Source organism: Ornithodoros turicata, chromosome 3, assembly GCF_037126465.1.
Source record: "Ornithodoros turicata isolate Travis chromosome 3, ASM3712646v1, whole genome shotgun sequence".
Taxonomy (NCBI): Eukaryota; Metazoa; Arthropoda; class Arachnida; order Ixodida; family Argasidae; genus Ornithodoros; species Ornithodoros turicata.
Window position 1 is genome coordinate 83261789 of NC_088203.1, and position 212945 is coordinate 83474733.

Genomic DNA, 212945 nt, shown 5'->3' on the forward strand with positions numbered 1-212945 from the left:
GGTAACTCCAGGTTACCGTGGGTAATTAAATGTAATTAACGTCAATTAAAGGGAATTGAGAGTAATTAAAGAAAGTAAACGTAACTCAAGGGAATTAAATGAAATTCAAGGTTGCCTTGTTTAACCTGTGGTTACCATGGGTAATTAAAGCGTAATTGATACTAATTGATGCTAATTAAAGGTTAATTAAATCTATTTACACGTAGTAAATGAAAGTGTCGAACCGGAACTCAAATATAGACCGGAGGTGGACAACCGGAAGTCAGGTTAGAGCGGAAGTTGAGAACCGGAAGTCGTGTCGGACCGGAAGTGGACAACCGGAGTTTGGGTTTAGACGGGAAGTGGATACCCGGAAGTCAAGTTTGGACTGGAAAAGGCGCTGCTAACAAATTTCTCTCGCATTTACCGCTAAATCGCCACTGATTTTTCTTTTCCTCTGTCTTTCCTTTTCTTTTTAACGTCACACTCTTGAAGCTCCTTCTGAGCATATAGCATCTTCATAGGAGGAGACCAGAGGAGTCTGCACCATAAGATTTCCATGGTCTGCACGTCCTGCGCTCTTTTTGCAGTGCATGTGGCCAAAGTGGTTTCAGTCCTTTTCGTTTCTCTAGACGCGTGCCTATACTGTGCCTCTCACAGTGACGTGGAAACCTAATATATGGCAGCGTATCGAGCAGTGATTTATCCAGACCCCCCTAGACCCCCTAACACCCCCAAATGTTCAGTGACACCCCCCCCCTAACTTTTTCACCAGTGTACCCCCTACAGGGGTGCCCTTGCGATTTCAGCTTTAGACACATGCCGGTAATGATATGTTAAGCTGTAATGACCCCCCCCCCCCATTTTTCCGAACTCCCCTCCTTACTTGGGATTCCGGATAAAGCACTGGTATCGCGAGTGCACATGCAACAGACTATAACAACCCCCCCCCCCCCTCTTTCTTCATTCCTCGCGGACAGTAGCGTAACGAAGGGGGGAGGTTCCGGGGTTCAAATCCCACAATCGCAGACTCTTAGTAGTGCATATGGGAGCAGGACAACGGGTGTGAAATCTTCTTCGCACGTTTACAGTTGTCACTGAACCCCTCCCGAAGTATTTTTCTGTCTACGCTACTGCTTCCAATAAGGCACAAATATGCATTCAACAGTGAAGTTCGCGATGTATACACATAATCGTAAGTTTCCTCGGGACAAGAACACTATTGTGCTTGTAAAGTACTGTTTATTACCCTAATACAAGTACAATAATAAGGCGTGCAAAGGACTGTACACTAAATATTACCTATTTATCGTGCACAGAGAGGGAAAAAAAATTTAAGGGCGTCCTTTAGAAGCTCTTGCTTCTTATTTACGATATATATACCGAAAGCATGTCGACGACTTGTCGAACCATCGAGAACAAACAGCCCGGTATATAATCGATTATAGAGCCTTTCAACAACAATTCCTTAGTGTGTAGTCTGCCATATCGTGCAGCCTGACCGACTTTCCTTGTAGGTATGCTAATGCTCGAAGCTGTATGTGACTTTTATAACGATCGTGACATTCATGTTAGCAGAACAATAGATCGTTATTGTACTATCTCGCAGGGCCACCGAGCGCGACTAATTGTGGGTCTTTCTATGTATAGTGACCAACATAATTCAGTGTTTCACGAGCACACGTATCTGTAGTTTTCATTGTGTGCCTTGACTTACGGTGCCGTTAAACATGCATAATACTCTTCGTGGAGGCAACTCTCTGCGCTGACGTACCAGGGCGCGGTTTACAACACGTGTTAAGAGAAAATGTCTCGCGAAAACCAATATTTGCAACGCCGGGTAACTTTAGGACAATCTATGCTGTAGTGGCCAGTTCGAAGAGCGCTAAATGGATGGCGCTGGAGGTCATCCGAAACAACATGGCGGCTCAGTGTCGCTACTCTGAAGCGTAGCTTATTTAGTGACTCTAGGGTGCGCTACTGCGCGGGTCTGAAAACAAAACAAACAGCGGCGAAACCTCCCACTACATAATCGTCACTTATTTGTTTTTGTTGTTCTGGGCTCGACACTTGCATGATTTCAATGCACCTTTGGAGTGTGCTAGGGCTTCCATTTGACCTGTGTTGTCCCGCAGCACAAGGGGATACATGCACACCTTGTATAGGTCGGCCCTCTCTAGCTGTTGGAGTTTATAGAGGAAATGTGATTTAGCGCTTGCGTAATACTGTCGCAATATTGTGCGGCGCGGTAGCTCTCACAAATAATATTTAAAAAAAAGAAAAAAGAAAAGCGGAACGAGACAGGGATTGCCTCCGCCAGTTTATAGCAACCCCCCCCCCCCCGAAACTTATGAGATGGCACAATACAGCTTGGCTGCCCCCCACCCCCACCCCGAGGTCGGTTTCTAGGGATATGTTACATGAACAAGGCGTTGCTAATCGCATGTACGTGAAGTATTTCATGTAAACTGTCACGCAGGCGTGTTAAAAAAAAAGAGAGACTACGGAAGGAGGCTATTGTCTGATGTTCCGTCATGGTGCCAACATGACGTCCATTTTCGTTTCGTAGGTACATCATAGTTAACCCTAGTTCCGTCGAGGACACGTGATAATTCCGTGCGCGCTTCAATCATGCGTGCTCCTGCCACACGGAACAGCTACTCATTCAGGAAGGAGGTCCTCTTGGTGTCCACTATCAGCAGAGAATGGTCAGAGCACAGGACATGCGAACCATTTATTCTAATACTTTAATAAATTCCTTCTCCTTCAATCCATAGGCAGAGGTACACTAGACAAATAAAAACGCCGTTAAGTCCACGAAGGAGGTAGTCGGAAGTAAAATTGAAACGGTAAGGAGCACCCAGGATTAATGACGAGCTTTCGTGCAGAATCTGCACTTCATCGAGTGCATCATTTTGTGCAGATTGCAAGAAAGCTCGTGATTAAGCGTATAGATCCTCCTAACCGTCTCAGTTTTACTTCTGACTGCCTGAATGGTGCGCTCTTAAAAAAGAATTCACAACATGATCACGCCCATACCCAGATGTGTCTTTGCCTCAGACCACATTAATTAGAATTATTTGTTGAAAATCGGAAGTGTGCGGCCTCTTTGAGAAATTAGAGAGCTTTAGTACATCGTACGCTATCGCCTTTGCGTACGTAAGGGATATCGTTGATGGTTCTGCACATGCCCATAACAGAAAGGGAGCTTCGTGCAGTGCGCAGAACCTCTAACGCTATCCCTTACGTACGCAATGGCGATAGCGTACGATGTAGTAAAACTATCGATTAACGTATACCCAGACTGACGCAAAACGGTGTACACTGGCGATTTTCAACAAATCGGGAAAGAGAACGGTAATACTCTGAATGACGCTTGGAACTGAGCGTGTTATGCGGTGAAGCTCTGTTTTTTTTTTCTTTTTTTTTTCCATAGATTTCGTAGGTACTTCTTTGTCAAACTTTTATCACCAAAGGGGCACTATACAGTGCCAAAATTTCTCATCGTAGAGTGAACGATACTGCTTCATTTTAACAACAACAACAACAACATAGATGAACACAAAAAGAACGGGATTCCTCGATTGCGTCATTCGTGATGTATGAGCGAAAGAAACCGCCAATTTACGCTTTCCGTCTCCCTTTCCCTTTCAGGAATGCCGACAATATTACCCTTGGCTGAACAATTGCCCTCGTAACTGAAGATGGAGAATTATTTGCTGTTAACGAGCGCTACCACGCATGAATTCCGCCACAAAAGTGTCAGTGTATGCGTCGTATATCGTTCGGCTTTCCGAGAGATATACAAGCCTGAAATCATCGAACATATCCCGAAAGAATGCCGTGCATACTATGCGGGAAACCTACCTTGCACACCCCAGGACTGGCACGTTGGCGAAAATCCTCTACTCCGCGGTTGTTCTGCAGAACGATCCACAAAAACTTTTAACCACGTGCGTTTTCTCCAAGAAACGGGCTTTGCCCCGCAAAGACCCCCTAGCGTACCTTCCATCCACAGTGCACTTCGGTCTCATCGGTTTCATTCATCCTCTACATACTTCACGTTCACCCTTTCATCCTTTTTACTTTTTTTGTTTTGGCTGTAGTCGTGACGATGATACACTCTAGTGGGGCCAGCAACGGCAAGCCTGTGTCGACATTGCACCCCCCGCCCTCCTCAGAGAGATACATATATCTGTCAAAGATGAAAACGAATAAGAAACAGTAAAAAGAAAAAAAAAAACACGACATGCAAGGTTCACTGATGCGGAACTGGGAGTGCATCATCGATTTGCATTTGCATATGAGTACACGCTGTCTTTTCCTTGCAATGCAAACGCAGGTCGGGTCACGCACGTCGATACTTCATTTCAATATAGCATCTGGGCCACAGTGTCAAGGGATGGACGGACATCCACGACTGCTGCCCTCGAAACGGTGTGGTCATGCATTGGGACAATCCTTCACTGTTTGAATTACTGATTGGTTGAGTTTTATTTCTGTGGCACCCAGAAGGGTCAAATTGTGCCACTGACAAAATGTGAATGGTACAGAGCACGGAGGAGTATAAAGTGTCTGCACATTCCATCCTCAGCTCATGAAGGACTTTATGGAACGAAGTACACCCCGGAGAAAGGTGTTGCGCCCAGGGAACGGAAACGTTTTTATTTTTATTTTTGGTTCGATTCGGATTCAGCTCCGCAGCAGCGCAAAATATCGGTTCGAACCGGTTCAGGAAAGTGAATTTTGAGCAGATTGCCACGAGTTAAAAGCCAAGCACATCCTTACGATACTCAAACAACACAAATGTACTTTTGTTATTGTTGCCAACACAGCAGTGGTTCACAGCAACACTGCGTGTTAAAGACCCACATTTCAGGTGCAATGTTACCGTAGCATACTGTACTCTCTATGTTCACTCATCGTATACAGGATGTCTTATTTTTTTCGATACAGTTTTTTCATTAAAAAACAATAAGGGCTAGAGACATCCTGTTTTCACTCTTATCATCTCTGAGCCGGCGAACGTTCTTGGCCATCTGTTGCTCAGCGGTCGAACGACTAATTGCCTAAAAATCGTTTAATTAACCTTTTAATTATAAAAGCTACGAAGTTGTTCCAATGAGAACATTTGTTCCTCTCAGTCACGTGATATCGTAGCCGTTTTCACAACAAAAACCCGCCATTTTTTTTCTTTATTTTGTTCATTGTGCATCTTCAGAGATGCGTCTTTCCTTCACACCCAATGTGAGACGGTGAAGGAGCACAGTGCTGCCTCATGCGTCGAAAATGAGCTTTAACTTGCGAAAAAAACAAACAAAAAAACAAAAAAAAATGTACCGGGTGACGCTATCGGAACTGCCCTTATCTTGGGTTGAGTTTTCGATAGTGTGCTCTTTCGCCCTCTCACATTCGGGGTGAAGGAAAGACGCGTCTTGGACGATGCGCAATGAACAAAATAAAGAGAAAAAAAAGGTATAACTGCACGAATTTTTTGCGGACGATCTATCGAACGGATTTTTATCCTGAAAACGGCTACAATATCAGATGACCAAAGGGAACAGATGTTCTCATTGGGACATCTTCGTAGCTTTTATAATTAAAAAGTTAATGAACGATTTTTAGGTAATTAGTCATTCGACGGTTGAGCAACAGATGACCAAGAAAAAAAAAAGGGCGCCCTGTATACACCCTGTTACATCATGCTCAGGGACTGGCCGTAATTTTCACAGCACAAAATAAAAACTTGGGGTTGCTGGACGACAAAGGCCGCGTACAAGAAAGCCTATACTGCCAAAAGGACGACCTTAAAACTAACAAAACTGAATGTACGCAATAGCTGCGAGGAGGGGCGCACTTGGGTTGCAGTTTCGTTTTGTTCAGTTTCGGTTTCGAATTTGTTTGGCAACGCGGCCCAACCAGCTGTGTAAATCGTAGCTCGGTCTCTCACAACGTACATATCGTCCGAAATTTAACGCAAAAATTCAGCGAACCGGTAAGGGAGTATGAAGGGAGTTGACTCAGGGCGAGAGCCGCTTTTATTTCGAACAGAGACTGTTCTTCTAGGCACCGTCCTCATCATTGGCACGGTATTTAAACGGCTGGTATGACGTGTGTTAACATTCGAATTGTGGGTCAACAGCCCGGGGGGAAGAAAGGGTCCGTTCAGGCTTTTACGGCCGAAGTGAATGGTCATTCACTTCGAATGGTCGTTCACTTCGGTCTCTGTTCGAAATATCGGCGGCTCTAGTCCTGAGGCAATTCCCTTCTTACGTCCGAACCGTTTCGCGAACCGGTAACAACCTAAATTTATTTCGGTTCAGTCCGGTTCGGTTCAATGCGAGAATTTTTTTTAAGGTTCAGTTCTGGTTTAGCGAAACATACGGGTTTTTAGCGGTTTTCGGTTCGGGTTCAGTTTCGGTTCCGATGCTTGGTTGTGCCTTGCATTTTACGCTCGCGATGTCCCGATAACGCTAGTAGTGCCCTATACATAGGCTGACAATGCGGATTGCGATCTCATTGGTCTCCGCAAACGATGTGTCCAATCATCGCGGAAGGTGGGTTGAGGAAGACCAATTCAAGGCCTCTCCGCATTGACGCGCTTCTTGAGAAAGAGAGAGAGTGAGAGAGGGAAAGCTTAAGTTGGTGGTTTCTTTGGCTCCTAAGTCACGAACGACGCAATAGAGGTAATGTCGTTCCTTTTGGGTATTGTCAAGATAACGACATCTTCCACTCAGCGAGGAGAAATGTTTTGAACTTTTGTGCTGGTTTAGTAAGAAAAGAAGCTGGGCCCAAACAGTAAATTCTTTTACACCTTTCAGCGCGCAAAAGGGATGTTTTTGATTTGTTTTCTTTTTTATAACTAAACACCCCATTTTAATTGCGCAGGAACAACAGTGTAATAACAGTGTTGAAAAATGTTTTGGCAAACCACCCGTCTGGAACAGCATACAGTGAACCCTCGTTAATATGACCCCCGATAATGTGACATACGCGCTTTACGACCATACTCCTGGGGAACAAGTTAGTGAAACCTCTGCAAATGCCCCCCGTTAATATGACAATTCCGCATTATGACCAAAATTTTCGGGAACGACCATGGTCATAATAACGAGGGTTCACTATTTAAAAAGGGAATACACCCCCTGAAATGGTGTTTCCTGTCGAATACAAAACATCATTGTGTGTGGTGAAACGTACGCTGGCAGCTGACACCCATCATGACGGCGAAGGAGAAACACGGGACACGAGAACACATGAGACAAGACTACAGTCGCACTTTCAACCGTTTACTGCAAGAAACAATCGCAACAGTGCACACACAAAGGATCTGCTGTCGCCTTCCTGATGGATGTGTATCAACCAGTCCAACTATTTATGCTAACACATCAAACACATCACAGGAAAAACGAAAAACACTCGAAGGCAACGGACAACGTAGGTACTGTATCCTCCTTTCTTGTACGCGGGGAAGAGATGCAAAAAATGAGCTTGCTCTTCTTTTTAGGGTGAGCGCACCTTTGTTAACGCGGTCTGCCTCGCTCCGTGCCTTGGAATCCGAGAATCAAATTTTTGCCGGTTCGGTTCAGGTTCGGGTGCAGGTATAGTGGTTCGGTTTCGGTTCAGGTTCAGGAGGACACATATATCGGTTCCGAACCGGTTCATTGCGCAAGGTACACTCTTAGAAATGAACTTCACCGCATAGCACGCTCCTAGCCAACCATCATCTCGAATGATATCGTTATCTGCCCTGATTTGTTGAAAACGGTGGGCGTACGCCTTTTTTGTGACAATTATGAACAGCTTAAGTGTCACAAAAGAGGCGTACGCCTCCAGTTTTCAACAAATCAGGGCAGATAACGATATCATTCGAGATTATGGTTGGCTAGGAGCGTGCTATGCGGTGAAGTTCATTTTTAAGAGTGTATATGCCCTCAAGGGCGGATCCCGGATTTTTCTGAGAGGGGGGGGGGGGGGTCCAGCCTAAACCAGCATGGTAGATACACGATCCAGCGCAATTAAGCACTAGTATGTGTACACAAATTGAGGTGGGGGGTCACGACATCCTGCCCTCCCCTCCCCCTCTAGATCCGTCTCTGTATGCCCTAAAATAAACGGTAGGAAAGTTCCGGGAGCTTTATTTCTCTTCGCGTGTCTGAGCTGGCCGCAAAGCTGTGACAAGAACGCTTGTCCACAGGAAAACGAAACTATAGGGCGCGGTTGTCCGACGTTGTCTCCATCGATGCGGGCGTCCAGTTATGCATTGTTGCATGAACTGGTCACTGGTAAGTAAGACGAAAAACGGTCAGTGTCGAACTCTCGATGCTTAGAGACCGGTTTTGAAAAGGTAGTAACCGACATTTTCTAAGTCGGTTCGGTTCTGGTTCAGCTCCAAGATGGCGGCGGCCTTTTCGGTTTGGTTCTGGTTCGGTTTGATGCTCTGCTTGGTACGGTCTAGCCAACACCACCTACACTCTTAAAAATGAACTTCACCGCATAGCACGCTCCTAACCAACCATCATCTCGTATGATATCGTTATCTGCTCTGATTTGTTAAAAACGGGAGGCGTACGCTATGCGGTGAAGTTTATTTTTAAGAGTGTAGATACAGTAAGCCTGCGCGCTCGTTGACTCGACGTAACAATTAAGAGTCAGCCAATCAGGATCGTGTTTTCAACGGCCGTATCCAATCTCGAAAGTGCTTTCAGCGGTCGTGGCCATGGAGAAGAATCACCGTCGTCTGCGAGTTGTGATTGAACGTCTTCGCGTACTAAATGGGAAAACTCGGAAATAAATCGCAAAACGGTCTCAATCTTTCTCAAAAGTGACTCTCTGGAAAGCCGTATCGCACTTTTTGTCTAAATATTTAGGTCTGCAGGTTCCAGATGAGCTGCAATCATTTTTAATTGGCAGAACGGTGAATAGCAGTAGCAGACGAATTCTGACTATACTATATGTATGTTCACGTATCGAAGGAGGGAGAAGAGGCAATGCGCAGGCTTTCTCTATCTAGGTGGTGTGGGCCTAACGGTCCCGGAGCAATACTGCTATAACAGTATTGTTCCTGGAAGCATCTTTCCTTTCTGACCCACTCAGCATAAGCAGTGAATTACATGCTCACGAACAAGCTATTTACCCGTATAGCACTACGCGGACCTTCCACGTTGGGCCGGTCGTTTCGCATAATATGGTAGCCGTTATGGCGATTGCCCTCCTGCGGAGCGGTCATGGGACGCAAGTTCACGCTTCTCTTGCTTTCACGCTCGTGGGACAACGGTTACGGGTCGCAAGTGGAGAACCGGACCTGCCGGTACGCAATTAAGACTGGTGGCCACTCATACTTTTAGCGGAATTGAGTTACTACACAGACGCGTTAAAAATGAGCTCGCTGCGTGCTTTTTTTTTTGCGGAATTTGGGGTTCTTAGAAAAAGTGTGGAGCAGTTACACCTTTTAGAAGGTAATATAGTTGTCGCATATGTTGTGCCTAAAAGGTTGCAAAGTTGTACCTGGTACCTCACTCTCTGCCACGAATGATAGGGTTGCCGCTTCTGATTCGGTGAGCGAGGGGGGCGTACGCCTTTTTGTAGCAATTTAGATTTATGATAATTGCTTTTGCAAACCTTTTACACCCTTTGTCAGACGCTATGTTGACCTACACTCTAAATATTTTCACACCTTTAAAGGTGTAAAATTGGTGTATTCTCATGTATTACACCTATTTTACACCCTAGAATCTTGGCTTGAAAATTTTCGAGGGTGTAACTATGGTGAATTACACCCTTCTATGAGACATTGTCAGGAGGGTGTGATGAGGGTGCAACAGAGGGTGTATTTGGAGGTGGGACAGGCTCCATTACACAGGCTAAATGTATTCCTGTTCCTGTGCAGTGTTGGAGTGCTTGTGGTACTCAGAACTTAAGCTTGCGATACAAGTTGTGATATAAAGACCAAATGCACAGTTACTCAACATTTGGTACACTGTCATCTAACCCCTCAAGGTTACATGACTTGAAAATATAAAATTACTACTATGTGATAAAGCTGTATTAAGTGATACGTTTGAATACCTTCATGCCTACGTAATGTAGGATATGTATGCTGCATGGCATAATGTCAACCTAATAAAAGCATAACTACTCAGTTCTTGTGATTGCGTCTGATATGTATGATGCCCGCATATACCCACATCAATCACCTATAACATGTGTGTGCTGTGCAACATGTGTCTGCAATGTCCTATTTTTGCTTCACACAGGGTACAGCTGAGTAGTATACCTGGAAGTTCAGTGTGAGAAAAGTATATTCTTGACTTTTTAAAGAATATTTTGCATGGCAGTGATCGAAGAGTGATGGCAAGATAGCCACAATGACACTCCAAACTACCAAGCATGTGCCTTCTGTAAAAACTAGAAACACTATATTTTCGCAGTGAAGCTGTAATAATTTCCAGCTGCCTATTCTATGGTCTGCAGGTTACATTACACCCATCCATACAATTACACCCTTGATTTCTTGATGGTGTTCCGTTAGACCTTAAAAGGTGTGCGCCATGCACATGTTCTTTTACACCCTTTAAGGTGTAAAATTATTTAGAGTGTAGGTGATAACTATACAAGTTACCACTTTTTCATATCCTATTTTCTTAGAGTGCGGGTATAGGAAAGGGTCTGGCGACGCTCGAAGACTGTGGAGCAATATGCTATAGTATGTTACTTTCGGATTCACCTTCCAAAATTAGTCGAGCGTTAGTCGTGACCACGTGGTCGTGACGTTGCCCACGTCTGTGACGCCGACAACGGCGAGCTCTTTCATTAGCACCACCACCACTCGCATGGTGTAAGGGTGCAAAACAAGAACAACGAAACAGAAGAGGACGGAGACAGGCACCCATGGACGTAAGATACCAATGAAACTAACCAGTCGCTTTGCTGAGAGACTGTTAGCTAGACGTGAAGCGGCTGCAGTGCACCAGCAGGTGCTCTCACTGTATCCCAGACTGAATAGTGCTAGCCGGTCTTTAGCGGTGGCCAGTGTTACAACCATGATGACGATGGTGCCGTTTTTAGAAAGCGATATATATATATTTTTTTTTTGGGAGGGGGGGTACGTTATCCTGTAATGCTGATAACTTCCTTGTGCCGGTTGAGGTGCAGGAAGGGTTGTTTTGCGTTGACGTGGCGGTGAATCACAGGAATTTCTACTTTGCAATGCTTCTTGTGAAGAGCTATGACGAAATCTTAGACAGCTGTGCTGGTGTCTTTGTACCGTCGTTCGTGGCTAACACACCCGGGGTCTGGTCTGCCGTGAGACATTTGAGTGTGCATCAGAGTTTGGGACATTTTGAAAATGTTAACTCACTGTTAATGTTTATGTCACAGGCATGTTACGAAACTGTATAGCATTACTGTTGACAGGTAGAGTCACGCGCCGACTTGTGCCCACACAAAAACCGATTAGTAGCAGGGTGTAGAAAAAACAAAAGAAAGAAAGAAGAAACAAAACACACGCTGTCGTCTGTGTCCCTAAAAGAAACGTCTAATGAGTCAATAGACGTTTCTTTTCGGAACGGCGTTTCAGGGGTCGGAATATTGGTTCGGTTCGGCTTTTGCTCCGCTGAACCGAAATTATCAGCTCGAACCGGTTCAGGTATATCGGTTCGGTTCAGGCTCGGCTCAAAAAAAAAAAAAAAAAAAAGAAAGAAAGAAAAAAGGAAAAAGCGATAAGCGGTCGGGACATTTGCAGGGATTGGAACCGTTACTTTTTTCGGTGCTGGTTTAACCGGTTCATCGGCAGTAACTTTGCTACAAGCATGCGAGCTTGCCCTCAATCGTACACGGTTGTAAGAAAAGTGTGAGATATCCATTTCAGGTAAAATGTCATGAAAGCAGGTGAAAACACAAGACAAGTAATAACCACATTTATTATTTACCTGATATTTTAGCCTATTGCACTCTTGTAGCCGCACCACTACCGCCATCGACAGCGCACCCGGAATCGCGGCGCGCGATATTAAACTGCAGCCCAGCCAGTTCGACCCTGGCTTCCAACCAGAACGGTTGTGTCCGTGATTATTCTACTTGAGCCACCATCTGGTGACCCGAACGTTCCTATTACCTCGCCCTTCTACGTTGATGTCTCACTCTTCAGTTCCGCCCGTAGCGCAATCTCAGCTCACTGCAGTTGTTGTCAAGCTGCCTCCTTTCTGGGTCAGGAACCCGGCTGTCTGGCTTGCCCAAGCTGAAGCCCAGTTTCACTTGTCTGGCGTTACATCCCAGTTGACAATGTTCTACCATGTATTTTCCGTCTTGTCCCCCACCGCCGCCGACGAGTTTTATGATCTCATAACCACCCCGCCTCCGGAAAATCCATACGATCAACTAAAGTCAGCCTTGCTGAAACGGACATCGTCTTCCGACCGCGACCGACTACACCAGCTTCTCTCCGCCGAAGAACTAGGCGAGCGGCGCCCCACCCAGCTACTTCGGCGCATGAAACAGCTCCTCGGAAGCGATGCCTCTGGCAGCAGTGGCGACTTATTTTCCAGTGATAGATTTCTCCAGCGCCTTCCCCGCCACGTACAGATGGTGTTAGCTATTGCGGCAAACCTCAGCTTGGACTATTGGTTGCGCTTGCCGATGTGGTCATGGAGGTAGCGTCTGCCTCTCCACAAGCTGGCGTCATTGAGCGACCAGCACTGCTGCCTTCCCCGTCCGACATTCCTCGACAATCACTGGCTCCGCGAATTGACGAGCAGGGTATTTCGCAGCAGCTCAACCACCTTACCCAACTCGTCGCGGCCCTTGCCACCCGTTCCCGCTCCCCAAGCCCTCGCCGCCAACGTCACCGTAGCCCCAGACCTCGTTCTGGGTTCCGCTCCCCTCGCCACTCGCGATCGCCCAGCAACAATACTGACTGTCTTCAGCCATGTACCTGGACCACGTCCTCGGAAAACTCCCCGGCCCACCACTAGTGGCGGCTGGTGGACACTGCCTCGAAGACAGCTGCCTCTTTTACATTGTTGACCGCGTATCTGGGATGCGGTTCCTGATCGATACAGGTGCTGAGGTCAGCGTCATCCCCGCTCCCCGTTCTTACCGCGGATCTCGAGAGCACTGCTTCACCCTCAAAGCCGCCAACGCGTCAACAATCCCAGTCTACGGCCAACAGTCACTTACTCTAAACATCGGCCTCCGGCGAGATTTCCGCTGGCTTTTCCTCGAGGCCGACGTTACCCAGGCCATCCTCGGCGCTGACTTTTTGAGGCACTACAAAATCCTTGTTGATGTGTCCCGGAAGCGCCTCATAGACAGCACCACATCTCTCACTGTCCACGCTCTTCAGCTACCTGCTCCTCCATCGCACCTGTTGTCATTCACTGCCCCCGACTCTTCTCCAGCGTCCATCCTTAAGGGGTACCCTGCTCTTTCTCGGCCACCTGACTGGACGAAACCGGCGCAGCATGAAGTCGTGCACCATGTGATCACCCAGGGCCCACCTGTTCATTTCCGCCCACGCCGACTCGCACCCGAGAAGTACAAAGTAGCCAAAGCGGAGTTTGATCACATGCTTCAACTCGGCATCATCCGCCCTTCCTCGAGTACATGGGCGTCGCCGCTCCACATGGTGCCGAAGAAGACAGGCGACTGGCGACCATGTGGAGACTATCGTGCTCTCAACCGTGCCACAGTCCCCGATAGATATCCCATTCCTCACATCTTGGATTTCGCAGCGAACATGGAAGGCGCCACCACCTTTTCTAAGATCGATTTGGTACGGGCCTATCATCAGATCCCGATGGCGAAAGAGGACATCGCTAAAACAGCCATCACAACACCATTCGGTTTGTTCGAGTTCCTGAGAATGCCATTCGGCCTACGTAATTCGGCACAGACCTTCCAAAGATTCATCGATAACATCATTCGAGGCCTTCCCTTCGTCTACGCCTACATCGATGATCTCCTAGTGGCAAGCTCTTCACCCGAGGAGCACGAACCACACCTTCACGCCTTCTTCACCCGTCTTCAAGAGAACGGCATTGCGATTAACGCTGCCAAGAGCGAATTCGGCGTCCAAGAACTAGACTTCCTCGACCATCGGATCAACAACCAAAGCATACTGCCTTTACCTTCTAAAGTTACCGCCATACGAGAGTTTCCACAACCCTCTTCTCTCACAAAACTCCGACAATTCCTCAGGCTGGTAAATTTCTACCGCCGTTTCGTCCCATCGTGCGCCGCTCTGCTTCACCCTTTGGAGGCCCTGCTCTCCACCTCTAAACGCTCTTCCGCAGCGCTTCAGTGGACTCCCGACGCCTCAGCAGCCTTCCAGTTCATCAAAGAAGCTATTGCCTCCGCCACGCTCTTGATCCACCCGCGGCATGGTGCACCCACATGCATCACGGTGGATGTCTCCAGCGTTGCAGTCGGCGCCGTACTCCAACAGCAAGTTTCAGAGTCCTGGCACCCACTTGCATTCTTCTCCCGAAAACTCAATCCTCAAGAAACGCGCTACAGCACATTCGGCCGAGAGTTACTTGCCGTCTACCTCGCAATCAAACGTTTTCGCCATTTTCTTGAAGGCCGCCCATTTACAGTCTTTATGGAACTTCACCGCATAGCATGATCCTAGCCAACCACCATTCCGAACGACGTCGTTCTCGACCCTGGGGGCTTAATCGCCTAATCGTCGTTACGGCCATGAGCTAACGAGCGGCGGGAAATTCAAAAAGGCGGGCGGGAAATTCAAAAAGATGGGCACGTGACACATTGCGCGTGACGTATCCCACGCCTTTACATATCGCGCGAAGAGCGCCGTACACGTGTTTTATCACGTACCCTTCTCGACGAGTCCCCCGGCTCTCGTTGGCTCCTAACGCGTGCAAGTGATTAAGCACCCTGATTTGTTGAAAACGAGGAGGCGTACGCCTTTTTTGTACCAGTTATGTACTGTATAAGTACTACATAAGCGTACAAGAAATGGTGTACGCCTCCAGTTTTCAACAAATCGGGGGGCGAGAACGACGTCATTCAGGATGATGGTTGGCCAGGATCCTGCTATGCGGTGAAGTTTCAGTACATAACGGTTCCCCTACGGTTTAGAGAGCCTCGTTTCAGAGAATTGCGTTTTAGAGAACAGGTCACTTTTTAGCGAGTTACGTTTTAGGGAAAAAGAGTCTCGTTTTAGCGAATACCGTTTTAGAGACTCCGGGGCACGTTTTAGGGAATGCCGTTTTAGAGAAAACAGATTTCGGTTTTGGTATGCTAGCTCCGAAGAACATAAAAGATGAAAAGAGGAGGGAAGCACAGCAGAGATGAATATAGTTCTGGCTACTTGCTCGAGCGAAGACGAATTATTTTGCAACCGTCACTCCAGCAAGCGTACATTTCTTACATAGCTTTATTACACATAAGACATCGTAATAACTAACTCCCTGTGCTCCCTAAGCGTATCAAGACGGGGTAGTTTGTACAGGTTGAGCTTATGTTGTGTGCTTGTGTTTGCCTTGCTTGCTCTCCCCATCATGGTATACTCCCCGTGAGAATACAGGGTGTGTTATTTATTTTTGGAAACTCATCACATCACAGCGCGTTCAGTTAAGAAAGAAAGAAAATAATAATAATAATAATCAAATAACAACACACGCTGTATATTGCTCACAGTGTAGAAAAACTAGCGAATAATATTTCATAAATTTAATTAACTTAAAAATTATTATTACTTAAAAATTAGTTAGGATGCAGCCATACATAAACCTCACCAACTAGCCAGACCTAAACACCATACATAAACACCGGCTTCTAAACTGAGCATACAAGAAAAGAAAAAAAAAAATGCGTTGATGATTAGTGGGAAGCGAAACCTAAACCAAAATCGTGGTGGATTTCGCTAAAGCGTTATTCTCTAAAACGGTTTTCGCTGAAACGTAACCTACCGCCATCTTCTCTAAAACGCCATTATCTAAAACGAGGCTCTCTAAAACGGGATCTCTAAAACGAGGTTCGCTAAAACGAGGCTCTCTAAAATGAACGGCTCCCCTCTACTAGTCTGAAGAGACAATCTTGCAACACGTGGAAATATCAGACGGGATCGAAAAACCGCGAGCTGTCGATTTTCAGACAAGTACGTCGCGAGCAGCACATTTGCAATGACTGCAGTCGCCTCCTTGAGGACGATTATTTTTTATGAGATTTATTGTGACATTTTTTTTTTGTCCAACGGCGCTGCCACGTCTGTGTTCCGTATCGGCATTGTGCCATAGTAGAAGCCACTGAACATATACTCTGAAAACGGAACTTCACCGCATAGCACGCTGTGAGCCAACCATTGCCAACAATGATCTGATTCGAATAGAGAAAGGGGCGTACGCCTTTTTGTGGCAATTTTCATATATCCAAATTGCCACAAAAAGGCGTACGCCCACCTCTCTATCATCATAATAATAATCTCTATCATTCGTGGCAGTGGTTGGCACACAGCGTGCTATGCGGTGAAGTTCTGTTTTTAGAGTGTAGCTACAAAGTTTATGAAAACTGTGCATCTGAAAGGGTGCAAGCAAGTTTGAGCGGCAATGTAGAACGACCCAGCTTTGCACACACTTCCATGTGAGTTTTTTTTTAAATACACATAAAGATATCGTTAACTGGAGAGGATCCGTCAAACGCCAAAGTTATTGAGCAACGCAACCATACCGACACCCACGTCTTATTTTCGCAGCTATATGGTTTTTTGCGTGCCAGAGCCGGTTTCAACGTGAGACCGCACAAAGCGAAAGTGGGATCCTTGCCAAACGAGCATTGAAAGTAGGGAGACGGCTCCAGAACGCTGTCATATATTGCCCGCATTCCAAAGGAAATCCACACAACAACAACAAGAACAACAACAACAATAAATGAAGAAGAAGTAATGATGACATGGGATGTTTCCCCGTGGTAGTCACAGCTTTCCTTCTTTTTCCTTTCCTTTCTCTCTTTCCTTTCTTTCCTTCTCTCTCCCTCCCTTCTAACTAATTTCTTTATCTTTATGTTTATAATTTCTAATTTCTTTCCTTCTCTCTCCCTCCTTTCCTATCCCACTTCACAGCGGTTAATATGAGAGGATGAATTATGGTGAACGCGAAGCGACGACAGGTCTGAGTTCTGTTTAGAGCTCTTCGAGGATTACATAGTGGCTTGCATGAAAGCAAAAAGAAAGCCAAGAGCCCGGCACTGATGCGCAGGGGATCACCATGGGCCAAGTACTTTGGACAAGCTGAGTGGTCTATGGTCAAAGAGCTCAAATTGGCGTCGAAACACCCGGCGTTCACACGTGTCCCGGTCACAGTCCTCGATGATATGGAGGATCGTAACTGGGATGTGGCAAGCTGAGTACAGCGCCCGTGTTACTGTCCACACAAGATATGTAAGGATTATGGGCGTTGTTTCATCAATGATACTCTGACCTTCACTTCGCATTTTTTTTTATTTCAGTAGGTTCATTAGTGTTAAACTGCCCAAGAAGATTCATTAATGTACTCCGGGCTACTTCGTAACGGTTCGTTACGATACACTAGTGAGGTGACACACTCTGTTTCACGCGTTAATTCCCACATGCAATAAGGGACACGAAATAAACGTCTGTACCGCCTAGAAGCCATTGTACATCTAGAAAACTCGGCGGTGCCAATTAACCCATTCACAGAGAAAAAAAGAATCTCCTAACATAAACAAAGATTCCCGCCGGACGACATCCACGCACCCAAGACGTTCGCGCATGACCTGTTCTGCAAGTGGGAGGAGGACTACGTCCCTCTTTCTCATTACGTGGTTTGCCAAGGTCTTACTTCCTTACTTGCTGTCCCATTTTAGGACAGACTATACGGGCGGCAGTCAGGCCGTCGCATCGTCGGTGTGTGTGTAGTCTCATATAGTCACCTATAGTATAGTTAGGTATACAAGCCATATCACAGTGCAGGACAAGCCCGTGCCACGGGCTCGACGGCAGTGTCTGTGCTCGTCGTTTTGCTTCTAGATGTCATGTGAGAAGATGTCGCGGAAGCTCCAAAAGTTCCTCATTCTTTTGGACAACGAAAGTTTACTCTATTTTCCGGGATCGTTTCTGACTGGCAAAGTGCTTGTGGAGCTCGATGAGGATACCCCTGTTACAGGTGAGGTCAGGGTCGTCACGTGGGTGATGTGGTCGTGCGTGAGTGGTGTCAAACTGCATCGGATTTGAACCGTCAGTGATATACTTTATTAAATCACCAGGTCGTCATTGTACGAAGTACAGTTGACGTTACTCGATACGAGGCACGTATTCATGTTATTCGTGGTGTCATGGGACTATTGCTATGGACTATGGAGTTAGTAACATGCCTTTTTGTTGGGGGTGGGGAGGGGGCCTATCATCGCCGCGGTGCTATCAATATTTTGCCACATTATCAAGGACTGCATTGGTGACCGGTGAAACAATGTAGGAAGCAGCTTTTAGATTTAGCGTTTGCCGTGATCAGACTTAATGTGGCCGGACGTCTACAGATCGACTTAACCGAGCCTTGTATGGAACGTCTCTTCTTTCGTTGTTACTGATTCGCTTGACAACACCGTATAATGGTACCGTAACCGGTAAGAGACACTTAAAGGTAAAAAAAAAGTCAGAAAAGCTGCAAATATGAGTGTCCCCCCCCCCCTCCCACGAGGCACAAACACCCTCCCAAGATGGAGATTCTATGAATACTTGGAGCAGAGCACCCAGCAAGAGCGTTGGCGTACTCACACAGTCTATAGTATACCATCGCTGCTTACCATATGAATGAAACTGATTATGACAGGACAGGCGCTTCTCTCTGGTGTCTTATGCCAGTGCTTATACGGACGTATTTTACGAATATCTAACTCCGAGCACGGACTACCACAGGGACTACCACAGTATTAGCGAAAGCCCTGATATTTCCCGATATTCAGCTGCGTTTCTGTGTGGTTCCTAACCTATTCTGATCGATATTCTGTTATGTACGGAATAAGTACTCTCTCGGCGAGTATTCGATAAGGGGTGGTACAGGAAATAGAATTACGGCATTTTCTTCTTCTTTTTGGGTGTAGCGAGTACCGGAAATAAACTTAGGTTACGGCTAAGTTGACATGTGGGTTAGGGTACGTTCAAATGTGGATAAAATGTGGACATACCACATATATCTGCCATCCCCTGTCCCACACTCCTTCCTGCTGTCCTCTCTACACGTCTGTATACGCGGCTCATAGCCACAGTTGCTTCGCGGCGCTAACACAGAATAAAGAAGAAGAAGAAAAAAAAACATATTTCTGTGTGCACTCTCAAAATGCGCGTTCCAGGCCATGTCACAAGAAAAATACACACCTAGTATCTTGATCTCACTTACTAGTCCAATGTTAAAGCATCCTACATGTAGGGGAACGTTAACTTTTAAGCTTTTATTCCTTGGCCTGTACAGCACAGTTTTAGTTTTTTGTACTATTTATGTGGAGGTAATTATTTTGAGCCCAGTCAGATAGGATGGCGAGTGCTCTGTTTGCGTTCCGAATCACGTCATTTGCGTTTCTTCCAGAAACAAAGAGGCTTAAATCGTCAGCGTAGATGACAACCTGTGCGTCCGTACTAATGCTTGCGACATCATTTCACGTGCTTTTTCAGACCCCCGCGTACAGAACTACCGCGGTACAGCCACAGCTCGTGCAAGTATGGATGAGTCGTACAAAGCTACGGAAAACATAAAAATTATATCGAAAAATACTTTTTGCTATATGCGCTTTGATTGGCGCCGAAAACCCTATGTACGCTAATGTAGGTTTACGTGCGGGCTGTTCTTGGCACACAACATTCCCTTTTTGGCAACCTTTTCCTCGTAGTGCTTCATGCCCCTTCAATCCTCTTCGAGATCACAATAGAAAAAACACTTTAGATCGTCAAGGCCATTTCGAAGCGACGTCTTATTTCACAGGGTGGAGTTCAACATAAAAAAGATAAAGACAGAGATGAGTCTCTTTGGAAGCTGCCAGTACGGGTTTCTTTAAACGACATGAATGAGGAATGCACTTAATCGGTGCTAATTGGCCACACGCACCTGCTTGGTCACGGACAGCCTTGTTCATTGGCAGACGGCCTACAACATTATAGTGCTCACCAGTGTTTCAAAAGTAAAAAAAATAAGACAAAAAATGAACGAGTGGGAAAAATAAATGGCACGATAAAGTTTGTATTTTGTCGGTTTCTCAACGACGATGATCAATTTGGTTACTGCGTTACAAGTTTAGATCGCTGGGGTCGGGCGTGAGCACTCTTACGAACCACACTGTTACAAAAAAAGGGTGGAGTAATTACACATTTTTAGGACGTAATAGTTGTCACATATGTTGTGTCTATAAAAGGTTGCAAAGCTCTACCTGCTACCACACTCTCAAAACAGAATTTCACCGCATATAGCATGTCGTTCGCCGACCATTGCAACGAATGAAAGGGTGACCGCTTCTGATTCGGTGAGCGACGGGGCGTACGCCTCTTTGTAGCAACTTGGATGTATGATAATTGCTTATACCACCCTTTTACACCCTTTATCAGACGCTATGTTGACCCAGGTGGTAACTATGGAGGTTACCACCTTTTCACACCCTTTTTTTTCTTAGAGTGCAGTAATTAAACCAGTTGCATTCTATATGCAACAGTTAGAAAATCCTGACACTCGTTGTTCCGCACGGTAGAGAAAAGTGAAGATTAGCGTATATACGAGGCGGTAAAAGTGAGACATCACCACGCCCAATGGGATCGTTACTTTCAATGGTAATGAGAGAACTAGCCTAGGTTTAATGAGAAATGTGGGTTAATATTAAATCCACCTCATATAATACTAGTTATAGGTGCGCCCAGGAACAGGTTTTCCACTCAAATAAGAGAAAAAAGTAATGAAGAGACGGAAAGCTTGAGCGTGTATGCTACAAGTAGCAGGAGAGGCCCTTACACCTTGCGCGAATGAACTCACTGCAGCAGCCGTGCACCACCGTGTTCTGCACCATGGATTGCTGAAAATATGAGAGGTATTGATAAACATTACATTGAAGTTAATAGACGCAGAAATGTAACCGGCACTGTTGAACTCGTAATAACGCTATCATACTATGCAGTGGTCGGCCTCGAACGTGTTATCTGATGAAAATAGTTTTCTTTTACTTTTTTTAGAGTGTGTACGCTAAACTAGCTCGCGGATCAACGATGGTTGCAGAATAGGTAAAGGTGATTGCGGTATTAGCATCAGGCTCATTGGAGGAAAATCTGTTTCTTGTTGTTTAGTCAGATTTTTTTTGTTCTCGTTCGGTATTGACCTTTGTGATGGCAGAGAATAATAATTAAGTAACCACGTGGTAGTAGAACGTCCCACAGGAACAACGACGAACTTCACCATGATGAAACTTGAAACTTTCACGTACAATGCATACTAACGTGTCCACGGGCATTTGCACAGTAGAAGGTTGCGGTAAAAACCTGGTTGAATATGGCTTGACAAAAATGGTTTGATTCAACGCTCGTTGAAAGACCTTCCAAAAGAACACGGCATACGGACATGAAATGAAACAGCTGGCTGGCCTGCTGGCTGGTCAACGGGCTTATGCACAAAAGGCAGTTCGCAGACCACAGTACAAAAGTTGCGTACTTCATGTAATGAATATGGCACCAGCAGTGTGTGTGTGTGAGGGGGTAGATATATTTATTAGAAGAAAAAGAAAAGCAGGCCAAGAAAAAAAAAGGCGAAAAGTCAGCAACCAGTGGCATTCAAGCCTATATACCCTCCGATTTCCTTCGGTTTCTTGGCCAATTCATATCAATCGATCGATCGATCGATCGATCGATCGATCGATCAATCAATCAATCAATCAATCAATCAATCAATCAATCAATCAATCAATCAATCAATCAATCAATCAATCAATCAATCAATCAATCAATCAATCAATCAATCAATCAATCAATCAATCAATCAATCAATCAATCAATCAATCAATCAATCAATCAATCAATCAATCAATCAATCAATCAATCAATCAATCAATCAAAGGAAACTGCAAAGCACACCAGGCACTTAAAAAACAAACGAACAAACAGGTACTGCAGCTAAAAAGAATCTGCCTCGTGTACTTCGTGAAATTCATTTTGCATAATAAGTAACGCTTAGCTCACTCAGCTTAGCGCACGTAGCTTTCCAAGCTCGTGATTTTATATAGAGTGAACGCCCAGTCTTACGGGGATAACAGAGAAACACGCCCGTATGAAATATCAACCATACACTCTAAAACCACAACTTCACCGCATATCACGCTGCTGTATAGCGAAACGTCACTCCGAATGATAGACTTCCGCCATCCGGTTTCTTGAAAATGGCTATGTGTGCATCGTTACGTATATGTTAATTGATACAAAAAGATGTGAGCCCCACTCTCCTCTCAGATTAGGGGAGGGGGGGGGGTAATGACAGAATCAGCTCGCTGTTGTTGTACACACAGAAGTGGGCATCGTCACGACTATAGAAAAAAAAAAGAAGTGATGGAGGATGGAGGATGAAGGGTGGAGATGCGTAGAGGGTGCGTGAGTCCGTCGAGGAGTGCCAAGGGCTAGAGGGGGTCATTGGACAAAATGACCGTCACCGCATAGCACACTCCTAGCCAACAACCATCCCGAACAACATCGTTCTCGCCCTTGCTTTGTTGAAAACGGGACGCCTTTTTTTGTACCCACACTCTTAAAGGTACTGTAAAGCAGCACCGATCAAATGTCATTTAGTGGGGCTATTCGATAGTCCAAGCCATCAGGACAAAAACTGCGCAAGTTTCATTCCAATTGACGTTGCAATTAATTAGAAAATTACAATTAAAGATTACGGGCAACACTGTACTAGGTATTCGAAATGAATCCGTACTCCTGACACATACGGCGGCAACCACATTGCATGCGTATAACACTGGGCCCGACATAACAATCCACCATAAAATCCGCCCCTGCAATCCACCTAACGATCCACACTTGTGGACAAACGGATAAGCAAACTGAAATTAAATGCTGAGCCGTTGAAAAAAATGTGTCAGACGTTCAAGAAGCCAGACAGCGTCGGGACTTGTTTGGTCACAGAGGTTCACAGAGAGAGTTTGTTCGTTCGAAAGAGGCCGCGAACAAAAGGAGCGCGCAGGCGCAGCAGAGAAGTAGGGAGAGCCTCCATCGAGCAGCGGCCAGCGCTGGGTTACTTCGCAAAAACAGGGGTTAACAGGTTAAACTGTTAACAGGGGTTTCAGAATGCATAGGTAAACGGAAAGCTAATAATACGTTTACTAAAATAACGAGGTTCCGATGTAATAGTGTGTAATACCAATTTTCAGTGTTGCCCGCTGTACAGGGGGTTGTTTGACACCAGGCGTCGCACCGCTCCACTACGCCGCATCTTTCATGGCAAATTAAAAATATTTATAGCGCGTTGTCGGTCGTGTGGTATTTAGAAGCAACAAAGTCTCTAGTCACATCACCAGCATATCATGCTTGTCTACTGCTTTACGGTACCTTTAACACAGAACTTCACCGCACAGTACGCTCCTAGCCAACCATCATCTCGAATGACATCGTTCTCTCCCCTGATTTGCTGGAAACGGGAGGAGTACGCCATTTTTGTGACAATCATGAACTGCAACTCCCCTCTCCCACTTTCCTTTTTTTTTTTTTGGCTATAGTCGTGACGATGCCCACTTGAGTGCGGCCAACAACGGCAAGCTACCTCGACCCCCCCCCCCCCCCTTTGCGTTAAGAGTGCACTATCTACTGCTTAAGTGGCGCAAAAAAGAAAAAAGAAAAGAAAAGGCGTGCGACCCCCGTTTTGAACAAATCAGGGTGCAGAACGATGTCATTCGGGGTGATGGTTGATAGCAGTGTGCTATGGGGTGAAGTTAATTTTTAAGAGTATGGCTTTCACACAATGGTTGGCACAACAAAAACAACACTCTAAAAAGTTATAGTTATAGTTATGTGCCCAAGATACTCTGAGTGTCGTGACAGACTTGTAGCCGCGTTAGGCCGGGTTGACAATCGACCCTTCGGACTGCAGAAGGTGCAGGGCCCATGGCCAACGAGCACTCAACTGCCAGCGTTGCGAGCAGTTACACAGTTTTCAAGGGACACCAAGCTGTTAGACGGGCTATGACCCTGACTGTGGCGTTCGTCGCCGCTTCGCGACATCTCCAGTGGGTGTGGGTGTGGGTGGATGTGCTTGGCATTCCTTTCCTTAGGTGATCTGGGGTAGCCGGCCCTCGTGATGAGGGCTATAATCCCCATTTTTTCTTTCAATCATCATCATCCTCAACACTCTAAAAAGAGAACTTCACCGCATAGCACGCTATGCGCCAACCATTGTCGCGAATGATAGATTTATCGCTTTTGATTGGAGGAGAGAGGGAGGCGTACGCCTTTTTGTGGCAATTCTCATATATCCAAATTGCCACAAAATGATGTACACCCCCCTCTCTCCTCGAATCAGATGCGGTAACCCAATCATTCGTGGCGATGGCTGGCGCACAGCGTGCTATGCGGAGAAGCTCGGTTTTTAGAGTGTACATAAATGACGATGTAATGAGGTGTTTCACCGCAGAAGTTCCGATGCCTCCGATGTGATGTGATATCATGTGATAAAGAAAAAAATAAGGATACCCTACGAAGCGCGTGTTATGCCGTGAATTCTACTTTTAAAGTGTACGCGGAGATAAAATTTTAATTATGTATGGTGGTCCGTTTCACATTATCGACACGATGGCATACGTGGTTTCGCACCCTGCTCCGGCACCCACACTTCGCAATCGTTCGACCAGAAGAAAGCCCAATTGATTGCGAACGCATGTAAAACTGTTTACCGAGCCCTCTCGCACACCCAAGTTGGTGGCATTGCTTGTTTTTCCTTTTCCTATCCATCTGCGTGGTTTTGACAAGGTCGTTTGCAAAGGACGTATATCCGTGCATGAAGTCACACCCCAATATACGGCGCCTACCACCTCTGTGCTTTCACTTTTCTTTTCTTGGAACGTCATCAACAAAAAAATATCGCGTGACAGTGAAGATCGTTTTGCGAAAGAGAAGTTATATGGCTTGGGTGGTAGACACTCTGAAAGTTGCGAGGAGAACAAAAAATAAGTGACACTGCGTTAAGATTGATCGGTGGAAGGGAGAGGAATGTGAGGGGTTCACGGGAATGTCAACTGGAGCCGTCGACTGACTTCGAGATTAATATGTGCGGCGATATACTGCACGTGTTGCAGAGTATGTACGACTGCGGTAAATGGGAATGGAATTGCGGAACGCATGAATGAACACCCTGGTCCACTTCGGGACTGCTACGTACGCCGCCCCTGTTGAATAAATATCGGGAGAATAAGCGCCACACTTTCCATTGCGAGGATGGTATACCTGTAATGGGTTCCGAAACGTCATATTTCCAACTGTTTCGTTACTGTTGTACTGCCGTTACTGTCTTGTCCTTTCAAGTAAAATGTGTGTGCGTTAAGACCATCTTCATGCGACCGCGACAGGAATTATTGGTTGCGCTTTTTTCTTCCCCTCCTCTTCTTTTCAACGCGGAGCGGGCTCCCATTGGTCTCCTCAAGCGATTTGTCCAATTATCGCGTGATCTCGTTTGAGGAGACCAATCCGAAGCCTCTTGGTAATGTCGCGCTTGAGAAGGAAAGGGAAGGAGTGAATTGTTGTTTCATTCGCTAATAAATCACGAACGACGCAACTTCCGTTCCTTCCTTCCTTCCTTCCGTTCCTTTTGTGTTGGTGCAAAGGTAACGGAATCTTTGGAATTTCCTTTCACGAGGAGAAAGTTTATCTGCGCCAGAAATTTCCGAAACAACCCGCATATAAGGAACGGTTATCTTATACGCACGTTGATAATGGAAGCGATTTTCATATCACATTGTTATAATAATAATAATAATAATAATAATAATAATAATAATAATAATAATAATAATAATAATAATAATGTTTTATTGGTACCCAAGAACGGCCACAGAGGCCATAGGATTGGCGCACACAACATAAGTCACATTGTTGATGCCATACAGTACAATATTATAATAGATATATAACATGCTATAGGAGGTAAAACAAAACAAAGCCTGTAGCATACGTGTAGACGTCGAATGTGAACTAACAAACAAACAAGCAAACAAAGAAACAAAAACTTTATTTTGATTTGATGATTGTGGTGTTCCATTGCCAGAGGCGTTACTCTACCGAAATACGAAGTTTCATCCAGCCTAGCTTCGCAGTCTTTGAGAGAAACACGAAAAACGAACGGCATGTTAGCATCCGGTTTCGGCTTCAGGATGACGTCATCACGGGCTACCGCACCCTGGCGGACGTCACAAGGGTGTGAAACCAAGAAAAAGGAGATTGAGGAGTGTTCTGAGATGTTTTCATTTCTTTTTCTCGTGTCGGTGACTTGATTGCTTGGCGGGGCAGGAACCTCAAGTTACTTACAGCCACGTCATGTGAAACAGCCACAGCCAGTGGTGAAAGCAAGCAGCACAACACATTGGCCCAACATTGGACCAGTATTGCGTGCGTCCAGCCAATATCGGGCCAATATATTGTTCTGCTTGAGAAAGACCTGGCTATAAAATTTAGTCATAAATAACTGGCTGTAAATTGAATTGAAATACTGTGAAACCTCTCATTTTCGCAACACGAATTTATTGCCAATCTGGCCCAGGGCACATATTTGAGGCCACTAAATTTCGCGAAATGAATACATGATGAAGTTCGTGGCTTGGTTGCCTCACCTTGTGATACGCCTTAAATTGCTCTTACTATATATTTAATGAACGCGGGACTGCGCAGGCTTGTGGTGTAAAGTAGAGCCCTGCGCGGATGAGATTTTTGGCATCCGCATCCGACCCGCATCCGTGCACACGTTATCCGCGTCTGATCTGCATCCGCAGCATATACAACCATTTACATCCGCATCCGTTCCGCAAAATCCGCACGTTTCGAAGGACGCGTAAAGACCGCAGGAAGCGTATGTTGGTATAATTTCGGATGCTTCCATGCTGTCACGGAAGTATTCACGACAACAAGCAAAGGTAAACCCTTCAACAAACGCGATATGGAGAGACTTCTGCAACGCGTGGAACGCTACCTCGCTGGTGCTCGCGTGGTTCGAGACGCCAGAATGCCTCCTCTCCCGTCTTGGCCGTGCATGGTCAAAGGTGAACCCGAGCATGCGCTCGCTGTCGGCGCGCAATAGAAATAAATTGCAGGTCGAAAAATTACAGCACGCGGTATATCCGCATCCGATCCGCTACCGACCCGCTGCTTTCACATCCGCGTCCGATCCGCATCCGACCTCGAGCCATCCGCATCCGACCGCACACCGCCAGGAAGTGCTAAATTTTCATCCGAATCCGCAATTATCTTGCGGATATCCGCGGATATCCGCTTCCATCCACGGATGGTGCAGGGCTCTACTGTAAAGCAGTTCAAAGACGCCCTCAAATTTCGCGAATTTTTGAATTCGCGAAATTCGCGAAAATTAGGGGCGCGCGAGCAATAAGGGTTTATTTTGCGTGGACGCTGCGAAATAGTAATTATAATTATAAGAAAGCACGCGCCAGGTCTTTTTTACCTTTCGGTCGAGTGTTTACTGTCGCTATAAAACATTAATGGTCTGAGCTTCTTCAGAAGGCACGTACACCAACGGTTTATTATGACGTCAATACCCTAAACGTGTTCTTGGATCAACGGTTAAAGGGGCTATGAACTCTACCAGGCCAGCCCGCTGGCTGTGTCGGTTCGAAACGGCGATTTTAACTTGTTGGCTGTGACACGTTTTGTATAGATGAATCTGATAGGTCGGTATCTTCACCATATATAGCACGCTGCAAGCCAATCATCATCCAATGACAACGTTCTGGCTCTTGGGGCTTAATCGCTTCATCGTCGTTACGGTCGTTATGAGCTAACGAGTGGCGGGAAATTCAAAAAGATGGGCACGTTACACATTGTGCGTGACGTACACTACGCTCTTCACGTGTCGCGCGTGCACGTGTTTTATCACGTGCCCTTCTTGACGAGTGCTCCGCCCCTTGTAACGCGTGCCAGCGATTAAGCCCCTGATTTGTTGATAACAGAAAGCGGAGCCTATTACATACCTATTATGTACCGCATTATGGCTACAAAATAGGCTCCGCCTGGCGTTTTCAACAAATCAGGGGCGAGAACGATGTCATTCGGGTTGATGGTTGGCTAGGAACGTTCTATGTGGTGAGTTCATTTTTAAGAGCGTACTTCTGGAGTCCTTGTCCCGTTCCATTTTCAGAAGTTATATTAAAGGGGCACCAAAGTGCTAAAATTTCTGCTCGTGGAATGTAGAACGTTACCTTGGTACCAGCGCAAAAAGAACGGGGTTTATCGATTCGCGAGCGAAAGAAACCGCAACGTACACTTTCCCTCTTCCTCTCCTTCTCAAGAAGCGCGACAATGCGCGGATTGGTCCCCTCGAACGATCTCCCGCATGGATTGGACAAAGCGTTTGAAGAAACCAATGAGAAGCCGCTCCGCATTGTCGGCCTTCCTGAGAGGGAGAGGAAGACAAGACGTAAATTATCGTTCATTTTGCTCACAAATCGCGAACGGCGCCACCGATGAACCCCGTTCCCTTTGTGTGTGCGTCAAGGTAACGACATCTTTCATTCCGCGATGACATTTGTGTTAAAGCATCTGAGGAAAACACAGGCAAACCACCTAGACAGCACAGCCGGCGCCCGGATTCGAACGCGTGTCACCTCCCAGTCTCAGCGTGGAAAGCATCATCTTGTCACAAAAAAGCGTAGGCCCCGCGCTTTCCACAAATCGGGAGTGATAAAGATATCATTCTGTGCAATGGTTCGCCTTCGCCCATGCTATGTGGTGAAGTTTTGTTTTAAGAATGTGGGAAATTGACACCATGCAAAATACTTGCAATGGCACCATGAGTCCACAACGATTACAATATCTGCGGACGGCAGCCTCAGAGACGACAAGTTATTACCAAAATAACGGCGATCAATCACACTGCCATGTGACCCCCATGCCTTGCCCACAAACAAAGCTACCACATCCGTATCCGGTTTGTTACACCAGAACTCGACTGCGTGCCACACACAAACGGAAGGATTGCGATAATGTTTTCGCCACAGAGCAGCGGGCTCTCCTTCTTTCGTCCACAGACTTTGAAAGGAGAAAGAGTACCGTTGTGTGTGTGTGGCACGCAAAAGGAGAAAACGGACTTCCGGGTCTCACGTAGCTCGCAATTCATTTTGCCTCGGGCCAGACGCGGAAATACGCGGTGCCCTCTGCACGCCGCATCGTTTAGGGTGTGCCTCTACTTTGGACTTATCGAGCTTTTCAATCGGCGTGCTTTACCGTGAGTGTGATGACTTCTAAGCCAAGCGAGACGCCGCTCCCCCGGTTGGCTGGCGTGCTACAAAATTATTAGACCTGCTGGTGGGAATAGCACGTTAGGTCAGACGCGGTCTTTTACAAAGCCTCGCGTGCTGTGTTTCACATTCGGGCTGAATTACAGGCTGTTCTGCTTCGATAAGCTTCCACACGAGCAACATCCCTATTGAATATTCTTGTCCAAGGAAAAAAAAAAAAGATACTGTTGACAGGGCGGAAGTTACGCCACGTATGTCGAGCATTCGCATGTGATGCCAGAATAGCGTTAGTGGAGTACTATGCAAATGGCAGACGACACCGTTGGCACTGTCGTCTGCTACTTGCGGATAAGCCACAGGATATTCCTGGTTAGAAGAACACTAAAGGAAGTGACGTTGTGGCAGCAGAAAGCTATGACGTTTTGTGCATCTTCCACTGGAGCATTCCGTCGAACGTCGCTCGTGTGAATACACGTTTAGGGACAGACCTCGTCTCGAGCACGTAAGGAAGTTTTGACTGGCGACGTCAGTATCAGAGGCATGGTCGAGAAAACCCAGCATTCGCAGGGTCGTCCTGAAGACTCAGAAGTAGTGGGATGAAATTCTTTCGCGCGCTGTGCTGTCTCAAGCTTTCCAGACGCATGTCTGCATAGCTCCCCTGAAGTCCGCCCTGGACGCATACTAACCCACCTGTCTACCACTCCTTCCTGCTGTCCTCTCTCGGTGTGGCTACGTCTGCACGCTGCTCATAGTCACTGTTGCGATAAATCAGCGTCTCGAGGCAGATCAACAGCAGCCTTCTACATCTCACGTTAAAACCTCGAAGTGGCACAGAACTTCCTATATGAATCGTCATCTGCCGAATCGGAGCTCTTCGTCATTCTTTCCGCTTTGAACCACATCGCACAGTCAGCACCTGGAGCGTGGACTATGTTCACGGACAGTATAAGGCGGCGTTGGAGATTTCGACATCTTATTGTTCCAGAATGATTGGCGGCCTAGACACCATGTTAACCGCACTTCATACAATTAGCTTTTGTCCACGTGTTATAACCTATGGTTTCAATGGGTACCCAGTCACACCGACCTGCATGAAAACACCCGCGCGGTCTATTTATTTATTTATTTTACACTCAAGGCCCAAACGGGCAATACAGAGGGGGAGTGGTTAAAAAAATACATACGACATGGAACATTAGAACAGTCGAACAGCCGAATTAGTACGTCGTGCACGTGGGTACGTCACGTTGAATAGCATTCCACTGCCACTTTCTGCCTCAGCATGTCGATTGCAGATACGCCGAATCCGTCACAACGACACACTGCAGTTTCAGGAGGGCGCTGTCCGATTCAACGCCCTCCCCCAGTACATCGACCCGACGATAAGTTTTGTTGCCTCACACAACACTGCTCGCGTAGAGAAACGTCGATTTTATACTGCCTACGACTTAATGTCGCCAGAACCCATTTGTTTCTATACAAGATGGGCGTTCTCCACTCAGCTGTTATGTACTAAGTCACGCAGAAAAATAACCGTTCTTCGGGAGTTCTTCGTGGTGCGAGTACCTTTCACTGAACCTCTCCTGTCTTGAAGAACGAAAGAGCAGCTGAAGCTTCCTGTTCTCCTGGTGTCCTGCACTTGAATAACCTATTAAACGTGAACAATATGGACAAGAGAGAGAACTGGAGAAAGTTCTTTCTGTGTACACTTGCGCTGCTGAAGCTGATATTTCACATCTTCTCATCGACTCCCAAAGAATCGACACCCCTCGAGCCACACTCAGACGACGCCTTCCCGAGCTGTGGTGCACAGGCTTCTCTCTGGCAACTCTATACTATATAGGACCAGTGCTGGCACCTTGCACAGTGGCCCGTGACCAAAGCAGTTTTGAACAGGTCTCATGCACAGCCTGCGACCCGACGTCTTGTGTCGTCTCACCCTCAGTGCCACCCTCATCTCACCCTCATACACCTTACTCTCATCTATGTGTGCGGATTTTTGTTGTTGTTGTTGTTGTTGCTCACTTGTTTTGGTTCACTTATGGAACAGTAAACTGGCACTTCGTTTCGCGGACCTTTCCTCCTTTCTTTTTACAGCTACAGCTGAGCATCTGATATCATGCGTGCGCTGTCCGTCGCAGATATCGTTTTCCTCTTCTCGTCATTTCTGGCTCGTTGTGCTTTCTGACCTTCGCTCATTTGGGATATTCTTTCTCTTTCCGCTTCTGCATGTCAAGCTTTGTCTTCAACACTCATTTGGGCTCTTCTACGCTGCTTGTGCTTGTTGTGCCCTCTCCTCTTCGGTCTTCCGGGCTCTCCTTTCTCGTTTCGCCGCTGCAAGTATAGCTATCGCTGTATTTCATCTGCGAGTACCAAAGGTTGCACAGCGCTACTCAGAATCTGTTTGTTTGCCTTCTAATAAATAAATCTCCCCCACCCCCGTCCCAAGGATACAATACTACATGTATATACGGACAAACAAGACATGAACCCTGGGACGACATCACCGAGTACGCGAACTGTTTCGTAACGTAATGCATTTCAGCATTCCAACTCGAACGTCAATGGAAAGAAGTTCCTTGCCGTGGGTTCCTGAAGGTCATCGCCTGATCATATGTTGGGCAACGTGTCTTCCTGTGACCGAGGATGACGGCAAGCTCAGAATGCGTGGTCCTATCGTTGAGTTGCCCACGACTTTTGGGCTGATCGGGCGTTCATTCGGATGACTATCCGCCAACGGACTGTAGTGGGTAGAGCCTTGCAGTGCTACCCACGACGGAACTCCTAAAGGCAATCACTCGGTGTCAACTCTTAGCGCGTCGCAAATCTTGACTGTCCTCAATGTACATTAGGTGGGGTAACGCTTTTCTGTTTGGCTTCGTGCGAGAAGCATAAAGTAAATTCGGCCAACTTACTGTTGAATCAAGCTAGGTGTCCGATGGTGGAATGCACGAGGCGGTCGCATGACTCAAGCACAGTCTTGTCACGATGCATTTGAAAGATTGAACCAAAGTCGTATGTGTTCAGACAGGAAGCCTTACAAGGCTCCACAAATGTTCTGCAAGCTTGTTGGAGACACCATGCCAGATGAAACAATTTGCGAGAACATTAAAAACGAACGAATTGAGTTGAGTTTGAGTATATATATATTTACGAAGGCAGAAAAATAGGCGATGTCAAGTTGCCGGTGATGAGTATATCAAGGAGTGATATTAAACGGTAGGAGCAACTTATTTATTTACACATGGTAACAAGTCTTTCGTGCACGAGACTTCAAATATACTCTATAGATTTATAAAAGGCAAATTGACAGAATTCGTGAAGAATTCGTCACCTGATGAATTCCGCTGCTCCCACAAAGAACCCCTAAATGGATCAACTCCACAGAAAGGAAAAATAAAAATTAAAGATGGAAAGATAAAAAGAGAAGAACAGCATCCCTCCCGGTCACCGAACTGTATGTGCTCAAGTGTAGCTGCAAGCGAAAGGAACTATAACAGGAACGAGGAACTCAACGACACATGCCTAGAACACGGTCCTTAAATACAGGTTCGATATCACTGCTCATTATGAAGTTGACAAGTGCTGATAACGCCGCATTTCTCTTCTTGGGTTACCATATACACCCAGCACCTTGACTATATCGAAGGCTCTATTGTCCAAGCGGTCAAGAGCAGACTTCAATATAGCTTTTTGGGATGCATATCTTGTGCATCGATGCCTGACGATGTGTTCCGTGTTTTCCACAGATGCATAAACAGCTTGCTGAACTATAGCCCTGCCGACTTTATGGAGAAACTGTTGACTGATCGAATTTTCGAACAGTTTCTACCAACTCGTGTCCCATCTCATCATCGTCTCTTTATGTGTGTATGTCCTACTTATCCACTGCTGTACACGACACTCTGTGTCCGGTTTGTTCGGCACCACTCTGCTTTAGTGAGTTTCAAACAAATCTGATACGACTCCGAGACGTTCGCCGTTGAGGTAAAACGGCGGCGACATGGCCATAAACTTATAGTATGGCGTAGATGGAGACCATGCAGCTGGTTGGACAAACTCTAAAGACTCTCTAGAGTATTGTGTTGATGTAATCCTTCTGCTTGCTGCCGGGCTCAGGGTCTTCGACCGTGATAATAAACTTGTTTTGAGTACGAGTTTGAGTTTGAGGGAAGAATGCGCCGTTATGCAATGTCTGTCGATGTCAATATCAGGCTTACATCGATAGTTGTGAATTTACTGATCATTTCGGATGTCGTGCCTGCCTCTATGGTGTAAGATTTGACGCATATACCTGCTTCCGTGTAATATTTGACTCCTCCGTACCCCGGATGACGAATTTTAGAATAAAAAATATTACGCGAACCCACAGTGCCAATACAGTGAGAGGAAATACTTCCGCTTCCTTGACGAAGTTATATATTTCATTCAATATACACGACTTATTGGGCTGCTATGATTTATCACATACTGAAGACATCATCCGGCGGACATACCCTGCATGACGCTGAAAATGGCACTGCTTCAACGAACTGCGAATTGCCGACAAAATTCCCGTCTAGAAGGCGTATAGGGCTGACGAGGACACTTTCTTTCTCACGTTAACGTAAACAAAAACTGAACAACCAATGCAACTGTTCTGAAGCAATGCTATCGTCAATGGGATCATTACACGTATACTTCATGTCGGGGCAAGTCACGCTTCGGACAAGTGTTAACTTTGAACGCAGACAATAGCAGCGGACGTTTATCACGTTGCTTTACCAACACACAAACCGGGTAGCGTTCTCACATACACGGGTCAGTGAGCGTTGCTCTACCTAAAAACAACACACGCCACAGCTATGTAACTGTCTGCGCCGCTGCCCAGAAGATAAAGGGGGCCATTTGTTTTGGCAACGTTTCCGGTTCAAGCGGAGGTAACAGTGTAGGCGGCTGTGCTTTAAGACGCAAGTTCACTCAGGCAGAACGTTACTGTCTATTGTTCCCATAACTGGGCCAAACGGTCACGCGGTTCAAATAAGCGTAGACACGTCGTTCTCTGTCGCAGGGGGGTCTATATTTCATAAGAGAAATCCTGGGCTTCAAGTATTATGTGTTTCGTTTATCTAGATGTCAGTCGGCGAACTATAATCGTAACCTATGTCGATTGTGTGTTCCGCTTGCGGGACATTGGGGCAGCCGCATTTGCGTGACCGATAAGCCTGGTGCTCGTTATGGGTCCCAAAGCGCTTTGAGGCTACAAGGACAGAAGGCGCGCGTTCATTGCAATGCGCAGTCACTGCGCATTACGCTAAGCACCGTTTTGGTTATGGGCGTGCCAGATTTTTATTTCTTTCGGTCTCCAGGTCCCTAGGGTGCCTTTGTTTGTCTGCCTAATGACTGCGACTATTAGATCATTTACGTTGAGCTAGTGTGGACTCTAAACAGCGTGCCGCCTTTTTTTCCCACATGTATAGCATCAACACTATCAACATGCTCAAAACTCAATCACGTGTAGCTTCCCTTTCTTTTCGTAATAACGCGCCCTGGAGTAGCCAGTCCCGAGTGGCTCGAGACTAACATCTCATTTTTTTTTCTTTTAAAAATCAAGAAATCAAATCAATCACGTAACGCAAATTTTCAAAACGGTACTTTAAAAAAATCAAAGCAAAGCAAGTGTTACAACAGTGAATGACACTAGAAAACATTCTTTCGTATCTTCCCTATCTGCCGATCATCAAATCTCGGAGGTCCCCATCGACTGAATGGTCCATGCATCCATTCCCAGTTCGCCATATTGGTTGTTCAGGGAGCTCCGAATGTCTGCCTGTGTTTTTCTCATACCGATTTCCTATGAAGTCAGCCCTGGTCCATCTCCCCCGAGCAGCACGCCGCTATATCATAGGCAGATCGCTCGTTAAGAAAACGAGTCAAGTTTGCCAGGTAGCCAACTAACCAACGCTGTCTAACTTCGTTCACTTCATTGCCGTTGTAAATATTGCGCTCTCGCTCTTATTTATGGACAAGATTGTTGTAGAAGCCTCGTGAGATCTCCAAAGCTATTATAATAGGTCAGTGCCCACTCAGAATACTGATGCAGAGCTTACGACGTCTACGCGCATGCCTATACGAATGGGAGACGTGGTGGTGGTGGTGAAAGGACTCGCCGTTATGGGTCTCAAGGAGAAGGAGATGGGCAACGGACGGGAGACGTAAGGAAGTATCTGGCATCTGAAACACCAACCAAGAGTTACTGTGTATGTTTACAATCAAACTCAAACTCAATTACTGTGTATTGACTGAATCGTCTGGAAAGCAAAAATAATTCCTTATTGTAAGTGAACAAGGGGCGCATCACTGTCAATATATTATTGCACCGTTCGACGGCCGACTGGTATAGCTCTGCCTTAGGGACACCGAGCCTCAAGACTTCAATCTCGAGGCTGTCATCTTTCTACATCGTTTATAGTCCTTGGATCACGATTCTCGAAGCCATTCAAGTTCCCTGCGAGTAATTGTGTGCTTCATGATGTTGCAGAAAATGACTGTCAGCCTGGCGTTCCTTTTCTATTTAGATAGGGCTCCTGCCATTCCCGTCTCGCCGAATACCTCCCGAGTCCCTTCTCAGATTACCGAAAGCGGTTGACCTTACCCTCGGTGAACATGGAATTCGGCTGATTTTACTGTGGTCCATTGTTTAGCGCCTTCTGGACACAGAAGGACGTAGCAATTCAGAGCACATGCCGGCATCACTGTCCTTGTACAATAGTCGACGTGAGCATATAACGGAACTTTAAGTGACTCTGACAGACACCATTAATGAAAAGCTCACATTTATTTTTAACCTGCTTCACCGGGCCGTGATGATTTTCTCCAGGGCTGTACTTCCACATTGTGGGAGAGGGCATCGTGCGCCTCACGGACAAGGCCAAGGTGAGCTCCAACGACAAGGAAAACTACATAGACTTTCGAATGAGGCTGCTAGGAGAGAACACTCCGAAAGGTACGATCTGCCGTTCATTTGATAGTCAGACTAACAGCAGCTTTTATTTGTGTTGGCAGGCGGCACTCCGCGGGTGATCTTCCTGTCCCCAGGCATCCATTCGTTCCCGTTCAAACTGGGTCTTCCACTGGGATTACCTTCTACGTTTCTGGGAAAACACGGTTGGGTGCAATACTTCTGCAAAGCGGCGCTCAAGGAACCAGGAGGACTCACGCACAAGAACCAGCAAGTGTTTATAGTCATGAGCCCCATAGACCTCAACTTGGAACCAAACCTGCTCACAGTGAGTCGCGGTATTATCCGTGTTACACGCGGGGATTCCAGTGTATCTCAGGGAGCGCGAAAAAGAACTCTTGGTACGCGTTATTCTGGAAAGTATCAAAGTAGCAGTGAATCACGCCCAGAGAAGAAAAAAAAAAATGACTGTTCGGCTGCGGCGCGTTGCACAACAAATACTACGCGTTGTTGCACAGGAACTAACCTATAGTTAGCCTGTATCTCGTGCTAGGGTCACTAAATATGGAATACAGGTGGCAAGTGGCACCGCATAGCACGCTGTGCTCCAACCATTGCCACGAATGAAAGGGGTCTCTTTTGATTCGTAGAGAGAAAGAGAGAGAGAGAGAGTGGCGTCCTTTTGCGCTTCCCGCGGCCAGCCGCGACAAAAATATGTAAACCGAAACCAATTAATTACTCTAACAAATGACCTGCTTCGGTGGCAGATTTTTCTCAAAAGGTGTCAACTAAAGGGCCCAAAAGGGGTAGTACCCATTTTACTGCTGACGCTGCCCTGCTTTAGAAGTTAGGTTTCTCACGAAACTAATTTGAATTTTTATTTAAATAATGAGCGGCTCCAACTCATTCACACAGTGCACAGCTTGTAGGTGGCATCGGACAGATACTTGTAAAAAAAGTTCTTCGATTGGTGCAACCGTTCGCGAATTATTTAGCCCGGGAATTTAACTGAAACACCCATAGTTCCTTGGACATTCATTCCCCTCTGTCTATGTTTACCGGACCACGACATTCATCTCCATCATGTGAACTAACTAGTATACGACCCTATTGTTCCTCCCACAGCAACCTTTCCATTGTGAGGTAGAAGAAACCCTCGGGGTTCCGTGTCTCACTTCAGGTCGCCTCGTTTGTCGTGTGAGGCTAGACAAAGGAGGCTACGTCCCTGGAGAGAGCATCAACATCTATGCCACCATCGAGAACCTGAGCAGAGTCACCATCAGGAAAACACGGGCAGTACTAACCGAGGTATGGTCGCTTCCAACAACTGGCCCCCACATAACGCTGGTGTAACCCCCTTTCCAGGCTAAGCAGTGGTAATAGACCTCTACCCGAGAAACGTCATCATGACGTCGGTAGACAGACTGAAACCGAAGCAAATCGGAAGGGGATGGCTGTGTTCCACGAATGGGCACTTGTTCGCTGCCCCCTATTGAAATAAAAGTAGGACCGAAATGTCGCGTCCCTTTCATAGACCATCGTAATCCCCTCAAGACCGTGGATTTCGTGCGCGACCTTGTTCGCCCCTCCAGACAGAAATTATGAGCTAAGATCATTCGATTTTATTTTTCATTGCGGAAGAGCCGAAGGAAACAGTATCGAATAAAGATCGCAAAGTACATTGTTTCAGGTGTACCTCGAGCAATTAGCAATTGACTGCTTAGTACTTCAACTACCTCAGATTCGCCACTGTCGCTATGATGTCATTTTGTACAGTGTCCACCTATAAACAAGGAAAAGCCTTCACCAAAAGTTATGTCTTTTGGCCCGGAAGGACTTACTTTAGAATGCGTTTCTGGTGCACTTAAACTTAGGAAGCTTAGTACATAGACAGCACTACATTGCCGCTACTACTGTTTCAGACCATTCAGTACACCGCGAAGAACAAGGTTGTTCAAGCCGAGACGCGAGAATTGGCCTCCTTGGAGAAAGGTCGAGTGGATCCCGGGGTCTCGGACCAGTGGCGGAACGAGATGTTGTACATCCCACCGCTTCCGCCAACGAACCTGAGAGGTTGCCATCTCATCAGGATACAATACGACGTTTACGTAAGTATCTTTGCCAGCGTGCTATGCATGGGAAAGAAAGAGGCGTTCTGCTCCTGCCATACCCAAAGTACATACAATGGGACAATTTTGCACAGAGGTAGAGCTCAATTGTCTGTACAATCTCTACAAATTTAAGACGTATTGTAAAATGCAGTAGGAAAATGTGCGGCACCCCCTGTGACAAACGGCATAACAGCGCAGTTAAACGCTGTCTCTTCGCCACATCTATATACATACTATGGACAACTACGGCAATTACACATTTGGAATCTCTCACGACTTCACTGCGAACGGGGAGGCTCCAGCTTCCTGGCTCGGGGCAGGGGTACTTCCTTGGTTTGCATATATGCGGACGACCTATTCTTGATCCTCAGAAATGAGGATTCGAGGTACTGTTCTAGCCATTCTGGATAGCTACGGGAGAGCGTCCAACGCGCGCATTAACAGAGAGAAGAACGCACCCAAGCAGCACAACATCTTGGTCCAATATTGGGCCGGTATTGCCAATATTGGACCAAGATTAGACCAATATTGGCCCTGTATTGGCAATATTAGACCAATATTGGGCCGGTATTGCCAATATTGGACCATAACGGAAACGGAAACGCATACCACGGTCCTCCGTACCGGAAAGAGAAACGGAAACGAAAATGATCATCCAGTACTGAATTCGGGTAATGATTATTCCTGTTATGCGACGCTATCAGTGACTTTCCATTTTTTTGATGACTCCATTTCCTGTAATATATGCCCTGAATATGGCGCGAGGGAATAGAAAGCGCAATACCGGATCTCGATGGTGTATCCCGGGCTTACTACTTGTCACAATCCTCATGGAATCGAAAACGCAACTCAAAATTGAAACCGCAATATTGGATATCGAGGGTGTATCCCTCGCCTACCTATTTGTCCCAGTTCTTATTTTACGCAAAGCGCAACATTGGAAAGAGCAAGTGGAAAGCGCGATATTGGATCTCGAGAGTGCATCCCCTTGCTGCAGAGTGCATCCCCTACTTTCATGTGATGGAAAGCGCAATATTGGACAGCTTACCTACTCGTCCCAGTCCTCATAACTCATGACATAAGCACATGCGACCTACACAACAATTCTAACGTGCAATAAAGCGGACATGTAGAGCCATCTATGCGTAAAGTTTCTAGCGTATGGAGCAACGCGTCTCTGAGACAGGCGGCGTCGAGCAAAAAATGTCGCATCTTGCCCTACTTTACCCTATACATACTTTCAGGTGTACCTCCAGCAATTAGCAATTGACTGTTTGGTACATCAAGTACCTCAAATTCGCCCTGTCGCTATGATGTAATTTTGTACAATGTCCACCTGTACACAAGGAAAAGCCTGCACGAAAAGTTATGCCTCTTGGCCCGGAAAAGCGTAACCTTACCTCCACCACACAGCATGAGGAGGCTACGACTTCTATTTATGTTTTTTTTTTTTCATTTCACCGTGGCTATGCAGTATTGTTTACTACCGAGAGCGTCCGCCTATGAATGCGACATTGGATTGAAGCCACGCCTATCTTGTGTTTCCTGGACTCAGGATTTGAGCACGACACTCAAAGGGATATAGACAGGCTTCTGCATTTTTTAAGAAGCCTGTAAGAGGTGCGCATCCCACCAATGTGAAATTACTTGTGTAGTGACCTCGCGTGACACTGAAGCAGTTTTCGGGCAAAACGGCGGTGCTGACAGAGCTGAACGGGCTGTCCTCCCGCAACTCTGTAGCAGCGGTTCCATTATCAGAAACAGTGACGGCAACGTAACGGAAAGGAAATAGAAAGACTGGTATCAGAAACAGATAACGAAAAAAATACGTCCGTTATCCTTCACACTCCTCAGGTGCTCGTGCACTAATCGGGGGCTCGCACCCTCATCGTGGATGGGGGTCCAGAAACATAGCGTCCCGGTCCTTACTGTACCGAAGCGTCCGGTGCTCCTCACTACTTTAGGGCACGGCTTGTTGCGTCCTGGTTCCTGAGCAAATGTTGGTATCATGGCACTATACCTATTCCGCCTCGCCAGTTTTGTTCGGCTGTGGCCCGTGTAGCCTTCCAGCTCATCTGGGGCGTTGAATCGATGTCGCGTGCGTGTATCAGCAGCAGGACGTTGGTTGCCCGTTGGTACCTTAAAGTTAAGCGTTGCGCTCCAAGCAGAAGGCTACATTCGATGCCTTCGTTATGCCCATCCACTCTGCTGACAACCTTTTGCAGTACCCCTTCGGTCCTGAAATTCCAAAGTGCCACTCCGAACTCGGAAAACAGCGTTTATTTTATTTAGTCCATGAAAAGAAGGTGCCTCAAGGATTCTATACACGAAATTTCGATCCTGTTTATGAACACTGCGCATTTCTGTCAGTTTTTGACGATCTGCTGAGCCTCCACAAGTTTCGATGACGCCAGGAGTGGATGACGTAATCATAAGCCCACAAATTGCAATGATGTCATGTTCTGCAGAGGGCACTCGTCTCCTAGCAACGATGCCGGCGTCCGTAGAGGGTCACGTGGTGGAGAAGTCACGTGACGCTGATCGAAAGAGGGGAAAATAAGAGAGATGTCTTCTCTCCTTTGTGTTTTCCCCAAGGTCGGAACGGTCGGAGGATATGTCACGTGCGGCTCCGCTAACGGAGTGCAAAAAGTGAGCCTCCGGGAAGAGCCGAAGGGCAACGACGTTGCCAGATGAAAGCAGGCCGCCCCGTCGGAGCCTAACATGACGTCCCAGTTCTAAAAAATAAAAATTAATTTTCTCTAGCTTTCGCTTCGCGTAGAGCCAAAATATTTTGCAGGAATGTAAAGTGAGACAAGAAGATTTCAGTAACATAACTTGGGTAGTATTCTGAAGACACGAGATTTAGTCCGTAGTGGCACTTTAAGGGATCCGGAGAGTACGGTTCGGGAAGGTGTGAGCAATGGAGAATAATGTGCTCTAGATCTTCTACAGCACCGCAGTGACAGCATTGGGGAGAGTCAACTTGTCTCAAGCGGTAACGCCACTGCACTGTAAAAGCCACATCAAGGCACATTTGGTGAACTAATGTGGCCTCTCGACGAGAGGTATATCGAGGCATGCTGAAAGCGAGCGCTGGGTCAATTCTGCTCAGTATGGCGGGGACAGAATGTCAGCAGTCCACTGAAGCCAGGGGAGTAAAGAGGTGTCGAAGTACGGAACGAGGACCTCCTCTCAGCAGCTCAATACGCGTCCGTTTCCGAGACGAGAGAGCTGCTTCTGCGGCGCTGTCGGCCTGTTCATTCCCTTCGACACCGCAATGGGCTGGAACCCACGGGAGAACCAGCCTGTGCCCTGCTTCGTAGAGAAGGTTGTGAATCATTCACAAATCCATCACAAACGGTGCGGATGGGTCTCGGATACCAGAATTCTCAATTGCTTGCAGGGCAGATGTAGAGTCAGTGAACACGACCCATTCCCGCGGGGTAAAATCAACGATGTCCTGCAGAAAAGTATGGCATAGAGTTGTGAAGCTGTGGATGAGGTTTGATGCGAAAGGCGACGTCCTTCCACTACGCCTTCGGATGGGATGACGAATGCCGAGGCGGACTTGCTATGTCGAGATGTGCCATCGGTGTATGCTGCAGCAGAGGTAGATAACTTCGCGTCTACCAGAACATAAAAATGGGCTCAAAAGACTTGATGGAGAGCCTGATCAATTCGTTCCAGGAGGCCTGAAAGACGTACAAAGGTGGATGGCACAGGCAGAGACCAATGAGCGTCCGGCGGTGTGACGTTCTTAGCTATGAAGCCAGTGCGAGCCTGGCATGTCCCCTGCGCTACTCGATGGAAATCAGTTTCAGGACGGTATCGAATTTTCCTGAGGAGTGGGTGACGGGAAACGTGCGCGCGCAAATGTAGAAGTGCCGAGCCATTTCACGCTCACGGAGAACCTCCACCGGGGTTCACTAGTTTCAGCCAAGTCTTGCCGTGTTTCAGCCATTCTGGGAACTCCGAGGCAGCGACGAAGGCTTCGGGCAAACAGGGTCCGAAGGGTACTTAATGATGTTGTGGAGATCCTGCGCAAGATTGGAAAGCTGTAAAGCACGCCCGAGACATGTTTCTACAATTTATAGAATGTTTGGAAAATTTCGTGGTCCTCAAAGAGTGTTAAAAATTGGGCGGTTCGGTGGATCATGATTAAAAGCGTTAAAACCCCAGTGCCGGGGAGCTAAAATAACAGACTGTGTCTCTTATTTTAGCTCCCCGGCACTGGGGCTTTAGCGCTTTTAATTCGTGGTCCTGTTAAGCACTCAGCCTGGGGAGATATTTTCTGATATTTCTTCTCCAACAGCTTCATCAGTTTATTTACAGGCTATGAACATTTGTTTTACGTATCCTCCTTTGTCTCGTTCCAGTTCGTGTTGACCCCGAAGGGCCCAGACCGGGAAATCAAGCTGCAGCTTCCAATCATGATGGCAACGTACCCGATCCGGAATAGCGATGGAACATTGCAAAGGAAAAAGGGGACCCACTTCCCTTCTACACTGCCGGTCTTCAGGCCGTGGCTTAACGGGGATAAGTTTAAAGGGTGAAACAATACGTGTGAACTGCAAAAAGAAGAACACGAGTGAAGGTTTCGGCCAGCTGGTTGCTCACTATACTTGTGAATGTCAGTGAAAGTAAGACATCCTGAATGTTCATGATGGCAGCATAAATATGTGAAGATCGATATATACTAAGCTAACATAACGTTGTCGGGAGTGAACAGACACAGGAAAGGCTGTTTGTATGCTTCGTCGAGTGCTGTGCCAAGCAGTGCGTAGGGTGCCTGAATGTTAGATGGCGCTAGTATTCATGAACCCTTGCATTACATTCCTCTATGCAAGCTCTATTGGACGTTCGAAGGAGTGCGAGAGGTACCCTAGAGGTGCGGAGGAGACCTTTTATCACAAAATTTGCGATCATACGTTGGTTCGTACTCGTGCATTCGCTATTGTTGCTGGAGGGGCGAAACGAAAATGAAAAAGAGCGCCGGCGCGTTCATAACGTCGACCACAGTGTCAAGAAGACAAAAAGTCCATGGACTTCTTTTATTTTCATCGAATTTATTTTTAACTTAGGGACCCTCAATGAGTTATGAGAGTCACGTGCAGATGTAACCCTCGAATACATTCACAATGTATTTACTTAATCGAGGCCAAAGTTAAGGAAGAACGGTTAATGCGAGCTGGTACCTTTTAAGCTTTGATATTTAGTTCGTAACATCGTACACGCATTGCTCTGCGTGCTTTAACGTGCACTTGGAACACACTTCGGCATCAACCTCTGATTTGGAAGAGCAAGGGCCTTCGCCGTTCCCATCGGTCTGCACAAGCACGTGACCTGTCCCCCGGCAGATGTGCGCGGGAGCCCGCAACCTCACTGCCGGAGATGTCTCCCGTAATGTCAGTTTCGATTGAATTTCGGTATTACTACTCTGTGGAATGCCAGATTCACATGAACGCAAAAAGCGTCTGCTATATTTGCTTTTATTTTATTTTTATTAATTTATTTCAAACAGTAACAACAATGAAGTTGTGGAGGAGTCACCATGGTGACTTTACGAGCGCGCCGTTCCCATATATGACAGGCAACAAGTAGCAACAATGTGACACGTTGAGAACACATTAATAAATATCTATCCGGCATAACACAAAGCGAAGACAAGGAATGCCGCAGGCACTGACCACTATGAGGTTTATTTACACGACGTCACTCGCAGGGAGCGCGATAGTCACTAGCGGATTGGTCGCCGTGATAGGTCCGGCGGTTCTAACCGGCCTGACTTTAGTCACCACCATCACTGCCACCACCACTGTTCATTTGCTGTTTATGGGTTCTTGCACTGTATGAACGTTATTTGTACAATATCCCCGAAGTTTTCATATTTTCAACGTTAATAACCTTCTAAATAGCACATAGTAGCGAACGAAAACCGAAACCGAACTTCGCCAGTCCTACGTTATGGCGGCGATCTCGCCTTTTCAAAGTGCCCTCTAGAGGAGTGACGTCTGTGAACAAACTATATACTATGTGGATCTGCGCTAGGGTCCGTGAATACAGAAGGAGCATTCGGAATCCCAGACGGCACACACGGCCAACGCCACCTAGAAACAAACCCTGTCGAACAATGTGACGTAACAATTAAGAGTCCACCAATTACGACCGCGCTTCAGCGGCCGTAACTATGAAGACAAGCCGTCATCAGCCGCATAGGCAGCCACTGCATAGCCACAAAAAGCCTGCCTTCGTCTGCGACGATTGGCTGACATCTTGACTTTATATGTCTACGTGCGAACGAATGAGAGGAGGCATAAACCAGGCCCTTCTGTATCTAGGTGGCGTTGATACAGAAACCCCTGTTAGGGAAGTTTCTTCGGATTGGTCGCCAACAGAGTGACGTCACATCCTGGTGCACGTATCCTCTACTCTGCTTTCGCGATGGCTGGGCCTAGCTACGGGTCGTAGCCTTGATATTACAATTTTCGGCAACAGTACTTTCGATGATCAGGATTGGACTGCATTTCGGGGTTTCGTAATGTGGTCTGTTTTTGCGTCTTCGATTCTCCGCCGCTGAAGTGAGGTGTGTCTGCCACTGTCTCTGCACGCGCGCTACGCACGGGAGCATACGACTACTAGCAGACAACGACTCCACCGGAATCGCACTCACTTGTACTTCAGTCAACGGGACTGGCGTCGCGCAAACCCAGCAACGCACAGTTCACGTAGTGTAGAGGTCAGCGGTCTGAAAATGCTGCTTGTGTGCGTCCTTCTTGTTTTCTAGACTCGAGTACAGTTCTTTAGGTATGGATAGAGTTCCACTTCGAGAACTGAAGAAGGTATCGTATGAGACTTCGTCGAGTAACACCGTGTCTTCTCCTCCTAGGGATTTGTGATTGGATTTACTCTGTAAGGCAAGTTAACTAATGCTTTGAGGAGCTTGCGAGGCATGAAAACTGACAAGGTCCTTGCGCGATATTGCCGAGCTTTATTATCAGTACCTGAGAGGCTGACTGCCAGTATCGCGCAATATCTTGTTAGGATGCAAGTGGGATTGTACCAAGTGAATTTACATGTTAAAGGTGTGTTGCGTGTTACGCAAATTGACACGAGCAAAGAATGTATGAAATATTGCACACAGTTGGCTGTTAATGGAAATTTATCTAAGCGTCTATAATAGAGCCTTTTAACAATTGTCTCTGAAAGAAAGCTTGCAAGGCTTTATCTGAACTAAAATGAAGCAATGGGTCCTGATGTGCATTGTCGGGTGATGACCCTGATGAAAGGTTCTCTTGCAGGTTATTTATTCATTTTAAAAATAAAGAATGATAATGTCCTGTACAGACTTATCGTGTGTTGTAGTAGTTTTCATATAAATGTGACCGGTTCGTATGTGTACGAGTGTGTTTATTATGCCACTGTAGAACTGTACAACTTATGAGTTATACACAAAGTACCACCAAGAAAACATCTGCTTAAAGCGAGACTTCGCAAGGGTTCGAAAGAACTTAAGTGAGCATCATACCGAACACGAACCACCCGCTCGATATCGAATACAACATTCGCATTCACTTTGCGCTAGTAAATAATTTGCAAATGATGGCAATAGTCAAACGAAACCGAAATGTGGATAGCAGAAGACAGGGCCCCACACTACGGCAGTTCGTCCGGAGGAGGATACCGTGACGTCACCCAGCATTGTCATCCGCTTTGAAACCTGCATTCTTTCTTGTGTTTTGAAGGAAACAAAAAAGGTACGTCAGACGTAGTTGCCGTTTCTGTCGTGTAGCGAATCTCTTGCCGCAGGCCCCCATGCAACATATTGAGTCAACCATTTCTGTGTCAATATGTCAAACAGCACCGCCAACTTGGTAGACTGGAACTACTATAGCAAAAAATCATTAAGTCACGAGAAAGCCACGTTTAAGTGTGACTTCTCATATTGTAAGATTGAAAAAAAATTCTTTACATATAATTAGTTTGCATCCATTCTACCGGTAGACCCATCTTTGATTTTCGAGTAAGTTGTTTCTCTCCACTCTATTTCTATCTATTTTTTCTTTTTTATAACCACTAGTTGCCCACAACACACAGAGTGGTCTGGGCACGAGTTAGATGCTCCGCAATTAGTGTGGTGACTCTCTGGATGGTCCCAATTACTGTGGGGGTCCTTTTTCTCCAAGAACAAACACGGTCCTCAGGATGTCCTCACAGTGTCATCGTGTCCTCGTCCTTCGAGGTGTATCCCCAGAACGTCCTGAGGATGATACTCGCGGACTGTCCGGGGAGAGTCATTCAGGTATGGTCTGTGCCCGTCCCTGTGAGTAGCTAGCGGGACGAGAAATATTACTTTTTTAGTTTACCTGTTCAGACTCCCTAAACACATTTGTTTTGTTTTTGGGACCTGATTGAGCGTAAAATTATCTGCCTTGAAAAAGAATGACTGTCTATCATACATGGAGCATTTCTCGTGAAAAGGACAGAAGCACGTTATTCTGTAGCACTGCTTCTAACTTTCAGAGTACATACCTGGGTGTCTCAAACCAAAATGAGTAAGAAACATAGACATTGCAGTGATGCAGAACTAATACTTCCATCATTTTCTCGCTTTGGATATTTACTCTTTGCGTAATCGAAACAAACGTGAGACAGCTCACCCTTTGTTTTGTGTAGCAGCGAGCAGGACTGTCGAATCTAAGGAGAGTCGTCGTGTTATAAGCAATAAATAGTATCTGTTTTCGCTGCCGGAAGGTAATTCTAGTGCCTTTCGGACTGGGTTTCTAGGGTATAGTGCCCCTGGCAGGATTTATTCTCTTTGTCTTTTGCACCTGTCTGCTTTCTTATTAAACCCCTGTGCTCATTGTCTGTTTTGGATTGCAACAGAAACGAGCAGCCAGACTTTATCACGGCAGTTTACCAAGATGTACGCAATCAGTGAAAGCACGCGGAATAAAAAATAAGATGCGATAAAGTGAAACTAGGGTTCGTCCCTGAAGTGTTATCACTCTGTCCTGAAATAGACGATTTCAGAAATGGGTGGTTTGCAACTTCCTGTCAAAATGACGCAAGGGAAGTTGCAATGTCACGTGGATTTACGCTTCCGGTCCGAAGTTCTGCTGGAGTCTTATAGAGTAAGCGCGATTTTCAACCTAAAATAAGCTAACGTTCCGGGCGTAAATGCACTAATTCTGCGGAAAAGGGACATATAATGTATCGCATACCCTTGGATCCTGCGCCTTTGGAAAAATGTTGTCAACGTAATCGAAAATTGAACTAAGGGGTGTAGGCACTTGTCGTGCTGTGTACTTATCACGTTGAATTGTGCGTGGCTGTGATAAGATTATCAACTCAATATGTGAATGGAATATTACTAAAGCCACAGCTTCTTCCCAGACTAAAAGAAAACGATTACATGCGTACTATCGTCAGAGTGCCGAAGATTGCAGCGTAAAATACTGCCTGCACATTTTGTTGCGCCATATCTGAAATGTTGTCTGTTATCTTTGTTATTTGAAGCGTCAAATTGACCGCATTGTAACAGAACATTTCCCGTAGCAAAATATTGCGATTTTGAAGCGCACGCCGAACGAAACCGAAACATGCACGACGTGTCACGAAATATCATCTTTGTCGCAAGAAAAGTACGTGCGAAGTATTTGTTACAGTGCCTTACTTCTTTGGGGTGCAGGCATTCCCAGGGAAACTCATCTTTGTTGTCTTTTAAGCCAGATGGTAGAAATTTTGCTTTGCTCCAATTGAGCGCAATTTCGGACCGGAAGTTCGAAGACCCAGCATGCGTAGCGCCACTTCTCAACTTGAAAACCACCCATTGCATGGATGGCCTGCTAGAGAGCGCCGTGTTGCGAAAGCCCCGCTGCACCTTGGGATTTAGTTTTCATGAGTTAGAGAGAAGAAGAGCGCAAACGGTTTCGGTTTTGTCTCTCCTTCAGTTCCCACACCTTCGAGCAACAGACAGGCGAGCGCGAATGTAAACTATTTCCCACGACGCATTGCGCGATGCACGTGACTTGGGCGACGGAGGGCCCCCGTGCGGAGCACAAGGGCAATATCTGAAATCACCTATTGTCCTCAAGGAAGGTCTGAGGACATTCTTAGTACGCCATAAATAGTGCCACATTGACACGATGAGGAGGATTTGAGGATCACATTTGACCCTCCTCGGGATGTCATCCCTGTCCGTGCATGATGTTCCTAGGATATCACTGGGATGACAGTGTGTTCTTGCGGTAGCTCTAATTGCTAATTTAATGATTTCCAGAACCCTGTGTGTTGTTTGGCAGCTAGTGGTCAGTGCTCACTACTTCAATATACCTCTCCCTGTTTACATACAAATCACATCAGATGGTACAACAGCGCCGCGAACTTAGTAGACTCGAACTATTATAGCAAAAAATAATTAAGTTACGAGAAAGCCACGTTTAAATATGGCTTCTCATATTGTAAGATTTTTAAAAATCCCACATATAATTAGCTGTAAGGCATTCATTCTACCGGTAGCCCTAACGTATCTGAAGAGGCCACCCGTGACCTTCGTGAAGGAATACTGCTTTGTGAAACGGCGGAGTTCTCCGCCCGTGCTGTTTCGTTTTCGCTATGTCTACCAACGTCGTGATTCCGTCACGGTGACGTTTCTTCGGTAGAGGTCTATTTCAACGGGATAGAAGCGAGTACGCTTTGGAAAAAGGTATCCTCCCAAAACACGAGCAGGTCAAATTAAACAGCGCCGGGAAAAGATGCCGGATGATGTCGGCAGAGTGTTGCTTTCACTGCCCTCTCGCTTCACAGAGGCGAAGCGCTCGCTTCGTAATAAATTCGTTTGAACAAAATCTACGCAGTTTTGGAACGAGATATTTCGTACACATGTTCCTGACATCCCAACGGTATACCACAACCTTTGTAGTGATTTTGTTGAGGAGGGACGATCCCATCAGGAAAGCCATTTATGAAACCGATACCACAACGTTCGTCATCGGCCGACAATCTACCTGGTTAATTTTTTTCTCCAAAAGTGTTTACATATTAAATAAACGAATTTTAATGTTCAGCGCTGCTCCCGCGGCCACAGAAGCTCCGGCGGCGTGACGTCACTCTCTAAGCGGAGGAGTGAGAGCGCTGCGCTCAGAGGAGGAAACATGGAGGAAGGAAACACAGGAGCGGCCGCTTCGAGCAGATTTCCGTGGGACACCTCTGGCGGTCGCTCCTGTCAAAACCGCCATTACTTCCTGTCCATCACGTGATCCTCTCTAAAGTTTCGGTTTGGCAACGCTTTGTTGCTCGCGCTGCTTTTCGTGCTTTTATGCTTTTCCAAAGTCATTTACTCTCAAAATGTGAGCACCACTGCGGAAACAACGTTTTGTTAATGTGTTCTTACCGCGGTTACGGCTGTCGTTCAACAGAAAGCAGCTCTGCCACGGGAATAACGTTTCCTTCGTAAGCACGTACTTGACCGGTTGTTTCGTACCCCCCTCTGTGAGAGAGTCATCTTGAATCGTTTCTTTGCAAGCTGGCGCTGTGCTACAGCTGCAGATTCAATTGATTTCCTCCATCGTTGTACAAATTTTATTACTGGCATGCTTTACCACTTCAACAATAAACACACAAAACGCGGCCACGTCGTCGCACAAACATCGCTGCCACGAATTATGTATCTAGTCCTGCGTGGTTGTCCTGCAGACCCTGACCGGTCTTGTAGTAGAAGGGCAAACCAAGAGTAAACCTCCGAACACACACAAATAAAGCTGGACGCGCGGCGTAATCACAATGCAGATACCTGAACTGCAAGACAATCACGACTCCCGTCGTCTGCTTTGGGAGCTGGCCTGCGCATGCTCTCGTGGTCACGTGAGCGGTCACATGGTAGACAGGAGCATCCCAGAATGCAGTGCGAAGCTGGCACGCCCGTCCCCCAATGACAAAAAGTTGGAAGGGCCGTGTTTATTTCCTCCATGGGAGGAAAGGTGCCATCCGTGTCCAGACGACCCGTAACTCTATGAGTCGACCGCGCAGCCACGGACTATGACCGCTGTATACCTTTTCTCAAGGTCGCGCCCACATCGGTTCTTTGATAGGGACATTATCTCGTTTTTCCAAGAGGGGATTCCGGTATACTCACAACGTCCGGCGTCTGCTCTTGTCATGTATTCCGCCGAATAATAATCGAACAGCCCACTATTTCGCGTGGGATTTTCGATACCTGGTGAGTGGTCCAGGATGTATAAAAAGACACTAGGCATAGTTTCGAAATCGGCGAGACCGCTGCAGGTTCATATGGAAAAAATGTTAGGGCCAAATAAAGTAATAGCACATTACAAGAGAATATCTGAGGAAGCAAAAAAAATCAACCTTTATGCGTACTTACCCATAACAGTTGCTCCCTTATCTGTGAAAAGAATTGCAACATGTAGGGATGATCTTCTCTCGATTTTATCTTTTTTAAAACCAATTAGTAAACCATATAATTATACTTGGATCCTCGAAAGTACATAACAAGAAGAACTGTAACGCAACGGAGATTTCTAAAGGTTTAAAGATTGTTGTAAGGTTAAGGGTCTTGATGAGTACGACCATTACCATCCGAGGAAAACGAAGCAATGCAATGAGTGGCTCCACCGGCAAATGCCACGTCTTCCTGTTCGGTACCGAGATCGAAGAAGGCAAGGCAGGCAAAGCGCTTCAAGTTATTGCGCCTCCTCTTATGTGCCTCCAACACTGGTCCGTTGTTTTCAAGTACGACGACGGTAATGTTGCCGTTTGCGAAGCCAATCCCGACAAGAAAGGAACACTGGTCGGTCACTTTTCGTGGAAGGCTGCCGACCACGCTGAGAAGGTCGAAGCGAATAAGGTAATCATCAGCCCGTATGTACTTCTCGGTCGATACTGTTTCGAGAGTATACGCAGTCTTGGAACACAACTAGCGCCCTCCTACATAATTGTATATCTGTCATACGGACAGACTTCAATGATCATTAAAACCGACGGTCATTGAACATGTGCGTAGCGCCGCCAAGCGTGTGCGCGTCAACTACTCAAACTGCATCGGGTCCAATGCCCCCCGGCAGGTTGAAACGTTACACGCTCGATGGCGCTACATGACGTTGGTTTCAATGATCATTGAAGACGGCCCGTGTTACAGGGGTATCACTCCGCTCGGAGCAAAACGTCATTCGGAATGATGTGGTTCTGTTGGCAAGGAGCGTCTTAGGTGGCCACGTGGTCTATTTTAATGGTGTGGCCAACCATCATGCCGATTGACATGGTTCCCTCTGCTGATTCGTTCAAAACCGGAGGCGTACGTCTTCTTGTGACACTTAGGGCGCGTTATGTAGCGGAACTACCCAACGCGCTCGGTGTAAACTGTCCCTCGTACTCTGGTGCCTCTACTAAACGGTCTTCCAGAGAGCCACGAGCGCGATACGCGCCCCAGCGAAGTTTCCAAGGCGGCTCATCGATTTTCCTGCCTCCCTTTCTTCACGGAGCCAGAGCAGCTCTTACGCGCTCCGACCTGCAAGCTGGAGCGTGAGAGTTCATCATGAGCGCCACGCTCCGGTAAAGGAGCGTGACACCGTTTAGTAAAAAGGAGCGCGCGGAGTGCAGTGAATATTCGGTCGGTTTGGAGCCATTATTTTTTTTGTGACAAAAATTTTCGTAAACGTCACTGTAGGGAACGGATCACACCGCATTAGAAAAAAGTACACCTTGTATACCTGTTTATTGCCCCTTTAATGCGTCCTATGCATTTATGTTAACGGACATTTTTCACAATGGCCTATGCGCATGCGCATAGAGGCGCCGGAGAGGGTTATCTCCGTCTTCACTAGATGGTGCAGTATGGGAACGACAGAAGTGGGAACCAGGAGGGAGACTGCACGCATGGCGCGCTCGGCCCCACTCAGGACCGGTTTTGTTCCTTTGTGCAATCCACGTGGATTTGTTTTGATTTGTTTGCATAGGTTGGCATATAATCATAAAACGCAGTTACGCCTGCCGTAACTGCGTAAGACTGTGTAGATGGGCTCAAAAACAGACAAGGCTTTTCAGTTGTTTAAATTTCAGTAATATCAACGTCATACTCAACAGGTATCACTCGGCAACCACACGATCCCTTCCGAACGAGTGGTCAGCGTCATGCGAGACATGAACAGAGGTACCAAGTACATCCTCTACAGAAACAATTGTCAGAGCTGGGTTAAGGAGCTGCTCCAACGTCTCAACATTCCGTGTCCAGTGACAGCGTTTACCGACACACCTGTAGGACAACAAATCAACAAAGTAGTGGACATCATAGAAGGTGGCTCAGAATCGGAGGAAGAGAACCCGACGACGAAAACAACAACACCGGCGGGAACAAGCCAGCGGAACACTCCAGCAGCAACACCGTCCGCGAGCAAAGGAAAAAAAGGAAGCAAGCGGAACAAAAGTCGGGCGACACCTCAGGAAACACCACAGGGGACACCGAGTCGAGAAAGAGCTCGAGGAGCAGGTCAAAGACAAGCAGAGGGTGGAACACGAGCGGCTCCGCTCGCTTTCGTTGGAGCTGCAGCAACAGCAGCAGCAGCGGCCGTTGCTGGGGCTTGGAACAGATATCGAGGAAGGAGGCGACCACATGATGACCATTGATGCCCCCGACAGTGATCGATAGCTCTCTATCTGGTGTTTGATGTCGCGTTCCGTCGTATCATGAATTCCGTCGTGCCACCCCCTCTTCTCAACAGAAATAATACGACACCCTTAATTGGAATTTAATTCGAATTATACGTTAGCCGCATGAGGTCTTCTACAGGATATGCGTAAGGTATTGGTGCGGTTATATGCCAACGTTTGTGACTTGGTTTTAAATGGTACCAGTTTCGACAAAGCGGCCTTTACGTATCCTGAATTGCGAACTATCGGTAGCACCCAGTATTTTCAAGGTATAAAGAGTTACCCAAATCTTCTGTGGACATTCCTTTTATTCCATGTTTGTTTTCCCCTGTGTTCTTTTGTTTTTCTTTTTGTTTATTTGTTTTCCTTTTCCTTTGTTTTTCTTTTTGTTTGCCTTTATTTTCCCTTTTTTTTCCTGGGAATAGCAAGCCGCCATACCGGTGGCTAACCTTTCCCTCTTGTTTTTTTATATATAATAAACATACCCCCCCCCCCTTTTATTCGGTGGGGTTTGCTCTTTTATTCAATTTGCAATGGGGGTTAAACACAACCCTACGGAATAAATCTGTAGAGCCGGCCGAAGAACGTACACGTACGTTTAAACACTCTTATTCCTGTGCGAAATTCGCCAAAAGTAACGCGCATTTTAGGAATGGGGCTCCCCTTAGCACGCCTGCATGGAGCAGCGAGGTGCGCATGCCGATATCCACGCACAGGGCTATGTCATATATGCGTGTAACCGTTGCGTAAATACACCATATCGCGACACGGTCATCATGAAAGATAAGCGCACGTCAACAGCCGTTCCTGTCCATTTCCTCTTGGTGCCTTACGACGCGTAGAGCCGGTCATGATGCTTTCTTTCTGCAACACCGGTTCCGATATTATCGTATAACCACCGCCTACAGCGTTGGCGCTTCGCCGACATGTCGCCGTCGTGCGTCCGGTCCGAGCAGAGAGAGGTCTGCAACGTTTACCTGTTTTACCAGCAAGGGAATACAGGTTGCTCGGCGTGTTCGTTGAATATTCGGCCGATTTGGATCGTTTACTTCGTGTACGGTGATCGCAATGCTATCCGCTGTTGCGGTCGCGAAGATCCTTCGACAGGGACACTCCTTGGGAGTGGGTGTGAACTGAGACGGCGAAGCCTACTTCGGAAGGAATTCATGATGGTAAGCATTCGTCCGTGTAGTGTCACCGCACGCTTTTTCATGTTGCTGATGGTATATTATCGGCGGCTTATCGGCGCCTCGTATCTTATCTTACCCATTGCAGTTGTGAAATAGGAAGGTCAGGTAATGTGCGACGTGAGTGTGGTTTCTTTTTTCGTGTTCTATTTTATAGACTACTTTTGAAATGCTGTGATGGGTTCACTAAGGTTAGGTCAGGTTGGGCTAGGTAGTAGCCCAACAACCCTACTCGGCACTGTGAGACGGAAGCTCAGTTTTGCGTAAGTACACTAGGTGTTGAAGTAGGACACACAATGTACAGAAAGCGTGAGTGCATACACTCTGAAAAAAAAAGGAGTCGTACCGACTCCTTTACGGGGGTAAAACGTCCTAACTCCGGGGTGCAAAATAACACCCCTTTTGAAGAGTATCTGCAACTCCGGAAACTACGGAGTAAAATTTACTCCTATGGTACAGAGTAAAAGTTACTCCCATACAGCTCCCTATTTACTCCAGCATATCGGGTGTAAAAGTAACTCCGTTCATGAGGCTAGCATAACTCCACTGGGGAGTTCTTGTTATGCTACATAAGGCATAAAAGTTATGCCCTTCACCTGGAGTGCACATTACTCCAGTCGTCTCCTCACCTTGAAGATCATGCAAATAAGTGTTGCAAAACAGTATATCTAAATAAGAAACATTTATTGTGTCTCTGATACAAATTGGCAAGAACAGAAAAAGGAAGCTTTCAGTGCTTAATATGATCCTATGAAAACAACTGGTAAGATGCCACAGGTACAAGTACATTCTTTCATTATAAGGTTGCCACACACCCAATGCAACTATCACCTGGCATATACTTCCAACTCCTACAAACAGGAAACAAAACAGTTATTCGAAGTTCATCTGTCACTATACATTAACATATCAGTGCATAGGAATTTGGCATATCGGCACCCACTTTTCTGCTTTTTCATGAGAAAGCAGGGGGAGACGCGCCTTTTGAAGTGCATCTGGCTGAGGCATAAAGTGCAGTACATGTACTTTAGATTTTTCTTTTTTCTTGGCAGAAGAGTAGTTGCCTTATATGAGAAACTGCTGTCATATGCAATTCACAATTTGGAGCCTACAAGAATATCTTGCCTAAAATAGATGTGTGTATACACTTCCCAATATATCTATTGTAAAACACCTGTAATAAGATGAGCACTTACACAAGTGAAAAGGTCAGATGCACCTCCTTCAGCAGATGAGCAAGGGCATGAATTACTCATGCTCGGTAATAATCTGCAAGATAAATATAGGTAATGGAGTCCGAGCAGTGGCGATATGTTACGTTATCATAAGTCAAATACTTTCATAACTAACAATTTCTTGTGCCAAACAAACTATGCTAGGAAAATGAGTGGTTTGAATCATGCCTGTGCGTGCAAAAAGTGTTTGGTGCTATGTCGGTTACTTACTCTCTTGTTCATCAATAATATTCTCATTTATGAGCTGATCATTACTCTAACTAGTCCCTTTGTCTTCCTTGCAATGTGCATCCATCCTTTTGTGGAGGTGGAGCAGCACTTTCTTTTCTCTGTCTGCCCAATGTGCCGTGCAAACGACTCGTAAATCTGAAACAGTAACAACAGCATTAGAACTCAACACTGATGATGCAGTGGCGGATCCGGGGGGAGGGACGGTTGCGCGATTGCCCCCCCCCCCGGCTCAAAACAGTAGGTTTAGCAGCGGTGTCCCCCCCTCCCCCACCTAGGGGCTTCGACAAACAAACAACAACAACAAAAGCGACACGGACTGGATCCGCCCCTGCACTGACACCACTTGTCGTCGGCAGGATACACGTGAATGATAATACAGAACGGCGGTAATACCTACCCCATTGAAACTTACCAGTGCAGGGTACCTCCTTACTACAACCTGCACAGTTCACTTCTCATTCCAGAGACATGCCGAGTGATGCTAGCCGTTAGGTAACTTGCCACCTTCGTCATCTGCAGTGCGTTCCATCAAAGCCAGACTATTCTGCAATGCTGTTCACATTAATTAACAAAGCGTCCTATCCAAAATACGATTTCACTTATCGTCAATTTGAAGTTCCTGTTCTTCAAAGAAGTTAGACTTCTTAGAATACAAAGGTCCACTTACGAAAAGAAACTCTCTTGAAGAAGCATAACTGTGAACCGATACCACATTTTCATAATTCGTGTACGTAACACAGGACGCATACTTACCTGAAGTACATACAGGACGACACTCAGACACATGATTTGTAGTTGTGGCATTCATTGCACTTCAGCACGCCGACGTTGTTCTTCGACGATAATCTTATTCAGCTTTGAGAACATCATTGATAGTTTCAAGTTCCCGCACGACAACAGCCAACCGCTAAACGACCGCACGATGTCAGTGTTGCTAGACTAGGCAATGAAAAGAACGAAAACTGTCCAAGAATATGAAGACGCCTCGCGCTCAACTCTTACCACGGAGTAAAGCGCTGGTTGAATGGAGTTATTAGAGCATGAAAACATAGAAACGCAGAAACAGGGAGTTGCAATGGTGTTTGGTGAGAGTTAAACTGCACCAAGGGGTGTAAAATTGCCTAATACTCTCGTTCGACTCCTTTTTTTCTCAGAGTGTAGGGGAGATCAAAGAGGACATAAAATTGGGCTTGTTGGTACAAAGCGCACACGACAGGGAGATAAAATTTCTGCTTCTTTATCATTTTTCTATTTTATTTTTTGTGGGAAGATTCGCGAAACACCACATTGATGACAGACACCTGCACACCCCTACGTACTTGAACTTTCAATGCATTGAGCGGCTTGGGGTTAGTCAGCGACTGCTGAATGACAGTTAGCTTTGCTCACGTGTCGTATTTTCAGGCGTTCCTGTCTTCGGTTGGGCGGCGAGAAAAATAAATCTCTTTTTGCTGGTCAGTGGAGGGGAGGGGTTTAATCTATCTCGATACACTTATCGATCTACACCGCTTTCTCTTATACATCAGCGCTATAGTGTCAAGATCTTAACGTAAAGTGTAACCATGTGTCCGTTTGTAGGGACAATCCTTTCTTCATCATACACAAAAATTGTTAATTTAAAGGGACACTAAAGTGTAAAACATCCTCGTGCAATGAGGAAAATGTCTCCTCGCCGTTACCTTGATACCAACAGAACAGCAACGGGACTCATCCATTGCGTCGTTCTTGATTGGTGATCGATAGAAAAAAACGCAATTTACGCTTTCCGTCTCCCTCTCAAGAAGGTTGACAATGCGAAGTGGGCTTTCATTGGACTCCTCGAACGATTTGTCCAATCATTGCGGGGCATCGTTTGAAGAGATCTCCAAGGCATCTTCGTGTTGTCCGGTTTCCGGAGAAAGACGGGGAGAGGGGAAGCTTTACACGAACGTCGCAACGGATGAATCGCGTTCCTTCTGTGTTCGTGTCGAGGCAACGGGATCTTTTATTCCGCGAGGAGAAATTTTTGCACTTTCGTGCCCCTTTAATACGTTCTTGAATATGATCGGCTCAACTATATTCTTTGTCATGTCCACTTCCATTACGTCAGTATGTTTTTGTCAAGCATAGTGTGAAACAATTTCCGTCCAGGGCAGCACATTTCTTTCCCTTTTTTCTAGCGCTGCCTGCGCAAAGACATGAGACTTCCAAAGGAGTACGTGTGGTGTGCTGTGTCGGCGATGAACAGGCACGAAGACCCTTACGAAGACGAGACAAACGACAGTCTGCGGTGGGCCAAACGGTTGCTGTTACGACTCAGCATCTTTGTGACAGAGGCTGATTTTGTGGACTCTTACTTCAGAGGAATAGTTGGACTCGACCCGTGTGATGTCCCGCATGGAAAGACGAGGAGTGCAATACGTGTATTGCGATCTGCGATTGCACCTCGCATTTGCCTGGGTGTGCGGTGCAACAGGACAGTGTGACATGGTGATCGGTCTCGGTGCGTGTTGTGCACATGTGTTCAAGAACGGGGAAGAATTGCTGCAACTATAAGCAGATGACGACAAGCGCCACAAACTCCTTGCGTGCAATACGGGAGCGACACCATAAAGCCAAAAACGGGTGCAAGCCAACATGATCACCGGCGTCAAATGCACCAATGGGGCTTCAAGTGTAGTACGAAGTACTATACTGTGGACGTACTTGGAGTGGAGTGGAGCAAAGTACGAGGTATTAGGCAATGTAGTGTGAAGTGCCTTGCGAATTTAACTTGTAGAGCTGTACGTTTCACCGTTTGATTGTGACAAACAATTTGAAAATAAATTGTGTTATTTACAATGGTGGAATATCCACCGAGCCGGTAATGAAATATTTTTAACATTTGACAAGCATTTCTGGCTCCCGCTGGTTATGAATCCCGGCTTACTCGCAAAAATTTATTTATTTACATTTACTTACAGTACGTCAAGCGCCCCCGGAGGCACATTACATGACGGAGTGAAGTGTAAATTTGCATGTAATAGAAACATATCAGTGGGTAGCATAAAAGGCATCACCTTGCAACAAAGAAAGAAATATGAACAACTGAACAACTTTATTTTGATTATCAGTTCGGTGCTTAGAGAAGGGTGACACTCTATCTCATTGTTCGCGAAGCACAGTTTCCAACCTCCTCATTCCTCGACATCCTCGCACGCATTCGTAGATACGGCCACGGAAGCGTCTGTCCTGTGGGTGGAACGGCGTTGATGAAACCCCTACGCACTTAAAATAGCAAATAAGCAGAGAAAGAAGAGCAACCCACGGGCCAACTCGCTTCCCCGTCGTGTGCCAAGGACGACGATAGTGTGAGTGTGCCGATCTCCATGTAGAGAGAAACATGGACTTATGCGACGTGTATTTGTACTGTGTCAATCTCGAAGGCTGCTTCGTGCCTGCGCTGCGGTTTTTGCCCGATGCCAAGCCTAGTTACCAGCACTGGGGAGTGATATTCCACTATGTCATTGGTTCCTCCTACATCTGCGAGGCAAAGATGAATACAAAGGGGAAGCTCGAGGGTGACCTGCGCGCTCTGACGGATACCGAGAAGCTGGGACGAAGACAGGTGAGATTACGAGGCGACGAGGCAGATCTGGGGCCGAAAAAAAGAAGACACACGAAACAACGTTCGGGGACGTCCATCATTCAGAGTGATGTCGTTCTGTCTCTGGACCGACTTGTTAGGAACGGGAGCTGCACGCCTTTTTCGGGCAATGGACCTCTACCAGAGAAACGTCATCGTGACGTTGGTAGACAGACTGAAACCGAAACAAATCGGAAGGGGAGGGCTGGGTTCCACGAATGCGCACTTGTTCGTTGCCTCCTATTGAAAGAAAAGTAGGACCGAAGGTCGCGTCTCTTGCAGGGACTAGGGACCATCGTAATCCCCGCAAGACCGGTGCTTTCGGGCGCGACCTTGTTCGCCTCTAGCTTCGAGCGTAGTTCAACTCTACCAAATTAGTGGCGCTGTCGAACAGTATGACGTCGTTTGTTTACAAACAGGGAGAGGTCTATTAGAGCACAAAGCAAATTGTCAAAAATAGGAGCGTGCTTTCTGTTTTCAACAGGTCAGGAGAGAGATCGATGTTTCGTTGTTCCGAATGAAATTTCCACGGTTGTAGGTCAAAAGAACTCATGAATATATAGTTTCGGAATCGCCCCGGCTGTACGAGACCGTCCCTTTAACAGTGTAAAGGGGAGGGGGTGCTCTTTAGGATAGATATCATGTACCTCGTGGTCTAACCCAACATAACCTAACCCAACGTAACGTAGCCTGTCCCAACGGTCCTAACCTGTACCTGTCACAGTATCATTATACCAGAGGGCGCGTGTTTAAAACGAAAACAAAACGTTTCATGCTGTTCCGTTAACAAGCTGTGGCTATAGAAGCGACTTCCTCAGCCTTCCATTATTTGTGCTGCTTCTCTTGGCCCCGATCTATCATCTCGTCACGCTGACCATTAATCCATCCTCTCATATTAACCTCTTTCAAATGGGGTAGGATCCTGTGGGTACCACGGGGAAGCACCCGATATCATCACAACTTTTCCTGCATTCATTTCTGGTTGTTGTTTTCTTTAGGATCCCACGAAAAGATGTGCCTCGTCACGTATCCACAAAATCGCATATCGTTGCATTATTCAACGATATATTCAACTATATTATTATTCAACTATACACATGTGTCTCTTTGGCCAAGTGTGGCCTTCGCCGACGTCGTCTCTTTTTGAGCATGCTGCATCGGTAGTCTTTGATGATTCGGAAAAGAAATTTAATGCAGCGCAAAGAAAAATAGGAGAAAGAGAAAGAATATATATATAAGGGAACGTAACGGGTAGAACGCGATTAACTGAAAGCATATACATACACCAAGCGAGAAGTATTGTGACATAACTTTCGAAAAAAATACTGACGTTGTATTCCGCACATGCGTTACAGGGACCGCAAGCTTTATGTCTTACCCCTTAGCGAAGGCATTACCCCTTATACCTTTCTGTTTTATCAAGGTATTTTTGGGTCGACACGAAATACCAGTGGAGTGCTTGCAGTCCATCGTCGAAGGAATGCGAAAGAAACTGAAGTACTACACGATTACCAAGAAAAATTGCCAGTTCTGGGCGACGGACCTGCTCGAACGGTTGGGCATACAGGTCCCCCTGTCAGCGTTCGAAGACACCAAGTTAGGCAGGATCACCAACAAACCGTTACTCGGGTGAACGAATCCAGGAGGTCACACAGCGTCCAGGAATGCAACGTGAATCATTTATCACATTGTGCTTCGTGTATGCGCGAACGGACTGCCCAGTGCTTGTCTCCTGCATGACAGTGACTAGAGATTTTGACAGGTGCAGATATTTTGTGTGTTAATGCCTCGACGTTGACTGCAGTTTTCTCAGGTGTGATATGGAAGCCCATGTGACCTTCTCGTAGTGTGCGCTGGATTTTGGGTACATTTTGTATGAAACTAGTTGTTGAAAGAACGAAAGATGATTGTATAGTGATCAAGCCAGTGCCTCTCGTATAATTCATCTGTAGCTATATGCATGATCAATGATAGGTCAATGGCACGGGGCCTGTACATGTGACTCTGTTCGCGTTTTTGAGCACACCATAGGCAAAGCAGCAACGAAATATCGTGTTGTGGGTTGACACGAGATAATAGAACTTTGAGAGATACGCATGGCACTGAGCACAGACGGTTTTTCTAGTGGCTGGCCATACGCGTAATGCTCAAAGGTCCTGTAAGTCCTGCAGCAGACAAGCTGTTAATATTGGCAGCGGCATTTGAAAACCTTTTCCGAAAGAAACCCACGCTGCAAATTTTATGTGCGACAGAGAAATTTAAATCACGAATGAAATTGCGATGAAAGGACGCGGGGCGACGCCTGGTGCATGGGAAACAATCGCTCATTCGTCGAGCAACAGTGTCACATGTCCCCATCCCTCTATCGGCTAAGTCATGGGCTAAGTAGACGGCTTCTTGAACTTTCTTTGAAAAGTTTGTTCAAACGAGATAGTTCCTGACATATATTATCTGAAAATGCAAGGACAAATGGTACATCGCGGAAATGAGTAACAGAACCGTCAGAAGAATCACCATGAGTGAGACCTACGCAAAAACGCCGGCGTGGTGATGGTAGCGGTCCACAGATGTCGCTGTACGCTCCCATTGTTATTGACATGTTTATGTTCGCTGCCCTACATGGCGGGAACTGCGGAGTTCGTGTTCGGTCTTAAACACAGGGTGGCCCAAAATATTAAATCTGAATTTTCTAAAGAAAACTATGAGGTGGACTTGAATGAAATTCGTGGCATTTGCATACTGAGCACCCAGGCTGTCAAATAAACCAGCAGTATAAAATTCTATGCCTGCTGCTTTCCATTAGCTTTAATGTTCTGTAGCGCCAATGGTGTGTGGTGAGACTAGACTCTTAAAAATGAATTTCACCGCATAGCACGCTCCTAGCCAACCATCATCTCGAATGATATCGTTATCTGCCCTGATTTGTTGAAAACAGGAGGCGTACGCCTTTTTTTTGTGACAATTATGAACAGCATAAGTGTCACAAAAAAGGCTACGCCTCCCGTTTTCAACGAAAAAGGGCAGATAACGATATCATTTGAGATGATGGTTGGCTAGGAGCGTGCTATGCGGTGAAGTTCATTTTTAAGAGTGATATATCTCTTTCGCTGCCCTACACTCTTAAAAATGAACTTCACCGCATAGCACGCTCCTAGCCAACCATCATTGCGAATGATATCGTTATCTGCCCTGATTGGTTGAAAACGGGAGGGGTACGCCTTTTCTGTGACAATTATGAACAGCATAAGTGTCACAAAAAAGGCGAACGCCTCAACAAATCAAGGCAGATAACGATATCGTCTGAGATTATGGTTGGCTAGGAGCGTGCTATGCGGTGAAACAAGCGGTCATTTTTAAGAGTGTATGAAATGATTCTATGGTCTTTTGATTTGATAGCATTCCATTCCTACTGCTACCCCAAAACACTGAATTCTACAGCTCACAACGGTGGCAATAAGGTGTTTTAGTGGGTAGCCCTTCGCAATCAATTCTTCCGCTCAATCAGTTCAAACGAATTACACACGCACGCACGTACGCATACATACATACCTACATACATACATATCAAGGAATGCCATGCCATCAATGGCTGGAGAGATTGACACTGGAATTTTGTGGACTGCACTCCGAATGGGCGTGAAAAAGCAAATTTTCCCGATTAGGACAATATCGGTCGCAATATCCCCATTACAAGTGGGGAACTTTGTGACTGTGCATAAAAAAAAAGATCCCTCGTCAGTTGTGGCAAGCCGGACGCGTCACGGACGTTTATAGAAAGGGACAATAATGTTCGTGCATGTGCGGTAAACTTGGGTAACGGAGCTATTTAACGTAGGCCTGTCGCACCCTATGTGTATATCATAGGGCAATCGTACCACGACAAATTCTTCCTCACATTCGAGTACACGTATACAAGAATGCTTCTAAAAGATTTTATTGAAAGTGATAACGTCAACACACAATCGTGGGCAAGCACCACAAAAGCACAAGTTTACCGCATATAGAGCCTGATGATTAGAGCACAATGTGCTTTATATACCCGCGTTGGCCACCCTCTCCCACTTGTTTCCGCTTGGGAAATTCTAATCTAATTGTATTCCATATCCGGGTAAATGTGTAATTCGGAAGCAAAACTTTCGGAAACAGGGGGGGGGGGGGGGGATATGTTTAATGCAAAGTAAAAAACAAAACAGACTATTCACAAAGGTAAGCAAGTAGGACAATAGCACCCTGTTGGTGATAGTTAACTAACTTAGATAAATACGTGAAATGTGGCCTGAAAGTGCTGTATGCCGGGCTCGTTGGTGATAAGTCAAGAAGGCGCTTGTCTTTTTTGTCTTTCGTTCCTTGTGTGCGCCACGCCCACCTGACGTAAAATGAATGTAGAAAACCACTAATAAGGTGAGTAGAAACCTGTAGATTTAGAAAATGGGAAATGAAAATACATTTCTCGGAAAATATGCCATGCCAGTAAAATGCGGCAACCTTCAAAGAGCTGGCACGTGTGGCTGTTGAGATACAAACCGCTTGCGCGATGCGTTAATTCAGCGGTCACGACAAGGAAATCGCTCGACTGACTGCTCGTAAATTGTTGATAAGCATAAATTTCTCTGGAAAGGCATCGAACGTTTTAAGCAGCGGCTGAACGATGAAGCACTGGCTAAAAAACACCCTTATGGAATAAAAGGAACAGGGTTTCACAATATGTGTGCCGTCGAACACAGGCATGACAACATCTCATCAAAGGAGATATCTCAGAAAAAATGCGTTCCTGAAAACACAAAGTAATCTCGCTTTATAAGTTATATTTTTCGAATCTCATGCGAAATAAAATCACAACAACTAAATCATGATAATAGCGCGGGTAAAAATTCCGCGAAAAGTGGCAGAACGCTGAAGAATAAGATTAGATGAAAGCCCGTTCCCAAGCAGCACAATGTACCGAAAGTCGAGTGCAATATGGGTGGTCGGTATGTGTCTTATCAAGGTTCTTTAGCTTCACGCGTCTGTTCAAGGCCTTCCACCTACCCGTCTACCTACTCGACTTTCAGTACATTGTGCTACTTGGGTTTACTCTCACTTAAGGAAAATGAAAGAAGTAATTTCTCTTCTGTGGTTCCATTGATTGGATTGCGTAGTGATTCATCAAAGTTGATCTATTTTTTTGTAAGGCACCACACGAGGCATATGGTACTTCTGTAGTCTTTAAAGCTCGTTGTTGCGCCGAGCGACCTCTTCTTTCCAATCTTCGTAAGACATCATGTTCTGGATGATAGAAAACATCTCTGATTAGAGCGTTGCGAAGAAAATGGGGTGGCGGCATTGAACCAGTTTACTATCCCACACTCTAAAAACAGAACTTCACCACATAGCACGTTCTTAGTCAATCACCGTCCCGAATGACACGTTCTGCCCTCTGACTGCTTAGAAACGGGAGGCGTACGCATTTGTGGAACACTTATGCAGTTCCAAAAAAGGCGTACGCCCCCCGCTTTCAACAAACCAGGAGTGATAAAGTTAGCATTCTGTGCAGTGGTTGGCCTTCACCGTGCTATGTGGTGAAGTTGTTTTTAGGGTGCAGAGGTAAAACTTCGCAACTTCACCAACAGGGAACCACCACAAGCACAAGTACTACACTATGGCTGACCACTCGAAACCGATATTAGAGAGAGAGAGAGAGATAGCTGCGTATACACGGTGATATATTTTGATCACATCACGATGTCATGATGTCGTGGGATTCTGTTTTACTTTTCGGAACATAGTACAATTTCGGTACAAACAGGACGCTTTACTCTTGCAAAACTGAGACCACTTGGAAATGCTGTTATGGATTCACCTAGCTGTCATCTGTTCGCTTAAGCGTGGTAGACGACAGCTGCGATTCTCGGACGAGGCTTATGCTCGTTTATTTGCAGCATTTAAGAAGCTGTTCTGGATGTTCGGATTCGAAGCCAGCTGCAACATCAGTGCAGATTGAACATTGTACTAGTCGTGATGCCGTAAAAATGTTCTTCCATCGTGCGAGAGCATTAGGCTTGAAAATTTGGACGAGTACCTTCGAATCAGTGTTTTGGACCGGGCGCGAGATTCAGGCTAGCAGTGCGGGTTTTCTTTTCTATTGTTCAAGAAACAACTGACGCAAAATAGTCTTTACAGTGAAGCTGAGCCTAGCAGAACACGTGATACACTCTTAAAAATGAACTTCACCGCATTGCACGCTCCTAGCCAACCATCACCTCGAATGATATCGTTATCTGCCCTGATTTGTTGAAAACGGAAGGCGTACGCCTTTTCTGTGACAATTATGAACAGCATAAGTGTCACAGAAAAGGCGTACGCCTCCCGTTTCCAACAAATCAGGGCCAAGTGACTTGGAGGGCCACGTGACTTGGAGCCAAACTTCCAAGGGCCACGTGACTTCCACGCCAAACTTCCAAGGGCCACGTGACTTGGAGCGATGTAGATGATTGGAGTAGGTGCCGACCTGCAGGCCAGATAAACCGCTTTCCCGCCCATATAAGCCTCCGTGCGCTAAGGTGATGCGTTTCTCAGGTGCGCTTCTTCAGTTTTGGATCATTTGCATATCGGCTATCTATCTGGAATGGAGGATAGTCTCTCATTCTGCTATCCCGCTTTTGCCCGATATACCCTAATTAAGGTGTTAATGAATGATTTATAGGTAATTAGTCATGTTGTAGTTGCATACTTTCTTCGAGAGGATGTCAACCTGGCCGTAGAATTCAACTGAAAAAACGCCATCTATGCTTCTCTCGCGGCTTTTTTAAATAAAAATTCTGTAACAAATTACTTCAATGTATAATCAGTTACGGCAAAACAGAAATAGAAGACTCTCACAAACGGTAAACATCGACGGGCTAATACGGCACAAAGAAAGAAATCACGCATAATATGAGACAAAGAGAAAGACACAACATACGTGAGAATGGCGATCCGTCAGGACAGCGAAGAGAAGCCACTAAGCCAGAGACTGGTATAGCAGCAACAGACGAAAAGCAGTCAGGCTCCGTACTTAATTGCTGTATGCTGTTTTATGCACGCCGTAAGAGGGAATAGTACCTTTCGAGACACACGGTTTGGAACTATAGTTCACACTGACTCTGACGTACCGTTCGTGGCTTGTCTCAGCCAGTCTCCGTGCCTGTATGCGGCACAGCGAATAATTCCATGCTTTCTTTTTGTCTTAATTTTAACTCGTGAACTTAAAAAATCATAATAATAAATCAAATATAAGAAAGTGAATACACGGTGCCAACACCACCTACACTCTGAAAAATGAGGGGGGGGGGGGTGTCGAGGTAGCTTGCCGTTGTTGGCCGCACTCAAGTGGGCTCTGAAAAATGAACTTCACCCCATAGCACGCTCCTAGCCAACCATCATCTCGAATGATATCGTTATCTGCCCTGATTTGTTGAAAACGGGAGGCGTACGCCGTTTTTGTGACAATTATGAACAGCATAAGTGTCACAGAAAAGGCGTACGCCTCCCGTTTTCAACAAATCAGGGCAGATAACGATATCATTCGAGATGATGGTTTGCTAGGAGCTTGCTATGCGGTGAAGTTCATTTTTAAGAGTGTAGATAGAGAAAGCCTGCTTGCTAAGAGTCAGCCAATCATGGATCGTGTTTTCGACGGTGGTATCCAATCACGAACGTGCTTTCAGCGGTTGTAGTCACGGAGGCGTCCCCGCGTACTAAATGGCAAAGCTTTAAAATAAAGCGCGAAACCGTCCCATATCTTTCTCCAGACTGATTTTCTGAAAAACGCATGTTGCACTTTTTCTCTACAGATTCAATACTACAGGTTCCAAGCTAGCTGCTATCATTTGCTAGTTCGTGAATTCGCAGGACGGCGAATCACAATTGCAGACGAATTCTGACTTCATATGTCCATGTAACGAATGAGGGAGAGGAGGCAATAAGCAGGCCCTCCGTTTCCAGGTGGCGTTGATGGTGCCCTCCTCCGTAGTAGAGACGAGAGGAACCATAGGGCGAATGACGTAGGGGCACCAGTTTCACCCCCGTGCGAGCATTGTAGTTTACACTCTGAAAACACTTGCATGACACGCCTTATGCCAACCATTGCGCCGAATGATACCGATATTACTCCTGGTTTAAAGAGAGAACGGGGCCTACTTGTAGCAACTAACTAACTATAACTAACTTGTCACAAAAAGGTATACTGGAAAGAAAATTTAATAACAAAGGACGGAAGATATGCATTATAGAGCAATGATACAGAGGGTGCCGATCATAACTGAAAAACTAAAGGTAGGTATACTCCTACCATTTTGAATACAATTTTTAATACTATTTCAATGCACCGAATCACTATTAGTTCAACTGTGTCATGCGGCGAGGTCTCTGCGCTGTTTTTTGTGTCGGTGAGGTTATCTTTTTATGGTGCATCGCGACCTGAGAGAGGCAAAAGGGGAGGACCACGTTGCTCGGGAGGGATCGTGCGCCCTTGGACGACTTCATCGCCATGTCTATAAGACAGCCATTTCGTATAAATCCTGCTCTCTTTAAACAGAACTTCATGGCATAACACGCCAGCCAACCATCATCTCGAATAGCATCGTTCTCTGCCCTGATTTATACGTAGAAACGAAGTGAGTACGCCTTTTTGTGTCACATACGCAGTTATGCCAATTGTCACAAAAGGCCGTAAGCTCCGCGCTGACCACAAATGAGGAGTGATAACGGTACCCCTCTGTGTAATGGTTGGCCTTCAGCGTGCTCTGCGGTCAAGCTCTGCTTCCAGAGGCCAACAAAGCCAAGCCGGTCTCCTCAACACCAGCACGTGTGTGTGTGAGTACAGAGATTCTGCACGTTGTAAAATTTCGATAGAAAGAAGGAAAAAAGATGTGGCTGCTAGGTACTATTCTCCCTTAAAACATCCGTTCCCATTTCCGTCGCACTGTCACTTGTAACATGCAACGAGACTCCATGCAGTGTCAAGAGAAAACTCTTTTAGGTTACCGGAGTAAAATACGCCATGCAGTCAATGTTATGTGACTGTGTATTTGCAGCATAATTACAGTCATAGTTAAAAGATAAAGCTTACAATAACGTTAAACAAGTTCGTCGGATACATTTTTTGAGGGCCATCAAAGACAGCATACAACAAAATAGAACAAACTATATGCCCGATTTCGTGTTTCATTCGTTCTCATATATTCATTGTGCTAATCCCCGGGCACCTTTCCGCTGACCTTTCCTTTTTTTTCTTTTTCTTAATGGACATATCCCCCCCCCCCCCCGGGCACCCCATTCTTATATCTGCGAAACGCAAAATCGGGTATGTACATTGAAAAAGTCATGTACACAGGCAGAATTTGAAAGGGTCTAGCACCTACAAAGCACTTGTCAATCAACAGATATGACGGGCATCCATGCAACTACGTTCACTACATCACAATGTCAAAAACTTGAACATGCATATGGAGATCTATTTTCTTGTTACAGTCTCGTATGTTATACGTGCACGTTAGAAAATGGAGGACTATACCGTGCCTGTTCGAGATCATGCAAGCCCGCAGTACAGATCATTAGTCATGAAGCTATCGTCAGTTAAGCCACAAAGTCACCAAGTTAGGTTATGATCATTAGTTATCATTAAAATAAAAATGACGTGCATTTAAATAGCTTCAACGAGATTGTAAACTATTTTTAACACCACTGCGCTATAAAGGCACAAACGAAATCACAAACTGAAAAAAGAATCAACTGACTTCCTACAGCGTAGCGTAGGGTGCACGCCTGGTCGTATAAAGATATAGATCTGTGCAAAGATATAACGAAACATTGCCTAAACCAATAACGGTGCAGATCTGTAAGCAATGTTATGCGCACAAGTAACAGGTGTTATATTTTTACAGCTCACAGCAGCCTACACAGGACAAAAAATCCATTTATAATGCTTTAGATCGTGAGCGCTTCGAGGGAGCACTAAAGTGAAAACATTTCTTCGTGTCCCTTTAGCATCGATTAACTACGCAGGCCGTATACCTTGAATTCGGCGAATAGAACCGTGTGCCTTGGAAGCAAATACAAAACAGAGAGAGTTGATATTTTGCCGATTGCCAATTTTGTACTATCTGAATACTACACACCTGGCACATCCTGGAACTTTTCAAACCCCACACCTTGTACATTATTATTATCATGCGACGACTAGAGCCACGTTACAATAAATTTACCAGCAACTACAGCTGCTTTGTCAATAGAACAGAAAAAAAAGAAGACATAATATGCGATCAAGATGCAAAACCAGATCAGTAGGTTACGCAAGCACTCCGTGTTACATTAGTTGGCCAGTGGTTAGCGACGTTTAGTAGCCCAGGCTCGCTTTTACTTTACTTCTTAGCTCTGGCCTTCCTTACCTTCCACAGGTTCGGATCCCAAGAATCAAAGAGCGAGGTGAAACCTTCTGGTTCTTGGTCCTGATTGACGGTGATAATGGCAGTGTTGTTCAGGTCTCTCTGGGTCGGGTCGGTCTTCACATACTCCTGCATAGCAACGCACGGCGACAATCATGTAGGCCTGCGTAACACTTGTGGAAAGCAAAGAAGAAGTTACAATGGCACAGGAACGTCCGAAGGCTGGAAGCGGAAGCGGCTCTATCAATGTATTCAGACTAGCGACGTCCACGAAGAATATTGTAGTGGAAGGAAAAGGAAAGAAAGAAAAAAAGTACACACAAGGAGAAGTTCCGTCGCGCGCTATGCTCAGCATTCACACGGTGCCGGAATATGGGGAGTGGTAATACTGCGCACTTAGCAAATGACACTTACTGTGTATTCACACGAACGACATCCTCACGGAAGATTCTAGTAGAAGGAAAAGCAAAAGCACTGATCACACAGACGAAGTTCCGTGAGCATTCACACGAACACCGGGAGTGGCGTACAACGCGTACAGCGCACTTAGCAGGCGACACTTCGCAGACGACACCATCAGCGTCTTTCCTGTCGTTTGCAACAGAATATCTTGTGGCTGTGTCGCAGGATATTCCACACCGTTAGCCGTGTACGTGAACACTGGACGTTGAGCGTTCGCGCTCAGAAAGCTATGACGTATTTCTCGTCTTCCACTCCTGAGGGGAATGTCGCTCGTGTGAATACACGCACGGTTAGCATAGCAGACGACACCGTCAGCATCTTTGCCTGTCGTCTGCTACGAGATATTCCCCACAGTTAGCAGCGCACGAAAAGTCACTACGTGGAGCACTCGCGCTTACGTGGCAGCAGGAAGCCTTTACGTTTATTTATTTATTTGTTTTATTATTATTTTTTTGCATCTGGGGAATCTCATCTGGGGATCAATCATCTTTTTCTGGGGAACGTTCTCCCTAGCGGAATTCAAGGAAAGGTTTCCACCCTGTCTCCTCAGTCATATCCATATTTGTGTGCGTGCAACGTGTAAAGTGATTGAATAAATAAGGTAAAGTCCTGTGAATGCACGGTATGAAATTACCGCGTTTAGATAGGTTTCGTGGCACAATTCCCAAAGACGCGGACATCGTTTTCTGATGAAGGAACGGTTTAAATGCAAACTTTCCCAGTTAACTGGTTAATTGACCACTTGTTACACGTTGCCGATGGTGTAACCGCGGCACTACTCCACTACCTGCGTGATACTTGTCTCCTCAGCAGCTTGTGGCATCGTGGGTGGTTCGACGCAAGGCCTGTGACCCCATCGCCTTACTCTAACTACGTCAGGGGCTACCCACTAAGGAATTATTTAATAAGGGATAGCAAGCCGTCCTTTCTGGCTGGCTATTCCTGTCAAAATAAATAGCTTCCCCACCTCACCCCATCTCGCTGGGAGAACTATATAACCAAGAATAATGATGTACCATGGCAACTTCGAGGGACTTGGACCGCTCTTCTTCGGTGGATCCTTTTCCTATCCAGATGTATATTTCGTCGCCGCTGTCAAGCATCATGACGTCATCTTCGTCGAGGTCCTGTAAGAGCGTTCCCACTTTCACAAGGCCTTCGATTCATCGCACAGTACCTCTTGTGAAAAGTTGCACATCTGTTCAACGCGGAGCTTTCCGGTAGCCGTGGAACACTTGAACAGCCTTGCGTCCAGCAGTGGGTTGGACTCCTCTGTATGACCCTTCTGGTAGTCGCCCTTTCCGCCGATACTCTGCCAGAACTCGTCAGGTTCTTCGGATTCCTTCAACAACACCGCTTCCCTGGATGGAAGAAGACGCAACATTGCATCGTGTGCACGCAAACACGCGCGTTGTATTTTTTGTATTGTCTTTTTTTTTTGTATCGTTTCTGCGTTGTGTTTTCATCAAGAAAGTACGTTTTATTGACATGACATGAAGTACGTTTTATAGCAATGTGCGGGAGGTAAACGTTGCTTCCAGCACCGTGTGTCGGAGATTTACGGCGCACGTCAAAAGAACCCTAGAAGTTCCAAATTATCCGCAGTCCTGCCGTGCGGCACGTGCAACCATGTCGCCACACTGCGCAGACAAACATTACGTGTAACCCCCCCCCCCCCAATCACGGTACCATTACCATTACTATTGACATGAAAATGGAAATCATGCCACAAGAACTGGCTTCCTAAACCGTCTCAAACGGATAGACTGAGACGATCAGAATACCAACTCGCGTGAGCTCCTACTTCTGCTCAGAGGTCACCTGCTATAGTCTTATCCGTGCAATCATCCATAACTTCGGAGAGATGCAAGCGCGGGACAACCTTGCGGAATAAGCAAGCGACACGAGAACCTATCTTGGACAGTCACTAAAGGGGCGTTATTGCTTGACTTTCAGTACAGGAGGAAACTGAAACGCTGCGAACAAGTACAGGTCGATTTCAGTTTTACTTGTGCTTCATTTTTTTTTATCCTAGAAAAATAACTAAGTCAAGACTCGTATCGTGTTTGAACAAGCATAATATCACTTGCGCCGAATAATATGGTTTTCAAAAGGAAAATTGGCCGAACTAGCGTTACTCAAGGGCAGAGATAAATTAATGGAAAACATTGAGAACCAGCTGCCTACGACTGCCGTTTTCTTCGACGTGAGGAAAGCGTTCAAGAGGTATGCACTATGGTATTCGCTGTACGGCCCTAAATTCATTCACTATAGTTACCTTATTCTCATCGGTTGCAGTACGTGAGGTTGCATTACAATTCCGATCTACAGGAAATTAAGCAAGGAGCTCCACGAAGTTCAATAATTGGTCTGATACTATTTCTACTTTACATAAACGACATGACATAAATGAAATGACAGACCGGTCCAGATATAGTAACGTATGTTAACGATACAACTGTATTCTTCACTGGTCAACCACTTGAAAATATTGCCCCACAAATTGAAAATTATTTTGATAAGTTCTCAAATTGGGTAAATAGATAAAAGCTTAAGTAAAGAAAAAATCATAATATTTAAACAAAAAAATAAAGGCACCGATTTCAAGTTTACACAAAAAATTCAGTGCGCATCGAAAACGTAGTCCATCTCTTATTGACTTACTGGAGGATGGGACAAATCCCGCCTTATCAGATTACTGTATGTGTTGTCTTGAAGTAAGAGAACTACCTATCCAGATAGTCCTTGTGGTAGTCTATTTTCTTGTAGCCGTCTACAGGGTGTGTTGCACGTATAACACTTTGAATGCTTACCGTACGAAATTCCGGTTTCGCACGACAACTCATTTATGTGACCAAAAAAAGAAAAAAAGAAAGAATAAAAATCGTGGTAGCAAAACTCTGCGTAACAATAAAATATAGTCACGCAAACTTTGCTCTCCGTGCCCTTCGCCACCAATTTGTGGCTCTTCCGGTTGAGCAGGATAACCCACTGGCACACCAGAAACATTACGTTTTTCAACCGCAACTCCAAGGCGGACATGTCCAATATCGGAAGGTAAGGCCGGTTTCACACCAACGTTCTTTTTTGTTTTGTTTTGTTTTTCTTCCGTGTTTTTCACGGAGGCAAAACGGTCCCATTGGAACCTACGGGAATCGATTACCCTTCAGGTGTATTGTTGAAGTGAACCGGGGAAAAACACGGTAGTTTGAAAGCGGCTTAAATAATAGAGAGAGATTCATAGCGATGACAAGTCCATAAGACGTCTTCTGGGAGGGAGGCACATTTTAAAACAAATACAGCCTAGATATAAAACCCCCAAAACGAGTCTCATTCCAAGGCGAAAATGAAATCGCGGAGACATCAATGCTGGCGAATTAACTTGTTCGTAGATAGTTTCTTAATTGGAGACACTGGGACACTCAGAAAGTATCATAATGGCTCTGTAAGTAAGTTCGATACACTCTTCCGAAATGAGAAATAAGGCTGCTTGGCAGTTGGGTCCCCGTTAGTTGCCAAAAGAGTTGGGGAAGCTTAAAACGAAACCGAAACATCTGAAGTTTTCTTCGCCTACCTCTTCGCGCTAGACGTTCTTGAGATGGTGTTCTTCAAATGGATATAAAAAAGCTTCTAGACCACCCATTTTGTAATTCTTCTTTCGTTATATTCGGTATACGTATAGCCTTCTTTCACTTCAATACATTATTTCGCTTTTAAGCACGCCGGCTAATTTTTGAAATCCATAAGCCCGTCGACGGAACTGCACCCCGTATTTGGTGCGGAGACTCCCTGTAATCATGCAAAATAGTATTTCAATTATAAGTAGTGTAGTGAACTTTGTACCTGTCTGGAGAAACCAGCTTTGCCACGTTCCGTCCCATTGCCACTTCCGATTCATCAGCAAACTGAAAGAAGAAGAAAATCGGCGCATGTTGAACGACTGATTACAACAAACGCTTCTCCAAACAAGCAAACCAGTTACCGTGTTGCACCCACTGATCTCTATAGTACAGGCTGGATCGCGCATAGGGTGCTCCACAGCGTGGTCACCGGCCGCCATATTGGTGGGCCCAAAGCATTCTATCGTCTGCATTTAGTTCAAGCGGGGCTGCCCGTATTTTTTAAAATTTTCTTTAAACTAAAGGGCATGTCATGCCAGTTTAAAGCGCAATAAATACTCCAAATCAAATCGCTTCCCATTGTTTCCTATGAGAGCAGACGGCGCCAATGGGCCCTCCAACATGGCGGCCGGTTGCCGCGCCTCTCTCCCACGCGCCCGTCTGCTATGCGCGATCCAGTCTTTATACATAGAGATCAGTGGTTGCACCGCGATGACCTCAAAACGACTCTAGCGGCAAGTTACGGGCACTGCCACTGTTGCGCGCGGTCGCCATTTTCAAAATCGAATTCCGCGATATGTACGTATGCATCTGCCGAGTGAATCACTTCGTATGCGGCTTGGTTTGAAAAGATGGTCGTAACTGAAGCGCTTTCTGTGCTTTTTTAATCTATCTCATCCTTCGTTCGCTTTTTGTTAGTTCATCCCTTATTTCCATATTCTCTTCTTTTTATTTATTATATTTGTATTTGATTTATCTTATTTTATTCTTTTCTTTCTTGCTTTTTATTTTTGTTTGCGGAATAGCAAGCCGACGCCCCATTTGGTTGACATATCCTCCATTTTTCTCTTTGTTCTAATAAATATATCCCTCCCTGCATCTCCTAAGTGACACCTCGCGTCACCAAGAGGAGACAAAGGCGGCTCTTGTCCCACCCTCTCATCGGGGTAACATCTCATTACGGCCAAAGTCTCGTTATGGCCGAAAATCCTTTAGTTCCCAAGAGTCTCGTTACGGCCGAAAATCATCACAGGTAAATTTGTAAGATTACGAGGACCACCTACCTCCCCAATCCACAGGTAAGTCGTCTTGGGAGTTTCGAGTACAAACACGTCCTCTGAGTTGAGTGAGGCAGCAACTTCGGCTACCTGGAACAAAAGTACAATTTGCTCACAGCGTACGCTACAGCTACAACATTCGATGAGAGATTAGTAATAACGAGAGATAGCAAGAAGGAACAAACACGAGGTATATATATATAAGGAAAAGAAATAGCCGGAGCTCCAGTACTGGCATGGCGACGTTTGATTTACAAATATATATATATATATATACAGTCAACCCTCGATTTATGAACCTTCGATTTATGAATTCCCTCGTTTTATGAACACGAGCACGGGGAACCAAACTTTTTCCATTCATTTTTCCCTCGTTTTATGAACCTCGATATTCGAATAATGAACGGAATTTCTGGGAACCAACTAGGAGTTGCCCAGCGTTTTTGCCCTCAATTTATGAACGGCTCGTTCCGAGGTCAACAGAAACCTTCAAAGGGATAATTACATGGTCTTATGAATGACGCCTGAACGGACAAAACGTTTTCCAGGTATTGCACCCTCGGTTCTTAACCCCTCGAAATCCGAACAACAAACGGGTTTTCCGGGGTCGCACAAGGTGCGACCAAGTGTTCCTGACCTCAGTTGATGAATAAGGTGGTCGCTGTCACCCGGACGTTAATAAACGGAGGTTAAAAATCCCGGAAGAAATCCGAGACCAGTCCAGTGCGAATGTGGTGACATCTCTTATTTCCAAGATTGACACAGCGGAAGGCATGGTCCAAAGCAAAATTACACAATATATGGCATTATAAACACAATCCCAACTCGGAAATACTGTTGCATTTGCTCGATAGTACTCAGTTAACTGAATTTTGGATTTATGAATCCCTCGATTTATGAACGATTTTTCGGGGAACCGAGGGTGTTCATAAATCGAGGGTTGACTATATATAATGCAGAAAAAAAGTCATTAAAGAAACAAGTAAATGACACTAGACGTGTTTGAAATTCAAAATTCCAGATTAAGATGGCTTCTATGGCTGCACGCAGAGAAACAGATATTCATGGAACGGTGCGACAGCACCAGAGGACACGTGTTTCGCCGTGTTAGCGGGTCGTCAGCTCTGGATACCGGCGCATCGTTCGGAATTGGCAGTTCGCAATTCCGGACGATGCGCAGCTACCCAGAGCTGACGAGCCGCAAACACGGCGAAACACGTGTCCTCTGGTGCTGACGCATCGTTCCATGAGTATTATATATACAGGATGTTTCAAAAAAACGTGTCATTCGGACTTTATAAAAAAACAGCCCTACGGAAAAATACGGGGTAAACGGCACTTGTGTGGCAACTGAATTTGCCATCTTGTAAAATTATTTTCATTTGATTTTAATTAAAATAAATATATGAATTTCTTTCGAAAATTGAATTTCGTCATCATCAGGCTCAACTGTGTTGCTTGGCGCGCGGATTCATTCGCTCTGCTGTACGAAGCAGAATAAACACTGTTCCTTCCTGTCCGAATCCTGCCTAACAATATAATATATGTAACGTAACGAAGAAGAGACCGAACTCGTGCATGGGCAGGATTATTCATTAAACTGATATTGCTCGGGACGGATGTTCCAGTGTTCATCACATATATAACTGACCAAATCTATACGTATGCAAAATGCATTCGCGCGTTCCTCAGTGAAGAATGTTTCAAAAGTATGATTGGTATGAATGTCACTCGATGTAACTCGGTGTGTGTTTGCAATTGTCTTCCCGCTGAATCGCCACCACCACTAATCATCATCGCCATCATCATCCTCTTCATTGGCATCATCATTCCAGGAATTTTCCACAAAAGTAACTGGTGCAGGTGATGTGGAGCTGCGGGCTTCACACTATAGTGAAGCCAAAATCTCCATTTTATTTATCGATTCAAATCAAATCGATGTATCCGCTTTTCAGGGTAGCTGTAATCGTAATTACGTTACAATGATTTTTTTTTCCGCCCTCGGTGGCTCAGTCGGTAGCGTGTCCGTCTGCTGATTCCAAGACCACGGGTTCGAACCCAGCCGAGGACGGTGGCAACTTGGTGGCAGCGTACAAGTTGCTTAGGCACGACGTCTTCCGCGAGAAACGTTAAATGTGCTGTGGCGTCTGCCGAGATTTAGACGCACGTTTAAGAACCTTCCGGTGGGCAAAATTAACCCAAGCAGCACAACATATTTGCCCATATTGGACCAATATTGGGTCAAGGTATTGTGCTGCTTGGAAATCCACAGACCCGACCACTGTAGCGTCCCTGATGACCGCAGCCCCGAATGTAAAAAAAGAAAACACAATTATGATTTTGTAACTGTAATTTAGCTACTATTTTGAGCGTGTAGCTGTAATTCAATTACTGCTGAAAATTCATTACGATACCCGGGTAACAGTCATAACGTAATAACCTCAGAGCCGCCTTGCAAATACTTGCATTACCGTCCTCTGGACTTGGTGAAGCTCCTCAGAGAATGGCCGAGGGATCTTAGACAGCGTGCGACAGCTGCTTTAATGACACTTCTTGTGGACATTGCAGCGCCTCTAACTTTTTAGACTCGCTGATTTCTTTTTATTTTCGAGCGTTTTGGAGTAGCCGGCTCCTGTGTTTTCTATAGGAGCCACAATCTCCATATTTTTATCTCTTAATTCCAACTCCAACTGCTGAAAAGTAATCTTTGCAGCCTGACAGTGACCGCAACACCCTAATTTCCCGCCGCATATTGAAAGGAATGACCGGGACAGACCTGAACGGCTCGCACGTTGACATCCGAAGTGCCCTTGACGTGGAACATGCGCGTGCCGTCGACGTCGTACGTGTCATGGTCTCGCAGATTGCGGAACCCGCTAGCGTGGCCTCCGGTGAAGATGATCATGCGTCCTTTGAAGATGCGCAGGAAATGCTCCGGTTCGTGTCCCTGCACTACCCGGACCTAATTCACAAAAGATAAAGCGTCAGCGTCGCGGCGGCGTCACAGTCATGAGCAGAGTAGCACACTTGAACGCGCATGCACAGGAAAGAACAATTTCCGATCCACGAGGAAAAGCCCCTACGCGTGGCTCTGTGGTTAGCGTGCTGGCACCGTCACATCGAGACTGGAAGGTACCCGGGTTCGAAACCGGGTGGGGTTTTTCTTGGGTTTCGTTCAGACGCTTTCAAACATATGTCGGCGCACAGTTCCCTTTGAAGGCGACCCAGGACGCACATTCCTCCAAGGTGTCAGTAGTGACGTTGCCCACCTCTGTGAGGCCGACAACGGCGAGACCTCTCACCACCACCCCCGGGACTAGGGAACGTAGAAAGAACAGAAACAAACACGGTCCCTTCGAGGTTCAGGTTTTTCTTCTCACGAATTACACGAGAAAAAGTACAATTTTGTGTACTCTCTAAAAGAAGAGCTTCACTACCTGGCACGCTGGTCACTAACCGTTATTCCAAACGGTATGGTTTACCCCAGTAGAAAATAAGTGGCGACCACCTTTTTCGGACAGTTTGCATTTATGTGAACGATCACAGAAAGGCGCGCGTTCCGCTCTCTCCCCATATCAGGAGGCATAACAGTACAATTGAGCTTGAACGTGTCCCGCAGTCTTAGAAACGAACTTCACCGCATAGCACGCTCGTAGCCAACCATAAGTTAATTTTTAAAAGTTAATTTTTAAGAGTGTGTGGTGAAGGGCTATTTTTATAGTGTAGCATCATTTTCTAGGCTTACATATCACATCCTCTTTTTTTTCTCTCTTTATCACATCACCATCACATCACACAAAAAGAAAGAAAGAAAACGAAAGAATCCTCGGGCAGGTGGTGGTCTTGCTGGCAGGCTTTTTACTTAGCGAAGTCTACACGACACAATTTCGTCTAGACTGTTTAGGTGGGGATGTTTACGTTACATCATTACCAGGCCATGTGTTGTGCGATGAAAATATTTCTCTTTTCAACTGCGAAAACGCGGTGCAGACCTCATTACATTGGCGGCGCGTAAGTTGTACCTCCATCTAAGTATGTTACATTGCTGTGATAAGTCTATACAGCAACTATACCTCTTTCAGAAGTGGATTGCAGCTGTTTTCTGGGCACTGACGATGCAATGAAGTTGATTCAGTCACGACACGTATTTTGAAACAGCTATATGGGTAGGGTAGCAGCGAGACTAAAAGGTATTTGCGTCTTTTGCTGAAAACGTCTCACATCCCACTTTTTATTTTCTATACTGGGTGTATAACTGATGGGATATAGACGCCTTTAATATGAAAAAAAAAAGCAAGTAGCATATAAACCATTTTTGCAGGCGAGTTATACGGTATATTCTGTGCAATGATTATCTAAAACTGATTAACCCATTTAGTAATTAGATTTCGTGCACATGTTAGATGTGGAGATTTGGTAGCAGCCGTTATTTAAAGCCGCTCCATTTTTTTTTTCGTCCCTGAAAGGAGTGTACACATTATCCATAGACATCCATAGCAGAATATTCTCAAGTGATTTAGCCGAAACCGAACGGCTTGCGAAAACTAAGGGGAACCGGAAGACTGCAAAAAAAAAAAAAGTGACGTCACAATTCCTGTAGGGGAGTAAGTAGCTTGTTCCGTACTCTCTTTGGGTGTAAAATTTGTACCCGCCAAATGGAGTTCCACATTACTCCGTTCCAATTAGCCAACCACCATCTAGAATGACATCGTTCTCTCCACCGATTTGCTGGAAACGGGAGGTGTACGCCATTTTTGTGGCAATTATGAACTGCATAATTGTAACAGAAAAGGTGTACGCCTCCAATTTTCAACAAATCAGGGCACAGAACGATGTCATTCGAAATGATGGTTGGACAACAGGCGAAGTAACGGCCGTTCTGCTAACGGACTCTGGCTTGCCGTCTGTCTAGGGTATAAGACAGTTCAGAGCCGTTTAAGGAGGGATTTTGGCTATTGGGTGGAGCCTATGTTAATGTGCGTCAATTGACGTCACCCGACGTGCGGGGCAAAGGCCGGTGCCACCATTTTGGGGCTCAGCTAACATGTCATCGGACCGCCGCAACTCGGCTTTCATTCCAGCCAAGTGCGCGGAGCGATAACGGGTATGACGTCTATAGTCGTTCTAAAAGCGATAAAACCTCAGTGCAGGGGACGCAGACAGACAAAACAGACGATACAGACGACAAAACATTCTGTAGTCGTGTTCAACTTAAGAAAGAAACGAAATATAATCCGTCTATGCTCTCAAAATATTACTACGCCGCAGATAGGATGGCTGGACGCAGAGAGGTCACGCGCTCTCCCTGCGCAACATAATGTAATCTATCATACTCACACTGCTTCCGTATTGGCTGTTAAGACTGGCCGCATGACACTACGCTGCAGCAAAAAGCGCGCTTCCTATTGATGGCGCATGGTGGCGATGCAGTGTTATACTCCTGGCGCGCCATTGCGTCACCTTATTTGCAACGGCCTATGTAGCTGACGGAATATTGGCCTGCTGCACTAAAGTCCGTGCAGCGAAAGCAGCGTCAACTGCCATCCCCTAGTGTAGAGCGCCCGTACTAGGCGGTCGTCTCCGGCGACGCCCGACGCGGCGTCGTGAGCGGCCGGCGGAGGTAGAGGCGCATTTCCGCCGCCCCGTCAGAGAGCACGATTTTCATGTTCCCACCACAGTGGCATTCCATCATACAAAGCAGACGAAAAATCAGGAGGCGTGGCCTTGACGTGTCATCTAATTGGTCGCCAGCTGTCGTTCTCGGCAGCTCTCGCCGACGTCGTGAAACAAGGTCGGCATGGCAGTTTTTTTTTTTTTTTTTGTCTCGACGTCTGTCCTCTCCCGACTCCGGAAATGCGCGTCTATTTCCGCCACCCGCTCATGAACCAGCTCCGGTGGCGCAGCGGTAACGCGTGCGCTTGGAAACTGGGAAGTCCGCGGTTCGAATCCGCGGGCCGGCTGTGCCGTCTGGGGTTTTTCCTGGGTTTCCCTCAGATGTGTAATAGGCGTATGCCGGCACAGTTCCCCTGAAGTCGGCCCATGGACGCAGCTATCCTCCCCCCGAGCGGATTCCGCTCGGTCTTCCACTTCACCCTTTCCCCTCCTCCTCTCCACCACCTTTCCCTTCCCGAGAAACATGCCGCCTAATCAGGCAGGCAGACCTCTCGGGTTCCTCCCGACGACACTCCTCCTCCCGCTCATGACGCCGCGTCGGACCTCGCCAAGTGAGAACTGGCCCTTATTGCCGTACCGGGAACGTAATATCTTTTGTGGAAATCCTTGTGCCACGATTTTTCAGAGCCGCAGTGTAGACGATACATGCCTCTGTACGGAAAAAACCTCCGGCTACACGACTACAAATAGCGCTGCAGAATACGGTTCTGAGTGCCACCAAACGTCGTGAAACAGGCGTATACATACGACTATAGGCGCGCTTTCGTCTCCGGGCGGCAGGAGAGCAAAGGATGGCCAACTTGTTCCCATAAACGGCACCGATGGCGTTGCCCCTCCAGCGCTCTTTCGCGTTAGGCTTCGGTTTTGCTTGATTTGCCTAGTATATGGTTAAGCTATTGACTAATTAATTGGCAATCAATCATCCAAGACTTATATGCTGAGTCAGCATGTCCACCCCGTAATATAACCCACATATAAAATCGGTACCTGTGCTGTTCTGTAGATTGTTTTTCATAAAAAATCGATGAGAAAGAACGCCCTCCATAATTTCATTATAAACACCGTGAATAAATCTACTATTTCGCAACTGCTGATCAGCCTTACTTGTATAGCCTTTCCACACAAGTCATTGTCCAGCTTGACGGCCCAAATGGCAGAGGCAGCTTTCTCGTCTTGACTGCTCTCGTTGCCCTGCGACCAGGAAGCTCATCAGTAGTTGACGGACGCGATACGTGCTGAAGGACTCACCTGCCAAAAGTAGATAACGTACCGCTCGCTGTACCCTTTATTGTAGGTGTACTTCAGGACGTAGCTGTCGCCACCGAAGAAGAAACCGTTGATGGCAGGGTCGATTGGAGCCAGTTCGAAGTTTTCCACTCTGAACACCTGAAATATGGGCCAACGTAGTCCCCCTAAGTCATATTTTGTCGGAATAACGTAATCTATACACATTGGAATCGTAACCGGTACATGATGGAGATAATGACCTGAGGTGTTTCACCGCACGAAGCATTGTAGAGCTTAATTAGCTAAAGTCACTGGATCGGGGAAAGTATCGCCATCCACTGATATTTGCCGCCGCGACCATGGACCATTAATGGCGACTGTAGCATGCCAACCCACGCTGCGGCCGCCATTTTTGTTCCAAGGTCACTGCGGGAAGGGAAAGGATGGCGTTACTTCCCCAATCTAGTGACTTTATAGTTAGCAGGAGATGTACAGCTGGAATCAGAGTTAACCTGAACACCATTCCGGCCTGCGGACCCAGGTGGTGTTTGGTAGAAATAACGGCGGAGGGTGTCTTGGTCATCTATTTAGAAACGTATTTTTGTACCGTTTGTGCCTTCCGTGGACGTCGACGAGACCCTTCATCTTTCTTGTGCTGTCATCTATTTACAGTAAGAGGGGTGGACCCTCGTTATGAAGGCCTCGTTTTCTGCTATAGGCGCTGCCAGGGTGGCTCTCTTCCCGCTTCGCAGGCTGGAGCGGTGTTCAAGTCAACTTTGACGCGAGCCGTACGTCCTCGCACACGCTTCTCGTTCAAGCTATGGGGTCGGATGATCTAGCGCTTCGGCCATTCCCATTGGTTCTCGTGAGCACGTGACCTCCACTGCGAGCGCCTCACTGGCGATGATGCGTGCTGCGATGTCGCAGTCGGGTAAGTTTCGGCACAGTTCCCTGTGAAGCCGGCCCAGGACGCACGATCCCCAGTCCCCTGCGAGCGTGGCCGAATACGGTAAGCAGTTCCATTACCACCACCACCCGGTGTGTTTCGGTATTCGCGGTGCACATTTTCTGCTCTTCTATTGTTCCCTGCGGTGTGAAACTTGGAATGCAGACGCACATCGATGCGCATAGTAAACTGTTTTTATTTACTTCTTCCCTAGTATTTTCAACATCAACATCATTTTCTTCTTCCTTTATGTCCACCCAGCATAGCTTGGGTCGGAGTATCACAACGAAGCGGCATACCATCCTCCTCTCGTCATGTTTCACATCCTGATTGTCGGCATGTAGTTCATTTTTTGGTCCATTACATGAAAGTCCCTTGAGAATCTTTGTCGTAGTAATTTGAGCGAGTTCGGAGGACGTTGTTAAGGGTATTCGAGCTTAATTAGAGTCTCGGTAAGGGGCCGCTTAGACGCACAGCATGTACGAACAACAACAGCTATACGTTGTTCTACGCCACGTTCACAAAAAAAAAAAAAAAAAATAAATAAAAAAAGGAAAACCTAGGCAAAGTTGCCGGCGCCCGAAGACCGATCTTCTATCTCTAAGATAATTGATGAAGCTTGACTCCCCCTGTTGTGCAACGCTTGGCAAGAAATAGGTATGGGCGTCGTCTGCTATACTTATTATGCGGCCGGTCGTACTCTGCTCCAGAAAGCATGTCCTGCGGATTACATCTTGCATCGCGCTTTGGATTACATCTTGCGCAAAATGGCAAATGAGTATATTTCAGACTTGCGGGCTTTTCAAGCGTTAATTACCGCAGGAGATGGAATTCCATAAAACACGACTCACCTCCACTTTTCCGGAGCCATCGTCTGGCATGAATCCACAAGCTCTTCCCAAACTCTTAGACAAAAGGCGGCGTTTTTCTCGGTGCAGATCGTTGACGTTGAAAGCCTTGTCAACAGCTATATAAAACGCATAAATGGGTAGAGTTAATACCGATTTGTCCTTGACGCGCACAAGACACAGAACGAAACATGCATCTTGTTAACACCTATTGGAACATCACTGTTTATTCGCGGTATTTGCGTGTAAAAGTGTGACTGTTTTCTAGGGCGAATAAATGTTCCAATTACAATAAAAGGGGTGTTCCTGTAAATATATACACCCTATTTCGCTCAGGTAGCTCAACTGAAAGGTAGGGTTCGAAACGTGCTTGCAAAGCATAATTGGGCACCGTATGTGAAATGAAATACACCTGTTAAATTGTGTTCTCTGTATAATATGCAAACTGTAACGGTGCTTTTTGCAGAATACGTCATGTAGAAGGGTGTCTTACAAAAGACGCTTCTTTATGGTGGGAAACATATTGGGCGCGGACAATTGCGGGCGACTCTCCACGTCACTGAGTGACGTGAGCACCACCCGTGCTCTCTGAAGGAGTTGAGGGGTGGCGTGCACGTCAAAGACGTCTCGCGCGCGCGCGTACAAGTAAGCTACACTCTTAATCTGGCTGCTTTTAGGGCCACGTTGAAAATGCCGTAACATTTAATTTAAAAGTTATGCTACTTATCTGACAACGTTACACACCGTCTATATGTCACAGTAGAAGGTTTTCGTCGGTAATATAAGTGACTGGCCGAGTGCCAGATGGTGTAACTCGTAAATATTTGTGTTCCCTATCCGTAGAAGTAACGGTGATGTTACTTATAAGTTTTGCCCTCACTTGAGCGTCCTCTGCCGCGCGATGTGCACGTGGTTTCCCCCCTCTCGTTCTTCATCATTCGCCCCTCCACATGCAAGTGCCCGCAGATCTTGGACGCCATAGTTTGACACGGAGAATTTACCAGTTTTGACATCGTATGAGCTTCTTCATATCGGAGGTTTTCGGCTGTCACCAGCTCGAACTCTGCTGACGGAGGTCGCGCTGATGTGTCAAAGGTAAACTGTTTCTATACTCAACACGTTCTGCATGTAACTGTACGCAGAAACTGCTTTTTCAGGCATCATGCCGTTCTCAGGTACGGACGTTCACGGTGTTCGCCATTGAAGGTGCACAGGAGATGAATGCGACTGCCCAGAATACATCTCTGGGACAGAAGAAAGTGGAAATCATAAACGCATATTGTGCTGTTACTGCTAGCATGGACCCGGGAGGTACTTGGCACTTTCTGAAATCGGTAGGAATGTCGATTTACGATGAAAGATGACGATGAAAGATGTCGATTTAGTTGAGATTCATTGCGTGTGATAGAATCTTGCATTACGAATTTTTCTTTTAATCTTAGTTAGGAAAGCAAAACAACCTTTGAAGTTGAGTATCGCCTTTAAAATTTGTTTCGTTCTGAGGACGCGTTAAAAATTTTCCCGATGATTGCTATATGCTGTCACTTGAGCCTTCTGTGTGTGGCAAAGCCGTTCCAAAGACTGTTTTCGGACTTTGTACCGGAGAATGGTTGTAAATATATGTAAGGAAAAAAACTACTACTGCCTGACATTTCTTGTGGTCTGTGTACACTGACATCAACGTCATCGCCACGTTACACAGGTCGCTATTAAAAGCCAGTCACAAAGCTGACGTCTGAGGTGGACCTGACTTGCTCTTATAGTCAGTCCTTTTGTGGCTACCTAAAGGTCTTAATCGCATCAGTCTCACAGATCAGTCTTTATGACTGGCCTTTAATAGCGTCCTGGCCCCAGAAATTGAGGTACGGTGCCCGACAAAGGATTACGGGACACGAGGTCGGCGCAATTTTTCTTCGGCGTAATACTATATAGCCGTCGACACGACAGGAGAAGTGGAAAACAGAAGAACAATCTGTTACTGCTCCTGCTTTCCACTTGTCCTCGCGTGTCGGCTACAGCAGTGTCACCCTGAAGAAAAAGTACACCGACCTCGCGTCCCGTAAACTTTTGTCACGCACTGCATCGTTAACATAAAGGTAACGGGAATATACTTCCTTAAGGCCATATGATAGAGCCTATAAGCAGAGGGTACAGAATTCAAGGTAACAGTAACCTTAACAGAAAGGTAACGGTGATAATTCCATAAGGCTACCCACGAGCCTCTAGATAAGAGTTACGCTTTGTAAAAGGGACCGAACTCTAAACATCAAGGTAACAGTGATATTTTAAGAGGTACACCGTAGCTTTTATTGAAACGAAACGCAAGGGAACACTTAACACTTCTAAATAGAGATAATTTCTTTACAAATTTTTTACCTTTACTATAAGGGTACGAAGCTAAGAGTGTAGGATGATCCTTCTTGAGCAAGAGCACATGTTTGTTGCGCGATAGATGAACAGTTTTATGTCCTGACCTTCGACTGCTCCTCAAAGTAGTTCCCCTGGGGCCTTACCTGCAATCTTGCTGAGGGCATCTTTCCTTCCGAACATGCTGGTATGTTCCGGTTCTTTCCAGTAAGCGAAGTACTGCTTGAACATGGGGGGCTCGGCTCCACCAATCACGCGAGTAACTTTGGTCCAGGTCGGGTAACCGCGGTACCCTAGGTATTTCTGGAGAGAGAAGCGCGGCAATTAACCCAGCAGATAAACACGGTAGCTTTGTTTCTCTTTAGAATAGTAGGATGCAACGTGCACGTCACATTAATTCGGCTCCGTCCTGGCATTTGATGAAGACAAAACCCACCTTTTGGGGGTTAAACATTTACATAATAAATTGTATTGCTTTTAATCACAAACATCGGTACAGATATATATATATATATATATATATGGTTTGACGAAAAAGTAAAGAAAGAGCTGGGCCGGTCCCGATCTTGAGCTTTCAGGTAGCGATCGTTATCGTTATATTTAAAGTTCGCGCACTCCAAAGACGCTTTGATAGGCTCGCGCAACAGCTCGTGGCGAATCACGGGTCAAAGTGGTGCATTCAACGCTAGTTATAGGATACACCAGCCCGCGTGGCTGTTAGCATGCTGGCCATGTCATGTATGGACTGGGCGGATACCCGGGTTCGAACCCCGGTGCCGGCTGTGCTGTCTGTGGTTTTTCTCAGCCGGCACAGCCCCCTTAAAAGTCGGCCCAGGACGCACGTTCCCAGAGAGCGTTATAGTCGTGACGTTGCCCACCTCTGTGAGGCCTGCGACGGCGAGCTCTTTCATTAGCACCACCGTTCAACGCTCTTTATGGGATGACGATAAGTTGAAGATCGGGCTCCAGGTGTGCATTTACCAATCGTTACGTTTAAAGTGCAAATATATATATATATCCTCGTGAAATGAAATGTACTCTGACCGTACCAGTAGTGCAAAGTGAACGGGATTCATCCGCAGCGCTGTCTGTGATTTATGCGCGAACGAAAACCGCAGTTGGCACATTCCCTTTTCTCTCGTTAACAAGAAACGCGACAATGCGGGGAGGCTTACGATTGGTCTCCTCTCAAACGGTTTGCCCAATCATCGTGGGAGATCGTATCAGCCCAAGCGGCATTTTGGGCCGATGTTGGACCAATATTGGACCAATACTGGACCAAGATGTAGTGCTGCTTGGGAGGAAACCAATCCCTTCCCACATTGTAGCGCTTCTTGAGAAGCAGAGATAGATAGATAGATAAGTGCTTTATTTAAACATTCTATACATTACAAATTATAAGCGGGACCGCTAGGCACACCTATAATGCCGTCCCCGTAAAAATTACAGTGATTACTAATGATCTGATACGCCTAGAAAAAAACACAACACTTTTTACAAGACAATGAAAACAACAACAACAAAAAATGATCAGAAATAACTTTGCCGAGACAGTTTCAGCGTAAATACATAAACAGCAATAAGCGTTACAAGAAGGAATAAATAGAAGAAATCAATCACAGCAGATTCGACAACAGCCGTTTAAACATCTCGAAACTAGGTACTTCTCGTACCTGTGACGGAAGACTATTCCAATGCTTTCCCGCGAAGTAACAGAATAACTGTAGACCATAATTCGTGCGGGGCTGGGGAAGCGTTACACAAAATTCACTATTTCTGAAGCAATACTGACTAGCAGCATAACTAACTGAAATTAATGATGAACTGACCATATTGTACAAAAGTTTAAACAAAAGTAACAGACATTTGTATTTTACTAAGGAATAGATGTTTCTAATGCCCAGTAAGGCGAAACAAAATGTAACAGACTCATATGGGGGGAGTCCCATCATAATACGCAAGGCCTTCTTTTGCAAAAGAAATATTGGTTGAATACTTGTCTTGTAGGTAACCCCATATGCTTCCAGACAATACGAAATGTGACTATGAATAAGCGCATGATAGACTAACACAGAAACACTCAATGGCACCAGGTGTCTTAAACGAGCAAGTGCAAATAAGCCCTGTGAAATCTTCTTTCTCACATGGAGAATATGTGGAGACCAAGTGAGACAAGAATCTAAATGTACACCCAGGAATTTGACAGAGTCGACTTTCTGGAGTGTTGCATCACAACAAATAATATTCAAACTGTGATTTGCGATTTTCCTTTGCCGTGAATGAAAAATCATGTAACATGACTTGGTTAGATTAATTTTTAGCTGATTTGCAGCGACCCATAGAGACAGTCTTTTAAGAACCAGGTTGGCCTTAGTAATAACCTCAGGTACAGTATTGCCTTCAACAAAAATGTTTGTGTCATCTGCGTACAAAGCTGTAACTGTTGATAAGTACTTGGGCAGGTCATTCACATAGACCAAAAATAGAAAAGGTCCTAGTATAGACCCTTGCGGGACACCGCAAGAAGTCACACGCACTGACGAGCGTTTGCTATCAATTTTAACATACTGTTTTCTGTTGGTTAAGTAACTCCTGAAGAGATCAAGAGGTAGCCCTCGTACCCCATAGCGTTCTAATTTAATTAATAAAATATGATTAATGAGGTCAAATGCCTTTGTAAAATCAATAAATGTGCCCAATGTTAAAATTTTGCTATCCATGTTGTTCTTTAAATACTCAACAATATCAACCAACGCGATTTCAGTGGATTTTTTCTTCGTGAATCCATATTGCGAAGGCGAAAGTAAGTTTTTATCAGAAAAAAATTTCTGCAACCTGGATAGTATACTTCTCTCAATTACTTTACTGATCACAGACAGAACAGATATTGGACGATAATTTGTGGTAGCCAACCTGTCACCTTTTTTGAAAACAGGCACCACCTTCGCAATCTTTAATTCGTCTGGAAAAGACCCCTCTTGATACATGGAGTTAATTAATTTAGCTAAAGGAACAGATAATACATGTGGGAAGCGTTTCAACACAGAAACAGATATCCCATCATGCCCAGCTGATTTTGTATTGTTTAATTTCTGAATGATACTCTCGATTTCTAATGGAGTAACTGGCGCAAGGAAAAACGAGTCCGGATTGCGCGGAGGCAGTGGCAGTTCTGGAACATCATTATCTCCATCGACATCGCTTATGACAAAACTTTCACTGAGCATCTCTGCAATTGTTTGCTTGTCGTTAACAAGCTGTCCGCCAGTACCACGGAGCGCAGGAACGTCATTCACTGGAGCTGTTCGACACAGAACTTGATTAATCGTACTCCAAACCTTTTTGCTATTACCAACAGCGTTATTGATGCTTTCCTGGTAGTACAATATTTTTGCATGGCGTAGCACTCTGTGTAAAATGGCAGCGTATGCGGAATAACGATCCTTTAACGTTACGTTATGTGGATGAATACGAACTTTTTTATATAAATTGTTTTTGTGTTTAATGCTTCTTAGCATTGCAGGTGTTACCCATTGCTTCCTTATCTTATTCCTCTTACTAACTGTTAGAGTATGTGTCGCAGCTTGTATTGATGTGGAGAGATTTGTAAGAAAGTCATTACACTTAACATCAACTGAGGCATCAGAATTTAAGAACGACCAATCTACCGCTTCCAGCAATGTTCCCAATGCCACAAAATCAGTGAACGTCTTTTCCCTGATGCTATCATCTCGTGGACAAGCTGCTTTAACAGAAATGAAGACTAGTTCGTGATCCGTGATCCCTGTTGCAACAACTTCACAAACAACCTCATTTTCATAAAAATTAGTTGTAATGTGATCAATAATGGTTGACGATCCATCATCTGTAAACCTAGTCGGGACTTTGACCAACTGATTTACACCATAGTTCGTTAGGAGTTCCAAATAGTTGACAGCAACAGAGCCCTGCTTCAGACAATCAATATTGAAGTCACCAAGGATCAGTACATTTGATTTAGTTGTCCATAGTGAGTGCAATGTAGCCTCCAACTCATTTAAGAACACAGAGGCATTTACCGAAGGAGACTTGTAAACTACACCAACAATCAGGGATGAGTTTCTGAACGGCATAGCCCTGCCCATAGTCAGCTTCGGTAACTTGATAAACAAACTTTCGCACATTGGAACACTTATGGACAGGTCGGGTCGCTGTCTGAATGGCACGTCCTCCTTCACGTATAATGCAACGCCTCCATGCTCTCTCTCAGCTCTGTTACAAAAGGTTGCCGAGTAACCAGTTATATGAAAAAACTGAGAGGTTTCATCACCAAGCCATGTTTCAGAAAGAGCAAATATCTGTATACTTGCCGACGAAAGCAACGTTTGTACATCATCGAAATGTTTATTTAAACTACGAATGTTTAAATGCGCGGCACAGAAGCCAGAGTTGTGCGTTTCGTCACAGAAATCATCCACAGAAAGCAGGGACATACCAAAAAAAGAAAAAAAAAATAAGCAGAGAGGGCCGCTCTACAGCCTCTGAATATCATTCACATGTTCAATACAAATGCGCTCAGCTTTGTCATTTTTTTTAACGAAGATACGACCATTTCGTACCCACACGTACATGTACCCTTGTTCTTTCGCTCGTTCTTTGGCCAGCCGCAGAATGTTTTTGTTTTGGCGGGTAAGGTTCTCGCACACAAACAGGCCTAGATACGGATGCTCGATAGATAATTTCTTAACTTCTGATTTTGCGAGAAGCCACGACTGTACGTCGGAACGATCCTTAAACCTTATCAGGATAACTGGCGGCTTAGTTGTTGACCTAGTCTGAAGTCGGTGATAAGCCTCTAACGGCGTATTTGAGATAGGCATAACCTTAATCTTTGTGGCGAGCTCATCAAGCACTTTGACAAGCTCTTCGCCGTGGGTGTACTGTACGCCATGAATTTCAATATTCAGTCGGCGATCGTACTGCTCATTATAGTTTTTTCTAGGCCGGCAATCTTCTCGTCCTTATCTTTCAGAAGTCTTTCCATAGCCGTCACTTTAGTGTCTGTGTCATCGGCACGATGTACAAGGTCATCATACTTCCGTTCTATACTGTCCAGTCTTTTCTCTATAGTTGTCATTCTTCCCAATACCTCACTAGTCTTTTGTCCATTGCTTTGAACAGCAGCAAGTAACATTTGAGGAGTGATCTGATTTTGATCTTGACCAGTTCTCCTCTTGTGCACGTGTTACAAAGCCAAGATTCCCGTTCAGGCACTGTCATTGCTTTTAGTGTCGTTTTCGTGATGGAGCTACATGTTCCAGAGTGATAGCGGTCATTGCATAGGGCACATTTAACGGCACTATCATCGGTAGTGACAGGCTTCATACATGCGAGACAAATACTAGCCATAACAGTTGCAGTCCACTGGAGCGAACAGAATAACACTGATAAAATCACGTACCTAGATAACAAGATGCAAGTTAGCAACCGGCATATCAGATAGCTCCAGAGGACTGCAGAGCGGAGACGATCGTAGGGCGCTTATGAAGTCATAACGTCCGCCAGGTGTCACATCTGTTGATGACGTTGTAGCTTGATGGCTCTCTTGCGCTGAAGCACGTGTCGCTGTCTTCCCAGTTGTACAGCTTCCTTGATAATAGCAGTACAGTATCTAGATAACAAGATGCAAGTTAGCAACCGGCATATCAGATAGCTCCAGAGGACTGCAGAGCGGAGACGATCGTAGGGCGCTTATGAAGTCATAACGTCCGCCAGGTGTCACATCTGTTGATGACGTTGTAGCTTGATGGCTCTCTTGCGCTGAAGCACGTGTCGCTGTCTTCCCAGTTGTACAGGTTCCTCGATAGCAGTACAGTATCTAGATAACAAGATGCAAGTTAGCAACCGGCATATCAGATAGCTCCAGAGGACTGCGAGAAGAGGTAAGGTGGAAATAGCGGTTTTCGTTCGCGGATAAGTCACAAACGACGCAACTGATGAACCCCGCCAGTTGTATTAAAGTCAAGGTAAGGGTACCTGCCATTCCACGAGAAGAAATTTTCGCACTCAAGTGCAAATCACGTGATCAAATCACTTGATCGCGGCGTACGCCTCTGAGTAAAACTGTAAACTTATCAACTTCCCTCAACTTTGTATTTGTACACTTTGAGTAAAACTGTGTTTGGTGCTGCCGGAAGACCGGCGACGAATTGAGTTGAAAGGCGGAGGCCTTTGAGGTTTACGGACACACATAACACGCTCCTAGCCAACCATGTGACATTGTTCTTTCTCCTGATTTGCTGAAAACTGGGGGCGTACATCATGTTTGTGGTGCAGTTCATAATTTCACAAAAATGGTGTACGCACCCCGTTTTTATCAAATCACGGGAAATAACGTTGTCTATTGGGATGATGGTTGGCTAGGAGTTTGTTATGCGGTGAAGCATTTCTGGTTCTTTTTTTGCACACGAGTCATTAAACAGTGACATGTTTCGTTTGCTGTTTGCTGATATATGTATGGCAGAAAGTCTGTAAGCCCGTGTAAGGGTAGTAAAGCCTTTTGTAAGCCTGTAGTGCATGGTTAACACGGAGTATAGATGTCGCCTGACTTACCTGTGCCAAGAGCATTGACTCTTTTCTTTCCTTCTGGCTGGCTCCTTTGCCGACCCAGACGAAGAGTCCGCTGACACCGCCATCCAACAAGAAGCAGTCCTACAACATAGAGATGCAGATCTACGACTGGCGTTCAATGACCAATGGCTATGATGGGAAACTCAGAAGTGACAGCGTGCATTGGTGGGCCTTTAAGCCCCTTTGAAACTTGTTGGTACAATTAATACAAAAGTAAAGCGTCATGAAAAGGTTCTCATTTTCTACGAATCAAGAGAGGGAACGATAAAGCGCGAGGCGGACGCCTTTTTTTGTGTGTGTGACAATTACAATGACTGCGTAAGTATCACAGACTGGCGTACGCCTCCCGTTTTCAACAAATCATGGGAGGGAACGATGTCACTCGAGATGATGCGGGGTTATGCGGGGATGTTCTCTTTTAAGGAAGCACAAAGGAAAGAGTTTCTATAGGGTGGTTTAATTTTGAAATAATAGATCGGAGGATAAGTTGTGCGACGTATTGGTTCGAAAAGATAGGTGTCAGCTTATTAAACAATTTATTTCGCAATACTTACGTTAGGGTCGAGAAGCTCTTGCGCCAACGGCTTCGCTCCCACTCTTTCCACTTTGAGGTCGCCATCGGCGTCGGAAATCCTACACCACATGTGCAAAAAACACTTGTAACACAATGTTGTCACTTAGATAAGAGTCCATTGTTGAAAGAAAACACCTGGTCGCATCTACAGCAGTCTGCTTCATTGCATATGTAAATATCAGAAAGCTACATGTATCCGCCCTCTCAAGGCCGTAGCGTGCGTGTGTACTGGCAACGCGAATCCACCCAAGTCGGTGTATAGCTCTGGTCTTATTGTTCTCTTGTCGTCTGTTACACTCTTAAAAATGAACTTCGCCACATAGCACGCTCCTAGCAACCCATCATCTCGAATGGTATCGTTATCTGCCCTTATGTTGCTCATAATTGTCACACAAAAAGGCGTACGCCTCTCGTTTTCAATAAATCAGGGCAGTTAACAACATCTTTCTAGACGATGGTTGGCTAGGAGCGTGCGATGTGGTGAAGTTCATTTCTAAGAGTTCATTTTTTTGTTCTTTTTTCTTGCTATAGTCGTGACGTCGCCCACTTCTGTGTGGCCAACAACGGCGAGCCCATACTGCCCCCCCCCCCTTCACTCATTTCTAAGAGAGTCGCCAACCACAATTCCGAGTAACATCGTTCTCTCCCCCGATTTGCTGAAAACAGGGGGCGTACGCCTTTTTGTGACACTTACGCGGGTATGCTAATTGTCACAAAACGGAGTACGCCCCGCGCTTTCTACGAATCAATAGTGATAGAAATATCACTCTCTACAAGGGTTTTTGCCTTCAGCGTGCTATGTGTCGAAACTTCGTTTTAAGAGTGCGTAACACGCCGAAAGAATGATATCGCTATCACTCCTGATTTGTACAAAGCGCGGAGTGTACCGTTTTTTATGGTAATTAACACAGCCGAGTACGTGTCACAAAACGTATGTACGCCTTCCACTTTCAGCATATCAGGAGAGAATTATATGATGTCATTTGGGATGACTGTCAGCTACAGGAGCGTGTTAAGCAATGAAGTTAATTTAAGAGTGCATCCATTCGCATTATCGGCAAGCGGAGTGCCCATAGATGAAACGGCGGACCAAGTGGATGGCCTCACTTATCCAGTGAGAAAAAGATAAAGAGGGGTTTTGTATACTATATAAAAAAATAGGAGGGAAAGGTTATAATAGCCACCGCTACGGCGGCTTGAAAAAGATAAAGGGCTACTCCCCTCTGGATAGGCATATCTCGGCATCACAACAGCTTCAAGGAGTGACCAGAAATACTGGCTATATCAACCAGCGTGCCTAGTAGAATTGCACGCTTGACAAATGCCGATACATTTAAAAGCAGGGGTAAGGGGGTCCAGAGTTTCGATAGAAAAAACTCCGATTTAGAACTGAACAACGGATAGAGGAACTGTGGAGCTCTTTCTCTACTCTTTTTTTTTCTTGTTATTTATTTATTTTTTTTGCGTCTTCTCCAGCTTTGGCAATTTACGCCTAGAGTTGTTTCCCATTGCAATATATCCGCTTCCCGAACACCCAGGTCGATGTTGTTACGAATATGTGATCTCGCATGAAAACGTCCTTTATATACGTTTTAGGCGCGAAAACAACTCGGGATGCAACAGGGTTTGTTTTATTTTCAGTATGTCGAATCAGTTCTTGATGAAGCCCGTAACACTTTCAATACTGAAGTCACCCTTAAGGGAAAAAAAAGTGTGTCAGTGTAGAGGGGAGGGGAATATGTAAAGTTAAAACACGCGGGGAAAGTTGTTCGAAGAACAAAATTGTTTTAAGTTATAACTCCGAGACAGCCGCTTTCTTTACTTTTATCCGAGTACGATTAAAATTGGAATCTTGGTACCTCGTTTGTTGATACAGTTTAAATATATCACCCGCGATTCACCATTCATACTCATTATATACGATACGGCGGAACAAGGGAATACAGGCAATACGAGGTTCTCCAATCCACAGGAAGTGTTCATAATAGAGCTGTGCGTTTTATAGTCGGCAATTATAACAACCCACACCGTGTGTCACATCGATTAGTTTAGATTGGAAGTAGAAAGAAAAAAAAAAGAAAACGTAGGTCGCACCAGTTGTTCCATGACGCTTGATGAAATCTAAACTTCATATACCACTACAGTCACTGCCGTACAATGAATCGTCTTTGCTCCTTAAAAAAAAAAAAGAATTAAAACCATAATTCTGTCCTGAAGTTCATCTCTGCTCCTTCCTCATAGACACATTTCACCACAAATACATCATCGTGATAAAGTAAGATTCCGTCGTTGTCTATCTCGAACCTTTCCCGAGTCCCAAGAACCGCTCTGTAGAATGGAACAGCTTTCAACTAGATTGTTCAAAAATTCATTGGTAGAATATTTCAAAGTGGATAAACAATGCTTTCTGTCAGACTCAATATCTTCATATTAATGTACTAAAATGGCATTGTGTTATTGTTTATACATTCACACACCCGGCTGCGGCAGCGGCGTATGGGTCTCGATCGACAATATCAATTATCCTCTCTAAAGGGGGGTAGAAAAAGCTACCATGCCGATAAGGTGGGACCCCTGTCCTATCTACAATGGTGTCAAGACGTCCCGTTAAAGACCCTCATGAAGAGAAGTGTATCGTCCCGACGTATCCCTCAAGCCCATTGCAATCAGCCCAATCGGCTGCCCAATGCCCAATCGGCTGCCTCGCAACTTTTCGTCCGTTCTACACTTTGTCTCAGTGCTCCTCTGCTGTCGAACCTATATCAACAAGAGGCGTACACTGCAGTCACAGCTTGCCGCCCCTTGAACTTGTCAAGCATCCTCGGCCCTTGGGACACCGCTGCCCACTCCTGGGCGGCCGTACGTGATGTAGTTGGCTTTTTTGAGGCGACAAGCCTAAAAGACTCATATGACCCCAGCAGCGCTCTCGGACATTCCCACCATCACGATCACGTTCAGCATCGCCATCGCCGCTCCGATCATTCCCGTCATCTCTCATCGTCATCACTCATCATTGTCACCACTCATATTAGACCCTTAGCTATGGGGTAGCGTTCCGCTCCTAGAGTGGGAGACCTCCCCACTTCATCAGTAGAATATATCTGTTGTTGTTGTTGTCTCAGTGCAACCTTCACCACGATTTTTAAACACAGGATTGGTCACTCCGGCTCCAAAGGTGCTGTGCTGGCAGATTTTTCTTTTTCGTTTTTGTGGGATTCATTTAGAGGTTCATTATGGGAGTAGCAGAACTCATCGGACGACGAATTCAATTTATCCACCTTTCTTTTTACATTCAAACTCAAACTCTCAAGCTCACATGAAGCACGTGATGTTGGACTGTGCCCTTTTCAGGAATCGACGAGAAGCGCTACGTAATCACATGAAGTACATCACTGCCGCTGTGTTCACATTGGCAACAGCTAGTCCTCGGACCCTGTACTCTTAGAAAAAAGGGTAGAGTAGTTGCTCCTCTTAGGAGGTAATAGTTGTCGCATATGTTGTGCTTAAAAGTTTGCAAAGTTCTACTGCTATACCTGATTCTTAAAACAGAGCTTCACCGCATAGCACTTTGTCTACCAACCTTTGCCAGGAATGATAGGGTTACCGCTTCTGATTCGGTGAGCGGGTGGGAGGGGGGGGGGGTACGCCTCTTTGTGGCAATTTTGATATATGACAACTGCTTTCACCACCCCTTTACACCCTTTATCAGACGCTGTGTCGACCTAGATGGTAACTCTAGAAGTTACAACCTTTTCACATCCTTTTTTCTTAGAGTGTGGACCAACATCTTGCAACATCGCCACGCCCTGCAGATTCTCCTGGGTTTCCTGCAAGAAACCGGCCTCCTTTATGTTCTTCCGCGCTCCTCCCCATATTCTGTGCCTTCCTGTCTTCCTTAATTTACGGTGGATTCTTTACGCATCACCGAAGATGCTGATGCACCTTTACTACCCTCTCTCATCCATCCTCACCTCATTGTCATTGTCATTCTACAGGATTTCCCAGAAAACGTGTCATTAAATAAAAAAAAAAAAACTGCGCCACCTACACTCTTAAAAATGAACTTCACCGCATAGCACGCTCCTAGCCAACCATTATCTCGAATGATATCGTTATCTGCCCTGATTTGTTGAAAACAGGGGGCGTACGCCTTTTCTGTGACAATTATGACCAGTATAAGTGTCACAGAAATGGCGTACGCCCGCCGTTTTCAACAAATCAGGGCAGATAACGATATCATTCGAGATAATGGTTGGCTAGGAGTGTGCTATGCGGTGAAGTTCATTTTTAAGAGTGTAGAATCACGCGGTGAACGGCATTTGTTCTTACTTGGTTTTTGCCCTCTCCTGTGATGTGAATGTCATCTAACTTAAGTTCTATTATGTCAGTTCTTACGTACTGCACTCGGAAATTTGCCAAGTATAGATTGCTTTTTTACCCCACCAATGTGAAGCGCGTGCCGACTTTACTCGAGTTAATGATTATTGAGACGGATATTGAGGAGCTATCCCACGGGGGAAAAAATAGCCGAACGCCTTGCGTTTCTGAGAGCTCAAAGCAAAGCGCTTTACCACACTCTTAAAAATTAGTTTCACCACATAGCAAGCTCCTAGCCATCCATCATCCCGAATGACAACGTTCTCGCCCCTGAATTGTTGAAAACGGGTGGTGGAGCCTATTTTGTGCTCATTATGCACGTTCGCACCCTTATGCTGTTCATAATTGTCACAAAAAAGGCGTACCCCTCCCGTTTCCAACAAGTCAGGGCAGATAACGATATCATTCGAGATGATGGTTGGATAAGACCGTGCTATGCGGTGAAGTTCATTTTTAAGAGTGCATATAGTTCATTTATTGACATATCATTCATCGACTACAAGAAATCATAAATGCTCGAATTATTCCTGAAGGCTGAATTATTTCCATAAAACTAAAGAAACAATCAAAGGCAAAACCATATTACTTTCAAACTTGTAATGTAACAGTTCCTGCCTGAACTCTTTCAGTCCAGAGCAATATAAACAAAGAAAAAAGAAAAAAAAAAAACACCCGTCGTTCAATGAGGCTTTCGGCGGACTCTGGAGGCACGAATTTGGAAGAGGAATAAACGTGGTTGGTGGATTCGAAAGATTCGATTCGCCGTTTTGGGCACTAGGATTCGGATTCCCGAATCTCGAGTCCCTGCCTAGGATTCGCGGATTCGCGGATTCGGTTGGCACATCCCTAGTATTAATAAGAGTGTACTTGGCCACTGCGGGTCACGACACACCCATACCTTCTTGCAATGCAACGCCATGCAAAAAAAAAAAAAAAAGACAGGAAAGGAAAGTAGAAATAAACGATCTGTTTTGTTTTGACAGTGTCAGGCATTAACGCTCCGTTTTTAGACGGTCAACAGGTGCAGAGGCGTGTTCCGATGTTCTTTTATTCTCTTCGCCTTCCAACTCCCCAGAAACGCCTCCGCGGATGGGGTGGAAACCCTAAAAATACGCGCAATGAACGTCTTCCATCTTTTTATAGTCTTCGTAGCCGCGAAAATCCAATAAGGCACAGGAAAGGAACATCCTGCTTTGCACAAGCAGACTGGTCTTTCAATAACCGGTCTAAACAAAGCACCTCAGCCGGCAGTAAAAAACTCAGCTGGCTTCACGAATGTTCTCAGTTGTTATCAACGCACTGTATATTCACACGAGCGACATTCCTCATAATAGAGGAAGATGCGAAAAAGGTAATAGATTTCTGCTGTCACGTGAGCGCGAGCGCCCAACATCCTGTTTTCAGGTGCACTGCTGACCGTGAGGAATATTCCGCGACATGTCACAAGATTTTCCGTAGCAGACGACAGGAAAAGATGCTGACGGCGTCCGCTAAGTGTCGTACCCGAACTTCGGACCCGTGGGCAGTGTTTTCGCTTTTTCTTTCAGTAGAACCTTCCGTGAGGATGTCACCCGTGTGAATGCACGGACAATGGCCATTCCTAGAACATGACCAGCTCCGGTGGCGCAGCGGTAACGCGTGCGCTTGGAGACTGGGAGGTCCGCGGTTCGAATCCGCGGGCCGGCTGTGCCGTCTGGGGTTTTTCCTGGGTTTCCCTCAGATGTGTAATAGGCGTATGCCGGCACAGTTCCCCTGAAGTCGGCCCATGGACGCAGCTATCCTCCCCCCGAGCGGATTCCGCTCGGTCTTCCACTTCACCCCTTCCCCTCCTCCTCTCCACCACCTTTCCCTTCCCGAGAAACATGCCGCCTAATCAGGCAGGCAGACCTCTCGGGTTCCTCCCAACGACACTCCTCCTCCTCCTCCTCCTCCTAGAACATGTCTATTCCACGCGGTCCAAGTACGCAGACCGGAAGATGTCATTGGTATAAACTAAATACACGCAGTGCGCACACGTAGCAGGATACGAGAACGGCTACTGTACTTCCGAACACGTGTATTTCCGAAGATTAGACGTAAAAAAAGCAACAAAGTTTGTCGGACAAATATAAGCAATACATCCATCAGTAATAAGGGCGCCTTCCTAGCGGCCTGTGCTTACAAAACCATCGGGCAGCACTTTAGGAAGAAATATATGTATACGCAGCGCGTCGAAAGGCCTGGTAGGGCCAGGTTGTCTTTGGACTGATGCTAAATCATGACGTTGATTAGAGACAAGCTCCGCGTAAGGGATTCGCTGACTAGGCCCAGATGAGAATTGATGGCAACCAACTGCAGCCTTGCTACTTCTGTAGACCATTCGGCGAATTCCCCTTCACATAGCTTCCCCCTCCCCACTCTATATTGATTCATCATTGGGGCCGCGGTCTATTTGGAGAGCACACAGCGCCACTTGGAATCGGACTTGGACCTCGACAAGCCTAAGCCTGTTATACAGTCTCTTGTTCTATATGTTGAGCCCTCATCATCCTACCAGGACACAGAGTACGCGCGTATATAGCAACAAACTGGCTGCCTTCGTTGACTTGAAGACTGGTGGTGATGGTGGTCTTGGTGGCAGCTCTGAAAATGCTCGCCGTTGTCGGCCTCACAGGGGTGTGCAACGTCACTTCTGGGCAATGTGCGTCCTGGGGCGACTTCTAAGCGAACTGTGCTGACATGCCTGGAATTCTAAGCCTATATACTGTCGACTGCATTATTACTGCGTTGTGGGTACGAATCGCTGTTGTACCACCCGGTAGAAAATGACAGTCAGCTTGAGGTGCGATAGGAAAGGCATCTTCCACACCGCCTTGTGAAGAGCAGTAGGGAATCAGAAGCCTGGCAGAAGTTTACGTCTATGCCCTGTGTCTATGAAATTCGGATTGAGGAAGAGTGTGTATGAATGTGTGTATGAGTGAGCAAAAATGTAAGAGTGAAAGGAGGATGAGTGAGAGAGTGTGGCTGGTTTCTGCCCTCCAGATGACGCACCCTGGAAGTCGCTGAGAAGGCGTGTTAGCTTAGCTCAATTGGTAGAGCCCTGGACCGGCAATCCAGAAGATGTGGGTTCGAGTCCTACAGCTGGCTAACCTTTTCAGTGACTTTCATCTTTCATCGTTAATTTCTTAGGCAAATTGAGGCTTTGTATGTATTTGTCCCTTCTATATATGTTGTTCCAGCCTCAGAACATCAGTTCTTTCATGTTCATCAGTTGCCGCCTGCGTCGATCCCGTCGTATGAATGTGTGTGTGAGTGCGCAAAAATGTAAGAGTGAAAGTATGATGAGTGAAAGAGAGTGGCTGGTTTGTCCCTTCAGATGACGCACCCTGGAAGTCGCTGAGAAGGCGTGTTAGCTTAGCTCAATTGGTAGAGCCCTGGACCGGCAATCCAGAAGATGTGGGTTCGAGTCCTACAGCTGGCTACCCTTTTCAGTGACTTTCATCTTTCATCGTTAGAGCTTACTACTTCGTAACCTGCAACTGCTTGCTAAACTTACTAAAGTGTGGCGTCCGGAGGAACTGGATAAGTACATATGTCTCAACAGTTTTCAAAGCAGACGGCACAATTGCCGTCTGTTCCGTCAACGTCTGCGGGGAATCCTTCTGCTCTAAAGTGCATAAGTAGCTATGAAGCTGACCTCCGAACACAAAATAAACCTTTCCAACATAATACCTGTGCAGAGAGACCTCTGTGTCAACGGATCTTTCGTGCTCCACGTCGTCACCTCCTGCTTCGGCATCCTTGATGTCCGCCGCAGAACCCTCGCCCAGTTCCTCGAAGAATTGCGCCACGTCTCCCTCGGAGCTAGCTTCATCTGCGAAGAGTTCGCATTCAGTCAGATCCTGAGCAATTACTGGCTGCGGACGGGTAACGCTGTTCTTATGCCATCCGCATGTATACCTTGCATGCTATAGCTGTACCTTTGTTCTCAAATGTGTGGTTATCATACTTGAGGTGACCGCAGATACGCATACCTAGAATCCACGAACGCACTGTACCCACGGTTCTATAGGACATGCGTCCGTGCAGATAAGGAGCATATCCGGCGCACGTCTGCGATCGTTGCATTTATTTGTTCATTTACTTTTGTGTGGGTGCCCATAAATTAATCATTAAAATAAATTCGTATTCGTACGGAAAAACCTGCCTCGCATCGTCAGCATCTATTGTTGATTGTTGCATGTCGAGAATGTTACATGATAGACGCTTTTAATTCTACTCAGGACTACAGGGCTACCTTCTACAGAAGGCTCAGCTCTCCTTAGACACCCTAGACCTGCGCCGTAAGATCTCTGGTATTTGCATTTTTCATCACATTTCTCGCAACATTTTTTTCTGAACTCCGACACTTCAGATAATCCTACATTTTTCCTGCAAAGACTGCTTGTTCCACCTCCGTTATGTAGTGCTCTCGCGGGCCTTTCACGTATAGCCAAATTAAAAAAAAAAACAATTCTGATCATACAAATCAATAAAAAATGTTTAGGAACACTGTGTCATCCGCAGTTGTCCAACAATAATAGTGACCCGTACTGGAGACGCAACGAATGACACTTGATGAACACGTCATTTGGGATTCACTGAGTGGCTGCATCAATGTATAAGCGGAAACTCTACTCTAATTCTTACATGCGGATAGCGATGCGAATTCGAAGACGTGCAACTTTCGTACGCTGGAGGTATAAAGTTGCGTTCCAACTGCCGGGCAGGAGCCCGCGACGGCGACCGCAAAGGATGAAATGTCACTTTGAGGACGCCGGAGGCCCGTTCTCTGGCGTCGTCCAATCAGTCGCGCGACTGACGACGACGGACGGCAGCGACCAGCCAATCAAAGCGAGGAACAAGACGAGGGTCCGTGGCGCAACGACTGCCTCGTAACGCGCGTGGAGGACTCGCTTCCCTCGCCCTCGTCGGTTTAGCGAACCTCGGAGTGGACACTCTCACCGTTCTCCGTTCTCCACTCCCCGCTCCGAGAGCGCCCGCCGGCCAGTGGGATCGCAGCTTAAAGTGGGACTCCGCAACAAAATCGCCACAAAGGTAGTAAATCTGTAACTTCTGGGATGTCAGGAACATGTGTACGAAATATCTCGTTCCCAAAACTGCGCAGATTTTAGATTTCATTCAAACGAATTTATTACAGAGCGAGCGCAGAAAGCGAGCGCTTCGCCATGTGATGCGAGAGGGCAGTGAAAGCAACACACACTGCTGACGCCATCCGGACAAGCAAGGGGGGGGGGGGCTTACGCCTTTTTGGGTCAATGTGGATATGTGATAAACTGATAATTGACACAAAAAGGCGTACCATCTTCTCTCTCTTCGAATCAGAAGCGATAACCCTATCATTCGTGGCTATGATTTTGGCGTACAGCGTGCTATGTGGTGAAGCTCTGTTTTTAGAGTGAGGGAGAATGCGGGCTTCCTAGCAGACGACAATGTTGTGTGACGTCAAGGTATCCTCCTTCGGGGGAACCGCCGTACATAGTATGGAGTTCTGCTATACCGGTTTTATCGGTGGCGTTCTAGTCTATAGAAAGCAATAATAAAAAAAAAAAAGGCAGAAATCTCACCGATAATAAAGATCTTGCTTCTGCCTCCGTGCACGTCGTCTCGGATGCCGTTAGCGATCTGAATAGCTTTGATGCGCTCGATACGGCCACTGCCGTGTCCCTGGTATATGAAGATGGTGTCCCTAGCGTCCAAAATGAAGCAGTCGCCACGGTTCATGGAAGATGCTGCCAAGGGAACCTGGCGAACTCGGACGTTCCTTTTGCCCTTCACCTGCAGCAGTCTCTTGTGGACGCTCGTATCGACGGCGGTCAGACCAGATTCTATGCCACCTTCGAGATACCTGTGCGAGTCAACAGTTTCATGAAAAAGCTTAACGAAGTCGTCCTCTGTACGTACACTTCACCACGTCACGCCCTCAAGGTCATCTATAGACTCTTAAAACAGATGTGTGTGTATGTGTGAGAGAGAGAGGGAGTTAGGGTTAACACGCGAGTGTGGCCACCTTCACCACACACTGGTCACATTCAGGTTGGCCATACTTCACCACATAACCCTGAAAGCCAACCGTTGCGCAGAATGATACCGTTATTCGCTCCTAACTCGGGGTAAGGAAGGGGTGTACGCCTTTATGTGAAGCTTAAAACAGATGCATAAGCGTCACAAAAAGGCGTACGATTTACGTTTTTAACAAATCAGGAGCGAGAACGATGTCATTTGCATGATGCACTCTAAAAACAAAACTTTACCACATAGCACGTCCCGTATGACATCATCCTGACCCGCCTGACTGGTTAAAAACGGGAGGCGTACGCCTTTTTGGAACACTTATGCGGTTAAAAAAAGGCGTACGTCCCTCGTGTCCATAAATCGATAGTGATAAAGATATCATTCTGTACAATGGCTGGCCTTCACCATGCTATATGTGGTGAAGTTCTGTTTTTAGAGTGACCTTCTCCGCTTTGCTCGTCATCACCGCCATCTGTTTTAAGAGGGTAGAGCAGGCAGAACAACACCGCAACCGTCTGTTTCGAGAGTACCAGTCGATTTCGAAACTATAATGCCGTTTTACCCCTCATTCATCACCCACAAAAACGTCAAAAATTCGACGCGAAAGAATTGAGCAGTTTCTGCGCAATTTGATGTAAGGGTAAGAGCAAATGTGATATGATGACGCAGAGATGATGTGGTGTGATGTGATGTGATAGAGAAAAAAAAGGGGAAGATAAGCAGGTGGGGTAGGGGTAGAAGACGAATGTTGAAAGCAGGGAACAGTGCAACGGAAGGATTCTCGTCACCGTTTCCTTTTTCGTTTCTGGAACATTTTCGTTTCCGCTATGCGTTTCCGGTACCGGACACTCACCGTTTCCGTTACGCTTCCGTTACGGTTTCCGGTGATGAGATGCCGCTCTTTCTACTATAGTTTCCTTGTACGTATTACACTTCCCCGCAACGCGAAAGCATGGCGACCCGAGCAGTGGGCACATGAACGCCAATGTCTCTCATATTTTCCTGTTGCTCTTGGTTTTAATGTCTTGCAATGCACGCTGCATGTTTCTGTTTATTTGCACACTGAATGAGTGATCTGATCCCTGGCTCATAGAGGCCTCACTCTCAGAAAAAAGGGTGTAGCAGTTACACCTAGGAGGTAATAGTTGTCGCGTATGTTGTGCCTAGAAGGTTGCAAAGTTCTACCTGCTACCTCACTCTCTGCCACGAATGATAGGGTTGCCGCTTCTGATTCGGCGAGCGAGGTGGGCGTACGCCTTTTTGCAGCAATTTGGGTATATGATAATTGCTTTTGCCACCCTGTTACACCATTTATCAGGCGCTCTGTTGACCTAGGTGGTAACTACAGAAGTCTTAGCGGCCGGAGGACAACGATGAGGATGGACACGCGCCTGGAGCACCCGCTCCTCAGTCCCACCGGCGCGGCCATGGAGGTAGGCCACTGTCATCGCTTCTCCGTAGCATACCATCATCGCCGGTCGGGGCTCATGTAGAGGGTCACCACCTGCTCTACATTTGGTGACCCGAACAATGAACAACATGTTCGGCGTAATTCGGCCCTTTTACCATCCCAAATTTGTCAACCTTCCCGCAAGTCCAGCACCGATGGCACGGTGCCGCGCATCCTGGAAGCCCTCAATTTCCTGTCCGACGCTACAGTGGACCGCTATGATAGCTCTGTGATACGACAACCGATCGAGCCTGAAGCTCTCCACGTATCCTCAACCTCGCCTGTCCTGACCCACTGCCACGGCTCTCATCCGTCGTCAACATCCTCTTCTCGTTCCCGAATGGCTTCCTGGGCTCGGGAAGCGGACTGCTGCATACCGGCCTACTGACTCCCTCCTACAAAGCACGACAAACCGGCACACACGCGCCTCACAGCTTCGTCAACCGTCACTTCTGCCCGCTGTTCACCGCACCCCGGTGCTCCTTCACTGCCAGCCGTGACACTCGAGCTTCGCGCGCACCTGCCGCTCACAGGAGTCACGGCAGCAGACGCTACGGCACGCTTCAGCCGGCGTCTCGGCATATCTCAACATCTCGCACAGCCTCACCCTCTCCTCCTCTGGGACTCTGAGCTTCGGGCCCCGTGCCGTTTGCGGCACCCCAGCAGCACCACTTCGCCAGCGCCTCTCTCTCTTCCCCGCTCTTCTCGAACTAACGGATCGTGATGCCACATCAGCTATGATGCTTCGCCACCGCGTGCCGTGCCGTCATCCTGTTCAACCGTGCATGCTAACCACGGTCGCCCTCGCTGCCCTCCTCTAGTGAAGCATTAGACATCATCTGCTTTATCACCGCTCCGCGTCTGAGGGGGGGGGGGGGAGTGATGTAGCGGCCGGTGGACAACGACGAGGATGGACACGCGTCTGGAGCACCCGCTTCTCAGTTCAGGAGATAGGCCACCGTCATCGCCTCTCCCTGGCATATCATCATCGCCAGGGTCGGGGTTCATGTAGAGGGACACCACCTCCTCTACAAAGTTGCCACCTTTTCACGCCCTTTTTTCTTAGAGTGTAGAGCCACTATACAGGAAAGTACAGATGTATGGAAGTACGGGTACTGGCGAGCTGGCCAGGGCAGCACCAGCACCCCGCGCTGTGTGCACTGACGACCTCCCTCAAGAACATACGTGCTGATATAATCTTTTAATTCATTCAGTGCTTCCACACGTCAAGCGTCCTGGAACAGCTGGTCGCACCAGTGCAACCTACGTTTCAATTTCTTCTTTCTATTTCTATGTGAACAGCTCAGAAGAGGTGCCCTGAGGAGATGTGCAGGACTACTGCATGACATTCAGAAGGCCCAGGTCACAAATATGTGCTAGGACATTTCGGACAGTGGCGGATCCAGGGGGGGGGGGGGGGGGCATCGCCTCCAAAACGTCAGTTTATACGTTGGATTTCCCTCTCTCCCTTCCCTCACTACGCGCTCCAACAAAGAAACTACCCCACCCCCCAAACCCGGGGTCTGGACCTTCCCCGTACGTACCAAACGCCCACTTTCCCTTCCATCGTGGGGGATGCGAGAGATCTCTAACTGCTGCGCGTATACGTCGGTTTACTCCGGAGAATCAGAGGTAGTTCCGCTTTGACGAGTGAGGTAGCAGGTAGAACTTTGCAACTTTTTAGGTACAACATATGCGACAACAATTACCTCCTAAAAGGTGTAACTGCTCTACTCTTTCTTTATACGAGTGTAGTCAAATTCGATTATTGCGTTTTTTTCGACTAAACTTCACTTCAAACGTGCCTTTGTACTCACTTGACTCCGGTCTTGAAGTAAGAGAGGAAGAGATCAGACTCGTGGTCCTGCACTTCCCTGTGCTGAACGGGGCTTCCACCCAGAGATTCGTCTAATTCAACGCTCTTGATGGCTGCCACTGTGTATTCGTCCTGATTGGATTGAAAATCGTGATATTTCAGTGAGACCACGTAATTTGCGTCACAGAAGATAGCAAATATCGAGCGCGTGCAAAATTTTATTACCAGTGAGGTATCCCTGCCCAACCAGAAGTGGATGTTCCATTGCATACGTCCAGTTTTCGGCAGCTTTGTCTGCAAAAAAGTGACGACACCAGCTTGTTATGTATGATTTTGCTAGAATGTTGACCGTACCAGTGAGGTATTGTTACTATGTAGCTTCCCATTAATCTCAGAAAATACTGATTGTGTAAGAAAAAGAAAAACGCCACAAAGCTATACAGTTTGTCAGGCACGCAGATCCCGACGCGAGATAAGATGAATAATCAAAAGAAAAGACAAAAATCACAGGACGGTTACGATTGTGTAATGCGAATTTCAGCGGTAGCTCTTGTGTGCGGATGTTGACACTTTTATTGCTGATATATGCGCAACTACTTTAGAGTGACGGGTACTTGTGATCTGTGAAGTGAGTGGTGATGTGTAGAGCTGGGATTAGCGGGTCAAATGTATTCCTAAACTCGGGACAAAAGCGGAACAGGAAACGCTGACAAATCGGGACACTCTTCGGAACAACGTACCCATCTCTGAGTATGCCAAAACTGCTCTTATTAGCTCTATATTATTTTAACTTGTTTTGCATCACAGAAACCAAAACCGGAGGCTTTTGAGATACAGCCACAGCGATTTCCCGAGACCTTCCCGTTAACAGCTACCGCTGTAAAAGAGATAGGTTCATCCAATATCTGAAGAAGTGTACAAGTGAATCATGAAGATTCTATCATCTGTGCTTCATCAAGCAGATTCTTACCACGGTGCTTAATTTCTTGGTGTTTCAATTATGTGCAAATACCCCATTGTCGAAAAAGAAAACCAGATGCTGACCTTCCTACTTCCCACAGTTTTTTGACTGCGCTATAGTTGTGTATTTGCTATTGCTAGTGTGCGTTTTATATATTGCTCAAGAGAAAAACGGAATACCTCCCACTTTTGCTGTTGTTTTATATCGTAATATCAATTGTGGTGTTATATTGTTGTGCTGTAATGTAGAACCTACAGATGCTCACACCCTGTCGAGCTCATCAGTGTCGATTTCGCGCCCGCTAGGGAGGAGCGACTTTAACAGTGAACAGTTTCCTCTGTCTGCCCAATCTTTCATATATATATATATATATATATATATATACGTATATATATATATATATATATATATACAAAGGAAAAATAGCCGAAGCTCTGTAGCTGCACGTTGAGCACATGTTTACAATTTGATCGTGTCCTCCCAGCCAAGGACAGCTGTTTCGGTCTACTTGGACCTCGTCAGCCTGGCGCAGGGAAGTGCCACGATCTTGGATCGGATATATATATATATATATATATATATATATATATATGTGTGTGTGTGTGTGTGTGTGTGTGTGGATAACTGGGTACAGATGGACGCGGAAAAGATATAGACTACAAGTAATGAAGAGACTTGGGAAGCCGTATAAGGATTAAAAACGGTTGCTACTTTTATTACATTAATAGTTAAGAGGGACGTACTAGAAATAGATTTAGATTACATTATATATATATATATATATATATATATATATATATATATATATATATATATCAATATCTTCTTATGTTTTTTAATGTAGTGCTACTTGTAAACAAAATCGATTAACTTTAACCACTTGACCGAAGCGAGACAGGCTGAGCTTCAGTTAAGTTTGCTATAGGAAGGCTTCGGATGTCTTCTGCTGTTTCGCAGAACGGTGACGTCCCCGAATTTCCGATCTCGCGAAAATGCGCCGTGCCGTCGGCTTTTTTAGCGTCTAGCCAAGGTCACCGCCACATGCATAGACAACAGAGAGCTGCCTCTTCCTTCTTAAAATGACTGTCTGTCTACGCTCCAGAGATCAAGGCCACACGGAACCCAAGAGGGGACCGAGAAATCGCAGTGCACGGCGTGTGTTCCTCAAAAAAGAAATCTCCGGGCGCATCTGTGAGCGTGAATGCGTGCCCGCCCTTTCAACTGCCGCAGCTGCGACCGACAAAGTACACAAACAGCCGGGGAACTCTATGGGCTCTGCAAGAGGGTCTTCGTAGATGTTATCTGCATATACGGTGTTGTGCCGCGCCATAACTGCGTTATTTCACACTTTTATCCGCGACTGAGAGTGATGGGATTCAAAGGTGGTGGGAATTCTAAAGTTAAAGTGATATCCTTTTCACTCTTAGAAAAAAACGGTGGAGCAGTTACACCTTTTAGGGGGTAATAGTTGTCGCATATGTTGTGCCTAAAAGGTTCCAAAGTTCAACCTGCTATCTCACTCTCAAAACAGAACTTCTTCTGATTCGGTCAACGAGGGGGGCGTACGCCTTTTTGTAGCAATTTGGATATATGATGGCTGCTTTTACCACCCTTTTACACCCTTTATCAGACGCTATGTTGGCCTAGTTCTCCTAGAACTATAGAACTTCTATAGTTACTACCTCTTCCCACCGTTTCTTTTTTTTTTTTTTTGCCTTAGAGTGTTGGATACGCCTTCCAAGAAGAAGAAAAAAAATTTGATTTGTTGGTGTTTTTTCATAAAACATCAAAAACATTGAATTCGAAACCATCTGACAGCCTCCGGTTGAAACAGTCCTTCCCTACTTCGCCTCTTCCGGTGACGTAACTGGCATTGCCGGCAAGATTCCCAATCGCTTACACGACAGCGTCGCCAGACTGGTTCCAATCCGATACCACCGCAAGCATGAATGGATATGTTTCTACGGCGACTGTTCTGTAGCAGATTGCGAGTCGGAAGACCGCATTTTGTGACGGACAGCCAGCCATCATAACCGACACCAGTGAGGTCGGTCAGCGCAAACACTTGTTGCCTGAATTCATCCGGGTGCGCGCAGCCGGCTACAAAGTCCGATAAAATTCGTTTTGTAACGTTTCCGACTGTTTCGAAACGAAATATTCGGGATGACGCCGAAATACATCATGTAAAAATAACACATTCAAAAATAAATCTCTTGAGATCAAACTTCTGATTCTGATTCTGATTCTTCGGATTCTGAAGCGTGGAATTTCAAGCATGGATTTTTTAATGTTTTATTTTAAAAGATTTGTTTCGGCGTTCCGCCGAACATTCTGGTTACATGTATTTCAGGCACCCACAATTCCGATCGCACATTCAGTTCAACTACGTTTTTTTGTCCGGACACCAACTTTTGACGGCCTTGACGAGCATGAGCTGGCGCTCAGAAAGTTCTTGTAACCGCATGAGTGAGCTGGAATTAATGTCACTGATCCCTGAAGCCGGAAGATCTGCGAGCACGTCTTCCGACTTGAGGGGGTCAGTGGCTACACGAAATAGAAACGGAATTCCTCCCACACAACGCACTCAGCACAGCACTTTTTTACAACTTTTTTGTCAACATCTATATCAATATCTACATCGATATAGTATTGGGTCGTGCACGAGCTAAGCGGCCATACCAACTGCGCTCGTTGCATTCTACCGTCAGAGGTACTTTCGCGAGACCGTGGCATTTTCGAAATGTATATCATACTTGTCGACGGCGTACTGCTCTAAATATATCATCATTTCAAATGGCACATTCTACACAAAGCACGGTTTCAAAGGAGGGTGTATTCTGTTTAAAGAACATCTTTCACATAGCACATTTTGCAACACTGTTGCACCTTTCTGTTGGATCTACAGAATAAAGAAGGCGTTGCTTACAAAAACGTCCGTTTTACACGCTACAAAATGTAACAAAATCCTGTGGCGATAAAGCTCTGCCTCTACGTCATTTTGCGGCAGTTTACATGCGCAGTGTATGTATAGAGTTTCACATGAAGGTAGACATACTTGCATATAGGTTACGTGTAAGAAGAAAAATATAGAGGCGTTGTCTCCTACTACACCCGACTGCGTACAAAGTATATAAGTATGCGTGTGTGCACGAAGAAGGGAAACGCTGAGTATCAAAATCTGGAAGGAACGGCGATATCCATAAGAAATTTCACAAGGGCTCCGAACTCTCATCGCCTTAGCTCAACCGAAAGTCCCCCAGCAAAAAGAGAAAAAAAAAGAATTCAAAGAGAGAGGGAAAAAAAACGGTCTCTCTGTTGATGCAACGAAGAGTAATGTGATAGCAATAGTTGAACTGCTAAGAAAACGCGGAGGTAATTTCGTATTGCGCGAAACGTAGGAGCAGAACTGCAATAAGTTATCATGTAATGTGCTAGAGAGGTTAATGCGCTGTGGGGCTTGGCGTGAAGAAATAAGATCCACTGACCAGAATTAGAGGATAACGTATTTGCTTGTTTCTTCTTCGCTATGTACACGTGCTTAAGTGCTGAAATACGTATTTCTGAACTAGTGATCGTGGGATCTGTGAGCTTGTGAACAGTGGACTTGTGAATAGTGAACATGTGAATAGTGATCTTGCGAGCAGAGAACTTGAGAAGTAGTAGCTTTTTTTTTGGGGGGGGGGGGAGGTTTACGTCAGGAGTAGCAGAACACGTTGGTAACGTACCGTCGGGAGACGAGTCCCCTTTTTTTCTTCTTGTTTCTTAACAAACGTATTTCGTTCATATGAAATCTGTGGGGATGACGGCGGGCCTAACTGTATTTATTGCAACGTGTAGACAGAGGCCACCAATATGGGAAGTCTGAAGACGACCGTTTGTTCATGCCGGCAGGACCCACGCTACGACAAAGCAAGATGTCGCTCTCCCGCCTTGAGAATCTCGCTTGCAAAAGTAGCACTCCAAAGCCCGCAGCTGACTCGTGGTAACCTCACTTATAGGAAGCACGTCCGGCGCTATGCTTTTATTAGCCATTCCTCAAGCGACCCTCTGCAGCTGTACATATATAGGGAAAAGAGGAGGTGTCGCGTACGTTGAATACCCTACCCTGTCATAAACTTTTCTGCGCCCATGGTTTCTGTGGCGCCATCTATCGCACTAGGTGAGTTTTCGGCCAGGCCACAGACTCTCTCTGAGGAGCTGGTTTAATAATGCTATCACATTGAAGAACCTTGATTGCGCGCCTTTCTGTCACACTGGAGACTGGTGACTGGAGACATGTGCCGCTCCTGTGCGGCTTATCTGCACCAGAAGTATCGGGCCTGCGGTATTTCATCTTTAGGGAATCTTGTCACTATGTCTACAAGTACACTCTTAAAAATGAACTTCACCGCATAGCACGCTCTTAGCCAACCATCATCTCGAATGATATTGTTATCTGTCCTGATTTGTTGAAAACGGCAGGCGTACGCCTTTTTTGTGACACTTATGCTGTTCATAATTGTCACAAAAAAGGCGTACGCCTCCCGTTTTCAACAAATCAGGGCAGATAACGATATCATTCGACATGATGGTTGGCCAAGAGCGTGCTATGCGGTGAAGTTCATTTTTAAGAGTGTACACTCTTAGAAATCAACTTCACCGCATAGCACGCTCCTACCCAACCATCATCTCGATTGATATCGTTATCTGCCTGATTTGTTGAAAACAGGAGGCGTACGCGTTTTTGCGGCAATTATGCACTCTTATCACACTTGACTTGTGGAAAGCTCAGGGCTTACGCCTTCTTGCGACAATTAACATTTCTGCATAAGTGTCACAAAAAGACGTACGCCTCCCATTTTCAACAAATCATGGGAGAGAACGATGTCACTCCGGCGAATGGTTGGCTAGGAGCGTGCTATGTGGTGAAGTTCATTTTTAAGAGTGTGTACAGCATAAGTGTTACAAAAAAAAAAAAAAAAGGCGTACGCCTCCCGTTTTCAACGATATCATTCAAGATGATGGTTGGCTAGGAGCGTGCTATGCGGTGAAGTTCATTTTTCAGAGTGTAACGTCTTGAAAGAAATATCTGAATTGAGAACGATAATTCCTAGCTTCATACTCGGAAAACAGAACTTCACCGTGTAACGCGCTCAGAACCAACTGTCGTGAACAATGACATCATTCTCTTTCCTTGTTATCCGAAATAGCGGCGTACGCCTTTTTGTGGCAAATGGATACATGTTAATTGTTACAACAAGCTGCACGCCCTGCTTTCAGCTCAGCTTAGAAGCGAGTCGGAGCAGTGTTACGCGGGTCTGTTTCTAACGTGCATGAACTAATCCACCGATGATCGGACCTTTTGTGAATTGAATTCATAAAACTGATTCAGAAAATTATAAAGCAATTGTGGACATACACAGCTATGCACCACAAGACACGGTCCCTACATTCTAAAAACAGGACTTCACTGCATAGCACGCTGAAGGCCAACCATTCTACAGAATGATATCTTTATCACTGTTGATTTGTTGAAGGGAGGCGTACGCCTTTTCGGGACTATTACGAGTTTGTAGTTATGTTAAGCCTTTCACATCCAACCTCCTCCATAGTTGCGGAACTCTATGCCATCCTTTTCTTTCTACTACACATCGCTGATTTTACACCCCGCGAATGGGCACTCTTTACAGACTCCAAATCTGCACTTCAAGCAATTGAAAATTCCGGCATACGAGGCCCATCCGCACCCCTAGTCACAGATGTGTTACTGGCTTACCACACTATCTACGCCGCAGGCCACAGGCTAGTTCTCCAGTGGGTTCCAGCTCATTGTGGTGTCGTGGGGAACGAGCAGGCCGACAGCGCCGCAGAAGCAGCACTCTCGTATCGGAAACGGACCCGTATTGTTCTGCTGAGAGGAGACCGCCGTTCAATTCTGCGACGCCTAGTGACACACCTGGCTTCCCGCCAACGGACAACCAACATTCTTCCCCCCTCTATGTTGAGCAGAGTTGATCCAACGCTCGCTTTCCTCATGCCACGAAACACCTCTCGTCAAGATGCTGCATTAATTCACCGAATGCGCCTCGATGTGGCCTTTACAGCTCAGTGGCGTTACCGCTTGAGACACTGAGTTGACTCTCCCACCTGCTGCCACTGTGGTACTCTTGAGGATCTGGAGCATATTCTTCTTCATTGCCCTCACTACCAACTTTCCCGAACCACACTCTCCGAGTCTCTTCGTCAGCTGGACTCTCGCCCTTACTCCCTATCGAAATTGCTTGGTCCCTGGCCCAATGCAGCCCAGCAACGCTCTGCGCTCAAAGCTCTTCTGACAGTTCTGGACACCATCGGACTTCGATCGTTATTGTGAAGGGGCTCGTTATTTTATTCCCCCCATTCCATCCAGCAATGGGGTAGAGTATCCCCTGTGGCGATGAAACTCCCCACTCTCCAAGGTCAAAAATAAAGTTGTTGCTAGTTATGTTAAGTGTACCGAAAAGGCGTACGTCCCACGCTTTCTACAAATCAAAAGTGACAAATATAGCAATATGTGTAGTGGTTAGCCTTCAGCGTGCTATGCGGTGAAGTTCCTTTTTTCTCTTTTTGCTTTTAGTGTACGTAGTAAAGCGACCGCCACTAATATAAACCCACACTCTTCAAAATGGTGGTGGTTGTTGGAAAGGCTGCAGTACAGTCCACCATGCGCCCCTCTCATGACGGGACCCTGACACGCACCCCTCGGTCTACCCCTCCATCTCTCTTGCTCTCTCCTACTCCCCTCCTCTTCCGGGAAACTGCTCCTTGCCTCTCTGGAGGTTCCTCGCCTTTTGATCTTGTGCTACGCTGGAACTGGGAGATGGATGTCTCTTGCTAAGGCTCACATACGTACACAGCCCAAGTGGTAGCGCCGAAAAAGCTCGCCGTTGTCGGCCTCACAGATGTGGGCAACGTCACGACTAACCCCCTGGGGGGAATGTGCGTCTTGGGCCGACTTCTGAGGGAACTGTGGTGACATATGTGCGATAGCCGTCTGAGGAAAACCCAGGAAAAACCCCAGACAGCACATCCGGCGCCGGGAGTCGAATCCTTGTACACCTCTTAAAAATGACGTGGTGGTGGTGGTGGTGATGAAATGGCCCACCGTTGTCGGCCTCACAGAGGTGGGCTACGTATAGCCAACAATCATCCCCAACTGTAGTTTATCTAGAACAGCAAACATGAGGGGGAGCGGTAGCAGAAAACGGGGGGGGGGGCTTATTATTACAGCTATGTCGTAAAGAAACAAAGTTAGCGGGTGTCGTCATAAACTTGTGGGTGTTCGGGGGGGGGGGGGGCTGGATAAATCACTGATCCCGAGTGACACCAGTCTCGCCCCTGATTGGTTGAAAACGAAAGGCGATGTCATTCGGGATGATGGTTGGCTAGGAGCGTGCTGTGCGGTAAAGTTCGTTTTCAAGAGTGTATGGATAACACCACCTAACACCTACTTACTCTTCGACGCGACGTAACAACTAGGAGTCAGCCAATAAATATATTGTTTTCAACGGTTGCAGCCAATCACGGATGTGCTTTCAGCGGTCGTAGCCATGGAGACAGGCCACCTCCAGCCGCATGATGGGCACTACGGCACCGCCGTCTGCCGTAGTGAACATCGCCGCGTACGAAATGGGAAAACAAAATAAAGCGAAAAACGGTCGCATATTTTTCTCAATAGTAATTTTCTGTAAAACGTACGTGTTGCACTTTTAGTCTACAGGTTCAAATTTGCGAGGTTAGCCGCAATCATTTCCGAGTTCATGACTTCGCAGAACGGCGAATCGCGGTACAGCAGACGAATTCGGACTGTATGTGTCCACGTAGCGAAGGAAGGAGAGGGGGCACAAAGCAGGGCTTGTGTATCTAGGTGGCGTCGGTACGGCTATCTTCCCGAAGTCCGTATTACGTATTTCACAGACTTGCTCGCATACATAACGGTCTCTATTGTTAAAGTGACACGTGAGAGACAAAGTGGCGAGTCATTTCGCATAATAAAGCCTGCGGAATGGAATTCGTAATGAAGGGTGTACTGCACACGCAATGTTACGCTTCGGTTGTGGCTACAATGCAAGACACCATTCCGGCTTTCTTTGAATGAGTAAGCACTAAGTTTGACTGTTAGCGGGATCGTACAATGGTTTGAGAGACAGCTCTGAAGTAAGGGCTGATGGATCGTCCTTTGTCTACTCAGTCCCCATTTTCCTCTCGCTTAGTACGCATTTGCTAATTTAGTGTACTAATTAATGGCGTACTATTTTCAGACCCACAATTGCAGACGTCCCGCTCTTAAAAGAGATGGTGGTGGTGGTGGTGATGGTGAAAGGACTCGCCGTTGTCCGCCGCCGCCTCTTAAAAGAGAACTTCACCACATAGCACGCTGAAGGCCAACCATTGTACAGAGTGATACCGTTATCACTCTTGATTTATGGAGGGCGCGGGGCGTGCGCCTTTTTGTGACAATTAACGTAGCTGCATAAGTGTCACAAGATGGTGGTGGCGGTGGTGGTGGTGGTGATGGAACTGCCGACTTCATAGGGAACGGTGCCGACATTTGTTTTAAAGTGGGACTCCGCAACAACATCACCACAAACGTTGTGGTACGAGGGGTGTTCAAGTCAAACCGGGACTTTCTGTCTCCTGAGTGTACAAATGGCTCGCGCTACTCCTTGTTCCTCATTTTCACACGCGACAGGCCTCCGCGTTCACCACGCGGTGGTCCAAAGTTTGTACAAAACAGAAGACACGTGCTGGACAAGATGGCCGACAACGAGGTGAGCGCGCACATCGAACAGCGAATTGTCATGAAGTTTCTCGTGAATGAAGGCGTAAAGTCATCTGAAGTTCACAGAAGACTTCAGGCTCAATATGGCCACGATACACTTAGCCGCAGCAAAGCGTTTGAGTGGTGCAAACGGTTCCGAGACGGCCGTACATCAGTGCAGGGCGATCCCGGACGGGGCGGCTTAGAGCCAGTGTCAGAGTACCTGAGAACGTCCAACTTGTGGAGCGCCTGATCCCCAAGGACCGACGGATAACATTTCTCGAACTGGCTCGAAAAACGGACCTTTATGTGGGAACATTGAACACTATAATTCATGAACACCTCCAGTTTCGGAAAGTGGGTGCCCGTTGGGTACCGAGGCAGCTCTCCGTGCAGATAAGACTGGAAATCTCCCAAGAGCTAAGGTACCGTTTCGACACTAAAGGATAGTCGTTCCTTGATCGGATCATAACGTGCGATGAAACGTGGGTGCACCATTTCACTCCTGAGTCTAAACGCGCATCAAAACAGTGGAAGCATCCGGGCTCGCCAGCTCCCAAGAAGTTCCGAAGCACCCCGTCTGCGGGTAAGGTCATGGCCACAGTTTTCTGGGACAAGGCTGGCGTTGTTCATGTTGATTTTCTGCCCAGTGGTACCATCATCAATAGTGCATATTACTGCCAGGTTCTCAGGGATGTACATAAGGCGCTGAAGCAAAAGCGACCGGGCCTTATCACAAAAGGAGTCCTCTTACTGCAGGACAATACGCGCCCGCATACCGCGCATCTCACGACACGCACCTTACAGAAACTTTGCTGGGAGTTGCTGCCACATCCCCCTTACAGTCCAGACCTCGCCCCCAGCGATTTCCATCTCTTCGGGACACTGAAGGCGTTCCTTGGGGGCCGCCACTTCAGCTGCGACGACGAGGTCAAGAATGCGGTTCGATCATGGCTGCTACGCGCCGGTAAGGATTTCTACGCAGCTGGCATCCAAGCCCTCGTGAAACGCTGGGACAAGTGCATTAGTGCAGCTGGAGATTACGTTGAAAAATAAAACTAATGTCTCCCCTGTAAGTTCATTTTACTTTTGCGAAAAATGAAAAGTCCCGGTTTGACTTGAACACCCCTCGTATATCCGTAACCTTTGGGATGTTAGCAACATGTGTACGAAATATCTCGTTCCAAAACTGCGCAGATTTTATTCAAACGAATTTATTCCGAAGCGAGCGCTTCGCCTCTGTGAAGCGAGAGGGCACTGAAAGCAACGCACTGCTGCTCATCATCATCCGGCATCCGACAATGGAAAATGTTTTCGATAAGGTTTCGAAGCAGACGACAATGCTGGATGACGTCACGGTATCCTGCTCCGGACGATCCGCCATAGGGTTTCTGTTCTTCGCATTTCGCTTTGTTATTGTCATAATTTACAATTATTCGCGCAAAATGAATTCGATGAATTCGGATGTTGTATTCGGTATCGATGGGGTGGATCGTGTTCGGTACGATGCTCACCTAATGTTTTTCGAGTCCTTGGGAAGTCTCCCTACCCTCTAAAAACAGATCTTCACCGCATAGCACGCTATGCTCTAACCATTGCCAAGAATGATAGGGTTATCGCTTCTGATTGGAAGAGAGAGGGGGCGTACGCCTTTTTGTGGCAATTTTCATATATCCAAATTGCCACAAAAAGGCGTACGTCCCCCCCCCCCTCTCTTCGAATCAGAAGCGATAACCATATCATTCGCGGCAATGGTTGGCGCACAGCGTATTATGCCGTGAAGTTCTGTTTTTAGAGTGTATAAGCGTACTACGCCTAAGTGCCACAAGAAGGCGTGCGGCTCCCGTTTTCGACAAATCAGGAGAGAACGACGTCATTCGAGATGATGGTTGGCGAGCTGCGCGTGCTATGCGGTGAAGTTCTGTTTTGACACCGGCACGACGACCATATGTTTTAAGAAAGTAAGGTACAGACAGATCCCACCCACATTCTGAACATTCAAATGTGTTTCGCGGAGCACCCCTTTCCTCGTTTTTTTTTTTGTTATTTTATTCGGTGGATTTTTATTAAATATCTCTTGTCCTCTTCTGTTTTCCTTACACTCTTAAAAATTAACTTCACCGCATAGCACGCTCCTAGCCAACCATAATATCGAATGATATTGTTATGTGCCCGTATTTGTTGAAAAGGGGAGGCGTACGCCTTTTTTGTGACACTTATGCTGTTCATAATTGTCACAAAAAAGGCGTACGCCTCCCGTTTTCAGCAAATCAGGGCAGATAACGATATCATTCGAGATGATGGTTGGCTAGGATCGTGCTATGCGGTGAAGTTCATTTTTAAGAGTGTACCGGGGCGGGGGTCCAGTGTGCTGCAATCACCTGTGGTTTCTTACTGCTTAAGAGTCGTATATGTATAGTGATTGGTGCTATGCTCTTAATTTGAGTTAGTCGATTGATACACATCTATTCGTTGTATATTTCTCGAAGTAAGTATAGGGGCATTCTGCATTATGTTACCTTTACATCACATATTTTTCAGACGCATAGTTTGAAGCTGAAGTCTAAACTTACTCTGTCCTATTCGTATGTTTTCCTTCGAACCTTATTGTGAAGGGGCTCATTATTTCATTCCCCACATCACTATCAGCAATGGGGTATAGTATCGCCCCTGGCGATGAAACACTCCACACCATCTTAAAAATAAAGTTGTTGTTGTATACTTTCCTTCTGGTCGCTTGATAAAGTGCAGTTCAGTTTAGTTAACGGGAAATCAACTGCATGGGGACACTTTCGCAATCATAAAAGGCTGGTGGGTGAATCTGGTTCAGTCTGCACTCTCAAAAACGAACTTCACCGCATAGCACACTCCTAGCCAAACATCGCCTGTTTGTGACACTTATGTTGTTCACAATTGTCACAAAAAGGCGTACGCCTACCGTTTTCAACAAATCAGGGCAGATAACGATATCATTTGAGATGATGGTTTGCTAGGAGCGTGCTATGCGGTGAAGTTCATTTTTAAGAGAGTGTTATGGAAGTCCACCGTCAGTTTTATCAACCACTATTCACCGATTTGCCGAGAGGCTTAAGGAATCAAAAGCAGCGAGTGAGTCTTCAATATTAAACAAATCTGGTGCTATAGGGCAAAGATTCTTCTTAAAACATAATTATGTATGGCTTACATTCCGTACACTCTAAAAACAGAGCTTCACCGCATAGCACCCTGTGTGCCAACCATTGCCACGAATGATAGGGTTATCGCTTTTCATTCGAGGAGCGAGAGGGGCGTACGCCTTTGCGTGGCAATTTGGATATATGGTAATTGCCACAAAAAGGCGTACGCCCCCCTCGCTTTCAACCAGAAGCGATAACCCTATATCATTCGCAGCAATGGTTGGCGCACACCGTGCTATGCGATGAAGTTCTGTTTTTAGAGTGTAGATAATGATAAGTTATAATTAGGAGTTACACAAAAAGTGAGTCATTATCGTCGATATTGTTCGGGCGTTAGAAGCGTCCGTGCGATGTCGTGCGCGGAAGAGGGTGTCGCGGCATACTAGCTGCATCACGTGCCGCCCTTGTGACTTCATGCGGACGTAAAACCGAGCGAGAAAAAAAACAAAAACAAAAAGAAAACGAGACACTGCAGGCTTACCGCCATAAGTGGTCGCCTCCGCAGAATGCAGCACCGAACTGATAAGGCACATGACAGCCACCCTCCCACCCACATACCTGAACTTTGAATACATTATGCTGCTATGAGTCAGCCACTTAAAAGGTGATATAGCGCGATTGGCTAAGCGTGTTCAAGGAACCTGTATCATGAACACCTTCTGATCTACTAAAACAACGTATCAATCGAGGGTTTTAGTTTGCGTACGCAATGCGCAAGCACATAGCGGGTGCACACTCAGCATGCGCAGAACGTGGATTAACGTTTAGCGCGTGCACAGTGTGATCAGGCTACTTCCTATAGTGTACGCTACAAGTAAGACTCTATTATCGAGCACCTTCACATTCACGCATAGTATATCTTTTCCAGCGACGCTTTCAGAGCAGTTTCCGCAACGGGGTACAATGGGACACCGGTCACTGCAATATGTTCTTATCCTAGCGCACTTATCGAATGCCTGATTGCGGCCGCCTATTGCTCATACCAGACAGTGTAGTGAAAATAGAATCACTCCGTGGTAACAAACACCAGAGTTAGAGCAGTCGGCAAATAGAAGGAGGGATCGTATACAAAGATAACACATCACTTGCGCACACAGCAGGGGGGAAACAGGATCTGCTTGCTGTTGTTGGTCACACAGAAGTGGGCGTCGTCACGACAATAGCAAAAAAAGAAAAAGACGGATGGAGGGTGGAGATGCACACACACCACAGGTGGTGGTGGTGCTGGTGGTGATGCTCGTGAAGGGGCTCGCCGTTGCCGGCCTCACAGAGGTGGGCAACGTCACGACTGACGCTCCTGGGGGAATGTGCGTCCTGGGCCGACTTCTAAGGGAACTGCGCCGAGATATGTCTGAAAGCGTCTGAGGAAAACCCAGGAAAAACCCCAGACATCACAGCCGGCACCGGGATTCGAACCCGGGTATCTCCCAGTCTCGACGTGACTACACCACAAAAAAAAAACAAAAAAAAAACGAGAAAACAACAACATACAAATGGACAGGCCAGAAGCACTACCTTGACGCCAACCTAATGTCAAGTATACACCAGCCGGCTTGCCTATTTTACTATTCTCAACTGAGCTTGGTATATTCTATGAAGTCAATGTCGAACAGTTCGTTATATTTCCTTCAGCTTTTGCATATCTGTATGTGCAATGAAGCCTGTTATAGTGCATGTATATAGAAATCGGCTCTGTATTGCCAGAATTCGTGCCCGAGTATATAGTCTGCCTCCATTTTATCGGGATTCACATGTCTCTATATTTTTCTAATCAATCAGTCCTGCCCATACGCACCGTGGCTTCATGATCTGTGGTTGAATCTTTAGAAGTCACTCATAAATTACATTGGAGATCATTGAGAAGAAGGTGGTCTCGATTCTAACGAACTTGCCTGACTTTGGTCGCGAAATAACACCAATGCTTTGAACGAACTGATTCGAATGAATGTCAATGCGAGTTACACGAAGGATCAGGAATGTTGGATAACACTGAAGGTTGTAAAGTCATCGTGTCTAATATATGGGAGACAACAGCTGAGTCTAAGTAATGGAACTATAGAAAGGTGATCACGTGGGAAAGTTGTCTTTCAGTAGTATGAAGCGACTTTTGTTTCCAGCACAGAGAACGTTCTTTATAATTTTTCTTCCCTAGCTATTCTGAAATACGGTTACGATTCTCCTTCTGGAAGATTCTGTCTCGGGATTTCTGCTTCTTCGTTCTCACGCAGGATTATGCCATGCTCAACGCTGTATACGTTTATTGCTACCTTGATAGCGGCGAGACGAGCTTGTGCTTCTCCTATACAATGTTCTCTCGGTGGTGGATCCACGCACGAATTCTGCCTTCAGAGGTTGACGGCGCACATCACAGAAGGTGTGTATGAGAGAATAAACGCGTACAAGGTTCCTCTTACAGTTGCAATTTGGCAAACACGTCTGCTGCGTCACAAAAATGAAGTGCGATCAGCTTTAACGGGGCACTAAAGCGCGAACATTTCTTCCCCGCGGAATGGAAGATGCCGTTACCGAGTAATACAAAAGAAACGAGATTCGTCAGATGTGCTCGGGATTCGCTTCTGTACAAGGTCGATCCAGAGTTACGCCTTCGAGCACCACCTTTCTTCACGCGACAAACGACGACTGTTCTACATAGGCTACGGCTCAATGTACCGTACAGCGCACGTCTCCTCTTCAAGCTGGGCAAGCGTGACTCTCCGAACTGTATATAGTGAGTGTGGCGTTGTAGAGGACGTAGAATCCACATCCTTCTCAGGCGTCGGAAATACGTTGATACTCGAAAAGTTTTAGAGGCGAGCCTCTCTCGTGTGGATTCCAGAGCATTGGACGTCGCTAAGCTGTTAGGTCATGAATCATCCGACAAGGCGCTGAAGGCGCTTGAAGATTTTCTACGCGCAACCTGCTTACGGACATTCTGTGACTTGCAGAATGCGTGCTGTGTGTGCCCCCAGTGATTCCGACATTTTACACTCACTTGGTCGAAACTTTTTAACTTGTTCAACTCCATCATTTTAACTCGTTCATCTGTCTGTATTTTCTGCTTGTAAACGTCCCCAACAACACCGAATATCCTCTGGATGTACGAAGAATGTCCTAACAAATTCATACGTCCGATGGATATCCTCGGAATATCCATCGGATGCATGAATCTGTTTGGACATTATTCGTACATCCAGGGGATATTCGGTGTTGTTGGGGATCCTGGGGTAGCCATGCAATTCGACTTCATCGTGACTCACATCCACCCCCTTCTTTTTTCATTTCTCACATCGCTATACATCGGTTGCGTCATTCGTGATTCATGCACAGACGAATCCGTCACTTCACGCCCTTCCTCTTATCCCTCTCTCAGTGCTCACTCATTGCCTCCCTCAAAACGATCATTGCTCACCATTGCTCAACGATCATGCAAACGATCAAACGAAAGCATTGCTTCTAGCACTGTGTCGGAGATTTCCAGCGCACGTCGAAAGAAGCCCAGGTGGTCGAAATTATCCCCAGTCCTACACTCTAAAAACAGAACTTCACTGCAAAGCACGCTGTGCACCAACCATTGCCACGAATGATAGGGTTATCGCGTCTGATTCGAGGAAAGTGGTGGGCGTACGCCTTTTTGTGGCAATTTGGATATATGATAATTGCCACAAAAAGGCGTACGCCCTCCTTTCTCCTCGAATCAGAAGCGATAACCCTATCATTCGTGGCAATGGTTGGAGCACAGTGTGCTATGCGGTGAAGTTCTGTTTTTAGAGTGTACCCCGCGGCATGTGCAGCATGTCGCCACACTAGGCAGACAAACAAGACGGCACCATTATTATTATACCTTCACCTGGCTTAGTGGCTAGCGTGCTGGCGATATCACGTCGAAACTGGGTGTACCCGGGTTCAAATCCCGGTGCCGGTTGTGCTATCTGGGTTTTTTCCTGGGTTTTCCTCGGACGCTGTCAGGTATATGTCGGCACAGTTCCCTTATACAGCACTCTCCTATCCAAACATCATCCTGAGTGACATCGTCCTTTCACCTGATTTGCTGAAAACGGGGGCGTACGCCATTTTTGTGTCATCGTCTTTCGCACTATGCAATTTTCGTCCACATGTTCATTGGTACACAGTCGCTACGCACAGCGACTCGTACAACATTATGTTACCTATACACTAACTGAAGCAGCGTAAAATGAAGATAGGAAGTTTCCAGCGTTGGAAGTAACTATGAGAGAGAGAGAGAGAAAAAAAAATCTCTACGCACGGTGATAGTTCCCTGCGCTTTCCTAAATAAATACCATGCAACGCGGAAGATTGGGGATTTACACCTGTTCCTGTATCTGTAGCTGATACGTGCGGGTTTTCTTTGCTGCTTGTATTGCCATCCGTATGGGACAAGCGCAATGATTGGCCACATCACATTTGCAAACTACCGCCGTTTGCAAACTCTATCGGTATGGCACAACAGTTTCTTTTTTTTTTTAACTCACAATTCACAAGTTGCATGTCACATAGGGACACTTTATTCCAATGAGGTTCGTTGAGGGTGAGGTCCCGCGACTCTCGCCCTGCATGTCTAATATAAAACGACGTTGTTATGTGATGTTCGTGGCTGAGCATTAATTTGTTTACGTGCGTTCTGTTTCCGGCATATATACGCGAGGGGACAGGAAGAAAGCGTTGGCAGCCAGGCTGAACTTGAGCGGAGCAGCTGTGACACACAGTAGAGAAATGCAGAAAAATGATTCAATTTATTTCAGCAAGCCTCTATCGCGCAGGAATGATACGGAAGTAGTCTTCACGACGCTGTGGTCAGGTAAGCACGATCAGGGTTGGAAAAAATCCGGATATTTTTAAAAAGATCCTCTCCAGTGGGCTTTTTTGGATAAAACCCGGATGTTTTTGGATATTTTTGGAGAATATAGACCAGCCTAGAAATGTGACACAGAGTAAGAACAGATGTGTTTTGTTCTTCTTGATTTCGGGTGACCTCTCTTAGTTTTGGTTTATGAAACTGCCTGTCCCAGTAACATTGAATGAGTTTCTATTGTTTTTCGAAAGGTAGAGGTCCCATGCACGCGTGGGTGAATGGGTAGACGCTACATGTCTGGATTAGCTGTCGTACTTCAGTTAACATGGCTTCAGAAGAAAGCCTCTCCCTGAATGGGCAGGAGTAAAAGAAAACGGGAAAAAGTTAAATCTGAAAAGCTCAAAAAGTCAAGTTAAAAAGTTACAAAGTTCACAAAAAGTTAGAAGTTAATGTAATTAACCTGGGCTTTTGTTACAGCCAACACTACAATAAAGTTTGAAACAATAAAGCGGGAGTTTTCCGTGTGACGTTGGATTAAGATTGTCTTTCACGTCGCATCTGGACAAAATCTCTAAAAAATCCAGATTAAGTTGTGTGGATAAAATAAAAAAAAATCCACCGGATAAAATCCATGTGGATTAAATCCAAACAACCCTGAGCACGATGCCCCCCGCCGCCTTGGAGAGTCGGAATAGTTCCACGAAATACGTCTGATTCAATTCAGACGCGCTATTCCGTAATGTAAATGCCGACAGCACCGGTGTTGGCAGCAGCCACGCGAAATATAGCTTGCAGTCATTTTGACAGGGCTGACTGTCTCCGCTATAGCGACATTCCAAACGACAAGGTCGAGGCTGTCACTCCTGCGGACGACAGCAACGTTCACAAGCGTCGCGGTAGAAACGAAAAAAGAAAAAGAAAAGGGGGGGGGGGGTTACGTTAGGCAGACGTGCGGTCTGCAGAAGCGAAGGGAATACCCACTGGGAATACCAAATGCTCCCCGCTAACGGTAGAATACGTCACACACCACGTGCGCTCGTTCCCGAACGGCACGTTCGCGCAGACGATACACATGGGATCACAGGACCACTTACGACATGAGTGTCATAAAACGGCGTAAGCATACCGTTTTCAACAAATGGGCGGAGAGAACGATGTCATTCGGGATCACACACTCTTAAAAATGAACTTCACTGCATAGCACGCTCCTAGCCAACCATCCTCTCGAATGATATCCTTACCTGTCCTGATTTGTTGAAAACTGGAGGCGTACGCCTTTTTTGTGACAATTATGAACTGCATAAGTGTCACAAAAAAGGCGTACGCCTCCCATTTTCAACAAATCAGAGCAGATAACGATATCATTCGACATGATGGTTGGTTAGGAGCGTGCTTTGCGGTGAAGTTCATTTCTAAGAGTGCAGTTGACGAGGAACCTGTTATGCAGTGAAACCCTGTTTTAGGAGTGTAGCACAGTCACAAACTGTTCCAAAAGTGCCGCACGTGCTTTCACTCTTAGAACAGAACTTCCCCACATAGCACGATTCTAGCCAACAATAATCCCGAGTGACATCGTTCTCTCCCCTGATTTGTTGAAAACGGGAGGCGTACGCCTTTTTTCTGACAACTGCATCAGTGTCGCAAAAAAGGCGTGTGCCTCACGTTTTCAACAAATCAGGGAGGAGAACGATATGTCACTCGATATCATAGTTGCAGTCTTAAAAATGAGTTTCGCCGCATAGCACGCTCCTAGCCAACCATCAATCCAAATGACAACGTTCTCGCCCCTGATTTGTTGAAAACGGGAGGCGAAGCCTATTTTACATGATGCACGTGCGTAATGGCACAAAATAGGCTCCGCCTCCCGTTTTCAACAAATCAGGGGCGAGAACGTTGTCATTTGGGATGATGATTGGCTAGGAGCGTGCTATGTCGTGAAACTCATTTTTAAGACTGCAGCTAGAAGCGTGCTATGCGGTGACGTTCTCACCTTGAACCCTCCAACTTTCTTCTTCCCTTTTTTATTCTTAATTTTTATTTCGGCATCAGGTCCCCCCACCTGTTTTAAGGGCGATAGATTTTTCAAGACGGGGTCCCGACGTTTTCATCGCTTTGTACAGGATAGTGACGCTCAATAAAAGGTAACTATTCATAAAACCTATGTTGTACGCCTTTAGTAAAGAGCCGGGAAGGAAAAGTTGGACTCACGTGTAAAACGATGTAGGAATCACCCGAGAAAAACATGCCGTGCATCTTTTTGTCCACAGTTTTCACCTCCAGTTTCTGCAAAGAAAGCGGTAATGTAAGAGTGTGCACCATGATGAAATGCCGCTATTTCAAGCCCACGATGGACATGAAAACGAAAACACGGAGGAAGCCTATAGGGTAGGGGGGTCGGCTGCAGCTTCGTTTCTCCCCTATGGCATTGCTGTCAAAAATTTTACGCGTGGAATATTTTCAATAAGGTTACAGTTCATAATAAGAACGCATTCCATGTAACTTTGTTGTATTTCTATTTCCCTGTTGAGCATGTTCTCTGAGAACAAAACAGCGCCTAGAGTACGGTCAGGGGAAATCAGAGCTGAGTAAGCTACTAAAAAAAAAGGTGTAATGGAAGTTAGAGTTACGTGATTCTAAAAGTATTTAAGTCAGACGTTACAGAAACTAAAATATAATTCAGTTACAGTTATTTATCACGAAAGTAACTGAGTGAATCTCCAATTACTTCAGACGGTGCCCGTTTAAAGTGGCCACACATTACAAGCTATAGCATAAAATAATGAAGAAGTGCAGTTTTTCACACTGGAAGTATACACAATCGACATAAAAGGCCATTTGGCGCGGTTATGTGACAAATACAACATACATGTGGAACGCGTAACAGAAAGCAAATGTAACAATACTGGTGTGGAATTAATAATTTGATGGTATACTAGACATGGCTATACTGTAAGGTTCACTTCACACCTTGTTTGAATATATTGTGTTTTGAATTAATGCAAAGAGATGTGCAAAACCAGAAGCTACAAGAAAAATGGCAGACTGTAAAGTGGTAGAAAAGCCACAGGCTCCCAAAAGAGAAACACAACAGCAGGCAGAAATTTAGAACTAACTATAGCGGGAAGTAACCTTCCATTGACTATACAAGTTGCAGGTAAAATGTAATTAAGTTACAGCTACAGTTGCTCATTTCTGAAAGTATTTAGACGCGTAATTAATTGGTCAAAAAGTAATTAATTAGTGTGACATAAATGCTTGCGGTGGTGGTGGTGGATAGACCTACTTGGATTACTCGTAGTGGACGTGCTTGGATTAATATGACTGTATAGTGGCTCCTCAACGATGTGCACGCGAAACATCTCAATTTATTATGAAGGTACACTCTATAATAGCTTCACCGTGTCAACCATTCCAACAGAATAATACTGATTATCACTCCAGATCTGTGGAAAGCGCGAGGTGTACGCATTTTTGTGACCCAGTTAAGACGACTACTAAGCGTCACAAAAAGGCGTACGCCCTCAGTTTTGAGCAAATCAGGAGGGAGAACGATGCGATTCGGTGTGATGGTTGGCTACAGCTGCCAGCTGTGTAGTTTCTCGCCGTGGCTGCCAGTGTTCCGACAAAAGCTGTATATACGCACTACATGAGTCGTACAACTTTCAAGGGGATTTCCGTTCCCGTGTTGAAAACAGGTAGTGGTGAGGATAAGCTGCCGGATGGCAGAGCTGACTTCCTCGATCGTTACTACGGAAACGTCTGTTCTTTGGATCCAAAAGTCAACATTCACTCGATAGATTGCTCGGCAAATCGCCAATAACGTATGGGATCCACTCAGCGCTTTTGACCCGATATTGAGGAGCAGTATTCAGAAGAGGAATATTAACCACTCTGTATGTTAGTTGTGATAGTAAAAAGAGACAAAAAATAATCCCTATGGAATTCAGCATTAGTTTCCGCATCTCTTATTTCTGCATTTTCGCGTATGATAAGGAACACCGAAGCGGGCGCTACGTATAATGCACGATGTCAATTTGCACTCTTAAAACAGCACTTCACCACAAAGCACGGTGAAGTCTAACCAATGCACAGGATGACAGGTTTATCACACCTAATTTGTGCAAAACGCGTTGCGTACGGCTTTTTGTGACAACGACGACAACGGCGAGCTCTTTCAGCAGTAGCACCACCACCACATTGTGACAACTAACATAACTGCACAAGTGTCACAAAAAGGCGTATGCCTCCCGTTTTTAACCAGTCAGGGGGCAGAACGATGTCATTCGGGATGGCGGTTGGCTAAGAGCGTGCTATGCGGTGAAGTTCTATTTTAAGAGTGTGGATATATTATAATTGCTGCAAAAAGGCGTACGGCCCCATCTCTCTTCGAAGAGAGAAGTGATAGCCCTATCATTCGTGGCAATAGCACACTGCGTGCCATGTGGTGAACTTTTGTTTCCTGAGTGTATAGGGAAAACAGAGTAGTAGGGTATCAGACTTGACACAGGACTTCACTGCATAGCACGCTCTTAGAAGAGCCTTCATACTGAATGACATAGTACCCTTGCTTTGGTAAAAATGAGAGGCGCACGCCTTTTTTGGCACTTGTGCAGTTTTGGTAATTGTAAAAAAAAAAGGAAAAGGAGTATTCCCGCAAAATTAGGAGCGATGACGTCATTATTTTGTGCATTGGTTGCGCTTCAGCATGTTTTGTGGTGTAGTTTTGCTTTAAGGGTGTCAGGCAGAGTAGAATCAAAACGAAACTTCACCAGATAACACCGCCTGGCGCCAGCTGTCATTCAGAACAATATTATTCTTTTTCCTGACTCGTTGGAAACAGAAGGCGTATACTCTAGCTTTGGACTCATTCTGCAAAACGTAAAGAGTAAAAAAAATGAAAAAAGCGGGTTTCCATTTTAAACAAATTAGGAGAGAAAACGATGCCATTCGGATTGGTGGCCGGCTATAGGAGCGTACGTGTTATGTAGATGTGGTGAGGTCCTGTTTGAACAGCGCATCATTCTGCGCGGTGATTGGTCTTGACCGTGTCACGTGGTAAAGTTTTGTCTGTGACCGCGGTAGGCAGACCGTTCGGGAGTAGCACACTACCGCCACCACCAGCTTTGTCCGTGAAGTCGGCCCAGGTCGCACGACCCCCCTGCGACAGTGGTGACGTTGCCCGCCCGAGCGTGGCCGACTATACGGGAAGCAGTTCAATCACCACCACCACCTTTTTTTTTAGAATGTGCGTCTGAATACCCCCCAAAAAACGTAAGTGAACGGATCACTGCGCGCATTCATTGTCCATTGCACGTTTTCGGTCTAAAAACAACAACAACAACAACGAACGAACGAACGAATTACACACGGCGAACTCCCGCACTTCGAACCCGAAACGCATATCCATTTTCGCAAGCAGACACCTTGAAAGGAATGAGTTACGGTTTTTCTTTTTTCCGTCTCTGTTCTTTTTTCTTTCTTTTCTTTTTTTTTAAGATGCAGCTTAAGCGCGAGTTCGCGAATATTACGAGCTTGCTCCTTTTGAACAGAAATCGGCACGGCACGCATAAACAAAACGTTTGATGCGCGTTTGCTTGGTGAACGTTGTGAGCATTCAGAGAAGCGCAGGTGCATGCCCCACGACGAGCAGACAAGGAATACCTTTCAGGATGAACGCACTTGCAAAGAGTGAGAAAGGGAGTGAGAGAGAACCGGTCGTGGCACAATGGTAGACATTCATTAGGTCGAACCTCCACGTGCGTACGTCTCACTGCGTGCACTCAAGGTCCCAAACAGAGGTGTGCGTCACAGTGCGTGTAACACACACACATCTGATGCAGCCAACATGCTTGTGAGAGTGAGCCCAAAGGGTACCCTTTGCAATCCAAATCGAACGAGGGCGCACAACGCTCTAGAAACAGAACTCTTAGCACGCTGAAGATCAACCGCTGCATAGAAGTGATACCGTTTGTGATATGCACTCTTCCCGAGCAGCGCAGCATATTGGCCCAGTATTGGGTGGATGTTGGCAATACTGGTCCTATATTCAGAGACGGTGAATCGCCCACCTCATCATCATCCAATGTATGAGTGTGTGTGGTCCAATATGGGTCCAGTATAGGAGCAGTATTGCCGATATATTCAGGCCAATATTGTGCAGCTCGGATTAAGACGTAACTTCACCGCACAACATGCCCCCCCCCCCCCCCCCGCTCCTCCATCATCCCGAATGACATACGGCACACTCCTGAAAACCAACTTCAACGCATAGCACGCTCTTAGCCAACCATCATCCCGAGTGTCGTCGTGCTCTCCCCTGATTTGCTGAAAACGGGGGGCGTACGCCATTTATATGGCACAAGATGGCGCACGCCCCCCTTCCCCCCCAGTTTTCAGCAAATCAGGGGGAAGAACGATGCCACCCGGGATTATGGTTGGCTGTAGGAGCGCGCTATGTGGTGAAGCTCTGTTTTAGAGTGTTGTTTGATAACGTGATTTGTTGATAACGTGAGGCTTAAGGCCCTTTGTGGCAATTGACATATAACTGCGTGACTGTCCCAAAAACGTGTACGCCTCGCGTTTTCACCAGATTAGGAGGGGGGAACGGTGTCATTCTGAATGATGGTTGGCTACTGACAGACTTGTACGTACCTTGAGTACGTACTCAAAATACAGTATTTCAAATACTTTTCCCGGTATTTTGGTACTCTACTCAATACTTTTTGCGACAAGTATTTTTAAAGTATTTAAAATACTTTTTTCAGTATTTGTAACGCAGTACTCAAAATACTTTCCTTCCTCGTCAAGCCGTATCCAGCACACTTCCCCGCGGATTTTCAGCTCACGAGAACTTAACCCTCTCTTTCCTTTCTTCTTTCGGGAAATCACGAATCTGTCATTTATCCTCCAGTACAATAGGCTGGTCCCACGCCTGGCCTTGCTTGTCAATAGCCCGAGCCCTTCGCCAGAGAACGGTTCCTTTTCATATTGCCAGGTGAATCCCCTCGGGATTAGGTACAAGAGTATCCCGGCATTTATTTCCTTGGTCACCTTGTTCACACCTTGGTCCTTGGTCACAATGAACACGCGCCAGAGGTTGAAAGACCCGAGCTGACATACAGGAGGGATTACGAAGTTTTAGGTCAGAACATATCTCCAAAGTTTAATTGAGTTCACCAAAGTTCACCAAACATTACTTGACACCGAGACCTTGCAAATAAAACATATGCTGAAGTATGGCGGATAAAGTTTATTCATTTGATTTGTATACGGTCACTGTCAGAATACGCGTTTCACTTACTGCTAATACTAAAGTACTTTAAAGAGTATCTTAATTACTTCTCAGAGTATTTAGTACTCTACTCAAATTACCTTCAGTTGTGAATATTTTGTGCTCTATTTTAAATACTTTTGCGCAGTATTTTGTGCATGTCTGGCTACACTCTAGAAACAGAACTTCACAGCATGGCCACGCTGTGCGCCAACCATTGCCACGAACGATAGGGTCATCGCTTCTGATTGGAAGAGAAAGCGGGGAGCGTACGCCTTTGTTGTTGCATTATCATATATAAAAATTGCCACAAAAAGGACATACGCCCCCCCCCCCCCCGTCAATGACGAACTGCATAATGCCACAAAGCTGGTGGTGGTGGTGACGAAAACCGGCTTGCCGTTGTTGGCCTCACGTATGTGCCTCACGTCACGACTGTAGCCAGGATTAGATGAGATGATGTGATAACAGATGAAGGAATGATGACGGACGAAAGTTAAGATCTAGAGCAGTCATGCAGAGTTGGCGAAAAATCCGAGCACAATGCCACGAAAATGGCGTACTCCCTACGTTCTCAGCAAACCAGGAGAAAAAACGATGTCACTCGGGATGATAGTTGGTTAGGAGCGCGCTATGTGGCGAAGTTAATTGTTAAGAGACTATGTAGATAGGTATCTCTGATTCCGCACTATTAGAAATGAACTTCACGGCATGGGACATTCCTAGCCAACCATCATCTCAAACGATATCGTTATCTGATTTGTTGAATACGGGAGGCGAACGCCTTTTTGTAACTATTATGAACAGCATAAGTGTCACAAAAAGGCGTACGCCTCCCGATTGAAAATCAGGGCAGATAACGGTATCATTCGGGATTATGGTTGGCTAGGAGCGTGCTTCGCGGTGAAGGTCATTTTTAAGAGCGCGTACTTGTGTTACAGCGTGAGCGTACGCCCTTTTGTGACAATCAACATGACTGCATAAGTGTCACTGAAAGGCATACGATTCCGGTTTTCAACAAATCGGGGGGCAGGACGATGTCATTCGAGATCGTGGTTGGCTAGGACCGTGCTATCCAGTGAACTTCCGTTTTGAACGTGAGGCTAACAACAGCAAGCCGATTTTCGTCACCACCACACCACCACAGTTTTAAGAGGAAATACCTCATCTCATACCTCACCTTCACCCCTTCATCCTTTTCTCTCTTTTATTTTTTGCTATAGTCGTGACGATGCCCACTCACATGTGGCCAGCAACGACAAGCCCATCTCGACATTACTCCCTCCCCCGTTGCACTCTGTTCAATGGTTGGACCTCAGCGTGTACGTGCTAAAGTTCCATTTTGAAAGTGTACTTTTCCACGAGGGCCTCAAGTTCGTTGTTCATTATTTCAACTGCGTAAAGTTCTATTACATGCATTAGAGCCAAACGTACATTATTTTCTGTAAAGGAACCAAAAAGGATGAACGTGACATTCTCGGGTAACCATAAGCAAGCCCCCGCCACAACTTCCGGTGCCACGAAGACTTCCGGTCCTTCCGCGACTAAGGACGCTCGGAACCAATTATTTTGTGACACTTTCTGGTCCCTCGTTTGTGTGTGTAGTGTTCCCTGCTTGATTGCTGCCCCCCAAGCCCCAACTACTTTTCTCCACACATCCCCCCCCTTTTTTTTCCAACTAACTGCGTCTAAGTGGTCTGGGGTAGCCAGCCTGACTTTGTCGAGACTGAAATCCCTTTTTTTTTTCTTACTCTAAACTCTTAAAAATGAACTTCACCGCATACCACGCTCCTAGCCAACCATAACCCCGAATGATATCGTTATCTGCCCTGATTTGTTGAAAACGGGAGGCGTACGCCTTTTTTGTGACAATTATGGCATAAGTGTCACAAAAAAAGGCGTACGCCTCCCGTTTTCATCAAATCAAGGCAGATAACGATATCATCCGAGGTTATGGTTGGCTAGGAGCGTGCTATGCGGTGAAGTTCATTTTTAAGAGTGTATCACATCACACCATGCTATGAACCAGCCGCCGTGCAGAATTACATCTTTCCTGATTTGTTGAAAACGGGAGACGTACGCCTTTTTGTGGTAATTTGTGGTAGGAGGTACCTGGGTTCGAATCCCGGTGCCGGCTGTGCTGTCTGGGGTTTTTCCTGGGTTTTCCTCAGACGCTTTCAGACATATGTCGGCACAGTTCCCTTAGAAGTCGGCCCAGGACGCACATTGCCCCAGGGCGTCACTCGATCGTGACGTTGCTCACCTCTGTGACGCCGACAACGGCGAGCCCTTTCACCATCACGACCACCATCTTGTGGTAATTTGTCACAAAAAGGCGTATACGACCCTCTCTCTCCTCAAATCAGAAGCGATAACTGTATCAATCGGCACAGTGGTTGGCACAGAGCGTGTTCAGCTGTGAAACCGGATGTCGTTTTTGCACCAAACCAGAAGCGGTGAAAACGGCATGTATTTCAGAGACCAATAACACCGAACTGCTTGCGTGTACAAGCTGCTCTTTCCGCAAGCACCATCGCTTCAGAATCGGTGCAAGCGAGCGTGACTCATTTGGGCTGAATAAAGCCCATACCGTTTGCACAGCTATAAAGCGACGACACAAAAGTTCACGTCTGTGTGGTGCGCGAGTTAATGGATGGAAACCTTGCCGCAACAACCCGTCAAGTTCGAGGAGCTGCTTGACAGCTGAGAAACAGAGGCAATACGTTGCAAACGTTGTAACACATCTTCGGTGGCTTTGCAGTTTCAATATACAAGCAGTTTCCAGCCATCCTGGTGTTTCTCGTGAAGAAGACATAGCATGTTGCAACTTACAACGTAGGTTAAAAGTGTGTTGCTCGATTACATTTTCCGGTAGCAAGCATCTGGCGGTAGCTGTGACACCGATTTATTATTAATGTGATTTTTTTTTTTTTTTAGTTCTATAGTTACAGTTCATCCCACTTCAATCTCTGAACAGGCTTCTGAGGAAAGAAATAAGTTACGAGAATGTCAGGTCCCATTAACGCGAATTTGCGACAGTATTTGTATTATAAGCAGATATATTATAAGTATTCTAAACACAGACTATATACGAATAAGCCCGAGTGGCGCATCAATGTAATCGAATAGGGATATAATTTGTGATAAAATTGTTCAGACACAAAAAGATGTCCGATATTCAGGTACACGGTCGCTCCATGGAAATGAGTAATCAGAGGCTGCTGGTTTTCTGAGAAATATACTCAGTTATCATGCTCAGATATTCAGAATCTGTTATTTTTTCCTGGAATCGGTAACTTATGCGTACGCCAAGCGATCACATACACACACCGTATGCAGTCTATGTGTATGTAGGTAAGAACAAAAGAAATAGGTACAACTATATTCGGTACAAAAGTCAGATGATGATATATTCTCAAAACAGAACTTCACCGCATAGCACGCTGTGTGCCAACCATTGCCACGAATGATAGGGTTATAGCTTGTTATTCGAAGAGAGAGGGGGGAGTACGCGTTTTTGTGGCAAGCGTACGCCCCCTCTGTCTTCCAATCACAAACGACAACCCTATCATAAACATAACATAAACTGAATTACAACATTTTTCTCTGTCGTTCCTCTTCAATGGTTCGAGCTATAAATACATTGCTTGAGAATGTTTCGATTTAATACGTAATCCAGCCGATACAAAACTATCCGCTACCTGTGAGTAACACTCCTGAGCAACAAGCTCAAAGTAATAAAAAAATATTCGAAAAAGACACCCCATCGGCCCTTACCTATCTCCCCCCCCCCCCCCCTTTTCTGCTTCCTCTAAAGACCTCCTGCTCTTCCATCCATTGCAGAGCGTATCTCTCCTATCTCAACAAGAAAGGAGCTAACATATGGACCCTGATTGTCATTTATGAGTTCCTTATTGTCGCAACGTCGAGCACAATTGCGACGTGCAGAAACCTGTCGAGCGAGCAAAATATTGAATCGCGATTAATTGCACGGTGACATTCAGCAACTTTATTGCTGCCCCTCCCCGTTCACCATGAATACGGGAGAAATAATATCTCTATAGTCACCTCGATTCTCCATATCGTCAGGCCTGGTTCCTGTCCGGCACCTTCAAACGCTGGATCTGTAGCAACCATTTCGTAAGCCTTCAAATGTCCAGGAAACGACCTGCACACTCCCGCACCAGAGAGTGGATTGAGAACTTCACGGGCGTGCAGTGAACAAGGGCGGAATGAAGCAGCCGACACCGCGCGTTACTAGCGCCACATCAAGTTTGCGCGGTGAATGACTTTAGTTTCGGTTTTTGTATTTAAATATCGTCAATGTTGTTCAGGGCAACTCGCTGTGAACTCTGAAGGCACACACAAATTATTGCTTGTTCACACAAACTGATCACTTACTGAATTGAATGTGATTTGATTGCTTCCAAAAGCTGTTTTCCGCACAAACAGAGGGCGCTACAGTCAATTTTCGCACACACCAACACAACCGCAGGAGGGTCGCGAAAGGAGGTGCGAAGGTTGTGTACGCTTTGGCGAGTAGACGTTTGTACCTTGCGTGATTTGTTGTACGAAGTCAACACGACGTTCACAAAATTGGAAAGCAAAGAACAGCTCGCAAAAGATCACCGGAAGTGGTTAAAGGATCGCTGGTTTCTGTGGAAAAAAATTATTGGTGCGTTAGGCCTGTTTTCCGGCAGTACTCAGCTTGCGGTTGTGATGTGAATGACGGAAAAAAATTGCAAACACTTACAATTTGTATCGGCCAAGGTAAGTGTTCCTCCCGCTTGCCTCTGAATTCATGAGACACGAAGGAAAACAACAAGAAGCGGTGCTTGAATACCGGCTGGAAGGGCATGGGGTAGTTTTTCCTCAGAGTGACTTCTGCTTGCATGCAGATACTAGAGGGAGGTTACATGCTGCTTACTTGTTGAGATAAAATCTGAGAGTGCTCGACATGCAATAGAACGATCACTGCCACCTGCATGCAAACGGTTTTGCTCCCGTTTGCTCATTTTAGGTCACAGCTCAAAGGTAGCACTACGTGTGCTTGGGAAAACATACCACGAAAATCACAATACCAGAAAGAGTGAACGGAAAATTGCTTGCTTTCGATAATTGGACGAGAGGATTCCAATTTGTAAAACCACAAACGATAATTTAATTAGGGTCCTCCATTACGTTCGTTATGATTCATGTGATGACACACCCGAATCATTGATCACCAAAATAAAGTTATTATTCATACGTTGTTCTGGTATATTACACACTTCATCTATTAGTACATATTTGCCTTAGTTCTCTCATAGCCGAAATTTAGGTCGTCGTGATGATGAATTAACATTTAATCTCAGGACAAGTATTGAACATGGGCCAATGGAGTCACTCCTAACCAAGGATTTTCCAGCACGGTGTACACTTCTCCTGGTTTTTTGCACCCCCCCCCCCTTTGAAATTGACGAGATTGCCCAATACAGCTGGGCTACCAATGCATATACTGATAAACATATACTGCCCCACCCCCCTTTGGAGCTCAGTATTCCCATCCCTCACCCCCACCCACTTTCTCAGGGGTCGATTTCTCGGGAAATTACTGCTCCTGTGTTCTAACTCAAAACTGGTTGTTGTGCTTATGTTTAACCGTTGCTCAAAAGTGAACTTCGTGATCGTGCAGGAAAGAGTAGGAATTTTAGTATTTGCTCAGCAGCAGATCCAATCAGCTGTTTACATTCCCTGCACAGGTGAAGTACATAGCAGCACTCATACTGCTTTTACACGTACCACCTGTAGTGGTGTGAAATTTTGCCTTTTGTGTATTGTGCCATCTTATAATATAATTTTGCGCATTCAATGTCTAACACCACATTTTGCTGGTCCAAATGTCTCTATAGTCCTTAGCCAGCTGTTCTGGTTTTCATTTGCACTATACGGAATGTCGGCATGCACTAAACCTTGTCTTAGCCTCCAGAGTTGTTGGTAGTATTGTGCTTCGAACCTAGTAATTAGTTCGGAGGGGACTAAACATCCCTGCCTCATACTATAAGAAGCGAAACAAACAAAAGGAGAAGAGTTATGAAATACACGTTTTCAAAACACATATGGCATAAAGAAAATATATAGTCAAAGTAGAAAACTTCAGCATAACACGTAATTTGCTGTTCATTTGCTGTTCAATAGCAATACCAAGAGAAATGTGAGTGGTTGATGCCCTGATCATTGTATTAATTTCATGGACCAATCTCCGCTCAGTGCATTTTCCAGTAGTCTCTACTGCATTGCAGGTTTGCGAAGAAGCAGTCTGGTCTGCCAATATAAAACACAGCTCAAATACATACTTAAGCTGTACTGTAATACTTAGAAATTGACGTGTACATTACACGAAGCGCAGTTCTCTTAATTTGTGTACTGGAATGCTTAACAGAATAATAGTGAAATTTAGGCGGCCAACTGAATTTAAAAGGACGTATAGTGTCCCTTTTCCTCTGGTCGCTCAAGTGATATCTGTTAAGCCGAAAGCCCAGCTTCAGTGAAAGTGTAAACAAGCAGAACACTTATTTGTCTGTTTGTTTCAAATACGTTAAGGGCTCAGATTGGGCATATGGTGGATCTAAGACATACAAAAATAAGGAAAACAAAGTCTGCCGTAAAAGCTCAGAATCTCAGGTCGGCAAACATGCCATACATTATTTATATTCACTGATTCTGTCATTATGACTCTGCCCACTGTTAATGCTTTGCATTGTACATCTTTCCAGACCAGTCCACATCAAGTATAAAACGATGTCCATCTCATGGCGGACTCCATCGTGCGAGATTTTCTTATCGACTGTCAGGTGTGTGCGCACATTTTCATCGTCCGCAGTTTACATATTTAATCATATTTAATCACTTTACATATTTACATATTACATAATCATATTTACATATTTAATCACTACACACGAGGGTGTACGGATGCACATATGCAAGGTACAACACATTGGCGGGGTTCAGGCTTAAAGCTGATCCTCTGGCATGCAAGAAACTAGCACATCAGAATGATGACAGAGGCACTACACCAACACAAGCCTATGTCTTGCTGCGTGATAAGCATCAATAATCTTCCATGTGCCCTTTTTTTTTGTTGCACTGCCTAAGACTGTGGTGGATTGAAACAGAGGTCAGCACCTTCATCTCTTACAGTGGATGCTCATATGTCCAGATGTGGCTAGATGCCTGATCTTCTCAGAGTCAGTTATCACGTAGCAAAACAATAGGACTCCCTTTGAAACGAACAATTCAATTTTCTATGTGGTGTATGGCCTGAGGTGCCTCTCTGGTCTCTGTGACACACGTGCTCAACTGGCTCATGTATTTACCAGTGTGTGCTTGCGTTGGTTTGCGGTCTCTGTCATTTTGGTATGCTGGTTTCTTGCATGCGACGTGGTGGTACCAACTATCCCAGTTTAGCACAATGGTGAAACTCTCAGTCGCACGATAATGGTGTTGTGACGTCATGTTAAACGTGACATTTCATTTGAAAACTTTTGGTGGGCATTTTGTGTGCTTGAAACCTTTATGTTTGCTGCCTTCCCGCGTTAGCAATTCTTTCATGATTGGCAGACAACAGTCAGTCCACAAACAACCAGTCAACTCATTTAATTAAGATCTGGATACAACTTGTACAAACATGTATTCAGTACATCTTGGATCCAAACTGTCATTACCCCCTGTATGACACCCAACGATGCTTCTGTTTCAGACTGTGACAGAGGCCGAGGTCCACTCCTTTGCGAGCAGTATTCGGGAAAACAATGAACTAATCGACTCCCTCATTCAAGTAATTGAAGAAAAAAAGTACCATAAAGAGGTTTGTATCGCACCTTTACCGTAATTTCACGCGTATTAGCCACGGCTTATGCGCAATTTTTTTTTCTCGCGGGCACGCAGCAGCTTATCTGATGACTATTTTTCCTTTGTATTTGCCCCCATACAACGGCTTGATCGAAGGGGCCGACAGTACCTTTGGAACAGCACCGCCCTGCCGTTGCACGAACAGTGCGTAAGAGGGGCGCGCCCACATTCGAGTAAACCGACCTTTCTGGTGCCTTCCCCCAAGCAGCTTTAACTAAAGTGGTGACAGTGATTCGTGTCTTCTGGAAGGGCACTGACCCGTCGATCCATGAAAAATACACAACAAGGTCAGAATCCGATCTTGGTAGAGCACTAGAACCACGCTGACCTCCTCTGTTGTGCACCATGCCGACCCTGGAGTATGGACCACAGTGTTTATGCCTTCTCTATGGTCTCCTTTGTGGCACAAATCAGTCGTGTCGTATTACCCGCAGCTTATCTGCCTGAAAATGTTCAAAACGTTCCTAGCAACGGGTCCTGCGGCTTATCTGCAGTGCGGCTTATACGCGTGAAATTACGGTACTACTTTCTGCATCAACGCAAACAAAAAGAAAATGCACTCTGAAAGTCCAAAGCACTACCATGTTGGTTGTGAAGTAAGGAAATTCTTCCGTTCCCTTCCACTCTATTCATTTGTTTGCTCGTTTTCCTTCACGATGCCAACACTACCAACTTGATCACTTTTTCTTTCTTTTCAAAACTCCTTTTTGCTTACCAGTTTTTTTGTTTTTTTTTTTCAAATGCACATTTCTCTATCTTGAGTTTCCCTCATGGTTTTATTCATTAAGTATATGTGTACTTATTTCTGTTGTAACACCCCTTATGTAATGCCCCAAGGTCATTGGCACCGCACATGTGCAGTTGTCAAAAGGTCCATTAGTGTGAATTTGGGTGTAAAATTTCTGTGTTGATATACAGGTAAAAATCCGGTTCATTATGCTCCTTATATATCTCAAAATTATAAAACAATGCCCCTCCCTCCCCTTTCCAAGCTCCAAGGTCACATGTGGAAATTGCATGTGCTTTACGGACAGGTCGTCGTAGCAATCTGGACTTCATGTGCCGGATCCCTCTCTTGCCCTCACTTGGGAAAAAGTGCTGGGAAAGCCCACGTTTGCAACTGTTTTAAGCACTTGGGGCAGCCCTGAACTTCGTTATCTTCCAGCGTGTGCGAAATGCACCATCCAAAGCTCCGGCTCAGGATATTCTGAATGCTAGGATCCTAGAACAATTTCTGTACAAACCATCTCTGAACAACTTCACAACTTGTCTCCTCAGTCCAGGGAGTTGCTGAGGTAACTGTTCAGATGGGCAAAATGCTCAATGATAGTGGAGCATGTCCGTGGTATATTGGCCATGCCACAGTTAAAACTGCAACACATGTCTGGCACAACAGCTTATTATGACTAATAGAAAACAATTTCTTTTCCTTCCTGCAGTTTCTGGAACCATTATGCGAGCAGCTGTTTGCCTTCTTCCGTGCGCAGGAAGATCCCCTGCGCCAGTTTGCAATGTTTTTCATCCCCTGCATTGTTGGCATCTACCTCGGTTCTGTTCACAAAGGCGACAGAAAGGTATTTCACTCGATGCACAATAAGGATGGAACATTCTCAAAGCTTGGTGGTCTCTAGTTGTAGCCACTGTATCTATGGCAGAGAAATCGTAGTTAAAGGTTTGGGTTTTCCTAACACAAAGCATGAGGTTCATAATGAAGAATAAATTAACGAAAATAAAATGAGTGTTTGGAAGCTAAACAATATGCTGCAGGATCTAATAAAAATAAAATATTATGTAAAGAATCCTTCTTCACATCCAGTTGTTTGTGTACGAATTGTGGAAATTGACAAACCGCTGCCATCTTACATTGTCAATGGCCTATACCACCTGCTAAGTCTAAATGTGCGGTGGAAAGTAACTGTTCTGGGGCTGAAACACACACAAACAGATGAACACTACACGAGCCTCAATGTGCCTAAGAGCATGAACGAGGGCCCTGGCTTTCTGCTGCGGCAAATTCAAAATTCTGCGTCACAGACTTGTAAATTCTGTGATATTCCGCGGCAAGAAGTCAACGGTTGTTTGAAATGGGAAACACTTTATTTTCTTGGATAATGTGGGAACAAAAAATATTTTATAAAATTACAGATTCGAAGCACTGTTGTGGCTCAGCATTACACGCGATATCTTGTGTTCTCCTCTGACAAAGAATGCCACCTGTCACCTGCAATCATTTTATACTTGCGAAAGGTCTGTCGGCATCTACAGAGTTTATAGGAACTTTATAGGAAGGAGGTTACAATACATGCCCTGTGGAAGTTACATTTTTAGGTCGCCCTTTTTGTTTCTGGGCTGTAGGCATCATTTAAGAGTCTTTAAAGGCAAGTTCCCAAGCGTCAAATCAAAATCCTCTACTGCCACTGCTGAACTGCACACGGGAGGGACGAAACCCCTTCCTCAGGCGGAGTATGCACAATAAGCTTGGGCTAAAGTTATCTTAAGCTAAACTACAATCTGTCTGTGTAGGTCCTGCAGCATGGGCAATTTGGTGAAGCAGGTTTCACCTCCTGCAGGGAAGCGTCAGGTGAAGCCCACCTTCGGGAGGTGCCATTCATATTCTGTGAATACAGTCATGTCTCGATTATCATGAGAAGTGCCAAGCCATCAAGCAACTCTGGCGTGGTTTTTGTGTAACACACATTAATAAACCTAAATCCCTCATATGTAACCACCATAGGCACCACGAAAAAAGAATGAAAATACCTGCGCAACGTGCGTACCGACGTCTTTCCAAGTGTTGAGAGACATACAGTTGCAGACGTTTTTCTTTTTTTCAGACTTCTTGAAGCCATAAAATTGGTCCGTATCATTGATCATGCCACGTTTTTAAGCAAAGGCGAAAACTTGCATTTTCCGAAAGCCTGTATTCAAATGACCAAAGAGGCTTCAAGAGCTCAATATATGTCTGGTCCACTAGGAGTGCGAGGACGACACCCTTGTGGCAAAAATTTGCTAATGTAGAGTTACATTGTGACAAGGGCGATCGTAACGGCAACACACTGCGGTTGATGGAAGGTCTCCCTTGTGTGATTAATGTTTTTACGCCTGCTTTTTATTGTTCCCGCAGCTCAACCAAGTGCTGCGTAGCAGGTGACTTCTCGTCTCGGGGTGTCGTTTCTTTTTCACAAAACCAGAGACACTGTTGACACAGTTGTATGCAATGCCGTTGCATGTGAGGACATTGTTGATGTTGTCACTGATGTCGTTCGCGCACTTAATCGACACAGCCAAAGTACCCAGGCTGCCCCGAAAGTTCAACCACGAGGCACACTGTTTGCTGCGGCTCTTGGGTTGTTGGATGATTTGATTTGTGCTTCTAAATATCAGGCGTGCATCAGCTGAGGTGTATACGGTGATAGACAAAACTTTACGGAACACGCTGTGGCGCATTCCTTCCTCAGAGTGACGCGGTAGCAGCGAATGGGACTGTATACAGACTTGCAAACAGGTGACTGGGTTACCTAGACTCATGTCTCTAAGTCTGTACAGTCCCATTCGCCGCTAGTGTTGTCACTCTGATAAAGGAATGTGCCGGAGTGTGGTCCGTAAACTGCTGTCCAGCACTGTACATAAAATGGAGCTCTTTGGAAGTGGTCTGAAACTTTGGATATGAAAACACATTGCTGTCATGTGGAGCTGGATGGTGCAAGTGATGGTGTCCGAGAAATTGAGAAGTTTAAATATTTGGAGTTAAAAAAAAAAAAGGATTGCTGTAGTTCCACACATGAAATACAGTCAAACTCCCTTATAGCGAACACCTTTTTAACGAAAATACCACTACAGCAAATTTTTTTGCGGTACCGCTGGAGCCCTATAGGTCCAATAATGGACATCCTTTTTAACGAAAATACCTCTACTGCGAATTTTTTTTTGCTGTCACCTGAGTTTCGTTGTAAAGGAGTTTGACTGTACATGGTAGAGCCCTGGACCGGTAATCCAGAAGATGTGGGTTTGAGTCCTACAGCTGGCTAGCCTTTTCAGTGACTTTCATCTTTCATAAAATACATGTTTTTGGATTTCATAATGAGTCCCGTTTCTGTTTTACATGCACCTCTTCAGCTCATATGGCAATTATTTTCTCTTACAGTCTCTTCGCTACGTAGAACTCCTAGTTCTGGGTGCTTACAATTTGGTACGTTTGCCTCCACTATAGTTGATGTGATTGCTCTGTACCCCATTTTTTGGTTGAGTTTTCATTTGCTTCGTTGAACCTAAAATGTATTAACGTGTGTTTGATAGATTAGTCTGAAAGGAAGGAAGAGGTCTGAACCACACTTTATTTCAAAGTGTGCTACTTAGACAGCAGGCCGTACTACACTAATAGCAGTTAATACAAAGCTGGCGCGAGCCCCACAGACATTTTGAGTTAAGGGATCCTAAAGCAGTGGTTCTGAAACTGGGCGCTGTGGCTAGTTATCCAGCACTGCAAAATGTGTACCACGCGACGAATGCCATCGCGAGCACGCGTGCAAAACGGAAACTCTGTATGGCGACCCACCAGTCACGTCCGAGCGCAGAATCGGGGAAAGAGTTCTCGATCGATTGATTTCGGGTGGGGAAAGAATGAATTCCGTTTCTTTGTTTCCTTTCACACATTACATTATGTGTGTCATAACTAGAGCCTGAAGTTTTCGGGAAATATTTTTTTCTAAATTTGGGGGTAAAAATCAGGTAAATAAACATGTGCTCTAAATTCGTGCGAATTCGGGTGAAAAAAGGTCCAGTACGCTAAATTCGGGGAGAAATCGGGCTCAGTTACTGTACTAACTGTATTGGCTTGGTACAAACAGTAATGTGACTGCATTTGCTGCCGAACAAGTATGTCAGTGCATTCCTACAGACAACCCAGGGAGGGGAATTTGCCGGGTAAAAATTGGGTTTCACCCTAAAGAGTCAACCTTCAATTCGTGGTGCAAATTCGGGGAAGAATCGGGTAAAACCCTAAAACGTCAGGGTCTAGTCATAACATGATGTGTCCTAGGGGATTTACCACGATTTTACTATGTGGGATGTACCATTTATACTGTGAAGAGTACATTCCATAATTATGAATTCATCCTTCCTGAAAAGAACCCACAATGTGTTGTTTCCAGTGAGGCTTTAGGAAACACGTACTTGTGCGACAGTACACGAAACCGTCCGCTTCGTTCCCTGCTACGCGAAGTAATTTTTAGCGGGTTGTTTGTCTGTGGGCACATCCCAGGGGTATTCATTGCCGTGCCAAAAATGTGTAGGGGCTCCTCGATCTCGCAGAGTTTGAGAACCGCTGCCCCAAAGAACTTTATTATTATTATTTTAAATGGCCCATACACCCGCAGTTTCAATCGTTGATAGATCTATCAGGGTGTCTACCAACCTAGAAAACCTGGAAAACAGGGAATTATCGGGGAATTCGGATGTGACTGGAAAAGTTATGGGATTGTCAGGGAATCTGCCAAAAAAGGCTGCTGAAGTCAGGGAAGATCGCAGACAGCTGCTGTCACGATGCGCGGTGAATCACGATTGCTGATGAGCGGTCGAGCGGCAACGCTGCAGCAACGTTGTCGTGAATCGCAGTTCCCCAGTACGACAAGCTCAGAGTCAGAAAAGTAGGGCAGTCTTATTAATTCATCGATGAATGATCCGTTTTATGAGGGATCTGGTAATCAAAACGTAGCGGCAGGCACCAAGTTCCCTCTTTTTTTTTCGTCAGGGAACTCGCTCGAAATAGTCAGGGAAAACCTGGAAAACTCGGGGAGTTTGAAGGTTACAGTTTAGTAAGACACCCTGGAGTATCTATGTACATGGTTCTCCGATGATGAGTGGATCTCTCCGTGTGTCTTTGCAGCAAGTGCTCGACAGCGAAGGAAAGCCCAACGTGTTAACGTCCACAATACCGAGTATTTCAAAGCCTTCCATTTACCACGAGGTGTGTGTAAGTACAGATTTTTCTTTTTCCCTCGACGTCGTCCCACTTGGATGTGTTGCAAAGGCGTCCGGCCCGTTTCGCACACCAGCACTGCGCCTGCAGGCATGCTGACACGTCTGCCACTCTCGGCACAGTGCACATGCCACGTCGTTGGTAACGTACCTTCGTTGTGGTTCGCAGGTTCGGAATGCCACGTAGTCCACCTTGGGAGCGTCACGTTCCCGTCTCTCTTCTGTCTGTGTTCTGTTATTACTGCACCAAATATGGTAGAACCTCTTTATAGTAAACTGGCCGGGACTTGTGGATAATAGAGCTGTGCGAATAGCAAAATTTTCATTGCGAATAGTTTACGAACATCTCACTAACACTGTGAATCGAATCCAAATAATTTCTTCAGATGGCGAATCGAATTCGAGTAATCAGAAAAGGCCCAATTCGAATAATTTCGAATACCTCATGGTGAAATATTTTGTGGTGTTGTGCTCATTAAATGATTTTCTGCTCCAAACATGTGAGCCTTTTCACCCAGCATAACATATCGTGAGAGAAGGGTCCCTCTGTGTTGTGTATGGCAGACTGCATTAGAGGGATGAACTGCATTGAGAGTTAGTTAACATGTTCCATGCGGCCTGGTTTGTGTGCATCTCCTCATTTCTGTATTTACATTAGCGTATACGAAGAGGGGAGTCAAGTCCTGTAGATCACATAAACTTCCCTTTCTTTGTACAGCAGTATGTTTAGTCGTGTATATGTCTATACTATATATACTTATGTGTGTCACCACTTCACTTTGTACCTGAGGAAGCGTGGACCTCCACGCGAAAGCTTGTACAAATTAAACTTAAACAAAAATCTTCAGTGTCGGTTTCTGTGTTTACATTGTGAATTTTGTATACTTTTTTAAGAAGCTGCACATATTTCCATCTGTTACTTAACACAACTCTCAAAGTTGGGAGCACATTTACTGGAACTTGCAATGCTCAGTGTACAGTGTTGACCATGAGTTCACAAAATTTGTAGACTTTAGTGACAGAATATTGTAAACAATGTGAAGCGGGCTTCACCTAGCGCTTGAGTGTAATGAGGAGAAGCCGACTTGCAGAATGGAGCCACACACTAAAAGAGCAATGGCAGTAACGTGAAGTGGGCTTCAAACTCTCGTATGGATGTAATGAGGTGAAGCCCCACTCCAGAGTGGAGATAACAATACCTCATTTCGGTACTATTCAAAAAGTATTCGAAAATGTCGAATACTGAAAATAGGTTGCGAATAGCATTCGAATAGCATCAGATATTCGTTTCATATTCGAAATTTCGAATATTCGCACAGCTCTAGTGGGTAACTTTACTACAGGGTGAATTTAGCAAAGGTCACACATTTCGATCGCGTCGTAAAAATAGAAGGTGACGTCTCTTGCGCTTCAAACTTTGCACACTTGTAGTCATTTGTCTCACGTTTTATCAGTATGTTTTTTCAAACGTTACCGTAGAAAAAAAGTTAGAAACCAAGCAAATTCTCACCCCATACATTTCCTATGGCCTATACCGCTCGAAAGCTGCCATGTTTTGCTCTCTCTATTTCACGTTCACATCACCACGTATAGGTGGCGCTGCCTCGAAATCCTGCATCTGGTTGTCAGTCGTTCCTTTGGTCCTTGTTTTGCTTCATCTCTAGGCAGCGTCACCTACACGTGGTGATATGAACGTGAAACAGACAGAGAAAAAAAATGGCGGTTTGCGTGCGGCATAGGCCATAGGAAATGCATGTGGTGAGAATTTGCTTTGCTTCTAACTTTTTTCTACAAAGTGATAGCATTTGAAAAAAAAAATAAGGGTAAAACTTATTGAGAATGACTACCAGTCTGCAAAGTTTGAAGCGCCAGAGACGTTATCTTATATTTTTACGACTCGATCGAAATGTGTAACCTTTGCTAAATTCACCACGCATATCGGGAGTTTTACTATGTCAGGTGTAGCTTTAAAAGAGTCATAAATGGAGCAGGACAGGTCATTCAGATATTCATTACATTGCTGCGTACCAATAGGAACTCTGCAGTGTTAGAAAAATGCCCCCATTCTTCACCAAAAACAGAAACTGTCGATTGCAAAATGGCAAATTTGTCGGCGACTTGCTGCGTCAGTTCGTTCCTGTCCACCAGTTGCGGCAACATCATCTTTTGAAGCAGTGTCAACACTTTGTGTTTCCTGCCACAGTCCGCCATGTCCCAAACTTCATGTCACACACATACGCGCGTAAAAAGGCACACGTCACATCACATCGCCAAATCAAGAACTGGGAAACACGTGCTGGGAGTGCAAAATCCCGGCAGAAACTAGGAAGCTACCTCGCCTATGCCGCTACGCATTTCCACCTCACATTCAGTGGATGGACTGGGATGGACACTATTAACTGTTCCATTTCCAGCTGATCGCAGTGTTGAAAAAAAAAGCGTTCAGAGTCATCGGCTTGACAAGATGGCAGGATCCGACATACGGAAACCCACGTTCTGGGTGTCCGTTCTTTACTATAAGCAGTATCCTAGAATTTTTCTGTTTACTATATAAGAAAAATAAACCATTGGGTCTATTGGAATTCAGTCGGGACTGCAGTTTTCTTTTACTATCAGCGGAGTTTTACTACAAGCGGAGTTACTATAAGGAGGTTCTACTGTATTATTGACGTAATTAAGCTCTTGCTGTCTGTAGTGTCACTTATGGTTGCAATTTTCACAGTCTAATGTTGGGTACTTTTTGCTCCTTTAGCTGTTCCTCCAGTGTGCCAATGGGGCAGAAACAGGGTTACAAAAATTGGGACATTAATTGCGTTACTTTTAGTCAGGCATATAAAATGGTATAAACACTGATAGGTGTATAAGCCCTATGGTGGGAAAAGCTTGAGTCTGGGCAGGAACATTTCGCCCCACTACAAACGGGAGAAAGATGAATGTTTTAGCCATCATTGTGTCAACCATTTCCCTTGTTGCCCATTCTTGGACTTTTCTCATCATGAAGTTATAAGCGAACCTTCTTCAGGTGATCACCTCTCTTGCTGAATGACATCTGAATTATTGTGACCATAACCGTAATTTTGTTAGCTTTCCGTTATGTGTAACCGCTTTCACTTGGTACACTTTGTTTCACACATGCAGTCATTAGAGTAGAGAATTACGGTGTCTTGCTCGCGTAAATGATATAGTAGTATACCACTTTCTGATTTAAAGCAGCTTTTTATCCAGTTGATATCGATGCGTAAAACTGCAAAAGGCTTTCGTCCTTAGCCGTTGCATACTGTAGGTTCCTGGAAGCATTGTCTACTAACCCACTGTGCCTTTCTCTTTTTTGGGGGTCATTGATCTGTCTGGAGCTTGTACTGTCTTCACTGTCTTAGCCCATAGGATGTCACACCCCTAGCAAAACTTTCCGCAAAACCTAAGGTACTCTCATGCACTCTGGTACTTAAAGGAGGTAAGAACTCCTATCTGCAGGTATTTAGTTACGGTTGTAATAGGTGTAATATTGTTTTTCTACGCTTCGTAATCCTATTTACTAGGGGTGTGCGATTATTCGAATTCTCGAATTGGAATCGAATATCAAACGCTCGAACTATTCGATTCGCGAATCAAATATCCAATATTCGATTTTTCGAATATTCGACTATTCCACGAATATGAGCGACACAACCCGAAAGTGGGCTTCACGTGGTGCCCCTCCCACATGCAGTTTAGCGCTGCCGACGAGAGACTTTGATTTGATGTCAGTGAGGTTGCCTTTAAAAAGTTAGGACTCTTGAATAATGACTACAGCCCACGAACAAGAAGGGTGTCTTAAAGATGTCCTTTACATCTAAAATTTCAGTAATGCAACTTCCTAGGACGAATGCAAAGAAACTAAAGGGTGTTCATGGCTAAGCTGAGGCAGGATGCCAATTCGTTTGTTTCACAAATGGCCTGTGGTTGTCTGAAACAATTACAGCCTCATCCGCATAACATGCTACTGCCTGACAAAATTTTGAAATGAAGGTAACCACTCCAGTACTCCAGTAAGTCTAGGCTCACCTGAAAAGCAGGAAGCACTCATGTAAAATTAAAGAGTAGGGGTTTTAAACAGAAGAATTGCATGTCTCTCTTGTGACAATTAATGCCAGAAAAATTACACTAAAGCCATGGGCTACAAGGTGGAAACTTTTAGTGCGAAAGTCACATATTGTAAGTTTTGCACAAATAATCGATATTCGGTATTCGGAATTTTTTCCTCATTCGATTCGATTCGACTTAAAATATTCGGATTCGCACACCCCTACTATTTACAATTTACTGTTCAATACTTCTCCTTCATAACGTGTGGTGCAGTGCTAATACAAAAACGCACGGATACGGGCGGGTAGACGTACCGTCATCTTTACCGTACCGTACCGTCATTGTTACGTTACTTGAAGAATTGTAGCACCCAATCAGACGCGTACGCGGAGGTACACATAACGCTCTGCTCTACACTCTTTAAAATGAACTTCACCACATAGCACGCTCCTACCCAAACCAACATCCCGAATGACAACATTTTCGTCCCTGATTTGTTGAAAACAGTAGGCGGAGCCCATTTTGTAGCCTTACATAATGAATACATAATAGGCTCCGCCTCTCGTTATCAACAAATCATGGGTGAAAACGTTGTCATTCAGGATGATGGTTGGCTAGGAGCGAGCTATATGTGGTGAAGATACGGACCTATCAGATTCATCTATACAAAAGGTGTCACAGCCAACAAGTTTAAAGTCGCCGTTTGGAGCCGACACAGTTGGCGGGCTAGCTTGGTAGAGTTCATACTTCCTTTAATGCACAGGCGGAAAGTCTTCAGCCTACCGATGGGGGCTGGGGCACAATGCCCCTTCCCCGCGCCAGTGCTAAATATATTGGCCATGAGTATTGGGGCAATTTATATCCTGAACTATACTTGTAGGTTATATCCACGATTTCTTTAGTTGTTGACCAGAACCCTACTATATGCCTTCTTATTGGTTCAAGTAGCAACTGTACATGATAAGTACAATACTTGCAGGGTTGTAGTTTCCATTTTGTGCCTGCCAAGCAACACTGGTTCGCATTGTATCATGCCCTTGTTGATTGGCGGGGAAACAGGAACTGACTACGAACAGTTATTTGCCTCCAGTCATCTTCATGCCAAAATGAGCGATTTGCTACGTAACAAGTTGGTGCGTGGATGGCAAAAGGAATGTGCCATCACATTGTGTCGATCACTGTGTGTCTGCATGAGCTACTTTATCGGGCAAGATGTCGGCGGACTAGAGCAAGGGGGAAAGCACGCTCCAAGAAGATATCATGAAAGAATCGGATCGGATATCATCGAATCAATGCCGAAAGAAATTATGGAAGATTTGTCTGAAAACGCGGAGGAGACCCAAAGCAATGCTGCTAGCAGACGAGCAGTGGAAGAAGGAATTAATCTGTAACAAGCAGACGGATTCGTTCCGAGGCCGGGGACATGTGCGAGAAGACGTGACGTCAGGGTCAGATGGTCATGTGGACTAGAGCACTGCACGGGCACGGGCTTACCCGAAAGCCCGGGCCGGGCTTGGCGTTTTTTAGGCGGGCCCGGGCCGGGTACGGGCTTGACAACGCCAGACATGGTCGGGCATGTGCGCGGACATATTTCACTTCACGAGACTGGACAGCTGAATTTTCACGTTACTTTTTTTCCCCATTGGGTATGGGATATTAGGTATTCTCATCTGAGAACTATCACTTTTTTACATGTGATCATGCTTATTTCGTGAATGGGTCTGGATTTAACGCATGCACTCACTCACATTTGGGGACGATTGGTGTGGGGTCCTGCACAAGCGTCAGTTAGGTTAGGTGTTGGGACATATTTCGTTCTCGTGAGGGCCCGGCACGAGGGTCAGTGAGGTTAAGTGTTCTGACATATTTCGTTTTTATGAGAGTCCGGCGAGAGGGTCAGTTAGGTTAGGTGTTCTGACATATATTTCGTTCGCGTGAGAGTTCAAGAAAGAGGAACTAACACTGGAGCATGTGAAATAGAGAGGCAATGAGTCTCCCTTGAACCGCAATGTACATACGCCCACGTGCCGCTGCGTGCTGCGTTGCCAAGCAAGCAACCACCACGCACAGAGCGACTTGCCGGAAGAGAAACACAGCCTCTGCTGCGTTCGAGTGTACCTCCTGACTCTCCTCCAATTAGCTGCGTCCTTTTCCTTGCTGCGTTGTGCTCTTTAGTAAATCTAAATACGCCTCCGAGCCACGAGAACAAATAGAGCAGAGGCGGGCTTGGACCAGGTCTGAGCATGGAAACAGTCGGGCCTGGGCCGGGCACGGGCCTGAAAATTAGGCCTGAGCAGTTTTTCCAATCTCAGGATTTAAGGATTTCTAAACGCGGATCTCAGGACGGGATTTTTGTGGCACTGTCCCCACAAGGCCTTATAGGACTGTGTCCACTTACAAATACAAATATGGTGCGCGTTTCCTGCATATTGATGCCTTTGGCTCTTCTTCGTTTTTATTCCCCCGTAGTAACTATGTATGTTATGTTCTGGCCTGAGGTAGCCGAGTCTAGTTTTCTGGAAAGGACGTCTTCATTTTCGTTTTCACTTTCAAATCAACATATTGAGGAGGGCCAAAAGAACAAAAAGGAAGGAGAGAGAAAGATCTGCGATATTCTGCAGTGTATTGTGTAGACTCTCACCGATCAGAAGTATCCTTGTAATTTTGTAGGGGTGTTAATGCCACTTGGTGGCTGTTCTCAGCTATGGGCTGTGTGATGAGTTGGTCATCAGCTGATGTGTTTGTCACAAGTTGGTTGACACAGTTGGTTCAGATTCCAACGAAAATTTTTCACGGAAGGGAAGCCCGAAAAGAGAGGTCGATGTCCCTTTCTTTTTGTTTTTCACACGTTCCACCAACCATCCATCGTGAGGAAAGCTGAAATTTATTATCGCGAAATCCCGGGATTTTGGGACATGGAAATATGCTGGGATCCCAGGGATCCGAACCCTACTAGCCCGATGAAGTCGCTTGCGCGGACACCTGGTTGCTGTGTTTGTCACAGTTGAATCACTAGGTCTGTGTAGTATGTAAACCTTGCGTTAAATGTGATGATGTCAGTACTCTAAAGCACGTTAATGTTAACTTAGAGGGGGGGGGGGGGGTATGTTTCTGTTTATGCTTATTGTGCATGTAGTGACATATTCATAGATTCCACTATACAGGTATTTCATTTTCCAAAATGCTTTAGATTTCTAATGCAGTAGTTCCTGTAGCTTTGAATACAGGGCCCGGATCTTGAACTCTCACATTGTAAGCGTTATCGTTATTTTTAAAGATGGCGCGTTTCAAACGTCACACGATGGTACGCGAAAATCATTTTGGTAGGCCGGGAACGTCACATGACGGCACGTGAAAATAGTTCTGGTAGGCTAGGATTTGAAATAAACACTTTGATTGGCCCTCACTCCACAGCTCGTGGCGAATCACGGGCGAAGTGATGCATTTAACGCGCGTTACGGGATAAGGACAAGTTGACATCTAGGCCCTGGTGTTTGTTTTGGCTCATAGTCTTTTAGCTCAGTTATCAGAATAGGCTCTAAACAATGTGAGCGAGACAGCACCAGTATCTCGATTGCAAGCTAACGAAAAATGTATATGCATTGATGTTGTACTATAAGTGTTGAGTATTGCATATTATCGCATAGTTTATTGAATGCTACTATGTTTTCTGTGCATATAAATCTGAGTCCGAGGTATTCACTTTCATGTTAAGCCTTGCTACACATAGTGAATGCACATGAACCGATGTCTGCCCTAATAGTGCTTGTATGTCTACAATGTGCATTTTTGTGTATTTTGCCTGATGTGTCATATGTGTGATTCGAGCTATTCTAATACAGTGTAGGGTCCACGTATAGTTCAATTGCATACCAAATATAAAATTTGTTTCATGAGAACGGCCACACATGCACTCAATTCACTTAAAGCGGGAATCCGGACCAGAGCTGTCACATACTTTCTCATGATGCTCAAGGTCACTGTGCAACATATTTCAATAAAATTTGCTGGAAATTATTTAAAATTTAATTTTATAGCCATCGCCTTCACGGCCATTATGTCCCGTCAGCAACTTCTGGTTTCTGTTCCACCAAGCAATCCAGCTACTGACTCGAGACAAAAACTTGCTAATTATGTTCTACTACATACATACGCAACAGTAATCAATCACCTTCATCTCGGTCGTGCACCCCTGGGATGTCCATGAAGGTAATGTAACCAGGGGCGGATCCAGAGGGGGCGGATCGCCCCCCAACAAAACATCAGTTTATACATGGGATTTCCCTCTCTGCCCTCCCTCACTATGCGCTACGACAAAGCAGCCGCCCGCCCCAAACCGAGGGTCTGGTTCTGGTTCTGCCCCTGACTGTAACTCACTGTGAAACCGAAGCTGAATGTGAACGTTCCGTTCGTGTTTCTTGTTTTTCTAATCTACAGTGCTCTGCTGGATGAACGTTTGCATTTGGCATCTACATGTAACTTGCAGCTGAATACAAGCCTAATCTCAAAATCAATAATAGCCGTCTATAACAATATTGACGGGAATGTGAAATCCTGTTGTTACATGCGAGTATTGTTATCCAAGATTTGAATAAACATCAACTTCGGTCGGGATCAGGTCAACGAAGTAGAACGATACAAGTGGAATGCCGCTGAGCGTGCACGTTTGTTTGAAGCACGGAAGCATTTTATCTGGCTCTAGTTTGATGAAGCTGTGTGTCACGTGCCATGTAAGCTTTTCCAATGACAACGTAACCGTCGATACTATGTGAGGGTGCGCACCTCTTGAGACATCGTCCATTGCTCGTCATTCAGCGTTGTGTCATCATCGTTCTCACCTTTGGAACTGTGCTGTCCGTTGGAACGTGCCTTGTCCACGGGTAATTTGCCGACATGTGTTTGCGTGGTTACGCGCAGCTGTCTGCCAACTCACATTTTGGATGGCACCGTACTTCGCAGTGAAGTTTTGTACCGGTACAAGGTTCGTCAAAGAAATCGCAACATCACGTCGAGCCAACCCAAGCAGCGAAACACCTTGGCCCAATATTGGACCAATATTGGCAATACTGGCCCAATATTGGTCCAATCTTGGTCCAATATTGCGCCGACATTGACAATATTGCTCCAATATTGGGCCAAGATGTGCTGCTCCGGAATGTGCCTTTCCCCATCGAAACGTTCCCCAGATCTGCAGACATCAATGTAGGCTCGTAGTGCAGAGTCACTCAGAAAAAAAACTTAGGGTGAGAGAACGATGTGCAGAGGGAGCAACCTCTGTTATGTCCTGCAAGGGGCCTTCAAAATCACGCGCTCTGCAACATGCATATCCCCGTCAGTTACATGCAGTCATGGAGTAAGAAGGATAGGAAGTGAAACTTCACTCTCTCCCGCAACTAGACATAGTACAGAAAGCGGCACCAGTTCACAATGCCATCTGTCTCACGGGGACGGAAATCTGTGTCATGTGACGCTGTCGCTTGGAGGGCTTGGAGAGCATTGGTGGCATGGGTAACGCGTATCGCCTTGCCCTCGCCTGCTCAGTTGTCAGTTGTGCGAGCTGCTGCATGCCGGTCCACCACCGGCAGTTGACAGCCGAGCTCTTAGCTGCGTCGAAGCGCATACTTTTGAAGGCGGCCACTTGGGGTGCTAATTTCAGTTGCAATACTGTAGCGGCACGGCAACCTTTACAGGCTCAGGAGGTTCAGACACGGGGGAAGCCATCTGATTCTCTGGCACTGGTATGCTGCTGCCGGCGTCACTTATTTCGGCAGGCACGTCGTCTCTTGCTTGTTTGCTGCAGCCTGCATCAATATTTGATCGCTTTGGTGATTGGTGCTCTTTTTTCTTCAGAGAAGACATGTAGGGTGAGCATGCAGGGAAAATGAAAGGCACAGCTTCTCGAAGTAACACAGGCTTCTTTGGCTTGTCTAATATTACTTCACCTCCTTGTTCACCGTAGTACCTCCCCTGCTTGATCTGTCATCTGTGAAATGCTTCTTGCAAACGTTGTCGGTGGATCTCATTTCCTGACTTCCTCTTGGAATTGCCCTAGCCCATGCTTGCAAACGTTGTGGATCACTGGGGTCCCTGACAACGAATGCTTTCTTTGCACGACTTGTAGCCGCTATTGCAGTTTGGGACAGAACACTTTCACCCCATCACGCACTAGGTACAACCGGAGACAGTCAGGCCACATGTAACTGCAGAGCCAGCAGTCTTGCTCTTTTAGCTTGTACTCGACTGACAACGTCACATGAGCAAGCGAGATCAAACGTGAAGAATGAAACGTGAAAGAAAGAAACGTGAATACAGAGCTTCCGCTTTCCAGTAGCCATTGAAAACAAAACTGCATGTGATAAACAAGCCCGGCGATGTCATAAAAACATAAAACCCGTCCACGTCGTCTGCTCAGTGGGGCGGACATAACGATATACCTGCTGTGAAAACGAACACTATTCATGTTTTTAGTTCAGTCTGCATTCGCTGAACATGGTAGAAGCTGCTAATCAGCTTGTAAAGAGCACGTTTTTTCAATAGCGCACAATGCGGGAGTGCAGAACCAAAGGCACTTTAAAGGGCACCAGAAGGGCACCCCACTGCCACTTGTCGCAGAGTGCCAGCAACTGCCTTTTTCTCACTCTCCCAAATTGACATTTTCTGGCAGACTTGTACTTAACTTAAAGTAGCATGGAAGTCATTTTTAACACCCTGTTTTCTTTCTAAAAAACTGTTCAGTAGGCCAGTAAAATGCACCATGAGAAGTAATTCACGCCACAGAGTCATAATTATCGCAGAAATTGAATTTAAAGTACGCTGCATAACGCGACCGTGCACAACGGTGGTGCAGAGCAGTACCAGCCTTTGACCTAGCTGTGACGCTACACAGTCTGCGCTCGCTGATTGGTTCAGAGTATTGCCTGCTAGTCAGCTGTTCAGGGCTCTGAAGAAGCATTGCCCACAAGGGAACTCCCGCTGGAGAAGGATATCCTTCATGCCCATGGTCACCCTTTCAATTCCTAATCGCCCCTGAGGGAACAGGTTTACCGATTACAAAAGAAGAAAGTCCTCACGCACAAAAAGAAAAAGACAGGCGCTGACCTCAACTGACCGTGCAGACATTATGACGTCATACAAGTCAGCTTTTGTAGGTAAAGACGGTCAGCTTTGTAGGTCAGCTCTGTAGGTTAGCTTGTAGGTAAAGACGGGTGCGGGTATACCTGCAGATACCCGCGCAAGTTTGTTCTTCGTGGGTACACATTTCCGTGTCATCGTTGCAGGCAAGGTTGTGGGTAAGGCGCGGGTATACCCACAGGCGCAAAGCCAGCCCGTCAGCATTTGGTGCACTACCCGACTCATTGCGAACAGTTAACCCCAAATACTTTCCAAGACATTCTTAGCTTTCCCCCCGACAGCTTTGTCATTTACTGGTACCGCGTTCTATGCTTACTCTTTGACTATGTTTGCCACATGGAGCTAATTTTTGACTACCTTTCGTCACCACGACTGGTACGCTTCGCGTTAGTAAGCTGGCAACCATGTCAGCAGTCGCCAGAGCGTCTGGCGCGTTGGGAAAGTGGCTCGCTGACAGACAGTGTCCCCAGCATCAATAAATCATTTCGTGCTGTGACGATCATGTGGCATAACTGAAACCTGTGTACGCATTGGGCTGCGGGTATGTCCGTGTTTGGGTACGTGCGGATGCGAGTGCGGGTACGAATTTTTATACCTGCACTCATATCTAGTCGTCTGTCATCCCTCTCCTCCTTGTTACACCCCGTGGGGTGAGTCGAGAGTGAATGAACGCGGCTGTGTTTGTGTACGTTTTTTTATGGAAAAAAAGAAACTTCATGCATTAAAACCTTTTGTGCTGTTCGGCAAATTGATGCATATAGTTTCATCAGCTGTCTTCAACTCAAGATATTTTGGATGGCGCTCTTTTCTCCTTTAAATACTCTTCTCAAACAAGTGACTGGGAAGGAATACAACAACACTGTGTTGATCGACAACGGCCGCGTTTCCAGCAATAGCCTACAAATCCTCAACAAGGACCCGAAGCACAGCGTGCCAATCTCAACACCACACCAAAAAGATAGTGGTCTGGTTTTATGTGTGTGGTAAGATGAATTTAAAGGACAATTTTTTGATGGCGCTATTGACATCATTACACGATGTAAAAAAAAAGTCCCAAACAGAAAAGCTAACCAAGAAAAAACAGGGATAAAAAACTGTTGTTACGTTTCAAAGACTGTAAAAAAATGCTGTTGCTCAGAATGTGATTGCCTGCGCCATAAACAGGTTCCGTTGTCACTAGATGATGGAAAGCTGTAAATCCCAAATTTGTAGATTAGAAAAGGTGGGCTTTCCCGGGTCGGTCATTTATGGTGTTGTTGGGCAGGTGCTAAAGCAGGTTAAGGAACCCAAACAGGAGGATAGAACGAGTGCTAGTCAGGAGAAAATTGGGGTTATCCAATATGTACATAAAGCCACGCACTGATTAAAAAAGTTTTCCAAACGGTATGGAGTTGATATACTTTTCAAAAAGGGTTTTCGACTGGATTCCTTGATGCATAAGGATAACGTACACAAACACAGCCTCGACACAAGGTGTAACAAGGAGGAGGAGGACGATGCGCACGCGACCTATGACGGCATAATGTCGGTGCGTTCCCTTTCACTGGCCAGTCGAGGTCAGTGCCTATCTTTTTCTTTTTGTCTTTCTCCTTTTGTTCCTGCTCCCTTGGAGGGATCCGGGATTGAAAGGAAAGACTGTGCACATGGAGGATTTCATTGTCCCCCTGGAGTTTCCCAGGGAGCAACGCTTCTTCAGGGCCCTAAACAGCTGTGTAGCAAAGAACATTTCTCTGAACCTGTCAGCAGGGTCAGAGCATGGTACTGCTCTCCACCGCTGTCGCGCAAGGTCGCCATTTTGCGGCGCACTATCAATTCCATTTTCGAGATAATTATGACTCTGTTGGGTGAATGACTTCTCGTGGTGCATGTTACTGGCCTGCTTACAGTTTTAGAGAAAGAAAACAGGGTGTTGAAAATGACTTCTGTGCTACTTGAACTTAAGTACTTCTTTTTAATACCTTGTACAAGCCTGTTTTCTGGTCGCTCTGGTGCTCTGGTTGCTACTGTGGGGAGTTTCACCTCCTATCCTTCCTACTCCGTGTGCGCAGTTAAACGCCCTAATTTTAGTGCTCTCGGAGGCTATGGCTCTTAAAAGTCCCTCCTTCTTGAACCTTCCGAAATTGAACCTTCTTGAAGCTTCTCGATTTTCACACGATTTACCGGCTGCCAAGATAATTCTGATTGCTATACACGAGCATGCACTTTCATGGTGATCGCTACATCAAAGTCTGGTTTACATGCATCCTAATGGATGAGCTGTCGAGAACCACCAGTTTGATCGCAGTGTCGGAGTTATCGTTATATTGAATATCGTAGTGAACGGGCTTGACTGCAATAAATTAGTAAATAGGATATTACGTATTCTCACATTTGTCAGTCCTATGGATGTTCTTCGGTTTTGCAAGTGTATCACATCCATTGATGGCAAGTAGTTAACTACATATAGTTAAACTACTGCATAGTAGTTAAAAATTAGTTAGAAACTATCTCTGGTAATGTAATTGTTAAACTACATTTTTCTGTAGTTAACTAGAGTAGTTAGGTTACTGCGGGCTACAACTACTTTGCATTTTATGGCTTTGTCTCCAATCTGCTTCGCAGCTCTTCCCACGATTGTAAAAAGTAAACACGATACATGGCGGAGAAGTGTGGACTGTTGGGATAGTTGGTACATGATTACTAAATATTTAGCGCGAAAGGAAATGAGACCATGGTGAGGAGACACACACACAACTAGTGCTCATTGTGTGTGTGTGTCTTCTTTCAATCGTCCTGTTTATTTTTTGCGCTAAATCTTTAGTAACGATACATGGCGTGTTGGCATAATTTTTGTCTTTGACACAGATGTACGTACCATATGTCCATCTGGGCACATGACGAATCGGAGCCAAAGGGACCAGAGTCCCCTTTCCTTTCAGCGGTCTTGCCCAGTATAGTGTTCAGGCAGCAGGCATGTTCCGATGATGCTCTCTAACGATGAACAGAAGAGACGAAGACAGGCGCTAACGCGACTTCGAAATGACCCGTTGTACTAGAAATGTATTTTAGCAAAGTGGACATTTGGGCTTGTTGGCACTTCATAACTGGACTACATAGATTTCCGATACATAACCCGGTTTTCGTTCTTTGGCTACTTTGGAGCGCTCCATTGGAACATCAGCGCGTTGACGGCGTGCACGCTTTCTTGAAAAGGTCTACGTGAGCTGTACGTCGCTGGAAAGAGTTGAGATTGCTGATTCTCGGCATGCTCTACAAATTTCTAATTTACACCTCGGGTCCAGAGTCAATAAACAAAGACTTGAAACGTAATCGTATGTGGCAGTAAAAATGTCTGGATAATTAAACGCAAAAAACACAGGCAGAAAAGAGTCGACTCAAACACAGGTCTCCGAATGCTGTCCAGCAGTTCTGCTTCACGTGGAGCACATTTTAAACCGTCGGTGTACTTTAGGCTGGACACCGCGCACAAAACGCCAAGGTAGTTACAAATCTAGTTCAACTACGTCCCAGTAGTTACAAAGTAGTTTTAACTATTGGAGCTACGATGTAGTTACAGTAGCAGTGAAACTACAATCTCAAAGGGTAGTTAGTAGTTGTAGCTAAGCTACAAAAAAAGTGCTAGTTACTGCCCATCTCTGTTTGGCAGAGATGGGCAAATGTTTCTTCCAAATATTCACCCATGTTGCTTATAGTAGTCGTGGTAGTCATCTTCTGCTACTCCTATGAAGACTGCTATGCATGGCCTCAACTGTATTTGGATTGATCTTGGTCCTGTAATTTTTGTAACCTGTGCACATTGAGTATGACATATGCATTGCCTAATAGAAAGCTAACCGTATTTGCAATCTTTTGCAGCCCATAGCAATGCCTCAGGCTCAGCTCACAGAGAATGCCTTGTCCAAGCTAGAACATGGCGAAAACAAGATTGTGCAAGGACCTTACTTCACTATAGAGTCAATCAATGCCAGCAATAGGTAATACGACGACACCATGCAGCTATTCAATAGACGTTACAGTTGCTTTGCCACATGTAGTTTGCATAGCTCACTATGGCGATTAATAGCAAGTAAAGTGGAACCTCTCTCAATATAATGAACCTGCATATAGTGAAGATATGGATGTAGCAATGAAAACCTATGGTGCCATTTATTCGGCTATGCAGTCGACTCTCAATTTATGAACCTTTGATTTACGAATTCCCTTGTTTTGTGAACGGTTGCTCTCTGGGACAAAGCACATCCCTTCCTTCATTCCGAACCCCAATTGATGAATCCCTCAATGTACGAACGATTTTTTCAAGAATGGTAACCGTTCATAAATCAAGGGTTGACTGTAGACGCCCACATATTTTTTCGACGTAGTTGCTGGTAGCACAAAACACAAGGACGTGGCAAGGTTGTTTGTGGTCCGTGAAGCAGTTGTGTCCGGCATTGTGAAAAAAAAAGCAAAATGTGGAAGACTCTATTGTGGATGGAACTAGCACCAAGCAGTAAAGACTAAGGACTTGCACTTGTCAAATGATCTTCGAGTTTGCTCATTGAACACTAATGTGTGCTGCTTACTTATCAGAGAAAAAGCAGTGGAACTATATAGGATGTGTGCTCATGTAAAGTGCACATTTTCCACAGTTGTCTTAGAAGAAAACATGTGTGTAGAAAAACTCATTTAGAAAACATTCTATAGGTTGTATGTTGTAGAATGTGTAATGTATCGATACATATAGTACAGGACATTTTTTAAGAATCCTTTACAGAATTTTTGCAGCTGAGTTATACAGCCAGGTGGACATCCTCTCGAAGAGAGTATGTAACTACAAGATGACTCATTACCTAAAATTCATTAATTAACTCTTCAATTAGGGAATTTGGGGCAAAAGCGAGATAGCAGTATAGGAGACAATCCTCGTTGAAAGCCATTCTCTCTTTTAAAAATCCAGTAACGAGCGCGTGTCATGAAATACGTATCCATTGCTGAATTATATGCAAATATGCAAATGAGCCAAAACTAAAACAGTGCACCTCAGAAGCGAACCTTTGCTGACGGAGGCTGATCTGGCATGGAAAGCGGTTGGCCACCATCCAACCGCTGATCTGGCCCCCAGATCAGCACCTACTCCAATCATCTTCATCGGTCAAAAGCACGTGGGCCTACTGACGTGGAATGGGGGCTGCGCTCCCCGTGCTCCAGGTTGCCGCGGTTTTGGTTTCGGATGATTTGCATGTCAAAATTCGTCGATCGATATTTCAACACGTGTCCATTTGAGGATGAATTTTAGGTAACTAGTCGTCTTGAAGTTACATACTCTCTGCGAGAGGATGTCTGCCTGGCCGTATAACTCAACTGCAAAAACGACATCTATGCTGCTCTCATAGCCTTTTTGTTAAAAAAAAAACATCTGTAAAAAATAAAAATTATCAGCTGTACACGATACTGCAAAAGCGGTGGTAATGGTCACCTGTGAACACTTTCTCTAGGTATTGTATCGAAGCTAATTCATGACGTTTTTGATACTGCATACATTGACTTCAGTATCGGGGTATGTAAAATTGCACGGCATCAATGACCATGGAAGTGCTTGGGTACTTATTGTGAATGAAGATTGAGTACAAAGATACTTTAAAACATGGCATTCAGAAGGGGAAGTTGTACACATTCCTCATTTCATACAAAAAACAAACCATCTTATGGTGCTCCCAAGACCAATGCCTTAAGTGCGTGCGACCATTTGTTGTAGCGTTCACATTTTTTAGAGGTGACATGCCAGTTGCGTGTCACCGTTTGATAGTGTCGAAAAAGAAAGCGACGACAACACGACCGAGGGTGCATGTGTACCCGTCCATGCGCACTTCCGCACACTTGTTCGTTTTGTTCATTAAACTAGTTCCTGTTCTACCATACAGGTCTTCTGCCATACACTCCCGCTGTACAGTTGTTTTTGACACAACACCACTTCAACAGGTTATGAGCCCAGTATGCTTCCACTGCGCTCCACAGTAACGCTTATTCAATGGATATGCCTATTTTTATTTATTTATTAAGAAAACCCTACTGTTCCACAGAAGTGGCAGTGTGTAGGGGAGAGGAAAAGCCATGCTTATGCAGCGCCACCTAGATACAGAAGGGCTGCTTATTGCCTCCTCTCCCTCCTTCGCTACATGGACATACTATATAGTCAGAATTCGTCTGCTACTGCAATTCACCGTTCTGCGAATTCAAGATCCCGCAAATTATTGTAGCTTACTTGGAACCTGCTGACCTGAATATTTAGACAAAAAGTGCAACACACTTTCCAGAGACGCTTTCGCACTTTATTTCCAAGTTTTCCCATTTAGTACGCGGGGACGTTCAATCACCACTCGCAGAAGACGGTGGTTTCGTCGTCATGGCCACGACCGGTGAAAGCACGTTCGTGATTGGCTGCCGCCGTTGAAAACGCGATCCTGATTGGCTGGCTATTAGTTGTTACGTCACGTCGAAAGAGTAAGCAGGCTTTCTCTGTCTAGGTGGCGTTGGCTTATGCCACTCGCGATCTCGATGTGAACATTATAGACGTGCGGATACTCGAATGTGAGAGTTCTGCGTGTGCAAATTTTCAAATGCTGAAGCAAACAGTTCTGTATTCGATTCAATGTCTGAATCGAATGCAGAATTCTATATTCAGATGGAATCGATGTTTCTTCCAAATATTTGGAATATAGGTATTTTGATAGTGTGTGTCTATGCATCTGTTCGCTTCGGTTTTAAAATAATGATTTGCACGGATGACTGAATGACAGGATGACTGCGGGGCAGTTTGAATGTAAACTAAGCCGCAGTAACATCATACTTCTCAATAAACAAGGGCCAGGCTCGCAGTGGTAAGATGTTCAGTGGCAATTTGCTCTGGGTTGTGTTGAGCAGACACACCTTTGCTGTCAACCTTCAGTCCTAACTTTTGGAGCAGTCGGAGTACCAGTTGCCTAGAGCAGTGTATCCACATGTTCCGAAAGTGATGCTTGTACCTCTCGATAGTGTCGTCATGCAATACATCGTGTTCTCTATCTCGTGGTCCAGGCGGCGTGTTCATAGGGACATAGTTGATCAGATAACATCAGTGACAGTTTTTCAAAGGAGTCATATATAAATAGGGAGTGACTTTTTTGGGTTAAACCCAATTTGTCCCCAAATTCCAGTCACTATGAAATCCTCAAGTGACGTTTCCACTGAAGACGAACAAAGGTCACCTCGTGTAACACATGTAAGAATGAGTCACTTACGTTCCCAGCAATACACTCATGTGTCTCAGCACTGTCTACGCCTTCAGGGATTAGCGCTGGTAGGTCACCCCTCCCCCTCAAATAAGAAGATTAAGAAAGTACTTAATAGACAAGAGGAGAAACAAAAACATCTGATAACACCCGAAGGCACAATTATCGCCCGATTTCTCCCCAAATTACAGATTTAATAATAGCGCCCGATTCTTACCCCTTGAATCTGAGAAAGGCATTTAATCCGAAAAAGTCACTCCCTATATATAAAAACTGTCTGTGGTATTGTTATGAGTGGGCTCAACTGTAGTTTGTCTAAATCATGGGCTCCCTTTGTTACTTCCCTTCTAGGTTACATGTCGCACTGGTACTCCTCCGTGTTTACAACCAAAACATTAGCGTCATGCCACAGGGCTCCAGGGCCTCTCTCTGCAAAATGTGTTCTAAGTAAGTCTTGCATGCATCACAGTTATTTGCACAGAGTGCTAGTTTATGCCAGCTTTCTATGCAGTACAGCAATGGAAATTTCAGCAAAATTTCATTGACAGCTCACCTGTTGGTACCAGGGATTGGAACCGAAACTGAAGCTGAACCAAAAACTGCTGAAAACCCGTATTTTTCGCTACACCGGAATTGAACCAAACCCAATTTTTTTTTTTCTCACGTTGAACCGAACTGTAACTAAGCTGAAATAAATTTAGGCGGTTACCAGTTTGCCAAACGGTTCAAAATGGTAAGGTATGTTGTGAGCGATCGAAGCTACGATTTACCAGCAGATAGAGCCGTGTTGCCAAAGAAATTAGAAACTGAAACTGAGCAAAACAGAACTGCAACCCAAATGCATGAGGTATTTCCTCCTCGCAGCTATTGCATTTATTCAGTTGTCTTAGTTTTGAGGTAGTCCTTTTGGCAGTTGCAGGCTTCCTCGCACGAGTTTTTTGTCGTCCAGCAACCTAAAGTTTTCATTTTGGGATGTGAAAATAACGGCTAGTTTCTGAGCAGGCTGTAACGGGATTGTATACAATGAGTAAACATGGAGAGTACAGTATGCACCCATAACGTTGCACCTGAAACGCAGATCTGTAACACGCAGTGTTGCTGTGAACCACTGCTGTGTCTGCAACAGCAGCAACAAAAGTACATCTGTGCCGTTTGAGGATGTGCTTGCTTTTAACCCATGGCAATCGTTCAAAAATCACTTTTCTGATCCGGTTCGAACCGATATTTTGCGCTGCTGCAGAGCTGAACCCGAACTACGATCTACTAGATTATAACGACCATGTCATAGGCACCCTTTCCCAGCGCCGCATTTGGACGCTACCGGTGGCGCCCATCATCGGCCCAGTTATTGCTTCCTCAGCTTCTACAATACTTTGTACTTCAGCTTCCCTTAGAATTCTTGTATGCGGTGGATGTCCCACGAGAGATGCTTGTTTCTAAAGTTGATTATCATCGTCATTCTACACATTTTCATAGGAGCTGTTGCTGTCGTCTGCTACAGTAATCGTACGTCCGCTACCGCGCGTTCAAAATTCAAACTTCCATTGTCCAATCATGACGTAGATCTCGCGGGCCGATGAGTAGAGCCCCTAGCGGATCGTGCGGACGGGCTCCTTATAGGGGTGTCCGATTATGACATGGTCGTTATAATCTAGTAGGTCGTGACCCGGACCGAACCAATATTTACCTGAACCCGAACTGAATAAAAAAAATAAATAACAGTTCCGATCCCTAGTTGGTGAAAGACTTGTTTTCGTCATCATGCAGGCTCGTAAATCAAGGGTCTGCACATGGAAACAGGAGGATGGTGCTAGATGGACCACTTCCATCATCATTCATGCCTAAGGTTTCCCTCACATCTCAGTTTTTACTGGAACTCCTGCAAGCGATTTATTTCTCTATGTAAGTCTATGTCTGTACCACACTTGGTTCTGAGCTCATAGATTTGGCGTTCCCATTACACAGGTACAATGGGTTGCCCTCACTGGGACATCAGGCTCTCAATGACATTCACAGAAGGGCTATGCAAACAATGTATACTGATGTTTTATTGGTAAGTGAAGAAAATTGGTACTTTTGTTCCCCTGCGCTTTGCGGCATGCTGTTCCATTCGGGGAATCCAGCTTCCGAGTTTCTCTGAGTGGGTTCTTTTGGCGTACGTGGGTAGCGTACACAAAATATGTAGGGCTTGACTTTTTGACCTAATGATGCCCGATATTTATATCCCGATTCAAACCAGAAAAAAAAAACACAGTTTCACCTGGTATGTCCCCGAAAACTCCTGGACGAGGGGGATCCAAAGTAATCACAACTAACATAAAACTTTGGAAACTATGTTGTAAATGCATAAATGTGCTCATACAAGCTGTCAAAACAGAGAGCTCCTGCTTCCTAGGTGCATGGACTAAGTATTGATACTGTGTGTCTACTGGTGTGTCATGTGCATCATGCCAAGTAAACCAAAGATTTAAGCCTGATCCAATCCGATTCAACCACAATTGGGTTGAATCAGGTTTAGTTCAACCCGGTTACACCCGAATCATTGAAGCAAAATATAACCCGATATTTACCGCCTGGTTTTGCTGGAAAATATGGCCCGAAAAAGTCAGGACCTAAAAATATCTTATTTCAAAGAGTGCTTCTCTATCCCGGTTTTTTGTGGCGTGCTGAGAAATTTGGAGGGACATGGAATCTTTTTGCTTCTGTAGTTTACTACTACTGGAAGAGCAGAGAGACATAGACGATCAGTTTCTAGCAGGCTGCTGTGTAGCCCTGCTTGCCCTTGTGATATGCAGGTGTTTAGCAATGTCAAATTTATCCTCATCATTATCCGTCTGATGAGATCTTACGCTGATCCTTTTAAATGTGCTACATCTCTGCTTGAACCCTTCTTGCACAATGGATGCTCTGCTTGCAAGCAAGTGCCTTCCTTGCAAATCAATTCTACGCTAAGAATAACCAGTGTCTTTACGTGCAATGTACCCGACAGGTAACACTACAGCTGGTTAGACAGCAGATGTATAGCAGTACAGTAATGGGTATAATAAATATATTGTAGAGCTGTGCTAATAGCAAAATTTCCATTGCGAATCGAATACGAATATATTTCACTTGCACTGCGAATCGAATCTGAATAATTTCTTCGGATGGCGAATCGAATTCGAATAATAAAAAAAAACCCAACTCGAATAATTTCAAATGCCTCATGGTGAAATATTTTGTGATGTTCTGCTCTAAACTTGTGAGCCTTTTCACCCAACACAAAATATTGCGAGTGAAGTTTCCCTCTGTGTTGTGCACGGTAGACTGCATTAGTGGGATGAACTGCATTGTGAGTTAATGAACGTGGTCCATGCAACCCTCTTTTTGTGCATATCTTCATTTTTATGTGTACATTGTGAATTTCCTGTACCTTTTTTGGAAGCTGCACATATTTCCATCTGTTACTGAACAGAACTCTGAAAGTTGGGAGCACATTTTCTGGAACATGCAGTGCCCAGAGTACAGTGTTGACGATGAGGTCACAGAAGTTGTAGTCCTTAGTGACAGAATATTGGAAGCCTATACGAAGAGGGGAGTCAAATCCTGTAAATCACATAAACAAAATGCAGAAACCAACACTGAAGATTTTTGTTTAAGTTTAATTTATACAAGCTTTCGCGTGGAGGTCGACGCGTCTTCAGGTACAAAGTGAAGTGGTGACACGCATAGGTATATATAGTATAGACATATACACGACTAAAAAGGAGACTTTGGCGAGCCTTTTTGTTCACAATAACACCCTTTACTGTTCTTAAACTGTTAGAGGTCACTTATCCATCTGCCCAGCAATTCATTGCACACAGACATGTGGTACCGTATCTCCTTTCCCTTGTTTAGTTCTGTATATGTCTATACTATATATACTTATGCGTGTCACCACTTCACTTTGTACCTGAAGAAGCGTGGACCTCCACACGAAAGCTTGTATAAATTAAACTTAAACAAAAATCTTCAGTGTCGGTTTCTGTATTTTGTTTATGTGACAGAATATTGTAAACAATGTAAAGCGGGCTTCGCGTAACACTTAAGTGTAATGCTGTGAAGCCGACTTGCTGAATGAAGCCATACACCAAAAGAACAATGGCGGTAACGTGAAGTGGGCTTCACCTAACTCTTGGATGTAATGAGGCGAAGCCCACTCGAAGAATGGCGACAGCAAAACCTTGCTTTGGTACTATTAGAAAAATATTCGAAAATTTTGTATACTGAAAATGATTGCGAATAGCGTTCGAATAGCATGAGATATAAGATTCGTATTCGAAATTTGGAATATTCGCGGAGCTCTAATATATTGTTAAGTGGGGGCAGGACATCCTGTATGTCATCGGGCCAACCCTAGGGGTTTTACCTACAAGCACAATGTGAAGCAATATCGTGCAGGTAACCAATGCCATCAAAAATTCACTACAAGTGCACCCCAGTGGTCATCCAGCTGATGGTCCCATGGGCATCAGCATTGCAATGTCACCCACGACATCGACAACTACACTTTCCAAGGCCATAATCACCAACGCCTCCTTCCGCACAAAGAAACTGCCAGGTACTGTTCCGTGTTCCATTTTGACCGCATTACCTTCTAGAAACCCCCTGCTGCTTGTACAGTGCTGGACAAACGTTTACGGAACGAGCTCCGGCGCATTCCTTCCTCAGAGTGACACACTGGCAGTGAAGGGTACTGTACAGACTTAGAGACAGGTGACTGGGTTACCTAGGCACATGTCTGTAAGTCTGTATGGTCCCAATCGCTGCTAGCGTGTCGCTCTAAGGAAGGAATGCACCGGATTGTGTTCCATAGGCTTTTGTCCAGCACTGTAGTAGTCAACAGGATGCTACCTGAATACCAATTCCGTAACTGATAAGGAACTAAACAGCATGGGCCTATATCACACTCCTGATGTGAATTATGTTTTTTTTTTTTTTTTTTTAATGTAGAGTTTGTCTTTTCAGTCGCTTGTGTGACTGACACGTAGAAAAGTTCATGTAATGTTCTGGTGTTATGGGTTACTGTAGGGCGAAATAAAAAAAAACCGAAAAACACTGAAGAGGAAACGAAAAACACTACGTATCTTCAGTGTTTTTCGTTCTTATCTGTATTACAAACCACAAGGATACTTGACTCTACCGCATCACCGCTCTGTTGTTAGGGCGAAATCAGTAAGATAATGTAATTAATGTAGTTTTTGTTGCTAATTAGCTTAATTCATACAATAAAATGGGTTCATTAGACTAAATTGGAACTCATCAAAGTGTAGTGGTGGCTGAATTCGAACTTTAGCAAGTTTGTTTGAGGGTGTTTGGGGTTTTACCGCACATGGCGATAATGCAAATTGCGTAAAAATTGATTTTTCCGCGTTTAACTAGTCTTTACCCCTTGCGAAATTTGTGTAATCGTCACTGAGGGTAATGTCTGAAGGTCCTCAAAAATGAACTAGTCAAAGCACAAGGTCAGCCATGAATACAGGCACTGCAGAATGCTAAGCATGAATCAGTACAAAAGCCATTCGTCTGAAATGCGAGACCCTCTCTTCGTTTATTTTTCACATGAAGTATACCTATACAGAGTCCGATTTTACCCTATTTTGACAGCTCCTGAAATAGAACCAGTGTTGTACGTATCGCCGTTACAAGTAACGCCGTTACACTAATCGATACTTTTTCGGTATCGGAGTGCGTATCGGCGATACTTTTTAAAATCAGTATCGGAAAAGTATTTCCGTTACGCATTTATGGTAACGCATCGTTACCGATACCGATACTTTTTAGTGCCCCACCCTTTCTTCACCGACCATATTTCTTACTCTTATTCATTGTCAATGGTCCGTCTAGCCCTCGACAACAAGCTTGTGGACACGCCTACGTGCTCCGTAACCGGAATTATGAAATTATACCAAACACGTGTTCACTGTTTTTCTTTGAAACTGAAGGAAATAACCACGCTGTGTTCAACAAAAGAGTTGAGGTCAACGAACAGAGGTCAAGTTCTTTAACAGTGCGCTCTAAATTCCACTGCTAAGCTGCGGTGTCGCACTGGGTCACACTCACATATACTGTGGCATTGTAAACTTCAGATAGGATTCCTGGGTCATTTGACTTCATGGTATGTGTGGGCCTGACACTAACGTTATTGTCACACTGGCCTCTGTCAGCTGCCTGAGACACCACAGCTTGCAAGGATGACAGAAGACGATTTCAAGAACCAGCTATTGCTAAAAGTCAAGCATAACGTTTCCGAGCTACATATGAAATATGCTGTCTTTTCACTGCAGAACTGTTCACGTAAGCGATATTTCCATGTTGCACCATCTCCGTATTTCAAACAAAAGTATCGCCCAAAGTATCGCGTTACTTTTTTTAGTAACGGTAGCGGTACTTCGTTACTGTACAAAAGTATCGATATCGGTATTTCGATACTTTTTACTCAAGTAACGAGTATCGGTATCGCGATACCATATTTCGGTAACGGGTACAACACTGCCAATTTTTAGCCCCTCATTTTCTAAGTATGTCACACCCGAAAAACACAAAGCAAAATGAAAAACACGCCCGCCTTCCTTTCCTTCTTTCTCCCTTAGCAAAAGTCATAATTATGGAAGTGCCTGCTTCAAGTCTCGGTGTGCGCCGAAGGTCTCTTTCCAGCTTGAAATTTTACGATCCAGGCCATTGGCAGTGCAACATTCCTTGTCGATTTTTAAAAGCCCACATCCTTTTCTAGCATGCAGGTAGTGCAGTCGAACATGCAATAAGGCCTAACCATGACACATGAAGCACAGATGTCGACAGTTCATACAGAGGCTCTGCATGACTTCACACTGTGGAAAAGGGGGTGTAAACGTCACACTTTTTGAGGATGTGGGCCACAAGTTTGCGCAGGATTTTTATGTTATGGGGATGTTAGAGTTCAGTGGCCGGTGGTCGTCGCCCACCTCAGCTGGCTATTTTCATGTATATGCACAGAAAATATATTTAGACCCTGATGGTTTCAATTTTTGTTCTAACGTACAATTTATGTATGTTCATTTGTTTACGTGACTGACACTTTTGACAGTTTTTGACATTACAGTTTGGTGTAGGGTTAAATTAATTGAATCAGTGTAACTGTTTATTTCATATAACTAACTTATTCCATAAAATGAATTAAACTGAAGTTAGCAAAGTAAATTCGATGCCCAAAACCATGCAGATCTTTTTTACCAACAGAGGGAACCCCATAGATTGTCTTAAAGTTAAGGGCAAAATTCTGGTGATATCAGGTGGAAAAGCAGGTTTTTCGGTGAAAGAAGAAAGTGTCACATATTTCGGATGAACATGAGATGCAGAAAGGCTGTGCTGAATGTGCAGTGTTTAGTGCTCTGTGGTACCTGCCTCTATTGATGGCTGAATTTTCACTTTGCATGTTCGTTTACAGGGGTTTTCGGGTTTTACTCTAGGTAATGACGATGCAAATCGAGGGTTAAAAATGGGCCGTAAATGTGTTAAATTAAAAGTTCCTTTTAAAATTAATCTTGTGGCTCCTACCCCTGTTTCATCCTAAGCATTTTCACACTCCCCGCTATCTATGTTCCTGACCAGGATTGTTGCACTGAAATGGTTAGTGCATCGTGCTTTTGTTGAATCTCGAAGTAAAGGAAGGTCGAGGGCAGGGGTGATCCCCCTTGTTTTATACCTGTCCCCAATCCACATGGAAGCCTTTTATGCCCCACTGTAAAGGCTGAACCACATGGCATGAAAAACTGTCCGAAAACTGTCTGAACCGAAATTGGAACCTAACTTTTTTCTGTGCATCACCGCATGCTACTGAAATGCACCCCGAATTTCGGCCGAAGAGTTCTGACCTTGGGGAACATCACCTTTCAACCATCCAGCTCAATGAGATAATCCCCTGTATTCATAGAGGTAGAAGTCGCACGCACGGCAACAGTCGACCCGATTGCTACGTCATCGTTGCTGTGGTTCTTCCAGCTGAATAGCCATTGGATGCTCCTACTTTTTCGGTTGGCGTCCCTTCCCATTTCGGAGGACAAAATCTGACTTGGCCAGATCGGGCCGAAATTCAGCTCGAAATTCTGTTCTCCGAAAAAAGAAAGTTTGGTCCCCAATTCGGTTCGGAAAGAATTCGGACGCTTTTCGGGCCATGCGGTTCACGCTTTACACTCTTTAACACTTAACCGTGAACATGTAATACTGAATGTTGCCCTCTGTACACCCTCGCCCCACCCAGTAGTTATTGCAGACACACTCATCCACGACTACTCTCCTGGACTTTCCAGACGACATTCCGATTCCGAAAGAGAGTGAGAGTCCAGGACACGAGGGACTGGACGCAATACGTGAAGAAGGCGCACACCCAGAGGAGCATTCCCACACCACGTCCAACCCGACGATGCCACAGGGAGCGGCTCAAGCAATGAAAGCCATGCTTCCGTCGATGCGCATTATACCGGGCGTCACCAAGGTCGTCAAGGCCATCACAAAACGCGAGGCCGTGGCGGTCCCACAGGTTGAAGTTCCCATACCACCTGAACCGGAGTCTGTGGAGATGGGGCTCGCTGTGGTGAACCCATTTGTCGACTTGCAGACCACAAAGCGGGACAGGACCGAACCGGGAGCCACGACGGAGACGGAAATGAAAAAGTCGGAGGGGGGAAGCACGTCTCCCACAGGCGAGAGTGTCACTGCGTCGAAGGAGGCGACGCTTTCCAAAAAGAGCTCGGCGCCGGATGGGAAACATCGCTCCCTAATTAGTACACCCAGCAAGGAAAGTATGCCTCCGGATAAAAATGACTCGAGCGCGCTCTCCAGCAAGAGGGGCTCCGGGACTGCGTCCAAGCTATCGCCGAAAGGCGAACTAACTGCGACATCTCCTGCGAAGGACACCGGGGCGTCTCCGACCGAAAAGAAGACTCCCACCCCGTCGGGAGCCGCAAGCCCAGAGCAGAGAGAGCCGGGGACGAACGTTTCGAGCAGAAAACTGTCACACACGGGCAGCGTGGCTCCATCGCTGCCCGATTCTCCGGAAAAGAAGTCCGAGCATTCTCCGGCGGAGAGCAAAGCTCCAGACAAGAAAGAATCCGAAGCGTCACCAAAGAACGCATCAAATTCAGAATCATCGGAGAAGCAAAGCGGTCCACGCATTGACCACGACAGGAACGGCTCAAAAGGCGAAGGAAAAAACATGATGCCAAACGGAGTAGAACAGCAGCAACGCGAAAGCTACGGGAGCAGCGTGACCAAGCAGAGCAGCGTCAACTCGCAAATGTTGCAGAACCTCGCGACTGCCGAAAATTACACCTCCGGTCCGGAAGAGTTGCCGCAAGAGGAGAAGGCACATAAATAGGGTAACTCCGTTGGTCTTGTTTGCAAAAGGCACGTGACGCGTCTTGGTGCAACCATCTGGGCACACACCGGGCCACCGAGGACAGCATATATATCGACGCGTGTATTTTAGAGGTTGGAATTAACCACGTGTGGCGGGACTGTCTTCATTGAGTGATTTTAGAACAATTTTGTCACGTACGGTGCTATGGGTAAATAGTTGTCGCACAAAAAAAGGTGGCTGGCGCTCATTTGCGAGGCAACCTCTATTTGTAGGATATTTTGGGAAGAGTTTTGTTCTTCAGTTACGGGCGCGACCATGAACTGTTTTTGTCGGCGATGTCATAAATCCGAGTACGTACTTTTTATATGGTGGGCCACCGGCAACACTGAGCTCTGCTCCACCTAAGTATATAGTATAGAAAGCACTTTTGATCATGCTGCATTGCAGCAAAGTATTGGACTCAGTGAAACAATCCCTCATTTTTGTAATGACCAATGCCTAAAATACTACTTTAGTTCGAGGGATTGCGACAAAACATTATGGACACTCGCCAACATTATGGACACTCAGTGGAGTTTCTGTTTGCTCAGAGTATTGCTTAAATGCGTGGAAGACAGTTCCGACAGTCGTGCAATGATAGCGTATGTTGCCGGATTAAATTTGTGAAATGCCAATGTGTACATAAGCACTAGTACTCCAGAATAGAAAACATATTAAAATAATAATGATAAAGGTGTGCGCTGCACACCTGCAGTTGCAATGTCATACTGGACAAAACACATCAGTTCCCCCCGCATTCATGCCACAGTCGTCTGGGTAGTGACGACAAAGACACGCCTGAATGCACACCTCTCCCCGACCACCACCACCACAATATTTATATCACTCGTTAACCTCGCGGCTTTGCTCATGCGAGAAGACCAAGAATTCCACTTGCCATAGGCAACAGTCTTTTTTCTTCTTTTTCTTTATTTTAATGCAGTAAGGTTGCTATTCTGTGGTGTTATCCCAACACATTTGAAATGGAGGTGCACCACGACGTAGCTCTCGTAATTTACAGCCACATTTCCTCATTGAAATAGCCCAGGTGAACGCTGTAACACTGACCGATAACACTGATGATGAACATAGCCGATAAGTGCACGTTGTAGGAAATCTATACCTAAGGTGTTCCTGTGATGGACACCTCAGTTTCTTTTCAAGCGGTTCCTACGGATACACTGTCTATACCATAATTGTAGTCCAGCGTCTGCGTACCGCTTTCAATAGAATCTATCCAAGCGGCTGTGGGGCAGCAAAATCCTTACACCTGTATAGGCCTGCATGCTCGAGTATATATGTTACTGAAATATGTATGAATCACATGAATGTTGTCACCTGTAAATGCTCCATAAATTTTCTGCACGCGCAAGCGTACCACTATTGTACTGTAAAATTCATGTACTAGAGATGTTTAGAAAACTAGGGGAACACATAAAAAAAAAAAAAAGTCCTGAGTGCCTCCATATGCGTACTTCTGTTTATTATATACAGAATAGATTTGTAGAGCTTTCAGAATATTGCTGTGATCACTGCTATAATGCTCGAATACCACCTTTCTTCTTTCTTTTCCCACGACATACAGCTTGGGACAAAAGTTTACGGAAGTTTACAAAAAGTTACGAAAAGTACGTAGAAGTTTACGGATACAGGGGGTGTCGCACTTCTCCATTGGGGCGACACCCCAACAACAAACGGGAGTGGACGCACATACTGAGAGATGGACAGAATGGCCAGTCACACCCGTTTCTTACTCAATCTCTCCCTGTTAGCAATCAGGGGGCCGTTCAGACGACGGAATATGCCACAACCGTGTTACGTAAAGTTTTGTCCCAAGCTGTACCACTTGTCCAAACATGATCACTGCTGCAATGGTCACGAGGCTGCAATACTGTATCATGGGTGCAAATATGTAATACCTTAAGCATCGTGTTGTCCTGTGGCAAATGAACGTTGAAATGTATGTGCACCAAGCTCTCAATTTCAGGGATTTTGGTTTTGGGGACTCTATTCTATTACTATAATTACTTTTTTTGTCTTCATGTCCATTGTCAATTGATTTGCAAGATAGTTATAAGTCATGTGCCACGTGTACTCATTTGTATCCGGGACATCTGTACACTCATGCATAATGATAAGCGGAACGCAGCCAGGGACACGGACGAGGAAGTGCACAAACGAACTGCCAGCAGTTCGTTTGTGCACTTCCTCGTCCGTGTCCCTGGCTGCGTTCCGTTTATCATTATGTACAGTTACCAACTGCCCCGCATTTCTACGCTCGTTCTTGTGCACTCATGTTTTGGACTGCATGGTAGTTCAACTTTAATGATATGCCAACGTTGTCTCATTTCCCATCCTGCTATTTGTGAAATGCTGTCGGTCCGGGGGAGGTGCGTGGCTTCTGGGGTTTCTCGGTCTTGGAGACATTGTCTAAAAAAAGAGGAATAACAAAGAACCATCAGGTGGAAGCACCTAACGTCGAGAGCCTGACAAGGCCTTCGTGAGTATGTCGTGAAAAGCTAAAAATAGTAGTCACACGAAAATCTATATGTGTATCCGTAAAATGTGATTGAGGGCTTTGTGTCCCATATTTGTTGTCAAAGAACACAGGGTTTTAATAGCACCTTTAAAATTACAATTTTGTCCTCCCCTACACGACTTGCATAAAGATACAGTTCTCATGTCACTGACATAAGCAATTCAAGTGTTGGTGACATAATAACAAAAACTCCTGCCAGTTAGCCATGTTTAGTAGTCCAGTAACTTTGAATCGAATTCAGGAGCCTGAATTCGTAGGGTGAACTTTTATGTGTGGTATATGTCTTCGTTTATTTCCCGTTTCTTATGGCATTCTACTGCACTGTTGTTGTTGTCATAAATGCACCATATCATAGAACGGTCGTATGCTCAAAATATGGCACCGGAAGCTGTCCTCTCTCTGCACGTTTTTTTTTTTTTTGCTTCACAAGCTGTTGCATGGCACTTCATAGTATTCGTGTTCTGACCCCTATGGACCTTTTGGGCACTCTTCCTTTTCATCACCTTGAGGGAGCACCACACATCGAAAGTGACCCCCTTACATGAGTAACGTACACATCAGCCACATATATTGTGATTATTATTATTATCATTATGACCAAAGGCGAACTCATCATAGACAACTGCTGCTTCTAGAACTGTAGCAACAGGGCAGATCATTCTGAACCGGACAGTATGGGTAATATGTTAAATGTAATACAAGGATAGCTGTTCACAATACAACAGTGCTTGTAAAGCATAACTTGCGAGATGAAGCAGTACCCTGCTGACAAAACACTGTCTTTACTAACATGGCCCACAATGACCAACTTTGACATTTGCTGATATGAGTGCAGTGCTTGTTTCAGTCTTCCAGCACAGACTTGCTTTTTTGGATTTTTTTTTTTTCATTTAAATGAAGGATTGAAAGGTCTTGCATTGAAGGGGATAGTTGCCTTGCAGTCTGTTTATCTTCCTAGATTTTTCATAATATAAATGTTCTAGCTAGCTTGTTGCACTGTTGGCATGCAACTGCAGAATCTCTTCCAGAGCTGTTGACTGTTCATCAATATCAAAGAAATGTATAATAAATTGTTGTTGACCATGTTCTGTCTTTCGTGTTAAATTGTGTGCAGGTAGTAGTCTGTGTTCACTGACTCTGTGTCCAGTGAACGCTAAAGTAAACAGTGTCATTGTCCCACCAGTAGAATACGCTATGCAAGTAGGAAAGCTGCCTTTTCAGCTACCCAGTTTCGCCCACTCCTGTATTGCCCGTGTGCAAAGAATCAAAAGCGAATGCCCTTCTTGCTGGTGCTACGATGAGGATATTTTTGATAAATGAGATCCAGTGGCACACTCAATACACAATATGTAATTGCAAGCAAGAACCACATTTCCGAAGCCTTTGAATGTCCCACCCAGGAGTCTGTACACGAAGTGATATGTAGGGCTATGCGAATATTACTGAACTCTGCCAGTATAAGCAAATAATTATGTACTATGCACTTGATTCGAATCTAACATGCAGTGTGATCATGGCAGTGCTTCCCAAACTCTGCACCACTGTGACCAGTGGCATAGCCACATGAGGAGGGGGTGGGCAAGTATGTGTGTGTGTGTGTGGCATATGGTGTGGTGTATATTTGTAGGTGCACACAGGGTTACCTTGTAGGTCATGCTACACCACTCACAGCTGCCCACCGGAAATGTAAAATATTGTGTGCCACCTCCCCTCATGCACCCCCTAGTTTTTTGCAATATCACAAGCTTCTCAATTTCACTGCGTGAATAGCGATACACAAAACTGTCATAAAAATTCTATTTCACCGCAATTCGAAATGAATCAGCTGGCCTGGAAAGCACCGCAAAAAGAAAACACAAGCACGTGCTAGCAGAAACGACTGTTCCTAGTGATTAAAGTGAGCTTGTTTGTTGGAGCACAGTTTCTCAAAGCGACAGCAGAGTTTGGATGCAGCAAGTCCCAGTTCCGGCTCAATGTGGAGCTGCGACCTGTACTTTGTTTTCATTCACGCCATTGCAGAGAAGCTAAGTTCACATAAGCTCATAATGGCAAGGCGAAGGCAGAATCTCGTGGCTTTAGTACTCAACAGTGGGCACTCTCCCGTCAGACCCGTCCAAAATTTGGGCTGAGCAGAAACTGCAGCTTGTTCTTTCTCCGCTGCAGTGAAGCAGTCAAGAAACAACATTCAGCATTGGACTTCATTACATTCACTCTTCTCAAAGTGCACACTACTTCACACTTCACGGCTTGCTTCAAAAGGGTTAGAGGAGGCCTTCCAAATTGTGTGGCTAGCTACTTCTGCTAAGGCTTGGTACACTAGGCACAGTTGATGAAGGAACGAATAAGCGAGAGACCTCCATCATCATGCACCAGTTAGTCTGCGCCCTATCTCTTTTATCGACTAGGCACAGTTCATTGGTGGCAACACGAGGCTGCGCCAGATTTCGCCTCGAGAGGTTTTGGCAACGTACGTTTGCTAATCTGGTGCATGCCTACAAGAGTGACTGGACCCACTGTTCCGAACAACGACAAAGGCCCTGTTATTGAAGCGATTCATCCTTATGGACACTGACCTAGTACGAATGCAGGAGAGCCTCCAGTAACAACACCAACTAGATACAGAAAGCCTGCGCGCTCGTCGACGTGACGTAACAATCAGGGTCAGCCAATCAGGATCGTGTTTTCAACAGCCATAGCCAATGACGAACGTGCTTTCAGCGGTTGTGGCCATGGAGAAGAACCACCGTCATCTGTGAGTTGTCATCGAACGTCCCTGCGTACTAAATGGGAAAGTTCGAAAATAAAGCGCGAAACGGTCTCAATCTTTCTCAGAACAGATTTTCTGAAAAGCATCTTGCACCTTTTTGTCTAAATATTTGGTCTGCAGGTTCCAGGTAAGCCGCAATCATTTGCGGGTTCTTGAATTCGCAGAACGGTGAATCGCAGCAGCAGACGAATTCTGACCCTTAATTGAAAGAGGGAGAGGAGGCAACGCGCAGGGCTTTCTCTCTCTAGGTGGCGTTGCCAGTAACTTCTGGCCGTGAGGTCACTGTCTTTGGGGGAATCTGGGGCAAGCACACATTCCAACATTTGCGGGACTTTGGGAGAATTACAGATATAGTGCACCGGTGACACTCGATAGGTAGCACTTGGGACCTCTGTTCATCTTGTTCTGGGACCCCCATGGAACGTCCCCATGTAAACCTTCCTCGATAATATGACAATACGCTTCATGACCAATATCTGTGAGAACAATCCTGTACATGTAATACTTTTGACTGTACATCTAATACCTCAATTTTGTACGTTATACAGGGTGGGTGCTATAAAAGGTCAGTCACGTTTTCGCGCATGGCGCTATATGTACTTGAGAGACAGCCTTCTGCTACCGCACAGTAAATAATTTGTGCCAGATAAACGTACGAAAAAAATTGTGGTTGCCACGCACGACGTAAAAAAATTAATACGACCGTGCAAACTTTCGTCTTTGTGCATTTCCTATGTGCTATACCGATGGATTGAGACGAACGTTTGCGTGGTCGTATTTATCTTGTTACACGGTGCATTGTAAGCACTTCTTTTTTTTTTGTAGGTTTCTCTGGCATAAATTCTTTACTCTGAGGCAGTGGAAGTCTGCGTCAACTAGGTATCAGTCAAGGAAGCATCACGTCGTGCACGAAAATGTGACTGACCTTCTAGGGCACCCACCCTGTATGTTATACTACAGAAACAGATAGATTCCGAGTGAGAAGTGGAGTAGCACAAACTACAATGTACCTTAAGAGTACTTTAAGGTACTTTGCCATGTGTTTTGTGCTTTAAAGGGGTTGTGATACTTCATCTAAAGTTATTCGGATAAATGTAAAATACAATAATTTGCATCGATGAGGAAACTGCATTCCGACTTTTACAGTGAACGGGGTAATAGACACGTAGAAAAATGGCACCGCCAGCGAGGAAGTGCGAGAGAGGTCACATGCCTACAACTACCAATGGGAATGACCGAGGCTGTGATGTCACAGCTTGATGGGTACTGTGTGTCTGTTCAAGGGTTTGACAGGTAAAAAATAATTCTTGTTTCGTCAACACTCTAGCGTGCAATAAAATATGTGCGTGATGTAATGAACCACGCAGGGTCACAACCCTTTTAAGTACATTTGCAATACGTATAGTATTGTACTGTACTTCATGGACCAGTGTACCTGGTACTTGACTTTAAGCAAACTTTTGAAGTACTTTGCTCATCAGTGCCTTGAAGCATAGAAGACATTATATGTCTCGCGCAAGGCTTTTGAGAAGACAAGTAGAGTTTTGCACAAATGTCTCCAGTGGTTTTGTATTTGCAACCCTTGAACAGTTCTTGCTTTTTGCAAGCAGTTCCACCAAGTCAGTAAGAGTCAGTAAAACTGCAACCTATTTTCACTGCAGTCTCTTCATCATTGTTGAGTTCGTCGATGTCTACGGACCAGATTGGTTACACTTTGGGTTTTGGCTTTTTGAAGTTTAGTTGTGGCATGTTTCGTGAGTGTTTTTCGCAGCTTCTTGCGTTCCAAATTTTACGTACTTTATTCTGTACAGCTCAGTTAATATCCGAAATTCTGAGAGAAATCAACGGATGTGAGCGACACACTCACAAAAAGAATTCGTAGCTGCCTTGCAAAAGGCTCACATGGCAGAGCTTGCAGACAATGATCTCTGCATCACGATCGCCTGGCGACGTGAATACCTCGAAATCTGGATATTTCCTCAGATACTCGCCAGGCGGCTTAGGTTTGTGCACCGTCTAACTGCTCGTGTTGCAACAGCCAGGATTTTGCTGAGGGGGCCTTGGGCAGCAGGCTTACATGTACAACCTATGGTCATTTGGAGCAGTATGTAAGGACAGAAATTGAGAGGGGGCTCAGCAGCCTGTACACAGTTTTTTTTTTTTGTGTGTGTGTGTGTGTGTTTTAAAATGCAATATATCGCATTAAAAAAGCCTGGGACAAAAAATTCAACAAAATCCCTTGGGTTACCACAGTAAGCTATAGCTTGTGGACATAGAGGTAATATGCCAGAAGTTTTCGTATATAACCTCCTTGGTTGTGGTACCCGCCCTCCCCCCAAATATTCTTCTAGCTACCAGGCTACCATGCTGCTATTGAGCCTGGAGAACAAAAATGGGTGTTTATTTACAGAAACACCTCTTTTACACGCTAATTAATCAGTGTGAAAAAAAAAGTACCGTGGCGCTAACATGAGGTTCTCTCGCCTGATTTCGCCTCGATGGGTGTTAGCGACCTTGACATTCGCATATCTCGTGACCCTCTTTCAACTTGCAACGTTGCGTAGTAGGTTGTAGCGTTGTAGTGGCCGTTTCTGTCAGCAATCTAGGAACCCTGGGCATACAATGTATGTGCACTGGGAAGCGTTGTGTTGCAGTGCAGTAATCAGGGCAATCAGTTGCAATCAACCCGTATGATTTGGCCTGATGTAATTTTGAGATAATGACGTGAGTTCGCCGAAAATTATAAAGCCCTTATTTTCTTTGATGCGGTGTTAGCCATTTGATCTGCTGCTAAACTGTTCGCAACGAACGAGGCGTACAGGCGAAGAAGAAGTCACAGGCACCACGAGCCACGACCTTGGAAGCGTGCTCGGTCTGGCTCGAACACTTGCCGCTTTACTGCCTTTCGCGGGTTTATTTTTCGTGCTTGCGTACAACCTATTCCTGAGCAGGTATGAGTTTCAGTTATGCGGTCGGCTGTTGTCACCATTCATGTGCCGAATTTTGCGTACAGTGCAACCCTTACCAGCAGGAGCCGTATGCGCACTCCTATTACTACGAAGGCGTCCAGCCATATCGGCAGCCCAGCAACGTTCTGCGAGCCCTTCCGAACAGTGTCAACAAGCGTCCGCTATTAGACGATAGGAGGACGCCAGAAATACCGGCAGAAAGGTCGGATGGAAAAAGTTCAAAGCACAGACGACGCCACTCTGACAACAGAACGTCGAGGAAACGTTCAAGAAGAGGGATTAGGCGGTCTCACGGTGTAGCTGCCTCACAAGACGCCGAATTTACGAAAGCCGAAACTGTTGCTGTCAATGTCGAAAAAGATTCGCCAGAAGCTGCTGCTGCACGCAGGAAGCGGTTGTTGTCTGCTGTCAGCGTAGCCGCGAGGAATTCGTCGTCTGCTAACGTAAGCAGCAAAGAAGGTTCATCTCATAGTGCGGCGAGGGACCAAGCTAGGCCTTCGGAGTGTCCTGTCTCTCGACTCTCGGAGTATCCCGACACTCGACCGTCTAGAGTAGACTCTGGACTCTCTAGATCTCGGAGTATGAATTCTACCGAGAAATTTGCCTTAGTAATGGATAGGTCTAGTATCAAGGCCTCCAGCAGCACTGCGAGGAAAAGCAGCAAACATTCTGGTGGTAGCAGTGGATACAGGAACGTCGAGCAAGCTACAATGTTGAATGAAAACGTTGTTCCGCGTCGAAAAAGGGATCGCACCGAGCAGACAAACAACGAATTATGCTCCGTTGACGATGCATTTGCTTACGAATACTTGGACAAACGTTTGGATCGCGAACACAGAGCAGTGGAGCATTCCGACGGACGTCGCAAGAAGTGCAAACGACGTCGCAGAAGTGCCTCGAAATGCAGCAGCAAGGTTGCCAGCACAGCCGAAACCTCGCAAGAATTATGTAATGTTGCAACAGCATGGGACACCACATCATCAAAGGCCATGTTGGAAAAATGCACGTCCACCGACGACCTGGCACAGCAGACTGATGATGCCAGGAACAACCTGCTGGCAGGACGCACAAGTAAAGATGCAGCGTCCTCAAACAGCCAAAGGGACGTCGTCGGTAAAGTTGAGAAGTGGTTCAGTGATTCCGTTCCCTATAGCCCAACCCAGGAGCTAGAAATGGATGAGGAGACTGTTTCACTGCCTTCCGAAGCCACCGGAGCAGACAGTTGCGACATCGCTTCTACTGTCCTGGATATGTACGACTTGGACCTGCCCACTACAGACCATAAGGAATCGGTCCCTACTCTCTTGCCCGATGATAGGAAAGCCGTACCAGCGGACACTCTTAATGGCTGGCAGAACCCGTGCAAGGATCAGCAAGAACCTCCTCGTATGGTGACAGCTGCAGGGAGCTACCAAGTACTGCAGCATGAAGCCGGTTGCAAATGTAATTCCATTTTATCGGAGGTGCACTTTGAGCTGGACGTTTACACATGTTTGTTGGTCTTGGATGTGTGTGCTGATCAGTCGACAAAAGATAATGTCTTTCAGCTGTATGCAGAGGCAAGGAAAGTTTGTTGCAAGGAACCATACTTGAATGAGATAAGGCACTTGGTTCGTGCGGCCATTGAGAGCAAGCGCTCCGTGCTGAAAACTGGGACCAACGTGCTGAGGAAACTGGCCAAGATCGAGTGGTCCATGTTCCCCCGTCATCCCGGGCTGCCTGGGGTTAGTGTAGCCATCCAGGATCTTCAGGATCGTAACCCCCAAGTGCCCTGCAGCGTGCATTTGCCAAGAGCAACACATGGCAAATGCTAGGCTTTTTGCTTCTTTTTTTCTCAATCTGTTCACTGGCTTTCTTTTGTGTACTTTGTCACATGTGAAAGGATACAAAATGTAACAATGTCATGTTTGACAGACAACATGAACACTCCTTGGCTTATTCTTAGCCTGGACACTTAAAACTGGAAGGTGAAAAAGACAGGTTGATGTGTGTTCATGTTGGGGGGTATGAATTTGTGTTGCCTTTCTGCTTTTCCAGTATATTCCTGCTGTATGGCTCCTCAACTGCAAGAGCAGTGGGACGCTATTGGCTAATGTCATATAATTCTTTTTTTTTTTTACAAAATAGCTGAAAATCTATTAATGCATTAATATATTACATCATGGTGTCTCTGCCTATTATGGAAAATAAATGTAGGAATACCAGTGCAAATGTTTTATAACTGAACAAAAATGTCCAATCTGTCCACTGGAGCAGACTCTGCATTTCATCGTTCCCTGAAAGAAAGGAATTGGCAGGAGTGTTGCAGCTTCAGGTACTTATTAAACAAAGCTGCCCCGGCATGGAGCCTAGTCATTCTAGTATTGTGGCATGCTCTCTGCAGTTCAGCATGTTCACCACATAATTTTCTAGTACGCGTAAAATTAACTCCGTGAAGGAATACGGGAACAAGAGGAAATGCCAAAGTAATGACTTTGTTCCTGTGTGCACTGTATCCCTGACAAACTGCTTTTATTTGGTGCTCGATCATTCTGTTATTCCAAACTTTCGTGTTACCTGTCGAAGTCCCCTTAAGATTCGAATCGAAGGAACGTCTCTTTGAAAACGAATATAGTAGATTTGCAGGGCGTTCTCCAAGAGAGTGTTATTTGATTCTTAAAAATAGGATGGCAATAGTTTTTGCCGCACATGGTAACTTGCATTGGTGTCGCCCATTCTGTATTTGAACTTGGATATTTGCCAAACAAAGGTAGCACGTGTTGTCATGAATTTTGGGGCACACGGTCATAATACACCACTCCAATCAAAATCCCAAGTTTTACGTAAGACTGCAAAAAAATCGACACCCAATAATCTATCGCTCGCCGAAGCACGCTTGCTGCCGTATGTTTGTGGGAGTTATCCCATTGAACATTCGCACGGTGCCGGCGCACTTCGTGTGGTCATTTCGTGGTAACTTTTTTTTGCCAGATCCCGAGCAGTCATGAAAGAAGGAGTAACTGAAATGGTTAGAGAGCTGGTAGGAGTCGAACCCACATGTTCTGGATTGCAATCTCGCATGTTCGCGTGGCGCTTTCCGAGCGCCCAGAATTTGCCAGACAACGTTTTTTTCGCCCGATCTCGGCACGACCGAGCTGTGGGCTGCGCAGCTACAGGTTTTCCCGTCCTGCTTAATCCTTATACCGCGGAATTTAATCCTCGTGCGGCCACTTTCAATCCTTGTTTCGCTGGATTTAATCGTTATGCCGCCACTTTTAATCCTTATGCCGTGGGATTTAATCCTGTTAAATTTAATCCTCGTGCTGCCTAGTTTTAATCCTTATGCCGTGGAATTTAATCCTAAATTCTCGGGTTAGCTTTTCGTTACTCTTTTCACTCTGTGATAGTGCAGGACTGTCTGCATGATGTATGACATGTTTTGACTATTTCCTCGTTTAATGCCATAAATTGTTTTTTTTTTGTGACTATCACTGCTCTATGCGCTACTGTGTGACAGTATGGGACTACCTGCATAATTTATGACCTGTTCTGAATATTTCCTCGTTTACAGCTATAAATTGGCTTTCACTACTATGGGATGGTATAGGACTATACATGCATCATTTGTGACCTCTTATGACTATTTCCTTGTATATAACTATAAATTGACTTTTTGTAAAATGCGTCAATGTGTCTCAATGCACTACTGTGGGATCGAATGGGACTACCTGCATGATTTATGACCTGATATGACTAGTTCCTTGTTTATTGCTATAATTTGACTTTTTATGACTAGGACTATTCTATGCACTACAACGGGGTATCATGGGATTACCTGCATCATATATGACATGAGTATTTCCTTGTTTAGGCCTATAAATGGACTTTTTGGACCAGTTATGACAATTTCCTTGTCTATGACTATAAATTGACTGTTTATGACTATGACTGCTCTATCCACTACAACGGGATAGTGTGGGACCAGCTACATGAATTATGGCCTGTTATGACTGTTTCCTCGTTTATGACTATAAATTGACGTTTTGTGACTATCACTGGTAAATGCACTACTATGCGATAGTATGGGGCTACCTGCATCATGTATAACATGTTGCGAGTATTTTCTTGTTTACGCCTATAAGTTGACTTTTTGTGGCTATCACTGCTCAATGTACTACTATCTGATAGCATGAGACTACCTACACGATTAATGACCTGACACGACTATTTCCTTGTTTGAGGCTAAAAATTTACTTTTTATGACTATGACTGCTCTATACGCTATAGTATGGGACTACCTGCATAACCTATGACCTGCTATGACTATTTCCTTGTTTATAAACTACAAATTGACTCTTTATGACTATGAGTACTATTCGAACTACCGGGGGGTAATTTAAGATACCGTGATGCTTTATGGCCTGTTATGACTATTTCCTGGTTTGTAGCTACAAATTATTTTTATGAAGACGACTATTCTTTGCACACCAAAGGGATATTGTAAAAGGGTGAAAAAATTAGCAGGAGCTCTTTGGCTGCGCGACTGCTTACGCGCAGCCAAAGAGCTCCTGCTAATTTTTTCACCCTTATACACTTCACTGGCTTTGCACTGGGCTTTCAGAGGTGTCTTAGAACACCCAGACGGGAGGCATCACGTGCCACGTGACCTTCTGACGCCATCCGCTCAAACGTTGCCTGCCTGCGTACTGCTGATGAGGCCCAAGAAGGCCGAAACAGCTGTCCAGTACTGGCATGGCAACGTTTCACTTACAAACAAAGGGATATTGTAAGACTACCTACATAATCTATGACCTTGTGACAATTCCCTGGTTTACAGCTACAAATGGTCTTTTTTAGGCTACGACAGCTCTGTGCACTGCAATGGGATACAACAACAACAACAACTTCATTTTAAGATGATGGATTGGCAGTTTTATCGCCAGAGGCGATACTCTACCCCATTGCTAGTGGTGATGTGGAGAATGAAATAATGAGCCCCTTCACAATAAGGATCGAAGTCCGATTGTGTCCAGAAAGGCCAAAAGAGCTTTGAGTGCAGAGCGTTGATGTGCTGGATTCGGACAGGGATAGTATGTGACTACATGCACGATTTATTCCATGTTATGACTGTTTCATGTTTCCAGCTGCAAATGGACTTTTTATAAATACGGCTAGTATTGTTGGGGACAGGGTTAGCTGAAATCGTCTGTCAGTACTTCGCCGTCCCATATTACCTCGGTTGCGCTTGAAACTGTCGTGCCAATATTATATTTGAAGGTGGACCACGTGCAGCACGTGAAAGAAACAGTCTTGCAACACCTGGATATTTGAGAGGCGATAAACCACGGAGTGCTGATTTTAGACCACCGTGTCCCCTACAGTACTTCTTGCACTCCAATGGGATAATATAAGACCGCCTCATTTATTACCTGTTATGACAATTTCTTGGTTTACAGCTACAAATGGACTTCTTATAATTACGACTACTCTTACACCACGATGGGATATTATAAGGTTACCTTCACGATAATGCTTGCTATGTGAGAATTTAAGATCGGAACCCACGTCATTTTAACGTAGAAGGTCTGTGACGCGCAAAGAGATCAATGAAGCGATAAATTTAGGGGAACATGAAGAGCATGATCTGATGTCCAGGGTGTGATACTGTGATGTGCCTGTCATTGCTGACCAACTTACATTTGGACAGAGGCGTGAAAAAGAAGGGTGCTTTTTCGATGAATGCACTATTTCAACTTTTCTTGTTCCCAGGCAACTTGAAGCTTGTACTATCGTCTGTTTGTATGTTCCAGCTTCAGGGCAATCTTTCCAGGTAGCTCGCGGTAGTTCCAGGTAGTCCCATACTATCCCATAGTAGTGCATGTGGTAGTCGTTGTCATAAGTTCATTTATAGGCGTAAACAAGGAAATACTCATAACATGGCACATGATGCAGGTAGTCCATTACAGGTACAACGTAGCGCATAGAGCAGTCCTAGTCCTAAAAAGCTAAATTATAGCCGTAAAGAAGGAAATAGTCAAAAGAGGTCATAAACCATGCGGTAGTCTCATACCATCCCATTGTAGTGCATACAGCAGTAATGGTAACAAAAAGTCAATTTATAGTTATAGACAAGGAAATAGTCATACGTAACAGGTCATACGTCATGCAGTAGTCCTATACTATCCTATAGTACTGCATAGAGTAGTCACAGTCACAAAATGTAAATTTATGGCTGTAAAGGAGGAAATAATCGAAACAGGTCACAAATTATGCAGACAGTCCCATACTGTCACATAGTAGTGCATTGAGCAGTGTAGTCACAAAAAATCAATCTATGGCATTAAACCACCCTACCATATCCCCTACCATATCCCACAGTAGTGCATGGAGGAGGTATAGTCATAAAAGGTCAATTTATAGCCGTAAGCAAGGAAATAGTCAAAACAAGTCACATATCATGCAGGCAGTCGCATCCCCCCCATAGTAGTGCATGTAGTTGTTGTAGTCACAAAAAAGCCAATTTACAGGTGTCAACAAGGAAATACTAATAACATGTCAGATATGATGCAGGTAGTCCCATACTGCCCCATTGCAGTGCATAAAGTAGTCCTAGTCATAAAAAGTCAATGATAGTCGTTAAGAAAGAAAGAGTCAAAACAGGCCATAAATCATGCAGGTCATCCCATAACATCCCATTGTAGTGCATAGAGCAGTAATGGTAACAAAAGTCAATTTATAGTTATAAACAAGGAAATAGTCATTACAGGTCATACATCATGCAGGCAGTCCCATACCATCCCATAGTAGTGCATAGAGTAGGCATAGTCACAAAAAAAGTCAATTTATGGCTGTAAACGAGGAAATAGTCAAAACAGGTCCTAAATCATGCCGGTAGTCCCATCCCATAGTAGTGCATAAAGTAGGCATAGTCATAAAAAGACAATTTATAGGCGAGAAAATTGTCACAACATGTATGCGGGTAGTCCTATACCATCCCGTTGTAGTATACATAGAGCAGTAACGGTAACAAAAAGTCAATTTATAGTTATAGACAAGGAAATAGTCACAACACGTCACACATCATGCACGTAGTCGAATGACATCCCATAGTACTGCACAGAGTAGGCATAGTCATAAAAAGTTAATTTATAGCCGCAAATAAAGAAATAGTCATATCAGGTCATAAATCATGCCGGTAGTCTCGTACTATCCCATAGTAGTGCATAGGGTAAGCATATTAATAAAAAGTCAATTTATAGCAATAAACGAGGAAATAGTGATAACAGGTCATAAATCATGCAGGTCGTTTCATAGCATCCCATACTACTGCGCAGAGTAGGCATAGTCATAAAATGTCAATTTATAGTCGTAAACAAAGAAACAGTCATATCAGATCTTAAATTATGTAGGTATTCCCATACTATCCCATAGTAGTGCATTGAACAGTGATAGTAAAAAAGTCAGTGTATAGCTGTAAAAGAAGAAATAGTCGAAACAGGTCATAGATCATAGAGGTAGTCCCACACTGTCGCATTGTAGGGAAAAGAGCAATGGAAAAGACAACCTGGGAATTTAGGACTAAATTCCAGGATTAAAATTGGTAGCACGAGGATTAAATTTAAGAGAAGAAGGATTAAATCCCACGATATAAGGATTAAAAGTGGCGGCATAAGGATTAAATGCAGCGAAACAAGGATTAAAAGTGGTGGCATGAAGATTACATTCCCCGGTATATGGATCAAATTCCGCGGTATAAGGATTAAATACGACGGGAAAACCTGTATATCCGGTGTCGTCACATATACGCACTACAAGGGTGGCGAAGGCCCGCATTTTATGCCTCCCTGATTCGGCGTGAAATCACCCTAAAGTCTTTTCGCACAATGACTCCCTGACACGAATGCCTATTTAAGAGAAAGCGTGCCGCAGGTGTACCAGTTACGCGCCATTTCGTCTCATTAATTTCATCCTCAAAGCCCACGACCAAAGTTGGACCTGCTCATGGTCCACATTTTTTCTCTCTCAGGTATACATTCGAACCAATTGCAGAACGTACCGAACGCCTCGTCTTACATTTCATATCTTTTGTCCATCTAGTCTAGCTTGCGCCTCACGCTCAGTGACATCATAATGATTCCGACGAAGTCTCAGTTTGGGTATCAGAGGTGCGAGATGGTGGCTTATCGCCGATGGAAGGCTATATGCTGGAAGGAAACAGATTGTAAACAGGTGAAAGCTTCGCGGACGGAGATTACGTACAGTCCCTATGCAGTCTTAAACAGAACGTTACAGGGGGAATGGTTCCGCTGCATTCTGCTGATATGCCACTCGGGTCATCGACGCTTTTGTTCATGCACCCTTGTGCTTTAACAGCCGAATATCGGCTAATAATGGGGGTGATCTAGGGACGCGATTTGATTGAAGGTGTGTCAAAATTTGCCTTGTTGCATGTTGCAAAAAGTTCAGCCTGGCTGACGGCGGCTGCATGCACTCTAAAAACAGAACTTAAAGCCGACCTTAGACCAGGTCAGAATCACTTGCCACTCGCACGCCTCTCTTCAAAATGAGCCGGTTAAGTTCCCCCGTCTGTGACGTGGAAGCTGACATCCTAAGAAAAAAGGAGTAACATGGGGAGTAATTGCATATTCTAGTCCTCTGGACTGCATGAAGTTAATCCTTGGACGCCGTCGCTGGTGGACAGTCACTGGATTCCGAGAGAGACCTCTCCCTCTTCGTAAACAAATGATGTCATAATGTTCGACAGCGCCACCAATTTGGTAGAGTTGAACTGTGATGGAATGTAGGGGCGAACAAAGTCGGGCCCGAAAGCCACGGTCTTGAGGGGATTAGGATGACCCCTGAAAGGGACGAGACCTACGGTCCTACTTTTCTTTCAATAGGAGGCAGCGAACAATTGTGCCCATTCATGGAACCCAGCCCTCCCTTCAGATTTGTTTCGGTTTCAGTCTGTCGTCTACCAACGTCATGTTAACGTTTTTCGGGTAGAGGTCTATTGCTGAAAGGTCGCAGGTAGACGGCGGCTGGGTATGCGATTGAAAAAACTAGAAAAGGTAGGGTGTCTGTCACTACAACATGCGATGCATTTTCAAGGGCATGTATAGTACACTCTAAGAAGAGACCTGCACCGCGCATAACTCGGTTTGCGCCTATCATTGTGCAAAACGATACAGTTGCAGCCCTCCGATTTGAGCAGTGTGCGAAGCGTATGCCTTCCTGTGACGATTCGGGCAACTACGGAAGCGTCACAAAAGGGCGTACACCACCATTAAAAAAATCAGGGAAGAACACGATATCATATTGTATGGCAGGTGGTACTGTACCTGCCGCATGCGTTGATGCTCTGCTTTTAATGTACTTGGCGCAGTGCGGCCTATTCTATTGTGATGGGATTTTGTTTAATCAGGAGTAGATAACAATAATAGCATTAATAATAAGTGAATTCAATTCGATCTATTGCAAGCTAAGGGAAACAAGACCAAAACTGACCCTCCTAGGCCTAGAAGGTTTGTGGGCCGGGACAGGCAGGTCAATGGTGAACAATAACACTCTTCGACAGGAATGACATCAAACACAAACATCACACCAACAACTATAGATACTGACGATGAGATGGAGTGTTTCACCGCGGCGCTGAGGTACGCTCCCTGAAGAAGATGAGAAGATGAAGAAGGCCAGAGAAGGATAATACAAAGAAACAACTAACAAAGGCCTAACATCAAAAAAGAAACACACATAATATACCGAGAGATGATTTACACACTAGTGATGTTGCCAAAAAAAGAAAACAAAGAACAGCAAACCATAACCATCGAATGTATAAGCTGATATGACCAGGCTTTGACACACGGGGACCTATGGGACCTCGCTGCGTGTGTAAAGATGTGCGGCAACGAGTATAAATCGCATGAGTATGTCGCAGCTGCCGAGAGCGAATACTTATTTCGGCGATTCTCAAATGGGGGTCCGCGAACACATTTCTAGGGATCCGGGAGACTCTTGCTCATCAGTGAAATGAATGCCACCAGAAGAAATATTGAACAGACCGCGCGTATGCCGAGTATGTACCAGCGGCCGCCCGTCAGGAGCAGTGGAAGCATGGTCAGCATGTTACAAGCAGGGGGCAACCACGAAAACGTTGTGATCGGTCGTGGTATATTGACCACCGCCTCCTTCCCTTGTTATGTTGCGTGTTTGCCAAGAATCACGTACGACCGCGACCTACTATACCACCTACCGTTACGCGTCGCACAGTCTCGGCAGTACAGCTTCTGTTGTCATTTTCGAACAACATATGCATGTGAATATGCCTTTTCGAAACTTACATGCCCAAATAACAATTGCAGAAATCGCCTGTGTGTCAGTGCAGACACACTCCTTTGTAAGGGGATTCCACCACCCATCAATGCACCCCTAAAAATAAAATAGACCACACTTTGTTTGATGACTTTTTTATTGCATGTACTAATAATCTAATTTCATATTGACAGTTTGTTGTATTCACGCTTCCCCGCCTCCCCCCGCGCGCTGAAGGGGTCCTCCACCAATTCCTCGAGCTCAGAAGGGGTCCCCGACACATGCATAGCTGATAACCACTACTGGTTTAGTTTCTTAAAGGAATCCGAGCAATAATATTTTAAGCTTACTGTAGGGTTTTGAAGCGGGGATGTCGGTATGTTATACTAGAGGTGTTAAACGCAGCAACTTGAAAGCACAAGGGACAGAGAGGCAAGAAGACTTCACGACAGTACTGCGTACTCACAACTGAGTTGTGAGTACGCCGTATAGTTGAACATAGAAGTAAAATACAAGCGAGCTGGTGTATACTTGACGTTGGCAACATGTCCCTGTGAGCTTGGGGGAAGGACAAAAGACAAACAAACAACTGCATGCTGTTCGTTTTTGTGTTTTGTCTTTTGTCCTACGGTAGGATCCTACCCCCCAAGCTCACAGGGACATGTTACCAAGTTATATGCAGTAGTGTTGTGTGGTCTTCTTGTCTCTCTGTCCCTTGTGCTTTGTGCTGCGTTTAACATCTCTAGTATCTTAAGATTACAATCTGCACGAAGAGTTCATCAAATATAGGAAGGTTGTTCTGACCAAGGTTAGCATGGCGGCGAGACCCTCACTAGGGACGCCACTGTGCCGCCTCTTGGTGGGGATACTGGTTTCGGTTTCGTTTCAGTCACTTGCAGTAAAAACTGTCATATTCGCATGAAAATGTCATTTACTTGGAACACATATGTCGTTTTCGTCTTGCATTACCAAGAAATATGAACGCTGGACAACCTAGCTCTTGCACGTGCAATGCCTTGATGCGCAATACAATGGCGAATACTACCCAGGAACATCCCCACGTGGTGGTGGTGGTGGTGGAGGAGGTGGTGAAAAGGCTCGCCGTTGTCGGCTTCATAGAGAACATCCCCACGACACGGTTCGTTCAGTGAACATCAGGGGGCGGCTCCCAAACTTCCCGGCACCAATAGTCCTGAGTGACGATGTACACTCGCGTGTGGACAACAACGGCGAGCCAATTTCAACATTGCCCCCTCCACCTCCTCTCTGTTCTGAAGAAGTGCAGTAAAGTGCAAAGGTTAGTATGCTTTCCCCCCTCCTTCACAAAAAGCGCGACAATGCGGAGAGGCCTCCGATTGGTTTCCTCAAGCGCCCTCCCGCGATGATTGGGCAAATCGTTTGCGGAGACCAATGAGAGCCCGCTCCACGTAGTAGGTGTAAACTGTCGTTTCTCTCGCTCGTAAGAGGGTTTCTCGTTTTCGGCAATTATATTTTTCGAAATTCGGGAAAAAAAGTATATTTTTTTTAAACCTAGAAACTGTGGTTTTTGGCGAAAATACTTTGCATTTTGTCTGCCACGGCGAATATATGCGATGAAAAGTGCAGCAACGGTACCTCCTCGCATGCCGGTGCACAGCAGAGGAAAATGAAGAAGCCAGCGTCCAGAATAGTAAAGACATGTGGGAAATCCAACAGTGAAGCCTTCTTTAATATTCACAAGCTTTTATGTAGTAGTCTACATTTATCTAGAAATTGATTTTTTTTTTGTGCATACTGGTGCATACTCAGGTTGTCAGCAAGCCAACAGTGAATGGAAACTGAATGGAAACGCCTCTTGATATAGTGAGGGTTCCTCTCCGTTACATATTTTCGCGAACAATGTCATAGAACTGCAGGAATGAGGGGCGGCGCAACGTCCTGAATTCAGGGGGACCCCAGATCCCAACCGGCGCACTCTTCCATCCCCCACCGCCACCACCAATACACGCCGAGATCCCAAAACTTCGAGGCAGTCTGTAGGACAAAAAGTGAGGAATGCCTTATTGTTTTCGTCTTGTATAGCTTGTATGTACACCGCATAATAATAATAATAATAATAATAATAATAATAATAATAATAATAATAATAATAATAATAATAATAATAATAATAATAATAATAATAATAATAACAATGTTTTATTTGTGCCCAAGAACGGTCGTGACATGAGTGAAATGAGTGAATCTTTTCTCTGGCGGCTTTTCCGAAGGCGGTCACAGCGGACGAGAACAAGCGAGCCTGGAATTGTATGCGCCGCGCTGTGGGGTGCAGCTTTCGACTCCACAGTTCATGGCACAAAACATCCTGGAAAACAAACTCGTGAACGCTTTCGGGCCATGTCGTCGTGAGTTCTACCGCATCAGTCGACAAAGTCTTGACTGTGCTGACAGCTTGATCGGGTCAGGAAAAGGGTTTATGGCATTTTATTCGCATGCGGCACCTGAGATAACACTTTGGCGCTTCACTTCCATAGGAATTTTGCGCCCCTTCACAAATTCAGGGGCCTGCATTAACCCCTGTAACCCCCTCCCCCTTTCTGCCGTCCCTGGCAGGAATGCAGGAATCTGACACGCTGGTGCACTCACTCCAGAAGGGCTGCCGCCGCCCTTCCAACAAAATCTGGTTTCGGCGTCCGTCCTCCGCGGCTATTCCTTCGCGCCAGACTCCCGAACCGAGCGGCTCCTTGCAACAGTGGTCGTACTGGTCTCTTTTTTGTGGCATCCCCTGGACCGGGATTGCCCGCTAGAACCTTCCTGCGGCGAGTGTCGGTTGTTACTCATTTTTGCCGAATGCATAAAAAAAAGAATACCGACGGTTATCGGCAATTTTCGGTAAATACCGAAAACCAGAAACCCTACAGTCACAAATCACGCACAACGCAACATATGAATCACTCGTTCCTTTCGTGGTTGCTGTCAATGCATCGGTATCTTTCATTGCGTGAGGAAATTGATTGATTAATAAAAAAATAAAAGAAATATGGAGATATGAAGTGGAGAGGAGAGTTTGTAGTGGACACTTTTCAGCATGGGGACAATAAGAAACGTTGAAGGGCAAGCTCCGTTTCTGTCGTGGCATCATGATTATTGTGAGCAAGGACGTAACATTGAAAATGAACCTCCGGAGAGACTAGTGGATATATTGTGCTATCCGGAAGGACATCATTAACTTTAAAAGCGTATAAAGAGGCGTGTCAAGGATCACCATGCTTAAAATGTGTTCTACAGCCTTAATGTTCATTCAGAAAGGTTACTCGGACGTTACGGTCTATTACCTCGTTTAAGTTGTATACCAGAACTTCACGCTGAACTAACAATCTGATTGCGCGGAATGATACGGTTATCGATAGAGGTGCGCACAGGAGCGGTTATACCCGCGGGTTCCGCGTGGATATGCGCGCGACATCCCGGATGTTGATAGAAATGAAATCTTTTAAATTCCACGCGCATGTAATGCGTGCAGATTCAACGCGGAAATGCGCGGGCCTCCGCGGTACGCGCTGATATGCCATTTTATCTGCCCATATACTAACGCAAATACTACACGCAGCGAATCGAAACTGATGTCCTCACGTGCATCGCTGTTCCTTTAAATACTGATATTAAAGGAGGTCTGAACTCTCTCAGTAACGCGGTCCTCTCTGATGTCGAAAGCATGTCCTACAGGTGTCATCTGCACAATATATTACATGAAATAACGAAAGCAGTATTTTGAGAGACCGTTTGGAAGTGTAGAGGAACGGCACTGATTTTGGTGCCCTCACTTGCCCATTTTTAGAGGGGGTCATGACGCCTTTTGTAGGCGTCAATAAAGAGACAATCCGCTTTCGCTGACCGTCTTCGACTTGGACTTCGTGGTCGATTCGTGGTCGTTTGCCTCGTTTGCTTTCGCCGTCGTCGTTCTGCGTGCGATTTCATCCGTTACGTTTCGTGCTTCTTTCGTTCTCATTCATTAAGTGTATTTTGCTTTCCCGTTCGATACCAGAGTGTACATGTTCTTGATTGTGTATATAGACTAACGTGTGATGTAGAACTCTTGTTTTGTTCCTGTGTGCGTGTTAATATGCCTATACCATGTGCGGCGTACCCGGCTGCAGATTGTAGCCCAACAAACTTGACTATATGTGCGGTACGACAGCGTGCCGAAAATGAGCAGGTATGCATGGCTGAATAGTACACTCTTAAAAATGAGTTTCACTACATAGCACACCCCTAGCCAACCATCATCCCGAATGACAACGTTCTCGCCCCTGATTTGTTGAAAACGGGAAGCGGAGTCTATTTGGTCCCATTATACATGCACTTGCATAATGGTACAAAATGGACCCCGCATATTTTCAACAAATCAGGGACGAGAACGCTTTTTCTGTTACAATTCCACAAAATCTTTTCGATAAGGGGTCCCGCAAGACAGTGTGCTGTCCCCCACGCTGTTCAACTTAATCATGACTGGGACCCACAAACGAATGCGCCCTACACCATATCCTGTCGTCGTCATATACGCCGATGATATATGTCTCCGCATAGCAGGAACGAACAAGGAGAAGCTTAGCGACACAGCCGACGTAGCTCTATATATACGCCATCAACGAGGCCTTATCGGAGAGAGGGGTGGAGATATCACCAGAAATGTCCCAATGTCTTGTCTGCATCCCCCCAAGGAAACACGCTGGTAGGGACTTCCCACGTCTAAGCATCAACAACATCCCTGTTCCAAGATGTAAGGCAAATACCTTGGTGTAACTATTGACAGCTCATTATGCTGGACGAAGCAGGTGAACGAAACCATTGCTTAAGGGAGGGAATCGCTAAATTTGCTCAGACGAATCACTGGCAAAGCATGGGGCTGTAATGCACGATCCATGCTCACTCACCACGCACAGAGCTCTTATTCTATCTCGGATTCTGTATGCGACGCCGTACGTTTAACCTGTCGCCAACACAATGGCTGAACCTGGAGCGTCTCCATCGGGCCGGCATACGAACAACGCTTGGTCTACCCAGCTTCTCCAGCATTACCTATACCTATCTGGAGTCAAAGGAAAATCCCGTCAGCATCCATTCAAAACTCAGAGGGCTCCAGTTCATTGACAACGCAACACTTCTGGGCAAGAAACAACTCCTCACCGGTCTTCAAGGCAACCTCACCACGTCCCTAGGCTGCCTGGCTAGGTCGCACGCCAAGTGCCCCCTACCGTACCACGAATGTATCCCACGACCTGCTACTCCATGGCGTGAGGTAATGCCCAATATCTCGTTGCACATCCCAGGGCTAAGAAAGAAGGGCGAATCGAGCTCACTGGAAGCCAAGGCAGCTGCTGAGGTCCTAATTAGTGACACTTTTGACGCTCACACTCTGGTGTTCACAGACGGCTCAGTTGGCACAGACTGTAGGAGCGCTACTTCCTCCTTTTATATCCCATCATTAAATGTGGCATGACAAGGAAAATCAGCTCGATACCCAATATATGCTCTACACTCTAAAAACAGAGCTTCACCGCATAGCACGTTGTGCGCCAACCATTGCCACGAATGGTAGGGTTATCGCTTCCGATTCGAGGAGAGAAGGGGGCGTACGCCTTTTTGTGGCAATTTGGATTTACCTGTATTTGCTTCACCTCCTAACCAACCACCATCTCGAATGACATCGTTCTCTCCCCTGATTTGTTGAGAAAGGCGTACGCTTCCTGTTTTCAACAAATCAGGGAAGAGAACGATGTCATTCGAGATGATGGTTGGTTAGGAGGTGAAGTAGTGCCATTTCATTGGATTAAGTTTGCCGTGTGACTAGGGTGTCAGAACGTTTGAAACATAACATGTTCGTTGTGCAGACATACTCAATATAGCTGCACGGATGCCGATACACCTATTTTAACTAGTGCGGGTGTGATTTCGGATCTGACGTCTGCAGATACCGTGCGGATGCCGATACTGCCAACTTTATCCACGCTCAGCTCTAGTAATACACTCTTAGAAATGAACTTCACCACATAGCACGCTCCTAGCCAACCATCACCCCGAATGACAACGTTCTCGCCCCTGATTTGTTGAAAACGGGAGGAGGAGCCTATTTTGTGCCATTATGCACGGCACAAAATAGGCTCCTCCTCCCGTTTTCAACAAATCTAGAGCGAGAACGTTGTCATTCGGGGTGATGGTTGGCTAGGAGCGTGCTATGTGGTGAAGTTCATTTTTAAGAGTGTACATGCCGTTTTCACTGCTTCTAGTTTGGTGCCAAAACGACATCCGGTTTCACAGAAAACGCGCAGTGCGCCAACCACTGTGCCGATTGATATAGTTATCGCTTCTGATTTGAGGAGAGAGAGTGTCGTATACGCCTTTTTTTAGACAATTTAAATTGTCACAAAAAGGCGTACGCCCCCCCCGTTTTCAACAAATCAGGAACGCGAAAGATACAATTCTGCATGGCGGCTAGGTCCGAGCGTCCTTTGTCGCGAAAGGACCAGAAGTCTTCGTGGCACCGGGAGCTGTGGTGGAGGCTTGTTTATGTTTACCCAAGAATGTTAAATATAGCTCCTTACTTGTGCATAGTGCCAGGCGTACGCCTTTTTGTGAGAATCAACATAACGATGTGAGTTAAACAAAGAGGGGAACGCCTCCCGTTGTCAACGAATCAGCAGGAGAGAAGAACGTCATTCGGGGTGATGGTGGGCTAGGAGCGTTTCATGCGGTGGAGCTCTTACAAGAGTGTGGGCACGAAATTCATAGTTTTTTTTAACTTCCACGCTTCGAAAACAGAACTTCACCGCATAACACACTGAGAGCTAACCATAATCCCGAATGACATCGTTCCCTGTACAGATTCGTTGAAAACGGAAGGCGTACGCGTTTTGTGACACTCATAAAGTTATGCTAAGTCGTCATGCAAATAAGGCGAACACCGCGCTTTTCACAAATTAGGAGTGATAATGATTTTGCGCAATAGCCGGTCTTCACTACATCGTCATCACCGCCACCTCCGTTTTAAGAGTGCATGTTAGAGCGGCGAAGCGACTGTCGCTATGAGCGCTGTACAGACGTGGACAGAAGGAATGGGAGTTGGTGCGCGTCCTGGGACCACTTCAGGGGGATGACATTCGTCTGGAAACTCTATCGGGAAACCCCAGGAAAAACACCGGAGAACACAGTCGGCGGTGGGATTCGACCCCACCACCTTTCTTAGCATGACCTCGGAGCGTGCAATGATTTGTTTATTTGTGTTCTTCGTTAATCCGTTGGTTTCCTCACTACAACATGCCGCGCACGCCAATTTGCATCAGCGTTATCAGATATAACCGCGACAAGGTCCCACAAACCGAACTCTCTACTCATTATACAGGCCACTCATACTTCGGGCCTTGTGTTTTCGGGTGGGAAATAAAAAAGAGCGCCTCTCGCATATTAGATGAACACAAGATAGGCAACAGCCATGCGGAATCTGCAAAGCCTATAGGCTCTTCACATCATTCATACCCCATCATCATCATCGCCCATTTATGTGTGTGTGTGTGTGTGTGTGTGCGTGTGTCATACCAACTCATAGACAATGGGGTATGATAATGTATGTGTTGTTGTGTATTGACACGTGTGTCTGTGCACAATCTGGGTACTTGTTAGTGATCGAACATTCAACAATTGTCATTGAAGACTCTATTGAGCAGTCGTTCTTTCCTTACATTCATTTGGAGAAAAAAAAAAACTACAGAAACATATTTTTATGCATGTATTTTTTATATTCCAGTGAGAGGGACATTTACAACAAAAGGAGATACACAATACAGAACTGGCTCGACGGAGTGCATCTTATGATTGACCCAAATGCGCTAGTAAACGCCAAAAAGCCAAAGCGCAATTGCCAGTAAGCTAAATACGCTTCGTCAAGGTTGCTGTTCTTCTCGTTTCGAAGCAGAGCCAGAGGTTTAGTCGATCCGTGTTCAGGACCCAGAGCTCTGGGCACATCTTTAATGATTTGCAGAAAAGCTCGGTGTTCACGATGGAAGCCTGACTTCGGTCACTTTGAGCTGAGTCAGCGATTAAGAAATATTACAAACGTCGTCGTTAAGCACTAGATGTCTTTGTTAATAGCCGTCAAACAGGATCAACGTAATGAAAATCAATTAGCGGCTTTTTATGGCAATACAAGGGCACATAGTTAGGCCCTTGTATTTTCGTGTCTTATGGTTTCTGAAAATCGGACTTTGAAGTCTGGTTTCATTGCAGCAGCTGTAAAATAGGGTAAACTGTGTGGAGATATTAGGCGGGAAAGCAGATGTTCGGGTGAAAGAAATAAACAAAAAAGACGAAAAGAAGAATAGGAAGGAATACTTTTCGCGTTTCAGACGAACAGAATATCCTGCGATGCTGTGCTGTGCGAGAATTGCATAGCGTTCTGCAGTTTTCTTATTCGTGAGTCAATTATGCCCTGAACCCGAACCTACTTACATAAACCGCAAAGGGAATCATACCGCTACATCCAGGGACTGCCCGACGTTAAGGGTGCAACAGCATATCGCCAGGGAACGTCCGCGCTCCAACAGCAACTACCGAGAGGCTATGATTAAAGCTCGACTGGCAAAGTGCCACAATCAACCTAAGCCACTGAGGTCGTGAAAGACTCAGGAGAAGTCTAATGCGTATTAATGTAGTTATGTGTGAGTGTCTTAAAGTAGTATCTGCATGAGACACTGCACGAGTAGTGACTACATGAGTAATAAACAACACCCTAATAGACTACATGAGTGCTAAACAACATCCTGACCAGAAGCCTGAAAATGCTGGCGTACGACCCTCTTCTAAGAGCCTTCACACGGCACCGCAGCAAGTCATTTGGACGTGAACTGAATTTTCCTCTTTAACCCCCGTAGACCGTCAGAAGGAAAAGGGCACCTCTCCGCTACGGTAGCGTTTTAGCCGTATACTCGTTTGCAGCATTGGCAATCTGAATTGCCACCTCACGTGTCGAAGGTGAGGCAACAGCCAAGGTGCTCCAGCTTCGCGGTCCGATGGTCTCAAGATTAGGGTCCTCCAGCGAAGTGTGCAGGTTCGGCAGTGTGAAGTCAGCCGTATTCCCAGACCCTGTCTGGGCGCACGTCATGAAGTCTCTGACAGCGAGCGTGATCATGATGGCCGATTTCTGAAAAGGCGTTAGCTCGATGTACCTTGCACGCCGCAGGCCACTCTGGAGGATGTCGCGCAAGTCCGCCTCATCCAAAGGAGTGAACGGCACACGGATTTCTGGATCGCTGGATTCCACGGGAATGGTGTCGCATACTTGTCGATGCTCATGGAAGGCGATATCGTATAGATGTGCAAGGCTTCACCCGTTATTAAGGCAGGAGGAATATATGGTGTCTCTACATGCTTGCCATCGGGTCCCAGTCGTGGTATGGGTTCATTAGTGCAATCTTTTCCCATGTGCCCTTCTTGCTAGCACTTGAAGAAGTCCTTTGGAGTGTCAGAATCCTCCACTCTTAAAACTGAACTTCACCGCATAGCACGCTCCTAGCCAACCATCATATCGAATGATATCATTACCTTCCCTGATTTGTTGAAAACGGGAGGCGTACGCCTTTTTGTGACACTTATGCTGTTCATAATTGTCACAAAAATGGCGTACGCCTCCCGTTTTCAACAAATCAGGGCAGATAACGATATCATTCGAGATTATGGTTGGCTAGGAGCGTGCTATGCGGTGAAGTTCATTTCTAAGAGTGCTCTGGTGCCCCCTCCAGAATCTCTTTTGTCAGACCTGCCTCCTACCTCACAATCACCATTAGGGCAATCTCGACGCTCTTCCGTCTATTCCACCGAGTGCGAGACCCGGTGGGATCACCAGAGGCGACGAGAGAAGCGGTAGAGACCGGTGGGCTCTGCGCAAGGAAGCGTTTAGGCCGTGACAGAGCAAGGAAGATGTCGTCCTGGTATTTGATTGCTCCCAGATACCCGTCTTCGAATTGCCTCATCACTGATGGGAAACTGGACGGCTGTGTCAAACTCTTGTAATTGCCGAGCTTTAACATCAAGTAGCTTGATGGAGCTTTCGATCTCGCCGAGGGCAGGTTCATCGAAAGGTTGGATGGTTTGTAGTTTCGTCATGAGCAGAGTGACCGCTGTCCGTACGAGGCCGTGGGCTAGCTGAGCGTGACTCACAGTCAACAAATGCCTTCAATGTGAACCGACTTGAGGTTCTCGGGTTTCGTACCAATGTTACAGAAAGGGACAGGTAACAACCGACAAGGCGTACCTTTACACGACCAAAAACAAGCCAGAACTGGCTGGGCGAACTCAATCTCGCGCTCACGTCTGGCTTAAACGTCGTCGGTTACCACAGTTGCCGTTTTGCCTAACCGTGGTTAAGGGTGCCAGTGTGACAAGAGTATAACAGAGCTTTACCCGACCATCGTTCAAGATACCACCGTTCGTCTCCTACCACGCTAGGGGTCACCAACCGGACGGCCTCAACGGGACAGATAGGGAACCTAAGGCTGGCTCCAACCAGTTGATGTACGTGATATCCGTGTATCATTAGGGGTCATGCTATACCCAGTGTCGAATCCCTCAAAGTCTTGCCTTCGTCTTGCCTGTCTAGGACCACTTATATGCGGAGACGTTAATGCGAGCCGCAGTCCTTGGGGCACTCGATTGAACTGTAGAAGAGGTAATTCTATTGGCAATTCCCTTTCCACCAGCGATCTAGTTGTAGTCAAAACAGGCTCTCCCACCTACATGCGACCGCCACACTGTGTAAACGCACGCCATCGAGTTGACCCCGGTTTCTCCTGGTATGACCCTAAAGTGGGAAGCCGAGCCAGACACATGGGGTTCAGACCACTTTCCCATTCTGTGTCGCAGTAACTGTTTCAGGAAAACGAAAAATATCACGAACTGGGTGGGTGAAATTCGGGAAGGGACTGGGCGTCGAAATGACAGATAGCTTGCTCGACTGTGTAAAGACATCCTTGGCGAACAGCTCAAAAGCAATATCATACCCGGCCAATATCGCTGCCGCTAACCTCCGATATCTCAACCTCGGAGCAGCGCGGCACAGCGACGGGATCTGAGAACTGGTCTTCAGGTCGACTGGATCCCTTGCAAACGTATCTCCGCTTCTCCCAGAGATATACCTTGAAACTAATGCGGACTCAATAGAGGCAGTTCAGCGAGTCCCTCAATATCCATACACCGGCAACGAGGGTATGGAATACCCTGAGAACTACCGAAGGCCGCACAGAACCCGTGAACCTGCTCGTCACATTATCGGTAGCGTCTAACTGAGAGCCCAAGGCCATAGCCGAAGACTTCGCCAGAGAGCCAGCTCGTGTAGCCAGTTGCGGTAACCAACGCCCAACACCTAGCCAATCTGTAGCCGATAATTCTCCAACAGGCGACGACCTCACAATGCTAGAGAATGTGTATGGGGAATTGAAATCCGCCATAAAAGTCTCAAAATGGCGCAGCGCGGTTGGCCCAGACGATATCTCCAGCCAGGCTCTCAACAACCTAGGCGAGGATAAGCTTACGCTCTCCTTCAAGTATTTAACAAATTCCGGACCTCTGGATACATGCTGCCTGACTGCATGCTGCACGCCAGAGTGATAATTGTTTTAAAGCAGGGGAGACCACCAAGCCAACTGTCCTCCTGCCGTCCCATTGCTCTAACTTCGTGCGTTGGCAAGCTATTGGACAGTGTAATCCACAAGCGGATGTCTTGGGTCCTGGAGCGAGGCAATTGCTTCACAGATCATATTACAGCCTTTCATAAGGACTGGAGCGCATCTGACGCAATTGCTGAAGTGACTACAAGTCTGAAGCAGGCAAGAAAGTCCAATGCCTTTGCTCTCGCTTTGTTCCTTGACGTGAAAAAAAAAAAGGCATACAACTCGACAACGCACACGGCCTGTTTAGCTGCGATAAGAGAAGCTCGTATTACTGGCCTTCTCCTGAGATACTTCTTATAACTTTGATCCGACAGAAACGTTTGATGTATCCGTCAGCGGGTGTATTAGCTCCAAGAAAAAGTTTCAACGAGGGGTCCCACAGGTCTGCGTTCTATCATCTACAATATCCAACTTAATCGTGGCTGGAATCCACCGAGGAATCCGTTTTACACCATTGCCCTTCATCTAACTATCTACGTGGGTGACATCTGTCTCCGCGTCGTGGGAACGAACAAGGAGAACATTCGTGACGCGGCTGATATTGCCCCGAACGGCCTCAGTGCGGCCCAGCTCGCGAGAGGGCTTGAAGTGTCGCCTGAAAGCTCGCTATGCATGCTTTGCATCCTCATTGGGAAGTACGTGGGCAAATATTTTCCGAGTCTCAACATCAACAACACTCCCATCCGAAGATGCGCGACGTGTAAATATCACCATTTGTAGCGCATTACGCTGGCCTAAGCAAGTGAACCAAACCATCTGCAAAAGGAAGAAAACGCTTAAAATGCTCCGTAGAATCAGCGGAAAATCATAGGGCTGCAATGCGCAATCGCTGCTAACCCTGCACACAGCCTTCATTTTATCACGTATTCCTTACGTGATGCCGTACGTAGACCTTGCACCTACACAATCGCAGGACCGTGAGCGTCTTCATTGCACCGGAATAAGAACTGCGCTTGGTCTACCTATATACTTTCTCTAGTGCCACCCAGACTTATAAGTCGGTAAGATACTGTCATGCACGTGTTCCTACTCGTTGCAGAGTGTCTGTTTTTGACGTCTGTTTAGGGCAGTGTTTGAGCTGACGTCCCACTAGATGGAATGACATATGCTATTGGTTATCTTTCAGGGATGACCGTTCCGAAGAGGCATAGCGACCATTCATGTGATTATTATTACTATGACCATTATCAGTTATTATCATTTTTGTGCATGTTTCACTAATTGATCAAAGATTTTAATAAACGAGCACATAAACGGTCATGCCCCTCATTATCTTATTGAATATTCACTATTACACATTTGTGCTATTGTATTTGGACAAAATAAGGTTTGCGGATACCTGCGCTTTTTGCCAGCAGAAGTGGAGCTCTAAAGTAGCATAGTAGGAAGAGGTAGCAACAGACAACGTAGAATAAACAGTAATTCACAACATTAGATGAACGTTCTATCAACATAGAAAAAACGACAGTTAACGTAGAAATAGCGTTATCAAATTATAGTTGATTCTACGTGTTTTTGACCGGACATTTTCTACGTAGAATCTACGTTGCACGCTATCGCAGATTCTACGATGGCGTTGTAGATTTGCAATGTTATTTCAACGTTGATTCTACATTTCGTGGTTGACTGGGGCAGATCTTCCACTCCAGAAGAAGGAAAATATCATAGTCGCCACCTTGGCACAAACCACGCGCAAGGCCACGCGGGCAATATACCGTTGCCCCGCATTGATACCGCTGTCACCCCAAAACCGAATAAGTTCAATGGTGATATCCCGTGGAGCAGCTATTTGGCGCAGTTCGAGGTAGTGGCAGATGCTAATGAGTGGTCAGACGAACAGAAGCATGTCACCTCGTCTCGTCTCTGCGAGGGTCTGCACTCTCGGTCCTCCAGGCTCTGCCCGACCGCGAGAGGCGGAGCTTCACGCACTTGACGGTGGCCCTCGAACAACGCTTCGGAGATCGATACCTGCGAGGCCTATTCCATGCTAACTGAGAAGTCAAGTCCAGCTCCCAAAGGAGTCCTTGAGTGAGCCCGCATACAACATTGACAGGAAAATTCGACCGTGCCCAGGATGTCGTAGACATGGAAAAAATTGTTGGCCATAGTCGAATCAGTACAGCATTTCCATCCTTCCTTTACGGGCGCCATTTCACATTAAGTACTGATCACGCACTACAGTGGCTATTCACCTTCTCGCAACCCTGAAGGACAAGTTGCGCGCTGGATTCAGACGTTACAAGGGTACGGCTTTACGCCCCAGCACCATCGCGGCGGGACCATAGCCATGCTGACGCATTGTTGAGGTTGCCTTGTGCCAGCACCGGCGGCTACAACTGAACTCAACACGCCCCCCACACACCGGTCCCAATATCGCAGGCGCATATCACTTGCGCTGTTCGTGTCGACAGCGATGTCACCCGCGAAGAGATGCGTGGAGCGCAGGAAGCGGATCCAGGCATTAGTTATATCCTTGACTGGAAGAAGAATGGATTACGTCCATCGTGGGCGGAAGTCTCACGGGAATCGGAACAACTCAAGAGTTACTGGGGACCTTTGGGGGTCACTTGAGTTACATGACAATCTCCTGCATCCCGTATGGTAATCTGCAGACGGGCGAACTGCACGGAGACAGCTCATACTGCATGCGTTGTTGAGACCAAATCTTCTACGTATTATGCACAGCAGCCCAGCCGGAGGCCACTTCGGAGTTAACAAGACCCTTGCAAAGATTCGTACACGGTACTATTTGCTAAAATACCGGAGGGGCGTAGAAGAGTGCCGGTGCCGGTCTTGCGACGGTGCCGGTCTTGCGACGACCCCTGCGCATCTCGGAAAGGACCGCGCACCGGACAAGATCTAAGCTCCAAGCATGTATTTCCGGTGTGCCATTTGAGAAAGTAGCCCTGGACATCTTAGAACCCTTACCATCGACAACGCGTGGCAACAGGTACGTCCTTGTTGTCATGGACTACTTCACGAAATGGCCCGAGGCGTACGCACTCCCAAGTCAAGAGGCGATTACAGTGACGGAGGCGCTGGTGACCGAATGGGTTGCCCGTTTCTGTGCTCCCATGCAACTACACTCGGATCAGGGTCGTAACTTCGAGTCACAGGTCTTCCGCGACATTCGGAGGTGTCTTGGTATCGCGAAGACTCGCACGTACTACACCGTTACATCCGCAGTCTGACTGTACGGTTGAGAGGTTAAAACCGTACGATACTGCAGCACATTAGCCTCTTCGTGGCCGAGAACCAAAAGAGCTGGGACGATCTTATTCCTCTATTCCTTTTGTCCTACCGGACAGCACCCCACGAAGCCACCCGGGAGACGCCGGCTACTGGCCGCGACTTGCGTCTTCCAATCGACTTAGCCCTTGCGTCGACTCCACATACTGATCATACCGCAACCAGCGCCTCGACCTACCTTCGAACGCTGCGCACGCGGCTAGAGATTGTCCACAGGTTTGCCAGGCACCATGTGCAACAAGCCTTCACCCGTATGAAGACACGCTATGACCTGCTGGCTCGAAAACTAACCTTATTTTGACAGGTTTCAGAGCAAACACCTCGATGTGGTAGCTGATTTCCGAAAGCGTCCGGCGGTGGTGTCTCGGAAGGCCAATCTGTCTGGTGATATAGCCCAACGCGGAAACGTGGGCTCCCGCCGGAATTGCAGCGTCCGTGGCAAGGACCCTACACGTTATGATGAAGCGGCTCAACGACGTGGTGTACCGCATCAAGCTGCCGGGGCGTTCCAGGCCTCTAGTCGTCCACGCAGACCGTCTGGCACCATACCGAGGAGCTTCCTCCACTCCAGCTCTGCGGCTATTGGGCCGGGCATGAACACGTGCGCTGGTGCGAACAGGGCTGATGGGCTTGGACAGATCGGGCTTCGAACCCTCCCTGCGAGGTTGTAACAATACCATAACTTACTGCACAAGAATGGCGAGGAAGGCGCGCTCACAAAGCGGTAAATCGAAGCTCAATCGAAGCTCTGTTTTCGAGGTCACCAAGCACCACATTCCAGTTTTCGGGGGCAACACCGTTAGGGTTGAAATGCCTTTAAGGGGCCTTTCTTCCCATGAAAGACCGCCACCGAGCTACAAGAAACATTCTCCATAGGCTATGCACAGGGTCTGAGTTCACCAACTCGCGACTATGCAAGGTCAGCTATAGGGATGATGCCAGCTGCGGTAACTGTCATCAACCTGAAACCATCGAACATATCATGAAAGAATGCCGCACATACAACACTACGCGGGAAACCTACCTTGCACACTCCAGGAGTGGCACATTGGCGAACATCCTATATCCCGGAGGCGGTCACGCAGAACGAACTACAAAAATTCGTAACATCCTGCGTTTTCTCCAAGAAACGGGCCTTGCGCAAAGTCCCGACTAGCGTACCTCCCATCCACAGTGCATTTCGGTTGTGGCGGCCCGTGTGTGATGACGAAGACGTGCCTCTGCTGCCACGCGCTACGGCGCTGGCACGGCAGTTCTACCGGCACCGTCCTAGCGTGAGGCCACGACCATCTGCCCGCTGGGACATTCCATCATCGCCGGTCAGGACTCATGTAGAGGGACACCACCTCCCCCGAACTATGAACACCATGTTCGGCGTAATTCGGCCAAGCACCATCCCAAATTACTGCAAGCCCACCTCCGAAGGTACGGTGCAACGTTCTACCGAGGAACCGCTAGGCGACGACGTCAATTCACCGCGGCTCCACTCATCGCAACGCCCGACCGCGCCACACCATGGTCCTACCCACCTTACCCATCTACCCAGATCACGTCGCCATGGTCTCGCACTCTGCGTCACGTCGCCACACGCTTCACGATGGCACTCCTCGGGCTACCACCAGCGGCACCTTCCCGAGCATCACGCTCCTGTACCGGTCGCGGTACGCCGCTGTCGACAGCGCCACCCGCATCTGCTACGCCAGCGGTCAAGGAACCCTGCCCGCCTCACCTTCCCACCTGGCTTTTGTGCAACATAGTGGCAGTCCAGTCCATCCAATTGCGGTCAAGGGGCACCGGGACCAACGTTCCACCGGGGTCACGCACGGAGGCCACAGTGAGTTTTACTCCCGGTCTCCACGTGCTTCACGATGGTCCTCCCCGGCACTCTCCGTGGTGACAACACTACGAGCTCAACGCTCACGAACCGGTCGCGGTTCTGTCGCCCCACTCTCTTATCACTTCGGCCTACATGCATGCTCTCCGCTTTGGCCCGCCCCTGGAACCCTCCCGGCCAGCTCTTGTCCGCACCGTTCAGCCCGCCACTTCTGCCCACTCATCACAAGACACAAGACCAGCCGTCCCTGTACTGCGTGTCGCCCGTCTTCCTCCCCTTCCTGTATCGACGCGGAATCTCAACCGCCAGCTCTACACCGCTCCGCGTCTGAGGGGGGGAGTGATGTGGCGGCCCGTGTGTGATGACGAAGACGTGCCTCTGCTGCCACGCGCTACGGCGCTGGCACGGCAGTTCTACCGGCACCGTCCTAGCGTGAGGCCACGACCATCTGCCCGCTGGGACATTCCATCATCGCCGGTCAGGACTCATGTAGAGGGACACCACCTCCTCTACACGGTCATACCGGTTTCATTCATCCTGTACATACCTCACCTTCACCCACTTCACCTTTTTTCTATTTCCTATTTTTTTTTCCTGGCTATAGTCGTAATGATGCCCGCTCGCGTGTGGTCAACAACGGCGAGCCTATTTCGACATTACTCCCCCCCCCCCTCGTTTTCAGGATTTTTGAGGGGATTTACCCGAAGTGAGGATGATGCAAATCGCGTGTTAAAAACGCGTTTTACCGTGTTTTACCCTATAGCACACGCCTCTACAGCAGCCTACCCTATGACGGTTTAGTAGGACGGTTGCAATGTGGGGGAGGTAAACATTGCTTCCAGCACCGTGTGTGGGAGATTTCCGGCGCACGCCAAAAGAACCGCAGGTGGTCGAAATTATCGGCAGTCCTACCTTGCGGTACGTGCAGCATGTAGCCATTGTGGGTGGGCTCACCTTACGTGTAACTCTACCCCCAATTATTATAGTAGACTACGTTCGTTGTTGCCACAATGTTAACGTCGTCGCTCCCCAAGCGGTGTAGAATTGCACGTGTTGTTTACGCAGGCGATTCGAGAACATTGTATCCATAAGCCGCCCCACGCGGTAATCATAAATTATGAAATGACGCATGCCCTATCCCCGACGTAAGCGCGCCGTCCTCCTACACAAGGCCGCGCCGGCGTACACTACTACCACCTGCGAACATGCGTCCCCTTTTATTTTGAAAAAGCCCGGCTCTCTCCTCCTTCCGGCTCCTCATCATGTGAGGCTACAAAGCAGCAAAACCGGCTTCCTCCTCTAAGAGACGAACGAACTTTGACTTTGGTGCAGCGACCTCCGGCCACCATCTCAGATGCCTCTTGTTGAGGAGCGTGCTCGGACATTCGCAACGCTTTGGCTGACCACCAGTTTCGATTGGAATACGTTGGCCGTGACACCTTTGGGAAGATCCTTTCACCTTTCGCACAAGTAATCGTGGGCCATTAGTTCCGTGGAAGCCCACACCGGAGGAATGTGTTCGAAAGGGGAGGAATGAATTGAAGAAGACGAGGACCACACTCCGAGAGAGAAAGCGTGTCGAGAGAATTGTCGAAACCGGTACGGACATCATTCTTAACGCCCATTTAAACCAGATGAGGACGGACGTATACTTTCACCCTATCGACTTCCGGTCAGGGAAGCTTACTTTCCGATTTGGTCCATCGGGAAATGCACTCTTAAAAATGAACTTCACCGCATAGCACGCTCTTAGCCAACCATTATCTCGAATGATATCGCTATGTGCCCTGATTTGTTCAAAGTGGTAGGCGTACACCTTTTCTGTGACACTTATGCGATTCATAATTGTCACAAAAATGGCGTACGCCTCCCGTTTTCAACAAATCAGGCCAGATAACGATATCATTCGAGATGATGGTTGGCTAGGAGCGTGCTATGCGGTGAAGTTCATTTTTAAGAGTGTGGTATGAGTGTTCAACCTAAGAGTGGCACGAAATATAGTGCGTCAACACTGTCAATGTTACACCGCCGCATAAATTATATTGCAGGGCCACCTGGTGCCACCTGCAGGGTGTCGATGTAGGCGCACTGCAGGTGCCGCGACGTACACTCTTAGAAATGAACTTCACCGCATCGCACGCTCCTAGCCAACCATAATCTCGAATGATATCGTTATCTCTGCCCTGATATGTTGAAAACGGGAGGCGTGCGCCTTTTTTGTGACAATTATGAACAGCATAAGTGTCACAAAAAAGGCGTACGCCTCTCGTTTTCAACAAATCAGGGCAGATAACAATATCATTTGAGATGGTGGTTGGCTAGGAGCGTGCTATGCGGTGAAGTTCATTTTTAAGAGTGTAGGGCTAACTTTTCAGTCAATAGCAACAAGCATAGGACGGAGCTTAAACGTGCCGTTCTTAAGTTGAACACGTCTATAAGCCAACTGAGTTGTAACCAGACCAGTGTAAGTTACTCAAAAAATGTAATCAAGTTACAACAGCATGAATTACAAGTTACAGAAAAAGTTATACCGAAACCAAAACGCAAGCTACACTCTTAAAACAGGTAGTGGTGGTAGTGATGGAACAGAACAGAACTTCACCGCATAACTCGCACCTAGCCAACAATCATCCCGAGTGACATCGTTCTCTCCCCTGATTTGTTTAAAACAGAAGGCATACTCTTTTTTGTGACACTTACACTGTTAAAACAGAACTTCACCATATAACACTCCGAGAAACAACCATCATCCCGAGTGACATCGTTCACTCCCCTGATTTGTTGAAAACAGAAGGCGTACTCCTTTTTGTCACACTTATGTGGTGAGAATAATTGTCACAAAAAATGCGTCCTCCGCGCTTTTCTCGAATCAGGAGCAGTAATGGTATCCTTCTCTGCAATGGTTGGCTTTCAGCCTGTCATGCGGTGAGGTTGTGTTCCACGGGTGCTCATAAACTTCGAACAGAACTTCACCACAAGCACGCGGCGTGTGCCTTTTTTTCACAATTAACATAACTGTATAAGTGTCACAAAAGGGCGTACGCCTCCCGTTTTAACAAATCAGGATAGAGAACGATGTTGTTAGTGGTGATGGTTGGCTAGCTGCGTGCTATACTGTGAAGTACTTTTTTAGAGTGTACTCGAGAGGCAGGTACACTAAAAACAGAACTTCACCGCACGCTGTGCACCAACCATTGCCACGAATGACAGGGTTATAAGAGAGAGGGAAGGGGTACGCCTTTTTGTGTCAATTTTGATATGTAATAATTGACACATAAATGCGTGCGCCACAGTCTTTCTTCGTATCAGAAGCGACAACCCTAACATATGTCGTGGCAATGGTTGGTGCAAAGCGTGCTGTGCGGTGAAGTTCAGTTTCTAGAGTAAATAAATAACTACAGTTTGACTACGTTTTCCCTGAAACGTGTATACACGTGCATATGCGTTTCAGAGAAAATGTAGTCAAACCGTAGTTACTCATTTTAAAGCATTTAGATACAGTATGTAATGACTGTGAAAAAAATATTTACAACACTTTTTATTACATGTAATTAAAAACTGCCATTGCCATTTATACGGACAGGTTGAGCTACACACACAGACAACTGAGGTCTCAAATATACTAGCTTCAGACACGTGCACTAACCTGAGACACACACGCAAGGCGAATAAATAGTAATCAAAAGAGAGAGAACGAAAACAAACAGACAAAGAAGCCAGTTATTCGGTAGATGAAAAATCTCACTATTGTGACTGTGACGTTTGAGATCGTAGATGACGTCGTGAAAAGTGTC

General features: G+C 45.8%; 6 protein-coding genes and 3 long non-coding RNA genes across 11 annotated transcripts; 7 read left to right on the forward strand and 2 right to left on the reverse strand.

Moving 5' to 3' along the window:
• The first annotated feature begins 12111 nt into the window (after positions 1-12111).
• Positions 12112-12633, forward strand: LOC135389718 (uncharacterized). The gene has a single exon (XM_064619751.1). It carries the CDS (start codon positions 12112-12114, stop codon positions 12631-12633), a length of 522 nt encoding a protein of 173 aa, XP_064475821.1.
• Positions 12634-17843: 5210 nt separating this feature from the next.
• LOC135388706 (arrestin domain-containing protein 17-like) lies at positions 17844-45866 on the forward strand. The gene is made up of 6 exons (XM_064618439.1): positions 17844-18122; positions 36287-36412; positions 36472-36695; positions 37493-37675; positions 38290-38475; positions 42855-45866. The coding sequence occupies exons 1-6, from the start codon at positions 17987-17989 to the stop codon at positions 43029-43031; spliced, it is 1032 nt and encodes a 343-aa protein (XP_064474509.1). The 5' UTR covers positions 17844-17986; the 3' UTR covers positions 43032-45866.
• A 5222-nt stretch (positions 45867-51088) lies between these two features.
• LOC135387406 (uncharacterized) lies at positions 51089-53421 on the forward strand. Its single transcript, XM_064616615.1, has 2 exons — positions 51089-51340; positions 52576-53421. Exons 1-2 carry the CDS (start codon positions 51095-51097, stop codon positions 53113-53115), a joined length of 786 nt encoding a protein of 261 aa, XP_064472685.1. The 5' UTR covers positions 51089-51094; the 3' UTR covers positions 53116-53421.
• Positions 53422-53784: 363 nt separating this feature from the next.
• On the forward strand, positions 53785-58622 carry LOC135388707 (uncharacterized). Its single transcript, XR_010421503.1, has 2 exons — positions 53785-54311; positions 57952-58622. It is a non-coding gene; the product is annotated as an uncharacterized LOC135388707 (long non-coding RNA).
• LOC135388709 (uncharacterized) lies at positions 54994-55989 on the reverse strand. The gene is made up of 3 exons (XR_010421505.1): positions 55772-55989; positions 55523-55595; positions 54994-55177 (listed from the first exon to the last, which is right to left on the reverse strand). It is a non-coding gene; the product is annotated as an uncharacterized LOC135388709 (long non-coding RNA).
• A 264-nt stretch (positions 58623-58886) lies between the features above and the next one.
• On the forward strand, positions 58887-61318 carry LOC135388708 (uncharacterized). The gene is made up of 2 exons (XR_010421504.1): positions 58887-59378; positions 60820-61318. It is a non-coding gene; the product is annotated as an uncharacterized LOC135388708 (long non-coding RNA).
• A 1996-nt stretch (positions 61319-63314) lies between these two features.
• Positions 63315-136325, reverse strand: LOC135388710 (gelsolin, cytoplasmic-like). 2 transcript variants are annotated; one of them, XM_064618440.1, is made up of 20 exons: positions 136164-136325; positions 127034-127108; positions 107325-107393; positions 107101-107231; positions 103386-103666; positions 101491-101632; positions 93383-93461; positions 92811-92909; positions 86366-86522; positions 83856-83971; positions 82080-82217; positions 81936-82022; positions 77935-78120; positions 75165-75248; positions 74105-74166; positions 71439-71622; positions 71278-71388; positions 69803-69928; positions 66337-66387; positions 63315-64661 (listed from the first exon to the last, which is right to left on the reverse strand). In XM_064618440.1, exons 1-19 carry the CDS (start codon positions 136230-136232, stop codon positions 66376-66378), a joined length of 2208 nt encoding a protein of 735 aa, XP_064474510.1. In that variant the 5' UTR covers positions 136233-136325; the 3' UTR covers positions 63315-64661; positions 66337-66375. The 2 variants fall into 2 exon arrangements, with proteins under 2 accessions (XP_064474510.1, XP_064474511.1); XM_064618441.1 differs by lacking the exon at positions 66337-66387 and having other exon boundaries at positions 136164-136324.
• Positions 136326-136564: 239 nt separating this feature from the next.
• On the forward strand, positions 136565-177426 carry LOC135388712 (hyccin-like). 2 transcript variants are annotated; one of them, XM_064618442.1, is made up of 12 exons: positions 136565-136865; positions 138851-138928; positions 139837-139944; positions 141428-141562; positions 144133-144177; positions 145873-145959; positions 161016-161134; positions 164759-164854; positions 166175-166309; positions 166373-166460; positions 168830-168989; positions 172717-177426. In XM_064618442.1, exons 2-12 carry the CDS (start codon positions 138887-138889, stop codon positions 173781-173783), a joined length of 2082 nt encoding a protein of 693 aa, XP_064474512.1. In that variant the 5' UTR covers positions 136565-136865; positions 138851-138886; the 3' UTR covers positions 173784-177426. The 2 variants fall into 2 exon arrangements, with proteins under 2 accessions (XP_064474512.1, XP_064474513.1); XM_064618443.1 differs by having other exon boundaries at positions 145873-145953.
• Positions 177427-181896: 4470 nt separating this feature from the next.
• Positions 181897-184283, forward strand: LOC135387408 (uncharacterized). Its single transcript, XM_064616616.1, has 2 exons — positions 181897-182061; positions 182124-184283. Exon 2 carries the CDS (start codon positions 182661-182663, stop codon positions 183891-183893), a length of 1233 nt encoding a protein of 410 aa, XP_064472686.1. The 5' UTR covers positions 181897-182061; positions 182124-182660; the 3' UTR covers positions 183894-184283.
• Positions 184284-212945: the final 28662 nt, after the last annotated feature.

Bases quoted from the DNA above. Each gene is read 5' to 3' on its own strand.
- LOC135389718 (XM_064619751.1), top strand. From the start codon at position 12,112: ATGTCTCACTCTTCAGTTCCGCCCGTAGCGCAATCTCAGCTCACTGCA.
- LOC135388706 (XM_064618439.1), top strand. From the start codon at position 17,987: ATGTCATGTGAGAAGATGTCGCGGAAGCTCCAAAAGTTCCTCATTCTT. The intron at 18,123-36,286 runs GTGAGGTCAGGG...GATTTTCTCCAG, and splicing joins TGAGGATACCCCTGTTACAG to GGCTGTACTTCCACATTGTG. The intron at 37,676-38,289 runs GTATGGTCGCTT...CTACTGTTTCAG, and splicing joins CACGGGCAGTACTAACCGAG to ACCATTCAGTACACCGCGAA.
- LOC135387406 (XM_064616615.1), top strand. From the start codon at position 51,095: ATGAGTGGCTCCACCGGCAAATGCCACGTCTTCCTGTTCGGTACCGAG. The intron at 51,341-52,575 runs GTAATCATCAGC...CATACTCAACAG, and splicing joins AGAAGGTCGAAGCGAATAAG to GTATCACTCGGCAACCACAC.
- LOC135388710 (XM_064618441.1), bottom strand. From the start codon at position 136,232: ATGGTTGCTACAGATCCAGCGTTTGAAGGTGCCGGACAGGAACCAGGC. The intron at 101,633-103,385 runs GTGAGATTTCTG...AACTCTTCGCAG, and splicing joins AAGCAAGATCTTTATTATCG to ATGAAGCTAGCTCCGAGGGA. The intron at 69,929-71,277 runs GTACATCATTAT...GTTGCTATGCAG, and splicing joins AGTCCCTCGAAGTTGCCATG to GAGTATGTGAAGACCGACCC.
- LOC135388712 (XM_064618442.1), top strand. From the start codon at position 138,887: ATGGCGGACTCCATCGTGCGAGATTTTCTTATCGACTGTCAG. The intron at 141,563-144,132 runs GTATTTCACTCG...TTTCTCTTACAG, and splicing joins TTCACAAAGGCGACAGAAAG to TCTCTTCGCTACGTAGAACT. The intron at 166,461-168,829 runs GTAAGTGAAGAA...AATATCGTGCAG, and splicing joins TGTATACTGATGTTTTATTG to GTAACCAATGCCATCAAAAA.
- LOC135387408 (XM_064616616.1), top strand. From the start codon at position 182,661: ATGAATTCTACCGAGAAATTTGCCTTAGTAATGGATAGGTCTAGTATC.